The following is a 277,621-nucleotide window of genomic DNA, read 5'->3' as shown; positions in this document are numbered from 1 at the left end:
GCTCTCCCTCCGCTCGGGGTGGCCGCGGCCCCTCGCCCGCCCTCCCCGCGCCCCAAAGCCCCGAAGGCGGGGCCCGCGGTCCCCGCCGCCGCCGCCGCCCAGCGCCCGCCGCGGGCGGCCCCGCGCAGCCGCGGAACCGACCGGCGTCGGGTGTGGTGGGCGGGGCACGCACAGCGCCCGGGCCGTTTCCGGAAGGCGGGCGGGGGGCGGGCCTGAGCGGGGACACGCTCATTGCGGTCCCGGAGCAGGCGGGGGCCTGCGAAACCAAAGCCCGGGGCCCGCGAGGAGCCCGCGAGAAAACGAAGCCGAAGACCCGGGCGCGGGGCTCAAGCCGAGCTAAGGGTCCCTCGATACCTGGCCTGCCACTCACGGAGATGGCGGTCCAGAGCCGGAAATCCGGGGTGGGCGGGCCTATGGGTCGGAAGTGACGCAACCCGGAAGTCCGGCCGGTCTCCGGCCGCCGGGCGGGCAGTTCGGAGACAGTGGATGCGGGGAGCGGAGCGATGCGGCCGGCCGGGCGGCTCGTGAGCGGAGCGGCACTGTGGCTGCTGCTGGCGGCCCGGGCGGTGGCGGCGATCGAGCCCATCAGCATGGCCATCAGCATCGGGGCCGCGTCCATCATCACCGGCTACTTCTCCTACTGCCGCTTCGCCGAGTGCTGCCCCAAGCAGCGGCCGCTCAACGCGACGGGTAGGCGGGGCGGCGTGGAGGGGCGCGAGGCACCGGCCGCCCCGGGCGGGCGCCGGGCACCGGGCACCGAGGTCGGGGAGGGAGAGGCCCGGCGGGGCCTCCGCCGGGCCTGCAGCCCTGGAAGCCGTGCCTCCTGTCCACGTAAGGAACGCCCACACTTGTCAGGATCCCTACGAATGTATTTGAGACAAACTGACAGTTCCCGGGAAGCAAAATCTCAACGGCTTGAGAAAATGCTCCGGAAAATGGCAGTTTTGCCGCTTATTTTATCCTCCAGAATCAAAGGGTAAGATGCAGGTGGGCTCCGTGAAGGTCGTTGTTGATAGATCTGGGAGGCGGGAAAAGGGTTAAGGTAAGAACATCGGAACCTGTAAAGAATTTTTGTGAGTCTGAGGGACCTGCCATGCCGGCCTCCCTGACTTGTCCTTTGGTCGCTTTCCTGTCCACGTCCCTGTTTGGGTGCTCTGACTCCGAGGATTACAGCGAGAAGAAACTGAAAGTAGTGTGGTCAGCCCTAATGGGTCATCTGACCCTTGAGTGGTTTTCCGGTGTGTGGCCTCCACCCAGAGTGCCCACCTCTGGCCCTGGGCTTCTGACCAGCCAGCAGGGGCGGCTGGGGACAGCCTGCAGCTGTCGAGAGAGGGCTCGTCCTTGGGTGAACAGACACGCGTGGCTTCCGTGGCAGACACTGGAGTGTTGAGGACACTCGTCCATCGAGTGCATTTCCCTGCAAGTGGCACCGTGTGACGGCACCCCGTGTTCTGCCTCAGGGCCAGCCTGGGGTCTGGCCGAGGCCCTGCTGCGCCCCCAGCCCCGGTGCCTCCCTGGCCGGCCGGGACAGGCCGCCTTGCTGGTGCCGGGTTAACGTGCCTTTCTCCCTCTGTTCCCGGCTGGCCCCTGCAGCCCTGCAGCTGGCGTTGGAGGAGAAGCTGTTTGGGCAGCACCTGGCCGCGGAGGTGATTCTCAAGGCGCTGACCAGCTTCAGGAACAACGACCGCCCCAAGAAACCGCTGACCCTGTCCCTGCACGGCTGGGCCGGCACAGGCAAGAACTTTGTGAGCCAAATCGTGGCCGAACACCTTCATGCAAAAGGCCTGAAGAGCAACTTTGTCCACCTGTTTGTGTCGACTCTGCACTTCCCTCACGAGCAGCAGATAACCCTGTACCAGGCAAGGGAACCCTGCTGTCCCGTCCGCCCGCCATTCACCAGGCCGCCCGCCTCTCACTCCGGCCTCCGCTGCTTCTCTGCCCACTGCACAGCCCAGGCCCCTGACTTAAGGACACTCACCCCGTAACGCTCTCCTGCAGCTGCTTCCTCGCTTGGTTCCACAATAAGACAGTGGCCTGAGTGATATTTCCATTAAGATGGAGGCAAGAGGGGCGAGGCCACTTGCTCCTGACAATCTTTGTGACCTGGTGGCACATCAGAAACTGGAACCAGATCTCCTGGCTTCCAGGCAGCAGGGCAGCCGCTTTCTGCAGGGAGTGAGCGCGCTCCGCCTTGCCTCCGGCCCCGGTGAAGGGGGTGTCCGGTCTTGAAGGACACCCGGTTTGCTGGGCCCGGCTTGCTAAGGCTGCCGCCCCTGGCCCTGCTTTCCTTCCAGTGAGGGCCGCAGGCGGCTGAACCTTAAGACCACTCCTTTTGAGATGTTCTTTCCGCATTTGTCCATAGTGAGTCGGGTTCTCATTTAAGTGAATGTCATCCTCGTAAGAGTTAACATTCCTGCTGGTAGGTGAGACCGAAGTAAGAAATCGAAACTGGACCGAGCGAGAAAGTGAAAGTGGGCCTGTGCCACCGGGCGGAGCGGGGAAAGGCTGCCAACCAGGAAATCGTGCGCTCGCTCGCTCGCTTGCTGCTTCGTAGAGGGCCTGCTGCCAGGGTGTCTTTTGTTTCAAGAAAGCCTGGGAAGAGGTGCTTTTCCTGGAGAGGCGCCTGGTCCTGGGTTCGGGGCCAGGAACAGGCATGCCCTCGGCGCTGCGGGTCTTCCTCCGGCTCCAGCTCCTCGGCGTGTCTGCTGACGCTGAGATTGCGGTCCACAGAGAGGGGGAGGCTGCGCGTTGTTAACAGTGAAATGATGAGCATTCGTGTATCCCCCTCCTTTAATAGAGTGACATTCAGCGCGGCATCTGAGTTAGGAAAAACCCGCTTTGCATTTTAGCCCCCGCCTCTGCTGGTTTCCACTTCTCATAGGCGATGCTTTGGAAAAGCGGTTCCCCGGCGGATGGAAGTTAGGGTGCAGTTTCTACGGGTTCTCTGTGGAGCCCGAGAGTTCTGGTTTCCCCTCCGAGAGCACGGGGGGTAGAGGGTGGGGTGAGGGGCATTCTGCACCCCGGGCCCGCCCTCTGAGCCTCCGCGTCCTGTTTCTTCCCCGGGGCCCAGGACCAGTTACGGAAGTGGATCCGGGGCAACGTGAGCGCCTGCGCCAGCTCCGTGTTCATCTTCGATGAGATGGACAAGCTGCACCCCGGGGTCATCGACGCCATCAAGCCGTTCCTGGACTACTACGAGCAGCTGGAAGGCGTGTCCTACGGGAAGGCCGTCTTCATCTTCCTCAGGTTGGTGCCCCTCGCCCTCCCAGCGCCGGGATGAGCCCGGTGGCCATCAGGGACACAAGTGCCAGCCTGGCGAGAGTGACTTCCTGATTTCTCTCACTGTCCGGCTGCCGGTATCAGCGTGGCACCGAGGGGGCAGGAGAAACGAACTCAGTGATGGCTGATAACAGGCAGTTTCATCGCCGCACAGGTTTCTACGTAAAGTGGTGGTGTACGTAGCAGGTTCTAAACAAAGGTCTAAGCTCTTTGAGGGCAGACACTTTTTTCTCTGTCTGGTAGCACTTAGTTATGTTCTTTGGTTAAGTATAAACCTTAGAGCAGGCGTGTCTCCTGATTAGACCCGGAAGTCTTTTTTTTTTTTTTTTTTTTTTTTACATGGGATTTATTGGGGAGACACTGGGTAATAAAATGGTACAGTTCTATAACACATCGTCTATATGCTGTATTCTCCCTCCCTCCCCATTTATCCCCTGTCACCCCTTTACCTCGCCCAGCCCCGAGGTACAGAGTCTTACATGTGGTTTTCATCTCTGTTTCTTGGGCAAACCCAGCAACGCAGGGGGGGACCTCATCACGCAGACGGCCCTGGAGTTCTGGCGGGCGGGCCGGAAGAGGGAGGACATCCAGCTGAAGGACCTGGAGCCCGTGCTGTCGGTGGGAGTCTTCAACAACAAGCACAGTGAGTGTCCCCCTGGGCAGAGCCCGCTGCGCCGCTGGCAGAGGCCTCGGAACCCGCTTGCCCCGGGGCTTTGCGGACCAGGGCTTTCTCGGTGTTTCTTAGGGGTTCTCTGAAAGGTGACCTCACCGGTGATCTGATCGTAGATTCCTAACTGGGAAGGCCCTGATCGGCAGTCACACCCAGGCATGTAACTTTTTAAAGAATATATATTTTTATTGATTTCAGAGAGGAAAGGGAGAGGGAGAGAGAGATAGAAACATCAGTAATGAGAAATAGTCACTGATCGGCTGCCTCCTGCACACCGCACACTGGGGATCAAGCCCAAAACTCGGGCATGTGCCCTGACCAGGAATCGAACCCTGACTTCCTGGTTCATAGGTCGATGCTCAACCACTGAGCCATGTAACTTCTTTAGTGAAAGGCTTATCTTTGCTTTAACCAGTTAACTACCACTTGTCCAAAACACATGGACGATATTTAACGGCCACTGTTTTGGTCTGCCGCTTGCATCTGTAGGCGCTTGTGGCGTGCAGTGGGCTCAGCAGGCCCCGTCCCTGGTTTCTGAGCATCTGGGTGAACACACCTGATTTGGTAGAGTAAGCCTCTTTCCAGACCCCTCAAAGGCTGACATCCTCAGAGAGCCCATAATCCTGCTAACCTAATCCAACCACCCGGCTTTCTCCCACCTTCAGTCATCTTCCTTCCTTTCCCTCCGTAATTCTAAATGCGTTCAAGAAGCTGCAAAGCTCTCATTCCAGAGGCCTCCCCCCCCCTTTTTTTTTTTTGCTGAGATCATACTTCTAGGCATGTCCTCTGGCTCAAAACTAATTTTTATAAAAATTCTCTATAGGTTTGGATGTTTCCTTTTTTTTTTTTTTTTTTTTTTAAATATATCTTTATTGATTTCAGAGAGGGGGAGGGAGAGAAACATCAGTGAAGAGAGAATCACTGATTGGTTGCCTCCTGTGTGCCCCACACTGGGGATCGAGCCTGCAATCCAGGCCAGTGCCCTGACCGGGAATTGAACGTTGACCTCCTGGTTCATAGTTCGATGCTCACCTACTGGCCATTTCTTAGGCTGACATGTTGTAGAAGCCAGTTGGCAGGGGCAGCCAGCCGATCCTCACATCTGGCTTGTTTGCATGCGTGACAGAAAGACTTCTAAGGGGTAAAGACACGACGGTGTGCCATGGTGGGGACAGACGGACCTGGGAGAGCAGCGGGCTGGCCAGTGACTGGGCTGTTCTGCAGGTGGCCTGTGGCGCAGCGGGCTGATCGACAGGAACCTCATCGACTACTTCATCCCCTTCCTGCCGCTGGAGTACTCGCACGTGAAGATGTGCGTGCGCGCAGAGCTGAGGGCCCGCGGCGCGGCCGTGGACGAGGACGTCGTCACCAGGGTGGCGGAGGAAATGACCTTCTTCCCCAAAGACGAGAAAATCTACTCCGACCGCGGCTGCAAGACGGTGCAGTCCCGGCTGGACATCCTGTGACCTCCCTCCGAGCAGGGCGGCTGGGAGCTTAGGGCCAGGGCCTCGCCTCTCGGAACCACTTGGAAGACGTCGTCAGGATTTGCACATTTGTACTTGTGGACTTTCGGAATCTAGAAATTTTTTAAAAAAAATATATTTTATTGACTTTTTACAGAGAGGAAGGGAGAGGGATAGAGAACCAGAAACATCGATGAGAGAGGAACATCGACCAGCTGCCTCCTGCACACCCCCTTTTTTTTTAGAGTCAAGTTTTTTGTTTTTTTTATATGCCCTTGACTGGAATTGAACTTGGGACCCTTCAGTCCGCAGACCGACGCTCTACCACTGAGCCACACTGGTTTCGGCTAGAAGTTTTTAAGAGTTGATTTTTGATAAGCCGCTGATCTGCCAAGTGCCTTGTCATTTTGCAACATGGCAGCAATGCAGCTGTTGTTGCCGTTGAAGATGAACTTTTAAAATCCGATCCCCCCACTCCTTCTCTTGACTCTGCAGAAGTGCCTTGCAAACAGCTGTCTGTGACCTCAAACTGCTGTCGCTCCTGAAGTCCAGGGCCTGCTGCGCGCTGGGAGCACTGGCTGTCACCTGCCGGAGCCAGGCTTCCACTCCGGTCCTCTTCACAGAGGCCCTGACAGGCATTTTCCGTGGAGACCGGCGGTGCCTTCAGGCGCGGGCAGTGTCGGTGGGAGGACGTGTCGGGTCCTCGGTGCCGCAGCCAGAACAGGGGTCATCGGCATCTGGCCGCTGCTCTGCTGCCCGTGGAGCCCGCTCGCCTCTCCCTGTGGCCCTTCTGGACGCCAGTGACCCCTGCGCCCCCACCAGAGCGTTGGTTTCAGTTTCAGGTCCTAGTCCCATGGGGACGTGTTTGATAGTTTACACTGGGGTCAGTCTCTCTTTTTTTTTTTAAAGAGTCAGTTTTTTTTTTTTTTTAATATATATTTTATTGATTTTTCTTAGAGAGGAAGGGAGAGGGATAGAGAGCTAGAAACGTCAATGAGAGAGAAACATCGACCAGCTGCCTCTTGCACACCCCCCTACCGGGGATGTGCCCGCAACCAAGGTACATGCCCTTGACCGGAATCGAACCTGGGACCTTTCAGTCCGCAGGCTGATGCTCTATCCAATGAGCCAAACCGGTTTCTGCTGGGGTCAGTCTCTCGCGGTGTCCCCAGAACCATTTGGAATCCTAGAACACTGTCATCTGTGGGTGGCCCAGAAGGGTCACCTTGCAGACTTTGCATTGCCAAAGTGGAAGTATCGCACACTAGAAACACTAGTTTTTTCAAGGATGAGTATATAAATATAGAAATATATTTTAATATATTTTTGCTGATTTTAGAGAGGGAGAGGGAGAGATAGAAACATTAATGATGAGAGTCATCCATCAGCTGTTTCCTGCACGCCATCCCCCAGTGGAGATTGAGTCTGCAACCCGGGCACGTACCCCTGGCTGGAGTCAAACCTGGGACCCTTCAGTCCCCAGGTCAACGCTCTATTCACTGAGCCAAACCAGCCAGGGCAAAGATGAGTATATTTTTATGTTACTTCTGAATGTTAGAGAATACCAATGAAGGATGTTGCTCATTTTAAACATGAGAATGACACTAATGGAATAATTGTCTGCGATCAGAAACTCTGAAAATAAAGGATATGATTTACTGTCAAATGCATGGTACTGGATTGTCAATATTGCAGAACAAAGTAATTACAGGGCAGCCTGAAGTTCATCTGATGGTAACGCCCTCGGTGGCAGTGCCAGGCTGGTGCCCTGGTCCCTGGGAAGTCAGACGGTCCCAGCCCGTGGGAAGCGGTCAGCTCGTAGTTGCAATGGAACTACAGGTGTAATGAGGATGTGCAGCCTTTTTTTGCAGGTGTGGTAAATGAATATTTTTATGACATGGAAGGCCTTATGGAGGATCACACTGTCCTTTAAAAATTCCAGTGAGGTGGCGAATGCTCAAATTGGAGGGACCTTTTTCTGCCCAGAGCCACTTGGGTATCTGTAACTTCATTCGTGGGCCATACAAAATAACCACCTTAAAATCAGCCTGCTATGTTTGGTCAAACACTTAATTAGCTTATCCCCGATGCTTTGGCAGGGCCAGACCAGATGATTTCATGGGTCCTATGTGGCCCTCGGGCCGAACGTTCCCCACCCCTGGTTTACAGTGACGCAGTCAACTCTTCAAAACTGCCCGTTCTGAAAGTAATCGCATGGGTGTGAGGTGCGGCCTAGGGACTCGTCAATAACTGTGTCAGATGGGACCAGCTATGATTGACCACGGCCCAGCCTCTATTCCCCCCACAAAACGTACCCAGGAGCTTGAGATGACCCAGGGGATATACAATAATAAAGCCAGAAGTTGATCATGTGAGATGTCATTTGCAAATGTCCCCCCTAGTTAACGTACTTGGTAACTGAAATTTGAGCTGGAATGAAGGCTCAACAACACCGGCCACGCTGGCTGGCAGTCAGCATCGCACAGAACCAGTATTTACCCCACAGGCTGTTATCCACGATACCACGGTAAACTGGACGAGGTGCAGATAGTATCAGAGAGTTGGATTTCCAGTGTCTTCTAAGACAAGTGGAGGGACTTGAGACAAGGGAAAACGCAACATGGCTGACGTTTATTTTTAAAGACAGAAACATCGATGTGAGACAAACATCAATTGGTTGCCTCTGAGCTTCCAACCAAGGTACATGCTCTTGATTGGAATCGAACCTGGAACCCTTCAGTCCACAGGCCAATGCGCTATCCACTGAGCCAAACCGGCCACGGCTCAGCTGACATTCTGGACCTGAGCAAGGCCGTCGCCAGACCAGGAAACCTAACTGCCAGGACTTCCGCCCAGAACTGGAAGCGAAACCCTGGTTGTAACCCAGAGCGCAGCTTAATCACACGTACCTGCCTCTTAGCTGTCTGTGAATGGTACCGCCAGCCCTCTCCCCAGGCCCGAGAGCCGCAGACTTAACCCTCTTCCCACCGTCGCCCCACTCCCCTCCCCTCTCAGATGCTCAAGTCCCAGGAGACATTCCTGATCGGGCTCCCACCCAGACCGCCTCATCTACCAACAACTCCAAATGGCGTCAGGGGACCTCTGTGCTCTGTCGTTGGGGACCCCTAGGTGCTGCCATCTTCAAATGGATGATTAGCCCCAATCTGTGACTCCTGGCGACAGGCCAGACTCGGCTCAATGTCAAGAGCTTTCCAACATGTAGAGCCGTCCTCAGGGGGCCAGGGTGGCAAAGGGTCCTGCGTCAGCCCACAGCCAGGCTGCCAGCCGTCTGTGCCCGCTGAAGCCTGTTCCCAGGAGCGCTGCGCAGGCCTCACCCCCAGGAGCCCATGTTCGTAGGCGCATGTGTGGATTGTGTAATAGGTCTCAGCAGCACATGCTCCGGCCTGGTGTCTGGACTTGGCCTCCAGGGCCGGTGTCGGGAGCTCCAGGAGCCGCACGACAGTCTGCGATGCCCCAGGCAGCGGGGCGAGTGGCCGGGGTGTCCTAGGGTCCTTGGTCTGCGTTAGAGTTCCCGTGATTCCGGCCGGGACTGCTCCTGCTAGGTCTTCATTCACAGCTTACTGTAAGCACACAAGGCCTACAGGGGAGGGTTTTCTCCTTCAACACTGTCCAGAAGCCCTAACCGGTTTGGCTCAGTGGATAGAGCATCGGCCTGCAGATGAAGGGTTCCAGGTTTGATTTCGGTCAAGGGCATGTACCTTGGTTGCAGGCACATCCCCAGTAGGGGGTGTGCAGGAGGCAGCTGAGAGATGTTTCTCATTGATGTTTCTAGCTCTCTATTCCTCTCCCTTCCTCTCTGTAAAAAGTAAAATATATTTTAAAAAACACAAAAAACTGTCCAGAAATGAGTTTTATTGTGAAACAGGAGGCCTGGTGCATGAAAATCCATGCACTGGATGGGGGAGGATCCCTCAGCTCGGCCTGCCCCTCTCACTGTCCCGGAGCCCACAGAGGCAGGAGGAACCCGGCGGTCAGAGAAGGTCATGCCCCCATCACATCTCTGCTGGCAGCACAAGCCTTGGCTGGTTCCTGAGCCTTGGGCAGCCGGGCAGCTGCCATCCAAGGCTTGCCTGCACCTTAGGCGGGCCCTGAGCAGCTAGGGGGCTGAAGGGACTGGGCACTGCCATCTTGTGGGTGTGGGTGCCGCTATTTTTGGGGGGTGTGACAGTCAATTAGCATATTCTTACTGGCTGTAGGTGCCACCCTTTGTGAGGGCATGGTCAATTAACATATTCCCTCTTTATTAGATAGGATGATAGCTCCTGGCTTTAACAGAAATACTGTTCTCCAAGAGGTCACATGATTGATTGGGGCAAGAACACATGCCCAGGTTACAGGCTCCATCCCCAGTTGGGGGTATGCAGGAAGCAGCCTATCAATGTTTCTCTCTCTCTCTCTCCCTTCCTCTAAAAATAATTCAACACTTTTTAAAATTATATAAAAAATAAAAACACTGGGGGCAGCTAAGCTTTCCTGAGATCCTGGGAGTCCATCAGACAGGGAGAGGAGTGTTAGAGGAAGGCTTTAAAAGGTGGCAGAGCTGCCGGAGCGAACAGGAGGCAGAGACCTTCCTGGCAGGGCAGCTCACCGGCTGGCAAGTGACGAGCTGGGAGTACTTTCCTGTCTGGGAAACGTTCTGTTTTAAATATGTTTTTATTGAGTTTTAGAGAGAGGAAGGGAGAGGAGTAGAGAGAAACATCATTGAATGGCTGCCTCCTGTATGCCTGCCCCTGGGAACTGAGCCTGCAACCTGAGCATGTGCCCTGACAGGAGTCGAACCCGTGACCTCTCGGTGCCAGCAGAGCCACCCCCCGGGCTCCGGGGGATTCTCTGACAAGTGTTCCCAGTGCTGCTGGGAGGAGAGCCCGGGAGGACCCCAGGCTTCCTGCGACGTGTCTGGGCCCTGCCCGCCGTGTCCTTTCCCTGAGGCGGCACTGCCCTCGCCCGGTGCCTGGGCCCTGCCCGCCCTGTCCCCGCCGGCGCAGGACGTGGGCTTCTGGCAGTCGAGAGAGCACATCGCGAGGATGGGAACTTGAAAAACCACTCACAGCCAACACCGAGTCTGAAAAGCTTCTCAGAATGTTAAAACCATTTTAAATAAAATTACCCCATTTCAGTAAAACTTTTCGTCCTTCCTTGAAACAGAAACACTTGACATTAAAACATGATTTTTAAAAAATCATGAGCCCTGATCCGAGTGGACCGGGAGCGGCCTCCGGCAGGAAGGAGCCGCCCTCGGGCCCGCTGGGCGCGCACAGCGCGGGAAGCCGCGTCCAAGGAGGAGCGCACTGCCTCCGGCCCGGGTTCGAGCACAGTTCCCCGGCGTGCAGGACTCCCGGGCCGTCAGTCATCGTAGTAATAGTCCAACTTGGTGAACACCGTCTTGCAGCCTTTGTCGGAGAAAACCTTCTCGTCCTTGGGGAAAAAGGTCATCTCGTCGGCCACCCGGGTGACAATGTCCTCGTCCACATCATAGCCCCGGGCCTGCATTTCCACACGGACACACATCTTCAGGTGCTTATACTCCAGGGGGAGGAAGGGGACGAAGTAGTCGATGAGATTTCGGTCAATTAAGCTGCTGTGCCAGAAGCCACCTGGGGAGAGAGGGTGCGGTCATCCTCTGCCCCGCCCTCTGCCCCTGCCCACCCACACGTCTTCTGCTGCTGTGGAGCCAGGCCGCACCTGCCCACAGGGAGCACCTAGCCAGTGAGGCAGGAGGGATGAAAGCCCCAGAGGGAGGGGGAGGAACACTTTGGCCACACCGGGCTCCGGGAGACCTCTAGGTGTGACAAGATCGGAGGCGGTGGGAGGCCCACCACCCTGGGTGCCTGTGGCCCGGCGGAGGCAGAGGAAAGGGAGTGATTCGGATTCCAGGAAAGGCCAGGAGTCTTGGCGAGCGACAGACACCCATCTGTTCTGAAAACTCACTCCCTGGATGAGCAGCTGGGGAGAAACCTACTGCGGCTGCCGGCAGGTCCAGAGCATTTGGGGGACCAAACACCAGGCCCCTGAGTAAGAATTGGGAAGCCCCAGGCTGCAGGAGGCCCTGCACCCACCCAGCACCCCACCCCGGGCGGCCCGGGCCTCCTGCCCAGCACTCGCTCCATCCAGGAGGAAACATCGCCCGCTGGACCTCACCAGCCTCTCCAGCGTCTCCCTCCCACTCTGCTTCCCTCCGGGCCTTCACCCTCTCCCACGCGAAGTGATCCGCCCACACCAGCTGGTCCTACAATTCAAGTCCATTCTGTCGCTGTCTACCTGGTGAGGGCTCAGCACCCCCACTTCTGCCAACTGCAAGTTCAGGTGTCACCTGCGCTCTGACCGACCAGCTCAGCTGCTAGAGGTTCTCATGATCCCCTCCTTGGGGTCAACTGATTTGCTAGAGCAGCTCACACACCTGGAGAATTATCTTACTTAACTAGGGCAGTGGTCAGCAAACTCATTAGTCAACAGAGCCAAATATCAACAGCACCACGAATGAAATTCTTTGGAGAGCCAAATTTTTTTAAACTTAAACCTCTTCTAACGCCACTTCTTCAAAACAGACTCACCCAGGCCGTGATATTTTGTGGGAGAGCCACACTCAAGGGGCCAAAGAGCTGCAGGTGGCTCGTGAGCCGAAGTTTGCCGACCACTGTACTAGGTTACCAGTTTATTATGAAACGAAGAGCCAGGTGGAGACTCAGACACACAGTAACACTGATAACTGCACGGCGGCAGGCGGCACTGCAATGCCAGGGGAGCGCTCTGTAAACCACGATGTACACCCGGCACTAATGCAGAGCAGTGAGCCCAGCTGTAATGAGAAGACGCAGGGGGCGAGCCTGGGGACAGGACACACCTGCCAGGCCCTCTCCGAGTGCGCCCCGACCAGGAGCTCCCGGAACCCCGTCCTCTGGCGTTTTTAAGTCTGTGGGCTTCGTTACACAGGCACCTCCGACTCAACCTCCTCTCCCCGCCTCTCATCTCCCTCAGGTGCTTCCCAAAACCAGCTCATTAGCTAACAAGCTCAGGCTGGGGTTGGATTTGTTCTGAATGCACCACGTGGTCTTTTCACGCAGGAAATTCCAGGGTTTGAGCTCTGTGCCAGGATGGAGTGGAGTCTGAGGCGTGGGGAAAAGCGAAACTGACCCCGGGCAGCAACACCACAGCCCCTCCCGAAGGCCCGCCTGTGCCAGGCTTGCCGGGCCTGGGAATGAGGCCCAGGGCCAGGCAGACGAGGACGCTGCCCTCCGTCCCTCCCTCCCTCCCCGGCTCACCAGCCGAGCCCCAGGAGGCCGGACACAGGCAGTTCAGAGCGGGCGGCTGTGAACGAGGGCCACGCGGTCAGGCGAGGCCGGCGGAGGGGGTGCCCCAGGCAGAGCCTGAACAAGGGGCCCCACACCAAGACCGGGAAGAGCGTGCGGTCACCTCAGTCCCGTGGCTTCAGAAACCATCCACCTCCCAGTTTGTGTTCTGTCTGACGCCCCCGGAATTGCCCGGAACAACCAGCCGTCAGCTCCGCATCTCTGCTGAACGCCATAACGTGTCTCCACTCACTGAACACGTCCATCCCCACCTCCCGCCTTCCCCACCACCCTGCGGCTCCGCCGTCTGTGCCCATACATGGCAGTGCCTCCCTCGGAGTGCTAAGGCAGACCCTGGTTTGTCTCTCGTTTCTACACACAGTCCTTCAGGAAATCTCTTTGTTTCTACCTTCAAAATGCACCCTAATCCGACAATGTCCCACCCCCCTGCCACCCGCTGCCGCAGGCCCCTGCACTTCTCCCCTGGCTGCCCGGCTTCCGGGTGGTCCCCGGCCCCTGCCACCTGCAGGCTGCTCTCCTCCAGCAGCCAGCGCAGCCCGTTAAGACCAAGTCAGACCACGTCACTGTCTGCTGGGAACCCCGCAGGGGCTCCCTCTCCACGTGGAGCCAAACCCAAGGCCTCACCGTGGCCCCCAGGCCTCTGAGCTGCACCCCCGCCGTCTCCCCTCTAATCTAACTGTCTCCTCTGGGCCAGCTCCAGCGACCCAGGCGCACTCCCACCTCGGTGCCCACAGGGCCCGGCCCTCACTCCTGTCAGCTCAGTGCCACCCTCAGAGAGCCCTCTGACCCTTCTATCTAAAGCCACAGCCCACCCTCGTCCTGGCACCCCAAACCTTTTCTTAATTGCTTTCTGCCTCTTGGGGGGGGGGAGAGGGAGATACATACTACCTCTGTTAGATACACCGGTAGCCATCATCCCGCACGTTTCCTTCTCGTTGGTTATCACTAGGATATACATTCATGAGAAGAAGGACTTCTCCTGGTCTTAGCCCAGTGCCTGACTCCTGGTCGTTGCATAATAAATATTTGTCAGATGAATGAGAGAGTTCAGCCACCTGCCCAAGGCCATCAGCAAGCAGCTAGGCCAGGTCTGCCCGATTCCAAAGCTCAGCTCCTGCCCTGGCACCTGGCAGCGCCTGCTGCAGAATTTGGGCGAAGTTTCCACTGCACCTGGCCACCTTCTGGCACGCCAAGAAACCAGCGAACATGTTACAGGATCCTGTCTCTCACCAGTGACATTCCAGTTGCACAAACGGACATAAACTATCCCAGACTCTACAGAGCATGAGTTTCCTGGAGTCTGTTTAGAAGGAAACCTTTTGCTCTGTCTTCGCAAGCACAAACCCAAGCAGAGCAGAGACCTGAATGGTCAGTGCCACCTGGCGAGTCTCCACCACCCTGGCTCTCCGCCTCCCAGGGCTCAAGGTCTACGGTGTGAGCTTCAGCGAGGAGCACGGAGCTGGGCGGTTAAGGCTCGGGCTCTGGAACAGGGTCAGTAGCAGGCTGCGTGGACGTGGGCTAGCTGCCACAGCAGCCTGCGCCTCAGTGTCCTCATCTGTAAAACGGGACGGCAGGGACTAGCCTCTCCCCCCGGTGACTGAGGGTCACAGGAAGATGCAGGGAGCGTTCCGCACGGCGCCCAGGACAGACGAGCCTCACGCACAGAAGCTGAGCTCTGGGCCACCCAGAGAGCAAAGCCCACCGGCGTCTCCTCCCCCGGAGGCGCCCACAGCGGCCATCTGCTCTCCTGCGCCAAAGGAATCAACCGCGCCGAGGAAAACAGGAACTCATTTCAAGAACTCCCGAACGAACCACTTCCCCCTTCCCAACAGACTCCGCTCCTGCGGGCGCCGGGCAGGGGCGCGGGCTCCCGAACTCACTGTTCTTGTTGTTGAAGGCCGACACCGACAGGGCGGGCTCCATGTCCCGGAGCTTGATCTCCTCCCTCCGCCGCCCGCTTCGCCAGAAGTCGAGGGCCACGTCTGTGATCCTCTCCGCCCCTGCGTTGCTGCAGAGCAGGTGCGGGGAATGAGAGCGGGCCTCCCCCAGCCCGCAGGCTCCGAGCTCTCCACCGCGCCCGCCAGGACGTACCTGAGGAAGATGAAGATGGCTTTCTGGTAGGAGACCCCGTCCACGTGGTCGTAATAGTCCAGGAAAGGCTTGATGGCATCGATGAGGCCGGCGTGCATCTTGTCCATCTCATCGAATATGAAGATGGACCTCGCGCAGGCGCTCACGTTGCCGCGGATCCACAGCTGTAGCTGGTCCTGAATCGCAGGGGAAGCGACACGAGTTCTCAGCAGGCGCAGCTCCGACCCCAGCCCGGCACCCGGCACCGGTAAACCCCAGCGGCTTCGGAAAGGCTGAGCGCTCGCTGCAGCGTCAGCTCCGAGCTAACAACTTCACACACACAACCCCTCCGATGGGTGTAATCACACCCATTTTACAGATGAGGACACAGGCACGAGCTTAATCAACGTGCCATTATAAAATTACTGGGATCTGAACCCCACCCTGCCTGATTCCAAAGCCCCCACTTGGATTATAATTCCTGAGCTGTCACCCCAAAGCTGTGGCACTGAACTGCCGGCCATGTTAACACACTTCCTGTGCACACCGGCCTTCCAGAAGGAAGGGAGAGGACGAGAGACCCGTTCTGCCATCAGTCCTCAGCACAGCCGTGGGAAGGCTCCAGCCTCCTGAGGGGGAAAGTAAGGCGTGCAGGCTCCTTTAAGTGAGGCGCCTGGACTCGAGAGCATGCGCCTTGGCATGAGTGTGGCCAGATAACACTCCTGAGGTTCTGGGACAATGCCCACGGCTGTGCTTAAGCAGAAACATTCCCTGAGAACACAATCAGGTACTTCTTAGAAACACAAGCAATTGCCCTAGCTGGTTCGGCTCAGTGGGTAGAGCACTGGTCTTCAGACAGAAAGGTCCCAGGTTCGATTCTGGTCAAGGACATGTACCTTGGTTGTGAGCACATCCCCCGTAGGGGGTGTGCAGGAGGCAGCTGATCAATGTTTCCAACTCTCTATCCCTCTCCCTTCCTCTCTGTAAAAAATCAATAAAATATATATTTTTAAAAAAACTAACCAATTAAGGAGAAAAGACCTATTTAATCAGAAGTTTGAGCTACGGTGCTTTTCTGAATTCCCCACACAAAGTGAAGAGGAGAAATTAGCTGTTTTCAGGTTTGACTTCTTATGATTTTGGTGTCTGCTTGGCTACCTCGACCAGGGGAGCCGGGTTACAATGTTCCATTCTACGTATCTAAGTAGGAATTCTGCTCTAAGGAGGACTAGTCTCTGTGCACAGAGGAACCTCAGGAGAGCACGTGGCCCCCAAACACATCCCTGTTTAAACAAGGACTCGCTCAGATCTGCTAGTTCTCCCTCTCTGCCTCCGAAACTTTAGGCAATAACAGAGAACACGTACTGAGCCCTCACTACCCGCCAGCCGCCCTCTGAGCTCTACTCCCATCATGCTTTATCGTGAGCTCCCCAGGCCAATCCAATGTGTGCACAACAGAACACCATTGCACTCTATTTTACAGCTGAGGAAATTAAGGCACTGAGAGGGTAAGTAACTTGCCCAACATCACACAGCTAGTAAGTAATGGAGCCTGAATGCTAACTAGGATGACCCACTTGACTCAATTTGTCTGGAACTTTCCCAGGTTTGGCACTGAAAATCCCACATGCTAGGAACCTTGGGCAGCTGGTCACCCAAGCAGAAAGGGGAAGGAAGGATGAGGGTTAAATGGCTGCGTCTTGCCACTTTGCGGGTTTGTTACACACATTAAGAAAGGTGACAGTTGACGCTTATTCGAACACTCATGTGCCAGGGACCAGGACACACACGTGATAGACAGAGCTCACTGAGTTCTCATGGCCCCATTTCACAGATGAAGAACTGAGCCTCCGAGAGGTGGGGCAAGCTTCCCAAGGCCACACAACTGGTGTGGGCGAGTCAGGACTCAAATCCAGATGTGTCTGCCGCCAAAGCCCAGGCCGCTGACCAGCGACAGAAAACAAAAGCGGTTTGCCACACTGAAGGTAGCAAACTTCGGCCTCTCTAGAAAGGTTCCCTCTTCCACAAAATGAGTGAGGTCTGATGATGACTTTAAGTCGGATGTGGCTGTGGCCGTTTCCAAGATCCCCTGCCCCCACTTAAAACTAGCAACACACTGGGCCTGACTCTGGAAACCACGAGGTTTGGTAGCGGAACTGCTCCGGGCATCTGAAACCCTCCGTGGCTGCCACCCGCGGCCATTTCAGGGCTCACTCCTTCTAACCAGCAATCCCCAAACCCCACCCCACACCCGAGAAACCCCCACGCAGCGCCCCGCTTGCCTTGTACAGGGTGAGGTTGGAGGCGTGCGGGAAGTGCAGCGTGGCCACGAACAGGTGCACAAAGTGGCTGCTGAGGCCGCCCTCGTACAGGTTCTCGGCGATGATCTTGCTGGCGAAGTTCTTGCCGGTGCCGGTCCAGCCGTGCATGGAGAGCGTGAGCGGCTTCTTGGGCTTCGGGTTGCTGATGAAGCCGGTCAGGGCGTTTAGGATGACCTTCTTGGCAAGATGCTGCCCGAAGAGCTTGCGGTCCAGGTCCCGCTGCAGCTCTGGGGAAAGCGGAGCCCGTCAGGGGGGTGCGGGCGGCGGCGGGCGGGATTCGGCCGCGTTTCCAGCCGCGGGCTCCCGGGAGGCGAGGAAGCCCGAGCGGGTGGGCCCGGGTCCCCTCTGCTAGCGCGGCCCATGCACACGGGCCCCAGCCGGGCTGCTCCCCTGAAAGGTCCGCGGCTCCGCGCCCCCCGCCGGCGGTGACGAGCACCGACCCCAGCCCCGCGCCTCCCGCCGCAGCCCCGCGCCTCCCGCCCCGGCCCCGCGCCTCCCGCCCCGGCCCCGCGCCCCCCGCCCCGCGGCGCAGGCAAAGGGCCGCGGTTCGGCCGCGGGGCCCGCCCGGAAGAGCCCGCCATCCTTCCCGTCTCCGGCCGCGAAGGCGCACGTCTCTTGGGGTAAGGCGACCAGACGTGATTTCTAACAATGTGTCCCGCGGCTGTTTAAAAAAGTCCCGAAACGCCGCGGGACGCGGGACACATTGTCAGAAATCGGGACGTCTGCTCGCCTTATCTTTGGGGGAAGTTTCCCTGTCCGCACGGCCCCCGCCCCCGTGTCTGCGGGAAGCACCCGGCCGGCAGTTCGCCTCCCGGGTCCGACCGAAGTCCGGCCGCGTCCGGCGGTGGCGCAGCGCCAGGCCCCACCCGCACCGGGCCGCCCGGGCACCGGGTTCCGGGTCCGGCCCGCCGGCCTCTGCTCGCCGGGGCGCCCGACCCCGCCTCGGACCGCCGGCCGCCCGCCTACCTTCGCGGCGGAGGCTCCGCTTGTGGTTGCAGCACTCGGCGAAGAGGCAGTAGAGGCGCGGGTAGGAGATGTAGCTGGTGAGCACGCCGGCCAGGGCCAGCCCCAGGCTGATGGGCTCCACCGCGCGCGCCAGCGGCGCCAGCAGCAGCAGGCCCAGGGCGGCCCGGCCCAGCTTCATGCCCGGACCCCCGCCGCCCGGCGCGCCGTCAGCCTTCCGCGGCCCCGCCGGACCGCGCTTCCGGTTCCTCCCCCTCGCCGCCGCCATCTTTGCCTGGGGCGGGCCTCTCCGTGACGCCGGCGACGCCATCTTTGTTAGGGGCACCGCCATTTCCTGCTTCCGGGAGGCGGCGCCGGAAGTTGATGGGGGCCACTGTTTATTTTCGTTTTTTTTAAAAAAAACTTTTACAGAAAAATTGTGGGCACACATGCCTCCTCCGCCTGGCACATAGTTTCCTCTATTACTAGCATCTTTCTGTTACATATGAACCTGTATTGACACTAAGGCTTGTTCAGATACTTCCTTGGTTTTTACCTGTTGTCCCATTTCTGATCCAGGATCCCATCCAAGGTACCACATTATACTTAGTCTCCTCTTGATTGTGGGTGTTTCTCAGATTTTCCTTGGTTTTGATGACCTTGACAGTTTGGGGGAGCACTGGTCAAATCTTTTGTAGGACGCCCCCCTATTGGAATTTGTCCCATGTTTAGACTGAGGTTATGGAATAAATGTCCTTTACAGAGATACAGTGCTATCTTTGTAACATTATATCAAGGGCACAGACTATCAGCATGATTTGTGACTACTGATGTTGACCTTTATCACCTGGCTGAGTTCCTGTTGTCAGGTTCCTCTACTATAAAGTTGCTCACACTCATTCATTCATAGTTTGGAGGATTACCTATGTCCCAGGTTAGACACGATTCCTATATTCACCTTTACCTTGCACAATGCACACTCTCAATCAGCCTAGAAGTCACTCGACCTGTTATTTCCTCATTCCAAGCTGTTCAAAGTCTTCAGGAAAAATGACAGCACAAGTGGCACTCAACTTGACAGCTAACAGGTTGGAGCCTGCCTCTTGAACTAAATAAGCAGTTCTTTTGAGCTGCCCACCCCCAGGCTCTGAACACATTGCCTAGTATTGGTGTGAGGAGACGCAAAATGAACAAGAAGGCTAAATTCATTTCATATTTAATATAGAAGCACGGAAGTGATAGAGACAGGTAATTTTTCCTTCCTAATAAAAAGAAATAGGTAACTTTGTAAAAGTCAGAGAATACCAGTGTCCCTTTGATCCATTCTAGAATTTTCTACCGTCCACTGGAAACAGGGAAGGATGCATTTCTGAACCCCATTCCAGATCACTGGAAGTAGAAGACATGATCACACATATAATAAAAAGCACAATTTAAAGGATATTATCTCACCCTGAACACTCAGCTCTTTTCTCCTGAGCCAGGAAAAATATTAAGAAAAAGTCAACATTATTTACAAACAAGATTTAATAACATTCACAAGAATAGTTTGCCTCCAAATAAGAAAACCATGTATTGTTTTGTTTCAAAAGGATACAAATTTAGAGCCTGAAAAATCCAGCAGGTAAGGTAAGCAGCCAGACTAGGAGTCTGTTTCTGGAACTGTCTGCTAGCCAATGGTCAGGGTTCTGTCCAGGAAGGCTTTACCATGGGGCGAGGGCAGTGCTATTTACACCCCAATCTGCACTTCTCCCGTGGCTGCCCTCAATACCGTCTGTTCATCTTCTTGAACTTCTCATAATGATAGTCATCAGTGGCCTTCTCGTTAGCAGGACGCTTGCGGTTTGGGGGGGACCCTGTGGAGGAAAAGAGGAAAGTCACTGACAGGCGACGTCCCTGTGGGCAAGGACATCTCCACAGAAGCCTCAGGGCTACCCTGGTGAAGAGACATAGTAGGGCCTCAGCTAACACTTGTTATTGAGTGACTGTAAACATACGGAGTTGGTGCCAGCCAAACTGTGCTGACCTCAGCATCCCACTACGTGAACAGTAGCAGCCACACTGCACTGTCTGACTCCACCAGACACGGTGCTGTCCTTTAGCCATGGCTGCCTTTTACCCTCAGCAAGCCTAGCAGGGCACCTTACCATCTTTGCTCAGAGAGGTCAGGAGACTTGCTCAGATGAGATAGGCTGAGAGATGCATCCAAGTCTGGTGACTCCAAAACCCTCGCTTACCATGTGTCTAACACAAAGCTCTTTGGGAAGCCAAGACCACAAAACCAAGACGTTCAGGAAGTAGTTTCCCCAGTAAGAAAGAGGAATGAGAGGCTTTTCAGAAGCCTCAGCAAATGTTGCATTTCCTTAGTCATCCCATGGCTGATGAGAGGGTGACTCCCAGGTGCAGGCAAGCGTGTGGGAGGGTCTCTGCGCGCTGCTGGGGGAGGACAGGAGCATCCGCCTCTGGAGGACCCTTTGGTGACTTCTCCAAAGGCAGCCTAGAGGCATGATGGTCAAGAATGAGCACCAGCCGAAACTGGTTTGGCTCAGTGGATAGAGTGTCGGCTTGCGGACTGAAAGGTCCCAGGTTCGATTCCGGTCAAGGGCATGTACAATACCTTGGTTGTGGGCACATCTCTGGTAGGGGGTGTGCAGGAGGCAGCTGGTCGATGATTCTCTCATCGATGTTTCTAGCTCTCTTTCCCTCTCCCTTCCTCTCTATGAAAAATCAATAAAACATATTTTTTTTAAAAAAGAAAAAAGAAAAAAAAGAATGAGCACCAAAGCAGCGTCTAAAGAGGGAAAATGGGAAACAAGCTAAGTGGCCAGCCAGAGGGAGATGGTGAGACATCTGTGTTTACTGACACGGAGAGTCATGCGGGGAGACCGCTGAGTAAAACGCTGTGAGATCCTTCTGGGTGCATACCGTGTCTCCTGTATGTGAACAAGTCTGAAAGACTGTACACACAATGTTAACAGTGGTTGTCTCTGGGGGGTGAAACTATGAGTAACTTTCCATTTATTTTTGTTTATTGAAATTTTGAAATTTTTGAGTCTCTGTGTTTGACAGCCCATGAATCCTCAGAGCAGCCCCAGGTGGTAGGTTTTATTCCCATTCCCAGTTTGTAGACGAGGAAACTGAGGCTTGCAAAGGGGAAGGGACAAGGCCGTGGTCCAGAACATGGGCTAAAACTCAGATGTCCCGCAGCCCAAGCTCCCGCCTCCCTGGTCCCCGAGTGCTGTGACCCCCCGGCCGCCCAGGCCCCCTGTGCTCACGGTCAGGCTCCGGCTTCTCGGTGTCGCCCACTCGCAAGGGCCGGGCTTTGGGCTCTTCTTTGTTCCTCCGAATGGGGGCGTTGAGCTCCTCGTGATAAACTGGACCAGAGAGCAGGGGACATGTCAGACAAAACCCGGGAACCCAGGGACCTCACACCCATGGGGCAGGGGCGGGAGAGGGCTGCCTCCCCCGAGGCTTACATCGGTTGTGCTGCACGTAATTCACCGCCATGTTGGTGGGCACAAAGGATGTCTCGCTGTCTTTCTTCTTGTTCTGCTGCTCTGCCAGCAGGCGGGCCTTGGCATCCTCCGTGGAGATGATGTTTTTTATCTTAGCGCTAAGGGGAGACAGGAGCCATGCCACGCATTAGATTGCCGCCCCTCGGGTCCTCAGGGGTGACTGGTGCAGCTGGCAGCCCACCACTGCAGAAGGAAGTCCTCATTCCTGGGCCCAGCTCTGCAGTTTACGAGCTCCCCTGCAGCCACACCCTATGGCATTCCCAAGCACGGAGACGCGGGACTTATTCTCCTCTGATTAAGAGGAAACTGCGCCTGAGAGGAGCAGAGAACTGCCTGAGGCTCAGAGCTGGAAGGCCAGGACAGAGGTGAGAACCTGGAGGTCTCCCACCTTCTGCTCAGCCGCAGAGGATTCTCACCACTGCAGTTCCTCCATGACAGCCCCCTTTAGAGCAGATGTTCTGTAGTAAAAACGAGAGGAGGATCGGGGGGCGGCTAAGCCTTTAACAATGCTCCTCCTCCAATAAAACAGAACAACAGCCGGGCATGAGACTCAGTGCTGAGCATGGACCTGTGGACCAGGTCACAGTTCAAGTCCCCGGCAGGGCACAGCCCAAGGTGTGGACTAGCTGCCCAGAACGGGGTGTGCAGGAGGCAGCCAGTCGATGATTATCTCTCCTCATTAATGTTTCTATCTCTCTCTCGATCCTTTCTGAAATGAATAAGAAGACATTAAGAACAACAACGAAAGAACACAGGGCCTGACTACAACAGCTGAAGAGCTGAGAACGAAGGCTAAATCAGCAGTCAGGGTCCTTAAGTGTCTGTAACTACTCTGCCCAGAACTGCTGGAGACAACCACCTCAGCCCACCAGAGAGGACACAGGTTTGTGGGTTTCCAAGGAGCCAGGTGAGAAAGTCCCCTGACTTCTAACTGGAAAGCAGCGCGGTCCCTGCAGGAGCGGCGAGGCGAGAGTCTGGACGTACTCGATGCCCAGGTCCACCTCGGGGATGCCGCTCAGCATCTGGTTGGAAAGCATCTCCTCGGTCTTCTTTGCCGAGGAGACGCGGATGCTTTCCGGGAGCTCGTAGAGACAGTCCTCTGCGTTCTTGGGCTTCACTTTCTGCTCTTCGTGCTCCACGATCCCTTTCCTCTTCTTCAGCTCCGTCTCGATGTACTTCATCCTGGAACCAGAAGCCAGGTCTCAGGGAGGGGAGGACGCCCCCAACAGGCACCTTTGGAATGAGCGGCCCCAACACGGCCCCCAGAGCAGTGACGCTCCGTGAGGAGGTCCTCATCAGTCCACGGAGAGGTGAGGAAAATAACAATAACCAATTTTTCCTTCAAGTTAAAACTTACAACTTACATTATGCGATTACGTGCCACCAATCTATAGGTGCTATCCTCAGTAAGGTTCTTTGAAGACAGAAGGATGATGGGAGATGGTATGGTAGTTGTTTGTTCAACAGTCTTATTGGCCAAAATAAAAAGTAGGCATCTATGCAGAAACCAGTTTGGCTCAGTGGTAGAGCATCGGCCTGCGGACTGAAAGGTCCCAGGTTCGATTCCAGTCAAGGGCATGTATCTTGGTTGCGGGCACATCCCCAGGAGGGGGTGTGCAGGAGGCAGCTGATCGATGTTTCTCGTTGATGTTTCTAGCTCTCTATCTCTATCCTTCTTCCTTCCTCTCTGTAAAAAAATCAGTAAAATATATTGTAGGATAAAAAAAAAAAAAAGTAGGTGTCTAGTGTTTAATCCCTGCAATGTTTTGGGGAAGTGTTATTAGTCAAGGACTCTACAATCTCGAGAACTTTTAAAGAATTTTTCAGACTTTTTCAAAGTTCCTGAGCCTGGGAGGCAGGCCAAGAGGGACCAGCACTGATGGCCTTGGTTGACTCTGGAAATGTCCTGTGTGACTGACTAGCTCGGACCGTGTCTGGCTGGCGCCCACCCCCGGTCACACACAGCCAGGCTGACACCTACATGTCGGCGTCCTCGTCCCTCCGGTTGGTTTCCGCCGAGAACGATGTCCCCAGGTGGAGGTCTTCCTCTTCACTGATCCTGGCGGGAGAGAGGAAGAGGGAAGCTACGCTCACGAAGCTGTGTGCCACTGACAGCACAGGCACACGACAAACAGCGTCAGTCCTCTCGACAGTGGGGGAAATACATGAGATGTGAATACCATAAATATAAGCAAGCAAACTGGAGATTCCTCTGGGGAATTGGCACATACTTTTGTTTTTTGCTTTTGAACTGTTTGAATGCGTTATTCTTACAATTGTGTTTTTATGCTTTCTTTCAAAAGAAAAAGGAAACTTCCACGAGGGTTTGAAAGACAATAAACAATGCACCTTTACAAAACGGACCATACCCACATCTCTCTAAGCTAATTTTTGGAGAGTTTTTGTTTTCCTGTTTTTCTGCATAGAGGATACTTGAAGATGTCTCTCTAAAGTAAGGTGTCTCCTCAGACGTCACGATTTCCAACAATTTGTCCCGCAGCGTTTTTAAAAAGTCCTGATTTTCCGCGGGACAAATTGTTAAAAATAGGGACTGTCCCGCCAAAAGCGGGACGTCTGGTCACCTTACTCTAAAGCCGCTGCCGCAGGCCCAGCTCTCCGGGCACAGGGACCCAGTGGGGCCACAGGGCACCCGTACCACGTGTCCTGCACTCACTTGTCCTTGCCCCTTTCCTTCAGCTTCTTCATGTCCACCATGCCTCCGGTCTTCATCTGGAAGGGGTCGTCCTGCAGAAAGCGAAGACAGCGGGGAAGAAACCTCTTCGTCACTGGCAGCGAGTTTCCTTTTCTAAGGAAACACCATCAGCCACTGAGGAGCACCCCGTCTTCCCACTGCCCAGGGAGGACCCCACCACTTACCACCAGAGTGGTCTCCTCTTGTACCTTCTCGCCCACCAGCAGGGCTACAGCACTAGTGGAACCGAAAAGGAAAAGCGGGCAGAATGGCACATTTCAGAGGCGAGAAAGAATGTTTAGGAAGTTTGTAGATGGCAACATAGTGGCAGGTGGGACAAGGGGTGGGCACCAAAGCCGGCGGGAAAAGCTGTGAGACTAAGAAGGCAAACCTTTCTATTGTATAAAGCCACCTGGCATCACCCTGCCTCGGAAACCTCACTTCTGAGATTGTTTGCCTTCGGGGAGCGAAGCTGGAGACAAGTGTAGGAAGACACTACTGAGGCCTGATCTGATGAAAGTTTACAAAATGACCTCCAGGTCCTCGAAGGGAATTAAGTTACATTGTGTACATACTTGTGGTGGAGCACTATGTAGCCATTAAAAAGGGCTTTGGAAAGATAATCTGCAAAGTGAGTGAACGCCACAATGTCCTAATGAATTGAAAATAGCATAGAACAAAAGTTCTCACTATTGCCGAAACGGGTTTGACTCAGTGGATAGAGCTTCGGTCTGCGGACTGAAGAGTCCCGGGTTCAATTCCGGTCAAGGGCATGTACATTGGTTGTGGGCACATCCCCGGTAGGGGGTGTGCAGGAGGCGGCTGGTCAATAATTCTCTCTCATCGATGTTTCTAGCTATCTATCCCTCTCTCTTCTCTCTGTGAAAAATCAATAAAATATATATATTTTTTAAAAAGTTCTCACTATTCTTTACAAAAGGGAGAAAGAATACACATCGGAAAGGACATTAAATGTTAACACTGGTTACCTCTGGATGGAGGAATTATGGGTGCTGTTTATTTCTTGATTATACTTTTCTAAATTTTCCAAATTCTCAAACATTAATGTGCTTTCACACAATAAAAACAAGAGTGAATGACTTGTTTCTGTACCTCTGGAGCAAACCTTAAGACCACATGGCCCAGGCCGTCTCCTGATTAAACATTTCAACAAACACTGTGCCTCCTTTGGGGTGTACAGTGGGAGGTGTACAGTGTATCTGTCAAGAAACGGGGCTAAAGCCCTAGCCGGTTTGGCTCAGGAGGTTTGAGCATCCGCCTGCAGACTGAAGGGTCCCAGGTTCAATTCCAGTCAGGGTACCCGGATTGCAGGCTCAATCCCCTGACTAGGTCAGGACATGTGCAGGAGGCAACTAATGGAAGTGTCTTTCTCACATCAATGTTTCTCTCTGTGTGTCTCTCCCCCTTCCATCATGTCTAAAATTCATCGGGGGGGGGGGGGGGAAATCCTCGGTGAGGATTAACAACAAAATAATAATAATTTAAAAATTAAAAATAAAACTAAATAAGTAAATCAAAGAAAAAGGGCTATGTCTGAGGAGATATTCTGGACAGCGACCCGCCGGGGGCGTGTCAGTCATCTCCTCCTCCTCCTCCCCCTCCTCCTCCCCCCCTTCTCCACCCTCTCCTCCCCCTCCAATTCCCCCTCCTCTTTCCCCTCTCCTCCCTCCCCCCTGCTACCCCCCCTTCTCCTCTTCCTCCTCCTCCTCCGGGCCCCCACGGTACCCACCTCACTCCGTTGGGCCTCTTCCTCAAGTTCTGCACCTCTCGGGTCTCCTCCAGTTTCAATCTGAATAAAAGGCAATGGCCGGGTTCAGAGATCCTCCGCGGAACTCAGAGCCAAACAGCAGCTTCGCCGGCACAGGGTCCAGAAGGCGAACCTGCGCCTGGACCCACCGGGACTCCGATGCACTGCCCATCCCGGGGACAGTTCCTCCAACTATGCGGCCTCGGGGGTGGCGGCCTCGGGGGTGGCCTCAGCCCTAGAACCCTCCATTGGTCCGCAAAGGGGGACACCACCACCGGCTCACGGTTGCCAAAGATGTCAACAAGGCGCCGGGCCGGTGGTGAGACCCCGGGCCAGCTTCTCGTTTCCTGCCCAGTGGAAAGCCCGTTCCCAACGCACCGAACCTCTTCTGAGCCCTGCTCATCTTCCTCCGACTCCGAGTCGGCCCGGCGCCGGCGGAAAGTCTTCCCGGTGACCGGCATGGTCGCGCCGGCCCCGCGAACCCCCCGCTGCCCCGCTGCGCTGAGGGCCGGCCCGCTTCCGGCGCGCAGCAGTGACGTCAGCGCGCCCGCCCCGCCGGGCCCCGCCCCGAGCTCCTGGTCCCACCCGTCTCTCACGGCCCACATGGCCACGCCCCTTTGGTAGCATAGCCACCTCCCGATTGGCCAGCCGAGGGGGGGGAGGCGGGGCGAAGCCGGCCAGGCCCCGCGACCCTGCACAGCTCAGCCTGTTTGACTGGCAGGCTGCGGTGGCGCGGTTGCGAAGGCAGGTGAGTTTGTGGCTGCTGTCCGCGGGGTAGGGGGCCGGGCCCCCCGGAGCTGGGGCGACCCCAGCCCTGCTCCCGGCCGGCGGGGGCCCGGCCCTGCCAAATGCCCCGGCCAGGTGATCGGAGCCGGGGAACCCCGCCCGCCATCACCCTCTCCCCTCCTCCGGCGGGCGCCCAGGGGGTCCTCTGGGGTTCGGTCGGCCCACATCGAGCCCCGGGGGACTCGTCGTTCTCCAGGACAGGGGACGCCATCTCTTTCCTTCTGCCAGGGCCCGATCCAGCGTTGAAAGCATGCGTGCGGCGTCTCGGGGCGCTGACTTTTAGTTCCCCCGGGTCTGGGCCCTGACATATTTTTTCCTTTAGGGACAAAAGATGACCACTTATCAGTGGGGGTGAATTCAAGTCCCACGCCGATTGCCCCGCTGAAAATGACCCCCGCCATGTCTTCCTGAGGAGACGCACGTCTGATGCTTTGAACTCACAGATTTTTTTTTGATTTTTTTTTTGAGGCTTAGGGCTCCTCCTCCGGTGTTTGCCAGCCCTTGACCTTAAGGGGCCTTGTTTTTATCCTCTGTCACTAGGACTGTCGCTCTGCCCTTGGCCCCTTCTGCCCCAAGATGCAGAGAGAATTAAGTTCATTTCAAATATGGGCATCGCCAAACGCCCATCGGAAATAACTACATGCCTAAGCAGGGGCTTAGAAGGCTCAGGAACCCCTGAAGTAGTAGTTTTCCCATTGGAGGCCGGGCTTCCCTTTGAAAGCTCGACCTCTGAGTAAGCGCTCGTTACTAGGCTTAGTATTATCTCCTTGTGGCAGGTACTGGGCTAAGTATTATCTCGTTGGACTGTCCCAACAGGCCTATGAAGTCGATTCAGTTATTCTTTCATTTTGCAAACGAGAATCTAGGGCTCAGAGAGGCAATGCGTGCCTCGAGTGACCCAGCCGGAAGGTGGTGCGGGTCAGCGAGGGCCCACCTCTGCAGGCTGTGCACAGGAGCGCTTCAGGGAACGTTTGCTGCCGCTGCTGTGGCTGCCACCCAGTGGCCGGGGGAGGTGCTGATGGAGGCTGTTCCCTCTTCTGGAAGGCCATTCTCAAGCTGGAGAGCATTTCTGGAATGCCTTCCTTTTTTTCTGGAACAGCCTCCTCTGAGATGGTTGCTCTCTTCCCTGGACCGAGACAGATGCACTCGGACTTCTCAGAAAAGCCTTTTGGCTTTGACCAAAAGCTGTTTAGTAGCTGTGTGGCCTCCAGCCAGTGACTTTACCTCTCTGAGCCTCAGTCCTTCTTCCTTTGGTGATGGAGATGGAGATGGAGATGGAGCTGGGTTTAACTTCCAATATGGCCACCCCCAGGGCGGTTCTGAGGATTTATTTAGTGAGGTCTGTTAGTATCTGTGCAGTACGCGGGGCCATTCGGGCAGGGGCAAGTCCTCCTGCCAGGGGCTGGTGGGTGAGGCCAGGAGGGTCCCTGGAGGAGTGTGGGGATCCGGACTCGCCCAAGGCTGGAGGGGGCTGACTGCTCCGCTCTGAGAGCCAGCAGTGTGGTGGCCGCACAGCGAAGTGGGACTGGGTTAAAGGGAGGAACGTGTTGGGGATTCAGGGAAAATGGGGTTGCTTGGAAGTCTGCTGGAGAAGAGAGGGCAGGAGGGAGAAGAAGGGCACTTGTTCCGAGGGACAGAGGGGTGCAGGTGTGTGGGGTGAGGGACGGCTGATGGGGTGAGGACCAGGTTAGGGGTGTCCGTGTGCTGGGGGGGGGCTTGGCAGCGTCACCTTTCCCATCTTGAAGAACTTGGCTCCTGGCCAGGAGGAGGATGTAGGCAGAACCTCCAGGAAAATGATGAGTAATGGGCACCTGAGGCCTGGCCTCGGCAGCTGGTGCCAGGCCCGGATGTACCGCCTGCCAGCCTGCGTCCCTGGGGAGGCACTTCCCCGGCACTCAGTGCGGCCCCGGGGACGGGGAGCGGGGAGTGCCTGCCCTCGTTCAGGACCAAGCCTCTGGGGAGCCTCGCCCGCCGGCCCTGAGTGGGTGGGCTCGTTGCAGACTGAGCAGCTGCCTCCTTTCCTCCCCCGCTCTGCCCCGCGAGGACAGGCAGGCAGCTCTGGGGGGCAGGAGGGAGACGTGCTCGGGGGTCGCTGTGGTGAAGGTGCCACCCCTCTGGCTGGCATTTGGGGCACCAGCTCTGGGCAGGCACTTCACTGACTCTCAGCAGCACAGCCGACCAGCTGCTCTCAAGAGGGTCCGTTCCCACCCTGGCTGGGGTAGCTCAGTGGATAGAGCATCGGCCTGTGGACTGAAGGGTCCTGGGTTCGATTCCAGACAAGAGCACAGGCCTGGATTGTGGATTCCATCTCCAGTGGGGGGCGTGCAGGAGGCAGCTGATCAATGATTCTCTTTCATCATGGATGTTTCTTTCTTTCTTTTTAAAATATATTTTATTGATTATTTTTTACCGAGAGGAAGGGAGAGGGATAGAGATTAGAAACATCGATGAGAGGGAAACATCGACCAGCTGCCTCCTGCACATCCCATACTGGGGATGTGCCCGCAACCAAGGTCCATGCCCTTGACTAGAATCGAACCTGGGACCCTTGAGTCCACAGGCCGACGCTCTATCCCCTGAGCCAAACCGGTTAGGGCTCATCATCATCATCAATAATTCATTTAAGAGTAAGTTGCAGGCATCATGACTCTTTACCCCTAAATAGATTAGGAGCAATCATCTTCAACCGAGGACATTGTAATATGTAACCGGAAAACAGTTCCTATGTCCAGGAACTTGAATGTTCATCTAATACCATGTCAGTCTGTTAGGGCTGCCATATGGTACGACGGACAGGGTGATCTACACAACAGAAATGTGTTTTCTCACAGTTCTGGGGTCTGGAAGTTCAAGATCAAGGTGTCAGGAGATTTGGCGCCTGGCCAGCATGGCTCAGTGGCTGAGTGTCGACCTCTGAACCAGGAGGTCACAGTTTGATTCCTGGTCAGGACACGGGCCCGGGTTGCAGGCTCCATCCCCAGTGTGGAGCGTGCAGGAGGCAGCCAATCAATGATTCTTTCTTGTCATTGACGCTTCTCTCTCTCTTTCCCTCTCCCTTCCTCTCTGAAATCAAACACACACACACACACACACACACACACACACACACATATATATACAAACACATATGTATATATGTTTTTGTTGTTTTTCGTTTGTTTGTTTTTTAGGAGAGATTTGGTTTCTGTCGGCCGCCTGCTTGCTGTGTTCTCACAGGGTCTCTCCTCCTGTGTGTCCAAATTTCCTTCTCTTAGAAGGCTACCGGTTCAGACTGGACTCAGGCCACTCTAGACCTCACTGGAACCTAATTGCCTCTTTAAAGACCCTGTCTCCAGATAAGATCACATTCTGGGGGGTTAGGGCTTCCATATGTAAATTTGGGGGGTACAGTTCAGCCCACCGCAAACACTGTCCTCCAGTAGCTAACCCACATTCGCCTTCGTCAGCTGGCCCGCTGCTCCCCTTCACCTCGCTAACCCAGGTCCCAGTTCTGTGCCGTCTCTGGTGCCTTTTATCTGGAGCGGCGTCTCCGCCGGCGCTGAGAAGGGAATCAGGCTGTCGGAAGCAGACGTGCCGGCTGCCTGGGGACAGGACAGCTGTTGGCTTCCCTCCCTGGGGTTCCGCTTCCTGGCTTTGCTTTGATGTCAGGAGCTCCAGGAGGTGAGCGTGGAGCAGCCGGGAGAATCAGAGCCGCATGCAGCAGGCACCCGCTGTGACATACATGGCATTTCTTGGCGGGGCTGGAGGGGCCCCGCGTGAACAGCTGATGGAAGGTGCCCCTTGGCACGTGACTCACAGTCCGACCATCCCGGTTCCTGATTTCTGAAGCCTGGTCATAACACAACTTACGGTGCTAAATATTTTTTGAACATTCTTTTGTGTTTTTTTTGTTTTTTTTTTTAATTGATTTCAGAGAGGAAGAGAGAAAAAGAAACGTCAGTGGTGAGAGAATCATTGATCGGCTGCCTCCTGCAGACCCCACCTTGGGGATTGAGCCAGCAACCCGAGCCTGTGCCCTGACCGGGAATCGAACCATGACCTCCTGGTTGCTAGGTCGATGCTCAGCCCCTGAGCCACGCCTGCCGGGCTTTTTTGAGCATCTTGCTGTGCAGATATCATAAATGCAAACTCGGAGCCACCCTGAACATCCCCAGGATCAGAAGTCATTGCCCTTCCTGTGCACCGTCTCACCGCCCTCCCAGTAACCCCGTGGCTGTCTTTGTCCCACTTCATGGACGAGGACATGAGGATTGAGTGATTCCTCTAGAGACACACAGCTTGCAAACAATGAGAGCAAGGACCGGAAGCAGGGCTGCCGTCTCTGTCTCCGTCCTCTCTGTCTCCCTCTTTGAAGTGCCCGCATCTGGAAGGCTGTGGTGACATGTGCCTGTATCCTGTGGTGTAGGCATGTCAAACTCACAGCCCTCGGGCCACATGCCTCATTTATTTGGCCCGTGTTAGCCTTTGAGTTTGACATGCTTGCTGTGGTTGCTCAAGACTTGGGGGTCAGGGGTTCTGAGCAGCACAGCGTCGCGTTGGAGGCTCAAAGGATGATGGGAGGGTCCTAGAGGCATGCCCAGAGGGACTGAGCCACCTGCCCGTCCTGGCAGCCACAGGGAGCAGCAGTGGGAGAGGCCCTGGCCCTCTCCTGCAGACCCTGGAAGGTTCTCTGCTCAGAACCACAAAGGCCATGCCCAGCAGTGACTGGTGAAGGGCTCCTGGCCCAGGAAGCTGTGTGACTTTAAAACAACAGAGCCCAAACTGGCTTGGCTCTGTGGATAGAGCGTCAGTCTGCGGACTGAAAGGTCCCAGGTTCGATTCCGGTCAGGGGCATGTACATTGGTTGCAGGCACATCCCCAATAGGGGGTGTGCAAGAGGCAGCTGGTCGATGTTTCTCTCTCATCGATGTTTCTAGCTCTCCATCCCTCTCTCGTCCTCTCTGTAACAAATCAATAATATATATATATAACAACGGAACCACCTGAAGTGCCCGGTTTGTCCCCCAGGTGCCCTGCCAGCAGCCTCGCGTCCAGCCCACCGGGCGGCTGTGGACAGAGAATGTGGAGACCGGCTGCTGCGTGGGGGAGTCGCTGTCCGCAGAGGTAGGCCCCTGCTCCCCGACTCAGGTGAGGCCCTCAAGCCAAGAGGGAGGTGGAGTTTCCTTTTTAGGTGAAATAGTGGAATTGTGTTTCCATTTTTCTTTTTTGAAGTCCTCTTTTAGAAAAACAAACACAAATGAAATGGTGTGATATCTGAGGTTTGAAGGAAGCTGGCCATGAGCTGACTGAGAAGCTGGTGGTGGGCCATGGGAGTGCACCGCACGCTAGTTCTGTCATTTCCGCCGGGTTTGCCTCTCCAGTGAGTCAGAGAGAATGAGAGTTGGGGCCTAGGAGTCCGATGGACTTGTGTTCTAGTCCTCCCACCCGTGAGGCCGGACAAGGAGGAGCCGCTTCCCAGCCTGTGAGACTGGCTGACCACCGCTGCCTCCAAGATTGCTGGGAAGGATTGGGGATTTGACTTCAGAGAGAGAAAGAAAGAGGGAGAGAGATAGAAACATCCATGAGGAGAGAGAATCATTGATCGGCTGCCTCCTGCACCGCCTCGACTGGGGACCGAGTCTGCATCCTGGGCATGCGCCCTGACCTGACTGGGAATCGAACCGTGACCTCCTGGTTCATAGGTCGATACTCAAGCACTGAGCAACCCCAGCTGGGCATTGTTTTTGAGGAAATGAAGCGTGGGAAGCTCTTAGGCTGGTTCCTGGCATCTGATCCGCACCAGCAGCTTCTGTTCAGGCAGGGAGTCCGACGCCCGGCCGACAGTGTGGGAAGGGCATGGGGTCCCCCTCCCTCCAGCGGACACAGGGCCCCTGCTTTCACTGAGCCAGCACCCAGCCCCTCCATGGACCACACCTCGTTGTGTCTGTGGCTCAGCACAGCCAGGGGGGTGGCATCGGCACAACCCGAGGTCTCTCTCCACCCCACTTCCCAGCAAGGGGGTGAGGCTCGGAGAAGTTACCTAGCTCCCCTCGCTCGCCGGCTGATGGTGTGGCTGAGCAGGGACTCAAGGCCAAGGTCCTGTCCTTACCCTCTGGCCTCCCCGCCTCCCTCTGGCAGTGGCTGCCGTCTCACCTGGGACTCGGTTCCTGCAGGTGAGACCGGGCCAGCATGGGGGACGCCAGGGACCTGTGCCCTCACCTGGACTCCTTAGGGGAGGTGACCAAAGACGACTTGCTGCTCAAATCAAAGGTGAGGGCTCTGACGTGGTAGGGCCGAGGCCAGCTCAGGGCCTCTGGTTTCGGGGGACGGGCGTGCCTGAGGCAGCACAGAGCTGCCTTCCCATGGGCCTCACTCGTCTCAGCGGAGGCCTTCCCGGCGCCGGGTCCCAGCGGCCGTCGCCCCTCTCCTGTCCACCCGGGAGCACGGGTGCTCTGGCCGTTGACTGCCGAGCCCGTGTCACCTCGCTGGCACCCCATTAGCTGGGAGTGAGCCCATGATCATGGGGTGGGGTGTGGGTGGGGTGGGAGTGGGGGTGGGGGCGGGAAAGCCTGCAGCATCCGCTGAGCGCTCAGCCCCAATCCACCATCTGTCACTCAGGCCGGAAGGGGAGGCGCTGGTGGACAGGGAGAAGGCTCCGGCACCCGGACCGCCAGCCGCCTGGTGTTTTCTGGGGTCACAGGCAATGGTCCCCTCACTGTCCCAGACTCTGCGGAGTCACAGGCATGCACAGCCCCCACACCCCTTTGCACGGGGCCCGGAGCCAGGGAGAGCAGAGGAAGTGATGGGGCTGCAGAGTCAGGGGTCAGAGGTTCAAATGATATCACTGAGCGCGTCTGCAGGCACGTCATAAAACACGATTCCGACGCTGAGGTGTCAGTGGGAACCGGATCTAGACTAGGGGGCTGCTGAGGGCCCGCCCAGGCAAACGGCCTTCGAGCCGAGGCCGGTGTGTGCTCCCCCAGCAGGGGCGGGCGGGCTCCGGGGGACGAGGGGAGGGTGGTCTCCCCCGCCCATCACCTCTGCCGCTCCTCCTTCCTCCGCACAGGGGACCTGCCAGTCGTGCGGAGTGTCTGGGCCAAACCTGTGGGCCTGTCTCCAGGTGAGGGCTCGGCGTGAACATCCGTCCCCCTGTGGGTCCTTGGGCGGGGACAGAGCGCGTGGATGTCTCAGGGGCGGGTCCCACGCCAAGAGGGCCCCAGAGTCAGCGAGTCCCTGGCTGGCTACCTTGGCAGCCATTAAAAAACGACAAGAGGGGTCCTCGCTGGTGTGAGCAAGGGACAGAGCGTCAGCCTGTGGACCGAAGGATCCTGAGTTCAATTCCGTTCAAGGGCACATACCTCGGCTGCAGGCTCCTCCCTGGCCTGGGCTCTGGTCGGGACACACTGGGCCCCACTGCCTCCGCCCTCCAGCACCCCTCCCCCCTCGAATGTGGGTCCCAGTCACCTGCCCATCAGGAGTGTGATGGACAGGGCACGTGGAGGCGAGAGGGTCTGTGCCCGGGACTAGCTGCGCCCTGCCCGCCTCGCTCAGAGACAGGCCATTCGGGAAGCTGCAGGGTGTCCCCGTGTTCCTGCAGGCAGGGCCTCCCTGTGGATGGAGGTGGGGGTACAGCAGGTGCACCTTCTTAGCCAGCCCCACCCACCCTCCTCCCCTCTCCCAGGTGTCCTGCCCCTACGTAGGCTGCGGAGAATCCTTCGCCGACCACAGCACCATCCATGCGCAGGTGAGTGGCCAGCCCAGCCCTCCCAGCTCCCCAGCCTCTGGGCCTCCCAGGCTGCGTCTATAAAACAGGAGCGATCGCAGCAAAGACGCAGGAGCTCTGCGGTGCCTGCTCATGCTGGCTCGGGCAGCCCCCATTCCTGCTGGAGGGTGTGCAGACTGGCTCCCAGCCGCTGTCCCCCAGGCCCTGAGCTGAGAGCTGAGAGCGAGGCGGCCCCAGGCGGGCCTGGCTCCTCGGGGCCAGAGCCTCCGGGCCTGACTTTGGATCCTGCCCTTCCAGTTGCAAAGGCACAACCTGACGGTGAACCTGACCACGTTCCGGGTGTGGTGTTACGCCTGCGAGAAGGAGGTGTTCCCGGAGCAGCGGCTGGCGGCCCCCCTGCCGGCCGCCCCGCCCCGCCTCTTCGAGCAGGTGAGGGTGCCACGGGGTCCCCGGGGTTGGTCCCCGTGCTGGGGGCGTGGCCGTGGGAGCCGGCTGGAGGTCTTTCTCCGGGGGCTCATGGGCTCCCGCTCACCCCTCGGTCCCCTCACCCCTCTCTCTCTCTTCTGGGTCTGGAACTCAGGACTCCCCGCCGCCTTCCCGCCCTCTGAGAGCCGTGCCCATCGCCGTGGCCGACGAGGGGGAGTCCGAGTCAGAGGACGATGACCTGAAACCTCGAGGTAACAGCGTGCCTGAGCCCGGGCCGGGCCCCGCCAGGCAGGGCGCGCTGCACGCACCGGGCGTGGGCATGTCAGACGCCACATGGCCTGCTGGCTCCCTTGGCGCAGCCACCAGCCACCTCCCGGAGGCCCGGCCTCCTGCCCGTCTCCTGTGGCCCCGGGAAGCCGGCCCCTCCGCATGGCCCGTGGCTGGACTGAGGGCGGTGGGCGGGCGGGCGGGGGCACAGTTGTCCCGTTGGATGCACCGAGGTCATTCCAGCCGGCGAGCAGGAACCACACTAACTTCCTTGGCAGACACGGGGGCGGGGGGCTGGGGGGAGGGGACACCAGCCCTGGGTCCTCCTCTGGCGGCTAATCTCCGTGTGACTGTGCGCTCGCCCCTCCCACGCCGGGCCAGGCCTCACGGGCATGAAGAACCTGGGGAACTCCTGCTACATGAACGCCGCGCTGCAGGCCCTGTCCAACTGGTAGGTGTCCCCGCCCGCGAGGGGCTGGACTGAGCCCGGGCCCGGGAGGAGCAGCAGCCCCCAAGCTGTGCTGCATTTCCCACATCAACCCCTAAAAACAGACAGACGCCCCTAAAAACAGGCAGCACTGGGACCCAGGGACCCGCCACCAAACTCAGGGGGGGGGGGGAGCCGATGTGGGGAGGGTGTGGGCGCCTCACCCGTGGTGCTGGGAACCACTGGGACGTCCGGGCGCCGGGGAGGATGTACCGTCTCTGGAGGAGCTGTCCTCGCGGGGAGCGTTCAGGTCGACGATCGCGGTTTGCAGATCTGTGCTTTCTAGTTTTTCTTCGGGGAATGTCTGCTTCCTGTGGGGTGCAGTCAGTTTTAAAAGCATAAGGGAAGGGGGGGGTGTCTTCAGGCTCAGGAGGTCTCCGGAGAGCGGGTGACGGAGGGCCAGGCGCCCTCTCTCACCCACACCACAGCCCTAACGGGGGTCTCCCCTCCCCGGGGGAGGAAAGGGCTGCATGAGCCTCGGAGCCGAGCGCCACCTGCCGGGGGCACAGACAACCGCACGCCATTCCCGTCGGCACTGCGACCGCACATCCGAAAACTGGTGCAGGCAGGGGCTTCTCCGAGGCCTCTGCTGACTCCCGAGACGGCTCCCCCCAGGGCCGCTGCCTCCCATGCCCGCATCTCAGGAGGGGGCCAGGCCCCGGGCCAGGCTCCCCCATGACCTCGGTTTCAGGGTCACCTCTGAGGCGCAGCGTCAGGGCTCCAGCATAGGAACCGGGGACCCATCCAGCCCACACCGGTGGGCTCCTGCCCCGTCTGCCCCGGGCCCCTCCTCCCAGCCTCCTCACCGATGCCGCCCCTGCCTCTCTCCCTGCCCCGGCCACCCGGCCAGCCCCCCGCTGACCCAGTTCTTCCTGGAGTGCGGCGGCCTGGTGCGCACCGACAAGAAGCCCGCCCTGTGCAAGAGCTACCAGAAGCTGGTGTCCGAGGTCTGGCACCGGAAGCGGTGAGTGGCGCCGGGCTGGGCAGCAGGTGGTCATCGCCAGCTATTTCACACACCGGGGTGTGTGTGTGTGTGTGTGTGTGTGTGTGTGTAGGATCAGAGAGGCTGAGATAGCTTGCTCAAGGTCACAGCTACGAGAGATGGAGCCAGAACTTGAACCTGGTGCCCATCCAGCCGGCGGCCACTTTTCACGTGTGTGTGCGGAGGCCCGGGCCCCACCTCGCAGGTGCAGCGGGCGCTTTGTCGCCGTGAAATGAACTTGGATTAGACTCGTTTCTCCAGAAAAAGTCAAAACTGGAAATAATTTAAAACGAGAGCAGAGAGCTATATCCAGTGTAGAAGCAGATGGCAAAGCAATATGATGCAAAAGTAAAAAATACACATAAAACGGAAAAAACCACAAAGCAGTATGATGCAATACAACTCCAATGTTGTAAGAAGCCACGCTTGTTTAAGTAGTAACATGGAATATAATTTTGTATAAGTATCTATTTTCGTGGGAAAATCTAGAAACCTTAATGAAGCTGTCCCTGGGTGGTCATGTTTCCTTGTTAGGCGTTCCTGAAGTTTCAGGTTTTTCTGTTTGTGTTACTGATTTTTCTGTTTGTGTTACTTTCTGGTTACAGTCCACACTCAGTGTTACATTAGCGTCAGGTGTACACGTAGTGCGCTGGCCCTCATGTGACTTAGCGTGATCCCCTCCACCCCCAGGCCCGCCCGGCACCACAGCCACCGAGCACAGTACCGACTGCATCCCCGCGCTGTCCCCGTCTCAGTAACGCACACGTGTTACTTCTGAGATGAGAGAAGCCACGGTGGATACTTGGGAGTGAAACAGCTTTAAAGTGGGCTTATCATGGACTGGCGGGGTCGGCACCTCCAGGCAGGAGCCCTTTGCCTGGTGTGGCTATGACTTGATATTTTCCTTCCTTTTTAAAATATATATATAGCCGAGACCGGTTTGGCTCAATGGATAGAGCGTCGGCTTGGGGACTGACGGGTCCCGGGTTCGATTCCGGTCAAGGGCATGTACCTTGGTTGCAGGCATATCCCCAATAGAGGGTGTGCAAGAGACAGCTGATCAATGACTCTCTCTCATCGATGTTTCTAACTATCTCTCTCCCTTCCTCTCTGTACAAAATCAATAAAAAAAATTAAAAAAAAAAAGAGTTTAAAAAAATAATAATAAAATAAAATATATATATATATATGTACATATATATATTATTGATATTGTACAGAGAGGAAGGGAGAGAGATAGAGAGTTAGAAACATCGATGAGAGAGAAGCATCGATCAGCTGCCTCTTGCACACCCTCTACTGGAGATATGCCCGCAAGCAAGGTACATGCCCTTGACCGGAATTGAACCTGGGACCCTTCAGTCCAAAGGCTGATGCTCTATTCACTGAGCCAAACTGGTCAGGGCCTTATTTAAAATTAATCAATTAATTAATAATTAAATAATAAATTTATTGGTTTCAGAGAGGAAGGGAGAGAGAGAGAATCATTGATTGGCTGCCTCCTGCATGTCCCTCACTGGGGACCCGTGCCCTGACCAGGAATCGAACCGTGACCTCCCGCTTCACTGAGCCACACCGGCCGGGCCACCTTTTCCTTCTTGACCGTGGAGAGGAGTGAGCCTGCAGGGGCTCCTGCTGGGTCACCGCCCCCAGAGGCTGGTGAACCCGCCCTGTGTCTGTCCCCACTGCTGGCCACCTGTCACCCCACGGGCACTCACGGGTCTGCTTCCCTACAGCCTGAGCTACGTGGTCCCCACCAGCCTGTCCCACGGGATCAAGTTGGTCAACCCCATGTTCCGAGGCTACGCCCAGCAGGTAGGCACTGAGCGGCCCCGCACACCAGGGCCACAGCCCCCAGGCCTGGCCTTGACACCAGGACCGGCGTGGAGCGCGGCAGAGGCCGAGCGCCGAGGGCGGGTCCTCTCACCGCCCAGCCCTCCGCAGGCTGCTGCCGTCCTCCCCGCACGGCCTCCGGGAGACTGGGCTCCGGCCACACCCCCGCCCGGCACCGCGGCTGGGCCGTGTGGAGGGGGCCTGGGCACAGGCGGCCCAGCTGCAGCGTCCGCCTCGGCCCTGCGTTCAGGCGGCAGGTGGCTGCTCCTTTCCCCAGCCTCCGGCCAGGTCCGTGCTTGTTGGAGTAAACCGTTGATTACACGGTGTGTAAATCCGTAGAACACCTGTGAGACTGTAGCTTCGTGCGTAAAAGCACGGGGCCAAGATGAAGCAGAATGGCCCTGGCTGGTTTGGCTCAGTGGATAAAGCACTGGCCTTGGAAGGGTCCTGGGTTCGATTCAGGGTTTGATGTTTCCTTTTTAAAAAAAAAATTTTTTTTAATTGATTTCAGAGAGGAAGGGAGAGAGGGAGAGAGAGGTAAGAACATCAATGATGAGAGAGAATCATTGATTGGCTGCCTCCTGCAGACCCCCCACTGGGGACTGAGCCTGGAACCAGGCATGTGTTTGACAGGGAATCAAACTGTGAATTCCTGGTTTATAGGTCGACGCTCAATCGCTGAGCCAGGCTGGCTGGGCTCATCATTGATGTTTCTGTTTATTTATTTTTAAATACAATTTTTAAAAAATATACATTTTTCTTTATTTCAGAGGGGGAGAGAGAGATGGAAACATCAATGATGAGAGAGAATCATTGATCAGCTGCCTCCTCCATGCCCCCTACTGGGGATCTAGCCCACAGCCAGAGAATGTGCCCTTGACTAACTGAACCCAGGACTCTTCAGTCCCCAATCCGGCACTCTATCCACTGAGCCACACCAGCTGGCGTTCATCATTAGGGTTTCTCTCTCTCTTCCTCTCTGAAACCGATAAAAATATATTTTTAAAAATGACAAAGCAGAATGCAGCCACATACATACCTCAGCTCTGAGGCGGTGGGGGCTCCGGCCCCACAGCTGGGCTTTCGCCGCTGGCTTGCCGGTGGAGCCGGCTTGCCTGGCTGCTGTTCCTGCTGCCCGAACGCGGGGCCAGAGCAGCGGTCAGGAAGGCTCCTCCTCTCTTCCCCTCCCCGGGTCAGGGCTGCTGGCCTTCCCCTCCTCACCCTCAGCCGTTCCAATGCCAGGCTCCTGACTGGGGAGCCTGAGAGTGACGAGGTCACACAGCGATCAGAGCCCAGCGCCTGGTGGCCGGGGCTGCAGGGCCGGGACGCGCTGCCCATGGCGGCCTCGTTGTCCGGCTCTGTGCAGAGGCTCGTGCTGGGCCAGGGCAGCCCGCACCTCCTAAGGGATGGAGGTGTTTGTTAAGTGGTCACCGTAGTTACAGTCCTCTCTTAAAGGGGCCCTGCCTCACCCCATGGAGGCTCAGGGCGGTTCTGCAGCGCCCAGGTCACACACAGCACCTGGTGGAGGGGTGGGATCAGGCCTGGCTGAGCTGTCCCATCCCTCGGGCACCCTCCTGCTGTACAGGCGCCGCTCCGAGCCTGTGTGCCCAGCAGAGGGGGTTAGGGCGGTGCTGCAGACGCCACGTGAGGGGCCGTCAGCGCGCCTGCCCGGGGCCAGCAGGCCTGGGCAGGGCCCCCGGGAGCCCGGTGACGGGCCCTGCTTGCAGGACACCCAGGAGTTCCTGCGCTGCCTGATGGACCAGCTGCACGAGGAGCTCAAGGAGCCGGTGGTGGCGGTGGCCGCGGCCCTGACGGAGGCCCGGGACTCGGACCTGAGTGACTCGGACGAGAAGAGGGAGGGCGACCGCAGCCCGTCGGAGGACGAGTTCCTGTCCTGCGACTCCAGCAGCGACAGGGGCGAGGGCAGCAGCCAGGGCCGCGGCGAGGGCGGCTCGGTGGAGGCGGAGCTGCTGATGGGCGAGGAGGCGGGCCGTGCCATCTCCGAGAAGGAGCGCATGAAGGACCGCAAGCTCTCCTGGGGCCAGCAGCGCACCAGCTCCGAGCAGGTGGACGAGGACGCGGACGTGGACACCGCCCTGGACCCCCGGCCCCCGGCGGCCCAGCCCCCATCGCCACGGTCCGCCAGCCCCTGCCGGACACCAGGTACCAGCCGGCCGCTCAGGGAACCACGCCGTTTGTCCAGCACCCACTGTGCGCCAAGCACCTACTGTGTGTCCAGCACCCTACTGTGCGCCCAGCACCCACTGTGTGCCAAGCACCCACTGAGCGCCAAGCACCTACTGTGCACCAAGCACCCACTGTGTGCCAAGCACTGCCATGCTCCGTCCCCACTTCCCTGGGGGGTTTTCTACCACAAGACCCAACTTCTGGGTGAGAAACGGGCTAAATAATAGGTCCAGACTCATTTAGCTGATAGAGCTGGCGTGGAATTCAGAGCTTGCCCTGGAACCCTGCCGTTGGGTGGGCACAGACGGGGGGCCCGCGGCAGTTCAGGCCTGAGTCCCGGTAGGAGGTGCTGGCTGCCCTGGCCCAGCACGGCCCCTCTCTGCCCACAGAGCCCGACAACGAGGCCCACATGCGCAGCGCGTCCCGGCCCTGCAGCCCCGCCCACCACCACGAGGGCCACGCCAAGCTGGCCAGCAGCCCTCCCCGCGCCAGCCCCGTGAGGATGGGGCCGGCCTACGTGCTCAAGAAAGGTGCGGAGGGCTGGCGGGCGGCAGGCAGCGGGGCCGGGAGGGGAGTCCTGCTGTGGCCGCCGGGTTCGAGCCATCCTGGCTGGGCTGGGCTGGGCTGCGACTCTGAACCCCCCCTCCCCACCCCGGGGACCTGAGTGGGGGAGCCCCATCGCACAGACCATGACCAGCGCCAGGAGTGGAGCGCAGACCTAGTCACGTGACGCAGGGATCTGCCCCCCACGTCCTGGCCGAGCGCCTGAGCCCGGTCCTGGCCCGCGGGCTGGACCCAGCTCCCTCTGCCCGCAGCCCCGGGGCCGAGCTCAGGCAGCCGGCGGCGGAAGGAGCAGCACTACCGCAGCGTCATCTCCGACATCTTCGACGGCTCCATCCTCAGCCTGGTGCAGTGCCTCACCTGTGACCGGGTGAGCGCCCGCTGGGGCCGGGGAGGGGGAGCAGGCCCTCTGCCTCCCGCCTGCCCGCCGGCGGCCGGGACTCGGGTGCAGGCTCCGCGTGGTCTGAGCGGGGCGGGACTCTGGAGGGTGGACACCGGGCTGACGCTGGACTCCACAGGTGTCCACGACGGTGGAGACGTTCCAGGACCTGTCGCTGCCCATCCCGGGCAAGGAGGACCTGGCCAAGCTGCACTCGGCCATCTACCAGAGCGCGCCCGCCAAGCCCGGCTCCTGCGGGGACGGCTACGCCGCCCAGGGCTGGCTCGCCTTCATCATGGAGTACATCCGACGGTGAGCCACGCCCGCCTCCCTGGTCCCCGCCCCGGAGGCCCCGGAGTGTGTAGGGCTGAGGGCGGAGTCCAGGGAGCTGGAGGGGAAGGATGTGTGGGGCCAGCTAAGTCGGGGTGTCCCTGTCCGCGCTGGATGGCTCTGGGATTGGAAGGCAGCACGGGCAGGGTGAGCAAGGACGGCCAGCGGGGTCAGGGCCCACAGGCGAGGGAAGCGAGGCTCAGGGCGCGAGGAGGCCGCTCTCCCGGGACCCTGTGCCGCTGGCTGGCGTCCCAGGTGCCTGGCTCCACCCTGGGCCACGAGGCCCCGGCCCGAAGGCCCCCAACGCTCACCCCTGCTCAGGCCCTGGCAGCACCGCCACCCTTTGTCTGTCCCCGCAGGTTTGTGGTGTCCTGTACCCCCAGCTGGTTTTGGGGGCCGGTCATCACCCTGGAGGACTGCCTCGCTGCCTTCTTCGCTGCGGATGAGCTGAAGGGTGAGCAGGCTAGTGGGGGCGGGTTTCCGGGACTCACTGCAGCCTCCCACCGCTGCCCGCCTGGGCTGCACGTCCCAGTCCACCCCCTGGTGGCTCCTAGGGGTCCCCGTTTTCTCCCCTCACCAATCTGGTGGTGACGGCGATACGCGCGCTCATCCTGCATTTCCTTGACTATTGCTGAGCGTGAGATGCTTTTCGCAGGCATCTCGGCGTTAGCAGTCCCGTTTCTGTCCTTTTCCCGTTTTCCTGCTGAGCTGGGCCTGGCCTTGCAGGCCCCGGAGGAGCAGGAGTGGGGGTGGGCGCCCAGCTCTCCGTGGGCCTGTGTGAGCTGAGGGCGGGCACAGGTGGCCTTGCTGAGCTGAGGCTGTTCCCTCTGCGCCCAGCTGGCTGGAATCTGTTCTCATGAAAAGATGGGCACTGCCCTCCATCAGGTGGCGCTCTGTGCCCACCGAGGAGCCCGGGCCTTATCCTCCGTCCTGTGGGGGGAGGGCGTGGCCCGGGCAGCTGCCTACCGTTCCCCTGCTGACCGCCTCCTCCCTGCAGGAGACAACATGTACAGCTGCGAGCGGTGTAAAAAGTGAGTGCCCCCGGGCTCCTCCGCCCTCGCCGCCGCCGTGCCCGGTGCCCGCACCCCCCCCCTGCCCCCCCATTCCCCAAGAGGTGCCACCCTGACCTCGCAGACATGACGGGGTGGGGGTCAGGGTGCTTGTCCGGGCCCTCACCCGCCCCTCAGGGCCGTCACCGCCTGTCGCCTGCTCTCCTCCCTCCCAGGCTGCGCAACGGGGTCAAGTACTGCAAGGTGCTGCGGCTGCCCGAGGTGAGAGGAGCAGCCGCCACTGCCCGCCATGCCTCCACTGCCCACCCTCCCCACCCACAATGCCCGCCCTCTCCGCCTCCACTGCCCACCCTCCCCGCCCGCCATGCCCGCCGGCCTCTCTGCCTCCACTGCCCACCCTCCCCACCCACAATGCCCGCCCTCCCCGCCCGCCATGCCCGCCGGCCTCTCCGCTGACGCAGGCTGTGTGTGAAGGAGGCCGTGGGGCTGGGCCCATGGCGAGGGCCCTCCGGGGTCTGTCACTCGGCACCCTGAGCGGCCTCCCTCCTTCCTCACCACGAGGCAGGTGTAGGGTGCCCTGGGCACCGCCATGTGGGCAGCTGTGCAGGGCGGGGACCTGGCCGGGGGGTCCGGGAAGGCCTGTCTGCGTGAGCCCCAAGGATGTGGGGTGTCGCCTTGGGGAGGGGGCGTGGGGCAGGGACAGGAGGGGGCCGGCTCAGCTCGCTCCGCGCAGGGGCCGCCCGTCCTCGGGCCCCGCGGCCGGGGCCTCGGAGCTCAGCCGCTGGCTCCGTGTCCAGCGGAGGTGGGACCCGAGGGGGCGGCAGGGCAGGGCGGGCAGGGCCCAGGGCGACGGGCCCTGCTCAGCCCAGAATGACCCGCTCCTCCCCCAGATCCTGTGCGTCCACCTGAAGCGCTTCCGGCACGAGGTCATGTACTCGTTCAAGATCAGCAGCCACGTCTCCTTCCCCCTCGAGGGGCTCGACCTGCGCCCCTTCCTGGCCAAGGAGTGCACGTCCCAGATCACCAGCTACGACCTGCTGTCCGTCATCTGCCACCACGGCACGGCGGGCAGTGAGTGCCCCCCCGGCCGCCCGGCGGTTCCCGGGCACCTCCTGCCCCCCCCTGGCCCGGCCGGTGGTTCCCGGGCACCTCCTGCCCCCCCCCCGGCCCCCCCGGCGGTTCCCGGGCACCTCCTGCCCCCCCCTGGCCCGGCCGGTGGTTCCCGGGCACCTCCTGCCCCCCCCCCGGCCGCCCGGCGGTTCCCGGGCACCTCCTGCCCCCCCCCCGGCCGCCCGGCGGTTCCCGGGCACCTCCTGCCCCCGGCCCCCCGGCCGCCCGGCGGTTCCCGGGCACCTCCCGCCCCCGGCCTGGCCCGCTCCCAGGGCATCTCCTGCCCGGCCCGCCCGGCCGCTCCCAGGGCATCTCCTGCCCCCCCCCCGCCCGCCTGGCTGTTCCCAGGGCATCTCCTGCCCCCCCCCCGGCCGCCCGCTCCCAGGGCATCTCCTGCCCGGTGCCGGCCGCCCGCTCCCAGGGCTCCTGTAACCCGCCCGCCTCTCCGCAGGCGGCCACTACATCGCCTACTGCCAGAACGTCATCAACGGGCAGTGGTACGAGTTCGACGACCAGTACGTCACCGAGGTCCACGAGACCGTGGTGCAGAGCGCCGAGGCCTACGTGCTCTTCTACAGGTGTGGGCGCCGGGGGCACGGGGGTGTGTGTGTGTGTGTGTGTGTGTGTGTGTGTGTGAGTGAGCCGGGGCTGCGGGGGTGTGTGTGTGTGTGTGTGTGTGTGTGTGAGCCTGGGCTGTGGGTGGGTGTGTGTGTGTGTGTGTGCCGGGGCTGCGGGTGTGTGTGTGTGTGTGTGTGTGTGTGTGTGCCGGGGCTGCGGGGGTGTGTGTGTGTGTGTGTGTGTGTGTGTGTGCCGGGGCTGCGGGTGTGTGTGTGTGTGTGTGTGTGTGCCGGGGCTGTGAGTGTGTGTGTGTGTGTGTGTGTGTGTGTGAGCCGGGGCTGCGGGGGTGTGTGTGTGTGTGTGTGTGTGTGTGTGCCGGGGCTGCGGGGGTGTGTGTGTGTGTGTGTGTGTGAGCCGGGGCTGCGGGTGTGTGTGTGTGTGTGTGTGTGTGCCCGGGGCTGCGGGTGTGTGTGTGTGTGTGTGTGTGTGCGTGCCCTGGGGCTGCGGGTGTGTGTGTGTGTGTGTGTGTGAGCCGGGGCTGCGGGGTGTGTGTGTGTGTGTGTGTGTGTGTGTGTGCCGGGGCTGTGGGGTGTGTGTGTGTGTGTGTGCCCGTGTGTGTGCGCCGGGGCGGGCATTGGCGGGCCTGGACCTGGTGCTCTGCTCCCGGGCTTACTGGGCGCACGGTGGTGGTGAAGCCTGGAAGGCCGTTAAGGCCCAGGGCTGAGAGTTTACATTTCTGAGAGAGAGCCCCCTGGTGCGGGGTGTGGGAGCCCGGACGGTGGGTTTGGGTCTTCTGTGTGGTCCCAGGAGGCGACGGAGGCCAGGACTTGGCAGGGGTGTGGGAGCCCATGTGCGGACAGGTCGCCCGCCGAGGGGCTCGATGGTTAGTCGGAGGCCGGATGGGGAGGGGGCTGCTCTGGGGCAGGCGTGGCTGTGCCCGCGGAGGGATGCGCAGCGGCTCTGTCCCCGCCAGGAAGAGCAGCGAGGAGGCGGTGCGGGAGCGGCAGCAGGTGGTGTCGCTGGCCGCCATGCGGGAGCCCAGCCTGCTGCGCTTCTACGTGTCCCGGGAGTGGCTCAACAAGTTCAACACCTTCGCAGAGCCGGGGCCCATCACCAACCACACCTTCCTCTGCTCCCACGGAGGTGAGGGCCCTCTCGGGGGTCGGGGTGCAGGGGGGCGGGCCGAGCCCCCACCTCTCCTCCCCCCGCAGGCATCCCGCCCAACAAGTACCACTACATCGACGACCTGGTGGTGATCCTGCCGCAGAGCGTGTGGGAGCACCTGTACGGCAGGTAGGGAGAGGCCCCTTCCAGGCAGCACCGTGTGGGCCCGCGGGCAGTGGGCAGGGGGGGGCGGGCAGGGCTGCCCGGCCCCACGCCGCCCGGCAGACGGCATGGAGCCTGCAGGGCTGCCCCTGCAGCTGAGTCTGCACCGAGGAAGGCCAGTGCAGTGAGTGCAGGCCCTGCCCTGTGGGTGGCACTCCTGCGGGCCCCGTGCTCCGACCTGCAGCTCCTCAGGGTCCGGCCGGGCAGGCTCAGCCACAGCCCTGCCCAGGGGCCAGGAGGGGAAGCGGGCATTGGTGCAGCCTTGGTGACGCACCGGCCTGGGCAGGCGCCCTGCTGGGGACTGGGCACGCTGGCACATGGCGTGGCGCCCAGGGAGCGGGGCAGGGGCCCCCGGCCCCCGCCCTCAGGGTGCGTGTTTCTCCCCCCCCCCTCCCCCACAGGTTTGGGGGCGGGCCCGCGGTGAACCACCTGTACGTGTGCTCCGTCTGCCAGGTGGAGATCGAGGCGCTGGCCAAGCGCAGGCGGGCGGAGATCGACACCTTCATTAAGGTGCGCGGGGGGTGGGGCGGGGTGGGGCGGGGTGGGGGGGCCTGGGGGAGGTTGTCGCCGGCCTCCAGCCTCCGCAGGGTCACGTTGGGCCTGCGTGGAGGCTGTGCTCTGTGGGGTCATAGTGGCCGGGGCCTGGCCCACGTCGCGGGCCTTACCCGCCAGGACACACACACACACACACACACACACACACACATGGGTGTGTGTGTAAGGTCAGGCCCATCTGCCTGGTCATTGTGAGCAGCTGCTGAAGGAGCCAGGTGCTGCTGTTTGGGGCTGGATGGTTCTCTCTCTCTCTCTTTTAATAGATGTTTATTGGTTTCAGAGAGGAAGGGAGAGAGAGAGAGAAGCATCAGTGATGAGAATCATTGATCAACTGCCTCCTGCACGCCCCCCACTGGGGATGGAGCCCACAACCCGGGCCTGCGCCCTGACCGGGAATTAAACCGTGACCTCCTGGTTCATAGGCTGACGCTCAACCCCAGGCCCGTGGCCGGGCTGGGCGGGTCTTTGTGGGGCTGTCAGAGCGGGGCCTCGGGACCCCCCGGTGTGCAGCGGTGGAGGGCCGGACCCCGCCCCGCGGCCATGGAGACGGGACAGGGCCAGGCGGTTCAGGGCGAGCCCGTTCTGCTGGGGAGACAGCCGCGGCCACGGGAGCTCACGGCGGAGACTCAGCGGCGTCAGCGGCCGCGGGGACGGCCCTTCTCCGCGGACCGACGTCTGGGGGCTCAGCCTGCTCCCGGAGACGCAGTGTGGGGTGAAGCTGGCGGGCAGGGTGGGGGTCCATGCTGACGCCCCCTCCCCCCGCCGCAGCTGAACAAGGCGTTCCAGGCCGAGGAGTCGCCCGGCGTCATCTACTGCATCAGCATGCAGTGGTTCCGCGAGTGGGAGGCCTTCGTCAAGGGCAAGGACAACGGTGAGTCCGGGCTCCGGGCCTGCAGCAGCGGGCGTGGCCGGGACGGCGGAGGCCCCAGGGGCTGCGCTGGGAGCAGAGAAGGCAGGTGCTCCTGCAGCTGTCTGCCCCCGGCTGCCGGCCCGGGCGCTGCTCTGCCCCTTCCTCCCGCCTCTCCTCTCAGGCTGACGCCTGAGGAGGCTGCCACTCCCTCCCGCCCTCCTTTGGGGATTCTGTTCCCCTGAGTCAGGGCCAGTTGGAGATTACAATGCCCTTCGCTTACCATGACTCACTTAGCACAGCGCTGGGTCCGGGGCGAGTGCGAGGCCCGGGGAGGCCCTGTGCGGCCGGGGCCCCCTCCTCACCTGAGGACGCCCACTGGGCTCCGGCCAGGACGGCTTCTGGGGTCCCGGGGGGCGGCCTCCTGCAGGCTCGCTCTTACCTGTCTGGTGGAGGCGGGCACGGGGTCCTCCCGCCGGGCAGCGGTGCTGAGTCCGGCCGTGTCCCTCAGAGCCCCCCGGCCCCATTGACAACAGCCGGATCGCGCAGGTGAAAGGCAGCGGCCACATCCAGCTGAAGCCGGGTGAGCTCAGCCCCGCTCCCCCTGCCCGCGGCCATCGGCCCGTCCTTCCCGCCTTCCCGCAGCCCCAGCCCTGCGCCTGCGCCAGGCCAGGCGGCCACCCCGGCGAGGCCTGGCCAGCAGAGGGGCGGGGCCCTGGCCTCCATGTGGGTCCTCGGCCCCCTCCCACCTCCATGGCCTCTGCTGGCCTCCTCCCTGCCCGCCCTTCCTGCGGGCCCACCCCTGAGCCGGGGCCACAGCCAGGCGGGCGCCCGGTCAACCCCCGAGGCTTCCACTCCGCTTTGCACAGAAGCCTCGGCCGCCCTCCCCCCAGGGCGCCTGGCCCCCCCGGAGCCCCACTGCCGGGACGGTGGTTCCATGGGGGTGCAGGGGCCCGGGGTGTGCGGGCAGCACCCGCGCTGACAGGCGCCTCCGGGCCCGCAGGCGCCGACTACGGGCAGATCTCCGAGGAGACCTGGGCCTACCTGCACAGCCTGTACGGCGGCGGCCCCGAGATCGCCATCCGGCACAGCGTGGCCCAGCCGCCCGACCCGGACAGCCTGCACGGCGAGCAGAAGATCGAGGCCGAGACCCGGGCCCTGTGACCTCCGGGCTGTCTGTGAGCCCCCTCCTTCTCCAGAGACCCCCGGTGTCCCTGAGCCGGGGCCCCGTGCCCTCCTCGCTGCGGGGGCGAGCTGCCCTGAGGAGAGCCAGTGGCGGGAGAGGCAGGCGGTTGGGCCCAGCGGGTCTCCGTCCCGGCCCCGCCCCCTCGGCCAGCGGAGGCCCAGCCTTAGCGCCGAGCTCTCAGCAGGGGCTTTGGGACAGAGGGTCCGAGAGGCCGGGGCTTCGTGGGCGTTTCCACGGGGGCCTGGTCCAGGCCCGAGGCCCGCCTCCCCCGCACCTCCCCCGTCAGAGAGACTCCGAATGCTGGGCTGCTCTGCTTGGAGCCTCACTCCGGAGGGCTGTGTCCGAGGCCACGACCCGGCCTGTGCGGGCTGGACCGGCCCCCAGGAGCCGGTGGGGAAACGCGCTCTCGCTGCTGCCATTTGCTGCTCATGCAGCTCCCAGGGCGGCCAGGAGGGAGAAGCTCCGCCCGCCTAGCGCCCATCGCCCAGCGCCGGCCCGGCCGGAGGTGTGGCCCGGAGCGCCCTCTGGGTGCTGAGTGAGGCCGCTGCGGCCGAAGTGAAGTGGGGGGGGGGGGGGGTCCCGGAACCAGAGCCCCAGACACTGTGGACTTCAGTCTCCGAAGCCGCAGGTGTGGCGGGACCCCAGCGGGCTGGGCCCTGCAGCTCAGGCCTCGGCCTCGGCCTCGGACCCGGGGCCTCCCCGGCGATGGCAGAGCAGCCCCTGGGGTTCTGGGCGTTTGCCGCGGTGTTTGGAGAACTGCTCCTGCACCACAGGGACCCCCAGCCCAGGGCCACGGTGTGTGTCGCCCTGTGGGTGACACGGAGCTTCCGAGGTGCGGGCTGGGAGCTGGCCCACGTCTGTGCCGTGTAGTCTGTGTGCGAGATGCAGAATAAAGCACCCATGTTCCCCGCGGCCTCGCTGTGTCTCCGTCACGGGAGGGAAGCCTGAAGCCCTGTGTGCGGGGGAGGGCGGGCGTTCCTGGTGACACGGGGAGCAGGAGGGTCTTGCCTGGCTCTGATGGCAGAGGGGCTGCAGGAGCGAGGACGCAGCGCCCGAACCAGCCCGGCTCCAAGGGCTGGGCCCCTCCTGGCGCCACACCACAGACTCGGTGCCACCCCTCCCGGCAGTGCCCTCCCGGCCCCCTGGGCCCCGCCGGGCACCTCTCCTGGCGCACGGAGCTCCGGACAGTGAGCGATGCCCAGTCTGGTCCCCGCGGGCAGGTGGGTGGGTGTGTATTTTGGGACTTGGGGGAAGAGAAGGCCTTGTGTTGCCTGTTCCTTTAAACTTCACGTGAGGTGCCTTCGGGCATGTGCGGCACTTCCGCTCACACAGGGATGAAAGGGTGGCAGTGCTGCCCGCTGTGCACCCGCCAGGCCTGAGAAGCCAGCCCTCCGGCTCGCGGCCCCTTCCACTGCGGGGTCAGGCCTGGCCTCGCCCCTCGCCCCTCAGCCCCCGTTTCCCCACAGCGGGGGCCTGAGCGGGACCTCTGCTCTGCCACACCGGAGCGAGGGGTGGGACCCACCTGCGTGTTGGGCTGGGCTCTTCCCGCTGAGCGTGGAGGACGAGAATGGAAACGTTTGTCTGGGGCCTGAGTGGTTTGGGGTGGGAGACGTTTGCTTGTTCTACGCAGTGTTTCCCAAACTTCTCTCACGATGAAGTGGGGTTGTTAAACTACAGATTACTACTACTATTACCACTAAGAAGCGCTAAACTAGAATTTTGGGGAACATACAGGTAAAATTGTATACTTAACTAGTGCTCTAAGCTTAGTATACAATTTTACCTGTATGTTCCCCAAAATTCTAGTTTAGCGCCTCTCAGTTGGGACTCAGGAATCTTTAGTTTAACAGCTCCACCAGGTGATCCTCATCGTGAGAGAAGTTTGGGAAACTCTGAGCTACAGGAAGGAGAGAAAGAAAGAACTAGGCACAGCTGGCCTTAAAGTGTCTCCCGTTTTCACTTGAAATGCCTGGCCCTCGCGTGGCTCAGCCCGACTCAGCGCCGGAGCCCCAACACAGCACAGGAGCCTGCGGCTGCTCCGTGCACAGACCGGAGACAGGAAGTGTGGGCTGTGCCTCCATCCTGTGCCCTGGGGGCGGGGGTCTCCCTCCAGCAGCACCCCTGCAGCCGGGGAGCCTGGCCGGCTGCTCGGTACCTGCCTCTCCACCTGGCTGCGCTTCTGCTCACAAACCTGCTCAGAAATACACCTGCCGGCGCAGCCCCCCTCAGGCCTTCCTGCTGCCTCCCCGCTCCTCCCGCTTGAGTCCCGCAGACACGCTCTCCTGCAGGCCCCTGGCTCCAGCCCTGAGGGCCGTGGGTTGCGGAGACAGGACGGACGGGCGGGCGGGAGGGAGCCGGGAGCTTTTCAGTGTGTTCAGGAAAGCAGCCCAGGACGGTGAGGGTTTGACACCTGCCAGGTGGGGGTGTTTGGAGCCGGAACTGGGCCCAGGTTCTGCAGGACGGGGCGGGGCAGGGCTGGGCCTGTGCGGGGCAAGGACAGGCACTGAGGGGGTGGGGGGCAGCTGCTGCGGGACCCAATCTCCCCACCTCTGTTTGTGAGGCCACCCGAGGAGGAGGGGGGAGGGTAAGGGGGAGGACCGGAGGAGCAGGAGGGGGAGGAGGAAATCCGAGTTTCCTCCCCAGGCGTTTGTCCTGGGCTCCGAGGGTCTCCTCAGGTCCTGCTTCTCGGACCTTTGTGCCGGCGCTGTCCCCAGCGAACGGGGGCCGTGGAGGGGAGTCACTCACAGCACACAGACAGAACCGCAGGAGCCGCGCCAGGCTCTGGAACCCCAGGCCAAGCACTGCGCAGCACGACTCGCCGCCTCCCCTCAGAAAAGAAGGGAGAGGCCCCCTCTAGGCAGGGACCGGATATGTGGGACGTGAGCCCCCAGAGCCAGGCCTGCCCTTCACCCCACTCCCCTGCCCCTCCGCACTCAGGCTGCACCTCCGTCTCTGCAGCAGCAGCTCACCTGGTTCCCTTCCCGTCTCCTACACCTTCAGCTGCCCGTGGGTTTCACAATTCCCGAGACCCCTTTGCTCTAACACAAAATGGGGGGCCCCTCTGAACCCCTGCTCTGCCCACTTCCATGTCCTTCCTTGTCACCCAGTGGGGGACCCAGTTCTCTCGTGGCACGGAATCCTCTCCCACTAGAGGGCGCCCCTGCCCCCGTCTGCCCAGCGGTAGGACCGGGTGTGCCGGGTGGGGAAGGAGGGGCCCGGTGCCTGTGTCAGCCAGAAACCAGTCCTCCGCTCTGGCTCCGCATGGCTCTCGCCCGTGTCCAACCCCGGCCGGTGGAGTGAGTCACCAGAAGCAGGTGTCAACCCCTAAAGGCTGGAACCAAGTCAGGCATGAAGATGGGCAGGTGCAGCCCAGACGGTGTGGCTCAGTGTCCTAGGCGGTCATGGTTCCATCCCGTCAGGGCACACGCCCGAGTGCGTGCGTGCAGGAGGCGGCTCTCAGCATTGAGGTTTTCCCCTCTTCCTCCTCCTCCCTTCCTCTCTGAAATCAATTCTTTATATATATAAAAAAAAGATGGGCACACACAGCATTCAGACCAGAGACCAGTGTGGTGTCAGCGACAGGGACGCCATGGCGGCGCCAGGAGAAGCTCAGTCAGAGCCACTGTTTGCCAGCTGCTGCCGAGCCGGCCGCCCGCCCTCCGACGGCCTCCGGCTCCCCCCGCAGCTCCCAAGGCCGTGGCGTCCTCACCCGCAACCCAGAACCAAGGCCCAGAGAGCGGGAGGCCCAGGCGGCCCGGCTCCCAGCCCTGCAGGCCCCTGTGGGGGGGACACTCACCTTACAGGACTGCTCGCCACGGAGGACAAAGCTCCCCCAGACGCCGGAACATCCTCCTGAGACGTTTGCGGACGAGCGAACAGCAGGCCTCCGGCGGCACCGTCACCTGGCCCCCCGCCCGGCTCTCACCGGGACCACGCCGGGCCGGCCGCTGGAGGCTCTGGCCCGCGGCAGCTGGGGGGCCCTCGCTCTAGAGGGGTCACCCCCCCCGTGGGAGGAGGCCAAGGCCCCTCAGCAGTGAGCCCAACTTGACTTATCAAACGGCTCTGCTCACACCGGCTGCTCCAAGGCCCTTGGGATCCAGAGGTCGGTCTCTCCCAGGTGCCGGCCATGGAAGCCGGGCTCCAGCGCCCGGGGGAGCGGGGAGGGGGGAGGCTGGAGGTGCCAGGCTCCAGCGCCGCAGTCTGCAGCCTCAGGGAAACCAGGGGCTCCCAGCCAAGCCGCGCAGCCGGGGGCTGGAGCGCTCGTGCACAGACACTGATAAATGCCCTGAACCCCTAGAGGTGTGGCAGCTGAATTTGCCAAGAACCATTTCCCGGCCATCACAGGCTTCCCCCGAACCCCGGGACTGGGCCCACCTGAATCCCATCACCCATCCCGTCAGACAGCCCACAGGCCCCGCCCCAGCAGAGCGGGAGGACTGACTGGTCAGGCCCGGGGAATGGGGAGAGCGGACCAGCCCCAGCCCCAGCCCCAGGGACTCCACCTGCTTCAGTGGCGTCCCCTCCTGCAGCAAAGCACTCGGACTCCACGCCAGGGAGACGTTTATTTGACACGAGATTAACATGGAGGTGCAGGTCCGAGGCGGCCTTCCCGTGGCCTGTGTTCGGGTTCATCCATCTCCGGAGCCTTGGCAATGGCCGTGGCCACGCCGCGGGGCCTCCAGGGCCAGGGCCAGGGCCAGGGCCGCACACACCAGCCGTGGCCAGGTGCGCCCCGTCGGGTGACTTTGTATAAAGACGGTTTTGATGACAGAAGCACAGGAGGTGGAGCCATTTAGTCGCAACCCACGTTTCTGGAAAAACACTTAGCATCGACCATGTCCCGTTCTCCGTTCGGTAAACTTCGTGTGATGGCAGCTGCCGCCAAAGGCCGGCGAGGCCTCCGTGCTCCACCGGCGAGACCAGCCGGCACGGTCAACGCCGGCAGCCTAAGAGCGCCAGGCCCAGACCAAACCCTCCCTCGGGCCGGCCCCTCGTGGTTCCGTCCTGGAGGGCAAAGGGCACGTCCCTGTGTCTCAGGCTCTTTAAAGATGTGTCCTGCTTACACGATATGCTAACGGCGGCGGAGTGACAGGCAGCCGTCCGGGGGAGGCGGGCGGCACGAGGGGAGGTCCGGCTCCTACGAGAGGCGGGGGCTCCGTGGTAACACGGATCCACAGGGAGTAAACGGCCGCGCAGGGCTGGCGGCTAACCGCTTCCTTCCTGGATCGCCGCTGGGCAGAGCGGAGCGCCGAGGGGCAGGCACGGGGTCTCCACGCTGTCGGGCGCAGGGGTGCGGAAGGGAGAGAGGGGCGGGGACACAAGCATGTTCTGTACGGAGCGGCACAGACGTGAACAGCACAGATGTGAACAGGACAGGCTGATGCAGCCTCTGCCTGCCCCCCAGGCTGCGGCAGTGCCCGGCCGGACCCATCAGAAGACGCAGTGCGCATGCACGAGGCTCTGGGGCAGACTCGGAGCCGTAACATCCGTGAGCGTGGGAGAGCGGCCTGCGGACGAGGTGACTGGATCCTGGAGACCAGGTCACTGTCCCAGAGCAGCCCTGGACGCTGCTGTGGGTTTGCAGGGATGTGGGCGGAGGGGTCTAACTCCTCTGGCACCCTGGCTGCAGTGTCAGCCACCTGCTGAGCCCGCCCCTCCCGGGACTGGCTTCTGCTGTGCTGGCTGCTCCCTCTGCGGGGTCTGGGCCCAGCCCCACTTCTGGGAAGAAAGAGTGAGAGGGCCCAGTGGCCACTCACTCACACTCCACTTGACGCCACCTCCTTCCCCTGCTCCCCCGGCACCAGCTCGCTCAGGGCCTAGTCACCAGGGTCGGTGAGCTAACCAGAGGGTGGTGTGCGGTCACCCCGGGTTTGCCGAGAGGAGCCATCTTCCTACTGGCCACGGGCCCGCCCCTCAGGACCGGCCCCATCCCTACCCTCTGGCTCCTAGGAGACTGCCTTGTCTTGGACTTATCCACGATGAGAACTGAGGATGCAGGAGGTGACACCGAGCTACCCCACACCCCTGGCTCCACCGAGCTCCCGGCCTGCGGCCCCCAAACAGAAGCCCCGCCGCCCGGGGCGTGAGTGGCGCCGAAGGAGAGGCAGCCCAGGAGGCAAACGCAGGGAGTTCCGTGTCTGCGTGGCCCAGAGCACAAGACGGAAGTGGAGGCTGAGCCGCAGGCCACACCCAGGGCAGCACAAAGGACCTTTGGCGACGGAAGCACTGGGATCCTCGAGGCGGAGATCTTGGAACCCCAGAGGGGGGAGCTCTCACTGTGCAGCGAGTTCACGCAGAGTGTGGGGGCGCTCCTCGGCCACCCGGTGCCACAGCTGCCGTTCTTGGGGACAGCAGGGTGGGGCCGAGGACTGGAATTCGACTTCCAGTGTGGACCCACTGAAGGCAGGGCCCCAACCAAAACTGTGTGCATGCATGTGCACACACGGATATACATGTATGTGTGAGGCTCTCAGGCCGTGAGGTGTTGCGAGGGCCGACGCTCAGCCTGAGGCCAGGTCCCGCGTCAGGAAGGCCCACGGACGGGCGATGGGCTTGGGCCCAGGTGAGGGACCACGTCACGGGCGCCGGGCGCAGTCCGCCTGGCGGGTCCGGCCCTCCTGCCCAGGCTCCGTGGTCTCCCGGGAGACGGGCGGCAGGTTGTCACCGAAGGCACAGCGTGAACCGTGGACGGGCCGGAGCCGCTGGGAGGACAGGCCGGGGCCGGAGTGTGTGTGGGGGGAGCCGTGCCCGCTCTTTCCGTGGTCCTGCTGGGTGGGGGCCGGGATGGAGGCCACGGGAGCGGCGGGAGCATGCTGTGGAGAAAGGAAAGCGGAGGCAGGCGGCTGCAGCAGGGCCATCCCTTTGGCCCGAAGACGCGGCCGCTCGGTGGCCCGGCCAGGCTCCCAGCCTGGTCGTGGAGACAAGCAGCCCGGAGGGTTCCACTGGGACGGCTCCGGCTCCGGCCCCGGCTCCTCGGCGCCTTAGGAATCTACAACACAAACAGAAGGAAAGCTCTGTTAGAGGGGGCCGAGGCCAGGGGCAGGCACACTGCACTGCCCGGGGGGATGGGGGAGTAGAGGGGGGAAAGAGGGCAACCTTAGAGCGAGATTGGCTACCACCCGACACCACAGATAAGAACTTTCACGGTTTGGTCTCCAGGCTTCCTCCAGAGAAACCCAGCCCCCAGAGGATGGTGGCACCCCGTCCCCCCCAGCTCATCTTCCCCACAAGCTCAGTTTGGAGAGAAGGAAGGTGCCTGGCCTCCCAGAACAAAGCCAGGAGGCGGGCCGGTTCTCAGACCTTGGCCCCGGCCGTCAACATCCAGCGCACACAGAGGCCTATGGTAACCAGTGAAAGTTCTTCCTCTCCAGGGAAGCAGAGAAACCAGACAGACTCGGCCCTCGGGCACGCAGGGCGCAGGGCCCAGGGCGGGGTGTTTAGAAGCCCTGGGTGGGACGATCCGCGGGCCGGGGAACAGGCGCAGTCACAGTCTCAGAAAGGGACGCATCACCGACCACACGGAGGAGAACCGGTTATTAGAGGGGGACGGGGTACAGCTGAGAGGAGCCACAGAGCCTGTCCTTTCAGGCGAGGACAGAGAGAGGCGGGCACTTACTCAGAGCCCCGTGTCTACAAGCCGGAGCGGAGCTGCCGGCAGGGCCCTAGCTACCGACGGTCCTCCCTCCGGCTGGCTTCCGGTTCCAAAAACAAAAAGGTCATTAGGCAGCGGAGTCACCAGCAAACAAACAGATCAAAAGAGCAGAGCGTTAACACGGCGCGGTCAAGTGGTCCTCGGGGCTCTTAGGTGGCGTCTGCAGTGCATGCTACACACACACACACACACACACACACACACACGCACACACGTGTTGGGGGAGGCTGGTGCACGCACTTTCCAAAACAAAACCGAGAGCGGACGGTCCCAGCCCAGGGCCGGCGGGAGCCACTGGAGTCTAAATATTTAGGCATCTTTAAAGCGTCACGTCGTAGACGCCACACAGGCACAGGACGAGAGTGCAGACAGAGGGCGGCCCGGGGAATAAAGGGGGGTGGGGAGGCTCCGGGGGTGAGGGCGGTGGTGGGTGGAGGGTGGCCCATGGGTGTGTGTGTGGAGGGCGGAGGGCAGAGGGCGGGCGGCCCCGGGGGGTGAGGGCAGTGGTGGGTGGAGGGTGGCCCGTGGGTGAGGGGGTGTGTGTGTGTGTGTGGAGGGCGGAGGGCAGAGGGCAGAGGGCAGAGGGCGGAGGGCGGAGGGCGGGCGGCCCCGGGGGGTGAGGGGGTGGTGGGTGGTGGGTGGCCCGTGGGTGAGGGAGGGGTGGTGGAGGGTGGATGGGCGGCCTGGGGGGTGGGGTGTGTGTGTGTGTGTGTGGAGGGCGGAGGGCAGAGGGCAGAGGGCAGAGGGCGGAGGGCGGAGGGCGGGCGGCCCCGGGGGTGAGGGGGGGGGGGGTGGAGGGTGGATGGGCGGCCCGGGGGGTGGGGTGTGTGTGTGTGTGTGTGGAGGGCGGAGGGCGGGCGGCCCCGGGGGATGAGGGGGGTGGTGGCGGAGCGCAGACGGGCGGCCCGGGGGGTGGGGGGTGGGTGTGTGTGTGGAGGGCGGAGGGCAGAGGGCGGAGGGCGGAGGGCGGGCGGCCCCGGGGGGGTGAGGGGGTGGTGGGCGGAGGGTGGCCCGTGGGTGAGGGGGGGTGTGGAGGGTGGGCGGCCCCGGGGGGTGAGCGGAGGGTGGCCCGTGGGTGAGGTGGGTGGTGGCGGGGGGCGGGCGGGCAGCCCGGGGGCGGCCGGATCTGCGAACGGAAGGGAATAATGGCTCCGCACACACGTGGGTAGCAGAAGTGCTGAGGGAAGCGGAGAAGGCGTGGCCAGACAAGCCGAGTCTTGGCCGCCGGTGTTTGAACAGATAACCAGGGAGGAGAACAAAGTAAACTCCGGGCGGAAGGGACATTCGGATCCTGTGGGAGCCGTTTCAGTGAAACGACAAAGTATCACTGCGGAGTCCGTGCTCCATCCCTTCCGGGGCCGTGGGCACAGAGGGTACAACTTAACAATGGAATTTATGCCCCCGGACGGCCCCCGCCCCCAAACCAACCGAGCTGCTTTCGGAATCAAATCTGCATCCCGCTGAAGGGAAAACTAACCCAACAAAAAGCAAAAGAGGGAAAACCTCCCGGATGCCATCCTTTCAGGGCCGCTTTCTAAAGGCTAATGTGTTCTCGCCCCATTTCAGGCTTTTTCACTGTGTTTGCTTTCCCCGGAAATGAGGTTACCCGCCTGCTGCTCCTGGGCCACAGCCTGCTCTGAGGGCGGCTGGTTCTCTCGCTGCCGTGCTCAGCAGGGAGGGGAACTGAGTCCCGAGAGGGCTGGGCTCAGGCTGCGAGCCCTGGTGGGTGTAACGTTCCGAAGAAATTGGAATCACAAAATTCTGTTTAAAAACATCAGGCTGACCCATCGGTTTTCTGCCTTCGGGACTGTATGCCAATTGTGTCCTGTGTGACGAGACCCCCTCGCTCAGCAAGCTCCGGGACCGTGTGTTTAAACACAAAAGGCATTCTTAAAGGCCAGGCCAGCACCCTCAGTGGCCCTTGGGAGCAATGGCTGTGACCTCCCTGCGGGAGGCAGCAGCAAACTCCCACCCTCTCGCCGGGTCCTGGACGCCCACCCAGGGCGTGCTGTGGCTTTAAAAACCAGCTCCCAGCCGAGACCGGTTTGGCTCAGTGGATAGAGCGTCGGTCTGCGGACGGGGCCGGGGGGCGGGAGAGAGAGGGGGTCCCAGGTTCGATTCCGTTCAGGGGCATGTATCAATACATTGGTTGCGGGCACATCCCCAGTAGGGGGTGTGCAAGAGGCAGCTGGTCGAAGTTTCTCTCTCATTGATGTTTCTAACTATCTCTCTTCCTTCCTCTCTGTAAAAAAATCAATAAAATATATATTAAAAAAAAAAAAATCAGCTCCCAGAGCCCTCGGTGTGGAGGCAAGGAGCTCATCTCCTAAAGGCGGGAAGGACACGAATCCCTCTCAAAGCCACAGGGACGGACTGAGAACCGGGACCGACACCTTCAGGGGAGCCCTGGCCGCCGTCCCCCGCGATCGCAGGTGGACCTGGGAATGGGCGCGGATGCTGGGCGGGGCACCGCCTGTCTCTCCACCCGTCCTGCCAACTTCAAAACGCCAGTCCCCGGGTGACCCAGTTTCCCCGGGAGATGGAGAGACGCTGTGTTAACCGGATGAGGCCCGCTGGCCACCCTAAAACCATCCTTCACTCAGCCCACATGTTGGGGCTTAAAGATGCCAGTGATTTCTTTCCATCCCCGCTTTGAAAAGCGAGGTGCTGGGGTCTGTGTCTGTGTGGACACAGCCCCACCTGGGGAGGGTCAGCCGACCGCAGCTCCGCTGCCCACATACTCTCGGACAGGACAGAGCAGGGCGAAGCTGCTCTTCCAGGCGCTCCCCTAGAGGGCACTCCAAAGCTGGCCGCTCTGTCAGCTTCCCAGCGGACAGGGACAGTCGTGTATAAAAATCAACAGGGGCCCTGGCCGGTGTTGCTGGCTGGTTAGCGTCGGCCCACACACCCACGGGTCTCAGGTTCGAGTCCTGATCAAGGGCATGTACCTCCCCATCCCTGATTGGGGTGTGTGCAACCAGTCCATCTCTCTCTCTCTCTCTCTCTCTCTCTCTCTCTCCCTCTCTCTCCCTCCCTCCTTCCATTTTCTCTGAAAAGCAATGAAAAAAAATATCCTCAGGTGAGGATTAACAAATAAACAAACAAACAAAACTGGGTAAATTGACCAAACCTTTCCAGATTTCAACGCTTGTTGGGACATGATAGGATAGTCTTGATGATCTAACAGTGACCTTAACCAGGCTTAGGTAAGATTACACACTTTTGATACCAATAAACGAATCTTCTATTTGCGTTTTTATTCAAGGAGGAGCTTTATGTGAATGGCTGTGGAATGTAACCAACGAGCACAGTTCAGTTTGCTAAGTTACAGCATGTGGTGGTTCCACTGGTGGCAGGCACTGGATACAAATGAGGACTGAACCCACCGCGCTCAGGGGTGGGGCGGGGGGTGTGGCCTTGGAAATAGTGATTAGAAGCTAGAAAGGCAACTTTTTGTTGTTATCTACAGACGCTGCGGGTTTCCCCGACTTCCAGTGACACAGCTGTAAACTGGCAGTTGGCAGCTTTCCACATAAAATGCCATCGGCAAGCGAAACTCAGTACCAGTCAAAGCTACCGAGGAATCCGGAGCGGCCGCGCCTCGCAGGCGGGCGGGCTGTGCGGGCGGCTCTCGGGCCAGGCCTTGAAGAACCGCCTGGAACAGTCACGGTAGCCGGGAGAAACACCTCCAATTGCTTTTAAACAGTTTTTTTAGAAAGCCGTATTAAATATAAGTCTTAGCACCTTTGGCATTTTTGTCCAAATAGACTTCGACGTAGGACGTGGGCACGTAGCCCTCTTCGTCTTCGTTCCTCCGAATGCGGGTCCACCCGTCCCCCTTGTCTTCCTCGATGACGTACAGCGTCTCTCCTTCCGTGACTGAGATGGTCCCTTCATTCTGGCCTGGAACGAGAACAGAACACGTGAGGCTTCTGGGCACAGGCGCCTGGCCAGGAAACAGGTGCAGGGACAGCAGAGGTGGGTCCGCAGGTGCCCGGCCCTGCCCCTTCCAGCAAGGCCAGGAGTGCCCCCTCCCGCCTGGCCGGGCCGCAGGGACTTCCCCAGGGTTAACCTTCCGTCCTCTCGGCTCCTCCAAATGTGTCCCTTACTCTCCCCTCCCCGCCACGGGCACTGCCTGCCTCTGGTCTTATATTCCTCTCTGGCCACCTGACCCCTGGGCTCAGCCCCGGCCCCACGCCCGATGCCCTGCAGCCCAGAGTTCTCTAAACGCCCGTGAGGAAGTGCCGCGGCCCCGGTGTGTTCCTCCCACCTGTCTGTGCGCCTCCCGGATGCGGGATCTGCCCCCCAGGCCTGGTCCCCGGGCCTCCCTCCCGTCTGTGCCCCGCCTGCTAGACACAACTCTGCTTTGTCCTCCGGGGTGGACGCCACACCCGTGCTGCCTGCACCCCACCCCCTGGGGAGTGTTCTCAGGACGGGAGCTCTGCCAGTGTGGGACGGAAGCAGGAAATAACCACGACTCCTACTCTGCCGCAGTCTCGGTAAGCCCCACGCAGGCTGCTCCGTTACAGGGAGAAAAAGGCAAAACACACAGCCAGCAGCCCGACGGGGACCACGGTCCCCGCAGGACAGAGGGCGGAGAGGACGGTCTGGGGCTGAGCAGAGAGAGAGGCGGCCACGGGCGGGGCCGGTGCGGACAGCTCAGGGGCCGGTGCGGACAGCTCGGGGGCCGGTGCGGACAGCTCGGGGGCCGGTGCGGACAGCTCGGGGGCCGGTGCGGACAGCTCGGGGGCCGGTGCGGACAGCTCGGGGGCCGCGGGGAGCTTGGCCGCGGGGCGTTACCGTCGAAGGTGTAGAGCGCCTTGCACGTCCCGATGGCGGGCAGCGGCTCCTCGTCGTCAAACTCGTCATCGAAGTCCGTGGCCAGCACCTTCACCTCGCTCTCCTGGCTCTGCTCCTCCGTGTAACTGCCATCCGGGCTGCTCAAGAAAGAAAGCACACGGCAACTATAGCGACCGAGCCGGAGGGTGCCGCCGCCGCCCGCCCGTCCGCCCGCGGTGCGGCCCGGAGCTGGCAACGGAGACCATCTCAACGGGTCCCCGCGGAGCCAGAGTATGATGGGAGCACACAGCCCCCTCAGAGGCGCTGGGATCTGAGTGAGGCTCCGTCCAGGATGGAGGAGCCGGGGCGGGGCGGCGCGGATACTGTACCTCTCCCGGGCCTGCGCGCAGTTGTTGACGGCCGGGGCGGGCTGGGCGTCGTACAGGCCGCTCTGCCTGCGCTGCTCGCCGCGGGCCGGGAGCCTGCCCTCCACCTCCGCCAGCCAGGCCTGGAACGAGAGCCACGGGAGACCGGCTGAGCCCCCCAAACCTGGAAGCCGGCTCGGCGGCTCTGGGCAGAGGCTGATGGAGAGGGACAGGGGCAGGGCCCCCACATAACAGACTCCGGGGCTCCGTTCCTTCCCGAGGCGGAAGTGGAAAGAGCATACGTAGGCAGCTGTCCCCGCGGGCAGGGGGCCTGGACCCTGTCCAACCCCGGGCTGCGAACAGCTGTGTGGCTTGGGATAAGTCACTTCTGGTTCCTTCTGTTCCCAAACTCTGTGACCTGAGGTCACACTGGGAAGCATGGGGAACTGACTCAGTTTGAAAGCCACACTTCCCTTCCCGCGGTTTTTCGGGAGGGTCCTGAGCGAAGAGAAGTGTGTCCACAGCAATCAGCGTGGACAGTCACCTTCGGCGGCATTTGAACTAGTGCCCGTTCACGAGGCAACAGCTTTTTCTGTCTTTTTTCTTTTTTCTTTTTAAAGGTATCTTTCTCTCTCTCTCTTTTTTCCTTTTTCTCTTCCTTCCTAATTTTTAATAATTCCTTATCGCTGCACATATTACAGATGTTCCCTTCCCCCCCACTGAGCCCCTCCAGCCCTCCCTGCCCCGCCCCAGGCCCTCAGCACCCTGTTGTCTGTGGCCACGGCCATGCACACATGCACACAAGGTCTTTGGTCGATCACCTCCCCTCCCCTCCCCCCAACAGCCTCTTCGTACCTCAAACTTCTGGGCCTCGAGCCGCAGCTTGTCAATGTTCTGGATGACTTCGGTCAGCTTGTGGTCCAGACTGGCGGGGTCTCCCATCTGAGGGTTCTTCAGGTACACGTCTTTCATCTTGGTGATGGCCTCTCTGGAAAAGCGAGCAGACGGAGGGGGAGGCTGAAAACCACGTGACCCGCAGCCGGGCTGGGAGCGTGGGTGGAGGGAATATCCGGGTCCGCACTCCAGAAACGTCTCCTTAGGAAAGAGCCCTGCTCCCCGGTGTATCATCCAGAGGCCGGCGTTAACACGCAGCTGCCCCTCGGGATGGGCTCCCCGTCTGCAGCAAGACGTGTAAGTCAATCCAAACAAAACCCAAACTTCCACGCGGGAATGCGCCTGCAAACCGAAGCTGCCTCGGCCTCGGGCCCTGCGGGCTGCAAGATGTTCACGTCACGAAGAAGCCCGGCTAGTCGCCTTGGAAATGTGACTTCACACTATTTCAACTCTTAGGACATGGAACCTGGCCTGGCCCGCATGGCTCGGTGGCTGAGCATCCACCCATGAACCAAGAGATCACGGTTCGATTCCCGATCAGGGCACACGCCCATGTTGTGGGCTGGATTCCCAGTGTGGGGCCTGCAGGAGGCAGCCCATCAATGGTTCTCTCTCATCATTGATGTTTCTATCTCTCTCTCCCTCTCCCTTCCTCTCTGAAGTCAATAAAAATATTTAAAATAAAAAGGAATGGGACCCACAGTTGGTATCCATGGCAGGTGGGCCACGGGGGCTTGAGGCCGCATTCTGTGGTCCCCACGCCTTCCCGAGACCGTGCTGGGGAGCCCACACCGCAGCCTGCTCGCGGGGCCTGGACGCACCAGGCCTGGACGCACACACGCTCGGGCTCCGGCTCTGTCAGCTCCGAAGGGCTCGGGGAACTAGGCCTGGCTTAGGGGGCTCTCAGTGGGGCTTGAGTGGTTAGAAGTTTAGAGCAACGAGAAATCTAAGCCAATGACACAAGATGAACAAACCAAACTGTCTGAGCCATGGGCAACAGTTTAAGAGAATGTCGGCGACCCTCACCACCCCCTGCCCGCTTCCTCGCAGCTCAGCCCGTGTCTTGCCTGCTCCCTCCGCACCCCCGCCCCGCACCCCTCCAAGGCCATCTCCCCATTGGAGCCCTCGGCCCACTGCACCGCCAGCCCCTGACCGGCTCTCCTTCCTTTTCCTTCACAGCACGTGCCATTCCCGACATCACATCATCTGCTTCCTGCTTCCTGTCTGTTTCTTCCCACTGGAGAATGGGGAGCCGTACAGTGGGGCCGGGCAGCGCCTCCTCAGAGCCAGGGCACACTGACGCCCCGAGGGCCGGGCTGTGTCTAAGACACACTGTGATTTGTCTTCTGGGCCCCCTCTGTGCGCTCCCCATGGGGATGAGGCTAGCTGTGACTTACCGTGAAGCAGGAAGACACGGATGTTCTGGACCCAACGCTAGGATGTGGGGCAGGGAGAGGGTGGGGTCACTTTTCTCATCCTCATTTGTACAATATAAAAAAGCTCACTTACGCTCTCACACCATAAAGGAGATAATCCTACATAGTTTGTCCCCCAAACTCAGAATAAAACCTCCGGATAAAAGCACCCTCCGGTTTGTAACAGAGCAGCCCAGGAGGCCAGGCAACACGTGGCTGGAACTAGCGCTTCTATTAAAATCCAGGACTTCCTGTCTTTCCAAACTGAACTCGGATTTCTTAACGACCCACTCTACCTTTGGTCCATCTCCTTCTGCATCTCCTTATTTAACTCGTCCACCTTCTGCTGGAGCTTTTTCCTCCTCTGTTCGGGCGGCAGGTTGCTGAAGTCCTCGGGCGCCGCGCCCTGCAGAGCGAACAGAAACACCCGGAGAGGCCGGTGGGTGGGCCTCCTGAGCACAGCGGGCGGCGGGCGGCCCCCAGTCACCGGGCGGGCGGGAAGTAAGCCCAGGCCTTTCCCACGACACCAGCATCCCGCATGCAGACCAGGCCCCAAGCCCTACGCTCCGGCCCGCCACTCCCAAAGGCAAGAGCGAGGCTGCAGGGGGAGGGCGGGGGAAACGCTCGGACTCGGGGAGAATCCAGACAAGCCTTAGCTAAGACTTTGTCGGGGGCCACACTGAAGTCCAAGGCCGTTTCAAGTTCAGGTTTCGTCACAGAACACAGGGCCTGTCGCAGGCACTGCTCCCGAGTCTGAGTCCTGCTTCCCATCTCTCCCCAGACCCAGGCTGAGGCCAAAGTCCCCATCCCCGAAGTGACAGGGACAGCGGGTTCCCCAGAGAATGTGGGTGGAAGGTTTAAACGGAAAACAAACCCTCCCTCCCCCATGCACTCTTGGCCCTCGGCCTCTAGAGGTCCGGACAGGCTTTGGGCCATCCTGAGGGAACCTCGGGACATTCCTCAGAGCCAGCCCTGCAGGGTGTGGAGCCGCCTCAGCTGCTCTCCTCCGTCTGAGCGTATTTTCGCATCTTGATTCCCTCCAAAAACAACCGCCGTCCTTCCTCTGAGCAGGCGATTTCAGTGGAAAACACCAATGGAGAGAGCGTCTAGACTCTAGAGTAGGGGTGTCGAACTCAATCAGAGAAGGGGCCAAAATCTAAAATCCAGCCTAAATCGCGGGCCGAATGGTTTACTGAACAGTCATAAACTGTCATTGTGATGGAAACGCAGCGGAGTGCAGTGATGACAGCGCGGTGCGGGCCACATTGCAAGGCCTGGCGGGATGGATTTGGCCCGCGGGCCTTGTGTTTGACACATGTGCTCTAGACTGACACATGCTCGCTGGTTAGAAGCTCGGTGATGGTTAGCAAGTTCCCTCACTTAAATGGGGCAATTTCCATAAAGAGAGAGAGGTTTATTCGCTGCCCAGGGCTAAGCCAAGGGATGGAGACAAGAGTTTCCTCTGGAACCAGTCACACCGAGGCAGGGCGGCTGGGGGAGCGGGTGGGACAGAAGGGACCCGGATAGTGTCTCTCCCGAGACCAGCTGGGTCTGCCGAGCGCCGGGCACGGGGGCTTGTGACCCGGGCTCCCAGGCTGCCAGGCTGCGGGCTGCCAGTGTGTGACCCGGCAAACAGTACGGCACCAGGGCACACAAAGGCGGGCGTTCTCAAAGCCATGTGCGGGTGCGTGTGTGTGCGTGTGCATGTGCGCATGTGTGTGTGTGTGTGTGGGGGGGAGTAATAAGATGTAAGACCACAATGGAAGTGACTTCCCTAATGCCAAACCAAGGATCCCATGCGCCTCTAAAACTAAAGGGAAGCAAACTAACGTCCATATGAAAACAGACCGGCTGTTTTCCCTTCCTGCACCACCTGCCATCACACCTGAAACCCCGCTTTTCAATCTGCACAATCCCATCGCTTCCGCGAGCTCAGCGGCTTGTTCTTGGGCCAATTTACGTGAAGCCCATCAGCACGTGCTCTAGAAGCGAGGTCTGCGCTGTTTGCTCTGTCTCGTTCCTCCACAAACACAGGGTGGGACCCAAGGCCTCAGAGGGCGGGGCCCAGCAAGGGGTCGCCCAGAGGCTGAGGACAGCATGAGCCTCCTGCTGTGCCGAGGTTGCAAATGGCCCGCACGGGAGCCACGCGTGGCTGCTGAGCTGGTGGAGGGTGGCCAGTGCAACTGCAGAACTGAATTTTAAAATCTTATTTCATTCTGATTAGCTAAGATTTAAAGAGCCCCGTATGTGAGTGGCCACGGGTCTAGATGAACAGATGCAAGACCTGCACGGGGGTGTATGTGTGTGTGTGTGTGTGTGTGTGTGTGTTATTCGAGAGAGAGAACAGCTGCAGGGACTGTGTAAGCAGCACACACTGCGCTGTGACTTCCAGGAATGAGTCCGTGGATTCTTCCCGGCGGGTCAGCGTCAGTCCAGCTGAGCCCTGAGGGCCCCTCAGTAGATGGCCTGCGCTTCCGTGTTATTCCTTAAAACGAACTTCGGTCACCATGGCTCCCATGCGCTGCCATGAAGGCTCAGGCCGAAGCTGCTTCTAGGTCCGGCGACACAGGGTTCCCGGGAAACCCTAGCAGGGCCTTCTGCCCAACGAGCCTTCTGAAGCTGGATTTCCTCACACAACACCCTGACCGACGGCTGCGGTGGCCACGAAGGCCGAGTTGTCACCGTTGTCACGGTCCACAGGTCAGGGTGTTGTTTGAGCGTGTAACCTACACGCCTCTGAAGTGCAGCTGTGGGCTGTGCTGGCTAAGATTCTCTTTTAACACGTGGAATGGTTAGCTTTGTTCATGGGGGCTGCACAAGTGAGAAACAACACGACCCTGAGTCCCTCGGTGGCCTCCCCAACCAGCTGAGCACAGGCACCAGCGCATGGAAGCGGCGCCTGCGAGAGTCCCGGCCTCCGTCCGCGGCCGCTCAGACCCGGGTTTGAGCCTGGCGTCGTCCCTGCGTCTGCCGTGGGCTCTGTGGCTCTCAGGGAGGAGCATCTTACAACGATTCCATTTGCTTTTATCCTAAAGGAGCCAATAGGTAGACTCCCGCACTCCATGTGTACGTTCGTATGTAAATAAAGAACATGCGTCATCGTTTTTAAGGCTCTGATAGTAAAAGAAACAGACACCAAAATAGCCGAAATCATGAGTTAAGCGTTAATTTTCTTAGCAACTGGGAAAGATGGAGATCTGTTAGGGGACCTATTAGATTCTCAGCCTTCGCGCTATGAGGTCGAACAGAGACAGAGCCACGCAGCGCACACAGGAGAAGCACAGGCCGGAGGGAACGGCGGCGACAGGAGGCATGGGGCGGGCACCCGGAGGACACACAGGGGGACCTGGTCAGACCAGGGCATGCAGGGACAATCGTGCTTACCAGCTTGAGAGAAAGCTTCATGGACAAGTTCAAGGGGGTGACGGGGAAAGAGAGAAAGAGAGAACACATCAGAAGGAGAGGTACGTGGTCAGCCCCACCGTTCACATCGCAAATCCACCTGCCGCCGTGGGAAGGGCGTGGAGCGGGTCTGTGCCAAGTTCCCGAGAGGGGCCGGTCCCCACGGCTGCCCCTCGGCTGCCGTGTCGCTGAAGCAGAGTACAGAGGGGAAGGCAGGGTTTCCGTTTGTGGTGCTGTGCGGGCCCCGTGAGCCCGGAGAGAAATGAAATCAGTCTGGAGTCGCTGGCCGGTAGCCCTCATACAAGACAGCCTTCTGTCCCCCAACCTGCTGCAGGCTCCCCGACATGCAGCTGTACGTCCACGTGACGGAAATCTGGTAAGTAGGGACATGGGCGTTTCTTACGTAGGCAAACTCTCAGGCCGCCGAGCAGCAAACCAAGGGCTGGAAGCTGCTCTGGGCAATGGCCTCGGGAGCCAGAAAGCCTGAGCGCCAGGCCCAGCGCCCCCCGGAGAGGCGGGGGGTCACAGGCTGTCCATCGACGGAGCCCTGCCCACAGCAGGCACGGAGCACTTGGGTAAGGTGACCAGACGTCCCGCTTTTGGCGGGACAGTCCCAATTTTTAACAATTTGTCCCGCGGCGTTTTAAAAAAGTCCCGATTTTTGGAAAGATTCTTTTAAATCTTTTGGACTTTTTTAAAACGCCGTGGGACGCGGGGCAAATTGTTAAAAATTGGGACCGTCCCGCTGGTCACCTTACACTTGGGGAGTTAGCAGGAGCAGCTGCTCGAAAATGTTAGCTTGGGAGCCAGACAGCCACCGGGCTCCACAGCCAAGGCCACTCCTGGCCGGGGCCTCCGGGCATCAGCCTGCAGCTGCAACCCTGCGGGGCCGGAAGGTGAGCAAAGGTGTAGGGATCACTGGGCCCCAGACGGACAAAAAGGTCTCAGAATTCGGAGAAGAAACACCTCGTTCTGCATTAACAGGCGAGGCCCGCTCTGTGGCCACAAAGCCAACCTGGCAGGTCGGTGCCCAGGAGCCGCTGCCAATCCCAGAGGCTCAGGCAATGGGGAGGGGGACCCAAATCTACCTCGGAGATGAAGTTTGGAGGAAAGTGCCCTTTGCTTTTCCGTTAGGAGGAGGGAGGGGGTTCAGATTCCCCCACCGGATTTAGCAAGTCTCATTCTTAGGACAAACTCCGAGTCTGCACGTCTTTGTCACAGGCCGAGCCCTCAGAGACCGTCTGCAGCGGGAAACGCAGTCCTCTAAGGGAGGAGGCTGCGAGACAGAGCTGGGGGGCGGCGGGGGCCAGTGCAGACAGCCGTGGCCGTTCTCTGGGCAGCGACGGCGGCTGGAGCCCCTCCTGTGAACTTGGCACAGACCTGCTCGTCACAGTTTGAGTTCTTTGCAGACAAGGCTCATGGCGCCCAGCGGGAAATGCTGCAAATGCCTTCCCTGCGGAGCACACGGCCGGAGACGGATGTTTCTCGCACATTCCCACCCGACACCGCTGCCCCACAGAGCCTGGGATTGGAGGTCGGAACTTCCGCTATCTGCTCTCTATTTAGCTAGTTCTGTTTTTTAAAGTTACACAGTCTTTCTGAAGCATTCTAAAATACGGGATCCTGCCTGGGCCAAGCTGGCTCAGTGGATAGAGCGTTGGCCCTGGCACCGAAGGGTCCCAGGGTTCGATTCTGGTCACACACCTCGGTCGCATGTTCCCCAACCCTGGGCTGCAAGCAGGAGGCAACCAATCAATGTGTCTCTCTCACATCGATGTTTCTCTCTGTCTCTCCCTCTCCCTTCCACTCTCTCTAAACATCAATGGGGAAAATAACCTCTGGCGAGGATTAACAAAAATAAATAAGTTAAATAAATAAAGGACGGGACCCTAACACCAAAACAAATAGCCTGAGAATATTACCACTTCCTAATAACAAGCCGTTAGGATTGAGAATAAATCCCAGGAGCAATAGGAAGTGCCAAATTCTGGGACATGTTCCATTTTCCAGCCCTCACAGTGTTTGCCGCTGCTTTGGACGATGAGGAACCGGTTCTCGGCTTTACGCTGTAAGCCAGCCAGTTAGAGCTTTTGCGATTAGAAGCCGAACCACCTGCTAAGGGGACGTTTTAAAGGCTGTCAGTGTCAGGCGGCAGTTATGGAGCCTGGGAGGCAGGAGGTCAAGGGCACAGAGAGCTAGCGCATCCGCGTTGCCGGCAGTCACAGGTACCAGGCAGTCACAGGTACCAACCGCAAGGACCACAAAGGGGACCGCGGGATAAACACCGGAGCAAGGTGTGCGAGGGCCACAGAGAGTCCGTCCGCTCCTCCGTGACCTTGGGCAGGCTTCACGGATTTCGGGGCTCTCCAAGCTTTATGGGTGACTCCCTTAGGGTTCATCTGTTTCGGGTGTGGAGTGGGTGACCGGGCCACACCACTGCCATCTGGAGAGGGTCCTCCTCCGTTGACCATGCTCCGCAGCTGCGTTTTAGGGGGGAAATCCTGCCGTAACGCCTTCTCGGGGTGCGGTCACCCTCCATGGAGGGGGGGAACCAAGCTCCGCTGACGGACAGTGTCAGGAAGTCTGGTTGTTACCGGGGAGTTTGGTTCCTTTTTCCGGGGGAAGGAGCCCGGGGTTGAGTTTATACAATTAGGCTTTTTTCTCCCCAGTGCCCGGGTGGCTCAGGTGAGAATGTCATTTCTTGGTGGAAGCCTGCCAGACGCACCGGGTCAGTCCCCAGGCTGGGTGGTGGCGATGGGGTTAGTGCCTGCGCCGTGACTGCGGGCCTGGCCGTCACACACACTTACAATGTGGTCCCTAGCTTCAAACGCAAACGTGCGTCTCCCTATGGTCCTCTTCGTGAGTTCTTTGTGGAAACAGAAAGACTGAGTCTGCCAATGACCAGCAAGAGAGCACAACACAGTGAATAAAACGGAAGTAGCCATTAGACTGTAACATCTGACCAACCATGGATAAGGATCTTCAAAATCATTTGAGCAATTTTGGTGGCCTTTTCCCATATAATTAACTCTAAAACATGGGACAAAATGGTCCGCACTTTAGAAGTCCTTTGCTCAGACCGAAAAAAGAAATTCTAATTTAAGACAAAAAAAATTACACTTTGTAGATTGCAAATGGAGAATATACTCCCAAGGGTAGAGATGAAATAATGGTTAATAATAACGCTCAAGCCAAAACCGGTTTGGCTCAGTGGATAGAGCATTGGCCTTCGGACTGAAAGTTCCCAGGTTCGATTCCGGACAAGGGCGTGTACCTTGGTTGCAGGCACATCCCCAGTAGGGCGTGTGTAAGAGGCAGCTAATCGATGTTTCTCTCTGATCAATGTTTCTAACTCTCTATCCCTCTCTCTTCCTCTCTGTAAAAAATCGATACAATATATTTAAAATAATAATAATAATAATAATAATGCTCAAGTGGTATGCCAGTCTTTAAAGATGTTCAATGAACCAACATTTTCTTACAACTGTCACCGACTTACAACAAAAAGGACTTTATCTTGTCTAATTCTTTAGAAACAACTTCGGCTCAGAAGTGTGTGCACAAGATTTATACATTCTGGTCACAGAAACTGCTTCAATCTGGGTCTGAAAGCAGCAAGCAGGATAAAGTAAAAGACACTGAAATCACAGGCGTGTTATCTCCTAGGATGCTTTTCCTGTCTGGGCACCATCATCTTAAAAAAAAATAGGATAAACAAAACTGCAGCAAGGACTGTGTCACTTCAGTCATATGTCTTCTGAAATTGTTCTGAAATTGCTTAAAGATCAAATTAATTCCCCCAAACCTCAGATTTGTTTTTCGCTTTGAATTTCCTAATCCCACTTCTATAATCTATTTCCTTTATCTTTTCTCCTTCTCCTTTTGCTTTCTGTTTTGGCACTGCTACTTCAGATTGGAAGGGACATCCAATCTGACCCGACTAAGACAGAGAAACAAAAATGTGTGTGTGCAAAAGAAAAGACACTCACCATTGAGGGAAGTTCTGAACAGAGGTTTGCTGAGCATAGAATTGAGGGGGGAAATAAAATTCACTGTGCTAATTATGGTTTTAAAAAAAGAGAGAGGGAGCCAAGACCGGTTTGGCTCAATGGATAGAGCGTCGGCTTGGGGACTGAAAGGTCCCGGGTTCGATTCCGGTCAAGGGCATGTACCTTGGTTGCGGGCATATCCCCAGTAGGGGGTGTGCAAGGGGCAGCTGATCGATGACTCTCTCTCATCGATGTTTCTAGCTCTCTGTCTCTCTCCCTTCCTCTCTGTACAAAATCAATAAAATATTTAAAAAAATAATAATAAAAAATAAAAAAAGAGAGAGGGAGAGAGGAAACTGCCTCAGTTTTCTTATTTGTCAGCAGAATAACCTGAGGAAAGTAAATGAGCGTGGAGAAGAGTCTGGCATGGAATAAGCGCTCAATAAACCTCGGGGGCTGCTCCTTCACCTTTTAAAGATAAATGCCGCCTCGGGCCTTCTCCAGGCAGACATTCTCTCGAAGTTTTACCAACATCTCCTCCGGCCAGACATTCTAACAGGAGTTTTACCAACATCTCCTCCGGTCAGACATTCTCCCGGAAGTTTTACCAACATCTCCTCCGGCCAGACATTCTAACAGGAGTTTTACCAACATCTCCTCCGGTCAGACATTCTCCCGGAAGTTTTACCAACATCTCCTCCGGCCAGACATTCTAACAGGAGTTTTACCAACATCTCCTCCGGTCAGACATTCTCCCGGAAGTTTTACCAACATCTCCTCCGGTCACCAGAAGAGCTGAAGACCACTGGGACCCGCGTCTCCCCATCGGACCGAGAGGCAGGGCTCAGAGACCGTGTCCTTGTCACCCTCCGTCCCTTCAGTGATTAATCATTAAGGAACTATATCCCGACTCCATGGCGACTTCCAATTCCTCATCTCACAAGGCGCTAACTTTGGCAACTGAACCTTGAGCTTCCTTTTTTTTTTGGTGAAATATTAATGACTTGAATGTTTTAAAAGGGAAGTGGAGAAAAGTCCTTCTGGAATGTACTGAAGACAGAACTGGGGACTGGATGGCTCCCTCCAGCCGCCCTGCTTCCTTCCTCCTCTTTTCCTCCTCTTCCTCCTCTCCCTAACCGCCTGTCTTGAGCCACAGGTCCTGACGGCTCCCCGTCGTGGGAGAACACAGCGAATCCATTCACAGACAAAATAAGTGACGCCGAGCGAACCATGCAACCGGAGCCCACGCGGGAGACAGGGTGCGGGCAGGACTTACCCCTCGCTTTAGGCTCCTGAAGCAGTGGATTTTGGGTTTGGAGGTCATGAACTCGTTGAAGCGATGGGAGAGGGGTTCCTTTTGCTGCTTGGGAGACTGGGGGCCGTTGGGAACAGCAGAGGGTGAGGCAGAGGCAGGGGGGGGAGGGGGAGGCTGATGGGGGGATGTTAAGAGGGACATAAGCTATGTGTGAGAGATGGAGCAGTGACAGTAAACATCAGAGACAAGAAGATAAAGACACAAAACAAAAATAAGCATCAAATAATATTTGAGATCCAAAAGCAAGTCAAACACAAACAATTACATAATTTAGGCCATGGTCCAAAAGAAAACATGGAGGAGGCGCCAAAGTGAAGGACAGGATGAGAGTGCGGGTTTTAGTAAGTAATGCAAGAGAAGAACAGCAAGAAATCTCTGACAAGCAGCCCATGCGGACTCTCACATGCAAATTACCGTTCTAACCAATTACTCTAAACCGGGGTGAGCCAGAAGGGTAACCGTCTGAAACCACCCAGACTTACACAGCAGGATGGGAGAAAACGGAAGGCCTTAAATGCTAGGGTTGGGAAAACAGCAAGGTAATTTTGTTGTCGTTTTTTTAATTAAAGAGTCAACATTCTACGGGGAAAGCAGTCATGTTGCCTCGATCGTATGTTAAGCCCCGGTTAATGCCGCCATGCACCTACGTGTTACACTATAAAAGAACGGAACATGTTCATGGATCCGCGTGTTAGCATGAGTTCACAACCGAGCTACTGGCCCACGGAAACCGTGCAGTTAGCGGTGCCGATCGATGGTTACAGAGCATCTGCCCTGCTCTGCCCACATGACCGGCGGCCCGAGGAGCGAGAGGCATGATGGGAAATGGTGAGGCCAGGCACCTGTTAGTGTGGGTGACAATGCGTCTGAGCTTGGACAAATGGCCATGGCAAAGGTCCGCCACCAGAGAGAAGACTGCTTTCAGAGAAAAGAGCACACTGGCCTTTTTTTTTTTGTGGCATTCAGAAGCTACAGGTTTAGAATCCTAGTATTTTCTTTTTTTTAAGACTAAACGATAAAATCAAAATCTACACACTTGATCACACTCATTCGCACCATGTACCAACCGCCAGTACCTTGTTTTTCTTGATGAACGGCCACAGCTTCCCTTTGGGTTTGCCCCCGAACTTGGGCTCCGCTTTGCTGTCGGCTCTGGAGTTGGAGAGGCTGTTTTCCGACACCGTGCGCTTCATGGGCTGCGTGTAGTCCTCAAATTCGATGTCTCCGGGCGGCTCGAACCCTGACTTGTAAGCCTCTATGACCAGCTGCGAGTCCTGGAATTATACCCAAACACATTCAAATACTTATAAATTAAGGTGACCAGATGTCCCGATTTTTAACAATTTGTCCCATGTCCCAGGGCGTTTAAAAAAAAAAAAAAAAAAAAAAAAAAGTCCCGAAAACACCGCGGGTCGCGGGACAAATTATTAAAAATCAGGACTGTCCCCAAAAGCGGGATGTCTGGTCACCTTAATGTAAATGCTTTTTACACAATGAATTGTGTTTACTGCATAGATGTTATTCTCAGGAAGCTACATTAGTTCATAACAAACATTTTTCTAGTAATAGTTTTATCATTAGAAAGAAAGAATAATTCGTGCCGAAATTATTGGCTCAGGGGATAGAGCGGCGGCCTGTGGACTGAGGGGTGCCAGGTTCGATTCCGGTCAAGGGCATGTACCTTGGTTGCAGGCACATCCCCAGTAGGGGGTGTGCAGGAGGCAGCTGATTGATGCTTCTCTCTCATTGATGTTTCTAACTCTCTATCCCTCTCCCTTCCTCTCTGTAAAAAAATCAATAAAAGATATTTAAAACAAAAAAGATTCAGTGGTGATGGGAAAATGGAAGGGGGCTCAAAACATGGAAATCCCGGAGAGCGTGGAAGCAGCTACTGTGGACGCTGGGAGCCATGGCCTGTCACGAGAAGGCTGCACGAGGGCACCTGCGATACTCACAGTTTTCCCATCAATGCCCTCGGCCGCCTTCACTATTCCATCCAAGCACTTCCCGATGATGGGAATCACCTGCCGGTCGACTTCTGCATAGGTCTTCATGGATTCTCCGAGCCTCACTATCCTCTGCTCCTCCATCTCCTGTATTTTCTGTAACACCAGATGTTGTGTGAAATTCACCTGCCCGCTGCTGTCATGGAATGCTGCTGCTTTTCAGCAGCAATGCGAGCGTGGGCCACTGTCCAGTAAGCAGACAGGCCCACAGAGGGGCTAGAGTTAGAGTATTTAAGGGTATGGCTCCTGGGCACACATTTTATGAACCGGAGGGCTGCCCAAATGTGTGCCTTACACAACTCCACTCCTATTTCAGCCAGAATCCCAAACTCAGGTTCTTTCGGTGTTAACACCACTTGGCATTCGATTTCCAACGTTTCCTTCACCTTGGACCCACTGCTTTACCCTTTGCCAAAAGCAGGGCATTGGGGTAACTGGGCTGGGACGTAATCAGCGCAGCTTCCTCCCGCGAGGTGGGGGGCTCTTGGTCCCTTGTGTGCAGATGCTATGATTAAGGTGACCAGACACCCTGATTTTTAACAATTTGACCCGCGGTGTTTTAAAAAAAAGTCCAGATTTTCCCACCAGATTTTTAACAATTTGTCCCGCGTCCCATGGCGTTTTAAAAAAGTTCCGATTTTTGGAAAAATCAAGACTTTTAAAAAGCCATGGGACGCGGGACTAATTGTTAAAAATCGGGACTGTCCCGCCAAAAGCGGGACGTCTGGCCACCTTAGCTATGAAGCACTACTGTTTTTTTCTACAACTGCACTCGAGGCTGTAAAAGATTCCCCAAGTGACTGGACATGTGTATATATTTCTTGTTTTGTTTTATGGCTTAAATACCTTTTCTCATGCCGTTTTTGAAAACATAAATGAGGAGTCAAAAGAAAAACAATTCGAACAACTGTCACCTGTTCAAATCCTACACCTACGAATGCTAATTGATTCCTAAAGTTAAGCTGGCTTATTTTTTTGGGGGGAGGAGGGGGAGGCGGTAAACCGGAAGGTCCTTTTAGCAAAGGGAGAGTTAATCTAAGAAACACAGTGCTAGGCTGTAGGGGCAAACCAAGGAAGCTAGCAAGGCTACTGATGAATATTGAGTAAGGTGATCAGACATCCCGCTTTTGGCGGGACAGTCCCGATTTTTAACAATTTGTCCCACGTCCCTCGGTGTTTTTAAAAAAAAGTCCCAATTTTTGAAAAGAATCTTTCCGCGGGACAAATTGTTAAAAATTGGACTGTCCCGCCAAAAGTGGGATGTCTGGTCACCTTAATATTGAGACGGACAGTTTCCTTCGTTTTACTGCGAGTCCACGTTTGTCAGAAGGCTCCCCAAAATGACGTGGGTGAGAGGAAACGGAGAATCATATGAATAACTTAGACTGGAACCAGCAGCCACGACCCAGAGCCACACGTTCCTTAAAGAGACAGGCGCACCTGGAATATGTTGGGAATGTGAGTGTGGTAATAGTCGCGCTGCTCATGGTTGAATTTCTGAAGATTCGATGAGTAATCAGCTTTGCTGTCCTCTGCCATTTGGTGCCGGATTTGAGCTTGTTGTCGTGCCTGGGGGCAAAAATAAATAAATAAATAAATAAAAAGAATATCTCCATGTTTACAGAGACCGAGTGAAAGCCTAGAATTGCGAACTGGAGAGCTGGGCTCAAATTTACCTCGAAGGTGATGTATTCAGCAGGTGCTATATTTTTAAAGATTACAGTTTACAGTGCACATGATTTTGTGTCTGTGCCAGGGGTACAGCATAGTGGTTAGACAGTCATATACTTTACAAAGTGTTTCCCGGATATTTCGTACCTACGTGGCACTTCACACAGGTATAACGATATTATTAACCATGTTCCAAATGCCGTGCTTTACATCCCCAGGAGTTCTGTAGCTACCAATTTGCATCCTCATTTTTTACTTATTTAGGTAGGAATATGTGCTCTACTGTGTCACAAACTGCGACCCTCCATGTTGTCTTTACTTGGCATTCCTGTCTAGGGAGACACCAGAATCAGCATTCTTTCTCACCTGCACTTGCACTTGGCCAGATTCACAGCTTTATGTCACCTGGATGGCCCTTGTAAGAACATCTGTGTCCATAAATATATGACATGACATTACACACACACACACACACACACACACACGTTTTCTTCTTAAGGAGGGGGACAGGAGAGAATCCATACATTTTTAAATTCAATTCTCAGCGGGGTTCCTGAATGAAAGGGGCACAGGAGCCATGACCGTACTCTCTGACCCTCCCCACACTCGTCTGTCTTCCCCTTTGAAGAAGCAGTGAGCTGCACCCTCCTGGCGCTCTGTATGTCTGTGTGTGGATGCTGTTTGTGGGCTTCCTCCCTCCTAAACCATCAGTAATAAAACTCACACCTGTGTTCCCTCTTCTCACTCACACTTTGGTTTCTCACATGCCTACAGGAAAGGGGCACGTGTTGGCATGTTACAGAATGGATGTCAAAGCTCCAGTCAGTACGTGTGTACACGTCAAGTCACCCCCAGATACCAGGGGTGGTGAGGCTGGCAATCGGTCCTCCGCGCACCCAGCACCCGGAGGGTCCCCAGCCAACACGCTCAGGAGCACCGCCCGCGGCCAGAGGAAGGGAGGCTTGGCGGGCCACTGACCTGGCCAGCATGCCACCCGGAGCCAGCACACCACAGGAAAAGGGCTTGTTCCACATCCCCAAGGCAGCTTCTTGTGTTTGCTTTTGCCTTGTTTTATGAACCCAACGGTTAAAAACAAAAAAGAAAAGGAAAAGGAAAAACAGGGCCGTTCAAACGTAACCCCGAGAAGACACGTGGGGGCTGATGGCGATAGCATCTCCGCGGGCGCTGGCACCGCAGTTCACGCTGGTTTCCTGCCGTGACGGGAAGGCTGGCCTGGTTCTCACTTCCTGACCCTGACTCATAGGGCCCTGGGGAGCCAGGGTGGTCGCTGGGCTGGGAGAGGCTTCCTCTGTCCTCTTCCCCATCCACACAGACACGCTACCTGAACCCAGCAGCGCCACACGGTTTCCTAGGGCCTCAGGGACCTCAGAACCACCATGTGTATTCCTCACCTCCCCTGGCATCTCAGCTGCCACTCTCTCTTAGTCCGCCACCACCCTCTGCCATCCTGACCATATGCTGCGCTTGGCTTCCGCTTCACTGTGTCTCAGTAAACACATCACCCGGCCCCGGCAGGCTAAGTGCCCAGCTACCCTGACAACCCCACGCCCTCCTCCTAGATCCTTCCTCACCCGCAAGCACCCCATCTGTCCCTCTCAGGCCAGCCGCACGGACCCGCTTTACCCTCCCAGTACCGGGCCTTCACCCTCACAGCTCTGTTACGAATATGGAAAAGCACAAGGGAATTCCCAGGCAGGCCTCAAAGGTCTAAAACAGTCTCTGTTTCATTCAGGAAAAGACACAAAAACCCCGGGGTGGGAGGGCTCATCGGTTCTGTGAACAGAAGGACCAGCCAGAGGGCGGAGAGTCCCGGGCTGGTTTTGGAGAAACGATTCTACCTGGGTGACTTTTTGCAATATCTTAGTCTGACACAGAGATCAGTATGTCATTATTATATATAGGGCGTCCCTTCCCCACCAAAAAAAAAATGCATACAAACTTAGAATACAGCTATAAGTTATATTTACTAAAATGCATTTCATTTAACAGCTATTAGCTGAAAGTGTATATACATTTTTTTTTGGGGGGGACACCCTACATATACACGTATGTGTGTATGTATGCATGCATGTATTTACGCATGTACACACACACCACATGAGTGGATAATGCCTCCTGGGGACAAGTCCCTCATGCCAGCCTGGAATACTTTCCTGGTGAGATCTGGGGGCGAGCCCTCGGGAGGCCCCGCAGCACATGTGGGAGGAAGTGGCTGTGATCCGCTTCCTCACCCCTCCCCGGAATCTCCAGTGATGTCTTCCCTGTGGCTAGCTGATGGCCTCTGGGAGCATATTACTGCATAATGGTTTCCTGATGTCCTTTCCTATAACTAGGGACCTCTGGTGCGCACTGTGGAAGCGACCGAAAGCAGCAGCCAGATGTGCCAGCTGGGCAGGAGAAGAGCCAGGCCCACATCCGCCGGAGGGAGCGGGTCTCCCTTCTACGTTAAAGAAGCCAGTCTCTCTGGAGCTTCCCTCGAGCAGCAAAGCTAAGGTGACCAGACGTCCCGATTTTTAACTATCTGTCCCGCATCCCGGGGCGTTTTAAATGCCCCGGGATGCGGGACAAGTTGTTAAAAATCAGGACTGTCCCGCCAAAAGCGGGACGCCTGGTCACCTTAACAAAGCGCGGACAGAGAGGGCAGAAGTCCATGGATTTCTGCGGCCCCCCTCCCGCTCACTAAAGGGAATAGAGAAGCACGTCAAGGAAGCACTCTCTGGCTGTACACTTGGTTCTTCAAGGTCACAGCGGGAAGGCAGGCCTGTCTGAGCCTCCATCCGGGACCCATCTGCTTTGCATTAATCCTCACTTTGGAATCCCGGGCCATTGTCCTGACCAAGTTTTAATGTGGAAAGTCTATTTTTGTTTTGTAAGCTGTTGTGTTTAATGTGACGATGGAAAGAGCCGGCTCCATCGGTTACTTATTATAACAGGTATGCTTCTAGAACCATCTTTAATAGGATTTTCAAACATTATCTGAAGTGAGCGGTTAGTGACTAGATGTGTTAGGAAGTGCACCTCCTCACGCTCATCTACACGGAGATGAAAACACCTCGGTGTCTCATTTCTTTTTAAGTCCGTCTAAAAATAGCCACTATTATCTTCAAGAGGCACAGTAGTTCCATTAATTAAAATTTCCATGCTAACACTGAAAGGCACCTGACTTACAGCTACATCCTGCAGGGCAGAGAGTTCAGAAGATTTGAGCTTTTTTTTTTTTTTTTTTTTTTTAATGAGTCAGAGTCACGGAATTTAGAGATAATCTAAAAAAGCCCAGAGTGACCACAACGGCAGGAGCCTGTAAGTCACACACACCTTTGAATAAGACCTAGTCCGCTTTCACTGTCAGTCACAAACACTGAATTTAAGCTGGAGAATTCCTGTGACAAGCCCTTGGAATCTCCCCAAATAAATCCAAGTGAAGTATGTACTGGTGACACATGAGTTCACTGCTAGGTAACCTTTTTTTTTTTTTTCTTTTAAATTATCTTTATTGTTGAAAGTGTTACTGGATAATTTTTTTTTCTTTTTAAAAAATGTTATTGAATTTATTGGAGTGACACTGGTTAATAAAGTGATAGAGGTTTCCGGTGCACAATTCTTTAAAAAAAAATAAATCTATTTTATTGATTTTTTACAGAGGAAGGGAGAGAGATGGAGAATTAGCAACATTGATGGGAGAGAAACATCAATCAGCTGTCTCCTGCACACCTCCTACTGGGGATGTGCCCACAACCAAAGTACATGCCTTGACCGGAATCGAACCTGGGACCCTTGAGTCCGCACGCCAACACTCTGCCTGCTGAGCCAAACCAGCTAGGGCCCGGTGCCCAATTCTTTACGCCATCTGTATGTTGCATTGTGTGTTCACCACCCCGAGGTAAGCCTCCTTCCGTCAGCATCTGGGTAATTCTGAACACAGTCTGGCCCCACATCCTATGGAAGTACAGCTTCCTGCCCGGGAGGTCAGACTTGCAGTTTCTAAATAAAGGAAACAATATCCTAGACACTGAACTGCGGCCCGGGCTTCTGAGCCCGAATGGGCTCAAGATAAGAATATGGGAATGCACTTAGATTATTAGCACGGACAGCGTGTGAAGTGACTTCCCTGTTCGGCTTCCTGGGTCCTGACCAGGAATTGAACCATGACCTCCTGGTTCACAGGCCGATGCTCAATCACTGAGCCATGCCGACTGGGCAGTAACAAGATTGATTACTTTTTTTTTTTTTTGATTACTTTTTTATCGTGACCTCAGCCGCCGCAGGCTGTGTGACCCCTGCTGTCCCTTAAGGGACACAGTTCACGGCAGAGCTCTGGGCACATAATATAATGAAGCACCAAACCCTGTTCATTACCAAAAGTTTGGGGACAGCAAATGAGGAATATTTGACAGCTTTGGTTGCTCAAATCATGGTAAATCTTCTCTGCAGCAGCTGTCCTTTCAATGCTTTATTTCCTCATTACCATCAGAGGCCAAAGGCATGTTAGGCTGGAGGGGAAGGGGCTGAAATGGAGATTTTGTCCTGAAGTCCCTGCTCCGCTCCAGAGCAGATGGCCTGACGCGGGCCGGGACCCGCCGGCAGGGTGTGCGGCCGGCCCGAGGCGCAGCGAGAACCTGGCACTTGGCTCTGACCTGCCTCTCTTCCATCCACTGAGCAACCGACTCAGTATTGTGGAGAGCTGTGTTCTTCGGCCACCCTCTCTCTTTAGTTCTTTTTTCACCCAATTACAAAAAGGTACCGGGCTTTTTCAATCCCCACACCTTCGGGCCTCTGATAATCACTCATCACAGTGACAGCCTGGAGTTCCCAATTTGTGTGTGTGTTGTCTGCGAAAACATCGAAGGCGGGCACTATAGCATGGAACAAATCACTGGAAAGTTCTAGAAATATGGCTACAAGGATACCACTAAATGACACCATGGTGGTCCCCAACCAACAGCTGGCAAATGTGGTGAGTCTGAGCCACCGAGGCGCTCCCACCAGCAGACACCTCGCTCTGGACAGTCCAGGCTGATGAGAAGCGCACACGTCTGCACAGAAGGCCCGCAGGGAGATCAGAAAAACGGCAGCCTGCTGAGAATGCCTGAAAGCTGGCCCTGTGTACTGATTACTGGGATTTGTCAAAAACTAGTGTCTGACCCAGAATTCTACCAGTGGGAGCTGATCCTAATGAGACCATTTTAAATGGAGTCTGCATCTGAGGAATATGCCCTTGACTGGAATCAAACCCAGCACCCTTCAGTCTGTGTGCTGAGTCTCTATCCACTTAGCAACACCGGCTAGGGCTATGTCACTCCCTTAATGCACCACTGTGCAGCATTTAAAAAGAAAAAATAATGCGAAGGAATATTTAGCCCAGCCGGAGTAGCTCAGTTGATTGAGCATCGACCCATGTACCCAGAGGTCGTCAGTTCGATTCCCGGTCAGGGCACATGCCTGGATTGCCAGCATGATCCCAGGAGGGGGAGTGCAGGAAGCAGCCCATTGATGTTTCCATATCATTCCCTCTCCTTTCCTCTCTCTTTAAAAAAATATATATTTTATTGATTTTTCACAGAGAGCTAGAAACATCGATGAGAGAGAAACATCGACCAGCTGCCTCCAGGGATGTGCCCACAACCAATGCACATGCCCTTGACCAGAACCAAACCTGGGACACCTCAGTCCAAAGACCGACAGCTCTACCCACTGAGCCAAACCGGTTTGGGCTAAAATCAATTTTTAAAAAAAGAATATGTAACGATCAAGGAAAGTGAAAGCTGTATATAATTTGTTTTTAACGTTTCCAAAACCAGTATTTACAGCATAACCCCATTACTGTAAAAATATAAAACATTAATAATGACCACTTCTGTAAGAGTGATTAGGCAATATCTTTTCTTGCCAACAAGACTAGTGAAAGAGACAAACTTTAACGCTGAATTCTAGAAACGGAAAGAAAGGTTGAAGGCCTGCTTGGAGGCCCCGAAAGAAAACAAGAAGCTCTGAAGAGATACGGGAGCAGGAGGGCTACAGGGGAGGGCGAGATGAAAAGGCCTCTGTCTGGAACAATGTTGTTGTATGATAAATGGCATTGTTCACATTTCCCAGCACAGCCGCCTCTAGGATACATTTCCAAGTTCAAGACTAAGAATGCATTTAGAAATTCCTATTCAGCCCGAATGCTGGGAGTTTTTGTTGGAGCCTTCCAGGCCGGGCACTCGTTGCCAAAACAATGAGTCTGTCTTTGATAAATTATAAAGGCGGCTCAAATACAAAACAGAGAAAAACTTCAAAATAAGTTAACCAAAGAAATGTGCTTGAGCTATTCCAGGAATTTCCTGATTTTTTTTTTTTTTTTTTTTTTTTAACAGCCTTACAAAACGGGTCGCCCCGGCCTGGCGGGTCCCCTGGTGCAGAGTCTCGGAAACAGGAGCGAGTACGGGGAGATAGCAAATGAGACCAGCATCTCAATCCCACACGGGCCATTCACTTGCTAAACAGCGCTAAGAAAAGGCCTCTGTTCCCCTGCATCCCGGATGCTTTATTTGAAAAGCAGAATGCGAAATATCTGCTTACTCAAGGTGAGTGGCAATGTCTGCTCACAGAGAAGCCAGTGCTGACATTGTTCATCTTGATGCTGGCTGGCACAGCCCCAAGGTGGGCCCAGAACAAATTGGGGAGGAGTCAGAGGCTCGGAGCCTCTTCCTCTTCCCCGGCTTCTAATTGCATTGTCATGGGCAAGGGCCTTGCATTTTCAGGGACGGCAGGTTTGAAATGGCCTCTTTCTCTTCCTCTTCTCCTCTTCATAAGCAACCTCGCCACCGAGTATGACAGTCACGAGGTCTCATGGACAGACAGCTGAGAGAGCCGGGCTCTAGGAAGTTCATGCTTATATGACCGCCATTCTCTCCTGCTGTGCGGCTATTGTCAACGACAAAAATACCGAGAGCGCTTTGTCAATGGAATTCTAGAAAATCTATGTTCCATAGGAGAGAAGAAAATTATTCATGATACATGACCCCTTCCCACAAGGTAAATAAGTGAAATCCTATGCTTCTAGATCTGAGGAAATTCAAGGTGTCTGGAGTTAGGTTAGCAGGTGTTTACCCAAGCCACAATAGATTTCAAACAGCAATGTTTCATACCAGAAATCTTACAGGTAAAGAGAGAGAATCTTTGATGGGCTGCCTCCAGCACACCCCCTACTGGGGATTGAGCCCAAACCCAGGCCTGTGCCCTTCAGTAAATGCTATCAACGAGCTTCAGGTGTAAGATCATAGGCCTTCCTCTCCTCTAAGTTGACTGACACCAAGTAGAACGTCTGTAGTGACCAGACAAGACAGCCAGGGAGCTTGTTGAGGTCTGAGGCTACAGGGGGAAGTGGGGAAAGAGTGTATTTAAGAAACAAAAAAACCTTCCACGTGTGCATGTCTTATACAGGTGGTACCAGAATCCCAAGCCCAGGTGAGGAGCATAAACATTAGTTTGCGATTGTCTGGAAAAAACAAATATAAAACCCTGAGGGGAGGATAGTCCCACAATCCTGCTTTCATGGGATTCTCAGAGAGGGAAAATCCCTGCTGAAGATATGCTCAAACCAAAAAGACAATAATAATCATAAACGCACGAGAGCTGACACGATAGAGAAAATGACCTCCATAGGAATCTGAGCTAAAAGAACATTTTGAAAGAAAATATATAAAACAAAACCATGTAACATGATTAAAGAAATTTTAACAACCAATGGGAATCACAAGAAGATGACGTGGCCTGCAGGATCACATGGCCCCGCCCTGTGGACAGATGGGGAGCCGGTGACTGCCCCTTTCTCTAATAATTGGAGAAAATTTCCATTAAATTCTATTTCCCATGGGAAATGTCCAAGGAAGTAAACATATCTATTACTACTCAGGACAAACATTAAGAATGAAACAATAGAAGCCATTCAGGATGTCCATTTAATACAAACATGCTGAGAAGCAAAGTAAATAAAACAGAAACCCTACAGATGGCTTCTTGCAGGACAGATATAAACAGGAGACTAACAGAAGTGTCTTCTCTAGAGTCTCCGATTTGAATACTGATCCGCTTAGAAAAGAATAGTCAGCAACAACACTCATTTTTGACAGTGTTCTTCAGTCTATGCTGTGTCCTGTAAATTAAAAGCAGTTTAAATGGAAAGATCAAGCTGTAGTTGCAAAATCTATTTCCTGTATTCATACTAACCACTTCCTCTTTTGTTTTGTTTTTTAATTGTTTTCTGAATTGTTACAATGAACAATTCCTTCAGACAGGTTATATGCAGCAAATGTGGGGCAAGCACTAAAGATATTAACGCGTTTCCATAAAGATGTCAGCTCCGTAGTTACAGCCAGGGCAGAGAAAATATGGAACAGCACAGCTCCTTATACGTCCAAGGACTTAAGGAGTCGCCTTGCTAGAGGCTGTTTCCCCAAATGGTAAAAAAATGGAACATTCTACTGCTCAGCTGGCTTCCGTGAGCACAGGACCTGCCCAGCCCGGCCAGGGCTGTCTTCCCGGAGCCAGCAACTCTGATCCCACCCGAAGCAAACTCTTTTTTTTTTTTTTTTTTTTTTTTTTTAAATCAATCTTTATTGTTCATATTATTACACAGGTTCCTCGTTTCTTCCCCCCTCCACCAGGTTCCCACCCCACCCTCTGCCCCCTCATCCTCATCCATTGGTGCACAGTTTATGTTCAGTCTCTTCCTCCCTCCCTTTCCCCGATAGTAAATCCCTTTTCAGATAGCAAATCTGTTACTTAGCATTCTCTCATATCAATAATACCTCCACATGCCCAATGATACACTTCACACAAAAGACATTTCCTAATAGGACAACCAGCCTCATCCAGGCCCCACTCAAGGCACTCACAGATCAACACCCCAGGACTATACTAACTCAACACATCCAGATATAAGCCGAAGCAAACTCTTAAACCACTGAAACTCATTGGTTTCATCAAGACAATTACCAAGCTGATCATCACTCAAGTCAATTTCTTTGTACTTGCTTACAATGGCACAGGTTCTTTAACTTTCCTTTTCTCTTTAAAAGATCCTACTGACACGTGACATAAAAACCAGCCCGTGTCCATGGGATGGTAACCAGAAACGTGAAGTTTCATCACTTAGCTCTTGGGATTCTACCTTAACTCATGCCTCAGGATTTCATATTCCACTCCACCTTCGGGACATCTATGTAGAATTTAAAAGCTAATCATGTTCAAAGCCAAGTATTTTGAGAAGCCGTGATGTCACACAAAAATGGAACTAAAAAGTGTCCTAAGAAACCCATACGCTGTTCTGAGTGCTCGTGGTCAGGATTATAATTTAATTTCGTTTGTAAAACATTTCCTCAAACTGGGTTATATAATCAAACTCACGATGAAGCCAAGCAAGGAAGCCTCTCACTCTGTAGAGCACATGTGTCAAACACAAGGCCCGCGGGCCAAATCCGTCCCGCCAGGCCTTGCAATGTGGCCCGCACCGCGCTGTCATCACTGCACTCCGCTGCGTTTCCATCACAATGACAGTTTATGACAGTTCAGTAAACTATTCGGCCCGCGATTTAGGCTGGATTTTAGATTTTGGCCCCTTCTCTGATTGAGTTCGACACCCCTACTGTAGAGCACATGTGTCAAACACAAGGCCCGCGGGCCAAATCCGTCCCGCCAGGCCTTGCAATGTGGCCCGCACCGCGCTGTCATCACTGCACTCCGCTGCGTTTCCATCACAATGACAGTTTATGACTGTTCAGTAAACCATTCGGCCCGCGATTTAGGCTGGATTTTAGATTTTGGCCCCTTCTCTGATTGAGTTCGACACCCCTACTGTAGAGGGTCCTTCTGCTTAGTCAACACTCAGAGTGGCAACGGACTGGACTAAAGACGCCGGTTTTACCGTTTCACATTCAACAACCGCCCGCAAAGCTGAGACGGGGAAGGACCCCCTCCGGCTGAAGGAAGCTAGACCTGCGGGCAAAGGAGAAACTGGTACGAAAGTTCAGAAAGCATTCCTTGAACTCTCTGACCATTTCTGCAGGCGCTTGTGACCAGTCCCTGCAGCTCCAGTGAAACAATATCCTATTCTGCACTTAGGAATTATGTAAGAGCTAACAGTCACAAGGCGAGGGCGACTTAGAGAAAGGGAATTATTCACTGCCTGACATGGATGAACTCGGTTTAATGCATGCATTTAGCAAACACTGCTCTCTCTGTTCGGAAATATTAGTCCACATTCCATTCATTTTGATAACCTTTTCCTTTTTAACCCCAACGCCACACTAACCAACGCAGCACCACCAGAATTCGGGGTGCAGGTGCTGCCTCTTGCCTAAGTTCATTCAGCACGCTATTACGCCAAAGCAGAGGGACTGGGAAATGCCATTCCAGAGTTGTTCAGGGGAGAGGAGGGGAGATTCACCAGACAGTGAAGTAATATTAGAAAGAAAGAGAAAGGCATGTTCCTTGAAGTCAAGGATTGGGTGATTACATGTTGGTGTCTGTGCCGCCCCCATCTCACCAGCACAGTCAATGAATAATGAGGGAGGGGAGGAAGGAAAATGAATGGGAACGTTACATGACTTAGGAATTCTGCCAACAAATTCAGTGTTTGTAAAAAACGAGAATACCATAAAGATCATGATTCCGCTAGAAATCCCTTGAGTTAGAAACAAAAACAATGGGGTGACTCATGTTGGGGGCTATGTGGGAACAGAAAAAACAGACTCAGAATTCAGTTGGATAAAAAGCTATACCAAGCAGAAGCAAAATGTAAGGAAAAATAGTTACCAGAGAGATTTTATCATATAAGTGAATGGTTCCTTAGAATTCTGGTTCTTAAAAAGTCATCTCCAAAGTAGGCTTGAAATACTGACCCGTTAGAGAGTGCTCTCTTGCCCACTTGGTTGCACGTTACACTGTGTGGCCGGGAGGCGTCTGGCCAGGGCAACCTCCCTGGTCCATAGCAAGTTTTCATACAAATGTTGGGGAGCAATCCCAGGGAAGCTTTCTTACAATAGCAAAGGTGGGGGGGGGGGGGGGACAGTCTGGGAGAGATTTGCCAGGCAAAGCTAACTCCCAAAAGCAGGCCAACTGGACTTCAAGGCATGAGCATGAGCGTGGAAAGAAGATGACAGCACAGTGATGACCAATTAAATCTCATGGAAGATGTGACAATTCTAAACTGTATTTCTTAAAAAAAAAAAAAATTAAAAAAATATATATATATAATTGTTTTTGTACAGCGAGGAAGGGAGAAGGATAGAGAGTTAGAAACATCGATGAGAGAGAAACATTGATCAGCTGCCTCCTGCACACCCCCCACTGGGGATATGCCTGCAACCAAGGTACATGCCCTTGACCAGAATTGAGCCGGGGACCCTTCAGTCTGCAGGCCAAGGCTTTATCCACTGAGCCAAACCGGCTAGTAAACTGTATTTCTTAATAAAATAACTTCCCAGTAGAAGAGCAAATGGACAGGAAATGGCAAACCCTCCACCGTTATCCTCATACAGTTAAATTACGGATCACTGGCCACTGCCATAATGGTGGGAGTGTCTTGTATTTATTAACTCACGGAGCGCTCCCACCAGCCTCTGCGCTGCATTCCCGCTGTACCGACAGGAAAGCAAGGCTCAAAGAGGTGACCTGTTTCCCTCAACAAAGGTTACAGCGAGCCGACCCCAAAATCCTTAATGGCGGGAAGATTTAGACGACATAATCAATAAGTCTGATCTGAAAGAAATATGTAGATGCTGCAACTACGAGCTGGAGAACATACAGTCTTTTCAATTCCTTAAAGAACACCTACAGCCGAAACCGGTTTGGCTCAGTGGATAGAGCATTGGCCTGTGGACTGAAAGGTCCCAGGTTCGATTCTGGTCAAGGGCATGTACCTTGGTTGCAGGCACATCCCCAGTGAGGGGGTGTGGAAGAGGCAGCTAACCTATGTTTCTCTTTCATTGATGTTTCTAACGCTCTATCCCTCTCTCTTCCTCTCTGTAAAAAAAATCAATTAAAAATATATTAAAAAAAAAAAAAAAAGAACACCTACAAAACAGACCATGCTAGGCCTCAACAACCATGAAAGACCCAAACTCGGGCTCAACAACCACAATGCCATTAAATTAGAAATCAATGACAACAACAAAAGATATGTTTAAATATGTCATACAACTGAAAAATTTCAAACATGCTTCCAAATAAATCATAAGAGAGATTAAAAATAAAAGAAATGAAAAAGATCAGGAAGTGAACAATAATAATAATACACATTAAATTTTGTGGGCTGCAGATAAATCAGTGCTTACATGAGAAAGTTACTCAAGTGCTTATAGTAGAAAAGAAGAAAAGTTGAAATGAGGTAAGCATCTGTAGAAAGGAAAATTTAAAGGGCAATAGATGAAATCCAAAGACATGGACAGAGCCCTCGCTGGCTTGGCTTAGTGGATAGGGCTTCGCCCTGTGGACCGAAGGGTCCCAGGTTCGATTCCTATGTGCCTCAGTTGCAGGCTCCTCCGCCCTGGTCGGGCTCATGCAGGAGAAACCAATTGATGTGTGTTTCTCTCACATCAATATTTCTCTCCGTCTTTCCCTCTCTCTTCTAATCTCTCTGAAAATCAATGGAAAAATATCCTCGGGTGGGGATTACAAAACAAACAAACAAAAAAAAACACACAAAGACCTTGAGGGGAAGGTTGAAGGAAAGGAAATGAAATAGAAAACAGAAGTAGAAATGAGAAGTTGCACCAAGTCAAATGTTGGTTCTTGGAAAATTGTAATAAAAATGATTTCGGAAAAATGACCCCAAAAAGCGGGATAGGGAGAATATGACTAAACAATATTATGAATAATCAATATATGCATCAAAAATTAAGGTGAGAGATTATGGCAACATTTAGCCAAGACATTTCAAAACTTAAGATGAAATGGAGATATTTCTAAAAAAAAAAACTTATTACCCCAGGATCAACCAAAGCAGCAGACATTAAAGGAATTGAATCAATAGTTAAAAACTTTCCCACGATACAGTATCACAGGACATTTAAGAACTGTTCATTTCACCTCACACATACTATTTCAGAATATAGAAAAATGAGTAACTTTACTGCAAAACTAATAAGGAAAGCAAACCAGAACAGACAAGAACCATTACAGACTAATCTCAATGACTACAGATGCAAAAATCTTGAGTGAAATAAAATAATGCACGGTGACCTAGTTGGAATTGTCCCAAGAATGCTAATTGGTTTGATATAAGAAAATTGATCCATGAAATCTATCCCATTAATGGGATGAAAGGAAGCAGAAAATGTATTTGGCGATATTCAATACCAAGTCAAGCTTAACAAAACCTCTTGGCAAAATAGGAAAAGAAGGGAAATCCCTTAACCTGATAAAGGTCATATTAAAATCATGCCAAATGGACAAACAGTTGAAGTCCTCTTTATAATCAAGCACAAGATAAGGCATCCACAATTACTGCTAATGGAGGTCAGAACCAGCAGAGCGAGATAAGAAACAAACAAAAGGCATAAGGATTGCAAAAGAAGGACTAAAACCGTCATCTATGCCGATGATAGGACTGTCTCTATAGAAAAGTCAAAATAGGAATGAAAAGAGTTTGGCAAGGCACTGGGCTCTAATATTAACATAGGAAAGTTATGTGCTCTACATTCCACGTGAAAAACATAATATTGAATAAGAACAAATAAAGTCAGAAGAGATTAAATGAGCCCTGGCCGGTGTGGCTCAGTTGGTTGAGCATTATTCCATAAGCCAAAAGGTCCCTGGTTCGATTCCCTGTCAGGGTCCCAACTTGGTACTGAATCCTCAAGCTGGGCATGTGCCCCGACCGGGAATCCAACCAGGGACCTTTTTTTTAAAATATTTTTTATTGATTTTATACAGAGAGGAAGGGAGAGAAATAGAGAGTTAGAAACATCGATGAGAGTCATTGATCAGCTGCCTCTTGCACACCCCCTACTGGGGATATGCCCGCAACCAAGGTACATGCCCTTGACCGGAATCGAACCCGGGTCCCTTCAGTCCCCAAGCCGACGCTCTATCCATTGAGCCAAACCGGTCCCTGCTAACCAGGGACCTTTTGGTACGTGGAATGACGCTCAACCAACTGAGCTACACCAGCCGGGTCAGGGTCAATCTATTGTAATTGAATACTATTTCTTATAGTTGCCTGTTTCATGAGAACTCACAACAAATGTATGGTAATGTAGAGTGACTGAGAATGGGTATTTTAACGTACTAGAGAATTCTAGAGGAAGGCATACTGACATACACCTTGGCATGAAGCAAGGAATCTGGCAGGAGGGGCAAATAACGAAATAACAAATGCACACTTTTCCAACTCCTCTCGCCTGCCACGGGCCTGGCAGAAACGGCTGGTGAAAGAAACCTCGGAAAAGGCAGGCTTTTCCCAGGGTAGGCAGCCGCTGTGGCCGCCAGCACCACCCCGGGCAGCGCAGCGAGGAATGAGGACTGTTATTTAACAGCCTGCTTCTGTGTACACCCTCCTGAGGACGGTCACAAAAGAACACTGCGCTTCGAGGGAGCACACGAAAGAAGACCCAGCACACGCTCTCGGACACTCCACGTGGCCGACGCCAGTGCATTGGGAGGAGCTGAGGACGTGCACTGCATGCAGAGGGCGTGCACTCGGGCGTCTGCTGCAGCCTGCTAGCCCCCGGGTGACTCACTCAGGAGCGAGGCCGGGGCGGGAGCCTCTTATCTGTCTGACGGAAGCACCAGACACAGCCCAGCTCTGGCTGCACATCCGCTGTGGGTTTCGAGAGGCGGCTTTTCTGTGAAAAGCCATTAGTGAAGCCACAAGCTCCAGACACCGAGCCCCAGGCCGGGCCTGGTCTGCCTCCTGTTATCACCCCGGAGCCTGAACAAACAGCAAACTGCCCAGCGCCCCCGGGCCCCAGGTTTCAGTCTCAGGTCCCCCAGGCGCTGACACAAATGGAAAACCATCCCACGTGGAGTGGCCTTTGTGGCCCCATCAGAAAGGAGAACTTGGGGACCCGCCTCCTGGGAGGGTGCGTGACAGACACTGAAAAGGGGAAGCGAGAGGCGGGCCCACTTTCACCTTACCTTTTCGACATCCGCTTTCGTGACGTTTATGTCCGCGTCCATCTTCTCAAAGTACTGCTGGGCCCGGTCGGCCTCCTTGCAGTCCCGCTCGAATCGCCGCTTGCTCTGGAAGGAGAGGGACGGAGGGGGAGAGGGGAGAGAGGAGCGGTGACTAACGGGACCAGGAGCGCCCCCTGAGCACTGGCTTTTACCCTCACCCCCAAAGAGCATTCTCCTCCTGTCGGATGGCTGTGTCATAACTCAGGACGCTATTTTATTTATTTAAACAATTCTTCATTGTTGAAAGTATTACATATGTCCTCTTTTATTCCCACTCCACCCCCTGCGCCAGCCTTTCCCTCCCTCTGTCTGTCTCAGGACGCCGTTTTAAAATCTGCATTTACGTTCACCCCAACTGCCTAATCTGCGTTCTTCACACGCGGTTTTTAGAAAAACACTCTCCTGGAGCACTTTGAGCTCAATGTTTTCCTTTAGATAAAGGTTTCTAGAAACACTCTCCACTCAGATTAGAAAAATCTCCCGAGGCATTCTCTTTGGTGTTTTCGATGGTTTTGAACAGTCTGACCCATTCCAGCTGAAATCCAGTTAGAAAACTGGCCCAGACCCCTCCGGGGGCGGCCGGCCCCTCACTCACCGACTCCAGCTGCTTCCAGCAGGTCTCTATGTGCTGCTGGGCCTTCCGTCCATCGTGGAAATGCTGGAAGTGAGAAACAGCGGGGTCAGGCACCCTCTTGCGCACAGTAACACGAGAGAAAAAGTCCACCCGCTAAAAGAATACTTAAATTTTAAAATATATATATTTTATTGATTTTTTACAGAGAGGAAGGGAGAGGGATAGAGAGTTGGGAACATCAATGAGAGAGAAGCATCGATCAGCTGCCTCCTGCACACCCCTTACTGGGGATGTGCCTGCAACCAAGGTACATGCCCTTGACCGGAACTGAACCTGGGACCTTTCAGTCCGCAGGCAGATGCTCTGTCCACTGAGCCAAACCGGTTAGGGCAGAATGCTTAAATATTGAACACCAGCATATGTGCACCCAAGAAATTAAGCGTTAAAAAAGACAGGGAAATGAAAACAAGAATAGCCAAGAGTAGCCTTTGAAACTTTAGATGTAATAACTGAATTCTCTAAGACGCCACTTGTAAAAGTGACAGGGACGTTTTAAGACAAAAGTCACTTCGATCTTTATTTTTAATTGCTTTGAGATATAACTCACACACCACACAATTCACCCGTGCAAATTTACAAGTCAATGGTTTTTACTATTATAGAATCACACAATTATGCAATCTTCACGATAATCGATTTGAGAACCTTTTTGTCACCCCAAAAAAGAAACCATGACCTCTTAGCTGTCTCCCTCCTGCCCAGATCCTCCCCAGCCCTGGGCAACCAACCACTCAGCTTTCTGTCTTATCGATACGCTGTTTCTAGAAGTTTCATAGAAATGAAAACTCCAACGTTATCTTTCGTGGCTGGCCTAAGGCTCTCATCACTTCATAGTGTTCACTGAACAGATGATCTTTTCCAGGTTCGTCCATGTGTCACAAATGTCCTTTTTATCACTAGGCGACATCCCACTGCGTGGATCTATGCCACCACTAGTGTATCCGTTCACCAGCCGCTGGCTTTGGGTTGTCCCGCGTGGGGCTGCTATGAGTAACGCTGCTACAAGTATTTGTATTATTGTTTTGTGCAGGCAGACGCTTCCATTCCTTAGGTCTTTTTAAATTTAAGGTGGATTTCCCTCCTGCAGTCTGCAGAGGCCCTGGGCCGGTATGTGCCTGCCGCTGACACCAGAGGGCTAGAGCAGAGCGGGCCTCACAAACATGAGGAGCCAGGGGCCAGAGAAGAGGGGGCAGGCTGGGGGCGTCTGGACCAGGGGTGCCGGAGAGGTGGTGGCAGAGGGTCAGGTGCTGGGCCCTTTCATCAGGAAAGCCGCCGGGATGTGCGGTTGCTGCGGACCAGGTGTGGGCACTGCCATGCTCAGGTGTCAGGGTGACTCCGAGGTTGACCTGACCTGCCTGGACATGTGAGCAGGCTCCTCACCCTCCGGTTCTGGTGGGGTTGCCATGGAGAGGTTCCGGCCTATCAGAACCTCCCCCAGCGAAGATGCTCTCGGCCGGCTGGGTCCCCCGACCAAGGCCGCAGCCCTGGCCAGGCAGCTGCCCGGCGCTAACCTGTTTCCTGGGGCGGCCCGGGGGCTCAGCATCCCGCTGGGCCCCCTCCGCAGCGCCCCCTCCGCAGCGCCCCCTCCGCAGCGCCCCCTCCGCAGGGCCCTCCGCGCTCCCATTAACCCAGGAGCTCTCTCTGGCTGCGCTAGCAGTGCCGCCTGCTTCCTGGCGGACAGGTAAGCGGGGAGGGCGCCGTGGGGAAGGCAGGTGAGGAGGCCGGCAGCCCCGAGGCCCTCGGCACGGCCTGGTCCCACCTGACCAGTCAGGTCCCAGGGCTCAGCTGAGTCACAGGAGGCCGCTGACCTGGCGGTTGACCTGGCCGCTGGGAGGCCGGGAGGCGGGGAGGCTGGGAGGCCGGGCGCACGGGGAGAGCAGGTTCTCCGGGAAAAGACTGCGCTTCTTGGCAGGGGAATGCTCCTCGCTCCGGTGCGCTCACATTTCAGGCTGTGAGCGCCACTCTCTACAGCCAGCTGCCTCCAGCAGCCACCTTTTAGTGTCTCTGAACCCAGACAGGCCCCGGGCTTCCTTTGTCCCGCCTCATCGCAGACACGGGGATGCCACCGAAAAGAGAGCGAGTCCGAGGCAGCAGCGAACCCGCAGGACAGGGCCACGGCTGTGGGGAAGTAAGCAGAGCCAGGCAGAGCCGGGAAGCCTTGAACTTCGGAGGAAGTACAAAGTGGAAGCCGGTCTCTGGAGCCACAAAGGTCCCTTAGAACGAGACGGGAGGGAAGCGGTGGTGAGGCGCGCTCAGGGGACAGAGATGTGGGCAGACGGGGAGGCAGAGGGCCAGGCCGGGGACGGCCCAGGACAGACGGGCTCACTGTGCCCTGCCAGCCCGAGGCCCGTCCGTTCAGAAACGCAACTTTCCCGAACTGCCCGAGGATCGTCCCATTCGGACAGCGGGGACCACCGTGCTTTGTGATTTTCAGAAAAGGCTCCCCATCTCTCCCAATTTCACTTTGAGATTCAAAGAGGGACCCATAAAGAGGGAGACACTGGAGCCCCACGTCCTGAGCCGAGCTCCAGGCTGGTGCCCGCTCCCGAGTGGACAGGACACACGCACGGGGGGCGCAGGAAGCGGCAGGCCCAGCACAGCGTCTTCCCCGGAGACACAGGCCTCACACACGGGCACACGGGGGCAGGAGGGATGGCTCCGGCTGAATCCCCACCCGCGAAACCCTCCCGCCAGCCTTCACTGGCTGCTTTAGGATAAATATGAGTTTATGTTTCAGGCACGGTGTGGCCCTGCCTGCTGGGAGCTTCCTCCGAGGCCTCCTGAGCCACAGCTGTCAGCCTAAAGCAGGGACCCCAACCCACACGCGTGATCCCAGGGCTTCACGGGATGTGAGAAAAAGCCCAGGTGCCTGTGACCTCTTCTGAATCGCTCTTTATAGCGTGTGCCCCTCCAAAACGTATGTGGCTGCCTGGCTGGTGTGGCTCAGTGGTTGAGCTTCGACCTATGAACCAAGAGGTCAAGTTCCAATTCTTGGGCAGGGCAACTGTGCCTGGGTTTCGGGCTCCATCCCCACTGTGGGGTGTGCAGGAGGCAGCCCGTCAGTGATTCCCTGCTTTGAAGCTTCTATCTCTCCCTCCTTCTCCCCTTTCCTCTCTGAAATCAATAAAAATATATTAAAAAAAATAAAAACTTATGTGGCTCACACACACACACACACACACACACACACACACCCCACACACACCACACACACCCCCACACACACACCCCACACACATACACACACTCACACACCACACACACACACACACACACGTACCACACATATACACACACCACACATACCACACTCTCACACACACTCACCACACACACACACACCACATACACACACACACTCACCACATATACACACACCACATACACACACACACTCACCCCACATACACACACACACTCACCACACACACACACACCACATACACACACACACTCACCACATATACACACACCACACATACCACACTCTCACACACACTCACCACACACACACACACCACACACACACACACACACACACGCACGCACGCACACCACACGCACGCACGCACACACCACGCACGCACACACACACACACATACTCATGCACACACATACACACACACCACACACACCCACACACACACACACCCCCCACACACACACACACACACACACGCACACACACACACACACACCACACACACACACACACACACCCCACACACATACTCATGCACACACATACACACACTCACACACCACACTCTCACACACACTCACCACACACACACACCACACACACACACACACACACACCACACACACACGCACACACACACCACACACACACACACACACACACCACACGCACGCACACAGCCCCTGCTGCCTGATCGCATAGGAGCCGGCCGATGGAACCAAAGCCCTCCCGGGCCGCGCGGGCCTGACCCAGCCAGCGGCGGTGTTCGACGGCCGCGAGCTGAGCTCACCAGCTCGCCAGATGTGCCTGCTGCTCCCTGGCAGCCACGCACACACACCTCTCCTGGACAGGGGGCGGTGTGCGGAGAAGCTGCCCCGAGGCCGCACAGAGCGGGATTGTTCTCGGGAGATAACAGGCCCTCCCGCTGCCCGCCCGCCCGGTGAGGTCATCGCCGCTCTCCTCCCCGGACAGACAGGAAATGCCAGCTCCCCGGCCCGGCCCGCGGGAGGCCCCGGCTTTCTCCCGGGTGAGATGCTTTCCTCTCTCTCCACACACAGTAAGACTTTCAAACATGCCTGATGGCCTCTGGGGCAGCGAGGCTCACTTTCGTGTCCAGGCTTGGGGTGATCCTTAAACATACAAGTACATCCATCCTTCCAGGCGGTTTTAGAAATTTCCCAGTGACCAGGGGTAGCTGAGATTAAAAAAAAATCACAGGGAAGCTAACCTGAGCATACATTAACCTAAAGAAAATCACAGCGACACGGCTCGCAGAGTGCGGCTCTGTGAGAAACCGGTGAGGCTGAACCCAGTGTGAGCGTGTTTATTGTCCTCACTCCACAATTAGGAACAACAGCTGTTTACTTTTACTCTATAAATACAATAGTTCATTAACTTCCAGAACTCCTGAATAAAGCAAAGTATGGCATTGATGTGGGAACAGCCACTCAAAAAGCAAACAAACAAACAAAAAACTGGGAGGGAGAAAAAAAGAATAAACATTCAATGAGGACCGTCAGCCATCTGGAATTTTAAATAAAACTCAGATTCCGCAGAGGAAAACAAAGGAACACAAAGACTTGAAAAGGGCAGAGAAGAGAGGAGCATCCAGAAAACATGTCTGTGACAAATATTATAACTTCCTCCAAACCCACAGCGCGGCGGGTCCAAACACTGGCCCTCTCAGCTGCCCGGGGTAATGCATGCGCCGCTAAGCTCCGTGGGCAGAGAGGTGTGTACTGGGCAGGAAAACTCTGAGCCATCTTCAGACCAGCTCAAAGGAGCGTTTCACCCTCATTTAAGTCCAAAGCCATAAACCCAGAACGAACGTGACAGGAGTCGCATTCTGCTTTGATTTAAGGCTTATTTTCCCCAAATTCATTTGTAATAAAAATACCTTCTCAGCAAACTTGTTTAAAGTTCCTAAAAGCCTCCTTCCCACCGCCATGCTCCGTGGCTTCACTTCACCAAACACTGACCACCTGGGCCGGGGGAGGGGACCCCGAGGAGCCCAGGCCAGGCCCAGGCCCAGCAGCACGGGCCTCCAGTGTCCACGCTCCCGAGCAGAAACGCGTGGCCCAGACATCAGCCGGGGAAGAGCCTAAACGCTATGCTTTTATGGTGGCAAGTCAAGATTGTCTTTTTAAGAATTTACCTTTGAAAACTCAACGTGTTTTCCCAAAGACCAGCCTACAGATCGGTGTGTCAGGGCCAACACTGGTTATTCATACCGCTGTGTGAGGGAGCGGCTCTGTGTGTGAGAATGAATACAGCGCAGGTGGAAACGCTGCGGAAAAACACATCTTTTCTCCTGGAAGCATGAGTAGCTAGTACTCTCCCATTGTGAAGATGTGAAAGCTCAGACATCAAACAGCTGACTCACTGTCACGCTAGGGCCACAAAGGCAAAGAGAATGTCCATCTCCCCCACCACCTGCCTTCTCCTGCCTCGCACGCCTCCACAGCAAGGGGAGGAGCCGTGTCACCATGCAGGCTCTTGTTAGGGATTCATCTATTTCAACCAGCAAAACCGAGATGAAAAATAACTCTCCACTAGGATTCTGGATTGAGCTTGGAAATACTCTAGGCTGCAAATTTGAAATCTCCCCTTTGAGCAGACAGGATTTCAGCCACTGTATCAAATGGCCCAAAGGGTATTACACTGCACTGGCTGGTTTGACTCAGTGAGGACTGGAGGGTCCCACGTTCGATTCCGGCCAAAGGCACGTGCCTGGGTTGTGGGCTCGATCCCCAATGGAGGGCGTGCAGGAGGCAGCTGATCAATGATTCTCTCTCACCAGTGATGTTTCTATCTCTCTCTTTCTCTCCTTTCCTCTCTGAAATCAATAAAAAATAATATATATATATATATATATATATATATATATATATATATTTTTTTTTTTTTTTTTTTTTTTAATTTTTTACAAAAGGTATTACACTGAGTATTAAGAATGGTACTTCAGCCGAAACCGGTTTGGCTCAGTGGTAGAGTGTAGGTCTGCAGACTGAAGGGTCCCGGGTTCGATTCCGGTCAGGGGCATGTACATTGGTTGCGGGCACATCCCAGATAGAGGGTGTGCAAGAGGCAGCTGGTCGATGTTTCTCTCTCATCGACGTTTCTAGCTCTCTATCTCTCTGCCTTCCTCTCTGAAAAATCAATAAAACATTAAAAAAAAAAAAAAAAAAAAAAAGCGTGTCACTGGCCAACTCTGTACTTTATTGCTAACAAATTATTTTGCACCTAGTAAGCAATCAAAGCTCAATGATATAGATCATGGCTTAAAAATAGATCTTAGGGCAAACATCGACTATGAATATACTGAGCATACATTTTTCTCTCCTGTTTACAATAAAGCCATGAGAAGATTTTAATGGTGTCCAGAGAAGCAAAAAGGTCCTCCTCATTAGATAGCAACGGGTGAGCCAAGACATCAAGTGGGTGGAACTGAGGTCATCTTTCTTGCTTGTTAAAAGTCCTTGTAAGCATTTATTTAAAAAAAAAAATTATTGATTTTTTTTTTACGGAGAGGAAGAGAGAGAGGGATAGAGAGCTAGAAACATCGATGAGAGAGAAACATTGACCGGCTGTCTCCTGCATCCCCCCCCCCGCCCCCCCCCCCTGCCCCACCGGGGATGTGCCCGAAACCAATGTACCCTTGACCGGGTATATGCCCTTGACCAGAATCGAATCTGGGACCCTTCAGACCACAGACTGACACTCTATCCACCAAGCCAAACCGGTTTCGGCAGCATTTATTTTAATATACTGCTTATTCCACCCAGCACACCCATAATATACTGCTTATCCTCAAATATATTTAAATTCCTCAAAGGAATTAGTATTCTGGGGCCCACAGACGTGCTTCAGAGGGGGCCCTAAAATTGTAAAGACCTGGGACAAGGCCCATAACTTGTATACGATTCTCACAGGTACCAGGGTAAGTCCCGCCATCTCTGATTCTGTGTAATTTTAAGGTTTCTAGGGATGTTCCCCTTATCTTCGGCCCACGTCTTTGAGAGGCAAAAACAGATTTCGTACCGATTTTCTTTCCTGCTTCAGCTCCTGGACATAGCGCGCCAAGCCCGCGAGGATCTGCGAGGCCAGGTTCTCGGAGACCACCTCGTGCTGCCCCGCGTAGTCGTTCATCTCGTTCAGGGTGGAGAGGAAGGCTCTGCACGCCGTGTACCTGGGGGACAGAGCACACGCCGCCGTTCTCAGCCGCGGCCACACCCGCGCTCCCGCTGCTCCACGCCGGAGAAACAGTCATTAAAACCAACCTCCCACAGGACCCTGACAGTTCATTACACGTAAGAGTGTTTCCATCGAAACGGCTCGGAATTAATTACCACAGAAACCCTTTTCGTTTTGTGGAAACTGAACCGCTCTCTGCAGGGCAGTAACTGGCTTTGCTAATACTTAGTGCAAACAGAACCCAAGACACATGTGCACGCTGTGTGTGCATGAACCTAACGGATCTTTAGCCCCAAGTTAGAGACGGAATACCTTGGGACTGCCCATGTTAAAATGCCTTAGTCGCTGGCTGACATGGACATGTTTCTTGGATGAACTAGGCTGAATGAGACTCTTGATGTTACAAAGCCAAATCAAGATTGTAGAGCAAGCATGTCAAACTCAAAGGCTAACACGGCCCGAATAAACAAGGTGTAAGTGTATGTGGGCCGCAAAAAAACCAAAAGCTCCCGTTTTCATAGAAATGTAGGTTTATTTTGATAGAGACATGCTGAATACAAAGGGTTAAAATAAATGAGTCATCGTTAACATAAACTAATAGAACATTTTAATAAAAATTAATATTTCTTGAACATTAACTTACCAGACACTGGATAACTGCACAAATTAGTAAGCGTAAAGCAAATAAATCTATTTTTTTTGTTCTCTGAAAGTGAAATATTTCCTGTTGTGCACACCCAACAAGTCAGTGCAAGACTAATAATGTGGCCATCAGCTGCTACAATATTCGCTGCTGGTATTAGTGGAGAGAAATGGTGCACCTGTGTGTAAGGCATGCAAGGGAGATGAATGCAGCATGATTATAGTAACCAGTCATTAGCTGTAGTCATTAATAACGTTGTAGTTCTTTATTAATAATTATGTACAGCTGAAACCGGTTTGGCTCAGTGGTAGAGCGTCGGTCTGCGGACTGAAGGGTCCTGGGTTCGATTCCGGTCAAGGGCATGTACCTTGGTTGCAGACACATCCCCGGTGGGGGGTGTGCAGGAGGCAGCTGGTCGATGTTACTCTCTCATCGATGTTTCTGGCTCTCTGTCTCTCTCCCTTCCTCTCTGTAAAAAATCGATAAAATATATCTAAAAAAAATAATTATGTACTGTAAAAATTAAGTTACGAAATTTTTACTAAAACATTTCTGACATATTGTGATATTGGTCGGGTCACAAAAATGTTCGTTGTGGGCCGAATGTGGCCCGCGGGCCGAGAGTTTGACATGCTTGCTGTGGAACGCACAATCCATCCTCCCTGCACCTGCTTGGATTCCGTCCTGAGCTTTTCCTAATTACCCTAACTGAAACCATCTGCACAAGCTCTCGTGCCTCAGCACAAGAAAAGCTCCTTGAGGAGGTTTTTGGCTTTCTCTCCCCCAATGTAAAAACGAACATAAATGCGAGAAGAGAATGAACTCATTTGTGGAGGTCTCCATCTCTCCCCTCCTTCACCACCTCCCCCAGGGGCATGGAGAGGGCCACATCATTGTCACGTGAACACACCTGTATTCTTCTTCCTCCTTCGAGTTCTTTTTGGGCTGGTATTTCTTCGAGAGGTTCCTAAGACAGAAAAGCGACACGTCACCTTACACAGGGCGAAGCGAGAAGTCAGGGGTGACGGATGACATCAGTGTTCTTTTTTTAAGTTTTTGTGTTTTAAAGTTTAAAAAAATAATCACAAAACTCCCACGGCCGGAATCCACGAATTTCCTTCCACTCCCACCACGTGCGAAGGAGAAACTCCTATGATGGACTGCACAGCCGAGTCTTGGCTCACAGGTGGAGCCGTGGACAGCCTGCTTGACTCCACTGGAGGGCACAGGCCACTTCGACACTCAAACCCTATTGAAAATTCTTTCAAAACTTTAAAGATGTGTGTTTTGTTTTTTAAAAATATTTTTCTATTGATTTCGGAGAGGAAGGGAAAGGGAGAGAGAGATGGACACATCAATGATGACAGAGATTCGTTGATCGGCTGCCTTCTGCACGCCCCACACGGGGGATGGAGCCGGCAACCCGGGGATGTGCCCTGAGGGGGAATCGAACCCTGACCTCCCAGGTCATAGATCAACGCTCAACCACTGAGCCACCACAGCTGGGCTCAGGCGTTTTCTTTTTAATCCTCACTTTCTTTTTAGCTTCCAGTCTTGGCAGCCATACAAGTAATTCTTACATCCAGCTGAAGGTAACATAACTTGAACAAACCCAGGTGAAACAGCTTTCTTTATTCCCATCAAACAGTCAAACCTTACACAGGACCGGAGACCGTGGCGGGTGACACGCTGAGGACCATCAGGGTCGGGTGCCTGCGTGCCGCTGACCACGTTAGCATCTAAGCATCCAAATGCTTCCTAAGAGCATCGCTGAATAATTCACCCAGAAAGGCCAGCCGAAGACTGAAAGCTTCAGAGGCCTAGAGGTGAACTCCAGGTCTGAAGAATGTCTCTCAGAAAAAAAGGTCAACTTCCATTTCCATTCTCTGAGACAGGCTTATTTGGATGAGGTTATTTTGAAAAAAAGAAAAAAAGAAAAACACAAGCAAGCCAACAAACCACAAAAGGCATCTTTAAATTTATGGATCTTCCTGAAAAATCATAAGCGTTTTATATACTTAACTTGCTCTGCAGAGAGACTAATTAAAAGGTAAGAGAGAAATATACGACCTTTAACAAGGGCATTGCATTAAACATGGCTGATCGTAAGAGCCGCAGAGAAAGGCTTTTAAAAAGGAGACATTGGGCCCGAGCCCAGACCCTCTGAAATGGAAGGGCCAGGGTTGGGTCCAGGAATGTTTTGTTTTGTTTTATTTTCTCTCTCTCTTTGATTTTTTTAAAAGCTCCCACAAGATTTCTGGAAAAAAGATGGCAGAAGAAACTTCGATCAGAGAACTGCGCGTTCCCAACAACAAGAGGTGAAGATGAACAGCCAGGAATATGGTCAACAGCAGCAGATAAAGCGGTAAGGAACGGTGCGCAACCGCAGTCTGCACACTTTGGACAGTGGGGGCTGGGTGGGGACAGAGATTCTGGGGCAGCACAGAATGGACACCGGCTGACCCTCCCTGCCATGGGACCCCGAATGCTGACAGGAACAGAAGTGAACGGAGGGCGTAGTAAGCACCTGGGGACAATGATAGGACAGTCAGGCCGGCCAGGGCGAGATCACCCCAAACTAGGGTTCCAAGGAAGAGGACACACCTCTGACCTCATAGAGTAAACCCCCAAACGAACCTCTAACCAGGCCCTCGCCGCCTCTTGCCCTGTGCGGAGCTCAGGGGGAGAGACCGAAGGCACTAAGCAGGAGCGGGGTCTTCACGGACCTCTCGGCTCGGGAGCCCCGGTGATGCTTCCGCTGATGACACAGCCTAGCCGTGTACATGCTCAACCAGTAAGTCCCCCAACAACTTTGTAAGGAGGGAATTAGTATTATTTCTTTTTAAAAAAATATATTTTATTGATTTTTCACAGAGAGGAAGGGAGAGGGATAGAGAGCTAGAAACACCGATGAGAGAGAAACATCGACCGGCTGCTTCCTGCACACCCTCTACCGGGGATGTGCCCACAACCAATGTACATGCCCTTGACAGGAATCAAAACTGGGACCCTTCAGTCTGCAGACGGATGCTCTATCCACTGAGCCAAACCGGTTTCGGCAGGATTATTTCTGATAGATCTCCCTTCCTCCAACGGATGGAAGGAGAATGACGTAAACTCCACCTGCAGCACAGACATTCCTGAGCACCTAACCAGGCACCTTATGTGGACTGTACACTGAACCACCAATCAGCACCTGCCAAACACCCTAAGCCCCTGAGTCCTAAGTCCCCAGGTCCCTAATCACGTGCCTTACATGAACCACCGATCAGCCTGTGCCGAGTGCCCTCAACTCCGTCCCTTCCTTTTCCTCCGCTCAAAGGCGTGTTCACCCCGCACATGTGCTCTCCTTGGAAGGCAGCCCAGCAGGGTCTTCTCTCCGATAAAGCCTGTGTCCCGGCATCCCGGTCTCCGGCCCCTGTCTCATCTCTCCATGTCCATTTCACAGGTGAAAAGATAACACAGAGAGCATTTTACCCCAAATCAATGACAGGACCAAGTCATTGGGACTCCAGTCTGTCCTCAGAACCAGTCCTCCTAAACCGCCCATGCTAACGGTAAGCCAGCTAGGAGATACAATCTGCAATGGAAGATACAATCTGTAACTCAGAAGAAAAGGGAAGGGGCGGGGGGGGGGACGAAGTGGATAACAGAGAAAAACTCAACCTGGAAGAAAACATCCTAGAAAAAGACCCTACCCCACACCCCTCCAGAATAGCTTCCACGGCAGATAAACTTCATAAAAACACAAAGCCGGCAGAGTAAAAGTCCTCAGATCGTAGGATAAAACAGAGTCAGATAAGAGGGGAGACTGCAAAGCAAAAAAAGGAACTAAAAACGAAAACACTCGATTAGAGAACTAATATAAACCAGGCTGGCTATCCAATTCCACAGGGGAGAGGTTAGAGAGAATCCCCAGGTGAAAAACAGCTAACAGCGTGAGGGAGGGGAAAAAAAGACCAGGCACAGAACAAGAGGACGAGGACATAAGGAAAACTCCTGTCTCTGAAGCACCTAACCCATAAGTAGAATAGAAAACAAGAGTCAGATCCAACCAAAGGAAGTTCCCCCAAAACAATGGAGAACTGAATCGCATACAAAAGGGCCCAAAACGCTGACAGAAGGGCCCACGCAAGGCAAGCCTGGTAAAGCCATCACAATGCTGAGGGACAAAAAAAAAAAAAAAAGATAAGGTGACCAGTCCCTATTTTTAACAATTTGTCCCACTCTATCCACTGAGCCAAACCGGTCAGAAGATCGGGACTTTTTAAAAACGCTGTGGGACGCGGGACAAATTGCTAGGAATTGGGACTGTCCCGCCAAAAGCGGGACGTCTGGTCACCGTACTCAAAGAGCGAGTCACCCACAGAGACAAGAAGCTGGCTGGCCCCTCATGTCGCCACCAAACACAGCTGCAACCACGTGTGGAGAGAGGGAAGTGGGACAGAGAGCAGCCAGGCTATGGTTGTCAAGGATAGAGGCGCTCCTGGCACAGGGAGAACTCCGGGATTGTGCCCCTGGCTCTTTCTTAGGGGGACCCAGCCCTATCTGCTTGATTCCAGCAAGGGGAGGAGAGCTATGGCAGAAGCCATGGTGGCGAGCACGAATCTGTTTTTAAATAGAGAATGAAGATAAATTAGCTGTGGAAATCATGTTACAGACCAAATTACATAATTTGATTAGAAGAGGAAGCGAAACATGTAAATACATTTTTTTCCTCTCCTTCCTTGCAGTGAGTCAACGGAGCCTGTTCAAAATGACAACGTGGAGCTTTATGAAAGCAAGCAGTAAGGACCCTCGGCAAGTTCCCATAATCTTCTTGCTAAATCTTGTGAGTCTGTTTAATCAAGTTCAGCAAACCCTTCAGTTTCACTTTAGTGTCTTTTCTGCAGTTAAAGTAAATTTAAATGTAACACCTTGTGTATACAAGATGCAACAGTTTATCAAATGGTTTCTACATAGTTGCCCTTTATTTACAATGAGCTATAAAAAAAAAAACATTTAAAAAACAACAACGAAAAACAAACGAACATTGACCAGAACATGAGTGGCTCATCAAGAAGAAAGTAGAAATGGCTCAACTCTATAAAAACATGCTCGACCACACTCATACGAAGAGAAACACACATGAACGCTCAGACTTCCCAATTTTTCCGTTTCAAGCTGGCCCTGGTGACGGGAAGCAGCGAGGGCCAAGAGAATAGCGCTGTCACGGAGAGGAGAGTGCTAATGGTCACGCCTCTGAGGGGGGCACTTGGCAAATTCTACCAACCCGAGTATTGCTTTTAGGAATTTATCCTCTCGATTTGCTTGGCCAAGTGTATTCTTTAAGGTTATTCATTGCAACTATGTTCAGAGTTGCAAACAACTGGAAACAATCAACACATCCACCAATCCAACACAACCCTGGAAAGCTGCAAAAAATCAAAATGAGCCTCAGAACAATCCCCCGGGCACAGGAAGGCCAGGGCACACCGAGCCGCTGTGCGTGCGTGCGTGCGTGCATGTGTGTGTGTGTGTGTGTGTGTGTGTGTGTGCACGTGTAATATCTCTCTGGAAGGACACTTAAGACACTGATAGCATTTATTGTCCCCGGGGAGGGGGTAACACACGGGACACTTCACTGCACACCATTCTGTACCTCTGGCCTTTCCAGATTTTTAATCATATGCATTCATTATCAGGTCATAACAAAAGAACTTAGTTTGTGTGTGTGTGTGTGTGTGTGTGTGTGTGTGTGTGTGTTTTGTAAAGAGAAACAGTTGCTAAGGGCAATCAATAGTTGGTGCTCTTACACAGGATACAGATGTTTTTAAATTCTATTAGGAATCATCACGCTAGCTGGGTCAACAAGCTTTTTGGGTAAAGGGCAATCAGTAAATATTTTAGACTTGCGAATAGGTCATGGGCACGTGGTCTTGGTGACACCTATTCAACTACCTTTTTTTTTTTTTTTTTTTTTTTTTGCAAAAGCAGCCATAGACAATACATAAATGAATGGATGTGGCTGTATGCCAATAAAACTTTATTTATTTTTAAGACCAGGCCGTGGGTGGATTTGACCAAGGGCTGTGTGGTTTGCCAGCCACTGACCTACAGAAGCCAAAGTCCCGATCACCATCTACGTCTAAAATAAACTGGCCGTTTTTCCTCCAACACACAAAAAAAAATTATTTAATGATAATGGCTCCCCCCAAAGATCATGCGGTTCGCCCTAGCTGGTGTGGCTCAGTGGATAGAGCATCAGCCTGTGGACTGAAGGGTCCCAGGTTCGATGCTGGCCAAGGGCACATGCCTGGGTTGCAGGTTCGATCCCCAGTGGTGGTGGTGGGGGGTGTGTGTGTGTGTGTGCAGGAGGCAGCCGGTCAATGATTCTCTCTCATCAGTGATGTTTCTATTTCTCTATCCCTCTCCCTTCCTCTCTAAAATCAATAAAAATCTATTTGAAAAGAAAGATCATGCGGATTTTTCAACATCACATTAGAGTTTAAGCAGTATTTGTTGACTGTGCTCCAGTCACATTGGCCTCTCTGTTCCTGGACCGCGTCCCCCCTCAGGGCCTTTCCACGGCTGAGCAGAGCTTCTCCCCACACCACCTGCCCCTCCTCCACCTGCGGCCTCAGTGGGTTTTCCCGGGCCAGCCAGCTACACTCTCATCACATCACTGGCCTCACCTATTGGGGCGGAAATGCTATCTTTGTCATTTACTTCCTTGTGTATTTGCATGCAGCCTCTTTTCCTGCGTGAGATGGCGAGCTCCTCAGGCTCAGGCACTTCCTGGGTGTCGCTCAGTAGAGTCCCCCTGGAACCCTGGGGACACATGGTGAGTTGTTCTGTTTGCGGGGAAACCCTCACTGGCTCTCACAGAATTCTCCCGAAGCCCTGCCGACCAAGTACACCTGTACCTGCTGAGGCCCGCTTCCTACAACTGCTTACTGAGCGCACGGAGGGGAGGCGGGGCACGTGAGAGCACACTCGGGGCCCTGCGCTGGAGGGCCTTACATTCCAGCAGGGAAGCGGTGGGGGCAACAAACAACAAATACAATAAATGAAGTTACATACCGTGTTTCCTCGAAAATAAGACATCCCCTGAAAATAAGACCTAGCGCAACTTTGGGAGAAAAAATTAATATACGACACTGTCTTATTTTCGGGGAAACAGGGTGGAATGCTAGGAAGTTTGGGTGCTATGGAACAAAGACCCGGGGGAGATGGGGTGCTGGCCACGTGGCTCCTGGGGGAAGACATACGGGGACCTCCCCATGGGAAGGCCAGTGCAGTCCCCTGGGTGAAGGCAGCTGGTGTGCACGGGAAACAGCAAGGAGCCAGAGTGGTTAGGGCAGAGGTCAGCAGGAAGAGAGAGGAAGGAGATGATGTCAGAGGGGTACGGGGTACAGGGACGATCACCCGGCGCTCGGCGGGACGCCCTCCCTGCGGATTCTGGTTCCCTGGAGTGAAACGGGGAGGTGCGGGTGATTGCACAGAGGAACGCCACGATCTGCTCTTTGTGGAAAACGGACAGCCGGGAGGGGAGAGGGGGGCCTGGGGGATCCCTAAGCCTATCCTGGAACTTGGGGAGAGTGAGAGGGAGGGAGCGGGTACATCCTGGGAAGGGGGGACTAAGAAAGCACTCCCCTCTGACACAGAACAAGGCGGAACCAGGTGAGGACCAACCTAAGGACATCCCTGAGGGCTGCCATCCATCCCTGATGGCACCCGGTAACAACCCTCCACAGTGGAAGGAGAGAGGGCCGCAGGCAACAGCAGAGGAGCTAAGAGGAAAAGGAGGAAGACATCACAGAGGCCTCACTTCGGCTAGAACTGCAGGTACCATTTGCAAGTGAAAGAAAACATTTATGACCAGCAGGGCAACATCCACATGACCAAACTGGAGCAGCTCACTGAGGCTCTAAAGGCCTCCAAGTACGAGTGCCAGCAGTCCTGCGAGAAGCCGGCCTTCCAGTGACACGTGACTTGCCCCTTGAGAAGATGATCTTTGCATTAAAAAGAACTATTTCCAAACCAAGTCATCTAGACCTTTGACCATCAGCACAAACCAACTCAACCGAACCAGGAGTCACTCAAGATTTTGCATGCCACCTCACGTTCAAGCTTGGTTCTACCAAAACTTTTCTGCATTTTATAGAAAAGCATACGCTTCTTGGGTAATTTCATCATTAAAGATGCAAGAGGTCCAAATTGCTTTTCCAATGTTACCCTGGGCCCTCCTCCACGCTGCTGGGGAGCACGCACCAGCGTTCTGGAAGATCATCGGGCCCATCTACTCACACTAAACATCAGCGCCTCCAACCCCACTTCCACTCCTGGGTCTGTGCTTCACCCCAGGGAGGGAGCGAGCAAGCGGAGGATGGATGGACTGCGGCACTCATGCCACCAAAATACTGAAACTACCACATCTAACAACGAGACTGAGTCTCACAAACATAACGGAGACCAATGAAGCCAAATACAAACTCTGCCTACAAGTGAAGATGCTCACGTAAGGTTCAAAAACAGGCGAGACGAGCCCTGGCCAGGTAGCTCAATTGGTTCAGTCAGTGGTCGGCAAACTCATTAGTCACCAGAGCCAAATATCAACAGCACAACAATTGAAATTTCTTTTGAGAGTCAAATTTTTTCAACTTAAACTTCTTCTAACGCCACTTCTTCAACATAGACTTGTATTTTGTGGAAGAGCCACACCCAAGGGGCCAAAGAGCCGTATGTGGCTCACAAGCCGAGGTTTGCCGACCCCTGGTATGGGTCATCATATGGGTCATCATCCCGATACACCAACATTTTGGGTTTGGTCCCCAATTTCAGGACACGCACAAGAATCAACCAATGAACACATAAAATAAGTAGGACAACAAATGGATGTTCCTCTTCCCCCTCCCCAAAATCAATAAATAAAAATTATAAAATATAGGCAGGACAAAATCTGCTGCTGTCAGACGTCTGGAGAGTGGCCACCCACGGGGGCAGGGTGCCGAACAGAAAGGGGTCGGTTCTGTCTCCTCAGGGGGGTGAGAGTGGCTGGTGATTTCTGCCCTTCTCCCTCTATGGAAGTTCTACTTCCATAAAGAGTTTTCTGAAAAAATCAGCTGCTTCAAAATTCAGAGAAGAAAATATTTTTAAAGGGCCCTGGCAGATGTTGCTCAGTGGTTAGAACATCAGCCTGTGCACCAAAGGCTCTTGGCGTTCGGTTCCCAGTCAAGGGCATGTACCTGGGTTACGGGTCGGGAGTGTGAGGGAGGCAACCAATCAATGTGTGTCTCTCACATCAATGTTTCTCTCTCTCTCCCACTGCCTTTCTCCCTTCCCCTCCCTCTCTTCCATCCTCTTAAAAATCAATGGAGAAAGAGTCCTCAGGAGAGGATTAACAAAAAATAAATGAATAAATAAATAAAGCCTAAAAGCAATAATTTCGTTTTTGCCTTCTGTTTTAGGAAACTTGCTTTTTTATATTAAAAACAACTTTCTATTGAACTGTTGGGGAAGAGAATGATTTAAAGGCATATACATGCATACTATAAAATAAAAACATTAACTACCCTCAGATCCACTGTGCAGTTAAGGAACGAACAACCTTTGTCCATATCAGCTTACCTGAGTTGCTTGGCATAGCTGAGTTCAATCTCTGTTCTTTCCTTCACAAATTTGATGTATTTCTCAAGAATATCAATTCCCCACTGTGTGTGTTTTTCTAAGTTGTCAAATTGATCCTGTTTAAGAAAACAAAAGCAGAGAGACAGTTTATAATCTTTCTCTGTGATTAAGGGAATTTCGATGGACATATCTCTCAACAACACCCCGCTACCCAGAACGCGGTTCTGATATTTTCCATGAATGCACTCCGTGCTCTTGTGTTGAGCAGTTTTAAATCAACATTGCCTAATTTGGTGTGAAACCGCCTTGGGTTCTGATCTCTGCCCCATTTGTTCGTGTTCTCCATCCCTATTAGAAACAAGTGTTTCTGATATAATTGATGTCCTGCTACAAAGGAAAATCTCCCCCGGATCCCGAAGACTGAGGGGAAACACAGCCACGTTAACTCACTCACACTGTTAGCATGTAACTGCTGTCTCTGAGTGACCCCTCAAAACAGCGCATTGCAATTTGGGGCCGGGATATGGGAAGGAAAAGAGCCGCAAAATATTGCTTTGTTCAAACAGATCAAATAACTCGCATAGACTTTATTTGAACATATCAAGCCCGTGTGCCAGGAATGGTGCTAGGAGCTGGGGACCAAAATGAACGGAAACATAGCTCAGCTTGCATTGTGCTTTGAGGTTCTTAGTCTAGAAGATTAGGGGTGCGGGGGGGGGGGGGGGCGTGTGAGCAGGGCACTCAGGAACAGCTCATGCAAAGGCAGGGGGATGTCCAGGAAGCGGGTGCAGCGCCCCCTGCAGCACAGGTGGGGGAGGTGCAGGGAAAGGAGTGGTGGCGGTGATAAAACAAAGCCCACGGTCTGGAACGCTAAGCTCAGGCTCTCCGCGGGCACCCGTGAGCCACTGACGGGCATGTAGGGTGGTGGGGGCGGCAGCCACAGGTATGTCCAGAATGGCCCAAGGACTGAAGCCAGAAGATGGCTGCAGGTCCAATGAGGGGAACGGGAGCAGAGAGGAGTTGACGGTAATGTAACCGAGGCCTGGTGACTGGGGAAGAGGCTGGGAAGGGAGGCGCCAGGGTGACTCCCTGCTTCTGCTTCCTGCGATGACACATGGAGGGACCGCAGTTGGGGGTGCAGTGACTTGGAGAATGAGGGCGTGGCACGGCCAGGAAAGAGTTGGAAACGGGTCTATTTGGAGCTCAAGGAGGGAGGTCAGTGAGCTGGTGGGTGTGAGCAGTGGCCAAGGATGAGAAGGCCAAGGCCTGCTGCAACCCAGCTCTGTGTCCATCAGTGAGGGGGCAGGCTCAGGAGGGCGGCCCCGAGGGAGGCCCAGGAGGGAGGGTCCAGGAGGGAGGGTCCAGGAGGGAGGCCCAGGAGGGAGGCCCAGGAGGGAGGGTCCAGGAGGGAGGCCCAGGAGGGAGGGTCCAGGAGGGAGTGCCCAGGAGGGAGGTTCAGGAGGGAGGTCCAGGAGGGAGGGTCCAGGAGGGAGGGCCCAGGAGGGAGGGCCCAGGAGGGAGGCCCAGGAGGGAGGCCCAGGAGGGAGGGTCCCGGAGGGAGTGCCCAGGAGGGAGGTCCAGGAGGGAGTGCCCAGGAGGGAGGCCCAGGAGGGAGGGTCCAGGAGGGAGGGTCCAGGAGGGAGGCCCAGGAGGGAGGGTCCAGGAGGGAGGCCCAGGAGGGAGGCCCAGGAGGGAGGGTCCAGGAGGGAGGTCCAGGAGGGAGGGTCCAGGAGGGAGGCCCAGGAGGGAGGCCCAGGAGGGAGGGTCCAGGAGGGAGGCCCAGGAGGGAGGGTCCAGGAGGGAGGCCCAGGAGGGAGGGTCCAGGAGGGAGGGTCCAGGAGGCCCAGGAGGGAGGATCCAGGAGGGAGGCCCAGGAGGGAGGCCCAGAAGGGAGGGTCCAGGAGGCCCAGGAGGGAGGCCCAGAAGGGAGGGTCCAGGAGGGAGGGCATGGCCAGGGCGATGCCAGCGAAGAGAGGGTTAGCCCATCATTACCAGGAAGGAGGGATTGCAATGGGGCCTGATGAAAGTTTGCTGCCTCCCAGGGGCAACAGCAACAGAGGATGAGGGTCTAGTCCCAGCTCGGGCTTCCCAGAGAAAGGCCCCTGAACAGCGCTTGGTGCCCGTCGTTTGCCTACCAGACCCAGAGCAATCCCTGCCTCACTTCATGGCCTGGAGGAGGATCAGTGCAACGGGCAAGTGTCAAATCTATAACAATAAAAGCAGAATATGCTAATTAGACCAGACTTCCTTCGGGAGGACCTGCGAGGGAAGCCTGGTCCGGGGCGCCAGAGGGAAGCTGGTGCCGGGAGCCGGGGGAGGAAGGCCTACCCTTGCATGAATTCGCGCATCGAGCTTCTAGTCCAATATAAAAATGCGGAGCTACAATTTAACCAGATCACAGGCAAGTGCCATCTGGCAGCGAACATTCTGCATCACCCTCCGCTGGCTTTTAAATCTAGCGCCTTCGATGTTAACCCATCATGGTGCTTCGATTCCGCTTGCCACTCAAAGCACTGCCAGCTATACATCAGTGAGTCCGGCTCCACGGGAGCGGGCAAGGCAGCAGAGTCAGAAACTCGCTTTCCCGAACGTGAGAAGCCCTCTTCTGAAGAAGCGTCATTTCCTCACCCTCAGGCCCACCCAGGCCCCCAGAGCAGATTGAGAAACATCAACGTAGGAACTAAGGTTTTATTTTACTGGCATGGGTTTCTCATGGAAAATAATCACTGTGAGATGTCTTGATACCTAATCATTTTTAATATTCCCACAGAAATAAGGGACACATGTTGAAGTGTCCATAGATTGCTTGCTCCTCACTAATCCCATGAACTCCAGGTTCCGTCTCAGGAAGACCGCTCGGGCGGCTATTTATGTAGCTGCCAGGGCCATCCGGCAGCGCACAGTGTAAACACAAGCCTGCAGGTCTCTCTAAACTACTGGAGAGAACAAATACACAAGCAGGTCAAGTGCGGCCGCCTCCCTCATCTGCCGTTTCCTTCTCCGCGGTTTCAGTGCTTCTCCGTCCACCTCTGTCTGAAAATACGAACATGGAAAATTCCACCTCCCTCCATCGCACCGCGGAGGCATCGTGTCATCTCACACCATCACAAGGAGGGCGAGGACAGGACAATAAGACATTTTGAGAGAGAGAAAGACCACATTCACACCACCTGCATTGCAAGTTCCTGTGAACGGTTATTCTATTTTATTGCTAATCTCCTACTGCGCCTAATTTCTAACTTAAACTTTCTTTCTCAGAAGCATGCATGTATAGGGGAAAACATAGTATAGGCAGGGTTTGGTGCTACCCGCCATCAGGCGTCCACTGGGGACTGGGGTGGCATCCCCTCGGATAAGGGGGCGGGGGGTGGGGGGAGATGACTCTCAGGATTCCAAACCATCCCTGGCTATTTAGAGCACGGCTTCTTTCAAGCTCTCTGCTAATCAGCGAACTCTGTTGATTGAGCTTCATAGCTATCCTCTTTATTTAAAAACGCCTTTCCGCCCTGGCTGGTTTGGCTCAGTGGATAGAGCGTCGGCCTGCGGACTGAAAGGTCCCAGGTTCGATTCCAGTCAAGGGCATGTACCTTGGTTGCAGGCACATCCCTAGTGGGGGGTGTGCAGGAGGCAGCTGGTTGATGTTTCTAACTCTCTATCCCTCTCCGTAAAAAAATCAATTATATATATATATATATATATATATATATATATATATATATTTTTTTTTTTTTTTTTTTTTAAGTATAAAAACGCCTTTCCACACACTCCCATGTGGGAGCCCCCTCTCATATAATTTCTCACCGTCTCCAAAGCGTGGCTATTTTCAGCAGTTAAAGGTGTTTCCTTCAAAACCTGCTGAGACCATCTGCTCTTCCATTTCACTCTTGCCTGGTCAACAGTCTAACTCTATGTTCCCCCTGTTCCATTAGTTTGCGATCTCGTTGGCCCTCATGTATACAACACAGAGCAACAGGATTTGATACTGAATCCTTTTTTTAAAAAAAATCTGCATTTGAGTTGCGTTCACCTTAAAAATGACTGGCCTCAAACCAACCATGTGTTTTTGATCCAGTGATCTGCACCTCAGACCACGCTGCAAGCGGTAAGGAAGCACCTGCTCCGAGGGCAGGGCCCGCACAGTAAGAACCTCCCGCAGCACCGGCTCACAGCGCTGGCTCACCGCCGCCCCCTCGGCGCTGCCTCATCCCCGCTGCTGTCACGTGGCGCCACAGCGTAACTCTTTAGACAGAAGCTTAGAGGAAATTCAAAACAGATGAAAAACTCATCAACCCACTTACATTCTTGACTAAAATGTGGAAAACTTAATGGGGAAAAAATTTCCAGATCTTAAAAAATAACACACACACACACACACACACGCACACACCAAAAAAACACACACACACACACACAATCACACATACACAAAAAACACACCAAAAACCAGCCTTTGCTACCTTGGGATGGTGCCATTACCCAAAACGCACCCCTGCCTGATGTGTCATGTGACAGAAATTCCAAAGACCCATCTGCTCCCTTAAAAATCATTAAGGACCCCAGTAAGCTTTGTCTTTCTGGGTTGCAACTATCAGTGTTTACTCTATCAGAAATTAAAGACCCCCATGACCTTTCAAAATATGTATTGCTGCCGAAACCGGTTTGGCTCAGTGGATGGAGCATTGGCCTGCAGACTGAAAGGTCCCAGGTTCAATTCCGGTCAAAGGCATGCACCTTGGTTGCGGGCACATCCCCAGTAGGGGGTGTGCAGGAGGCAGCTGATCGATGTTTCTAACTCTATCCCTCTCCCTTCCTCTATGTAAAAAAATCAATAAAATATATTTTAAAAAGTAAATAAAATAAAAATATGTGTTAATTCGTCTTAAAAAGCAGTAAGTACAGTACATGTTAATGCAAATAACATGTATTTTATTTTTAAGAACTTTCCAAAAAAGGAAAACACTGAGAATGGCACTGTTTATATTCTTGCAAATCTCTTAACTGCAGATCCTGGACGTTCACGGCCACTCCTCTATTCAGTCCACGGTGATTCCTGCCTTTGGCTGCAAAACACCCGCCTTCCCGCAGATGTGCGGTTAGGAAACGGAGAGTTTCAATAGCCTTGCCAGGCCATGGCGGAGCTTCTTATTTGATGCGATGGCAAAACTCGACAAGTAATGGTTTCTCAGAGGCCAGTTGCCATGTGAAATCTGAAGCCCTGGCAATGAATTTTTCATACTTGGTCACAACAAAACGCACCAGCCTAACTGTGCGCCTCGAATGGATCCTTTACCTGTGTGTGCTAGCATGCCCCGGTTATGTGGAATACATTATTTCACTGATATATGCAGATCTCCTAAGTGTTGACATGCTCCGTTATAAAACATTTAAAAATCACATGGGTCTACATTTTATCTGATCTGGTGAGTCTTAAACTATTTGGAAGTTGTCCGGTGTACAGTGGCAAAACAAGTTTTCCAAAATGCCCGTTTTCACTGAAATCCTAGAATTTGATCATTGGCAACAAAGGTTGTCAGCTGTTTCTTGGGAGTGACAGGCTCTCTTCATTCATTTCTGGGAAAATGACTGCCAAGTTCTCTCGGGCTTGTCTGTCAACCTTCTCTGAAGTACAGATGGTGTCCCACAAAAAGGGGCCAGGTCAGCTCAGCACAGTCACGAAGTATTCTGGAAAGCACCCCGCTTTAGGATACTTCTCATCTGGTCACACGTTAGCAAACAGGTGTATGTTCAAGGTTAAAACCAATACAAAAACTACTGCATATCAACTGTAAAAAGTAAAAATAAAATTATTTTGGCCAGTGTGCACAGTGGTTAGAGCACTGGCCCTCCAACCACAAGGTCGAGGGTTCGATTCCCGGTCAAGGGCAAGTACCTGGGTGGCTGGTTTGATCCCCAGTGTCATTTAGGCGCATGTGCAGGAGGGCAGCCATTCAATGTGTCTCTCTCACATCAATGTTTCTCTCTCCCTCTCCCCTCTTTCCTCGTCTATCTCTAAAAATCAATGACAAAAATATCCTTGGGTGGGGATTAACAAAATAATAATAAAATAAAAATTAAAACATTATTCATTTTTCTGTAGCCTAAAAAATGGAAAATAAAGTTGAATACCAAAAGAAGGGTTAAGATTTTTTTTTTTTTAAGAAGGGTTAAGATTTAATAAAAGTAACTAGCTCTACTGTTTCATCACGGCCATTTTAAAATAAAACTGATATATTTTTTTAAACAGCTAATGGTGAGGAACACAATAGCGACCTGTATGTGAAGCCAGCGCCTGAGTTATGCCAAGGTGCCCGTGGCTTCACCCACTGCTGCTTCTGCAGCGTCACTTGCAAACGTCCACCCGGTGAAAAAGACGACGTCATCGTGAAAACAGTTTTGACCTTGTGGACGCCGGGAGAGGGGTTCTGAACCCCCAGAGGTGCAGGGACCACACTGGATGAACCACTCCCACAGGACACATACTGTAAATTTCCATTTGAAAGCCGCATATTGCCAGAGAGAAGAAAGCCAGAGAAGATGTGACCTAATGGAAAACAATGTTTAATGTATACTAGTAAGTGCCTGCTATATATAGACTCAACAATGAGCTGCAAGTGGCCCAGAGCACTGCCATGCTGTACCCAGCAGCTGGCTGCCACCTGACAGGGACCTTCAAGGACCCTCCTCAAGTCTCCCCCAAACCTTCTCCTCTGCCTCCCCCCCCCCCCTGTCACCACTCACTGGGTTCAAACCAGGCAGAGGTTGGTGCCGAGAGGCTGATGGAGCTGCAAAGACATGGGAGGAGAGGGCAGCTGCATTGGTCCCTGTACACTGCGGAGCTCAGTCATTCAGGGCTGGTTTTATTTCTCTGCTGTGACTGAGCTCCTTCATGCGCTGGAGACTGAACCAGAGTCAGCATGAGCTGTGACATGTGCTCGGGTCCTTGTATCTTCATCAGCGTTCCTACCGCACCAGGACGATCAATACAAACAAGTCCTGCCTTCACGTACCAACCACATACGCCCATCAGTCACTGCCAAGGCTGATCTCCCTAGCTCAGTAGATGACGGTGATTCTTGGTTATTCAGGAAGTCTTCTGACATCCAACTTTGAAACTCAAAGTATGCAAGTGAGCTGACACAGGAACTACAGTCAGAGCAGCTAGCTAGTTACTTTGAGATAAGGAGACCCAAGTCAGCCACAAGAAGATTTTCTGCAAAATATAGGTCAGCTCTGAATGCGGGACTTCCTATAACTGAAAAGTGGATGAAGCTGACACTAATTCAAAATCCTGGGAACAAGCCAATCCAGTAAGAAAGTGAGTTGCTAAAGTTGCGTCTGTGTCCAAGGCTCAGACTCAAGGGGCCAGCTCACCCGCGCAGCAAACCCCGCCCTCTGAGCGGGGTGCTGGCCCAGCAGGAAATGTCCCCTCCTCATCACCGGTCCACTTCCGCCGTTCCGTCTAGAGCACGGTTAGGGTGCTCTTTATTTGGGATAAGTTTGCTTTCCTGAGAATGTGGCCTCTGAGAAGCAGACCTTAAGTGGCTCCATTTAAACCGAATCCCTGGGGATGACAGTGCTGGTATTGGCTTCCTCTTATCTCAGAGAAAGAAGTGTCAAAAAGTATAGATTTACCCGGAGTAAACTCAACAAAAGCTCCATTTAAAATGTTTTAAAAAGATCAATTTGGGTTTGAATATTGAAGTGGCTGCATATATAGAAACCCCCTGCATATATAGAGTTTATAAAACTCTAGAAACAAAATTATGTCATCATCAATGCCACCTCAAACCTAGTTCTCAAAAATATTTAAAAAATATTTTCTTATTGATTTCAGAGAGGAAGAGAGAGAGAAACATCAATGATGAGAATCATAGATCGGCTGCCTCCTGCATGGCCCCACTGGGGAATGAGCCCGCAACCCGGGCACGTGCCCTGACCTGGAATCGAACTGTGACCTCCTGGTTCATAGGTCGATGCTCTACCACTGGGCCCTGCCTGCCGGGCTAGTTCTCAAATTTTTAACAGAGACTTTATTTATTTATTTATTTATTTATTTATTTATTTATTTAAACATATTTTATTGATTTTACACAGAGAGGAATTGAGAGGGACAGAGAGTTAGAAACGTCGATGAGAGAGAAACATCGACCAGCTGCCTCTTGCACACCCCCAACCGGGGATGTGCCCGCAACCAATGTACATGCCCTTGACCGGAATCGAACCCGGGACCTTTCAGTCCGCAGGCCGAAGCTCTATCCACTGAGCCAAACCGGTCCTGGCTTAACAGAGACTTTAATTCATGCCTGTGGACAAACTAAGGACCTCTCTCAGACACTGAATTAAAAACAGAAATACCCACATAAATATTTTCAACATAAAAAGTGTCAAACCTTAGTGTTACCCAAAGTGACCTCACTGGCTGCCGGCACAAGTAACGGGGAGAACCCGAGGGTATATTTGGAGGAGCACAGATCCCGCCGTGCTGACGGTGCCCGCAGTCGCAGGTGAAACGGGCTCCGAAAATTAGGGTGGTGAAAATGCCAACTAAAGCTAGAGCTGTGACGTCATTGATGACACAGGGGTTCCAACATCCAGGCGCCATGGATGGACAGTCCAGTTAACACAGTGGATTTTAATTAGAAGGAAAACACAAGCAAAACAGGTTTTACTGCCCTAACTGGTTTGGCTCAGTGAATAGAGCGTCGGCCTGTGGACTGAAGGGTTCCAGGTTCGATTCCGGTCAAGGGCATGTGCCTTGGTTGTGGGCACATCCCTGATTGGGGGGGGGGGGGTGTAGGAGGCAGCTGGTCTATGTTTCTAACTCTATCCCTCTCCCTTCTTCTCTGTAAAAAAATCAATAAAATATAAATAAATAGTTAAGTGAAATTAAATTAAAGCAGAGTAAGAAACAGGACTTGAAGGAAAAGCACCGGATGTTGCCTGTCGGCGTCTGCGTGGAGGGGTCTGGGGGTGAACTGCTATGGGACCCACTCCCCTGAGCAGCAGCAGTGAGCGCGGGGCCTATCGCAATGTCCTCAGAACACCCCCGTCCTCCCAGTCCCCTCTCTTCTCGAGGCACAGCAAAAGCAACAAACAAACGCCTGTAACTGCCCCCAATATGCTGAGCGAACAAGGTCATAAGCGTTTCAAGAAAAACATGTTAAAGAGCGCTCACTCTTTTTTCATTAAAAAAACAAACAAGCCCAAAATACTGATTTTTAAAGCGATCTTCGAGATTCCTCCTCCAGAGAGGCCTTGTCAGCTATCGCAAAGAGAAGGGAGAATGAGGAGGCCAGAGACACTGGGTTCAGAAAGCCGGCTCCCGGCCATCATGGTGGGCTGGGTCAACGGTCACGACAGAGAGAACCGGGTCCCAGAAGCAAAATCCGGCTCTTTCTAAGGAAAACCCCGCCTCCCGGTGGCAGAATGCAGGAGGGCTTAGGAGTTGGGACTCTCAGATGATTATCTTGGTGCAAACGTTTGGTGTCACCAGTGTCGGCCTCCGCCCAGAAAAGGAATCTGCTCGCTCACTTCCCGGTTTCTGCGCGTCAGCGGCCGGTGAGGCTCAGTCAGACCCGGCCACCGGCCACCGGGCCTGCTCCGTCACAGGCAGAGGCCTGTCCCTTCCCCTCCTGTCCCTGCCCCGGGCACCTAACGTCATCTCCCAACACCCCACAGGCCGGTGCGGGTTCTCCCACCAGGAATGCTCTCAAGGCCAACCCAAGGGCAGAAGGGGGAGGGGGAGCCAACACATCGGGAACTTTGGCGGCGATCCAAAGACGGAAGACGAGCAGAGAAGGAGCCAAATTTTTAATGGAAAAAAAAAAGCCAGATTTGTAAAGGTCTGACTTATTTCTAAACTCTAAGTACTTCCAGGTGTGTGTGTGTGTGTGTGTGTGTGTGTGTGTTGGGGAAGGGGTGGGGAAACAAAATAGGACAAGAACATCACAGGAGAAATAATTTTATAAGCCCTGGCACCTGAGGCTTAGTTCTCACCCAGGGAAGGCTTTTCCAGAAACACAGCAATGAACTCACACTGTTACGTAAAGAAGGTTAAGCTGACACTTAGGGATTGTCCCTTTTTTAAGACAAGGGGTCCCAACTCTCAACCCACTGCCGCTGAGCGTCTGACCCAGAGGATTTAACGTGAGGAGAAGCCTCGGGCAGCGGGCTGGAGCGGAGAGGCGGCCATCGGCCCGCACGGGAGGCGAGGGGAAGCCTGTGAGCGGAGGAAGGCACAGGGGAGGACAGCATGGCAGCTGCACCTGTGAGCTCCCCGGGAGACGGCCGTGCCTGCAGCCCGGTCTGGTGAGAGTCCCTGCGGACAGACGTCTTGGCTGAGCATCCAGGAGCCAGACTCATGGCCCTTCAGCTAGGACGTGGCGGACCAGATGCCTGGGGACTGGGAGTGGCCGCTGAGAAAGGTTACCCTCCCTGGTAAACAGCCCTCCCCCTCCCTTGACTCGGCCGAGGCTGTGTGTGATGCTGGAACAGCAGGAATGAGTTTGGAAAGCGCCGGCTCTTTGATTAAATCACTAAACGTCAACACCAACCCCAGAATCCCCCTGCCTCTGGGCTCCTCAAAATGCGAGCGTCTCCCTGTCCTCGTCATCTAAGCCACTTTTCTGTGGGTCTCTTGTGGCTTTCAGTCTAACCACAGTGAGTTGGAACAATTCAGCAGGTTCTGCGCCAGGCACGGAATCAGAGTTTTTGTTGGGTTTTAAAAAATATATATTTTATTGATTTTTTTTTTTTTTACAGAGAGGAAGGGAGAGGGATAGAGAGCTAGAAACATCGATGAGAGAGAAACATCAATCAGCTGCCTCCTGCACACACACCCCCACTGGGGATGTGCCCAAAAGTAAGGTACATGCCCCTGACCGGAATTGAACCTGGGACCTCAGTACGCAGACTGACGCTCTATCCACTGAGCCACACCGATTAGGGCGCAATCAGAGCTTTAATGGAGGTAAATAAAAGGCCGGGGGAGCGCATGAGTGTGGGACCCGGTGTAGCCGTGGAACGAGGGAAAGGGGTGTTGAAGCCGAAGTAATGAGGACAGGCCGAGCCAGCAGCACATCGGGGGAGGTGAGGCTGGAGGGCGGGAGGGGAGCACACCCAGGCAGAAGGGCGAGCTGTGTGCGGGCCTCGGGAGGAACGGACACGGCGAGTGGAAGGAAATGAGGGCAGCCCTCGAACCCGGAGTGTGAGATAGAGAGAAAGAACAGCGTGGTGGGGAGGCAGGCCTTGAAGGCCGCAGCCAGGATTTCAGAAGGCCTGTGACTTCAGAGCTGGTGGCGAGTGTCTGCCAACTAACACAACCCCTCCTTCGCTCTCACGCCCCTTTGTGGCTTGCAGCCTCTTTTAGGTTTATTTAATGAGGTTCAGCGCGGCGCCAAGGAAAATCCCAACTGGTTTTTCTTGGAGGACGTAACGCGGAGGTTTAAATGGAGTCGCACGGGTCAAGCAGTAGCCAAAACACTCCTGCAGGAGGACAAGGTGGGGGTTCGGGCCACACCGCACACTGACTTAACATAGAGTTAACGGAGAGGCTGTGGTGCTGGCCAGGACCGACAACCAGGTAAATGCAAGGGGCAGAAAGGCCAGGAACAGGGCCTGCAAAAAGAAGACTCTTGGGCCCTGACCGGTTCGGCTCAGTGGATAGAGCGTCGGCCTGAAGGGTCCCAGGTTCAATTCTGGTCGGGGGCATGTACCGTACCTCGGTTGCGGGCACATCCCCAGTAGGGGGTGTGCAGGAGGCAGCTGATCAATGATTCTCTCTCATTGATGTTTTTCACGCTCTATCCCTCTCCCTTCCTCTCTGTAAAAAAAAAAAAAATATATAAAAAAAAATATATTTTTTTTTATATATAGATATATATATAGATAGATAGATATAGATATAGATATATATATAGATAGATAGATAGATAGATAGATAGATAGATAGATATGAAGAAGAAGACTCTTGGGATAGAAGAGAGGTTGCCATAGAAGGCATGGGCTCTAATGGCCACAGCCCCAGGTCTGGAGCTGGATGAACTTGGCCCTTAGACCTCTGGCTCTTAGACATACCAGCCACGTCACCTGGAGAAAATTACCGTATTTTTCGGACCATAAGACGCTCCGGACCATAAGACGCACCAGTTTTTAGAGAAGGGAAATGAGGAAAAAAAGATTCTGAAACAAATAGTGTCCTAAAATATTTTATGTGCATTAAAACCCAACATCACAGTCATAAACACATGTAATCAACCCTGTAAAGTAAACAGCAGCATTTAGAACCATTTTAGAGCCAGGCAAGCACACAGAGACCACACAGAGCCGGGCAAGTAAAAACACTTTTTTTTTTAAGTATATGTGTAGGCTATATTTGGACCATAAGACGCAGGGACTTTTCCCCCCCACTTCTGGGGGGAAAAAAGTGCGTCTTATGGTCCGAAAAATACGGTACTTACTCTTTCTGGTTTTTTTTTTAAATCTCAAAATCGGGATACAAGCAGGATCCTCTATATCTACACATTTTCAAATATGCGCCCGCAATATACTATAATATCAAATAATTTAAATTTGGATTGATGGGAAAATCTTCGGCATAAGAGAAACCTAAGATCACTTGAGCCTCTGCCAACTGGAGATCAAAAATGAAGATAAAGCATTCAGGAGAGAAAAAAAGTCAAAAGAAAAATCTATTAGACAAAGTATTGAACTATTACTTTTTCTTTGATGTACTTCCTATTTTGTTCCCATTACAAATATAAAATGGTCTTCAGAGAGGGCATCATTAATACCCAAGTATGAATTGATTATTGATTGCAAAAAAGACTTCACTCTTGGGAGGGGGAAAAAATCCAGGACTATTGTTGCCTAAAAGCTTAAGGCACTTTGCACATATCACTCACAAATCTAACAGACTGGTGGCCCGATACACGAATGAAGATTCCTACAAGGGGCCTTCGTTCCCCTGGCTGCTGGCATTGCCTTCGCTCTGGCCGGAGCCACCTTTCTCTCTTCCCACACTGCTCAGAGGCCCCGAGCAGCTGGGGTAGTATGGAATCCCTGCGGCATTGCCATGGTGATGACACCAGTGTCCCGCCCCGTCCCCAGCCACTCCTGCATATGCAAGTTAGCCCGCCATCTTTGTTGGGTTGACTTGAATATTCACTCCTGATTCGCTAGTGGGCATCGTGAAGGTACGGTCAATTAACATGTTACTCTTTTATTAGGTAGACTAGAGGCCTGTTGCATGATATTCGTGCAAGAATAGGCCTTCCTTCCCCTGGCTTCACTCCCAGCCGCCTGGAAGCTGCCAAGTCCCTGCTGTGGGGCTGCCAGGAGCCACCAAGTCCTTGCTCCCAGCTGGAGCACTGCTCCTGTAGCTCTCTCTACCCCCCCACTCCCCATAGCAGGTGTCCTACCCCAACCAGCCACTCTGTGTCTGCATATGCAAATCAACCTGTCATCTTTGTGGGGTTAATTTGCATACTCACTCCTGTTTGGCTGTGGGCATAGTGGAGGTATGGTCAATTTACATGTTTGTCTATTATTAGGTAAGATAATTTCCCTCAAATAAAATGTTTATGAAGGTTAAGAGAACACAAATATTACATTAAGCAATAAACGCTGTGCTTCTACTCTAAGCCAAAATCATATCTATCCATTCATTCATCCATCCATCAGTATTTTATTTATTTATTTATTTATTTATTTATTTATTAAATATAGAGAGCTAGAAACGTCGATGAGAGAGAAACATCAACCAGCTGCCTCTTGCACACCCTTTACCGGGGATGTGCCCACAACCAATGTATATGCCCTTGACCAGAATCGAACCTGGGACCCTTCAGTCAGCAGACCGACACTCTACCACTGAGCCAAACCGGTTTCGGCCATCCATCAGTATTTTACCTACTATGTGTCAAACAGTAAAAACTGAGGACATAGCAGCAAACAGAAGGTGGACTATTCCCTCAGCCACAAGAAAGAAGGAAATCTGGTTATTTGTGACAACATAGTCAGACTTTAAGGACATTATGCCAGTCAGGCAAAGACAAACACTAGGATACCCCTTATTGGTAGAATCTAGAAATGCCCAACTCCGAGGACCAGAGAGCAGGATGGTGGTTCCCCAGAACCTGGGGGGTGGGGATGAAATGGGGAGAGGTTAGTCAAAGGGTACACACTTCCAGTTAGAAGATAAATGAGTTCTGGGGATCGAATGCACAGCATAGTGGTTATAAATATAACACTATATCATACAGTTAAAAGTTGACAAAAGCTCTTAAATGTTCTCACCACAAAAAGGAAGTGGTATGGCACGTGATGGAATGGGGGTGGTCATTTTTCCACGTATGGGTGTATCAAATCACACTGTATACCTTAAACTTACACAGCCTCAAAGCTGAGTGGGAAAGAATGTGATGGAGCTACATGGTACTGGGAGAATGTCTATAGAGTCTGAAAGTTCTGTCCCTGAAAACCTGAAGCGGAGATTTTATTTCAAGCAAGTAATAATCACCCTCCCCCCTTTTTAAATTCTCACCCAAGGATATGTTTTTATTGGTTTTCAGAGAGAGAGAGGGAGGGACAGAGAAATATAGATGTGAGAGAGAAACAGCGATCGGTTGCCTCCTGTATGCACCCCTATCAGGGATCGAACCTGCCACCTAGGTACTTGCCCTGACTGGGAATCAAACCCTCAACCTTTTGGTGTATGAAACGATGCTGCAATCAACAAAGCCACCCTGCTAGGGCAAGAATCATCTTTTACTAGATAGAAACAGTAAAATATGACATCAAACAAGACAACCCAATTGTTCTATTGTTCCCCAGACAAAAGCCAATACAAGCCAGACAAATTGATTTTTTTTTATGAAACTGACAACTAGATTGCACCGGCATCATAAAAAGCCTTTGTGGGCTCCATAGTGATTTTGGATGAAAGCACATCCATGGAGCGATCTAAGAAAATATTTTAAGATATCCATTTTGTAATTTGCTCTGATGTTTGCAAAAAATCAATGCTCCAAAACAGATCCTCATGGACGCTCCATCTGGAGCCCAGACCTGCCGCATAGTCAAAGTTGGCAAGAATCAGGCTGGGAAGAAACGAACAATGCCACCCCTGCCTGTTTTGTTGTTTGTTTGGGTTTTTGGAGTGAGGGCCGGCCAGAGAGGAACTTGGAGTTTGTCTGATTTTATCTACATAAAATAAACACCGGGCTGTTTTCACTGGACCCTGGGAGGTTAGAAACTAAACAGAAAGCCCACGGAACTTGAAAGCAGCCACTGCTACCGGCGTTCTTTAGAGCTGTTCTGAGAGTTTGCCTTTTAGGAGACTGAACTGCATTGAATCCCGTTTCCCACTGAGACCACTACGAGGGGGATTCCTGCTGGCTGTCAAAACCCCAGCCTAGACACACATATATGTATTTGCATAAATTGCCAAAATGCATCAGCACCAGGGCCTGCCTGAGAGACAGTGCGGAATATGTTCATTTTCACATCAGCAACACACGTGAACGTGGACATGTTACCTCACACTTGTCTGAACGGCCATCATCCATGAATCAAACCATGCTGACCAGGTTGTGCAGAAAAGGGAGCATCATGCACGTGGGTGGGGTGTACACTGCTGCAGCCACTATGGAAAATGCACATACCCAAGCCCTCGAACTAGCCTTGTGTTGGGCAATCTCCCCTCGCCCCCTTTTAAAAAAAATTCTCACCTGAAGATATGTTCTTATTGATTTTTAGAAAGAAAGGAAGAGAGAGGGGGAGAGAGAAGCATCGGCGTGAGAGAGAAACATCGACCAGTTGCCTCCTGTATGCACCCCTCCCAGGGATCGAACCAAAAACCTGGGTATGTGCCCTGCCCGGGAATCAAACCGGAAACCTTCGGTGCATGAGACGATGTTCCAACCACTGGGCCACCCGGCCAGGGCTTTTTTCTCCTTTTTGCTTACTAAGTGTTGTCTGTTGGAGATCAAGAGTGAGTGCAGTCATGACGTTAAAACTGCTGCTTCTGCAGCAAACCGCCTGCCGTCCACATACACCCCCCAGTCCTGGGCTCCCAGGAGCCTGAGCGCCCGGAGGGAGAGGCGTTGGCATGCTTCGCCAGCTCAGGGGGACGCAGCCACACTGAAGCCTTAAGGTCCCTGGGCGCTGCTCTGAATGGTCCTAACACTCAGGGGGCTGGCACTGCAGAGCTTTGGAAAGCTGCCATCTCCTCAAGTGGCGGCGGCTTGCAGCCCTCCGTTCCCACGGCCGGAACAGGAGAGGGCCAGGCGCGGTGGGGCCCGGGGGAGCCCGGTGGGGCCCGGGGGAGCCCGGTGGGGCCCGGGGGTCCAGAGGCCCAGTTCATTCGGACATCCTCTGTGCCGGAGGCGCCTTCCAACCTACCACACACATGCGGCTTCTCACCTCTGTCACAGCAGAAAGACTTGGCCCCAACAGGGACCCGTTGCTGACTCTGCTGTCCAAGTCCTCCTGCTATAAGATAACATAGAACCGGCCATTCAGAACAGACGGGCTGGCAGGTCGTGAAAGATTATTATAGCAATTTCTAGAAATCTCACACCTATTAAACTTAAGGACGGCTGTCAGGCCCATCGCCCACGGCCCCAGCCCAGTGCCTTGCACAAGACCTGCTTGGGAGGTGAGCTACGGCCCGGGGAAAATGAATAGTCAGGCTAACTACAGAGGCTTTAAAAAAGAGCCAAATGGTTATTTTCGGCCACACACTGTAATTACAGTAAAAGGGGTAAAGAAGTCAACCTGGACCGCTCGCTGCGAGCTCCATTCCTTCCGACTATGGCTGCACGCTCCCACAGACGCGGAGAAAACCGTAAGCCAGCCCAACTAAAGCTACTAGGTAGAGTATTAGCTGATTTGTGGGAAATCCATCCACAGGGAGAGCTTCCCAGGTCTCCTCCCAGCGTGGCTCAATGACGTGGTGTATTTTTAACTGGCTCCTCATATACCCCGTATAACCTGTGCTGCAACAGCTTCCTTAGGCACTCGTTAAGGAGACTTCAAACAGCACACAGCACCCTTTAATTATAATACTTGGGGGAAATCTTTCGGGGGCCTCTGAGGAGTTAAGGATCAATTGCTTCATACAGCATTGACATTGGCTTTTACATTCCCAAAGACCAAGGAGCCTCCTAGATCAGCTCTTTGCCATCTTGGAGAGAACTGAAAACTGTATGTTGTTTTTTTAATTGAGGTGGGATTCATATAACAAAATTAACATTTGACAGTGAACAACTCAGTGGCACTGTATGTGTCTGATGTGCAACCACTGCCTCTATGTAGTTCCATGATATTTTCTTTAAAAAAAAAAATTATTGATTTTTTTTTACAGAGAGGAAGGGAGGGGGATAGAGAGTTAGAAACATTGATGAGAGAATCATCGATCAGCTGCCTCCTGCACACCTCCTACTGAGGATGTGCCCGCAACCAAGGCACATGCCCTTGACCGGAATCGAACCTGGACCCTTCAGTTCGCAGGCTGATGCTCTATCCACTGAGCCAAACCGGTTAGGGCCATGATATTTTCATTACCCCATAGTACCCACTACACAGGTACTCCCCACCTGTCCCTCCCCCATGACCTGGCAAACAATTGCTTTTCTGTCTCCACAGATTTGCTGATTCTGGATATTTTACATAAAAAGAATGACAAAACACGTGACCTTTGGTGTCTAGCTTCTCTTAACCAGGCTTAACGTTTTTAAGATTCATTCACATTGGAGAGCGTACCAGTACTTCCTTCTCTTTTTTCTGGCTGAACACTATGCCATTGTGAGGAAGAACCACACATCGTTCGTCCATTCAGTCGTCAATGCACATATGGGTCGTTTCCACCCTTTGGCCATTGTGAATGGTGCTGCTATGAACATTCCTGTGCCAGTATTTATTGGAACGACTATTTTCAATTCATTGGGCTCTATACCCATGAATGGACTTGCTGAATCACAGGGCAACTATATGCTTAATGTTTTGAGGAACTGTCAGATGGCTTTCCGCAGCAGCGGGACCATGCTATGTGTCCACCAGCGGTGTCCAGTGTTCCGTGTGCTGTTCTCCACTTCTTTGACTGCAGTCACCCCACTGGGTGTGATGCAGGGTCTTTCTGGGGTGTTGATTTGCACTGTCCAGCATCTTCCTTATGCTTGTGGGCCATTGGTATACCTTCTTTGGAGAAAGAAATCTCCTTTGATTCTCCACTTCCATAACAATAAATACCAACCATCTTAATCTTTACTCTCACTTTCTGTAAAGCTGACCACTCTCTCCACTTTTTAAATCTGTGTTTGGAAATCACGTGATTTAGATAAGAGCCCGAACCAGTATCTAGTCAAAGGGCAAAATCCAGAACTGTTTCCGGTTTGGCACCTCACGTATTTACTAAGCATCTGCCATGTGCAAGGTACTGTGCCAAGTGCTGGGAATGGATCATGGAACAAGACAAATAAAAACCTTGATCTCGTGAAATTTACCTCCCATGAGAAGTTTGATAAATACTAAATCTATTAACCTGGAAAATGGACATCATAAAAATGGATTACTTGCAGTTTTCACAGAAATACTTCAAAATATAAAATCAGGGCCTCGCCGGTTGGGCTCAGTGGATAGAGCGTCGGCCTGCAGACTGAAGGGTCCCAGGTTTATTCCGGTCAAGGGCATGTACCTTGGTTGCAGGCACATTCCCAGTGCGGGTAGGAAGGGTGCAGGAGGCTGCTGATGAATGTTTCTCTCTCATGGATATTTCTAACTTTCTATCCTTCTCCCTTCCTCTCCGTGAAAAATCAATAAAATATATATATTTAAAAATATAAAATCAGTAAACAGACCACTTAGGGCTCTTATGTATAGATGTTAAATAATATGGAAGGAATATCTTACTTTCACTGTTAAGAGTACTACTTTAGACACGAATTAGGCACATTCTACACAACTGTAACTAGAAAATGCACAAATTTACTGAGCTTACAAAGCTTTGGGTTCAAAAGTATAGAACACATTGTTTTAATATCCTCAAGAATAAAAATGTCAGACAAGTCTTGCTGGTTGCCCAGTGGTTAGAGTGTCGGTCCAAGGACTGAAGGGTCCCAGAGAGTGAAGACATCACCATCCTGCATCCCATTTTCGCCAGGCAGCTGTTTTTATCTAGCACTGTAGCACCTGACTGCCTTAAGTTTTTTTTTTTAAAGATGTTCTTCACTTACCTTGCTGAACTACCAAAGTGAGAAAATTAATTAAACAGCAAGCCTTTCACCTTTCTCAGCCAAAAAGTTTTTATTTTATTGATTTTGAGAGACAGAGGAACTTCGATGAGATGAGAAACATCATTGATCGGCTGCCTCCTGCACATCCCCACTGGGGATGGAGCCCACGGCCCAGGCATGCGCCCCGCCTGGGAATGGAACCGTGACCTCGGTTCCTGGGTCGCCGCTCAACCACTGAGCACACTTGCCGGGCCTCAGCCAAAAAGTTCTTGTTCAGCAGAACAGTCCCGGGTTTTCTCTGCCTATGGAGTCACACCCACGACATTCAATCCATGGACAGGGTGCCTGACGGCTTTAAGAATGCGCCTCATAGTTCTATTTATATTCCACTTGGTGAACTGCTGAACCTCCTACAGGCCTACCATTAACATTATTGGCATTTCTTTGAGCTCCAGTGTGGGAACCGTACATCAATGCCTACGTCGTTTCGAGCCTTGAAGTAGCTGCTCTACAGTAACTGACATCGATGTCTTCTCCATTTATTATGAATCAGGACTCCTGGGACAGGCCTCTCGGTGTCAGCTGATCCCGGAACTCGGATTACTCTAGAACACTGGGGTTGAAGGGAGCTGAGGTCACACCGTCGCGTTTCCACCCAATTCCTTGACCACTCCTACAACACCCGGCACAAGTGCTCACTTGGTTCCTTTTCAACGTGGAACCCAAGACACAGACAAAACAGCCACACAGCCAGCCACATGAGAAGATAAGTAATGACAGCCAATGCTCATCAAGCTTATTGTGTCAGACATTTATTTTCTGCGCTGAGTATTCATTAAAACTCATGTAATAGTCTCAATAACTCTATAACGTAGGCCCTATTATTATCCCCATTTTACAGATGAAGGAACTGAGGTTAGGAGACTTGCCCAAAATGACTGAGCTAGTGAGCATGAGGCTATGACCCAAGACTCTGGCTCCTGACCCCATACTCTTCTTGAACAAAACGACATACAAACTAAATTGCAGAAATGTTCTAAGAATCAAACACTTTTCAAGCGATCAGCCACCACAGGCTGTCTGACGTGAGAGCTTCGCTCAGAGAGTGAAGACCCCGAGTGAGCGAGCATAGACAGCGGGGGCCACAGGCTTTAGGGTTCGCCGGGCAGATCCACTGCCCCCAGAAGACAGGGGTGTTTCACACCTAAAGCTAGAGACCATCTTGCATTTTATTTGGGATTTCTAAAACATTTCTGAAGTGGATCAGCATGGTTTACCTTTCAAAGAATAGGAGATAAATTTTAGCTGGGCGGGGGGGAGAGACTGGCAAAACCATTTCTACCAAAAGGGAATTGCAATGAAATGTTCTCCCCTGTGGGTCGATGGTTATGACAATAATGTAAAAACTCCTGAGATGTTTATAAAGAATGACACAGAATCACCATATTCAAGGTGTACAAGTCTATGACAAGAACCTTTGCACAAACTTGGTTTAAGGAGTTTTTTTGCTATAAGTCTTTATATCAGAGCTTCTCAGTTTCCTATTCCATCATCTTCAAAGAAAATAAGTACAGTATAAAAAATTCTTGTATGTTCCTCAGTTTCATATTCTGAAAGGGGTTTCTTCAAAGAAAAAGTGGTCATATTTTACTTTTAGATGAGAATAAAAGGATGCAAGGTAGGCCTATCCTATATAATAAAAGCCTAATATGCTAAGTGTCTGGTTGTCCGGTCATCTGTTCAACCAATCAAAGTGTAATATGCTAATAATATGCTAAGGCCGCTCAACCACTCGCTATGATGTGTACTGGTCACCAGGGGGCAGACACTCTGACCGGTAGGTTAGCTTGCTGGAGTCTGGCTGATGGAGACTGAGCTGATGGAGACTGAGCAAGACAGGCTGGACATGCCCCGGAGCCCTCCCTCGGTCCCTGGCTGGCTGGCCAACCTCCCACGTCCCTCCCTGGCCCCAATCGTGCACTGGTGGGGTCCCTCAGCCTGGACTCCGCCCTCTTGAAATACGGGCTGAGGGACCTTCCTCCTCCCCCAGGGCTCTAGCTCTTAATAAATGAGCAAGGTAGTGTTACTATCTCTATGACATCCAAGGATATTGCCCCAGCTTTTATTGTTTAACCCATCACCCACAAAGCTTACTGGGCCAGAACCGATTTATTTTGGGTCAGAAATTTGACAGAGACAACTTGTCTCTGCTCCTCCATAGCGGAGGCCCCAGCTGGAAAGGCTAGAGGCTGTGGGTACTCGACTGCTGGGAGCTAGAATCATCTGGAAGCCTTTCACTCATATGCTGGCAGCTGATTGACTACAGCCAAGACCTCAATCAGGCTGCTGGCTTCTCCGTATGTCTTCCCATGTGGGCTGGTTGGGCTCTAAGAGCAAGCATCCAGAAAGAGTGAGGGAAGTGTACGGCATAGCTATGACCCTGTCTCAAAAACAGTATGGTGTCACTTTTACGGTATTCTACCAGTTAAGACAGGACAAAGGTCTGCTGAGGTTCAAGGGGAAGTGACGTAAGCCCTCTTTCACCCTCAATGGGAGGAGTCTCGTGTCATATTGAAAGAGCATGTGGAATGGGAGAAATTGTTGAGGCCACTTTCACAAGATAGAATATGCCGCTCACATGAAATAGGTGTCCCTCCCCAATCTTATTTATTTGGTGACCTAGTATTACCAATTTAAAAAAATATATATTTTATTGTTTTGTTGTTTTTTTTACAGAGAGGAAGGGAGAGAGATAGAGAGTTAGAAGCATCGATGAGAGAGAAATATCGATCAGTTGCCTCCTGCACGCCCCCACCGGGGATGTGCTTGCAACCAATGTACACGCCCTTGACCATAATCGAACCTGGGACCCTTCAGTCTGAAGGCCAACGCTCTATCCACTGAGCCAAACCGGTTTCGGCTAGTATCACTGATTTTAAGCTGTCTCTGAAAAATATGAAAAGTTAATAATAGCAGGTACAACAGAGATCTCAGTCAACAAGGTGTGACTTGGATAATTCTAAATATTCTCGATTCATCTTCAAATGTCAGGACAAGCACACAGGCAGCTTCCAAAAGAGCAGAAACAATTAGATGGTCTGCAAAACTTATTAAAATAATGCACGCATGACATTCATTTCTGATTACTCCCAAAAGCCAAGTAAGTGTTCATCGGTGGCCATTTACTTTTAACTTTTTGCCATTTATGAACTGGTACCCCAGTTTTACTTCTAAGCATATCAAGGCTTCAAGATCTGCTTATTATGCTCTTAGGACAGTTTACAAAACCAATCAACTCTTCCTCGTCTAGGCTCCTCCCAATCGGAAACAAGTTTCACAGAACGATTCTCGGCAAGATAAACAGCTCGGCAAACAGACAGCACAGCCCCTGACCAAAAGCAGCGCAGTGTGATGGGGTGAGCACGAAGTGACAGGTTCTGAGGTTAGGTAAGAGGGCTGGAAGGAGTAACACTCCCCCAAGAGCTTAAGATTTGACCACTTTCATTCTCGCTTTTCTGATCGCCCAAACTTATTTTGGGTTATCAGACCCACCAGACCCCAACAGCCTGGGCCTGTTCCCGAAGCGCCAGGTGCATACGTTAAACTATCTACTTGCTCAGCGATTTTCAATATATTTCATCTTCCGACACACATACACGAATTACTAAAATTCTGCGGCACACCAAAAAACATTATATTTTTTGCCAATCTGGAAAAAAAAATAGGTATAATTTTTGATTTACAAAAATAATAGCCGAAACCGGATTGGCTCAGTGGATAGAGCTTCGGCCTGGGGACTGAAAGGTTCCGGGTTCGATTCCGGTCAAGGGCATGTACCTTGGTTGCGGGCGCATCCCCAGTGGGGGGTGTGCAAGAGGCAGCTGATCGATGACTCTCTCTGATGGATGTTTCTAACTCTCTATCCCTCTCTCTTCCTCTCTGTAAAAAGTCAATAAAATATATATTTTTAAATAAATAAAAATAATAACAATCGTAATTGCCTACTCTTTTGTTCTAAAGTGACTTTTAAAAAGTCAGGTGCCGCTGAAACCGGTTTGGCTCAGTGGATAGAGCGTGGGTCTGCGGACTGAAAGGTCCCAGGTTCGATTCTGGTCAAGGGCAAGAACCTTGGTTGCAGGCATATCCCCAGTAGGGGGTGTGCAGAAGGCAGCTGGTCGATGTTTCTAGCTCTCTATCCCTTTCCCTTCCTCGCAGTGGAAAATCAATAAAAATATATTTTTTAAAAAAAAATCAGGTGCCTATATTTGAATATAAAGATTTCTGGTGCCCAGTACTAACCAATCATAATTGTTATGCGATGTGACCAGTAAGATGCAACTCTATTACATGACCTATATATTTATGGCTCAAGGCAGGGCATTCATATCGGGCGGCGCCTGCTGTGTTGGCTGTTATCACTTCTTTATCTGACCATTGAAGGGAAAAGAGGTCAGCGCCCCTGACTTAAACAGTCAGGGATTGCATGCTCTAAACATTCTTGCGGCACACAGGTGAAAACTGCCATGCTGGCTGTCAGATCCTTAGCTGTCTAACAGGCATATTGCAAAATGTTCTACACCTGCTTCTTCTCCCCGTCATCTCTCACCCTGCAGCCCTGTCTCCCACACCCTTATTTTCCTCCAGAGCATTTATCATGATCAGATATGTTACCCAGAGACCAGACAGAAAGGCAATTTGTTCTACTGTCTGGCTCACTGCCATGTTCCCTTTGCTTATAACAGTGGCCAGCAAACTGTGGCTCTCGAGCCACATGCGGCTCTTTGGCCCCTTGGGTGTGGCTCTTCCACAAAATACCATGGCCTGGGAGAATCTATTTTGAAGAAGTGGCGTTAGAAATTTAAGTTTAAAAAATTTGGCTCTCAGAAGAAATTTCAATCGTTGTGCTGTTGATATTTGGCTCTGTTGACTGATGAGTTTGCCGACCGCTGGCTTAGAACAATGCCTGGCAAATATTTGTTGAATGAATGAACGATGACTTATCTGGGTGCCTGCGTAAATGACAATGGACCACCATAAGGAACAGAGTGCTCAGAACGGCGATGATGTTGGTAAATGGCTAGCAGGGTAAGAAAGCAGCTCCAAAATATTGCTGGATTTTAAATTTCTTACAAAGAATAGAAATGAGCAAAAACTGGGAATGCATGAGAAGGAATCAAAATGTCACAGTGCTACCTGAGCCACGTCAGTGACCTGGGAGAGCTTTTCCAAGTCCAGATGCTCAGACTTGCCAGTTTGGAAAATGAGATGATGATGAATACCCAAGATTCAAACTGGGTTCCAGGACAGAATCTCAGAGCTGCAAAACTGAAGAGAATGGAAAGGCCTAAATGTAATGAATTACCCTGCTGTCTGTCTAAAGCAGTGTTTTTCAACCTTTTTTTGGCAAAGGCACACTTGTTTCATGAAAAAAATCACGAGGCACACCACCATTAGAAAATGTTAAAAAATTTAACTCTGTGCCTATATTGACTATATATAAAGTAATTCTCTTGAATAGGAATCAAATAAACACAAAGAAAGTATTTTATAATTACTTTATTATGAAATATTAAGTAAACAAAATAGTGAAAAATTATAAAATTCTTATCTTGTCTGCACCTACGGCACACCAGGCAACATCTAGTGTGCCGCGGAACAGCGGTTGAAAAACGCTGGTCTAAAGAACGAATACATTAAAAGAAAAGGAACTGCCGACACAGCATCTATGAGGTAGACTCCATTCCCTCCTTAATGTACACCGATCTCTCTGGAGGAGATCAATGCCTGAGGCTCCCATGGTTTGGTGTCATAAGCCATTAAACTAATCCAAATCCATTTTGATTTCATGCGATCCAGGAACTTTGCCCAGAATTCCGCTTTCCTCGTAGATGAGTCTACCGGGAGGAAATGTGTGCATCAGCGGGTCTGAGTAGCTGGCCTCCTAATGGCTATCCCTCTGGCGGGTTCATCAGTCTTGGGAACTGGTTAGTGGGGGTTACCTCGGGGCATCCTGGAGGTGCCACCCGAGCCGAAACAGCGAGGGCAAGGAAGACGTGATTGTAGGTTTTGTTTTTTCTGCCCAATGGGTGAAAAAGTGGGCCCAAAGTAATACATTATTTTTTAAAAATATATTTGTATTGATTTCAGAGAGAAAGGGAGATAGAGATAGAAACGGTCTACGGCCATACCACCCTGAACGCGCCCGATCTCGTCTGATCTCGGAAGCTAAGCAGGGTCGGGCCTGGTCAGTACTTGGATGGGAGATAGAAACGTCAATTACGAGAAAGAATCGTTGATCGACTGCCTCCTGCACGCCCCCCACTGGAGATCAAGCCCGAAACCCGGGCATGTGCCCTGACTGGGAACGGAACAGTGAGCCCCTGGTTCATAGGTCCATGTTCAGCCGCTGAGCCCCAGGTGGGCCTAAGGTACTAATTAACCCACAAGCTGAAACAATGAATTGAGCCCTCCCCGCAACGCCCTGCCTCACTGCTCACTCCCTAACATTCACTCTACCCCAATTCCACCATGTGACAATGTTGGGGGCGCTCAGCCCACACGGTTAGTCCAATCCAGCAAGCGTGGCCGGCTCCTTCCCAGCCTTCACACAGCAGTAACGAGACTGGAAACCGGGCCCGGAGCTGCCTGCTTTCGGTAGTCCAGGGGTATCGTGTGCCCCCAAGCCGATGCCATAGTCCTCACATGGTTTTCCGCTAGTTTATCTTTCTGGCTCCCCCTCTCTGTGCTCTGCTCAGGCTCCAGCTCGGTGTCCCCTTATTCCACCTCCTCACCTGTATGACTTACTGCATGAGTCCACATGGGTGCCATGTAAGCCCAGCTGAGTACATGCTTCCATGTGGTTGTCCCACCTCAGTCCTGGTCACACTGCACTATAATTTCTTGCCCACATTTCTGCAGCCCTACCAGACTGTAAGCTACCTGAAGACAAGAACCATGTCTTGGCATCTAGTCGATGCTCCAAAAATAGATACTGTGGACAAAACATAGATGTCTCAATTATACTCATCACGTCTGATATAAATTTTATAATTTCCTTTGGTTTCCTTTACACATTGAAGTCATAATTATTTGTCACCAACATCACCAATCCTCTTGCCAAAAGCAGTGATGACAATCAAGAGTTAAATCTATGCTGGGATGACAGGGAGACTTTCCATGTACACCTCCGTATTTTTTGAAATCGAATGCAAATAGATAATCTATTTTTTTTTTCATTTAAAAAGAGAGTTTATTTTTTTTTTTCAAAGTACACTTGACATTCAATATTATATTAGTTTCAAGGGTACAGCATAGTGGATATTTATATAACTGACAAAGTGATCCTCCTGATAAGCCTAATATCCACCTAGCACCATACACAGTTATTACAATATTATTGACTATGTCCCTATGCTGTACTTTGCGACCCAGATAACCCATTTTTGAGCAAAAGTAAAATTTAAATGTAGAAAGTCAGTGTCATTTTATATTTACATACACACTCAGGAGGTCTGAATGTATTATTGCCCTGACAAGTGTGGCTCGGTTGTTTGGAGCACCTTACCATGCAAGGTCACAAGGTCACCCTGACTGGTTTGGCTCAGTCGGCTTGCAGACTGAAGGGTCCCAGGTTGGATTTCAGTCAAGAGCATGTACTTTGATTGCGGGCACATCCCCAATAGGAGGTGTGTAGGAGGCAGCTAATGGATGTTTCTCTCTCATCAATGTTTCTAACTATCCTTCTCCCTTCCTCTCTATAAAAAATTTAATAAAATCTATATATATTTTTTAAAAGGTCATGGGTTCAATCCCCAAGTGGGGTATGTACAGGAAACAAGACTGATGTCTCTCTCTGTCTCTCTCTCTCTCTCTCCTCCCCCCTCAAAAAAATCCAAATTTCCTTGTGCAAAGAAATATTGCCAAGCATTTCCATATATACACACATACATATATGTCCTAATGCAACTACTTTTAAACTTCTTAAGTTTCCTTACTAAGAAGGAATTAATCTCACCCTAAGCTGATATGCAGAACACTTCATTAGATGTCTCAAGCAGCAAATACCCACTTCTGGGGGAAACAATGTGACTTCAGTAGGACTTTTTAAAAATGTGGCAACAATAGCCAAAGAGAACTCTTACTCCCTGGAGGGACATGAAAGTTATATTTTACGTGAACCCAAGTATACTGCCAAAAATTAGCATGGTGGTTTGCAGTTCCTTTTATTTCCCCCCCCAAAAAAGAACTAAACATGCGTGTTCTCCTGAAGTCCGGAGTTCCTTTCCAAAGCAATGACTTCCAGGCCTTTTCCTCCTGCTCGGTTACTCCCTGTCATTGTTAACCTGTAAACAAGTTTCAAATCACGGGACAGAGACTTCTGAAAACTAGAGGGCCAGGGCAGGAGCTGCTGGTTTTGCACGAGTCCTGCCTGCAGCAGGAGTGCTTTGCAGATTGTTCCCAAGGAACGGGTTTTTTTGTGTGTGTTTTCCCCCCTTTAACCCTCCCCACAACTATCCTAATTGACACTACCTATTGCCTCACGCAACCATCTCAAGCGCTTTGCAGACAAGCATCCTGTCTGCGGGGAGGAGGAAGGCTGCATTACAGGGGGCAGGAAGAGGAACAGAGACACTAATAAATGCTGGATTAGGCAAGCAGAGGCGGGGCCAGGCCCTTCCCAGCGGCTCCCTCCGGCTCCCTCCCGTGGCAGCACGCACCCCATTTTCCCAAGAACCTGTTGGGTGTCTCAATGCAGCCTCGGTTTTGGTGGTGCAATTACAAGTACAAAGGGAATGGCTTCTTGTAAAGGGGCCGGGTTTTCTCTGGTGTGGATAGGAGGGGACACGTTCAGTTTTACGTCCCTCAAGACCCCAAAGCTGAAAAGCCCTGCGTGGGACAGGCAGAGCGCCCCAAAGAGGTCAATATCTGCTTTGTCCTTTCTCAATTCATTCAGAAACGCTCGCTCAAACACAAAATCAGAAACTCGGTACCACGTTTACTACCTAACACCCTGGCAAATTAATTTCTTTAAATGAGAAAAGAACACCTTTGATTTGAAAGAATGGGGGGAATTGCTACACCTGGCATGAGACCCCTGCTGGAACCTAAGCTTCCCTCAGAACAGCTCCTGCGGAGGCGGGACACTAATTCTCAGCGATTCGAATGAAGAACATCAAATGTTTCAGAAAGCAAAACCTACAGCGGAGACGGGAAATGTGAGAGGTGGGGAGAAAAGGGATTGCAAAGGAATTAATTCAATTCATACAGAAGATGCCATTTTTAAACACTTATTTGGTGTCGGAGAAAAACAACAGTATTTATTTATTTTTAATATATATTTTATTGATTTTTTACAGAGGAAGGGAGAGGGATAGAGAACCAGAAACACTGATGAGAGAGAAACATCGATCAGCTGCCTCCTGCACACCCCCCACCCGGGATTGCCCACAATCAAGGTACATGCCCTTAACTGGAATCGAACCTGGGACCCTTCAGTCCGCAGGCTGGCGCTCTATCCACTGAGCCAAAGCGGTTTCGACAACAACTATATTTAAATTCTAGCCCTAGCACCCAATATTTTGGTATCTTTTCTGAGAATCACCTATAATATGGAGATAATGAATTTCACAGGGTCCTTGTTGGGTTAGGAAAAGATGCATTTAAATTCCTGGAAAATGGTGTAACAGGCACTTAACAAGCTGGCTCTCTTCTGTTTCCATATTTTATTTTATTTTTTTAATTGATATCGTATTTTTTTATTTTATTTTATTTTTTACATTTTTTTAATTAAATTATTACCTGTGTACATATTTTAACATTGCCCCCCCATACATAACCTCCCTCCCCAGTTTTGTGTCCATTGGTTGTACTTATATGCATGCATACAAGTCCTTCGGTTGATCTCTTATCTCCCCCACATCTCCCTACCCTCCCGGCTGTAATTTGACAGTCTGCTTGTTGCTTTACTGTCTTTATATCTGACTTTTGGTTCATCAGATTATAATGTTCTTTAATATCCATAAATGAGTGAGGTCATGTGGTATTTCTCTTTCATTGACTGGCTTATTTCACTCAGCATGATGTTCTCTAGTTCTATCCAGGTTGCTGCAAATGATGAGAATTCCTTATTTTTTATGGCAGCATAGTATTCCATTGTGTAGATGTACCATAGTTTTTGGATCCAATCATCTGCTGACGGGCACCTAGGCTGTTTCCAGATTCTAGCTATTGTAGATTGTGCTGCTATGAGCATAGGGGTGCATATATCCTTTCTGATTGGTGTTTCTAGTTTCTTGGGATATATTCCTAGGAGTGGGATTACTGGGTCAAATGGGAGTTCCATTTTCAGTTTTTTGAGGAAACTCCATACTGTTCTCCACAGTGGCTGCACCAGTCTGCATTCCCACCAGCAGTGCACGGGGGTTCCTTTTTCTCCGCATCCTCGCCAACACTTGTCGTTTGTTGATTTGTTGATGTTGGCTATTCTGGTGTTTCCATATTTTAAAAAGTGGGGATGCCCTGGGCGGGTAAGCTCGGTTGTTTGTAGGGGTCGGCAAACTGCGGCTGGCGAGCCACATGCGGCTCTTTGGCCCCTTGAGTATGGCTCTTCCACAAAATACCACGTGCGGGCACACACATACAGTGCGATTGAAACTTCGTGGCCCATGCACAAAAGTCAGTTTTCGGCTCTCAAAAGAAATTTCAATCGCCGTACTGTTGATATTTGGCTCTGTTGACTAATGAGTTTGCCAACCACTGGCTTAGAGCATCATCCTGATGCATCAAGATTGTGGGTTCCATCCCCAGTCAGGGCACATACAAAAATCAACCAATGAGTGCATGAATAAGTGGAACAGCAAATGATGATGTGTCTCTCTTTTCCTATCTATCTCCCTCTCTCTCCAAAATCAATTAAAAGACAAACAAACAACATTTAAAAACTGGGGGAGCATTTTGGTTCTACACCTGACTCCTCGGGAGACGGGGTAGCAGAGGATGTGAGGCAGGGAAGACTGAGGGCTCCCAACCTTGTGGAGGCAAAGAGATGAAGCAAGGATGCCAAAGACTGAGGATCAAAAGCTGGGTGATGAGTACAGTGGGTGCCTAATATTATTTTCTTTAAATATATTGAGAGGTTTTCCATAATAAAAAGTTGAAACAAAAATAAATTTTGAAAGTATTAACTAAGAAAAGATAAGGAGAGCCCTGGCCGGTGTGACTCAGTTGGTTGGGCATTGTCCCGTGCACTGAAGGGTTGTTGGTTTGCTTCCCAGTCAGGGCCCATGCCCGGTTGTGGCTCGATTCCCGATGGGGAGGCATGCCAGAAGCAGCTGATCAATGCTTCCCTCTCTCTCCCTTCCCCTTTATTTAAAAATTAACAAAAATTTTTTTAAAAAACAAACTGCCGAAACCGGTTTGGCTCAATGGATAGAGCATCGGCTTGGGGACTGAAGGGCATGTACCTTGGTTGCGGGCATATCCCCCCAGTAGGGGGTGTGCAAGAGGCAGCTGATCAATGACTCTCTCATCGATGTTTCTAACTCTCTCTCTCTCCCTTCCTCTCTGTACAAAATCAATAAAATATATTTTTTAAAAACAAACAAACAAACAAAACATGAGGAGCGTTAGTCTCAAAGACCTGGGATTTAATCTCTTCTTTCTACTCTGTGAACTCAGACAAGTTATTTTACCTTCTGAGCTTCAATTTACTCTCTCATGAAAGGGGATGGTGTGATGAGAGTAGAATGTGCCATTCAGATCCACTTTCCAGAAAGGAATTGTTGCTCAGAGGCAAGGCGTGTGGTTAGCAGACATCCTCCTCTTGGTCTGCCTCATCTTTTGAGCCAAAGACATGATCTTCTTGTAGCAATCTCCAACTCATGACTGAGCAAGATGGTAAACTAGGGACACTGTCCTTGGCCAATGAATGAGCAAGGCAGCGAGCGGTCCCGGGGCCTGGCCGTTTCTGTCCAATGTGACTCCTTGAATGGGCGATCTTTGCTCTGGGCCTCCTTGTTGGCCTAGTAGAGACTTAGACAGGCTGTGTCGTGATCTGGTGGTCTGGTGGCTCCCTCTGCCTAATCTCACTTGCTCCCTTTTCCATTTCCAGGTGCTACTTCCCAATAAAGTGTCATGCTCCAGACTCCATCTTAGAACTGCCATCTCTGCCACTGCCACCAAATGGATAAATAATGGAAAATTCTGCACAGCCCCTGGCACATGACAGGCTCTTGATAATCAGCAGTGTTGATGACAATTATCCCACAGGGTTTAAGGCGATAAAGCATGGTGCAAGTGAAAACATTACAAGAGCTAGGTAGGCCCTGGCTGGGTACCTCAGTTAGAGTATTGTCCCAATATGCCAAGGTCGCCAGTTCAATCTCTGGTAAGGGCACATGCAAGACGCTACCAATGAATGCATAAATAAGTGGAACAATAAATCAATGTTTCTCCCGCCCTTCTCTCTCTAAAAAAGACTAAATGGATTATTAAAAAAGGAAGGAAGGAAGGAAGGAAGGAAGGAAGGAAGGAAGGAAGGAAGGAAGGAAGGAAATATTACAAGAACTATAGAGTTTATGTAATGATAAGCTATTTCTATTTTTACAACCCATAAAGAGAGTAGAGAAGTACAAGGTAGAGAGGAAATTGCAGTTGCTAAAATGCATACACTAAAATCACAGATATTAGTCAAAGAACTAATTACTTTAGAACACCTCATTCCAATCACTAGAATGGTATGCTTTAAATTAAAAAACACACAATAAAGCTAATGCGATACTATAGTTTAAATGTTAACAGGCATTCTAACTTTTGCAACAAGAAATGGAAAGTTACATCTTTTGGTTGTGGTTGGTTGGTGGTAGTGGTTTAAATCTATTTCTAACATTAAACAATTGAGGCTCTATGCTTTACATAAACGTAACATAGAATTTACAAACCAGCGAAAAGTTGGTCCCAATTGGAAGACCATGATCAATCAATATTAAAAAGTGTATGCCCACAAGTATCATATGATCTCATTTATATGTGGAATCTTATGAACGAAATAAACTGACTGACACGATAGATCCAGAGACATGGAAGCATGCCACAGACTGATGCATCCCAGAGGGAAGGGGGTGAGGAGAGCTTAACCAAAGAACTTACATGTGTACATGCATAACCCATGGACACAGACAACGGTGTGTTGAAGGCCTGGGGAGGGGTGGGAGTAGCGGTGAAAGGGGGGAAGAGGGACATCTGTAATACTTTCAACAATAAAGATGAATTTTTAAAAAACAATAAAGCTCTTCTTCCATGAAAAAAACACCGCCACAAAAACTTGTATACTCTCGATTAACTCTCTAATATACACATTTGGCCCTTCATTTTTCTTTTTTAACTAGACACATCATTAGGCTCAAGCTAGTGTGAGTATACATTACTAAACCAGGAAATAAATATTTTATGATAAACACTAATTCCAGGAGACTTCACACCCATATTCTAAAGTCTAATTAGATTCATTTCCCAGGGCATTCAAGTATTCTCGGTAGCTTGCAATTTTTAGGTATCAAAATAAAGCCTTCTTTTTAAACGTGGGTGGTGTTGACGAAACAAGTATGAGTAATACTTGCAGGAAACACAATATTAGCTTTAGCCAGGGAGTGAGTGAGACCTGAATAGTCCTTCAAAGAAGCACTTCTCATGCCGCACGAATGTAAAGCAAGAGTTCTAATGTGGTCACCGGTAAGCACAGACACTTACAGAGCTGCCTTCTGGTGCTTGGAATACAGCTCTACCTGCCCCCAGTGCAATGTAAGCAAATGCTCCGGATTAGCTCTAAAGGATAGCGTGAAGGCAGCAGGCAGACCTGTAAATACCAACCGCAAAATGGCCAGACCTCCCAGGTTAGATTTAAGATGTATCGACCAGAAGAGACTGTGAGAAGCAGATGACAGGATTAAACCTGATTTCCTGTATCTTGAGGAGGCACGTTTGCTCCATTCACCATCTTTCCAGGAGTAACTATTATACCTCCCCAGCTGGTCTTGCTATGCTAATCGTGCACACACCTATGAAGTGTTGAAATTAAAGAGCAGAGAGAGCTATGAACTGCTGTCAGTACTGCACACTGTTCAGTGTTCTGGATTAGGAAGAAGATGTAATAAGAGGTAATTCTCCCAAACCGGAAACTATTCATACTCCACTACTTCAAGATTAAAAAATAATCAGTTAAAAGTTTTTACACATCCTATATAAGAAAAGGCTAATATGCAAATAGACCTAACGGCAGAACGACCAGTCACTATGATGCCCATCGCATTGACCGTTAGGTGATCAGTGTGCTCCCACAGGGGGAGCACTGCTCAGCCAGAAGGCGGGCCTACAGCTGGTGAGCACGGCGGCGGCGGTGGGAGCCCCTTAGGCCTCTGTGGCAGGTGGCCATCCCCCCAAGGGCTCCTGGACTGGGAGAGGGTGCAGGCCGGGCTGAGGAATCCCCCCTTTGTCCCCAGTGCATGAATGTCATGCAGGGGCCTCTAGTTCTTCTATAAACACACGCATACACATGAGGCTTTAGCATCATGATCAACAGCTAAGAAATGTCTTTAAGCGCTACTCCAACGGTGAAAAGGGTGCCTAGACGGTGGAAATCTCTGTACCTTCCACTCTATTTGTTCTGAAACCAAAACCCCTCTGAATAAATAAAGCCTACTGAAGGGAAAGGTGCCTAGAATTACACAAAATGTCTACAACCGCCAGAGTGCAGAAAGGTGTTAGAACTGTCCCCCCGTTACTTCAAAAAAGCAAATGTTAAAACAAAAGGAGGAAGAAGGGATTCATTCATTTATCCAATAAATATTTATCAAACTCCTACTACATGAGTCAGGCATTGTTCCCAGTACAGTGGGAGACCTCGCCTCTGGAAAGTGCACACCACAATCAATGTCACCACAGTCAACACACTGCTGAGGGCGCATTGTCTGCCTGGCGTTGTCCTAAAAGCTCAGGTTAAAAAAAAAATCACATACAATCAACACAGGTGCTTTCTTACTATGTTAAGCAATAGTCTTTTTTTAAAAAATACATTTTTATTGATTTCAGAGAGGAAGGGAAAGGGAGAGAGAGAAACATCAATGATGAGAGAGAATCAATGATCGGCTGCCTTCTGCAAGCCTCTTAATGGGGACCACACCCGGGGCCTGTGCCCTTGACCAGAACCGAACCTGGGACCCTTCAGTCCACAGGCCGATGCTCTATCCACTGAGCCAAACCAGCTAGGGCATAACCAATATGTCTTATTCAGGTCTCTCTGTTCACTTTCTTACTCTTAGTATTTTGGGCTTCTCCATTTCTTATTTGCACCAAAATAAAGAAATTAAGATAGAGGCCCTGGCCAGGTAGCTTAGTTGGTGAGTGCATTGTCCCAATACGCTAAGGTTGCAGGTTCAATCCCCGGTCAGGGCACATACAAAAATCAACCAATGAATGCATAAATAAGTGGGACAACAAACTGATGTCCCTCTCTCTCTTTCCCTCTCTCTCTCTCTCATCAATAAATAAAAATGTTTTAAAAAGATGGTGGAAAGGGCAGTAGGAGACATAACTTCTGTCACCAAGTAATCTGCTAGCTGCAAAGAGTAGAATAATTATGAAGAAAGCTAAAATTTCCAACAGATTTATTCACGCTTCACATTAATGGTTAAGCCAATAAAATTGAACTGACACTTCCATACTTGTCAATTCTTACGAATAAACAGGTGCAGGTAAGAAAAACAACATTAACATGTACAAGAAACTCTTGCTTTGCCATTTCTCCAACGACCGGTCACAATTCCATTAAATCAGTACAACCTATTTACCCTCCTACCTTACTTTTTAAACAAAGTCTTGATAAATTCATTTGGTTCTTCTTACAAACAAAAGTGAATCCCTCTTTTGACTCTGATGGTGTAGGCTAGAGTGAAGACCTACTTTGCACGTGCTCACTGAAATAAGTGGATAGCCCACACTGTATATAAGGTGACTTAGATTCAGGTAGCTAACTCGCACATAGTAGCTGTTCAATAAAAATTTTAAACTTGGATGAAAAGGCATTATTGTGAAGGGCTGCACAGAAACAATGCAGTTGTGACCTAATAATCCCTTTACAGCAGCCATTTACACTCTGACCTGATACAAAATAACCCCCATTTAAATACAAACTAAGCCAATAAAGTTATTACAAATTCCGGGTTTTGCGTTCATTTCTATAGTTGGATGATAACTTCCTGACATCTCATGATTCTAGAAATTTCCTAGAATATGAAAGTTTACTCCTATAACAGAGAGAGAGAGAGAGAGAGAGAGAGAGAGAGAGCAAAAAGGTTTTATTCCCTCTGCAAAGCAGGATGTGGCTAAAGAGTAAGCCTTTCATGTGAAGTGCAATCAGAACGCTGCTGTTCGTAAAAGCCTATATGGACTCGGACTCATGTCCTAAAATGTGTGCAGACCTGACGGAATTTGTGAGGGTCTATGCAAGCTGCAGCCACCTGCCACAAGTAACTCACGGCCACCCAAACCAAAGCTCCTTCTCTCCACGGAGAAGCAGAACCCCGCCAAGCTGGGCTCAGGCGCCCCGTCATTATCTCATTACCATGTGCACCACCCCAGGCCACCGTTCAGGGAAAACCCTCAATCACCGCCCCGGCCCAGACCACCGCACATCTCGGGTCTCTCACCACTGGACCACTGGGGCTTGCTGTTCGGAACCCTTCATTATTCCATTTTAAAAAACCACTCACACACTAGTCAGATCAGGGCCCTGGCAACAGACATGTGGTTGCCCTCGGACTTCTCGGCTCTTCCTCTTAACACTCAGAGCTTTGCATCCCTCTTATTAAGGTGCCAGTAAGGGAGTTCTCCCTTTTCCTCCATTAAAGCTCTAAGCCGCTCCAGAGTGCTGGCCAATGTTCTAGCGAAGGCCTTTTAGCAACAAAACTCTCCGCTGGCGTATACGTGCATACAAACAACTGCTGACTGACTCATTCTTCTCCATAAACTCGAGTGAAAACATTTCAAGTAGCTGACACGCCTCCCTTAGACATCTTTTCTAGTCTGTTTCATTTGGGAAAATGCAAGTGTATGCAGAAGGCGCAATGCCAGGAGCCCCCGTCCCCACACCCAGCTTCAACAAGGACCTGCTCATGCCTGCTTTCTGTCATCAGCACGCCCATCCACTGCCACCCCACTTCTTCTGAAGCAAACCCAAGACTCCATGTGGCTCGTATATATTCCAGTTCCCAGTTACTGCCAACAGCTCCTTGTTTGTGCGTTCCCTCCCACCGCTTCCCCCAAAAAGAAGTATATAGAATAATGGAGGCCATTGGGCTTCCTTCATCTCCACGTCCCTTCTCAGCCACCTCCCTCTTCCACATCACCTTCCAGAACATTCGCCAGCATCACTGCGAGCTGCCGACCAGTGCACATAAGTGCACGCTGGCCACTGTTTCACTTAGAAATACATTGAGTTTCTCCCAGAACCCCCTTCTCTTGTTTGAACAAGTAGAAAAAGAAAAGAAAAAAAGAAAAATCGTGCCAGTATTTCTATTCTCTTGATAAAAAATTACTTTTGGTTTACTCCCTGGCCCAGATAAGCTGGAAAGAGCCGAGCCGAAGGGAGTGGAGCAGGCGTAGATGAGGCAAGAAATAAATGCTCAGGATTAGCTCTAAAGGGCAAAGCGAAGGCCAGTATACAGTGAAAAACAGTAGATTCCGCCCAGTTAGGTGTGTGCAGATATTTTAAACCATCTGTTATTTCATTTTAAAACTGAATGCTTGTAAACATCAGCCAACATCTGGGGTTCCTTTCGACACAGGATGTTCATAAAATAAATCGTCTTCATCTAAGGGTGCTCTTGCCCTCGGGATTTTGGTTAATAACAGTCGCTGCTTCTGAGCCTCGGAAATGTTAAGGAAGGAAGATAATGGAGGGAGGGGCGCTCCGCTGGGGCTCTAACCCTGTGAGAGGTGAGATCCTTGCCCGCCCCCCCCCCAGCTTCCACCCGCTCCCCCCCCCCCAAAAAAGGGGGCTCCGAAGGAGGCACTCCCCCCTCTCCCTGGACGCGTCTCATCTTGGAACATTTCAGTGAATGACTGGGATTTCTCCCTCCTCCCTCCGGACGCCTCTGCCCTCCCAGGCCACTGATTGCCCCAGGAGCCCGGAGGGGGGCTGGCACCGAGGCCACCCCGCACCCTGGCACCGCAGGCCGCCCTGGCCGGGGGCTCAGCCGCCGCGGCCCCGGCCCAGGATGCGGGGGCCCCTCACCGCCCCCCTGAAGGACAAGCCCCGGGGTGTCTCCCGGAGGGGATCTCCCCGAACACGGCCACTTCCCTCTCCGGGCCAGAGGCGCAGCCCCAACCTCAATCCAGGGCCGGGTTCCCCATCAGGAACCACAGGTGCCCCGGCCGCGGCGGGTCAGGAGGTCTCCCTCCGGAGGGAGGGCCCCCGCGGCCCCCGCGGCCCCGCACCAGGACGCGGGCTCGGCCCCGCAGGCCGCCCCGCCCTCGGGGGCCGCACCTCCCCGCGGAGAAAGCAGCCGGGACGGCGGGGCCGGGCGCCCCGGCACATAGCGCAGCCCCCAAACCGAGGCTCCCACGCCCCCCGCCAGGCGGGTCTGGGGCGCCGGCCGCTCGCCGAGGACGAAGGCTCTGCCCCCCGCACCGCGGGCCTCCGGCCGCCGCGCCCCCAGCTCAGGCCGCCGCGGGGACCCCCACCCGCCCCCATCCCCTCCCCCCGCCGACTCCTCGCGGGCGGAGGCCCACGAGGGCGCCCGGCCCGCGCCTCCTCAGGCCGCGGGGACCCCGGCGGCGCCACCGCCTCGCGCCGGCCCGCGCGCCCGGCGCCGCCTCCCGCAGCCCGGCCGCCGCACTCACCCACAGCTCGGTGCCCCAGCTCATGGTGCAGGGCGCGGGAAGGGGCGCGCCGCGCGGCGGGCGCGGCTCTCCGGTCCCCTCCCCGGCGGTCCCTTCGCCCCTCGCGATCCCCGCGATCCCCGCGGTCCCCGCGGTCCAGGAAAGCCCGGGCCCGCGCCGCCGCAGCCTGCTCCTCGCCTCGGGTCCCCGCGGCGGCTCCTCCTCCGGGTCGCTCCTCAGCAAAATGGCCCGAGGAAGCGGCGGCCCCGGCAGCCGCAGCGCCCGCCCGCCCCACACCCCGGAGTGAGGGGAGAGGGCGGGGCGGGGCGGGGCGGGGCGGGGGCGGGGCCCGGGCCGCGCGCCAAGACCGGGGGCGGGGCCTCCTGACAGCTCGCGCACGCGCCGGGCCCACCTCCCCCGGAGCCCGCCGCGGGGACCCGCCGCCCCGGGAGGACGCGGGAGGAGGGTCCCCGCTGATTTGTAAAAATCACTCGTTAGCCACCGCGCTCCGCTCTGGGCTGACCGCCGGCCTCCGGACAGAGCCGGCCCGGTGACTGCCGGTGCCCAGGGGGCCTGAGGCTGCCCCTCTGCACACTGGACATGTCCCCCCCCCCCCCCGCAGCCATTCCCGCCAACCTGGTCCCCGGGATGTGCCTCCCGCACTGCCCGGCGCCGCGGGGCCCGGGATCCTGGGGGCCCCGCGCGGGGGGCGTGGGTCCGGCACAGCGATGCCTGTGCGCGGTCCAGAGAGGGGCGCGGAGTCGGGAGCGACCACGTAGCTTCGAGTGGCCAGGAAGGTGACCCGGGGCGCGCAACCAGTGATTGCCAATCTGTGAGGCCGGTGGTTTCCAGCTTGTCCGGCCAAGAAACGCTGAGACATGCAATCACGTTGCAGCTTAGAGGGTAAGAACAGGCGCAGGGGCCACAGATGAGGGTTTGGTTCCAGTCCGGCTCCCCGCACATACTCGCCGAGCGGCCTGGGCCCGGGACTCCGCCTCTCCGGCCGCTCGGAGCCCCCGTCTGCCCGGCGGAGGTAACGCAGCCGTGAAGGCGAGGATCCAGATGAGCATCTACTCCCAGGCCTGCGGTTGGTAAACTGAGAGCTCATTCGTAAGTAGATACTGACTCCTTCTCCCTGTATTCCAAAGACCTACACAAATATTCTCCACAAGCTGCGGAGGATTACTGGAGTTCCAACCTTTTCCTCCGCATCGCTAGGCCCTCTCTCCTTCACTTAACGCCACTGACTCTTCTGGGTAACTCTGCACTCCTAAAGTGGGTCCCCTTTTATTTTTATTTTATTCTTATTTTTTAAAACTTATTCTATTGATTTTTTACAGAGAGGAAGGAAGAAGGATAGTCACAAACATTGATGAGAGAGAAACACCAATCAGCTGCCTCCTGCACACCTCCCACCGGGGATGTGCCCACAACCAACATGCCCTTGACGGGATTCGAACCTGGGACCTTTCAGCCCACAGGCCTACGCTCTATCCACCGAGCCAAACCGGTCAGGGCTGGGCTCCCTTTTAGGAATATTTCCCGAGGCATGTTCCCCATACCTACTATCCCCCCTCCTCCCAACCTGCAGTTTATCATTCATCATCCTCTGCCATGAAAGGGTGGAGCCAAAAACTCTGGTAGATAAACCTCCAGGTCTACTTCCTTGGTTGGACAGAGAATAAATTTAACCTGTCAAACTGTTTGGGTCTGTGTTTTGTAAGTTTCCTCCAGCCCCCTCGTTTTTTTTCCCCTGTGTGTGTTTAAATGTTTTGCTCTCACTGTTACCAGGTCTGGGAACTCTTTACTCCAGAGACTGCGAGATATAAAATAATCAGAACTGCCAGCCACTACCTCCCAAGTGGATTAACAGTGAGGGCAAGTTGGAGGGGTTAGAAATTCAAAACCCTGCAGAGTTTAGTTTGCTATCTGGAAACCGTAAGTGAAAAAGGCAGGTTATCTAGGTCCTGATACAACAATCTAATCTCTCTATTGAGTTCTTGGAGACTTCAAAAACAGTGACCACTTGTAAAGTTCGCTAATCAGGAGGAAAACAACCTGCTAATCTAAAGGCAGAAAAGAAAAGGGGAAATGGAGGAAGGGCCAGCAGAAGTAAGAGACCACATTAAGATGAAAACCTTTTGAGATGAGTAAGCAGGAAGTACTTAACAGAAACCCCTGAAAAGCCACAGCAGCAGAGGTATGGAACTGGGCTAACTATATGTACCACAGTGCAAATAGCTACCTTCTGCAAGTTTGGGTGGCAACTAGAAAAGGTTTGAATAGTCCGAATCTTTAAAAAATAAAGGAGAAAGACACCACTGACCTTGAAACCATGGAAACAAACAGGGTTTGGGGTAAAGAGAAATAAAACAGCAGAGAAAAAGATAAATACAGCACAGTATTAGAACTGGATCTATTCACTTTTCCTCATAACAAGAGGGAGTGATTCCAAGACCAGGAACCACCACTTGAGAAATTACTGTGACCTGACCTACTTAGGGCTCAATTTTCACGAGAGGATTCTAAACCCTGTCCGCGCCAGTGCTGGGACGGCTAGGGGTCAGCCTGGGCTGTGTATACCTGCTTCCCTTCAGTGACACCCGCAAAGCACTGATTCACAAAGTTTTGATCTTGGTGGGAGACTACATACACTTCCAGGGAATAATCCCGTCACCTGGATTTCATTGGCACTGGAGGAAGGTGTCTGGATAGGCTGCTGTGATGCTAGAGGGAAGTCTATTAGGGCTTCTTTGGCAGTTGTAATGGTGCTTGCAATTAATAAACGCCTGATTCAGGGGCTGTCACGGGCAGGTTTTGTCATTGTTAAACTGGGATCCTCGTGTTCTACCACTTTTGAGGTGTGTCACCTTCTGAAAGTTAAATCCTTTGCGTGCGGCTCAGTTTCCTTGTTCATAAAATGGGGACCTCAAAGACTGCTTCGAGGCTGAAGTGAGGGAGCTGGTGGGGACCCAGGCTTTGGTGTGAGCTAGATTTGAATAGCTATGCAGAGCTTTGGTTGGTTTGTTTTTCTGCTTTCATCTTCAGTTCCCTCTATAAAATGGAAATAATACCACTTACTTCAAAGGCTACTGCCAAAATGAAAATTAAAAAATTCCCTTTCCCTTCCTCTTGTTTTCTGGAGGATTTTTACTTATTGCATCAAGGAAATCAGTCCTTTAACACCTTTGATGCAGCAAGACAGCTTGCCCAAATGACAACTGATCATTGTCTGTTGGTGAAGTATCATTCCTATTGAAATTCTCAGGATTTTTCTTTTCAAATAGCTCCCATCAGCTTCAGCTTAAAAGGTCCCATTTGCTCGACATTTGAACTACTTCCTAAAGATCCACGGAAGCAGTCAAGTGGAAAAAGTTGGCGTGGGATAAAAGCAGGCACTCTATGGGGAGAATTTTGAACCTGCAACCAATTTTTGCACCTGATAGTGGACTTCCCCTGAAGGTCTGTAAAGCTGTGCACAAAACTAGGAAAACCCAGCTGTCCTGTGGCTGAACAAGTGACACAATGTGCCACCACGGGTAGGAGAAGGAAATTTAACTTTTCCCCCAACCCCCAGGACTGGAGATGTGTCGGGGCCTAGCCTTTCCATGAAGCTCACTCTCTGTACGAAAATGCCACGGGCTTCCCCCAAGCTGCAAGAAATGACATTTCTAGCCAAAGAATGAAAGTGACATTTGACTTCTCAATGTAACGCCAGGCCTGGCCGGTGTGGCTCGGTTGAGCGACGTCCCATGAATCAAAAGGTCACAGTCTGTCTCCAGTCAGAGCACGTACCCAGGTTGCAGGTTTGAGCCCACGCTGGGGGCTGGGGTGCATACAGGAGGCAACCGATCAACTGATAAATGTTTCTCTCTCCTTCCTCCCTTCCTCTCTCTTCCTAAAATCAACAACAACAAAAAAAGTATAGTATTTTAAATATATTTTATTGATTTTGTACAGAGAGGAAGGGAGAGAGATAGAGAGTTAGAAACATCGATGAGAGAGAGTCATCGATCCGCTGCCTCTTGCACACCCCCTACTGGGGATATGCCCGCAACCAAGGTACATGCCCTTGACCGGAATCGAACTCGGGACCCTTCAGTCCCCAAGCCGATGCTCTATCCATTGAGCCAAACCGGTCTCGGCCAAAAAAAGTATAGTATTTTAAATTAAATAAATAAAAAAATATATATTTCCAGGCTCCAATTTGATCTCTAGTCTCCTATACTGTCCTGATAGAGGTTTGGTTCTGAAATATCAACTCTTTTGGTAAGAAAACAAATGGCAATTATACCTTATTACAACTGGGAGAATATTAACCCATTCATTACTTAAGAGATGCCAAATATTTTTAATCCCATTAGGTCCAAACTACAAATTCTGTTACTAGTGGCAACCTTTGGTGGATCCTGCATAGTGAGAGGAAACAGAAAAAAAATAAATAAATGCACTTGACTGAGGGCGCAAGGCTCACAGCCAGGGTTAGGAGAAGTTTTTCCAGCCAATACCTTACCTTCTGGAGCCCCTTTGGAAATGTTGCCTAGGACAATAGGCATAACTCGTTCTGTTACTCACCATGTCTGTTTCCAGTTACAGTGTCATAAGTATGCAAATCACCTTTTCTTGAAACTGAGATCATGTGTCTGAACAGAACTACCCGCATAGCAGTGTTCAAACAGAATTTGAAAAGTAACTGTCTAAAAAGTACGTCATTTTAGGTCTCTGTATAATTAGTGTTTCCCTTTAGATTTCTCTCAATTTCAAACTAATGACTGGCACAATTAAGTACCTGAGAAAGATCTACCGCCTAAACCTCTAGACCACATGTGTCAAACACAAGGCCCGCGGGCCAAATCCGTCCCGCCAGGCCTTGCAATGTGGCCCGCACCGCGCTGTCATCACTGCACTCCGCTGCGTTTCCATCACAATGACAGTTTATGACTGTTCAGTAAACCATTCGGCCCGCGATTAAGGCTGGATTTTAGATTTTGGCCCCTTCTCTGATTGAGTTCGACACCCCTACTCTAGACAGATACCACTGGTGTATAACCCTGTAAGAATAGGAACCAGCTTTAAGCCCTTAAAATTTGTTTTCCAGAAACCAAAAGACAGAAGTCTTCTATTTTAGAAACAATTTAAATGTTTGATCACTATTATATTATTCAATGAAATTAAGACTATTCCTGGTTATTCCGTTTTAAAAAGCCTATGATTATATTAAAATGTAAAGCAAGGGATTCTCAAAAATGGTACTTCCCTTAAAAAGTAAACAGTCCTTCAAGCATTGCAAACTGCCTTTCCAAATGGAACTCCACTTAAAAACCACCTTTTCCTTTAACAACCAGTTTCTACCGAAGTGAAATCAGTTAACTGTCTTCGGTATTTCTCTTGATACAGAAAAGAAAGGATCTCATTCCTAGCATGTTCTTTCAAACTGCTGATTTTTAAAATGTTTTTTGGAAAGTTTCTCTATAATTTAATTTGCTAACACATTAGTGACTCAGATTCTGGGCTTTTAAGTTTCTGAAAAAAATTAAAATGATAAGAACGAGAAGGCCATGGTATAGTGTGAGAAGCACAGATCTGATTCTGACAGCTGAGGCTCCAGCCCTGGCTGTTAAAGGCGCCTGCCAAAAACTACGCCACTACATGTGTGATCCTGAGCCCGTCTTTTAAGTCCTTGGGTTTGTTTTCATAGCCGTTAAATAAGGGAGAAGAATCTGTTGGTTATCTAGGGGACCCTTCCAGCCTTATATGCAAATGATTTCCCCGCAACAATGCCGGACACATTAAGTATCGGGCTTTGAAGGCGGATCTTGAATGAGAGTTCTATCTGGGTCATTGATAAATCAGCAACACACCTTTGAATTAATTAATCTAACCAAGTCTCCTCTTTAAAAAAAAAAAAAAAAAAAAAAAAAAAGGCTTAAAAAGAAATATGTTAGCCGAAACCGGTTTGGCTCAGTGGACGGAGTGTCAGCTTGCAGACGGAAAGGTCCCAGGTTCAATCCCAGTCAAGGGCATGTATATTGGTTGCGGGCACATCCCCAGTAGAGGGTGTGTAGGAGGCAGCTGGTGGATGTTTCTCTCTCATGGATGTTTCTAGCTCTCTATCCCTCTCCCTTTCTCTCTATAAAAAATAAAATTTGTTAAAAAAAATATATATATCTTACAAGGTTTTGTGATGTTAAATCACACAATCCTATCCTATCTTATATCATTAAAGCCTAGGTGGCCTCAAGCCCTCAAGTGAAGCCCCCTTAAGACTGTGCACACAGCGGAGGCGGGGCCTGGCGGCAGCTCCCCATCAGAGGACCTGGAGGTCACGTGGCTCTGTGCAGCCCTAAGGCCGGTTTTGGCATCTCTGCCTCCTTGCCTGGAGGAGGCAGGTCCCAGCGGAGGAGGCGGGTCATGGCAGGGGAGGGCAGTTGTGGGTGATCAGGCTGGCAGGGGAGGGCAATTGGGAGCCATCAGGCTGCCAGCCAAGGTGGGTGCCAGCCAGGTCCCCCCATTATCCCACCCGCGCTGGTCATCCCACAGACGGCCCTGATCCTACCCTACACATTGGGAACAGTCTCTTAGATTTAAACATTAAAACCTGGCAAGGCTACTCTTAACACCGACAAAACAGGATGATACAGCGATGACGTGCATGGCCTCTGGCTTGTACATTTTGTGGTCAGCCCTGATTCTGACACTTAAAACTGTGTAACAACACGAATTACTTAACTTCCCTCTGCTTCAGTTTTTCCACCCTTAAAATGGGGGAAATGCTACTACTGCTTCAGAAAGATCATATTATATACTACTTTTTGTAATCCGGGCAAAAAAAATGTAGCTGCCCATACAACAGCAAGATGCCTTTCACCTGTATGAAAAGTATGGTCACTGGTGCATGCAGTGTCCCAGTTTGCGAGAGGGATATCTGACTGCCGGTTTAGGCCCAACATCTCTCATGGGGTCCCGGATTGTGAGAGGACGCAGGCCGGGCTGAAGAATGACCCTCCCCCGGGACCCCCCTAGTGCACAAATTTTGTGCACCGGGCCTCTAGTCTATACTAATAAAAGGATAATATGCTAATTAGACCAGGAGACCTTCTGGAAGTCTTGCCAAACAAAGCCATGGTGGCAGGGCCAAGGCAGAGGCAGTTAGGGGTCATCAGGCCAGGAGGGGAGGGCAGTTGGGGATGAGCAGGTCAGCAGGGGGAGGGGCAGTTGGGGGCAAGAAGGCTGGTGGGGGGGGGCAGTTGGGGGTGAGCAGGCCAGCAGAGTAGTCAGGGGCTATCAGGCAGGCAGGCATGTGAGTGGTTAGGAGCCAGTGGTCTTGGATTGTGAGAGGGATGTCCGACTGCTGGTGTGGGATCGGGCCTAAACTGACAGTTGGACATCCCCTGAGGGGTCCCAGATTGAAAAGGGTGCAGGCTGGGCTGAGGGACACCCTCTCCCCACCCCGTGCATGAATTTCCAGCAGAATACTTGGCAAACTTAATCACTCAATAAATATATTTAATTATGCTTATCTTGCTGTGTGGATTCATAAAATAAGTTTGTCTGTAAAATGGAGTAGTAAGATCAGAGGAAAATTCTGTTCAAAGACGAAAGATTACAAATTAGTAATACACGGTCACAGACCAGAGGGAGGAAAAAGAGGGCCGCTCGTCACCGCCCACCACCCGGGAAACATGCCTCTGAATCTTCCTGGAGCCACGCGAGTGCCCTACTTTGGCCCTGGCAGAGGGTGTGGCAGGGCTTGTACATGACCCTGTTGTTGTTTTTTACTCAAGGGAAGAATTCATAGATTCATGACTTTATTAAGATTGCTCACAGCTAAAAGACCTAGGTTCCTTTCTTTCTCCTGCCCTCCACCCCTACCCATTCTGTATTTTCCCAACTGTTTTTTTTTTAATTTTTATTTTTTTACCTGAGTGCAACATTTTAGCTCCATTAAACCATATGTTAATTTCAGTTCCTATTTCTAGTTAAAAACTTTAAGAATCTGATTCTGTCATAAAACACACTAATACATTGCTGGGATTCCGGGTGGTTTTTATTTTCTCCTCTTTAGCTTAAATGACTCACACAAAGAGCATGCATTACGTGTGTGGCAAGCTGGAAAAAAAAATCTAAACACTAAATAAATCTGGCTAGTCTATTAGCGATTTAATAAGCATGTTCTTCTGTACCTGCTTAATAAAAGTGGTGAGAGGAGGGAACCAACTACCGAATCCTTCCATTCCTCCCACTGGCCGGGTGGCTTGGTGGGTTGGGGCCTCCTTCTGTGCACAGAAAGGATACAGATTCTATTCCTGGTCAGAGCACATTCCCAGGTCCTGGGTTTCTCTCTCACATCGATATTTCTCCCTGCCCCCCCTCCCCCATCCTCCTCTCTCTAAAATCAGTAAACATATACTAGGATGAGGATTAAAAGAAAAGGATCTCTCCATAAATTCCACAGGTTAAAAGCAAAGGAAGTTTCCACACAGAATTAAGAGGAAAATGTTGACACTCTGACTCTGGTGGTCGGATAAAACAGCACGAAGCAACTTAAAATAGCAGTTAAAGGTTGCTATGTGGCCCTCAGTCAACCTGGTGCAAATGACTTAATTTTCCAGAGGCTCAGTTTGCTTACCTGCAAAGTGGGGCTATCACCTACCTCCTACCTCATTAGACTGTTGCAAGGATTAAATGCAGTCGTGCCTACAGGAGACCTGACCAGGGACCTGAGAAGGGCTTCACAAGTCATATTACTGCAACCATTTCGTTTGAAATGTGAGTGTGAATTCCCTCCAAAAAATAACCATCAAGGGACCGCTATCATGCGGGAACTTGGTATTTCCCACCGAGTCAGTGCCGCCTGTGAAACCCGTCCGCTCCACCACCGGGCGAGGCGCCACGGCGGTTCTAAATAAGAGATCCTCGCCCTCGGAGGCGGGGTCCCCGCGGTCCGGGGCTCGCAGGTCCAGGTCGCTTTCAGAGCTCGGCGGGTGGTACGTGTGGTCCGGCTGTTCCCATGACAACCGCCCTGGGTCCTCCTGGGGGTCCCACCTCTTCTGGCTAAACCGAAACCCCCACCGGGAAGGCCGCCGGAAAGAACAGCTTCCCGCCCCCGCACCGGCCCCGCACTCAGGTGGGGAGAGCTACGGGCCCCGCGCCCCGCCCCCGCGCCCCGCCCCCTACTTCCGGGCCCTTCCGGCGGCCGCTGCCCTTTAACCCCGGAAGTGCTTGGCGGGAGCGGAACCAGCTGGTGATGCTGGAACAAACATGGCTGCCCCGGCGCCCCTCGGCCCCTCGGGCTCCCGCTGTCCTCGGCTCTTCGCGGGCCTCCGGTGGCTCCCGCTCCTGGCGCTGCTGCAGCTGCAGGTGGAGCCGGGCCTGGGCCGCGTCCACCACCTGACGCTCAAGGTGAGGCCGGCGGCCGGGCGGCCGGGCGGGGCGGGGCGGGGCCGGGGGCGGGGCAGAGGCCGCTCCCCCGGGCCGGAGGCAACTTTGGCGGGGGCTGCGGGGCAGGGGGGGTTCTGAGCAATTGCCCCCCTTCCTCCCCGGCGCGGCCTCTCGGTGAGGAGCCTGTTGGGACCTGGGGAAGGGGTCCCCGCGCCGTCGGGGAGGCCGGAGAGACACCGGCTGGCCGGGGAAGGGGCAGGACCGCGGCGGCGGAACTCTGCGGACCCGGGAGGCCGCGCCGGCCAGCCCCGTTGGCTTCCCGGGTTCCCCGCTGACAGCAGCTGCGCTTCTTGCTCCAGCTTTTACCCCCGACTTGACTTGTCCGCGGGCTTCCGCTTTCCCATCCCCTGGAGCCCGGCGGTTAGAGGATCCCGGAATCTCACTCTCAGTTTCCGGGTTCGGCTTGGGGCGCTCCCTGGACTGATCCAAGCGGGAATTTCCCGGAGGAATTTCAAGTTTCGCCTGAAATTTATGACCGAGAACTGAAAACCAGCATTATAAAGAGGTTTCTGAGGAGAGAACCTGTCTCATCCGTCGCTCCCGTCTTGTCTGGCTAGGGAGGAGGTTTCTGCTAGTCCTCGAAGGATCCCTGGGACCCTGCTTTCAAACTCACAGCCAGAAGCCACCCAAGGCTGAAGGTGCCTCCGGGCGGCCAGCAGGTTAACAGATCTGGAGGACAGAAAAGTAAATTGTGGCCCAAAGCCTTGTACGTGATTCTCAAAGTACACAATTGTGTAAGAAGTTGTGGGATTGAAGAAAGTTTGTCTTATTAAACACGTTATTTGTGTGAACGTGGAGTTTAAGGAATACAGAATCTGATAAAAGGCTTGGCCAGACCCATACACCATACTTTGGGTTTGTAAATAAAAATGATCATGATTTCAATTGTTCTTAGCCGCAGGGAGTTTGGTGAGGTTTTTTCTTCTTTTTCTTCTTCTTTTAATTAGTTAGGTGAATCTTGACTGCCTTTGAGAATATGCTAAAAGTTATAGAACCTTCCCCCAGAAAAGTGCAGGTAACTGCTTAGACGGGACTTTCTTGGAATTTCTAGGGCTTTGTAATCCTGCTGAAGATTATCTAAAGGCCCTGTCCCTCAAGCTTATGACTCCCAAATTCAGAACTCCCGATCTTAATTTTTTTTAAATGTTTTTATCTATCTCAGAGAGAGAGGAAGGGAGAGGGATAGAAACATCAATGATCATAGAGAATCATTGGTCAAGGGCATGTACATTGGCAGCGGACACATCTCTGGTAGGGGGTGTGCAGGAGGCAGCTGGTTGATGTTTCTCTCTCTTCGACATCATCGATGTTTCTAGCTCTCTATCCCTCTCCCTTCTTCTCTGTGGAAAATCAATAAAATATATTTATAAAAGAAAAACTTAACTTGAAAGCTCTGCCTTTGTAGTAACATGGTATTACTTTGTTTCTGAATGGTAACTTTTAGAGAACACGAGCAATGGAGTGATGTTTGTAGGCAGATAAATCAGATCCCTCTTTGTTAAGACACTGGAAGCACTGCCCATGGATCGAGATCACCTGATCACACCGCCTTAGGTGCCGCGCCCGCGGCTCCACTGCACAGACTGCCCCCTCCCAAAAAACGTATCTGAAAAGTTTTGGGAAATTGAGTCATCCCTGCTTTGCCTCATCTCAAGCACACTGACTATTAGCTGGTCCATCCTGGTAAACCTCAAATGCCTCCTTGGCATGTCTCCAAAACTGATCGGTATGTAAAATTAATGACTGCTAAGAGGGGGTCTTCTGAGTGTGCCATGTCTGCCCCAAATCCAAAGCAGCGTTAGAAAGGGCACAGTGCCGCCCGGCAGTGAGCTCAGGCCCAGCGTCTTGCCTTGTGAGCATGGCGGAGCCCACCAGGCAGCTCAGTGAAGAAGGAAGAGAGCTGGGGAGCGTGGCACTGAGGGACATGCTGTTGACACACTCAGTGTGGTGTTAGATCTCACATCTCATAAGCATATGCCACCAAAATTCAAGTGTGCATGTGAGATTGCTCTGTGCATAGAAAGGTTGGGACTCCAAGTTTAGTCCCAACTGCTCTGGGCTCACAGGGGAAATGAGGTATCCTACAGCATCTAAATTTTATTTATTTATTTATTTATTTATTTATAATATATTTTATTGATATTTTACAGAGAGGAAGGGAGAGAGATAGAGAGCTAGAAACGTCGATGAGAGAGAAACATCGACCAGCTGCCTCTTGCACACCCCCTACTGGGGATGTGCCCGCAACCACTGTACATGCCCTTGACCGGAATCGAACCTGGGACCTTTCAGTCCGCAGACCGACGCTCTACCAGTGAGCCAAACTGGTTTTGACAGCATCTAAATTTTAAATGCTAAATATTTGATTTTTTTTATTCACTGGCTCCTCATAGCGCCCCACCCCCCTTGAGAAAAATGCTATTATCCCTGGTCTATACATTTGAAAAACAGAACTTGGGTTACATAAGAGGAAGAGGCCGACTTTGATCCTGGCCTCCATGCTCTTCCCATTCGGCCACTTATACTGAGCAGCCCTCGGTGCCTGTCTAAGCAGCCAGCCCTGATTGCCAGGGCCCCAGCCTTCTGTGTTGGCATTTTCAAGCTTTTTGTAATTTTTCCTCTGTCCTCGTGTGCTTAAGCTGTCATATTTCTGTTTAAGAAATTTGACCCTATTTTAAAAAATATATATTTTATTGATTTTCCACAGAGAAGAAGGGAGAGGGAGAGAGAGCTAGAAATGTTGATGAGAGAGAAACATCGACCAGCTGCCTCCTGCACACCCCACACTGGGGATGTGCCCACAACCAATGTACATGCCCTTGACTGGAATCGAACTTTGGACCTTTCAGAGTCTAGCCACTAAGCCAAACCAGTTTCAGCGAGATTTGACCCTATTTATTTCGTGAATTGCTCTCTATATACAGTGATCCAAGAAATCGAATATTAAGCTTCCTTGCCTAGAGTTTCCTACCATGAATTGTCGGCAGTCAGTAGATGGTAGACGGGATTATTCTTGTTTGTTTCTGTATTAGTGAGAACTGGTCACAGACGCCTAAAGGTACCTTTGCTTACTGAGGTCACACCTTGGCTGCTGTGTGAGACAGCAGAGAGAATGGCCAGCTCCTGCAGTGGCTGCTGCGTCTGTTCCAGCGGGTTTGGCTGCATTGGAATGTGGCCTAGACGTGCTGCGGCTTGTGGAGTTATGTTTTTGTTTTAAAGAAAAGCTACATCCCAGCTGGCGTGGCTCAGTGGCTGAGCTTCAATTTGCCAGTCAGGGCACATGCCTAGGTTGTGGGCTCAATCCCCAGTGTGGGGTGTGCAGGAGACATCCGATCAATGATTCTCTCATCATTGACGTTTCTACCTCTTGCTCCCTCTCCCTTCTTCTCTGAAATCAATAAAAATATATTTAAAAAATAAAGAAAAACTAGAAATTTAGGCTTTTATATGAAGTTAGCCAGAAATTAATTCAAGTTAAAAAAACAAAAACAAAACACTGTTGGCCCCATCTAAACATCCATGTACCAGCACAGTCTGTGGACTGCCAGGTGGGTGAGCTTTAAAATGAGGAAGTGGCCAGTATGTGACCTTCAGCTAGTGGAGTTAAGAGTGACCATGTTGCCGAAACCGGTTTAGCTCGGTGGGTAGAGCGTCGGTCTGCGGACTGAAGGGTTCTAGGTTCGATTCCGGTCAAGGGCATGTACCTTGGTTGCGGGCACATCCCCAGTGGGGGGTGTGCAAGAGGCAGCTGATCGATGATTCTCTCTCATCAATGTTTCTAACTCTCTGTAAAAAAAAATCAATAAAATATATTTTTAAAAAAATGACCACATTTTGCCCTAGCCGAATAGCTCACTTAGTTAGAGAGGTGTCCCCACACATCGAGGTTGAGGGTTCGGTCCCTGGTCAAGACATATGCAAGATTTAATCAATGAAGGCATAAATAAGTGCAACAACAAGCTGATTTCTCTTTCTCCCTCCTTCTCGCTCTCAAACCAATAAATAAAATTTAAAAGAGTGACCATATTTATTTTTTGAAGTTCAGTTTATGAGAAGTATCATTGCTTCACTTGCTTTATGTTTTAAAGCAATTTAATGTGAAATTGTTCAGAGGGGATTAAAGCAAAAGTATGTATGTTCTGCTGTTTAGTTAAAAGAGCAGAATTGTCAGTGTGAAGAATTGTCACTGTTTTGAAACAAAGGAAAAAGGAGAAAAAGTGCTAAAATTGTAATTGTCTTGAGGGATTTTTTCTTTTATCTCCAGATCAGACCTTTATTCTGAACTTCGGGCAAGTGTACCCAACTGCCTACTCTTCATTTCCACTTGGGTGTCTCTTTAGCACCTAAGAAACCAACTCTCCTTCCACTCCATTCCCTCTCAGCCTATAGATCTTCCAGATTGTCCTAGTAACTGTGTTCTTCGCTTCTCATTGATGGGTGTTCTAAGTATCTTCCCTCCTCACCTCCTAACAATCCGCTGCTCTGTCACCTGAACTCGGTCCAGGCCATCCTATGTCTCATGGACCAGCACAGTCTCCTCACACTGTGTCCCAGAGTTCCTCCGGTTCACATAGTGCGTTGTAGCTGCAGGATCTGCCTAAGAGCCCAATCCCGTCATGTCACCGCCCTTTAAACCCATCAGGGGCACCCTTTCCCCCTTAAGAGGGAGCTCACAGCCCTTCGTGAGGCTGCCCGTCTCCCTGTGAGCAGCCTCTTCTCCAGTCTCACTGCCCTCCTTTCTTTAGTTTCTTAGTTCCTAAGTGAGCAGCTTGGTGAATTGTTTTTACATACCGTGTAACCAGCACCTAGGCCAAGAAACAGGACATTCCTAGCACCCAGAACCCACCCCCAGTACTCCTTTTGGTCACCAGAAGTCCTGAAATAGCCAACACAGAACTAAAGGAGGAGCGACGTCTTGCCTTACTCGGTTTCATAACAATGGCCATATGATACTGCAGTGGGAATCAGGCTGATTGAGGGGACAGGATAGGAAGCACACGGAGAAGCTCATCTTAATGAGAACACGATGTGCACTAAGGCGGCAGCATAGAGCAGCGCAGTTAGGACAGGCTGCCCGGAAGGGAGAGGAGGGTGTGTGAGCAGCGTGCATCTTATTCGGAATGGTGACGTGATTGACAGCTGAAAGTGGAGACGGGGCATGGACTGTTAGCTGAGGGTCCCACATGTATTACTGGCAAATAGTAATAAACAAAAAGATTGATTTTTGGTAATTATTTGTTAAAAATTTAGAAAATATAAAAAAAAATAGAAAATTGTTACCACTCCAATGGTCCTAATCTTTTCATAGTTTGGTGGATTTCTTTCAGACCTTTTATATCAATAAATAAATAAACAAATGTAATTTTCCTTTTTTTTTTTTTTTTTTTTTTTTACAAATATACTGTATATAGTTTGGATTTTGCTCTTTGCATTTAATATTTTGTCCAGCTTTATTGAGGTGTAATTGACAAATAAAAATTGCATGTATTTAAGATATACAATGTGATAGTTTGATATACATATACATTGTGAAATTATTACCACAATCAAGCCAACTAACATATCATCACCTCACATAGCTACTATTTTGTGTGTGAATAATTAAGATTTCTCTAAGCAAATTTAAGGTATACAACACAGCATTGTTAACTGTAGTCAGCATGCTGTAAGTTAGATCTGAGAAATTTCCCTGCATATCTGAAACTTTATATCTTTGACCAGCATCTCTCCATGCCCTCCACCATCCTCTGCCACCCCCTGCTCCTGGTAACCACCATTCTATTCTCTGCTTCAAGAACAATTTTAAATTCCACATGTAAATTACATCATGCAGTATTTACCTTTCTGTGTCTGGCTTATTTCACTTAGCATAATGTCCTACAGTTTCATCCACGTTGTCAAAAGTGATAAGATTTCCTTCTTATCATTAAGATAAGGCTAAGTAATAATCCAGTGTGTGTGTGTGTGTGTGTGTGTGTGTGTGTATTTCTTATTTATCCCTTGACAACTTAGTTTTCATATCTTGGCCATTGTGAGTAATGCTGCAATGAACATGGGGTGCAGCTATTTCTTTGAGATAGTGATTTTATTTCCTTTGGATGTTTGCCCAGAAGTGGGATAGCTGGATCATATGGTAATTCTATTTTTAATTTTTTGAGGAACCTGCATACTGTTTTCCATACCAGCTGTTCCAATTTACATTTCCATCAACCGTGTAGAAGGGTTCCCTTTTCTCCACATCCTCATCAACTCTTGTCTTTCGACAATTTTTGTAACACGTGCGAGGTACATTTCTCTCCTGATCAGGGATGTTGAGCATCTTTTCACATACGTGTTGGTTGTTTATATGTCTTTGAGAAATGTCTATTCAGACCCGTTGTCCTTTTAAAGTCAGGTCATTTGTTTCCTTGCTGTTGAGTTGTTTGAGTTCCCGATATGTTTTGGAGATTAGCCCCTTATCAGATATATGGTTTGCAAATGTTCTTCTCATTGTAGGCTGCCTTGTCACTGTGTCACTGTAACTGTTTCCTTTGCCGTGCAGAAGCTTTTCAGTTTGATGCAGTCCCATTTTTCTCTCTGTGCTGTGTTACCTGTGCCTTTGCAAAAAATCATTGCTCAGACCAATGTCAAGAAGGCAGTTCTCTGGGATGGCAGCTCCAGACCCACTTTAAGCGGCTCAGTTATGTTATTTTTCACATGTCCTAAGACATCCATCCTGTACATCTAGGATGGCAGTAGCCTTATAATGCCTTTGGGAGAGTGAGAAAATAGTCACCCAGGTCACTTTCTGTAGGGGTTCCTCACTCTCACAAACCTGAGGTCGGTCATGAAGCTTAGCTTTTCTGGTTTTTATGCTCTCACAACTCCCTGATGCCTCTCAGCAAATGACTTACTTCTACTGTCTTAGCAGGCTTTCCTGCTTCTCCCTATGCTAATTTGCTGTAAGTTACTCCATCCCACCAGGAAGTGGAAGTCTAGCCAACATGCTTTAAATGCATGGCTGGGCTCCTAGGAAAATAAGAAAAATTCCCTGGGGCCAAAAATTAAAAATTAAAAAAGTGGCCAGAAGGAGCTGACACTCCAGTGGGTAAAAGAACACAAGTCAGGGCTGCCCTGAAGCATGGCAGAAGCCTGGGCCCTGCAGTCTTGGATTTTGAACAGCTGGTGAGCAGGAGGAGCCAAAGCCTCAGAGCTGGGCAGGAGGGGAGCTAGAGCTGTGTCCCTGTCCCCAGCCCTGAACCTGGGACTCAGAGCTGTGCGGCTAGAGTGGAAGAGTGGACTAGGAAACAGAAGGCAGTAAGATGTGTGAATTAGCTGTGTGCGTGGTGGTGGGAGGGGTGGCCTCTGATTTTTCTGCTGCAGATCTGTTCCATGGCCTCTCCTAGGCCATTGGTGTTTGCAGTTGGACTGTGTCTGATACCCAGGAGCTCCAAGTCTAGATGAATAGTTACCACTCACACAAAGGAACAGCCTGCTGTGGGCACCAGCAGAGGCGAGGACAAAGAGCAGAAGTAGACCCCTGGCACCTGTTGTAAAAGAGCTATAGTTAAAATGGAAAGAAACAAAGGACGAAATTTAAAAATATGAGCAAGAAGCAAAACCACTATAAAAAAAGTATCAGATTTGAGGAAGAACCAAATGTAAGTTTTAGGAAAGTGCTTAGCATTTAGGAGTTACTTAATAACTAACTGTTGGCTTCTTGCAGACTTAGTGAGGGCGATTTGATTTAGGCAAGTAATTCTCAGTCTGAAACTTGTGGCTTTCCTCACTAACACTGTTCCAGGCCCAAGGTCCATTTGCCCACCACTTCAAAAGGCCAAAACTCAAAACAGAGTCTAGAGGAAGGAAAAGCTTATTGATGGAGAAGGTTCCAGAAGATGAAGGCCCTAGTAGTTCCTCAAATCCATCTTAAGGAACACAGAGTTCAGGCTTCTTTTATATCAGGGGAAGGGGAAGTGGGAGGAGCTGGTTTTGTAAAAACTAAAGCCCCAGGCAGAATCCCTCTATGACTGGTACGTCTCAAGCAGGACCTACTAGCCTGAGGGCCAGGGGAGCAACATAGGCCCAACAAGATGGGGTTCCCATAGACCCAGCATTTTGCTCTGTTACCTTACCGTGGTTCTGTTGGCCTCCTCAGTGGAAAATGATACCGCTTAGGTGCTTCCTCACCAGAGGGATTTAAGAAGAAGAAAGGGTTGCAGCCCTGAGCATGCAGACGTGGCAGGCCACATGCACACTTGGCCTTCGTGCCAAGACCTTTTGGTGCATGGGATGACACTCAACCAACTGAGCCACACCAGCCAGGCCAGCATGCTTTCTGAGTGCCTAATAGATGCCAGGCCTCAGACTAGCAGGAAGGATGAGAGGAAAACTAAGACATTGTCCTCCTTCCCTGGAATTCACATTCCAGCTGACCACCTAGTCAGGACTATTACAAATGTCCAAATGAATTGCATCTGTTGTGTGCTTCCTTCTGCAAAACTGTTGATATCTTATGCATTTCCGATGAGTCATCTTCAGCTTTGAAACAAGATCAGGTACCACAGCTGTATATTTTACTAAGTACATGGAAACATTGGTTAGCTAGCAGGAAACTAGACTAGTTTTTCAAGCAAACAAATAGGTTAAATAATCTAGTGAACAACTTCTCCCTATTACTAACTTCACCTCTGCAAATCTTTTTAGAATGACGTGAGGCATAAGGTTCATCTGAACACCTTTGGATTCTTCAAGGATGGGTACATGGAGGTTAATGTCATGAGCCTTTCAGTGCCTGAGCCCGAAGGAGCCACGGACAAGGATCTGATGGTAAGTGCCTTCCCCGGACACCAGGGATTGACGCTTCCCTGTTTCTTTGATGAAAGCTTTGCCCCATACTTGAAGGAGAAGTGTCAGAATACGGAGAAAAGCCGAGACCGGTTTGGCTCAATGGATAGAGCGTTGGCTTGGGGACTGAAGGGTCCCAAGTTCGATACCGGTCAAGGGCATGTACCTTGCTTGCGGGCATATCCCCAGTAGGGGGTGTGCAAGAGGCAGCTAATCGATGACTCTCTCTCATCGATGTTTCTGACTCTGTATCTCTCTCCCTTCCTCTCTGTACAAAATCAATAAAATATATTAAAAAAAAAAAAAAAGAATACGGAGAAAATAAAACTTGTGAGCAGGCATCAGATAATTTTATTTTTAACGTTTAAATTGTAATTCTTGAATAATTTTAGTGATTAGTGATCCTTCTTGACAATGAACGCCATGAAAACCGAGAGGAGGGCATTTACCTCTACTTCTTTACCCTCTTAGATCGGATTCAGCCTGGACCGCACAAAGAATGACGGCTTCTCTTCCTACCTGGTGAGCAGAAACGCAGGACTGCTCACACTCTTCACTGAGCTCAGGACCGAGTGGGAGCACTGCTTTTGTGGTTGGGCTGTTTTCTTGAGGTGGTGGCTGCTGGGACCTTCGGGTATCAGTTTGTCTCGTTCCTGAAAATGCTTTCTCCTTGTTCCAATGTGAATGAATCAGGTTATGCATAATTGGGTCTTCCTTTCTTAGGATGAAGATGTGAATTTCTGTATTTTAAGGAAACAGTTGGTCTCTGTCCCCCTTCTAATCCTAAACTTCTCCAGAAGTGAGTAAGTAATTCTAATAATTCCTTCAGTTCAACCCTAGAGTAAAGTTTGGGGGGATTTGGCCATTAAGCTAACATTCATTGAGTATCTACCATCTGCCAAATACCGTGCTGAGTGCTGGAGATGAAACACAAGGTGAGGGAGACAAAACAGCCACCCCAGTGATGTCAGCAGAGAGAGGTGGGCAGAGAGACTGCTGTGGGAGAGGAGGAAGCTTTCAGGTAGCTGGGGGCCCAAGCCCCTTCTAGTGAGGAGACTTCACCAGTGAATAAGGAAGGGAAGACATTTCCCCCGTAAATGCCCCGGCAGAATGGCAGGAATGGTGCGGTATGTTCCGTCAGGGGGTGCTCACTCCCATCTCAGTGAGGGAAGGACAGGAAGGCTTCTCTCAGGGCAGAACAAGAAGTGCTTCCCTTCAGTGGATGTTCCAGTTTTGGTGCCATGTCACCCAGGCTGGGAAACTCTCTGGCCCTCGTGCAGGGCAGGTGAACAGCAGTGGCGTGTTCAGGAGGGAGAAGGGAGGAAATGCCTTCTAGGCGTGCCGCTCCACGTTCCCTAGGCTTCAATTGAACTTTTCATTGTTGTTGTTTTTTAAATATATTTTTATTGATTTCAGAGAGGGAGAGAGAGAGAGAAACATCAATGATGAGACAGAATCATTGATCGGCTGCCTCCTGCACGCCCTGCCCTCTACTGGGATCGAGCCTGCAACACAGGCATGTGCCCCGAATAGGAATCGAACTGTGACCTCCTGGTTCATAGATCAATGCTCAACCACTGAGTCACTGCAGCCAGGCCATTTTATTGGTCTTATCTCTTGTTCCATTTCCCCTGTACACCAATTTGTTGACCACATCACAGGAAAATAATATACATCAGAATTGCGTGGTTGCCAAGAATTTCAGTCCTAGGGGGAGACTGCCTGGATCCTCACCAGCTCCTTACTAGCTTTCTGCTCTTAGGCAAGGCATATAGCCTTCCTGAGCCTCCTTTTCAGCATCTGTAAGATGCAGATGATAGAATCTACATTGTAGGGTTACATGACATAATGAATTTAGAGCTTGGAGCCATATATATGGCATATATATGGCATATATAAGCCTAACATATAACACTTAAAGGGCCGTAGGCATTACCTTGAACTTTTCCCCTTCTATCTTATTTAACTGTAGAGTGAAAATAAAATCTCCACCAGAAGCTGGTACCCAGTTACCAAAGATCATCATCAAGGATGAGAAAGCCTCTGGCCAGAGCCAAGAGGCTGGTGTTCCCCCGGTTTCAGCAGGCAGCCAGACTGAGACGAAACAAGGTAAACGTGAGATGGAATTAGTCTTTCCTTCCCTGCCCAGCTTGATCGGTTCTTTTTGGTTCCTAAGTAAAAACAAACATAATCTATGCATTATTTTATGCTAAAATATAAAAGGAAAATATGGAGAAGGTAGAGAAAGCAAAGTCATTTTTCCTTACACCCAGTGTTAAAATTTTAGAAATTGATGTTTTACCTAAGTTTGTTTTTTTAGGTGTAGAACATTTGAAATTTATTGTTACATGTACCACTTCAAGCATCCCTGTTCACTTAATTTTAAGTTATTTTATACTTATCACATATTCCATTAAATGGATAATATAATTTACTCAACCTCTTCCTTTAAGGAGACATATTTTCATTTTGATGCTATCCTAATATATAAAAACCCTTGATCCATCATGACCAGAGGCTCAACCAACTGGAAGTCAGTTCTGTGGCGACCCAGCACTGAATGCTATGGCAGCAGGCGTGGTGACCCAGCACTGACTGCTATGGCAGCAGGCGTGGTGACCCAGCACTGACTGCTAAGGGGAGAGAGGCCTGAAGAGAGAAGCAGGGTTTGACCTGTAGCCTCTGTGGCAGCTGTTGGTGAGCATTTGCTTCTCTCTTTCTCTCTAGGCCTGGCCAGCAGCCATGCCTCCATTTCTCTCCAGGCCTTCAATGGGGCTGCTGATCAGCCCTGCCTTTCTGATCAAGTCTCGTTGATAGGCCCAGAGATGCTGACTAGCATTGAAACCGACCAGTCAGACTAAATTTGAGTGAACTGTGAGGAGCCCATGGTTGCCTAGGAGGCAGAGCTTTTGACACTGACCGGCGTAGAAATCAACTAATCAGAATCAAATTGGCCGGCAGAGAAGGGCAGTTGGGGGTGAGATCAGACCTGTAAGGGGGGTGGGGGTAGTTGGGGGCAGATCAGACCAGCAGGGGAGGGCAACTAGGGGTAATCAGGTAAGAAGAGGCAGGAGCAATCAAGCTGGCAGGGAAGGGCAGTTGGGAGCAACCAGGCCAGCAGGGGAGGGCAATTGTGGGGGACCATACCAGCAGGGGAGAGCAGTTGGAGGTGAAATCAGGCCAGCAGGAAAGGGCAGTTGGGGTGAGATAAGGCCAGCAGGGGAGGACAGTTGGGGGCCATCAGGCCAGCAGGGGAGCAGTTAGGTGTGAATCAGGCTGGCAGGGAAACAGTTAGGGGGTGATCAGGCTGGTAGACAGAAGTGGTTATGGGCAATCAGACAGGCAGGCAGGCGACCACTTAAGAGATAGCAGTGCGGGATTGTGAGAGCGATGTCTGACTGACATCCCCCAAGGGGTCCCAGATTGGAGAGGGTGCAGGCTGGGCTGAGGGACACCCCCCACCCCCCGTGCACGAATTTCGTGCACCGGGCCTCTAGTTATAAATATTGCTGCAGTAGACTTCTTTTTTCAGACATAGAACTTGCTTTAGGATGGGTTCCCAGAATTGGAATACCTAATTCAAAAGATCTGAATACGTCTATTGATGCATATTTTTAGTGCCTTTCCAAATGAGTTGTGAGGGTTTATATACTCCTATCAGAAAACAAGTGGGAATAGTGCCCATATCACCATGTCCTAGCCAGAGCTGTGTGTGTGACTGTTTAAGTGAGAGGCAAAAAGCAAAAAGGCATTCTTGTTTTTGTATTCACATTGTTATTAGGTTGCACTTTTTTTCCTATGTTGACTAATCAAATTTATATTTACTACCTCTTTTATTAACTGTCAGGTTTGTCTTTAAAAACAAATTAATATTAATTGCATTTTATTTATTAAATATTAATAATATTTATTGTATTTACACTTTTTTTTTTTTTACTTTTTCAAAACTCGAACCCAAATTAGAAGACCTGCAGAAAGGCTGCATTTGTGTGATGGTGTGGTTTTATGTCTGCACCGTCTCCTCAGCCAGGTTCTTCATTGCAGGGGCCATTTCCTGGGCAGGAAACACCCTTTTCCTTCTTTTTCTTCTGAAACCCTGTCCCTTCCTGCAGGGTGTTTGAGATCCTGCCTTCCTCATGAAGAGTATCTTAAGTAAAAATAAGGCCCACATGCCCTCTTTGTTCCATGAAAGAAGCCATTAGCAATCTTTTTCTTTTTTTCTTTTTTATTAAGGTATTATATGTGTACATATCTTTCCATTGCCCCACCCCCCACGCCCATAATCCCGCCTCTCCCCCCAGAGTTTTTTGTCCATTGGTTTTGCTTATATGCATGCATACAAGTCCTTCGGATAATCTCTTATCTCCCCTGAAGCCACTAGCAATCTTAACCCTTCTTGCCATGCTATTAGTTTTTCCATGTATGTAAATAGATCTCATATATATTTATTTTAAACAGTGATTTCAAACATACTTACCTAGGTAGTTAGACATGTCAGGCCATGTGGCATCTCTGGCAGTAACATACAGTAGATTAACAGAGATGAGTTCCCTGTTGGTACTGAATATTATCACTTAATAGATCACATTTATAACATAATAAGTTCCAGTTTGCTGCTTCGACAGCTCAGTAATTATTTTGGGATTTAAAGAGATGGCAGTCCAGCCCAGGCCGATGTGCTCTGTTGTTCAGGTGTCACCTGAGCACCAAACTGTTGCTGGTTCCGTTTCCAGTCAGGGCACAAGCCCAGGCTTCAGGCTCCATCCTGGTCAGGGGCATGCAGGAGGCAGCCAATCGGTGTTTCTTCTCTTCCTTTCCCTCTCCTCCTCCCCTCCTCTTTCTGTAAATATCAATTAAAAAAATTTTTTTTAAGAGATGATAGTCCACTAGATAGCATATGGTCTCACCTTTTTTGCTTGTTTGAATTATTTGATATTAGACAAACTAGAGTCTCATAAAATGATGCTATAATATACATGTGAGGTGAATGCTACAGTAATTCCTTTTCAATGTTTCTGCTTCTAGAGAATAGAAAGTCTAAAAGAAGTACAGTGGGTGCAAAGGTAAGAACTAAGCTCCCTTTTGTGCTCAACTTTTATGTTTATGTCGTGTATGTGTACATATATGGATCTCTTTTTAAACATTCACATACATATATTTAAAATGGCAACTTGATAGGTTTTGCTTTATGTGTACACTGTGAAGCTATCACCAGATAAAGTTAGTGAATGTTATCCATCACCCCAAAAGTGTTTCCTGTCCCGTTGCCATGCTCCTGTCCCCTGGCAGCTACTGATTTGTCCCGTAGATTAGTGTCATAAGACTCTGCGCAGATGGATTATGCAGTATGTGCTCTTTTGTGTTCTTTTTTTTTTTTTTTTCAATATATTTTATTGATTTTGTACAGAGAGGAAGGGAGAGAGATAGAGAGTTAGAAACATCGATGAGAGAGAGTCATCGATCAGCTGCCTCTTGCACACCCCCTACTGGGGATATGCTCGCAACCAAGGTATATGCCCTTGACCGGAATCGAACCCGGGACCCTTCAGTCCCCAAGCCGACGCTCTATCCATTGAGCCAAACCGGTCTCGGCTCTTTTGTGTTCTTTCATTCAGCATAAGAATTGTTGGTTCATCACGTGGCTGCATATGTCAATAGTTCTTTTCATTACTTCGTCCACTGGACCAATGGCAACGTGTTACTTGAAATCAGGAGTGGAGTCCAGCGATGGTCAGGGTGTGACTGAGTTGGCGCCCTTGGCCTTGCTGAAGCTTTAGTGGTACAGAAGTGCTCCCGCAGGAAGTTGGGGGGCGGGGTGAGGAGTGGGTTAGTGAAGAGGCAGAAGACAGCTGAGTAAAGGCAATGGGGGAGGGAGAACGAACATTCTCTGTGAAAGGGGAGTTCAGACATCAAAAGCAGGTGTTATTTTTAGGGAGCTTTTAAAGGTCCGCAAATGAAGGCTTTCAGAAAAGCGTGTTTAAATCTTTGCTTTATTTATGAGCGAGCTTTCCCTACCAGTGTCCTAACGCAGGTTCTTATGTCTTTCTAGGCAATGGAAGAGAAAACCTTTCCAGTTCGTAATAATAACGGGGCCCTTTCATTTCAGGTATGTATCTTCTTTGAGTAAACCTTGATCTCTACCATGTAAAGAGTGAACTTTTAAAAGTAAAAGCGTTTTGAATTTAGGAATAATTGGGCATGCTATGTATCAGTCACTTGAATACAGTAGCTCTCTCCATAACTAACTACAGCGTAGGTATTATCACCTGCCGCGTAGGAAATCATGTCTCCAAGAAAGAATAACTTCATGAATGCCCCATGTGAGTACCAAGGCCCAGATTGCCACCCCGTTCTGCCTGGCTGTCCCCACAACTTGGCCTCTAATCTTACGCTGTCTCCCGTTCCCAGTGCTCCAGAGCACAGGGTTCTGTGGCTGGAAGGACCCTGGGCCTTGAGTGACCTGAAAAGCTGCCCCCATTATTAACTGCATGTGAGTGTTTGTGGTGGCAGCACAGCCCAGTATCTGGTAGGAGGTTGCACTGGGTCTCAGCACCAGGTTACTAGCTGGTGACCTTGGACAGCTCACCTCACTTCTCTCCTCGCTCTTTAATCATCTGAAAATGAAAAACGGTGGGACCTGTCTCATAGGGTTGTTAGACATATCTTCTTTTTTTTAAGTGCTCTGTAAAGCGCTATGCAAATAACCTTTATTATTACTTTGTAAAAGTCATTGCCTCTTTCTTAACCCGTTTTTATTAACGGAGGTCTGATTTGCTTACAGCGAGATGCACAGGTCTTGAGTGTACAGCTCAGTCAGTGTTGACAAATGCAGGCGGCCACGTATCCACTCTGCCCAGAAGCTCTGCTTGTAGCACTGTGGCAGCGTCCCGCCCCTGCACCCTCTGCTCTGCTTTCTCTCACCTGGTTCATGTTGCCAATCTAGCCGTTTGCACAGAAGTTCAATAGCCGTTGGTGTTAACAGCTAACAGAGAGCTTATGGAGTAGCCACCTGCTCCCAGCCCTCGGCGGCTTTCCTCAGGCTCAGAGGGAAAGCCCCAGTCCTTCCCCTTGTCTGCAGCCCGCAGGTCAGCGCTGTCATTCCTGTCCTGGGCTCCGTTCTCCGCCCTTCCTTCCCTCCCCGCCCTGTGCTAACTGCTCCGGGCACACAGCCACCAGGCTGCTCCTGGGGAAGGTCAAGCCTCAGGCTCCGCTTTCACTGTCTCCACTGGAGGAACCTTTGTCCCTGGGAACCCTTCGGATTAGTTTCTTTCTCCTTCAAGTCTTCCTTTCTTCTTCTTTTCTTTCTTTTTTTCTTTTTTTTAAATGTATTTCATTAATTTTTTACAGAGAGGAAGGGAGAGGGATAGAGAGCCAGAAACATCGATGAGAGAGAAACATCGATCAGCTGCCTCCTGCACAACCCCCACTGGGGATGTGCCCGCAACCAAGGTACATGCCCCTGATCGGAATCGAACCCAGGACCCTTCAGTCCACAGGCGGATACTATCCACTGAGCTAACCCGGTCAGGGCTCCTTCAAGTCCTTCAAACGCCACTGTCTAACAAAGCTTCCCACTCACCGTGTGCTAAATGCAGCCACCCCCTTCGCCCTCCCCTCTCCGCTCTCTTCCCTTTGCTCGTTTCCAACGTGCTGTAACTGTGCTTACTTACTATGTGTGTCAGTCTCTCCTGTAGAAGGTAACCAGAGGGCAGGGATTTTCTGTTTTATTACTGATGTATATGAAATTCCTAACCTTGGACCTGGCCCCATAGGCTCTCCATCAGTAATATGGACATGAGTGAATGAATGCCAGGCGATGTGCTAAATACTTAATGTTATCATTATCTCAGTTCATCCTCCCAACAACTCTATGAAGTAGGTGCTGTTATTATTCCCCTTTTACAGATGAGGAGACTGAGTCTCAGAGAGGTTAAGTAACTTGCCTAAGGGGAGGACTCAAACCCAGGTTTTTCTGACTCCAAGGCCCATGTGTTTAACCACTTTGCTTTACTGCCTCCTTAAGAAAATGCAAAAGGTACTTTTCTCTCTTTTTTCCCTCGCTTTCAAATGCTTGTTCATAAAATAAATGTTTTTGTAAAAAGCCTTTAAAAAGTAATTTCTAAAGGAAAGCATATAGGATATGTACTTTTGTCAGTTACTAATGCGTGTGTCAGGTCAGTGTCAAGGGCAAAGCAGCCGCGTGCTGATGAGGACACAGGTTAAAATGGCCAGTTCGTAAGGTCCCTGGGATGCATACAACAGGCGGTGCCGGCTGCTTGCCTTCTGCCTGGCCTCCCCTCCCCTTGCAAAGGAGTCGGTAGGTGACTTCTTACTGCTCTCCTACCCAGTGTCCTCCCCGTTCTGCACAGTGCAGTCACCTGAGCCTTCTGCTCCATCCACAAACAAGGATGATCATTCATCTCAGACAGGAAGGGGACTGTCGGAGCTTATTCCAACTCTAAAATTTACATTTTCGCTTTATTTTTGTTTTTTCTTTAAGGGTCAAGTGCCAACTCTGCTCTCTTTAATGATTCTGTTGATTTTTAAAAAATATTTCTTAACTTCATCTGAGTCTTACTTTGAGAACTAGGAAGTTAATATGTTTAGAAACATTTTCTATTCTGGCTACCTTGTGTGGACTAAAATACACACCTCACGTTTACAAAAATGAGTTTGGGGCATGGTTTAACAATTTCAACTTGAATATTCTTGGCCTTTTATTTCCAGCTTCTTGTCAGGTATCCCTTTTCCCTCCCAGCCTTTTAAATTGTAAGGTATAGTATGTATACAAAACAGTGTTAGAACCTATATTAATATTGAATACAAATAGTAGGTAATCACCGTTGTAATCATCACTGGGACAAGAGATGAAATAATGCTGGTACCTCCCAAACTCCGTATGTCTCTTACATCCCTTCCCAACTCTAGAGTAACCCCGATTGTGAAAAAAATGTTATAATCATGTCCTCACCTTTCTTTATAGCTTGCCACCTGTTTACGTAGCCCTAAGCCACACCCTTTAGGCAAATAGAAAATTTCTCTAGAGTAGACCCAGGAGTTGCTTCTATGATCTTCTACGTATGATTTCTTTTGATTTACATTAAACTTCATTTGAACACATGAAACGTAAGAAAAACATGTCTGAATATAGAAAATGTAGCATTTATTACTGTTGCTTAAAATCATAGGTGTAAATTTTAATGAGGGAAAATTGGTTCTTTTTTTTTTTTTTTAAGAATTTGTAATTGGTTTTTAGAGCAGAAGAAACAGGAGAGAAACATCAGTGTGAAAGTAAATCATTATCGGCTGCCTCCTGACACCCAGGATTGAGCCCACAACCCTGGCATGTGCCCTGACTGGCAACCCTTCAGCACATGGGATGACGCCCAACCATTGAGCCACATCGGCCAGGGTGGACTATTGATTCCTCACCTTGTCAAGTATCAAATGAACCTCCTTCAGTTTTCAGGAGTATTTTCACCTAAAGAGCAAAATAATATGTTGGCCTGAAAACTAGATAACTGCATCTAAGGTTGCCTCGGAAGACTTCTGCCAAAATCTGTCACCAGTGGATAGGTGTGCGATAAGGCGAGGATAGTAAAACGTTCATTGTGAAATCTAGGTAATGGTGCTATAGATGTTTGCTGAATAGTTCTGTCAACTTTTCTGTCAGCTTGAAAGTTGCTATAATAATGTTGGGAGGGAATCGTAGAAGAAGGAAACATCTGTTTAAATTCTGCTCTGGGAGAATTTGATTTCTTTGAGTATATCTTTTTTTCTGTTGGTAGTATTTATGATTTCTTTCTAAGACTTAAAAATTTAGCTGAAGATTTGGGTACCCTTTAATTTTTTTCTTCTTCACTTTCAGTTTTTCTTTAACATCACCACCAATGAGCAGGAAGGCCTCTACAGTCTTTATTTGCATAAATGCCCTGGACCTAAACCACAGTCTAGTGATAAGTTTTCATTCAACCTTGATGTGAGTACCATATGGAACTGTGCCACCTGAGTTTTGTCAGCCACGTAAAATGGAAGGCATTACCCATAACTAGAGGCCCAGTGCACGAATTCACGCATGAGTACGGTCCCTTGGCCTGGCTGGTGATTGGGGCCAATGGTAGGGGGGCTGGCATGCTGCGGGGAGGGATCACGAGAGGTTGGCCTCAGTAGCAAGCTAATCAACGGCCAATTCTGTGAGGAATCGGGTTCCCTCCTCTCTCCTGTCTGGTCCAGGGTGCGGGTTAACCAGATTCAGGGCTGTCAGCGCCCCAGCAGCAAGGTCTGGGTCAGTGCATGTCAGAGCTGCTGGCCAGTCGTTCCGGTCGATCGGTTGTAATGGTCACTTAGGCTTTTATATGTGCGTTCGTGTGTGTGTGTGTGTGTGTGTGTGTGTGTGTGTGTGTGAGAGATAAAAATGTAACGTGCAAATCAACTGAATAACTGAACAGCAGAATTACCGTCCGAATGACCTTCCAGACAACCACACTATGACACGTACTGGCACCAGGCCAACCAAAGTGGGTGCAATGTGATTGGTCTGGGGGCCCCTGCCATTGCCCCACAATCGCCCTGCAGAGGGAGGCCCAGGCCAGTGGGGCAGTTGATGGGGGGGGAGGGCTCTGAGATGGTGGAGCCCCGGCTGGGTGTGCGGGGCCCCCTCTGTGGGGCGATCAGTCTGGGGGCCAGTGATGCTGTGACGCGTGTGTGGGGCCAGCCAGCGATCGCTCCGCAGAGGGAGGCGACCGGAGGCCTCTAGTTTCTCTATAAAAATAGATGCTAAGACCACTTAAGCAAAGTGAAAGAAAGTGTGGCTAGTGGGCAGGAACTTGAGCAGAGGATTCATAAACAAGGAACTGCAAAGCAATTGGATGTGTTTACATTTCAGCCAGTGCACAAAAATGTGTTTGTTCTCTGCTGGTACTCACTTTCTTCAGCTTAAGCTAAACGGCTAAGATTACAAAGTGCTGAATACGAAATGATCTGTCCCTGAAAAGTAAAAATAAATTTCCTGTTGGTTTCAGATTGAGATCACGGAGAAGAACCCCAAGAGCTTCCTGTCTGCAGGGGAAATCCCTCTCCCTAAGCTGTACATCTCCATGGCCTTGTTCTTCTTCCTTTCCGGGACCATCTGGATTCACATCCTTCGAAAACGACGGTGAGGGCTGCTTCCTCCAGCCCTTCAGCGGGGAGTGGGTGGGATTGTACAGTCTCTCCGGTGGCTGGCTCTGCACCTGGGCAGCATCGGCGCCAGCCATCCTGCTCTCTTCCAGGGCATCTTCCCTGAAACACAGGGCCCTGCAGCACCTTTGCATGCCTTGGTGTTTGCTTACTTCCCATTGTTTTGCTTAAAAGGCAAATCCAGAGATTTCAATAACATACAAGCAAAATGAAATGTCCGTAAGCTGAGCGTTTCCATGGCGAAGGGATCACAGCGCAACCCGCCAAGTGAGCACAGGGGTCCCAGTCCGGCGCTTCGTTCTGGAGGGCAGATGAGGGACAGCGGCCACTGCCTGGCCGAACGTGAGCCGCGCTTTGTCGGAGCGCCTCCACTCGGCAGGGCGGGGAGAGCTGCTGTCCCCCGATGCTGACCTGGGCTTGTCACTGGAGAAAAGCTCGTCAGAGCCCATCTGCCTGGCCATTGGCCTTCCTGCTGACACCCCTGTGGCTGTAACTTCCTGTACTTGGCCTTGAGGACAGCTGCAAGCTGCATGTCGGTGGAGCTAGCGTTTAGTTCTGTCTGTCTCCCAACATTGAGAAGCAAGATACCATTTTCAGTTAAAGGATAATGTGAAGTATTTGTTATAGGATAAGGCCCATGAACTAAGTAAATGATGGTGTGTGACTATGGTATTGCAATGTGGGTTAATTTAAGTTTACATAATAATTAAGAACCCCACATACCTCTTCTCTGGAGCGTTGGGGCAGAAATTGACGCCCCTGACATGTCTGCGGCCCGTGTGCTGGACGTGCTGCTGGGCAGTTGTAACACCCTGCACGCCAGCAGCGAACGAGCTTCCTGATGGCCTGGGGAGGACCCCACAGTCACATGACTACACGATCAGTAGCCGTGGGTAAGACAGAAAGGACCCTGTGAAGTTAGGCCAGAAAGGGGTTTTGTTTTGTTGAGAGAAAGTTTTGCCTTTGCTTTAATTAGAAAAGAGAGCTAGGAGCGCGAGCTGGTGTCCAGTGTGAACGCCGTCGCCGCCTGTGTGCCTGGCTTCGCTCGGTTCTTTTCCCTCGGCTCTGACACTGGGCAGTGAAGCTTGCTCTTGAGAGTATGTGCAGGAGGGGTTTGCACATCAGGAGGCTGTGCAGATGTGAGGCACATGTGAGGTGCTTTAATTCCCTTACTCAGTGATACAGCAGCCACGGCCACTGGTTCGCTCAAATAATAAAAACGGGGGCAGTGGTTCTAAATGTGTGGTTAAATGAGGCTGACCTACTTTGTACAGCGTTTTAAACTTCTTACTGAAGCATAGTATCCATACAAAACGTATGATTTCACCCCCATCCTCCTGCTTCCCTGGGAGTCGTACAGCGGGTCGGTCCTGTGAAGTTGGAAATTCATGGAAGGAGGTGACTCCGTGGCCGCCGCCGCCTCTCACAGGGTCAGCCCCTCCCGCTGGAAGGAGCTGAGAGATCTGCCTGCGCTTACCGAGGCCCTGAGGGGAAGCGGGAGCCAGGCCAGTCAGCGGACAGCGCTGGGGCTGGAACCCGGATTTCTGCTGTGCATTCGGGGCCCTCAGCTCTCTGCTTCCTGCCGCGGGCCCGGAGCCGCGAGCGTGGGCAGGGAAGCCGGGGCAGCGGAGGGAAGCGGTTTATTAACGTTGCATGTCTTTTTAATTTGTATAAACTATACTATCTATAGATACTATTCTTAGCATTTTCGCATGGTGCTATCTGTTCTGTAGATTTTTTTGTCTAATGTCCCACTGTCCACATTTTGTACCGCTGTGGCTTTGCAGAATGTCTCGATGCCCGAGTACGAGTTTCCCATGGCTTTTACTGGAGTCTGTGTGTTGTTGTTTTTTTGTTTTGTTTTGTTTGTTTTTAAAGAACTCTACTTTGGGAATGGAGACACAATGACAAATTCTTTTTAAAGAAATATATATTTTATTGATTTTTTACAGAAAGGAAGGGAGAGAGATAGAGGTTAGAAACATCCATCAGCTGCCTCCTGCACACTCCCCATTGGGGATGAGCCTGCAACCAAGGTACGTGCCCTTAACCAGAATCGAACCCGGGACCCTTCAGTCCGCTGATCCAAACCGGTTTCGGCTGGAGTCTGTGTTCTTAAATAGAATTTAAAATTTTTCTCCAGAACGGTCCTGTGTGTTCTATTCATTAAGCCCTGGGGGAGGAGGGAAAGGGTTGTGGAATGAGGTGCCCAGCAGCCCAAAGGCGGACAGGCCCTGGGGAGCCTGGGGTGGGAGTGGAAGTGGGTGCTTTCCCCGCTGGCCGGGGTGTTGGCAGGTTCCACCTGGCGCTGAGCCACCTCCCCCTGAGCTCCTCACCTCTGTTCTCGGGTTTCCGTGTCCGCAGGCCCATCCGGTCCGCTGTTCTGTGTCCTCTCCCTGGGGTTTCTGGGGAGAAAGCTGTTCTGATTTCTGTGTCACGGTCCCAGGCTCCGCACGCTCCGGTGCCTGACTCAGTTGTTCGCAGTGTGGACTGCAGTGGAGAGGTCACTCCAGGGCTCCTTCAGGCCTGTCTGCGGCAGAAAGGGCTTGTTAAAAGGCTTCTGTTTGTGGTCTGCTTAGGTTCTGTTTCCTGCTGCTTATAGAAATGCCTGCGGCCGAAACCGGTTTGGCTCAGTGGTAGAGCGTCGGTCTGCGGACTGAAGGGTCCCAGGTTCCATTCCGGTCAAGGCATGTACCTTGGTTGCGGGTGCATCCCCGGTGGGGGGTGTGCAGGGGGCAGCTGGTCGATGTTTCTCTCTCATCGACGTTTCTGACTCTCTCTCTCCATCTCCCTTCCTCTCTGTAAAAAATCAATAAAATATATATTAAAAAAAAAAGAAAAGAAAAAAGAAATGCCTGGGGCCCGAGGCTGCGCGCTGTCCTGTGGGAGGACGAATGTTTCGTTCATTCTTTTCTTCCTGTCGTTATAGGAACGAAGTATTTAAAATCCACTGGTTGATGGCGGCCCTCCCTTTCACCAAGTCTCTGTCTTTGGTCTTCCATGCAGTACGTATCAGTATCTGGGGTCGTCTATGAAATGATGTGCAGTGCTGTCTGATCAGGAAAATCCGCTGGGAGGAGGGGATAGATCCGTGGGAAACCGAAGGTGAAAGAACGCCTTCCTCAGGAGGCCTCTGCGGGAGGGGCGGCTGGTCACGGGCGTAAAACAGCAGATCTCAGACACCAGACAGCCCTGTCTGACGGTAGCTTTAGTGCACATGTGTCAAACACAAGGCCCGCGGGCCAAATCTGTCCCGCCAGGCCTTGCAATGTGGCCCGCACCGCGCTGTCATCACTGCACTCCGCTGCGTTTCCATCACAATGACAGTTTATGACTGTTCAGTAAACCATTCGGCCCGAGATTTAGGCTGGATTTTAGATTTTGGCCCCTTCTCTGATTGAGTTCGACACCCCTACTTTAGTGTGAATGACGGTGAGTCACTAGGCACCTTGTCATGAGGGCCCGGTGGCATTTCCGTTGCCTGCGCTGGGCGGCGGTCACTGCCCTTTCTGACGTGCCGTTCTCTTGCAGATCGACTACCACTACATCTCCTCCCAGGGCTACCCCATCGAGGGCTGGGCTGTGGTGTACTACATCACTCACCTGTGAGTACCAGCGGGACTGACAGACTCAGGCCGGCCGTGACACAGCAGGTGCCGGAGAAGCCATGGCAGGGAGAGACCAGCCCAGTTGCCTGGCCCGCCCTCCCGTGGCAGCCTGGCTGGGTTCCTGCCATGCCAGAGGGGTGTGGTGGACAGGTAGCTAGCTGTCCACACTTGAGAACTCGGGGCTGTTGTGTGTCCCTGGGGGAAGGGGGTGCGGGAGAGAGCCTGCCTCCTTGTGGGGACCGGCTGCTCGGGTGATGGGCTGCAGAGCTAACTGTGTGCGCGCGGAGGGAAGTGTCGCTCACTTAAGATGACCTTCCCGGTTTTGGCCACCTACCTTTTACAAGCAGCACGTGAAATTCTGGCATGGGCCGTGGAGTCTGGCTTGTAGGGTGGGGCTCCAAAGAGACCCACTCGTGTGTGACATCTTCCTTTTTCAGCCTGAAGGGGGCGCTGCTGTTCATCACCATCGCTCTCATCGGCACGGGCTGGGCTTTCATCAAGCACATCCTCTCTGACAAAGACAAGAAGATCTTCATGATCGTCATCCCGCTCCAGGTAACACGCTGCTCCGAGTGCCGCTCTGTCTCCGCACTCAGCCGCTCCAGCCTCTCTGGGGGGAGGGGGCCCACACAGAACGCCAGCTTCTCGTCGGCGGTTCTGTTTCTGGATTTGGACAGGCCTAGGCCTCAGGCCACGGCCTGGGAGATATTGACTGTCAGTCCTCCTTAAGGGGCACGTGGACACCCGTCCGTCAGTAGAGAGCTGCTGGAAAGTTAGGGGGACCCGCTGCCTTCTCTTCCTCACCCGTGTGTCCCGTACCCAAATGGCCCTCTTAGCAGAGGAGCTCAAGTGCATGGCGATTTTATGTTAAAACTGAATGACACAGGGAGTGCCACAAGGTGGATCTTGGGGCAAACATTTCTTAAAGCCGCCCTGCGCTGGGCCTCGGGTGAGCCCGCAGGACGGCCTGTGCCGTCACACACAGCAGTCTGACTGGAGCGCAGCCCGGCGGAAAGGCGCTTGGTAAGCAGTAGGCCCAGCAGCGACGCACAGCTCCTCTGCTCGCCGAAGCGCGTCTGCTCGGTAATGTTGTTCTCGTCACCGGCCTCATCTCGGAGCCCAATGTAAACGTGGCAGGTGAGGGATGGAACAGGCCAGCCTGGGCACCCAGGTCAGCCCGCTCAGCTCGGCCATAAAGCCAATGACATTCAGTAATAAGGGTACACGTTACCGCCAAACACATGGTACACACCAGTGACCGAAGTCGCGTGGTGGGAAGGCTGGTCATCCAGACTAATGGCCTGGAGGCTTTATGTGTGATGGCCCTGCCTCGGTGCTGAAGGGAAGAGGATGAGGCCAGGGGGTAGCAGCGGCATGAGGTGCTGTCTGGTGGACAGGGTGCTGAGCCACCAGGGCCATGTCGCCGAGAGCCCATGAGTGACAAGCTCTGCCTCTTTCCACCCTGCCTCACGGCTCCCCGAGTCCCTTTCCTCAGTGGCCGCTCCCTTCTTTCGTGTGAACGTCCTCCTGGCCTCACTGTGCTGTGACGGCCCAGTCCTCCCCAGTGCCCCCATTTGTCCGTCGGGAGGAGCGGCGCACACGGCTATGTGGCAGGTCCCTCGAGGAAATGGCATTTAACAAGGAAATGTACGTTTCAGCACAGGGCCTGGCCTAGGAGGGCCTGGAACAGCAGCCAGAGAGGTTAAAACGGCTTCTTTCTGGCCATGGAGCCACTGCGCGTTTCTGGGCTGTAGGAGGAGCCGGCGCTGCGTGCAGGGGGGGACGGACATTGCAGAATCCTTTTTGCATCAGTAGTCAGTGACGTACGGCTTTGTGGTGACTTAACTGTGGACATCCTGGACAGAAAGAGAAACTGCACTCGGAGACTTCCCAATAATAAAAATGGCATTTTTATTAAAATGGAACATGACCAATGCGAACAGCATGCCTGGCCAGGACTGGGAGCATGGCCTCGTGGAGGGTGGGGGTGTGTAGGGGGATTGGACTGAACCACACCCAGCAGTGTCTTCGGAAGAGCATCTCATAAGTTGTCCCGGGTGCTGAGCAGACCTCGGGGTTCCAGATGTTGCCTTCTCAGAGTAGGCAGCGGCGGCGGGACTTCAGAACATGCAGAGACTGAACAGACTGAACACACAAGGCAGAGCCTCCCCTGGGGATGAAGGACGACACGGGCACAGCTGATCCTCCATGGGGAGCACAGCTGTTCTGTGAACAGAGGACTGCGCTGGCGTTACTCCTGGAGGGCGACTGGCTCCTCAGCCAGTGGCTGCACTCAGCCACTCATCGCTCTGGTCTCTGATGACACCTGGCACTTAGCAGCAGTGCTGTCACTGAGGAGCCTGGGCCTTGTGGCCGAGCAGGAAGTGAAGTGCAGCGCCTGGTGACTGGGAGGCCTGGGTGGCCGCTGCTGTACACAACCCGCCCTTCAGCCTCTGTTCTCTGTGGGTCGGGAGAGGCTGAGCTGGGAGGTCTGACTTGCTGTGCCACCAGTTACAGTCAGACTGTGCCAGGGCTGGTCACCTGGCTGTCTCCACTGGCCTCTCTCTCTGGGTTGGAGAGACTTGATCACATGGGGCGGGGGCGCGCTCGCTCTCTCTCCACCCCCCTCCCCCCTTCCCCGGTCTCTCCAACATGGCGGCTCCGAGCAGGCAGACTTCTTACAAGAAGGCCCTGGGCTCCACACGTGTCTCTCTAGAGCACATGTGTCAGACACAAGGCCCGCGGGCCAAATCCGTCCTGCCAGGCCTTGCAATGTGGCCCGCACCGCGCTGTCATCACTGCACTCCGCTGCGTTTCCATCACAATGACAGTTTATGACTGTTCAGTAAACCATTCGGCCCGAGATTTAGGCTGGATTTTAGATTTTGGCCCCTTCTCTGATTGAGTTCGACACCCCTACTCTAGAGAGTCGGTAGAAGCTCTGTCCTTTGTCTGGCATGCCTTGGACATGGCCTGGCGTCACTCCACCTTACTCCGTTGCCAGAGCAGTCACCAGCTCAGGAGCAGCTGAGATGGCGTGTTGGTGGGAGAGAGCATGTGGGGGTGCTGCTATGGCCATAGATTGGGGGCCTACAGGCTCCAGTGCCCCCCCCCCCCTCTTGTTGGGGCTGCTGTTGTGAAAACATACCCGTCTTCTGGGGCTTCACCGACTTCTGTGCCTATAGGTCCTGGCCAATGTGGCCTACATCATCATAGAGTCCACGGAGGAGGGGACCACGGAGTATGCCCTGTGGAAGGACTCTCTGTTCCTGGTGGACCTGCTGTGCTGCGGGGCCATCCTCTTCCCAGTGGTGTGGTGAGTATCCCGGGGGGGGGCTGTGCACCCCATGGGCTTGTCTGTCAGACCTGGCGGCTGGGCCAGCTATTCCCAAACGGGACTCGGCGGGCATCTGGGTAACACACAGCTTTCTGGCCCAGCCCAGTTGCATCATCTCAGGCCCTGGCTTTGTGTTGTGTCAGGTTCCTGGGGTTCTGAGGGAGCTAGGCTGGCAGCCCAGAGAGGGTGGGAAGGAGGGCTCAGCAGCAGTGTAGACAGCAGTAGGTTTGGAAGGAAAGGAGTGGACAGAGGCCCATAAAGAAGCTTTTCTTGCCAAGGTGGATGGAGAAAAAGGAAGTACATTCACATGGAACTAGTGCTAGTGCCCGGCCCGTGTGTCTCAGTGGTTAAGGGTTGTCAGGTTCCAGGGGCACATGCCTGCACGCCTCCTACTGGGTATCAAGCCAGTTTCGGACTCCATCCCGGATAGGGGCGTGCAAGAGACAGCGATCAATGATTCTTTCTCACCGTGGATGTTTCTACCCCCTCTCCCTTCCTCTCTGGATCAATAAAAACATTTTAAAAGAAGAAAATCCAGTGCCAGTCTCAGCATGTAACATTGGCCATCTTCAGATGGTGACTTTCCTCCAGGACGTGGCAGGTGTCGGTGCGGAGCTTGTAGGGAAGTGTGAGCGCCAGGGCAGTGCTTGATGAGAAAACGCTCATTGAGCCTCTGCAGTGAAGGGAGTTGTTGGTTCACTGGGAAGCTGTAGCGGGAAAGGCGGGCAAAAAGCAGGCACGCCCCTCGCAATGATCTAGCTCCGTGCTCCGGAAAGCAGTGAATTATTTTGGAATAAACTTTAAAAACAGTAGATTTTCCCGCATCCTATTAGAGGTGAGGTGCTCCACGCTGCAGTGCCCCATGCACTAAGTATTTTTTAGGATCCTTGGTTTATTTACTTGTTCTGATTACTTAGAATGTGGTGCCAAAGGAGTGTAGTCCTCATTCCAGCCAATTAGATTCACTCCTAATTGGCTCAGGAGCAAGCACAGAGACGACATCTTGGTGGGAGAGAGCACGTGGGGGTACTCAACCCTCATTCCATCATACATCACGCGTGCACAGGTGTCAGTTCAGCAGAGAAGAGAATTCGAATGAGGTTTTTCATCTCGGCAGCCTCCTCATGTCCTGCCCACGAAGAAGTTAACTCAGGTGTCTGAGACAAGACGGCCAGCATTGTCTTCAGGCAGGCAGTGTCCTGGGAGCATGTGAGATCATGTCCCCCGCGTATTTCATCAGTTAAACAAAGCATTTCTAAAGAAGGAAGAGCAGCCTATGCTGGGAACAGAGTCAGACTACTCACACCTGCCGCTCAGCAAAGTAGAAGGTCAAGGGGTCTACCCGCTCCAGCGACCCTGCTAGCGGCTCTCAACCTGTGGGCCGCTGCTGTAGAGCCTGAGACCATCGGAAAACAGATATTTACATTACAGTTCATAACAGGAGCAAAATGACAGTTATGAAGTGGCAACGAAAATGATGTTATGGTCGAGGTCGCGTGAGGAGCCGTGTTAAAGGGCCGCGGCATTAAGAAGGCTGAGAACTGCTGCTCTAGAGGTTCTAGATCAAGCATGTCAAACTCAAAGGTTACATGGGCCACATAGGCAAGGTTTAAGGTTATGTGGGCCACAGACAAACCAAAGCTTCTATTTTCACAGAAACGTAGGTTTATTTCGATAGAGACATGCTGAATACAAAGGGCTGAAATAAATGCATCATCATTGACATAAAATAATAGAACGTTTTTTAAATCAATATTTTAAAAAAGATATTTTATTGATTTTTTTACAGAAAGGAAGGGAGAGAGAAACATTGATGAGAGAGAAACATCAATCAGCTGCCTCCCTCACCCTTCCCTCCCACTGGGGATTTGCCCACAACCAAGGTACATGCCCTTGACCAGAATCGAACCCGGGACCCTTCAGTCCGCAGGCTGACGCTCTATACACTGAGCCAAACCAGTTTCAGCAAAATCAATATTTTTTATTGAACATTAATTTACCAGACACTCAATAGCTGCACAAATTAATAAGTTTAACACAAATAAACCTATTTTTTTGTTCTCTGAAAGCAAAGTATTTCCTGTTGCACACATGAAACCAGTCAGTACAAAACTAATGACTTGGCCATCGGCTGCTAAAATATTTGGTGCTAGTTTAGTAGAGAGAAATGGTGTGCCTGCGCATAAGGCGTGTAAGGGAAATTAATGCAACACAATATTGTAAAAATTAAGTTACAAAATTTTTATTAAAACGTTTCTTACGCCGAAACCGATTTGGCTCAGTGGTAGAGCGTTGGTCTGCAGACTGAAAGGTCCAAGGTTCGATTCCGGTCAAGGGCATGTACCTTGGTTGCGGGCACATCCCCAGTAGGGGGTGTGCAAGAGGCAGCTGGTTGATGTTTCTCTCTCATCGACGTTTCTAGCTCTCTATCCCTCTCCCTCTCTGTAAAAAATCAATAAAATATATTTAAAAAACAAAAACAAAAAACGTTTCTTACATACCATTATGTTGGGTGGGCCGCGAGTTTGACATGTTTGCTCTAGATCAATTGGAGAAATTACCAGTAAACGAGGAGATGTATTGATCTCTTAATGCCTCATTATTCCTCATTTTAAATAAACGAGGTGTGTGGCCGGCTGGCCTCAAGTTTGACATGCTTGATGTACACATTAAGGATATGTGTCAACGCTTTTGCTCAGTAGCTGTAACAGACGTGGACGGCTATTTGGAAAAGTATTTTGAGGAACACACCTGCCATGGTTTACCCACTTCTAATTATGTCAGGTTGCATCCTCCTGCTTGATCATCACTAAGATCAGAGCTGCTGGTACCACCGAGAACCAAATAGCTTTTACTCCCATTCTTACAGCATATCCTTTACCATAATTAGTTCCAATGTATTTGTTTAAGTTTAATTTTTGTTACATAAAAACATCCATTTTTATTTTTTTATTATTTTTAAAAGTATATTTTATTGATTTTTTACAGAGAGGAAGGGAGAGGGATAGAGAGTCAGAAATATCAATGAGAGAGAAACATCGATCAACTGCCTCCTGCACACTCCCTCCTGGGAATGTGCCCGCAACCGAGGTACATGCCCTTGACTGGAATCGAACCTGGGACCCTTGAGTCTGCAGGCCAACGCTCTATCCACTGAGCCAAACCAGTCCAGGCTGAAAACATCCGTTTTTAAATGCTGAGTCTCAAATCAGTCCTTGTTGAGCACCCTAGTTATAAACAACTATCCAAAAACACACAAGACCCTCCAATTCAGCAGGTTGGGTTGGTGTCACCTTTGTGCTGCTTACTTTCCTGTGAATGCTGCTCCATTCGCTCCTCACAGCGGGCAGACCACGGGGCCTTTAGGAGAAGGAATTCATCAGAAGCAGAGAGAGTGGTGGGCTCGTTACGCCTCCAGCCCGGTCTGACCGTCTTCCCCCGGCCCGGAGCTGCCTGCGTTGTGCTCATCCTAGATGGGCTTTCCCCGGGTGAACTCGACCCAGAATCTGATCTGCAGCTTCTTTAATCACATTAATGTCCTCCTGCCGAACCGGTAATGACGGTCATTAGTTACCGGCACATCCCAGCCGGAAAAGAGACTCCCGGGAGGCCTGCATTTCTCAGCCAAGTTACAGATCTCCAGGCAGTGAGAGCCTGGGTTTGTACGAGGCCACGGGCACAGCTCCTAGACCGAGACTTTCAAACGCACTGACTCCAGGGGGCGGGTGAGACCCACGATGCTCCGTTGTCTTAGGGGGGTGGGTGGGGGGAGTCGTAGGAATGAGAGATCAGGGAAATCAGGACTGTTTGTCTCCTCAGGCACAGGCCTCTGCCAGGCAGTTTTTGGTCAGCAGGGCATCTGTACCTTAGGCTTACACACCATACATGTCGATTTATGGTGGTGATTATCAGGATCATGTGGTAGGGAGAGTCTAAAGTCGTCCAGTTTAACCATGAGTTTATAATCAAGGATTTCAAGGCCTCAGGTTACCCTGGAAGTAGAGACGAGTGCGGGTTTGTTAGCTAACCTTTTGTTCCCAAATGTTTGCTTTTAGGTCAATCAGGCATTTACAAGAAGCATCAGCCACAGATGGAAAAGGCAAGTTCCCTGGAGCTCTCTTCGCTGCTCAGCCTTCCCCAAAGCACGGCCTGGGCACTGCGGGGAGGAGGGGGAGGACGGTGACTCCGGGCTGTCTCCCCGGAGCAGAACGGGGGCCTGCCTGGGGAGCTTGGGGGCTGTGGAAGAGCCGCTGAGGGTGCACACACACAGCCTGCTGCGTGCGGAGGCTGGGGGTGACCGCTGCTTCTCATAAGCTGGTCAGGCCATTCCCCTCATGAGTGTGATGTCCACCTTCTCTGAACTGAGTCAGGAAGAGAAACCTTGTCTTGGAAGGAGCAGGTTGCACTTGACTGAGCAGGTGGTTTGGTGGATGGGGTGGCTGTGTGTAAAGCATCCATCCCTGCGGAGGAACACGCTTCCAGAGTGGACGTGTTGGTGTTAATGGAAAGTGAGCCTGCTGCGGAGAGAACCTTTAACTCTGGTTTTTAAACGGTTGTGCCATTAGAGCCCCTTTGCATCTCCTTGATTTTCTTTCTTTTTTTTCTTTTTTTTTAAAATATATTTTATTGATTTTTCACAGAGAGGAAGGGAGAGAGATAGAGAGCCAGAAACATTGATGAGAGAGATACATCGACCAGCTGCCTCCTGCGCACTCCCCACCAGGAATGTGCCCACAACGAATGTACATGCCCTTGACCGGAATCGAACCCGGGACCCTTCGGTCCGCAGGCCGAAGCTCGGTCCACTGAGCTAAACCGGTTTCGGCTGCATCTCCTTGATTTTCTAACCACGCCTGCTCTGCCTGAGAAGACGCGGAAATGTTCTGTGTCTTCCTGGGCTGATGGGGCGGAGCTGCCTCTGGTCCATGAGATCACTCAGCACTGATAGTGATGCTCTTTCTTTTCTTCTGTTTTTAAATTTTATATTTGTCTTCAAGTGGTGTTTCTTTTTCTTTTTTTTTTTTTTAAAGGATCTTATACCTTTTCTTTCCTAGTTTTAAAAAAAGTATATATTTTTATTTATTTCAGAGAGGAAGAGAGAGGAATAGAGAGAGAGAAACATCAATGATGAGAAAGAATCATGGATCGGCTGCCTCCTGCGTGCCCCCCACTGGGAATCGAGCCTGCAACCCAGGCACGTGCCCTTGGCTGGAATTGAACCTGGGACCCTTCAGTCCACAGGCCAATACTCTCTCCACTGAGCCAAACCGGCTAGGGCTGATAGTGATGTTCTTTAAGGCAGATTATTCATTTGTTGTTAAATGTAAGTTGCTGATCTGTGGTTTGATTATAAAAGTAATGTGGGTTCGGTTTAGGAAATGGGGAAAACAGGTAGTAGGTACCAAACTTATTCACACTTGCTATTCAATTCATGTCAGGTCATTACTTAAAAGTGAATTGAACCCGATTAAAGCTTCACACCTGTGTTGGCAAGACCCTGGGTTCCTAGAGCACAGCATTTTGGTCAGCAGGGCATCTGTACCTTAGGCTTACGCACCATCCATGCCGAAGTGGTAATTATCAGGATCACGTGGTAGGGAGTATCTGGTTTGGCCAGAGTAGGTTCTGTTAGATTCCTGCTCTGGCCCGTGTAACGCTCTTGCTCAGCGCAGCCTGCTGTGCGCGGGTTCTGCCCGGACTGGCAGCCCGAGCGGTGCTCAGGGCCCCTCTCCCCAGGCCTGCCCCACCCGCCTGCTCAGAGCCTGCTGCACAGCCCCCTCCAGCCTTCTGGGAAGGGGTAAAGGGAAATTGCAGAAAATAAAGCACAAATTAGAATGTAAGTAAAGCACCTTACAAACAAAACAGAAAAACCCAAAGTCGAAAATAAGAGTCCACCTTCTGGATGTAATTACAGTTTGGAGCTGTTCTTGTGCTGTTTTTGTTTTTGTTTTTTCTTCTTGAATGCACATAAATTGCTTTTATTATTCTTGTAGCTTAATGACTAGGTCTTTCTCTTAATTATATGGAGGTGAGACATTTTGTCATCTTTATAGTATACTTCAGTATTTTGGGTTTGTTTTTTGACTGTTTGGCTGTTCAGCTGAAAATGTTTGAGAATCCCAAGGGCAATGTCTTTTGGTTGATAAATGTAAGCTGTGCTTTTTTTCTTGGCTTCGTCCTTCCCCCTTTCATTTTTCCTCACCTCCATCATCTGGCCCTCTGTCTCTGCCTTCTCCACCTTGCTTTTAGAAGGCCTGGTAACTGTCTCTGTGACGGTTTATTCCGGGAGAGGGTGCTCATTGGCTGAAGACTTACTAAGCTCTGGGGGTGGGTAGCACAGCTGGTGAAGCCCGGGATGGGCCTTGTTTGTCCCCGCAGCTGTGGTAAAGAGAAAGGCAAGCTTTTGTCCTCACCTGGGCACATGAGGCAGTTCCTCGTTTTTCCACTAGGTGACAGCAGAGAGCGAATGTGAAAACAGGAAGTCACGCAAGCACACCAGGACTCTCATTCACCATTCTCAGCATGACACACAGTTAAGAAAGCATCCGTTCCTCATCAGTAAATACCGGAGCCCTTAGAAAAGGGACAGAGTAGATTAGAATAGGGATGTCTTCTTGATCCATGTTCTTTCATTGAGTTGATTTAGGTCATGGGATGCATTTAAACAATCTGCAAATGCTTATTTCAGTCTGTTCTTTGAAAAACGCTTATGCTGTGACACTTCCAGAGTCAGGGCGGCCTGTTCCCAAGGCTGAGGTCTGCCCTGCACAGAGCTCACTGGAACAGCACACATCCATCCCCACCGGGTCCCAGTGCTGGGAGCCAGCTAAGGGGCTGCAGAGTGGCGGCACCTTTCGCGTCCGTCCACTCCAGGACAGAAGCGGGCGGTGCGTGAAAGCTGGAGTGAGCCCGTGGCTGACTAACCGACGGTTCCGATACTGTGGTCGCCACTCTGTGCCCCTCAGCTCACCCCATCCTAGAGGCCACTGGCAAAGTGAAGACAATGAGCAGGACTGGCTTCTGTATTTGGAAGCAGTTGCTTCATGGAACCTGTTCTTAGGCTCATTGTTCCACTGACTCATTGCGTGACCTTGACACTGACCTGGGCTTAAGACTGAGTAAGTGCAGTCCAGGCTGACTAACTGCAAGTAGGAGAAGTGCTATGTATAGTCGTTCCTGGGCCTGGGGCTGCACTCAGCGGGCACGGGGTGTTTGGGTTCTGTTTACTGCTCTGTGTCTGGATTCCTTTTGACTGAACCCCAGGGGAACATTAAGGATGAAGCTGCCCACTGTCCTTAAGCTGTATCTTTTTAAAAATAATACATGTATTTTTATTGATTTCAAAGAGAAAGGGAGAGAGAGAGAGAAAGAAACATCATGATGAGATAAGAATCATCGATTCGCTGCCTCCTGCACACCCCCTACAGGGGGGTGGGGATCTAGCCCACACCCAGACATGAGCCCTTGGCTGGAATCTAACCTGGGACCCTTTAGTCCACAGGCTTATGCTCTATCCACCGCCCAAACTGGCTAGGGTTTAAGCTGTATCTTTGTCTCTTGTCACAGACCTGCCTCTCCCAGGTCCCCTGGGAGGAAGTGTAACTGAGTCTCCATGGCACGCCTAGCTGCGGGCCGCTGTTTGCCTGCCAAGCTCTCCTGGCTGGTACTGCCCTTGTGCCTGCATCCCTGTCCGCGCCTCTCCGGTGTCACTGCCTCAGAGGGCTGGCTGGGGGTGCACCGTACATTTACGCACTTCTGCTCCTGAGCACTTGATTTTTCTTGTTTCTGAGGAAAATGTAGAGGACGTATTCTGAGAAATTTTAGCCTTTATATGTAAGCTGGTAGCGATCGGCTGGTCGGGTGTATGGAGGCTTTGTTCTGAGCTGCTGTAGCCGTAAGTAAGTCAGGGCAGCAGCTCACAACAGGGTCCTGGGGTCAACGCTATTCTAATAAGACACATTCAGCCCTTTCGCTGTTGGCATTTGCACTGATGGTACAGAAGTGGGTCAACCAGCTGGCACTGAGTGTGGTACAAGGCAGTGGCATTGAAGTCTGTGAGGGGCCAGTGTGTTCTTCATTGGCACCTACCTTCGGGGGTGGGAAAGGCTCGTTTCAGGAGGGGCCTTGATGAGTGATGGAAGCTGCACGAGTATGTCTTTCCATGTCCTGTGTGATGGGGCGGGGCGTGTGCAGGAAGCATAGTGCTGGGTGCCAGCGTGGCGCTGTCTGTGGAGCCTGGGCAGGTGTCGGAGTGGCAGGCTGGACTGGCCACTCTCCACTGGTGTTTGGAAAAATGGTGACGGTCACATTGTGGTTAGTGTGTTTTGGCAGGCTTCTCTTTCTCCCGTCAGACGGGTCATGTGCCTAACCAGGTTTGAGGGAGGCACATCTCACACGGGGATGTGAACACCCAGCTGGCACCCTTAGGAACTACAAAGGATCCGACACTTTCTTGAAAATGATCAAAGTAAGCATGTCACTTCAGGAAAACAACTAAAACGATTTGTTGCCAGTGACCTAATTCTTTTGAAAGCAGTTTTTAATTTAGGAAAACTTGGATCCACGACTGCAGGCTCAGCAGCTTCTGGTTCTTTAAAAGACGCCTGATGGGGCAGGGCTGATAGTAACGGAAGTACTGCTGTTAAAGGTTTCCGTGTTTTCCGGGTGTGTGGAGCACAGGGGAGCAGTGTTCTCACCTGACCGGCGCATGGCACCCACAGCCGCGTGAATTACCACGGTCTTCAGAGTGCAGCGGGGACAGTGGGGTTAGCAGTGTGACAGCATGCAAGCTCATGCTTTCAGCAGCTGCCATTTGTCAAACTTTAGTGTAAAGACTGCTCACAGCTACCTGACAGGGCCTGCGTCTCCTAAGGCAGTACTTTCTCCATCGCCATCAACCAAACACTCCTTGGACGGTGCAGGCTGGGCTGAGAGACAGCACTCCACCCCGTGCACGAATCTTGCGCACCAGCCTCTAATATACATATACATTCTTTTATTGATTTCAGCAAGGAAAGGGGAAGGAGAAACATCAATGATGAGAATCACTGATCGGCCATCTCCTGCACGCCCCCCACTGGGGATGAGCCTGCGTCCCAGGCATGTGCTCCTGACTAGAATTGAACCCGGGACCCTTCAGTCCGCAGGCTGACGTTCTATTCACTAAGCTAAACTGGCTGGGGCCAAAAAGCATGTTTTATTTTGGGTGTTTTTATAGAAACAAACCTAATGAGTAACTCACTGGTGAGAAAGGAGAAGGGCCCCACCTGTTTTTGTGAAAGTCCTGTTGGAACACAGCCGTGCCCATGGTATGTGTTGTCTTTTGCGGCTGTGCCAGAGTCGGTTACGGCAGGGACTGTCCGCCCAGCAGGCCTAGCGCACTTGCTCTCCGTGCTTTACAGAGAGGCTGCCACACCTGCTGCCACAGTCTGTGGTGATGCTGCCTGCCAGCTTCCCAGGGAGCACGCTGAAAGCTGGGAAGCTCACGTGGATTAAGAAGGTACCGTGGTTAGCCCGGCCAGTGTGGTTCAGTGGTTGAGCGTCAACTTATTGAACCAGGGGGGTCATGATTCCCAGTCAGGACTCATGCCAGTGTGGGGTGTGCAGGAGGCAGCCTATCAGTGTTTCTCATTGATGTTTCTGTCTCTCCCTCTCCTTCCTCCCTGAAATCAATTTTTAAGAAGTACTTAAATGTATACTGGAAATGTATTTTGAACCACATTCATGTGACAACATTTTGAAAATCAAGAAATTTTATCCTCTATCACAGCCTTTTTCATACTTGCTCTGAGCCCCGTGTTTGTGAGATGGGTTAGTGGGGTACCCTCTTAGTGGAGGCCAGATGGCACCCCTAGGCTAGTCACTCTCCAGAGTGTCGCTGCCTTAGAGGACTGGCTTGGGACCAGTGTGGCCCCAGCTCAGCTTGCAAGGCTGGACTGGACCTGACGTGGAAACCCACTGCCCCTGTGCGGTGTGCTCAGCCCCAGCCTCAGCAGACTGGAAGCGCTGAGGGTGGGCGTGAGTCACAGCCTCTGATGCCATTCGCTATGCCATCATCATTTCTTTTATTTATTTATTTTAATTTTTTTTAATTTATTTATTTTTTATTGATATTGATTTTGTACAGAGAGGAAGGGAGAGAGATAGAGAGTTAGAAACATCGATGAGAGAGAGTCATCGATCAGCTGCCTCTTTGCACACCCCCTACTGGGGATATGCCCACAACCAAGGTACATGTCCTTGACCGGAATCGAACCCGGGAGGGACCCTTCAGTCCCCAAGCTGACGCTCTATCCATTGAGCCAAACCGCTCTCGGCCATTTCTTTTCTTTTTGTGTTTGATTGAAAGCCCCTCTGCAGTGCAGCCGGGAGAAAGCGGGAGAAAAGGATGAGGCTTTCCTCACACCAGGGAGAGATTGTTTGGGCAATTTTTTACCCTTTAAGTGGCAGCTGTGGGCCTTCTGCTCCGGGTCCCATAAATTAGTTCGGATTAACTCCTCGAGATGGATGGCTGCAGCCCCCGGGCACTGCCTGGCATTTTGAGCCATGATTGCTTCTGAGCAGCCAGTGGGTGGCAGAGCTGTGGGTGCCTTTCTCTTAGCGCAGAGTGTGGGATGTGAGGACTGGCCCTCCACTTACAAGCTGTGTGACCGTGGTAATGACTGACCCCAGGCCTCTGTCACCTGGGAGGCAGCGGTGATAATGCCCGCCCTCTGAGAGGCTGCGAGAGGATTAGTGAGATGAATCCCAGATGCCGAAACCGGTTTGGCTCAGTGGTAGAGCGTCGGTCTGCGGACTGAAAGGTCCCAGGTTCGATTCCAGTCAAGAGCATGTACATTGGTTGCGGGCACATCCCCAGTAGGGGGTGTGCAGGAGGCAGCTGGTTGATGTTTCTCATCGACGTTTCTAGCTCTCTATCCCTCTCCCTTCCTCTCTGTAAAAGTCAATAAAATATATTATAAAAAAAAAGAAAGAAGCAATTTAAGTTTAAAAAATGTGGCTCTCCAAAGAGATTTCAATCTTACTGTTGATATTTGGCTGTTGACTAATGAGTTTGCCGGTCACTGCCCTAGTAGGTGGTGAGGACCAGCGTCACTGTTCTCATTGTCACGGTCCCCCCACCATCAGGGAAGTTGCTGGGCAGTAGGGGGTGGTGGTCTGTCTGCTTGCCAGCTGCTGAGCTGCTCTTGGGCTGTGGGGGAAAGGCGCAGTGTAGGGAAGACGCCCCTCGCCCTCCCCCTCCCCCAGATGGCGGACATTTGCTCCTTTGCTGCTGGGTCAGAGAGGGTACTGGCTTGTTAGCATTCAGGAGGGCTGGGCACTTTTTGCCTCAGTGGGCATTTGTTCTGTTCTCATCATTAAAAAGCACGTGCCAAAAAAAATTTTTTTTTAAATCATCTTGTTGAAAGTTACGTATGTCCCCTTTTATCCCCTCTGGCCGTGTTTTTGAGTGTTGGGAGGGAGAGGGGCTCCGGAAGCAGGTGTACTCGCTTGGCCTCCCCGCCCTGTCTCCTCCCTGTTTCCGAGGGTTTCAGTGAAGTGGTGATTCTGTGCTCACGACGTTAAGAAGCACTGCCAGGGCCCCAGCCGATTTGGCTCAGTGATAGAGCGTCGGCCTGCGGACTGAAGGGTCCCGGGCACGATTACAGTCAAGGGTGCGTGCCCAGGTTGTGGGCTCGATCCCCAGTGTGGGACATGCAGGAGGCAGCTGATCAGTGATTCTCTTTCATCATTGATGTTTCTCTCTCTCCCTCTCCATTCCTCTCTAAAATCAATAAAAGTATGTTTTAAAAAAAAGCAGCAGCAGCAGGAGCAGCAGCACTGCCCTAAAGAAATTCTCCAAATGAGGAGAAGCTGCGGAGTGCCAGGGGCCTGGCACCCTCCGAGATGCTGGTGCAGGCCCTGGAATGTGGTCTCCTGGCTCCTGCCCGAGGCATTTTCCTCCTCGCCATGCTCATTCTTTTACCATATTTGCTGCTCCCGTGGCGGGTCAGGAATACCAGCCAGACTTGGTGAGCTTTCACTCCTGGGGCCCAGCCGCTGGTCCGGCGAACAGCGAGCTGTCAGCATCCTCAACTCCGGGGAGAGCTGTTTTGGAAGAAGCTGGGAGGTTTGGGATTCCAGCTGCTTCTGCTGGGTCAGTGCTCGTTGGATCAGCTGGGGAAGTGACCCGTGCTGAGCGGGCGTCCCGGGCACGGTGGGCTGACTCATTTCGCATGCACACGGCGGCACTGCGTCCGCCCAGGGAGCCCTGGGCAGTCCCAGCTCACCTTTATTCCAGTTCGGATTTGTGCGGAGGTGGCAGCCCCTGGAACACAGCAAATGCCACGCTTGGTATCTGATCATCAGGTGTAACCCCAATATAATCCTGGCACTGTGGCATCAGCCATCCTCAGCTGCTCACTGTGCTGCCCCAGCAACCCCAGTGCTAGGCGTTGGTCTTCTTGTTTCACAGACAAGAAACAGACTCAGAGGTTAGGAGGCCTGCCTGAGGTGACACAGCGGGAAGCGCAGGTCCTGTGCTGTTACCCACTCCTGTCCTTGCTGCAGTGAGTGAGCCTTCTCCCTCCGCTGCCTCGGCTGTGGCTGCAGCACCCCGTGGGCCCGGGAGCCGCTCCCAAGGCCAGCGTCTCGTCCACAGAAGTCTTGCACGTGACTGTCATGCTTGTGGCTGCATTTCTGAAAGCGAACACTGGTTCCCAAGGCCCATCTGTCAGTCCCAGCGCGTGTCCTGGATGGCGTGACATCCGTGCCCGTGCTGATGACTCTGGGTGCAGAGTGGCTCATGCCAGCCTCACAGCCAGCCTGCAGGTGGCGTGGTGATGCGTGTGACACCAGGGAGGTGTTAGGACAGGCCTTCCACTCCCTCCCTCCCTGCACACCTCTGCTTTCTCAACCAGCCCTCCCCCCCCTTGCTTCCTTCCCTGTGACGGAGTGGACCATCAGGCTGCACCTGAAGTGTTCTTTCCGGTCCTCGGCCTCATTGCCTGTCCTTCCATCTCCCCCAGCCAACCCGCAAGCGGGAGCAGCCTGGCTCACTGCCCGCCCACGCTGGGCACTGAGAAATCCATCCCTCACCACCTTTAAGGGGACCCCACAAATTCACGGGCTTTGACCTCGGTTGGGTTCCTTTTTGGTCCTCTCCATCCTTTCTCCAGAGAGATTGTTCTGAAATGCAGGTGTGGTCAAGGCACTGCTCCGCTTCAGACTTTCAGAGGCTCCGTGTGCCCTTGGCCAACACGGGGCAGCTGATTGGGCTCTGCCCTCAGCCCAGCCCCGCTTCGTGGCCTCCCAGCTTCTCCGCCGCCAGGCGCTGAGCTGCCTCGTCCCCGTGGGGGATGCTGGCTCTTTCTGAGCATTCCCTCCACTTGGCCTCACCACTCTGTTCCCACTGAGCCCGCTCAGGCCTCTGCTCAGCACCGCCTCCTCTGGGATCCTCTCACCCTGTGCCCTGGTCTCTGGAATCCTCTCACCCTGTGCCCTGGTCTCCTCTGGGATCCTCTCACCCTGTGCCCTGGTCTCCTCTGGGATCCTCTCACCCTGTGCCCTGGTCTCTTCTGGGATCCTCTCACCCTGTGCCCTGGTCTCCTCTGGGATCCTCTCACCCTGTGCCCTGGTCTCTTCTGGGATCCTCTCACCCTGTGCCCTGGTCTCCTCTGGGATCCTCTCACCCTGTGCCCTGGTCTCCTCTGGGATCCTCTCACCCTGTGCCCTGGTCTCTGGGATCCTCTCACCCTGTGCCCTGGTCTCTGGAATCCTCTCACCCTGTGCCCTGGTCTCCTCTGGGATCCTCTCACCCTGTGCCCTGGTCTCCTCTGGGATCCTCTCACCCTGTGCCCTGGTCTCCTCTGGGATCCTCTCACCCTGTGCCCTGGTCTCCTCTGGGATCCTCTCACCCTGTGCCCTGGTCTCTTCTGGGATCCTCTCACCCTGTGCCCTGGTCTCTTCTGGGATCCTCTCACCCTGTGCCCTGGTCTCCTCTGGGATCCTCTCACCCTGTGCCCTGGTCTCTTCTGGGATCCTCTCACCCTGTGCCCTGGTCTCTTCTGGGATCCTCTCACCCTGTGCCCTGGTCTCCTCTGGGATCCTCTCACCCTGTGCCCTGGTCTCTTCTGGGATCCTCTCACCCTGTGCCCTGGTCTCCTCTGGGATCCTCTCACCCTGTGCCCTGGTCTCCTCTGGGATCCTCTCACCCTGTGCCCTGGTCTCTGGGATCCTCTCACCCTGTGCCCTGGTCTCTGGGATCCTCTCACCCTGTGCCCTGGTCTCCTCTGGGATCCTCTCACCCTGTGCCCTGGTCTCCTCTGGGATCCTCTCACCCTGTGCCCTGGTCTCCTCTGGGATCCTCTCACCCTGTGCCCTGGTCTCCTCTGGGATCCTCTCACCCTGTGCCCTGGTCTCTTCTGGGATCCTCTCACGCTGTGCCCTGGTCTCTTCTGGGATCCTCTCACCCTGTGCCCTGGTCTCCTCTGGGATCCTCTCACCCTGTGCCCTGGTCTCCTCTGGGATCCTCTCACCCTGTGCCCTGGTCTCCTCTGGGATCCTCTCACCCTGTGCCCTGGTCTCCTCTGGGATCCTCTCACCCTGTGCCCTGGTCTCTGGGATCCTCTCACCCTGTGCCCTGGTCTCTGGGATCCTCTCACCCTGTGCCCTGGTCTCCTCTGGGATCCTCTCACCCTGTGCCCTGGTCTCCTCTGGGATCCTCTCACCCTGTGCCCTGGTCTCTGGGATCCTCTCACCCTGTGCCCTGGTCTCTGGGATCCTCTCACCCTGTGCCCTGGTCTCCTCTGGGATCCTCTCACCCTGTGCCCTGGTCTCCTCTGGGATCCTCTCACCCTGTGCCCCTGCTCTGGGCGGTTCCCCATGTGTGGCTCGGCTCTGGCAGCCGCGCACAGTCCTCTCATGGCACCTTGAAATCTGGGAGTAAAAGTGTGATCTCTCCCTCCCTCCCACTCCCTCTCTTCCCCCCGAAGGCTGATGGGTCTTGGTGAAGCTTAAAGGGCAGGAGTTTCATTTGTCAGGATTTATTTCAACAAGCAAGATTCCCAAGAGACTTAAAGCACGTTTGTTATTTAGATGGTCTGCTTGTTGGTGCTGGCCTTTCTCTGTTCTTCAGGAAGAGGAAGGTGGAGGGTCCATGTTAGTGCAGGAGCCGTTTCGCTTGTTGGGGAGGGCTGTTCCCGGAGGTGGCTGGGCTGGGTGTGTGGGTGGTGTGGCATGGGCGGCTGTTTCATTGAACACTGCGGGGTGGGTGGGGGGAGCAGGAGATGCACACAGAAACAAAAGGAACGCTCGATCCTACAAATGAGTGAAGCTTTATACCTGCGGGGATTGTTATCCCACACCGCTCTGTAACACCTGCCTCCGCGGCCTCTCCCATCCCCGGACCGGGACGAGCACTGCTGGTGGCACACGCCCCGGACCCGGTGCCCTCAGCACTGGGAGTGCGCCTGGGTGTGGCGGCGCTTTCCTGGGAAGGACAGCCGCCCCCGGCCAAAGGCCCCGCCGCGGTCACTGTGCGCCCCGGGCCTGGCCCAGAGTCGGAGCGAAGGAAAAGTGGCTGAGAACCGGAGAGATGTCATTTAAAAATCACAGGGCCACCAGAGAAAGCATAGTTCAGAGCCTGTGCTGACCTGCGTGCCTTCCTTGAGCGTCTGCAAATGCTGCTGTGGGGACTTAGAGTTTCCGGGAAAGCTCTCTGACCTTCATCGGTGCAGGTTTCTCAGAAGAGATTCACACGGATACTGGTGGCTGATAGTCACCTGGAAGATGATTTCGGATTCGGGGAATTTCTTGTGGAAGCCTAAGCTTGATTGTCACCCACTAAGCATGAGGCCGAGGGGGAGGAAGAGGAAATTCAAACCTCCACTGTCCACGTGCCCCTTCTTAATGGAACCAGAAATTGAATGCTATTAAGCAAAATTAATTTGCCTCTCGTAGGAAGGTTTATGATGAATGAAAGGATTGCTCGTTGGGGAGGGAGCCAGGCTACCCTCCGAGGTCATCAATATTTCATGGCCAGAGCAGTGGCAGGAAGCTAGCTATCCGGGCTCCCTGACCTTGAGCATCAGGAAGGTAGGACACAGCCAGGGAGGTTGTATTTAAAGGGCTTGTTACAAGGCACTTACTGGAAATCTAAGTGAAATTTAAATCTGCAAGATGCACTCCTGTTAATTGAATTTACACCTGAGCTAGCGGGAGGCTCCCCAGATTGCTCAGGGCCCCCGCTGAGACTGGTCCCAGTGGGGGCAGCTCTGCAGCCACATTGGCAGAGCTGAAATGTTTACTGATGGCTGGGGGGGGTGGGGGGTCCTGATTTGTAGTGACTGCTGGTGTCTGGGGTCAGTACACTCCTGGCAGAGCCGGTGTGAAGCTGCTGAGTCCAGGCCTGGGGAATGTGCGGGTTTGCCCGTGCACTGGAGCTGCAGCCCGCCTCTGTCCCCACAGTCCCTGACTCCTAGTGACGGGGGGTGGGGGTGGGGGGCACGAGGGGGAGAGATCCGGCCCAGCGATTGCGTTTTCAGAAATACCGATGTGCCCCGGCAGTGCTCCTGTGTTAGACTCGGCCCCTTGCCTGAGAGGGTGCTGGGAGCTGAGCGCTTCCAAATGAGAAGGTTAACGAGCCTCTGTTTTCTTTCTTCTCCCTAGCTGCTATTAACTTAGCAAAGCTGAAGCTTTTCAGACATTATTACGTCCTGGTGAGTAAATGTCCTAAATCTGTTCACAATGAGCGGAGCAAAGGGCTCCCACAGGAGGGTGGGTGCTGCCTGGGCTGATGGCTTCACTCACCAACCAGGTTGTGTCCTTGGATGTGGGAATTACTGTCTGCTGCTCTTCTTCAAGTTTAGTTTTAAATTTGGCTTTACATACTCGGGAAGCGATCCCTGCTTGATGCGTTTCCAGTGCAGGTTATAGACACAGCGGCGCCCTCTGACCCCGAGCGCCTCCGCCCCGCAGGGATCACTGTTGGCAGCTGAGTGCCTGTTTCTCTAGGTTCTCTCCTAGGATCAGATGCTCCTTTGATGGGACTTTTTACTCATTTACAAAAATGGGGTCACACCTAATCACAGACCTGAGATAAACAGGAGGACTCAGACAGGTGTTAGCCCAAAGGGGGCCTTACTCTCAATTATTAGGAACAGAATTTCTTGGGATGTTTAAGGTACGGGTCTTCAGAGCTCGCTTCCTGACTCCTAACAGGAAGTTCTGAGTCGTCTTCCCTGTGGACGTGTTTTTCCTGCTCCCAGTGAGCAGCCACACTCAGTGGCCCGGGAGTCACACTCAGCCCCTCCCTTGCTGGAGGACTGAGTGTCATTGGCACTTGTGCTTTGAGGACCTCGGACGTCCCGGCCTCTGCTCAGAGACTGGAAGTCAGCTCTCCCTGTGGCTTTATTTTGCTGTTGCTACTGGAGAACGCTCCAGCCTGGGAGGGACAATCCCACCCCCTGCATCTGGACATCAGCAGCCAGACTGACATGCTCGTCCTCCCGGGTGTGTGTGTGTGTGTGTGTGTGTGTGTGTGTGTGTGGCTGTTCCCCGGACTGTGGTCGCCCAGAGAGCAAGAAGCGCTGCAGTGTGACCAGCACAGCCGTCCTGTGTCTGTTTTGTAGTTCATTTGCAAGCAAATCATCGGAAGAAAGTGGTGCCAAATGTCTGTGTTTATGTTCTTGTTTCTTTGCTCTTCCTCTAGATCGTATGTTACATATACTTCACCAGGATCATTGCGTTTTTCCTCAAATTCGCTGTTCCGTTCCAGTGGAAGTGGCTCTATCAGGTATGCTGGTCCCGGAGACAGCCTGAGGCTGCACCCTGAAGACACGCTTTACCTGGCAGTGCCCAGGAGAACTCGTTCTCTCTGGGCTGCAATCGGCTCCTGGCCAGGAGAGCTGCTGGACTGCAGAAGTCTGGAGGCTGTTGCATTATTGATGTTAGCGTTCAATGTGAAGAGTCTTTGGAGAGAAAAGCCTCAGACGGAGAGAGTACGGCTAACTGTGTAATTAAAGCCCAGATGAGACAGGCCTCCGGCAGGCACAGGACTGAGAGCAGCTTCGGACGCAGACCTTCCTCTCCTTTGCCCGTTGTTATAATTTCAGTAGCGAAGTATCCTAGCAGTGACTAAACTGGCTTACCTATGAGGGCAGGCCATCGAATGGTCTGGGAGACTGTTCTCTTAAGTCCTCTTGATGCGAAAGGCACTGTGGGAAGTGGGGTATATAATGACCCTGAAAGCACAGCAGTAGGCATTCCAGGTAGAGCTAGGAGTCTTAGGTGTCACCTCTGGGCAGAGTGCCTGGCCGAGGCCTCAGCACCGCTGGGAGGCGAATGCTCCCTAGCAGCCAGCTCCGCGTTTGAGGACTGGCCAGGAGTGGCAGGTGTCCGGGCGGGGGTGAGGGTCAGCTTGTTTAGTGCCACTGCTTTCCAGAAAACTGGCGCTCATCCCTGTGTTTGGGTGTTTTTAATTTGCAGCTCATGGACGAAATGGCCACTCTGGTGTTCTTTGTTCTCACCGGGTACAAGTTCCGCCCAGCTTCAGATAACCCCTACCTGCAGCTCTCTCAGGAAGACGATGACCTGGAAATGGAGTCTGTGTAAGAAGTCTCCCTCCTCCCTCCCCCTGGCCCAGCAGAGCAGCTGCTGCACATGTGGCTGCTCCGGAGGTGGCCTCTATTTTTAGCAGAAGGAAATGGACACCACGCTCGGTAACTGGGGGGCATGAACTCGGGGACATGCTGGGCCTGCTCCAAACGGCTGAGGACGGCCAGCCCGCCTCCTGCTGGGCCTGCCACTGGGAGGCTGGGCCAGAAAACGCGATGTCCGAACCTCAGTCTGCCAGTGAGTCAGACCCCTTACCTGCACACAGCACTGGCTCGTGGCAGCACGTGGCTGACCTAGATCTGCCGTAAGAGGCTTCTGAGTCTCCGGGTGAGTGCCTCCTGGTGCTGTTTCTGGGAAAGGCAGTGGCTTTCCAGAAATGAGTGGTGATTAAGAGGAGTTTGCTGTTAGCTGCAGGCCGGTGTGTTTGAGAATTAGCCTGAGGGTGCACTGCCTCCAGCCAGGGTGGTCTTTGATGTTTCCCAGTTCAAAGGCTGAGCCTGGGCGCTGGGCTCTGCTGGGCTGCCAGGCAGGTGAGCATCCTGGTGCAGCTCCCGGTGCTCAGCTCCACTGAGAACAAGGAGCGAAGGCAGCCCTCCTGTTGGCTGCAAACAGCCCCCCTGTGCAGAGGAAGGAGGCCTGTTGGTAGCTGGTGGGGGTCGGGGGAATGGGACAGAAGGAGGGCAGGAGAAGCAGCTCGCGTGCCTCTTCCGGAAGTTGCAGTCTGAGCCAGTGATGGTTGAAGAGGCACAAGTGAGAGCCAGTCTGGTGAGCAGCAGCAGGAAACAACCTGCAATCCCCGCTGGGACCCTGGCTTGTTCTCTGGGGTGGGCAGCTAGGAGCCGAATGGCTGGCTCCTGGCATCTTCCACTCGACTGGGCTGCGGTCCGAAATGGCTGCACCAGTTGGTGTTCGCCAGCCATGTAGGACTGTCCCCGCATCCCGTCCGCCAGCCGCTAGTCTGGAGGTGTGGATGCGTTAGGAAGGTATGTCTCTGGCCAAATCCTGATTTGGTTCTGGTTTCTCGCTGACGATATTTGGTGATGGAAACCATTTCAGCAAGAGGGTCTGCGGCTGTAGCCAGGAGGAAAGGAGGGCGCGGGCAGGTAGGCCGCCGTCTATGGGGACAGAGAGCCTGTTCTTCGGGCTGGGAAGGCTTGGGAGGGCTGGGGTGTCCTCGGGCTGCCTCAGTTCACACCTCTGGTCGCTGTCTCAGTGCTTGGTGGAGCTGTCCTGGCCAGTGAACGGGCTCTCCGGTGTAGCGGCCGGAGAGGGCAGACCCAGCCAGGGGTTTGTGTAGGCGGTGCCCTCCCTGGGAGCGCCAGCCCAGTGTAGCCAGAAAAGAAGTTTAGGAGCGGATTGAGGTCAAGCACCTTTAAATCCGCAAGGAAATTGTTCTGGGCTTTCCCTCGGCTAAGGCTCTCTGCTGGAGTGTCTAGGAATGTAAGCTGTGGCCGCGGAACGGGCTGGACGGCCCTCTGGCGCAGCTGCCTTCCGTCCCTCTGCAGGTGCGCAAAGGCTGACGGCAGCCGCACCGGGCAGCAGAGCATAGGCCCTGCCCTGGGAGGCCTAGGGAGGCGGAGGCTGTGCTCCCCGATGGCGCAGCCTGCCAGACCAGGGCCTGGTCTGCGGAGATGGCCCATTCTCCACTCTAGTATCAGGGCCGGGCCAGAGGGTCCCTGACCTGTGCCTCTGCCGTGACTCCTAGATGCTCAGTGTGGTGGTTACTGTGACTGTCTGCCTGGGCTAGCTTCCTCCTCAGATGCTAACCGTAACGGAGCAGCCTCATGGCTGTCATGGGAGGACGTGCACGCAACGTGAGCACCGTGGGGGCCGGGACAGGCTGGCGATCGTAGCAGTAACAGCCGCCTGCATTGATTGGGCGCTTTGGAGACCCCATGTCCCCTCACGGTAGCTCTGGGCAGCGGACATTGCTTATTGTACAAGCGACGTGGCCAAGGTCACCCAGCAGCCAGGAGCCAGCGCGAGTTCAAGCCCAGCTCTGGTCCAGGGCCAGCCTTCACCCTCCGGAGGTGCCGTGCGAGGACGGCCCGCCTCCCACTGACCCCCCTGTTATCTCCCCCCAGCGTGACGACGTCGGGGGTGATGGAGAACCTGAAGAAAGTCAAGAAGGTGACCAACGGCTCGGTGGAGCCCCAGGGCGACTGGGAATGCGCCGCGTGACGGAGCGCGCTCAGGCTGCCCCGCGGAGAAGACACTTAACTTATTAATCGTCTCGGTGAGCAAGGGCGGCCGGCACCTCCCACAGGGACCCGCAGCGCGCTGGGAGCAGTTGCCGGAGCCGTGCTTACTCATGGAAACTGGTCTGAGGCTGGTCGTGGCAGCTGGACTTCTCCTTCAGGTGGCACGCTGCATAGGGAGTTTAGCGAGGAGGAGAATAAAAGGAAGACTTCGTTTTGATTTATATACATATATTTTTAATCGGGAGCGCTTAGGGTACATGCGTTGTGACCCCCGGAGTGTAGCACTCGGAGTGGACGGTGGTGGGGAGGAAGTCGGCATGGGCTCACAAGGGCTGGAGAGGCCGCTGTAGCTTCTGGGGACCAAACCGAATGGAATGAGGTGGCTTTAGGAAGCAGAGTCACAACCGGATTTAATATGCCCAGCCCGCCCCAGATCTTGTCCCCAAGGGCGGCCTCAGCCTTCCTCCCGGGCCCTGAAAGGGTCCGGGACCCGCAGGCTGGGAGCGGGGTCTCCCGGGGGCTCTGCCCGGCCGGACTGGCACCGGTGGCCCAGGCCTGGCACAGCCCGGGGACGGTGGGGAGGCACTCCTGATGGAGGGAATTCTGTGTTGCCTAAAGGATGGACAGAAATATATTTTTAGCTCAAAAGCATTCTGTAGGGTTTTCTTGAACATCAGAGCAGCCCGTCTCGGTTCCTCTCTTCTCGTGGTTGCTGTCTGCTTGGTGTGATGGGAATCCGGGGGGGCGGGGGGGGGGCGGGCAGGTGGGGCAGGAAAGGAGGTGCTGACGCAAATACTAAGTCCAAGCGGGTCATCATCAAGCTTTCCCCGTAGCCAGGGGGTCTGGGCCGGAGGCGGTATGCGGAGTGTGAGAGGCGGTGGGGCTGGCCTGCGTAGCCTCAGGCGGGGGCGCCCATGGAGCTCAGGTTCCCTCATGGCCTCTCCGAGCGCGGGGGGACACGGCGCTGCCCACAGTGACCAGCCCTGCACCTAAGCCGCTGGGAGCCCGGGCCGCCCTGAGGCCGCTGAGGCTGAGGGCTTCGCGTGGCCGCGCAGGCAGGCTGCCTCCTGGAAGGGACAGTCCCTGGTGTGGTCTGCTTACCTCCGGCTTGGGGGGCCGGGCAGAAACACAGACCTAGGGGGGGCTCAGTATCCCAGGTTTGGGGACCTGGAGTGTTTCCTCAGAAACGGTGGTTTTCCTCTGCTGGGCCATCTCCACTCCTGCCGGCCCGGGAGGGAGGGGCGTCTCCGTTCCCAGGACAGACCACAGCCTGGTGTTCTGTGAGGGGCAGTTTCCTCTTTCCCTTTTACCTGGGAGCTCTGTGACAGGCCGGAAGTGGGGAGAAGATGGGATATCTAAAGCTGTGTGTTCCTCTCCAAACAACCCCACGCTGCAGAGGTGTGTCTCCGCGGGGGGACCATGTGCTGCTTGTCCCGCACGCAGGTGTTCCTGACTCAGTCCTAATCCTTGGCAAGAACCAAAGTGAGATGGAAACTCCCTCCCGAAAGGGGCTCCACGCAGGAAGCGAGTGCGTGAGGAGCGGGGAGGACGAGGCCACCCCGCACCGCTCCTGCCTCCGCCCTTGGGCAGCTCCAGCCTCAGCAGCCACATCCGGCTGAGCCAGAGGGCCGGCTTCTCCGGGGGCCGGCGTCCTTAAAGCCCATGCTACCGCCATGGCCTCTGGCTCTCCCATCGCCTGCGGCTGCCTCCCCTCCTGTGCACTGCCTTCCCGCCACACAGCACATCTGTCCGTCCTGCGTGTAACCGCTGGGTCTAGTCAGGCCGATGATGAGGGAAAACCCAGGCCCAGCCGCGACTGGGAAGGCAGGTGGTCGTTCAAGTTTTTCGGAATTACTTACGCTGTCCGACCTCCTGTGAGCGTTTCTTCCCTTCCTCTGTCACTTAGCAGTGGGGACAAGCATGCACTTGAGTCAGGTGCCTGGCCGGGCCCAGAGCACGTGGTTCTCCACCCCGGCCTTCCTGCTCCATGGCTCCTGAGCGCGGAGCTCCAGTGGTGAGGCCTCCGGAGTCGGGGGCTGGGCGGGAGGGTGGGTGCACAGAGCCCTCGGTACTTACAGCTTCACCTGCCCTCCCTGCTGCCCACATGGGCACCCAGGCTCCTCTGAGCCCTGCGGGACCGGGAGCCGGCTGCCGTGAGGTTTCAGGAAGCCGGCTGTTGGCCTGCAATAGAGTCGGTGTCTTTTGTAGGAAATTACTTCTTGGGCCACAACAAAGGTCTTCGGTCTCAGTCCTGGCTCTTAGCAGGGGCCAGGACGCCGTCAGCCTGTTCCTGGCCCTCAGGACTTTGAAGTGTCAGGAGCCACGCAGTGCCACTGGTTGCGAGCTGGGAGGCTGGCCGCGGCGCCGACCTGCCGGGAAGCTGCTCTGGAGCAGGAGGTGCTTCCCAGCTCACAGCCCGGGCCAGGCCGTTTTCTCTCAAGAAACCACTCCAGAGTGAGCTCGCAGGGCGCTTTCTCCCCTGACGTGTCCAGCCCGCCAGGCAGCTCTTGGTCTCATAAGTCCACTTCCCGTGACTCGTGGCAGGCTCCCACCTCGCGTACCGTCTCATCCCATCTTCTCCCCACTCCTTCCACAGCCTGCCCCCTCTCCCTCCCCCTCTTCCACCCCCGCCCACACGTATTGATTCCGTGGAGGCTCGGGCCTGCGAATACAGCCGCGGGCTTTGGTGCAGTGCAGCCTTTTCTCCCCGAAGCTTGAGGGTGCGCTTTCTAGGCCGAGGGGCGCTTTGCCAGGAGGGCTGCTCTCGCGTACAGTATTGCTCTGGACCGTATCCGGGGTTCTGCCTGCAGCCAATGTATGTCTTAGCACTTAGAGGCTACTGCAAGGAGCCGGCCCTTACAGCCCTTACGGAGAGTGAAAGACGCCCATTTTTGTTACAAATGCCATCTGGCCACTTCCCCACCCCTAAGCTTCCTCCCAGGGAGGCCGGCCCATCAGGCCGTCTGGGGAGGCTGTTGGCCCTGCTCCATGCCCTGTGGGACGGCAGAGCCCTCCACACCACTGCTACCAACGCCACCGCTTCCACCCACACCCTGTTGGCAGGGTCCAGGGTGCCTGGGACTGCTGCTTTCCCCCTCAGGAGCCACTAAATCAATGGCTTCCCCATAAAGAAGTTAGGCTCTGAGTCGGTACCTCCTGGTACTTCACAACGGCTCTCACCTATCTGCTCTGTGTGCCTGTTTCTCTAGGGTGTTTGGCACCTGTGCCCGGCCGTGTGGCTCAGTGGTTGATCATGAACCAGGAGGTCGCAGTTCGATTCTTGGTCAGGGCACATTGCCCAGGTTGCGGGCTGATCCACAGTGTGGGACGTGTAGGAGGCAGCCGGTCAGTGATTCTGTCTCATTGATGTTTCCCCTCAATCCCTCTCCCTGTCTGAAATCAGTAATGTATTTTCAAAGAAAGGGATCCGCCTGCATTGTCACCACCTGGAAGGTAGTGGCTGATCAGCGAGCTGGATACTCCAAACTCCCATGCCTTTGGGAAGGGGGAGTTCTGGCCAGTCAGTCATTGTCCAAGCCAAATAGGAAAACGGACCCCAGACAGTAAGCTGCTGAGGCCAGGCGTGAGGCTGCGTGGTGGCAGCCTCAGACGGCCCGAGGGCCAGCCTCCTCGCCTGAAGGTACTTACTTGCCTGTGCAGACAAGGGGTTTCTGGACGCCTCGGCGTTTGTAGATCATGAGCTGTATTTCCTCGTCATCGACCACAAAGGAAGTTCGACAAGTGGAATCCAGAATCCAGTGACACGTTGGGGAGACAATGCCTGTGCATATCATTTGCTTTCCGGGTCAGATTGGGGTGCAGAAGCACTCTCAGTATTTTTCTAACAATGATCAATGAGGAGCATTTATGTAAACGGGATGGGTGGGGCTTCCGATCGGGGTGCTGCTGGGGACGGCTTCTTGCTGTGACGCAAACATGTACAATAAAGATTCTGTGACGGAACCTGTGTTTGTGTTCAGGGAGTCGCTTGGTGGCTCTCCACCTCCCTCTCATAATTTTCTTCTTTGTAATTTCTGCTCATTAAATTAGTTAACTGCCTCCCACCCGCTCCCACTGACAATAGTGACACCTACTAGCGAGGTTCGGTGGATGTGAGGTGTGCGCGCGGCAGCTGCTGCTGCTGAGACACACTGGCTCCCACCCGGAGGCTGCGTTTTAGAGCAGACGGAGCATCTGTGTGGTTTACGGACATCCTGCCTGCACCGGGGGCAGGGAGCCCCTTCTGAATCAGCACCGGGCATGCTGCCAGCTGGGGAGCCCACACTGGGACAGGCTGGCATGCACCCGTCATCAGATAGCCCGTAAGAGAGCCCACATAGAGTCAGAAACCCAGGGTGTAGACTCAGCCTTTTTAGAAGTCACCTGAGCCCAACCCTCCTATTTTATTAGGAATGTTTCCAAATGAGGGATAACTTAGATACAGTAAGACTCGCCCCTCCTAAATGTGCGCAGTGGGTGCAGTGGGTTTTGGCAAATGCATACACAGTCTGTAGCTCCACCATAATGGACACGTCAGCATCCCGTAAAGGTCCCCTGGGCCCTTCCCCGCCCCACCCCTCCCCGGTGTGCTCCAGCCCCACACGGTGGGATCCAGGCCGGAGTCTGGCGTCCGCAGCGCGCTGCTGTGTGTCCCTCCGAGCCCCACTGTGACCTGCACACGGTGGGGTCTGGAGAGAGTTGTGAGACACACACATCCAGGTCAGCCAGCTGCTCAGTGCCAGCCAAGAGGAGAATCCTGGTCTGACTCCGACCTCGTGAGGATCAAGTCGGGGTCTGGCCCGTGCCGGCACCCCAGGGCCCTGCTGGCCACTGCTCCTGAATCTAATGTCGGGGTGCTCCTCAGCTCGCCCTAGCAGAAGCTCAACTCGGCGCAGATCGCTCGTCAGTGGCATGCCCACCACCGCGCTGCCAGGCAGGAGGCGTTGCATCACCCAGGTGTCTGGAAGGAGGTAGTGAGAGTGGGGAGCCCGGCAGTCAGGCCAGGCTGTGGCGTGAGGGATACTCAGGAAGGCCCTGGGGACCATCTCACCCAGGGCTCCCCGAGCCTCAGCGGCCAGGCTCGGGCGGGAGGTCTCCTGTGGGCCTGAGAAGGCAGCTCCCTGGTGACGCCAGGGTCCCACTTGGAGAACCACTGATGTGGCCCCACTTCCTCCTCTGACACTCAGTCGTTCAGCCAGACCCGCCCCGGCCCCTGGCCTGCCTGTGGAGTTGCTGGGGGGACGGATCATTCAGGGAGCGAGGCAGGGGCTCATGGGGCACCTGCCTGACCTGCTCCCCGTGGTCGGTTAGGCCGGCTTCCTCCTCCCCGTGGCCTGGCGAGAGCATGCCCAGTGAGGTGCAGCGGCCGGGGACCACGTGGCCACGGAGCCGCCCGGACCGGGTTCGGCCTCAGGAAGGCCCAGCCTGTGGGTTTGACCACAGCGCACTCGGCGGCAGGTTTCTTTAATGAAATGGCAGAGCAGGCAAGTCAGGAGCTGACACCGACCCAGATATGCCTGCCGAGAGCAGCCGCGCTCCGGCCCACGACCCTCGCCAAGCCCTCCGCGCGCCCACGGGCGCCTTCGCTGGGGCACTGCCTTTGGTGTCCGGCCCAGGGGTCTGTCGGCCTGCAGATGGACGGCTGCACGTTCTCCTGGGCTACGGGAAGAGGAGTGAGTGAGGAAGTGCTGACTGTGCAGACCCTGCTGGCCTGGCAGTCCCGCCTCCCTGCTGAGAATTCCTGGGAGCCCGCAGCACTGCCCCGAAGAGAAGCTGCCTCCGCAGTTTGGGGTCCGCTCAGGGCTGGGCCTCAGCTCGCTCATGCTGACCTTCATCCGAATGAGGAATCTGCTCAGTAACGCACCTGCAGGAGCAGCCCCGGCTCCTCGTCACCCCCACACCCTGTCTGTGCTGGGCCTCAGAGGCAGCCTCTGCGAGGGGGCTGCAGGGCCCTGGGCACGCACGCCGGGCCGGCCAGCTGGGGTCCCCAGGGCACAGCCGTCCGTGGTGAGTCGGGCTCACACCCCTGGCGGAGGGCGATAGGGGTGCGCTGTGGGGGGAGGCGTCGGCCACGGGGAGGAGGTGAGCATGGCCTCCACTTACTTCCTCTCCTCCTCCCCTCTCACCCTTCCCACTTATTTATTTTCCACTCTCCGTTTTAACCGGCCCTCCCCATCAGCAATAAAACAGGTTCAGGTTTTTCCCGTTAAAAACAACAACAAAAAAACCTGGGCAAGCCGGGACCGGTTTGGCTCAGTGGATAGAGCGTCGGCCTGCGGACTGAAAGGTCCCGGGTTCGATTCCAGGCAAGGGCATGTACCTTGGTTGCGAGCACATCCCCAGTAGGGGGTGTGCAAGAGGCAGCTGATCGATGACTCTCTCTCATCGGTGTTTCTAGCTCTCTATCCCTCTCCCTTCCTCTCTGTACAAAAATCAATAAAATACATTAAAAAAGAAAAAAAAACAACACCTGGGCAAGAAGAGATCAGCCAGTGAACTTGTATGCACATATGCATAACCCCTCCCCCCATCATAGACAATAGGTGAGGCCTTGGCGGGGAGGGGCACTGGTAGAGATCAGTGGGTGAAAATGGGGGGCTTATGTAATGCTTTCAACAATAAAGACTGAAAACAACAAAACACCTAAGCAGCAGCCTCCGTCCCCACGGACGGGCCACACTTCTCCGGTCGGCTCTGCTTCCGGTACCCCCAACGCACGGCAGTCTGGTTCCCGCCGGCCAGTCACCCGCCACCTCCTGGGGCTCGGTTCTCACCTGCCGTGTGGGGCTCCTCTCTCCAGATGCTCACCCAAGGCTCCCAGACGTCGTGCCCCTCTATTCCGTACCAACCGCGGGAGCCCTCCACAGCTTCCCTCCCCCCATCCCGTACTGGCCTGCAGTCCCAGTCCACCACCTCTCTCTCCCGCTGGGGAACACCATCCTGCTTCCTGTCCGCGCACCTGACCGCTCCAGATGCCTCGTGTAAGTGGAATCGTACAGCGTCGGTCTCTGTGACGGGCCTGTGTCACTCAGCCTGTGCTCAGCATTCCCCTCTGTGAAATGGGCTTTTTCTCGTGGAGGTGCCGGAAGCGGGTCGATTTCAGCAAGAGCTGAACACCAAGTGGGGACCCCTGCCCTGCTGCCGGCAGCCACGGTTGAGAGCCTTCCTGAGTGTGGCCCCAACACCCAGGGAGCAGGGCCAGACACGGGGGGAGGACACCCAGATCCTCTCAGCCTGTACGCCTGGATCAAGCCTCGCCTGAAGGCAGCAGGTACTGCCGGACTCCTGGCTACACAAGGCAACAAGTTCCCTTGTCGCTGTAGGCAGTCTGGTCAGGTTTCCTGCCGCTGTCAAGAGCGTCCGCAGCCAAACCCTCAGACAAGCAGGTGCCCAAGGCGCCTTTCCGCAGGGTCCCAGGGGCTCCCGGGGAACCAAGAATCCAAGGACCGGGAGGTGGCCCAGGAAGTAGCAGGGCTGTCACGGGAGGGAGGGAGGGAGGATTTATGCACAGGGTCCTTCCCGAGAATCTGCTAACGATAGTCCTTCATCAAGTCCCCGGCAGGCCGCAGCCATGACTTTCCCCAGCCTGTCAGGGAGGCCTGGCAGGCCCGGTGCTGGGAGCCTCCTTAGCAAGTGAGGGCTGCCCGGAGCAGACCGGCACTGGGAGCTCAGCGGGCCGAACGGGCCCTGTTCCCGTTAGCTCCTCTCCTTCGTCCCACAGGGGAGGCGTCCACGGCCAGGTCCCAGCCACTGCTCCATCTGCCCGGCCACGCAGCACCCTGCCCGGCCCCGGCCCCCGGCCACGCAGCACACCCCCGCCTGGGCCCCCAGCCACGCAGCACACCCCCGCCCCGGCCCCCGGCCACGCAGCACACCCCGGCCCCCGGCCCCGGCCCCCCGCCACGCAGCACACCCCCGCCTGGGCCCCCGACCATGCAGCACACCCCGGCCCCCGCCCCGGCCCCCAGCCACGCAGCACACCCCCGCCCCGGCCCCCGGCCACGCAGCACACCCCTGCCCCCGGCCCCGGCCCCCCGCCACGCAGCACACCCCCGCCCGGGCTCCTGGCCACGCAGCACACCCCCGCCCCGGCCCCCGGCCACGCAGCACACCCCCGCCTGGGGGTGGGAAAGACCAGAGAATTCTCCCTAAGCAGACACTGAGGTCTGTGGTGGTGTCCAGGCTCCTGCTGGGCCCGTGCAGGGCTCGGATTCCTCCCAAAACCCAGCACCCACTGCCCAGGGTAGCACGTGTGCGGGGCAGGGCTGACGAGCGAGCAGCCCTGGGTGCATGGTGGTCCAGCTCCCCTCCCGAGGTGGCCCGGCACTGCGGGGCGTCTGAGATGGCGCAGGAGCTGGCATCCAGAGGACCTCTCCGCCAGTGCCAGCTGCTTCACCTGCACCCACTCAGCCCTCAGCAGGCTCGGGGCGTGCCAGGCACCCGGAGGAAATGCTCTCTGCACGACTCCACCTGGTTTCCCAGGGGAGTGAGTGGAGCAATGGCGCTGCCAGTCTGGCTCCATGGTGCAGCGTTGGCCTGCGGACGGAAGGGTCTTGGGTTCGATTCCTGGCCGGGGGCATGTAGCTCGGTTGCAGGTTTCCCAGCCATGATAGCAGCATGTGCGGGAGGCAACCACTCAGTGCGTCTCTCTCACTTCAATGTTTCTCTCTCCCCATTCTTCCCTTCCACTCTCTCTAAAATCAACAGGGAAAATATCCTTGTGTGAGGATTTAAGAAACAAGCAAACAGCCCGGCCAGTGTGGCTCAGTGACTGAGTGTTGACCTATGAACCAGGAAGTCAGGGTTCGATTCCCGGTCAAGGGCATATGTCTGGGTTGTGGGCTTGACCCCCAGTAGGAGGTGCGTGCAGGAGGCAGACAATCAATGATTCCCTCTCCTCATTGATGTTTCTTTCTCTTTTCCTCTCTCTGAAATCAATAAAAAATACGTATTTTAAAAAAACAACGCAGTTATGTATGAAATTCCCCCCCACACAGTAGGGATGATTCTGTAGGTTTTTAGTTAATCCTCACCCAAGGACATTTCCCCCCATTGATGTTTAGAGAGAGTAGAAGGGAGGGAGATGGGGGAGAGAAACATGGATGTGAGAGAGACACATCGATGAGTTGCCTCCTGCACATGCTCCCACCCAGGCTGGGATCAGGCCTGCAACCAAGGTACATGTCCTTGGTTAGGCCGATGCTCTAACCACTGAGCAGCCAGCCAGGGCAGATTCTGTAGGGTTTTTTTTTAAGTGTTTTGCATGTCCGTGCTGCACACTGACCTATGCCAGGTGACTGGGGGCCCGGGGCGCTGTACGGAACATCGCTGACAGGACGAGGGTGCTGTGGGGGACGGCCTCAGCCCTCATCGCCCCCACGCAGGTCGATTCCATGGTTGCTGTGCTTTGCATGGCGCCGGAGTAGCCGCTGAGCCTGAAGTCGGCTCACAGGGATCGCTAACTGCTGGCTGAGGATGATTTCCTAGAAGTGGAACTGCCGAGTCAGAGGCCGTGGGCGCTCACTGCCAAGCCGTTCTTCAGAAAGCTCGTACCCACAGCACCCGCCTGGCAGGGCCCGGAGGCCGTGCCCGCGCTCCTGTGCCAGGACCGGGTCAGACCGTTAGCGCTGCCATCTTTTCCGACGGGGTGCTGCTTCTCTGACCCCAAAGGGCTCTCTCTGTGGACACTTGCCTGTCTCCGCTCTTCAGGCCCTTCCCCAGATTTCTATGGAGGCTCATCTGGTCCTTAGGAGCGCAGAACGTTCTTACTGGGTAAGAGGTGGTGGCTATGCTGCTGCTTGTGCGAAGCATTTAGATCCGTATAGACTAGGGGTGTCGAACTCAATCAGAGAAGGGGCCAAAATCTAAAATCCAGCCTAAATCGCGGGCCGAATGGTTTACTGAACAGTCATAAACTGTCATTGTGATGGAAACGCAGCGGAGTGCAGTGATGACAGCGCGGTGCGGGCCACATTGCAAGGCCTGGCGGGACGGATTTGGCCCGCAGGCCTTGTGTTTGACACATGTGGTATAGACCCTTCCCCACGAGAAGATGGGAAGGGCTTTGCCAAATCCACACAGCGGAGAGGGACAGGACCGAGGCTCCATGCGGGGGGGTTCGGTGGGACCCGCCCTCTGCTCCCCCTCCTCCACGGGGCCAGCACCCTCTCAGCCTCACCCCTGAGCAGCTGACGGAACCTGGGCATACCTCCCTCCACAGCTGTCTGTGTGTGACTTCAGGAGGTCTGTGGAGGGAGGGCCGTACATCACAGAAAGAGCCACAAAGGCCTGGGACCTGCAAGCCGGGGCCTGAGCTCGCCCGGGGTCCAGGAGGACTGCCAGCCATGTGTGTCATTCCGTGCTCCACGGGCACTTAGAAATATGAAAGGAAACAGGTGGAATAGGTTTTAATAATCCATCTAATGTATTATATAAGAAACGATCTGTTGCTCTGGATGGTTTGGCCTGCAGACTAAAGGGTCCCAGGTTCACTTCCGATCAGGGGCACGTGCCCAGATTGTGGCTCGGTCCCCAGTGTGGGGCGTGCAGGAGGCAGCCAATCAATGATTCTGTCTTATCAGTGATGTTTCTCTCTCTCTCTCCCCTCCCCCTTCCTCTCTGAAATCAATAAAAATATATTTAAAAAAACAACATCAAGAAACAATCTGTTTAACAGGTAATCAAATTGTTAAAAAATATTAATGAGCTATTTTCTGTTCTCTTTGGTACAAACCTTTTCTGAATCTGGTGTGTATTTTATGCTTTCAGCACATCTCTCTGGCACCTTTCAGCGGCCACTTGAATGCGTGTGCGTGTGTGTGTGCGTGTGCATGTGTGCGTGCGTGTGCATGTGTGTGTGCGCTTGTGCGTGTGCGTGGGGGTTTCCCAGGGCCACAGGTCTAGGCGTTCCCCAGAGGGACCGAGCGGAGGGCAGGAAAGCAGGTGGCCCAGGTGGGCCGTGGAGACTGAGGTCCTTGTTCTGAAGGGCCTCCCTCTCCAGAGGCCTCGCCTGCCCTTAGCACCCCTCCCCCCCCAGCACTCCCGTCCCCCTCCCCCCTCATGGTGATGCTCTCACCGCTGACATTCATATTTACTCCTGCGTCTAGGTTACTGTTGTGTGTGTTTTTAATCCTCTCCAAGGACAGGCTTAGAGAGAGGAAGGCGCGAGCGCGAGAGAGAAACTTTAATGTGAGAGAAAACATGGATTGGTTGCCTCCCCCACGTGGCCTGACGGGCGATCAAACCCCAGCCCAGGTGTGTGCCCTGGACTGGGAATTGGCCTGGAAACGCTTTGGTGCACAGGACAACCGTCACCCGGACCCGCTCTGGGCAGGCACGCATTTGGTTATGGTCACATCACTCCAAATGTCACCCCCCCACCCCCAGGCCCGCTCTGTTCCCATGGGGGTTTGTCACTGAGTGGTCTGGGGACCACGGGGAGGCAGGCCAAGGGCGAGGGGAGGTCTGTGAGCTGCCGAGAACATGGCCGCATTGCCATGACAGCGCCTGGCACTCGGCGTGGGCACCTGGTTTCTGTAGGCCTTTAACTGCGGTCACTGTCACGAGGCCTGTCCCCACGCCGGCTCCCCCTCGCCCAGGCAGGGAGCTCAGGCCCGTCTGCCAACTGGGGGCCCTCCCTGCGGGTGCCTCGCTGGCGTCCACTCTGGGCCAGGGTCCTCACAGCTGGGACCCTCCAGCTGTGGCCCAGCCCCAGTTCTTGGGGTCCCTGCCCTCCCCACTTCCTTTACAGATTGAGCTCTGGCCAGGCCATAGGTGCTCCCTCATCTGAAGGCCTCCTGGGGCCTGGGCTGGGCTGGGGAAAGCTGAGGGGGTATGTTTGGAGGTGGGGGATGGCGTTCGGGAGCTGAGAAACACTGTGGGCCATAAGCAGTGTCTCAGCTCTCCCTCCTCCCCCCCAGCTCCTCTGAGGTCTGAACACTGTGCCAACCTCAGCCTGCCGCCTCCCAAGCTCAGCCTGCCCCCACACCCCAGCTCTGCCATTTCTCCCTCGTTCACCAGGTTTGGGGAGCAGCACTGCAAGTCAGGGCCTTCCAGGCGCTGGAGATACAACTGCAAATCAGCGGGAACCCCTGCACGCAGGGGGCTCACAGTCCAGCGGAGGAGGAGCGAACCGGGAAGAATAAAAGCTGTGAGGTCTGTGATCTCGCTAAGCAGAAAGCCTTAACGCTGGGACCGGGAGCAGCCCCGCTGCCTGCCATTGCGGATGGGGTGGCCACCCCTCCCCCAGCCCTGGTCTCTGCCCAGCCAGGCGGGCCCTGGCCTCTGGCCTGGCCTCCGCGCCCGCCCGGTCTGCCTGCTGGGAGCGCACCGCACACGGGGCCAGGGGAGCCGGGAAAGCCGGCACCCCAGCGGCCCAGCTCCTTTGGGAGCGGGATCAGGGGGGAGTGTGGAGGGGCTGCTCCCCTGGCCCCCCTCCCTCCGGCCCTGCCCGCCCCTGCGGCTGCCCGTGGCCGCAGGCTTCCTCCCCTCCCCCCGGTTCCCTGGGTCTCCATCCCTTTTCCTCCCTCCCCCCGGGCCTGGAGGTCACCTTCCCCCGGGCCGTGGGAGGCGCCCCGCCATCGGGGGTGACACCCTGCAGAGCAGCGCCGCCCACCCCCCGCGTTTGCCCGCCGGCTCTCAGCCCGGCCCCGCGCCCGGCGGATCCGGGCGAATGAATGGATCCCTCCGGGCGGGGAGCCCTGGCCTCATTCAGGCGGATCTTTACCTCTTCCTCCCCCGCACCCCGCACCCCGCACCCGCACCCGCACCCTGCACCCCGCACCCGCACCCCGCCGGCTCCTGGGGGCGGGGAGCGCCTGGAGAGCCCGAGATTGATGGAGGGGGTGAAGGGGGGACCCCTACTTCCGCCCGGGGACACGCCGAGGCGGGAGGGACCCATCGCCTGCCTCCGCGCTCCGGGCGGCGCGGGCCGGGCGGGCGGGGGCGGGGCGGCGCCGCGCTGAGTGGCGGCCGCGGGCCCAGCCCCGGCGGAGCGGGAGGGAGGGAGGCGGGAGCGGAGGGAGGGAGCCGGAGGCGGCGGCGGCGCAGGAGCATGTGCCGCGGAGCCCAGTAACCAGGACGACCGGCTGCACCGCGGCCGCCTCGGCGCCCAGCCCAGCGCAGCCCGCGCCGCGGCGCCCGGAGAGGCGGCCCCGGCCCGGCCCGGCCTCCCCGCGGCCCCGGCCCGGCCCCTGCCCCGCGGCCCCGGCCCGGTCCCCCCGGCGGCCCGGCAGCCTCGGCGCCCCGGCCGCGGAGCGCAGCGCGGAGCCCCCGGGCCGCGGGCTCGGCGCAGACAAAGGCGCGGCCCGGCCCGGCCCGGCCCGCCGCTCCGCTCCGCTGGGCGCCCCCCGGTCCGGCCCGGGGCAGGGCCGCGGCCGCCGAGGATGGGGAAGTCCAACAGCAAGCTGAAGCCCGAGATCGTGGAGGAGCTGACCCGCAAGACCTACTGTGAGTGCGACCCCGCCCAGCCCCTCCTCCGCGCCGGGCTCCCCAAGCCCCGGCCCCGCTCCGGTCCGCTCCCCATGGTCCCCCCCAAACCCCGGCCCCGCTCCGGTCCGCTCCCCATGGTCCCCCCCAAACCCGGTCCCCGCCCAGCCCCTCCTCCGCGCCTGGCTCCCCAAGCCCCGGCCCTGCTCCGGTCCGCTCCCCATGGTCCCCCCCAAACCCCGGCCCCGCTCCGGTCCGCTCCCCATGGTCCCCCCCAAAACCCCGGCCCGGAGCTCCCCATCACCCCAACGCCGCCGCCCTCCCCCGGCACCCTGCCCTGCCCGAGCCACCTCGGAGCCCGGGACAGGACCGGCTCCGCCCCACCCCGGGCCCCATTGTTCTGGCCCCGGCCCCCCACACCTGGAGCGGAGGAGCCACCCCCAGGCCGGGAGGGGAAGCCCACCCCGCGGCTGTCCGAGCGGGCAGGGCGCGGGCCGGGGCGGTGGTCCCGTCAGGGGCGCCCGGGGCGCGGGGGTTCCGGCTGCGGGGAGCCCGGGCACCAGCGCGGCGGGCGGTGATTCATGCATCACGATGCCGCTGCGAGGCTGGCCTGCGCCCCCTCCCTGCCCCATCGTGTGTGCGTGTGTGTGTGTGTGTGTGTGTGTGTGTGTGTGTGCGTCTTGGGGTGAGGGTGGGGTGGGGTGGGGGTGGGGAGACTTGTGGGAAGCTCGTGGCAGCGGGGGCGGCCAGGGGCCCCGGGCACACTGTTGGATTTCCGGCTGAATTGTCCTCTGGCTCCGATGTCCGTGTCCCCCTCTGTCTCTGCCAGACTGGGACGTGGGTTCACACAGCCCCGGCGATCTGGTCCATGCCATCCTTTCTCCCCAGGGAGCACCCCGAGAGGAGGGTCTGTCCCTTTCAGACTTCCCTAGTGGGTCTCCCTCCCGCCCAACTGCACACCCACCCACAGCTGCTCCCTGCAGCCCCTCCCTGCAGCCCGGGAGGTGCTCCGGCGTGCTGGGGTTGGTGGCACTGGGTCCTGGCCTCCGGCTTTTCTTGGTGGTGGGGGTAGGGGTGGGGGTGGGAGGGCAGGCATCTGCGTCCTCTGGTCGGGCTTGTGCAGGGGCCCTGGGCTTGGGCTGGAATTCAGAACCAACGTGGGCAGCTGCGTGGGTCCAGCCCCTGTGCACCCCCCTGGAGTCGGCAGATCGGCTGCCAGCCCCACGGTGATGGAGGCGAAGGAGGCAGGTTTGGATGGTGCATTGCACAATCTCTGCTTCCGGCTCCCCCGGCGCGCACGCGCACACACGCATGCACACACACACACACACACACACACACACGCTCCATCCTGGGCACGCTTGCAGGTCTGTCTAAGCCCCTGCTGCAGGTCCCTGGCCCTGGCACCGGTGTGCCTGGAACAAAGGGGCTTTCCTGAGCGGGTGCTGGTCCGCTGACAGGGCCTGGCCCCTCTCCAGGGGAACCTGCAGCCAGGAGCTCAGATCCCGGAGCTGCCTTCCAAGGGCCGAGCTCCGAGGACCCGGGACTCCCTCCTGCTGCTCCTGCCTCTTTCCAAGGTGGCTGGGTGGCCCCAAACCCTTCCCAGTGTGGCTGCTGCTTCGTGCCATTCGCCGGGCCTGTCTTTAGGCTCCATCAGAACCTGTGAGCAGGCAGGCTGCGGGTGGGACTCCCTGCTCCTGTGCCAGGAGACATAGCTAGGGCTGCACCGGGGTGTCCCCAGCCTGGCAGCGCCGGGGAGCCAGCTGAGAGCTGCCTGGAGCCGGGTTTTCTGCTCAGTGGGCACGGCGCACGCTGAGATCTTTGCGTTGATAACACGATGAGTCCTGGCTGCCGCCCTGGGCGCGGGCAGTGCCGGTCCCCACGACAGACGAGGAGGCCAAGGCTCAGACAGGGGGTGGCCTGCCAAGACCCCACGGCCTGTCGCGGCATCGGGGCTTGAACTCAGGTCTGTGTGTGTCCAGAGTTACGTCTCGGTGCTCGCCGGGAAGTCGGGGGCTTCTCCTCGCGTCCCTCTCTGGCGTCTGCTGTCAGCCACGCTGGTGGGTTCCAGATGGAAGGAAGGGGGCCTTGGCAGTCGTTTTGTTAAACCACCCCCTCCGGGCACGTCTGTCGCCCTGGAGAAGTGGAGTCGGTGAGGATCTGTTAGGATCCGGCCTGGAGGTGCGGGGCTGGGCTATTTTTAAAGGCCTTTGGAGACACGGAACAGTTTCTCTCAGGGAGAGGGTTGGCCAGCTCCTGTCCCAGAGCCCTCGCCGGGGCTGGGCTGGGGGGCTGGTGGCAGCCTCTCCGCCTCCTGCGTGCCTTCCTTGCTGATGCCAGCTCCCTCAGCGCCGGCCTCGTCTGTTTGGTTGTGCGGGCACTTAGTAGGCCCACAGGCTTTTGCTGACCGAGAAGTCGCCCAGCAGAAGGCCGGAGACAGCCTCTCCCGGCATGTCAAACTCGCGCCGGCGGGCCGCCTGCCTCACCTACTTACCCGGAAGGAGCCAGATGGGCTTCCTAGGACCTGGAGCGGCGCCATCTGCCCTCTGCTCGGGGGACTCGGCGTGTGGACACAGGTCACGAGTGGAGCCTCGGGAAGAAGGCTGAAATGTCAGAGCCGCCCGGAGCGCCTGCTAAATGCCAGGGGCCTTTGGGTCTGGTCTGGGCCCGGCAGTTGGCCTCTCTGACACGTGTCCGCCATGTAGACCGTGGCTCCCAGGAACCCCACGGAGACCCACAGCTGGTTCCGGGGCCCCGGGCGTATGTAGGCATCACCCGGGGTCCGAGGTCACCGCTTGGGCCCACCGGGTCCCCCAGAGGGTCCCCCTGTACCTCCTGCCCCTGGGAAAGACTGTCTGCTGGGGCGTGTGTGTGTGTGCGTGTGCGTGTGTGTGTGTGTGTGTGTGTGTGTGTGTGTGTGTAAGCAGGAGACGGTCTGAAAGCTCCCGCTGTGTGGCCCTCGCTGGACACACCTGGATTCAGCGTGGCCCTGGCCCTCTGTCTGTTGAGCAGATGTTTACCCTCCTCTGCAGGTCAGATTTGGTGAGTCGTCAGGGCCCTGGAACCCAGTCCTCACCCTCCCTGGCCCAGTTCGTATCTCAGGGCATGAGCAGGGTCCAGAGTGGGAAGCCCCTTCCCAACTGGGATGCAGAGCAGCGGTCTGGCCCGGACCCTGGCCTCTCTGAGGTCCGGCCCACTTCCTTCCAGCTTGTCGGTGAGACTGTTGTGTGCCCAGATGTGGCCAGCCCCTCACTTTACCGAGCCTCAGTTTCCTCATCTGCAGAATGGTTCTGCCCAAGGTGCCGGGCTCCTAGGGGATGTAAGCACACAGCCTAGCGAGTGGCATGGTAAGGAGCCACCCTCAACGATGGCAAACGCTTGTCAGAGAGGCAAGCAGGCATGCTGGTGGTCGTTATTAATATTGTTTGGCTGCACAATTCAACTTCACCTTGAACTGGCCTTAGATGTGTCTTCCGGACGAAGTTCATTGGTCCAGAGGAGTCTTCCTTCGGCCCTGGTCTTTGTGCCTGGCACACATGGAAAGCTGGGATCTTCCGTTTGCCCAAATCTTTTTTAAAAAAATATTTTTGTTGATTTCAGAGAGAAAGGGAGGGGGAGAAATAGGAACATCAGTGACGAGAGAGAATCACTGATGGGCTGCCTCCTGCATGCCCCACACGGGGGAAAGGGCTGGCACCGGGCATGTGCCCTGCCTGGGAATGGAACCACGACCTCCTGGTTCATAGGTTGATGCTCAAGCACTGAGCCACCCGGCCAGGCTCAGTTTGCCCGAACCTTAACGGGATCTGAGGTCCCCGCCCCCCTGCCCCCGGAATTTGTTCGTTTTTGGGCTGCCCTGGCCTGCCTTGCGTGGGATGCGCACTCTGTGCTGGGCACGGAGAGGGAGACGCGGCCCTGAGAGGAGTAACTCCTGCCCTCGGGAGGGGCAGCAGGCTGGGGGGAACACCGAGCGGGAGGGCTCAGGCCGTCTGCCTTGGTCTGAGCTGCATCCTTGTAAAGGCTCCTGGGCCCAAGCCAGACTAAAGAGGCAGCAGCCTGACCCCCTCCCCAGCCTCTCCCCACGGCGCTCCTCAGGGACCTTCCCACTCCCCCCTCTTGCTCGGACAGCGGGCTCTGCCTTGGCCTCGCTCGCTCGCCTCCCGGAGCCTCGCTGGCCGTTTCCCTGACGCCCAGCCCGGCCCAGTGTGCGGCAGCCTGTGGCGGGGACGAGCCTCGTCCTTGGTCGGTGGCTAAGGCCTCTGCACCCCAGAGCCGGGAGCGGGACCCTGCAGGGGGCCAGGAGTCGGGCTGAGAGATGCGGGGTGTCCCTGGCTGAGCTCCAGGGTGCCTCTGGCCTTGGGGAGTCCCGGGAAGGGCCCTCGTGGAGGACAAGGAACATCCTCTGATCACTGTCCCCTCCGCCCAGCTCTGCTCCCCCAGCCGTGGCGGGAGGCCGGATCGGGCACCCACCTTGGGACACAGGGTGGCGTTGGGTGTGGAGGGCCCCGCAGCCAGGTGTTTTTTTTTGGGGTCCGGCCCCCGTCCTCCCAGCTTGTTGGTGAGCGGGGGTGGGGGTGGGGGTGAGGGGTGGAGGGGGGGGGTGGGAGTGTGTGTGAGCCGGGGGTGAGCCACCAGAAGAGGAAGGCCCCGCGGGAGGCGGCTTCGGCCGCGCCTGTGCATCCTGCGTGCACGGGGAAGGTCATGGCGGCCCGCTCTCTGCCCCCACAGCTAACGGGCAGCAGCCGGAGGGATCGAGGCTGGACTCTGACACGGAGTTGGGCATCTGGGCAAGAAACATCAAGTCTGTTGTTAGGAAAGAACTCAACATCCCGGAGAACGGGGCTGGGCCCCACGCAGGCCCATGACCGTGGGCAAGTCGCTTCCCCTCGGAGCCGCTGTGACACCTGCTCATGTGACTCGGTGGGTCCAGGTGGGGGGGTCAGAAAGGGGTGGGGGGCTCTGTCCACGTAGCTCAGTTGGTTGGAGGGTCACCCCCATGCGTTAAGGTTCCGGATTGGATTCTCCCCGTCAGGGCACATACAAGAGCCACCAACAAGGGGGACAGTCAATGTTCCTCTCTCTCCTTTCCTCGCCCTCTTTCTGAAATCAGTCAATACATTTAAAAACGGGGTGGGGTCTGCTGGACAGCAGCCTCGGGGGTGGGAGGAGGCCTGGGGGAGCCCTGTCTCATGGAGTGGCTCTGGTCCTTGGCCTGGGTGAGCCCCGTCTCATGGAGTGTCACTTCCCTTCTCTGGAAAATGGGGGGCGTCCGAGTCACCTCAAAGATGGGGAGGATCGGGGCGCGTGGAGGGTTCAGCCTGGAGCCTGGCTCTGAGCGGAGCTGAAAGCTCTCCTGTGGCAGCTGGTTTTAGGATCGAGTCCTCCCTCTCCAGAGCAGGACGGGCTAAGTGGTCATGGCCTGACCCCCTGTTGAGAGAAGCGGAGGAGGCCAGAGAGGGCCCCAGAGCCCAGGCCTTGCTCTCTCGCCTGTCCTAGCTCCACCTGCCTCCTCCGGCTCCATGTGACATGTGACCCGGCCTTCCTGTCACTCCCGTGCCCCAGAGGTTCCGGCATTGCGCCCCTCTCGGGGCAGGTGAGGGCACGCTCTCGGGGCCGTGGCCTTGGCGTTGGGCCCGGCCTGAGGCCCCGGGGCAGGTGGTGGGCAGAGGGAGCCGCAGCTGGCCGGGCGGGGCTCCCGTCACCCCTCGCCAGGGTCCCAGGGAAGGACCTGGACAGCTTTCAGACGTGGCCCGGATGGAGGCGGTGGGACCTGCGCGGTCTGGGTCTGGAGACGGTGTTTGCCTGTGGTCCGGAGGGTGGAGGGGAGGGGAGGGGTGTGATCCCGGGGCGGGATGAGGGTGCCCGCGGCGACCATGCCAGGGGCCGGTCCTGCGTGTGTGTAGGCGGAAGACTACACAGGACGCCACACAGCGGTCTCGTCATTTTGTATTTTTGGGCTTATAGACGCTTCATTTTCTAACGTGTTGGAGCTGGACCATTGAGAATGTTTGCTTACGCCATGAACCATTCATCTAAAAATGACTTTTACTTATTTCATTAAAAAAGAAATAAATATATATATATATATATATATATATATATATATATATATATATATGTTATTGATTTTTTACAGAGAGGAGGGGAGAGGGATAGAGAGCTAGAAACATCGATGAGAGAGAAACATTGATCAGCTGCCTCCTGCACGCCCCCCACTGGGGATGTGCCCTCAACCAAGGCACATGCCCTTGGCCTGGGACCCTTGAGTCTGCAGGCCGCTGCTCTATCCACTGCCAAGCTGGTTAGGACTATTTATTTCATTTTTATTGATTTCAGAGAGAAAGTTAGAGGGCTATATATACACATACATCAATGCTGAGAGCGAATCGTTGATTGGCTGCTTTCTGCCCCCCGGGATCCAGCCCGCAGCCTGGGCATGTGGCCTGACTGGGAATCGAACCGAGATCTGGACGCTCCACCGCTGAGCCACGCCCGCGGGCCGAAGAGTGCCGATTCCATGTGCCCCGTGAATGAGACGCTTTGGAATCCCCTGCCGGGAGGTCCCGCGGCTTCTATGCTGTGACGAGCGTCCCTGCACGTGTCTCTTCGCAAAGAGAAATCCCCGCAGGAAGCCACAGGGGGGGGAAGCGCTGGGACGTCTGAAAGGCTTGTGATTGGAACGTGACTCGTGGTCCGGGAAGTGTGCTCCCGTGTGTGTCCTGAGCAGGAGCGGGCCGGGGCCTCCTTCCCTGCGTCCGGCCGGCACCGGGCAGCCCCGGGCAGCACCGTCCCCGCCGTGCCAGCGCGCCAGGGGAGAGCCGGCCGCTCGCCGCCTCAGCGCCCGTTTCCTGCATCACCGTTAGGCAGAATCCTAGGGCCTCAGGCTGCGGGAGGCTTTGGGGTCACGTGATCCAGTGCCCCTGTTTGACAGATGGACAAACAGAGGACCAGAGCGTGAAACCTCTCCCCCGAGAGCCACAGGGCAGGAGCCTGGGGCTGTGCCTCCCAGAGCCCCTACTGGACCGTGATGGTGGGTCAGCCGCTGGGGTCAGCCGCCGGGGTCAGCCATTGGGGTCAGCCGCTGGGGTCAGCCGCCGGGGTCAGCCGCCGGGGTCAGCCGCCGGGTCAGCCGCTGGGGTCAGCCATTGGGGTCAGCCGCCTGGGTCAGCTGCCGGGGTCAGCCGCCGGGGTCAGCCATTGGGGTCAGCCGCCGGGGTCAGCCATTGGGGTCAGCCGCCGGGTCAGCCATTGGGGTCAGCCGCCGGGTCAGCCGCTGGGGTCAGCCGCCGGGGTCAGCCGCCGGGGTCAGCCGCCGGGTCAGCCATTGGGGTCAGCCGCCGGGTCAGCCGCTGGGGTCAGCCATTGGGGTCAGCCGCCGGGTCAGCCGCCGGGGTCAGCCGCCGGGGTCAGCCGCCGGGGTCAGCCGCCGGGGTCAGCCGCGGGGGTCAGCCGCCGGGGTCAGCCATTGGGGTCAGCCGCCGGGGTCAGCCATTGGGGTCAGCCGCCGGGGTCAGCCGCCGGGGTCAGCCGCCGGGGTCAGCCCCGGGGTCAGCCCCGGGGTCAGCCGCCGGGGTCAGCCATTGGGGTCAGCCGCGGGGGTCAGCCGCCGGGGTCAGCCGCGGGGGTCAGCCATTGGGGTCAGCCGCCGGGTCAGCCGCTGGGGTCAGCCGCCGGGGTCAGCCGCCGGGGTCAGCCGCGGGGGTCAGCCGCCGGGGTCAGCCGCCGGGGTCAGCCACCGGGGTCAGCCGCCGGGTCAGCCGCCGGGGTCAGCCGCCGGGGTCAGCCATTGGGGTCAGCCATTGGGGTCAGCCGCCGGGGTCAGCCGCCGGGTCAGCCATTGGGGTCAGCCGCCGGGGTCAGCCGCCGGGGTCAGCCATTGGGGTCAGTCGCCGGGTCAGCCGCCGGGTCCAGGTGGGGTGTCTTGCCTTCGTCACTGAAGCTCCTTCAGCCCGACGTCGGGCCCTCGGTAGCTCCTGAGTCAGGCGTGGGCTGCACAGATGGCCCCGTTGCCGTCATCACAGGAGGGAGCACGGTGTGCCCCGGGCGTGGGCCCCTTGGCAGGAAGGAGACCGTCACAGTTCACGTGCCAAGGGCCCAGGTCACTTCAGACGGGGTCGGAGCCCCAGCGGAGGGCTGGGCAGCGGAGCTGAGGGTGGTGGCCAGCTGGCCGTCTCCTGGCTGTGACACTGCTGAGCCCCTTCTGGTGCCCTTTCCCACAGGCGGACAGAGGGACTCAGGACACGCTCCTGCCGGGCGGGGGCGGCCTGGCCTTCGGGGTCAGGAGACGGGTGCGTGGCCCAGGGGGAGCGGCCGCAGGTCCTCCGCTGAATGGTGGGTGAGGGGCGGCCTCGGACCGCCTGTGTCGGTGGGAGGATGGCTGCCTGAGTCCACTCAGGCCCCGGCTCTCCCGGTGGGGCAGGCGGGCCTGCTCTGGGGCCGGGATTTAGGATCCTGTGTGGACGTGGGCTCAGAGGGGTGCAGAGACACCTGCCTGGGCTCCAGCCCCAGAACCAGCACGGCCGGGTACTGAGTCCGGAGTCCGTGGTCCCCGGGGGCGGGGGGGCCTCAGTTTCCCTCTCTGTTCGATGCTCAGGTTGCCGGCTGGTGGGACTTCGTGGGGAAGCTATCCTGGGGCCCCCATGGAGCGTGCTGGGGCTCTGGTGCCTGAGGCCGGGCTCAGTCCGCGTCTCCTCCTGCGTCCGTGTTCCCGTCCGCCAGCTGGGACCGCAGTGCCTCCATCCGGGGCCGCTGGGTGACGCGGGGCCTCGGGGAGACGCCGAGATGGCAGCTTGTCTTGGGCACTCCCCTTCGCTCCGTGATCGGAAACCGCGGCTCTTGAGCCACATGCGACTCTTTGGCCCCTGGAGTGTGGCTCTTCCACAAAACACCAGGGCCCGGGCGGGTCTATGTTGAAGAAGTGGCGTTAGAAGAAGCTGAAGTTTAAAAAACGTGGCTCTCCAAAGGAATCTCAATGGTTGTGCTGTTGCTGTTTGGCTCTGTGGACTGAAGAGTTTGCCGACCCCGGCCTTGCTCGTCGGTGGTGATGGGGATCTGGACTCACACGTCAGGGCCAGAGGCCGTCGCCATGGTGCCTAATGGCGTGTCCCGGTGATCCAGGCCCAGCTCCGGGCTCACCGCCGTTCATCCCAGACCCTTCCCAGGAGCCCTGGGGAGTTCCCATGTTACACACGAGGAAACTGAGGCTCAGAGGGGGCCAGAGCTGACCCGAGAGACCACCCTCGGTGAGCGGTGCAGCTGGAGCTTGCCCCTGGGTGGCGGCCGGGGCCCCGTGTGGTGGGGGCCGCAGAGGAGCCGCGTGGAGGTGTGCGGGGAGCGCGAGTGAGTGTGGGCGTCGGTGTGGGAGTGCGGTGGGGGGGAGGGTGCTGAGAATCCTGTGTGAGTCCTGGTTCCCGTGGGCACGCTCCGAGTGTGAGTGCCGGGGTCACGGCCTGTGTCAGGAGTGGGTGAGCTGGCGTGTCTGTGCCGAGCGTGTGCACGGCGTGTGCACGGCGTGTGCACAGGCAGCTCTGTGTAGGCTGTGAATGCAGACATGCATGGGGGGGGGGGCACAGGCAGGCCCGGAGCCTGAGTACAAAGCTGCCTGCTCAGCTGCCTGCTCGGGGCCCGGTGACGTGGCTGCCCTGCCCGGCGCCTCCTGCCCGGCGCCCCCTGCCCGGCGCCCTGTGCCCGGCGCCCTCTGCCCGGCGCCCTCTGCCCGCCACGCTGACCTCCCAGAGCCGCTGCCCTCGGCAGAGGGGGAAGACCAGTGGGAGGTGTGAAAACAGCGATGCGTCCCCTTAGCCACGTGTGCCCCTGAGCACTCTCCCCGTGTGGTCCCCACAGCCCCGGGCGTGGGGACTCTGCCCATTTCACAGAAGCAGCAAAGGGCGCCAGGCAGGACGGGGACATGCCCCAGGCTGGGGCCCAGGCTCAGATTTAACCCGGACCCAGCCGTGCTCCTCCCGCCGTGTGCCTGCCCCCCCAGGGCCCCGAGAGCCGTAACCTGCACTGCTCCGAGGGTAGGGGCGCCCCATCCTGGAGGCATTCGAGCAGCCGCTAGAGGGGCAGGCCCTGGCCCGGCCTCTCGGGTTCCCGGCCAAAGGGGCGGGGGGTCCTTCTGGCCGTGAGAGCACAGCCCTCCTGCCCAGGGCTCTGATCCCTGGAGGGGATTCGGGGCGGCCTCGGCGTGGCTTTCTCCGGGAGAAAAGCCCGTGGGAAGGCGGTAGGCGTGTGCAGCGGGCAGCTGCCCGGGACTCAGGCCTCTGAGGCCTCCTCAGCCTCAGCCCCATCCTGGCACAGCCCGGGGGGCTGGCCTCAGGCCGGTGCTGTGCTGGCCTCGCCCAGTCCCCCCCACCCGTGAGCCCAGGAGAGTGAGCAGAAAGTGTGGGCACCATCCCTGCTCTCGGGAGCCTGTGGGCTGGGGGGCAGGGGGCAGCCGAGGGTGAGGCCGAGGAGGGCGAGGCTGCCCCCTGCTGGTCTGTGCCCACCCGCCTGCTCGCGCCTGGCAAGGCCCAGGTGCCTCCGAAGAGTCCGTGCCCTCACCGGTGCGATGGGGGCTCAGGGCACCGGGATGGATGGGACCGTGGGCCCGGAGGTCTGGCAGCAGTGCCTGGAGCAGCGCCGGGAGCTCCCGGAGGCTGGGCACTCTGGGGACTGGGTTTGGGGCAGGGCCTGTGTGCTCCGCCGGGCGTTGCTTTGTTCTGCTTCTTGGCTGACCCGCCCGTGCCCTTGACCCGCAGTCTGATGGGCAGGGGAGTTGTCGGGGGTCAGAGTCTGGGTCCTGGTTCTGGCCTGCCCCTCGCTGAGCCTCAGTGTCCCCATCTGTCCCACTGTGAGACCGTGTCACCTGGGGGGGATGTGTGTGCCCAGGAAGGGCCGCGGGGCAGCTGCTGGCCCTGGCACCCTGGCCTTCCCAGTGGCCGGGAAGCTGGTGGGTGGCCGGGCCACCGGGCCTGCACGCCCTGGCGGCGAAGGGGGTGCTGGAGGAATGCGGGTTTGAGGAATGTTTAACCCGAGGCAGAAATAGCTCCCTGCTGTCCTCCAGGCTTCGACTCCCTAGGAGGGGGCTCCCGTCTCTCTCTCTCCGCAGCCTCCTCTGCCTCCTCCCTCCCCACGCTCTGGCCTTTGGGGACAGAAAGTGGCCTCTCTCTCTTTTTACCCAGGAGCTGCTGTGGGAACCAGAAGGGTCCCCAGGCTTGGAGGCCAATTGGACTGGGTTCAAGGCCCCCCGGCCTCCACGTCGCAGCCCTGTGACCGCCTCCCACTCTGAACCCCCGCGGAGCTGGGTGGCCTGTCCGACAGGCCGTGTGGGGTCACAGCTTCGACTCGGGAACCAGCGGGTCTGGGTGCGAACCCCAGCCGAGCCCTTCCCATTGAGCCACCGCCCCCCCCTTCTGGAACGTGGGCGGCGATGCCAGCCCCGCCTCCCGGCACAGGGTGGAGCGAGTGTGGAGACGCGGGCCCACAGGCTCTGGAATCCCAGCCCGGAGCCCTGGGGCCTCCACATGCCCGGGACCCCTCTCCTGGGTGCTTGCTGCCAGGTGGGGTGGGTCTGTGCCTGGGGGACCCTTCATTTCCTTGTCCCTCTGCCCACACTCATCCTCGTGCCAGCGCCCACTGGCCCCTCCCGCCCCGGGGGCCAGGGACCCTGCTGCCTGCCGGTGAGGACGCGTCCTGCTGCCCGGGTCACCGCTGTGCCCAGCTCCTGGCACAGAGTCCAGTGCCATTTGTTGGAACGGATGAAAAGTCAGATACGTCAGCGCAGGAGCGAGCGAACGCACGCTTCCTTCCCATCCATCCTGGGCCCTGGCGCTCTGTTTGCCGCGGGCCCCCTCCCTCCCGCCTCCCGGGCTGCGGGGGGAGGGTGCGGGGGGCCGGGGAAGTCAGGTGCCGGGCGGCTGGCCCCTGGCAGGACTGGCCTAGCACCGGCCCCAGGCCCCTCGCACCGCACCGTCTGGGCTGGGCGGACCGGGAGGGCCCCAGCAGCCAGCCTGCCCCCTCCCCGCAGGCCTCCGCTCCTGTCTCTCTGAGGAACCAGACTCCTGTTCAAAGCCGGGAACTGGCTATTTTTGGTGCTGTGGGGGAAACAGCGAATGCCTCGCTCCTGCTCAAAAATATATGGTGTGTGAGCCGGGCAGGCAGGAGCCCCAAGCTCAGGGCCTCGCCGCTGGGCTCCTCCGGCCCCTGGCCCGGGCCTGCCTCCTCCGCGGCCCAGTCGCCCACGTGCCCGCGTGGGGCGGTCACTGTTCCGCTCTGCCTGTGCCGAGGCCGTCCCTGCGGAGGGAGGAGCCAGCGGGAAGGAGGACCGGCCCCTGGGGACGGAGGGCAGGAGGCCCCGTGCCCTCTGGCCACCCCTCGCTCCCAGGCTCAGCCCGTGTATGTGGGGCACCTGTCTGTGCCAGGCCCACAGGCTCCGGGCCACAGGGCAGATTGGACGGGGCATTTCCGGTGCCCTTGGCATTCGCCAGGTGGACAGCTGTCAGGCCGGGGTCGGCATCAGGACACCGCACAGCTGGGGCCCACCTGGTCTGGGTGCCTGAGAGGACCTGCCAGCACAGGCCTCGGTGGGGGGGAGGCTGGCAGCGGGCCAGGCCGGAGCTCAGGGTGGCAAAGGGCGGTCTCAGCAGCTGGGCACTCGGGGACTCGGCTGGCCGGGCCGGCCCCAGCTGGGACCCCGGGCTCTGAGGCTCCATGTCCACGAAGGGCTGGGGCGGGGCCGGCAGCCAGCAGCCCTCCCAGGGGTCCGGGCTGGCCCCGGGGGTGGCAGTCTGCTGTCCCGGTCCCACCTGCCCGGAGCGGGGCAGTGGGAGCGAGCGGGCAGGACGCGCCCGCCTCCCTGCAGCTGCTGTGGCCTGGCCGGCCCGCCCTCGGCCGCGGGGAGGCGTGAGTGCTGAGAGGCCGGGCCGCTGCCTCCCGGTGGGGAGACGGGCCTGAAGCCCCGAGGGGAGTGCTCAGCCCAAGTGCCCGGCGGTTCTGGGCGGCTCTGGGCGGCTCTGGGCAGGGGGCCAGGCCTCCTTTCTGATGAAACCCAGGCCACTGCCCGCCCGCTGGGCATTTATGGAAAAGCGGAACGGGGCTCGGGGAGGGCTGTCCCTCTCCCTCCCACCCTGACAGAGGCTTCGAAAAATAATCAGCAACAGGAGCCCGGCCAGTGTGGCTCAGTGGTCACGGTTCCATTCCGGTCAGGGCACATGCCCGGATGTGGGCTCCATCCCCAGTAGGGGGCGTGCAGGAGGCAACCAATCAGTGGTTCTCTCTCATCATTGATGTTTTTATCTCTCCCTCTCCCTTCCTCCCTGAAATCAATAAAAATATATTTTTAAAAATCACAACAGCGACCGCGATCTCGGGAGGGTGGCTGAGGACAGTGCTTGACGTCTGCCCTGGGGCCCCGGCAACCAGCCCCTCGGTGGGGGCACCAGCACGGCTGTCTGTTACCCTGAGTTGGAGAGAGCTGTTTTGCTCCGGGGAAATCAAACCCAGACTTCACGTTTATCCCGGGCTCAGGACGGCTCTGTGCTCCTCCTGGCAGACGGGGGCGACGGGGGGTGGGGGGATGGGAGGGAAAGGGAGGAGGAGGAGGATGAGGGGGAGGAGGAGGAGCAGCGGGGATGGGCCTCCGGGCTCCGGGGTGGGCACTGGGGGTGCGGGCCGGGCAGCAGGCCCTGGTTCTCTGGAAGCCGGTGGGAGGGGGTGATGGATGCCCAGCCCTCGCTCCTCTGGGCTCTGTGCCCGCTGCAAGCTGGGAGCTGTCTACCCGCCTCTCCGGAGCCCCTCCCACTGCCCGGCCTGGTCGGTGTCTCTGCCCGTCCTTCCGATGAGGACCCAGAGGCTCAGAGAGGCCAAGGGCTTGTCCAGAGTCACCCAGCCCACACACAGCCAAAGCGGGGTGCCCGCCCAGAGCCTCCAGCGGTGCTGCCTGCGGGGCGGGGCCCGCGCCCAGAGGACGGCCGCACCCGGGTAAATCCCGGTTCCCAAGGAGCTGGGCCCGGGCCGGGCGGAGTGTGCGGGAGAGGCAGCTGGCCTCTGAGAGTGCAGCTGCGAGGGCGATCGTGTCGGGAGGTGTGTGCGGGTTGGAGGCGGTGGCCTGAGTCCGGCTGGTGGCTTGGTGACGGGGGACGCAGCCAGGGTTCGCTCTCTGCCTCCCACGGGCGGCACACGGCCCGGCTCCGAGGGTGATGCCAGGACGTGCCGGGAGGGGCTCGGCTCTGGGGCTTAGCGTCCAGCTGGGAAGATGAGGCAAGAAGTTCTGATGAGGACCTACTCGGCGCCAGGCACCGTGCCAGCCTGTGGGCGCCCCGTGGGGTACAGAGGCAGTTTGTCCCGTTCGCGAGGAACAGACCGAGGCTCAGCCCACAGTCAGCCCCGTGGACCGCTCGGTTTTACCCCCTCCCCTTCCCCCTCCCCCCTCCCAGGCTGTGCCCTGTCTGACCCCCTCCTGTGGGCCTGTGGGAAGACAGGCTCGGTGAGGCAGTGGTTCCCAAGGCGGGGGGCGTCGGAGGGGCCACAGGGTCGGGGGGCTGCCTGGGAGAGGGACACCGAGGGGGATTGGGCGCCACGTGAGTGGGTGCAGAGGGGGCAGCAGGTACCGAGCCTGGAGCTGGGGGGTTGCAGGGTTGGGTGTGGTCAGGGCACAGGGGTGGGTGCTGGCCGTACTGGGGAGGGTCTGCCTTCCTGCCTGGCCCTTTTCCCCGAACCCTGAGCCTGAACGTGGACCCGCCCAGGACATATGCTGCCTGTTAATTCACACAGGGATGGAGACTGGGGGATGGGGGTGGTGGTGCGGCTTAGCTGGGACCCTGAGCTGGGGAGTCTGGGTGGAGGGTGGAGGCAGAGGGACCCCATCGGTGTCCCCTAGACCCCTTTGTCCCAGTGCCTGTGGCGGTCGGAGCTGCTCAGGGTCAGCACCCTGGACAGGACCCGGCCTCTGGCGCTGGGGAGGGGGGCCCATGGGTTGTGTGCTGATGAGAACAAACATTTCTCCCCCACTTTGTATTCGGAAAAATCCAGAGAAACATGGACATAACAGCGCAGTGAGCAGCTGTGTGTCCCTCCGCTATGGAGGCCCCGCCCTGTTAGACCAGGGCCGCCTCCCCGCTCTGCCCCCGCCAGCCTGTCCCCTCTTCCTGGCGGAGAAGGGGGGCTGCTGGGTGACTGTGGGGCTGGGGGGGGTGTGGGCTTCTGAGCGGGGAGATTCCTGGGAAGCCTCTGACCCCGGGCGGTCACACCACCCACTCCCTGACCCCCAGCTCCTGCTGTTTATGCCACACGATGCCAAGGTCACGCAAGGTCACACAGATCGCTGGCTGGCTCAGGTTGGGAGGGGCACTTAATTGGGCATCCATGCCAGGCTCTGGAGGCCTAGCCCGGGCTGTCATTTCCTGGCGTGACTTCAGGCCAGTTAGCGGACCATCGGGACCTCAGGCTCCTCATCAGGGAAATGGGATCATACCTTCAGTGCAGGTGAAGAGCACCAGGCGTGTTACTCCTTACAGTAAGCCCATTCTACAGATGAGGAAACCGAGGCTCAGAGAGGGGCAGCACTTTGGCGAGGTCACACGGCTTATAAGCCGTGGAGCTGGGTTTGACTCCGGAGGCCGGCCCCAAGGCTCCTGGCTGTGGTGTGCCGAGTCTCTGCTGTCTCTGTGGGCCTCAGTCCCTCAGCCCCTGCTGCCCTTCACTGCCAGGGTGGGCAGCAGGTCTGGGGCAGCCCACCCCTGTTAGGACAGGGCGCCTTCCTTCTCTGCCTCCTCCTTCCCCCCACCAATGCCTGGCCCCTTTCCCAGCTGGTACCCTCCACCAACACTTTCTCAGAAAATTGTGATTTTTTTTAAGGTTTTTTTTTTTTTTTTTTTTAATACATTTTATTGATTTTATACAGAGAGGAAGGGAGAGAGATAGAGAGTTAGAAACATCGATGAGAGAGTCATCGACCAGCTGCCTCTTGCACACCCCCTACTGGGGATATGCCCGCAACTAAGGTACATGCCCTTGACCAGAATCGAACCCGGGACCCTTCAGTCCCCAAGCCGACGCTCTATCCATGGAACCAAACTGGTTTCGGCGCGATTTTTTTTTTAACCGAGTCTCTGGCTCTGACTGTGCCTGTGGGAGGGGCGTGCTGATGAGGCGGGGCCTCGTGGAAGCTTCCAGGCTGAGGGTCTCCTTACCACGTCCTGTGCTGGCCCCGCTGTGCCTCAGTTTCCCCGTTTGGAGCCAGGACAGAGGAGTGCTCTCTTCCCTCCTTCCCGCGTTTGTTACCAGGACCGCCGAGCAGAGGCACAAAGGCCCTGGCACCTGGGCGGACCGGGCTTGCCGTGGCACCTGGTCCCTGGCACGGGCTAAAAGCTTGCTTCACGCCGGTTTTGAAGAGCGACCTCAGGTCTGATCGGGTGCACACAGCTCAGGGCACCTCCTCGGGCCTCCTCTTCCCTTCCCTCACCTGACCTCCACCTAACACCTCCTGCCTGTCCTTCGTTCGTCCATGCACTCATTCGTCCGTTCATGCATTCATTGGCTCATGTATACATTCACTCGTTCGCTCCTGTGCTCACCTATTCACTCAAACATTCATCCACGCATTTGTTCATTTGTTCATTCATACAATCATTCACACACTCATTATTCATTCACTCACACATGCATTCCACCAGCCCGTGTGGGGCACATTCCCCCGCCCTCCGCCAGGATTCCGGAGCGGTCACACCTGTTTGTTTGTTTTTTTAATATATTTTTATTGATTTTACACAGAGAGGAATTGAGAGGGACAGAGAGTTAGAAATGTCGATGAGAGAGAAACACCGGCCAGCTGCCTCCTGCACACCCCCCATCGGGGATGTGCCCGCAACCAAGGTACATGCCCTTGACCGGAATCGAACCCGGGACCTCTCAGTCCGCAGGCCGGCGCTCTATCCACTGAGCCAAACCGGTCCCGGCTAGTTTGTTTTTTTAAAATAATTTTTTATTGATTTCAGAGAAGAAGGGAGATGGAGAGAGAGAGAGAAACATCAATAATGAGAGATAATCACCGATCATCTGCCTCCTGCACACCCCACACTGGGGATGGAGCCAGGCACATGCCCCAACCGGGAATCGAACCCTGACCTCCTGGTTCCTAGGTCGATGCTCAGCCCCCGAGCTGTGCTGGCCGGGCACACGGCTTTGATTGGCATTTGGGATGGCTCGTGTGTCAGGCCCTGTCGCTCCTCTTCCCACGTCACAGACAGGAGGCCAGCCCCGCGGACAGTGGTTTTACAGGGAACGTTGGTTTGGCTCCAACGTGAGCCGATTCAGTACTTTCCAGAAGAAACATTTCTTTTGTTTGTTCTCGGTTCAGTGCAGAAGGACTCCTGGGGCCTGGTGGGAGGTCCAGCCGCTTTGGTGCCGGCCCGCTCCATCCGCTTGTGGGAGGACAAGGGGCTGACGGCGGGGGAGGGGGCCGGCCGCAGGGGGAGGGGGCCGGCCGAAGGGGGAGGGGGCCGGCCTCAGGGGGAGGGGGCCAGCTGCGGGGGGAGGGGGACGGCCTCAGGGGGAGGGGGCCGGCCGCGGGGGGAGGGGGCCGGCCTCGGGGGGAGGGGGACGGCCTCGGGGGGAGGGGGACGGCCTCAGGGGGAGGGGGACGGCCGCGGGGGGAGGGGGACGGCCTCAGGGGGAGGGGGACGGCCTCGGGGGGAGGGGGACGGCCGTGGGGGGAGGGGGACGGCCGAAGGGGAAGGGGGAGACCGAAGGGGCAGGGGGACGGCCGTGGGGGCAGATGTTACATGTTCACCCAGTGGGAAGGAAGTATGTTATATGTTCACCCGGTGGGAAGGATGTATGTTACGTGTTCACCCGGTGGGAAGGATGCATGTTATGTGTTCACCCGGTGGGAAGGATGCATGTTATGTGTTCACCCGGTGGGAAGGATGGATGTTAATGCTCACCCGGTGGGAAGGATGTACGTTACGTGTTCACCCGGTGGGAAGGATGTATGTTAATGTTCACCCGGTGGGAAGGATGTATGTTAATGTTCACCCGGTGGGAAGGATGGATGTTACGTGTTCACCCAGTGGGAAGGATGTATGTTATGTGTTCACCCGGTGGGAAGGATGTATGTTACGTGTTCACTCGGTGGGAAGGATGTATGTTATGTGTTCACCCGGTGGGAAGGATGTATGTTAATGCTCATCCGGTGGGAAGGATGTATGTTAATGCTCACCCGGTGGGAAGGATGTATGTTACATGTTCACTCGGTGGGAAGGATGTATGTTACATGTTATCCCGGTGGGAAGGATGTATGTTAATGCTCACCGGGGCACGGCCCCCAGGAGGGCAGGGAGAAGCCATCCCTGTGCCGAGGCTGTGCCTGGCAGTCCTGCCAGCCGCCCGGGGGCACGGGGCCAGTGCTGTCCCCTGGGTGTGGTCAGACACAGAGCTCCCGCTGGGTCTGTTCACGGGACATGTCCTCGGTCAGAGCCAGCGGAGCCCCGACCCAGGCAGGCAGACGGGGGGCGGGGCAGGGCGGGGGCAGAGGGGGGCTCCCAGCGTCCGCCCGCCCGCCCCTGGACACCTCCCTGAACTAACGGGCTCTTCTGCTTTCTCTTGCAGTCACCGAGAAGGAGGTCCAGCAGTGGTGAGTAGCTGCTCGTCCCTTGGGGATGTGGGTGGGGTGGGGCATTGGCTTTGTGCTGGTGACACAGCCGTCCCGTTGCCCAGGATGGGGGCACGGCTCCCCCACAAGTCCGTCCAGGCCGCCTTTGCCCACGGCAGGTGGGCGTAGACCCAAAGCAGCTGTGTGGCGTGGGCCTGGGTGCTGGCGACTCCTCGGGTGACATCTCCGAGGACCACCCGGCCAGGAGGGGCTGACGGGCCCTGCCCGCCGGGAAGAGAGGGTGGGACAGGAGACGGGAGGATCGGGGCCCCAGGCCCTGCCTCGTGGCCGCACCATCCTGTCGCTGTGAGAAGTCTCCTCTGCCACGTGATGGATTAGGGGGGGTCCGGGGTGGCACACAGCTTCCTCTGGGGTGGCAGCGCTCACTCATTGGGAGCAGCTGCCGGCGGCATTGCCTGGCCGCGGCCGTATGTCACGGAGCAAACGGAAAGGACGGCAGTGAGCGATGAATGAGCTCTGCCGTGGATTAGTGATGCCTGCCCGGGCCGGGCAGAGGAGGGCGGCCGGTGTTCGGTCATTGGGGGGTGCGGAGCAGACACGGGGAGCCTGCGTGGGGGGCATGGTCAGGAGAGCAGGGAGGTTAGCTCGCCGCGTGTGCACACCCTCCAGCAGAGTGTGGTGGCGCCAGAGCCCGGCTGTGCCTTCCTGTCCTGGGGACCTTGAAGGATCCACCTCCGGAGCCTCAGTTTCCCCGTGTGTATGACAGGAGGGGGATGCATTGGGGAGAGGCACTTCCAGTCCGGGTCCTAGCCCGGGGCCCAGGAGGAGACAGACGTGGCTGACGGTCTTCCCGCCGCTGCTGGGAGCGGGAGCCGAGGCTGGAGACGCGTCCTCGGTCCCTCCACCCTCACAGCCACCGTCCCACCGTTTCCTGGACGAGGCCTCTGAGCCGCAGGTGCAGGGCCCGTCGGAGCCCCCTGCGTCCTCCCGGCTCACGCCTGGGCCTCCCCCGGAGAGGCAGGGAGCAGCGCGGCCAGCTGGGCTCCCAGTCCGGGTCCTGAGTCCCCACATCCCGGCTGAGCGGCCTCGGACGCGTTATCGGGCTCCTCAGCGCCTCAGTTTCCCCAGCTGAGACGTGAGGGTGTAATAGTCACCCTTGAAGGGGACAGTGTGAGGACTAAGGGCGCTGATCTGTCGGAAATGTTCGGAGCAGGGCCTGGTCCTCTCCTGTCTGTTGGCGTTGCTACGACAACCACGACAATCCTGATCCCCTCACCAGTGCCTCCCGGGGAGCAGTCCCGAGATTGGGGGCCCCTCCTCATGGTGCGGGTGGGGAAACTGAGGCCCAGACCGGCCGAGGGACTTTCGTCCATTCATCAAGCGAACAGTGAGAGTGTTCCAGGCTCGGGGAGCAGCCAGGACGGGGCTTGGCTTGGGCCGAGGGGCCTGTGGGGAGCAGGTGGCCAGGCTCCCTCGGTAAAGCCGGCGCCCTAGGCCTCTGACACCCCGTCCTGCCGCCGGGAGCGCTCTCGGAAGAGCTTATGCGGGAAAGAAATGATCTCTATTTGCCAGAAAGTTCCATAGACCTCGAGGCACTGTCCCTCGGGTCATCATGGTGGTGCCCTCCGGGCTGGGAGAGAGCTGAACCCCTGCCTCCCTCAGCCCTCGGGGGTCGCCGGTTCTGTGCCCGCACCCTCTCCCCTGCTCACCGGGCACCCACCTCGATGGCTTCCTCATCCACACTGAGCACGCTCCTGCCTCTGGGCTGCAGCCCGCCGTCCCCTCTGCCGTCCCCCTGCCGCCCCTCTCCTGTCCCCTGTCCTGTCCCCTCTCCTGTCCCCCTGCCGTCCCCTCTCTGTCCCCCTGCCACCCCTCTCCTGTCCCCCTGCCACCCCTCTCCTGTCCCCCTGCCGTCCCCTCTGCTGTCCCCTCTGCTTTCCCCTTTTTGTCCCCCTGCCGTCCCCTCTCCTGTCCCCTCTACCATCCCCTCTCTGTCCCCCTGCCGTCCCCTCTCCTGTCCCCTCTGCTGCCACTCTGCCGTCCTCCTGCCGCCCCTCTCCTGTCCCCCTGCCGCCCCTCTCCTGTTCCCTCTCCTGTCCCCCTGCCGCCCCTCTCCTGTCCCCTCTCCTGTCCCCCTGCCGCCCCTCTCCTGTCCCCTCTCCTGTCCCCCTGCCGTCCCCTCTCCTATCCCCCTGCTGTCCCCTCTCCTGTCCCCCTGCCACCCCTCTCCTGTCCCCCTGCCGTCCCTTCTCCTGTCCCCCTGCCGTCCCCTCTCCTGTCCCCCTGCCGTCCCCTCTCCTGTCCCCCTGCCATTCCCTCCGCCCCCAGGTCTTGGCATCTCCACTCCCGTCACCTCCGCTCAGAGCTCGGCATGGACCACCGGGCGGGTGTCTCCAGCACGAGACAGGATCCACTGTGTGATGCCGGCGTTTAGTGGTTTTTCTCTCCTATCTTTTCTGTTTTGCAGTGTTTACATAATGCTATTATCACCTTTGTAGCAGCCAGGTGACCTGGCTGTGCTGTCACAGAAATAGTGGCTGGCGCAGGAGGAACCTGCAGCCGCCCCAGCAGGGCCAGCTGTCCGCCTCGGGGGCCATCCTCACAGTGCTCGGCCTCGGGCGCCCCCTGGGGGCCAGGCACGGTGCTGGTACTTAAGTCCACGCCGGGGAAAGTCAGTCAGCAGGGCCATTGCATGTTTAAGCAGCGTTGGCGGGCCGTGCAGAAGGATCCGCTTAAAAACCAGCCTCTGTATTTGGTCAGACCTTCCACAAACTCACCCTAGTGCCCTGGCAGGGCCAGTCCAAAGGCTTTCGCAGGCCTAACCCAGCCCCCGGGCCAGATGATCCCATTTTACAGACGAAGAAACTGAGGCTCAGAGGGGCGGAGGCACGTGCCCAGGTCACACTGCTCTGTGTGTGTGTGTGTGTGTGTGTGTGTGGAGTCTGGGTCCAGCGCGCGCCTCCTCCAGGCTCTGAGGGCTCAGACCTGCGGCTCCTGCTCTGGGAAACCCCAGGAAGCCCCAGGCAGGGGGTGGGGTGGGAGAGGAGGAAGGAGGGATGTGTTGGGAGCCCTCCTCGGGGCCCTCTGAAGCCCGGGCTGCAGGTGGCGCTGGGAGCACGCAGGGGGCGGGAGCTGTTGGAGGAGAGAACACGGGGTCCCAGGGCGGGTGCTGCCGGCCCAGCTGCGCGGGGCTGACCAGCTGGGGTCCGGCTCTCACGATCCCGTCCATCTGCTCGGTTCCCGCCGTCCCCGCTGCGGAGAGCACAGCTGCCAGGCCGAACCCCAGCACAGAGGCGATGGGCACGGAGGGGGTCCCAGCGAGCAGCGTTCTGCGGGGGCAGGGTGCTGAAGTCCCGGCAGCGGGCCTTCGGGAACGGAGGCGGCCGCAGCGCTGGGCGTCCTCGGGGCCCCAGAGGAGCTGAGCCGGAATGGGACCCGGGGGTCCTGGCCAGGCTTCCTGCATTGGCATTCCCCGTCCTTCGTTTGTTCGCTCACTCATTTACTCAGCCACTGGTTGGGTGGTTTGTTCGGCAAATCTTTGCTGAGCACCGGCTCTGTGCCATGCCGCGCTGGGCTCGGGGGCCGGGGGACGGAGGGACACGCAGTGCCTGGCGTCCCTGGGAACAGACGGCCGTGGGAGGCCGGGGGGAGCCCGGTGTTCGGCGGGGGAGCTGTGCAAGGGGCCTCCGTGTGTTTGTGAAAAGCAGATTTCCTCTTCCCTCTCCCTTTCCAAGACGCGGGAGACGGCAGCTGTCGCTTCTGGGTTCTCTCCCCACCCGGGGCTTCTCTGCGGGGATGTCCTGGAACCAGCCTCCCAGACCCCAGCCTCCCAGCCCCCTAGCCCCCAGCCTCCCAGGCCCCAGCCCCCCAGGCCCCCAGCCTCCCAGCCCCCAGCCCCCCAGGCCCCCAGCCTCCCAGCCCCCCAGCCTCCCAGCCCCCAGCCTCCCAGCCCCCAGCCCCCCAGGCCCCCAGCCTCCCAGCCCCCAGCCTCCCAGCCCCCAGCCCCCCAGCCCCCCAGCCTCCCAGCCCCCCAGACCCCAGCTCCCCAGCCCCTAGCCCCCAGCCCCCCAGCCTCCAGCCCCCCAGTTCCCCAGGCCCCCAGCCTCCCAGCCTCCCAGCCCCCAGCCTCCCAGCCCCCTAGCCCCCAGCCTCCCAGCCCCCAGGCCCCCAGCCCCCCAGCCCCCCAGCCCCCCAGCCCCCAGCCTCCCAGCCTCCCAGCCCCCCAGCCCCCAGTTCCCCAGGCCCCCAGTCCCCCAGTTCCCCAGGCCCCCAGCCTCCCAGCCCCCCAGCCCCCAGCTCCCCAGCCCCTAGCCCCCAGCCTCCAGCCTCCAGCCTCCCAGCCCCCCAGCCCCCAGCCTCCCAGCCCCCTAGCCCCCAGCCTCCCAGCCCCCAGCCCCCCAGGCCCCCAGCCTCCCAGCCCCCAGCCCCCCAGTTCCCCAGGCCCCCAGCCTCCCAGCCCCCCAGCCCCCAGCCTCCCAGCCCCTCAGACCCCAGCCTCCCAGCCCCCAGCCCCCCAGCCTCCAGCCGTCATTAATGCTCTAGGGCCGCCCCTGCTGGCCCCACCACAGCTGCCCACAGTGCTGACAGCCGCTTCGGCTGGGGCTGAGGCCCTGAGCAAACAGCTTCCCCTCCCGGAGGCGAGAGGCAGGGGGGCCTGTGAGGCTCCCCCCCCCCCCCCCGCAGGGAGCATCCAGGAGGCTCTGCTGGGAGCTTTTTGTTTTCTCTTCATTGCTTTAAACGCCTTTAGAAATACTCAGACATTCACGGCGTACGCGCTGCAGAAATGAGCTCTGGGAGCCCAGGGGAGTGTGGCCCCGATCCGGCACCCAGAGCCGGAGGGGGGGGTGACAGAGGAGTGAGCCCCCTCTCTGATCACTGAGTCCTGGTGCCAGGCCTGCCCTCCTCCTGCCAGGGACCATCCTGGCCCGGAGGCCCGGAGGCCTGGAGGCCTGGGGGCCTGGGGGCCTGGGGGCCTGGGGCCATGGGTCAGGTCTTGTCCCCAAAAAGCTCTCCCAGCTCTGTGTCCTGGCCCTGTGCGCACCTGGGCGTGTCCCACCCAACTCCTCCGCTCTCCTCCCTGCCCCCTCCCCACTCCCCCTAAGGCACAGCTCATCCCCGAGCCTCCCCGCCTCAGGGCCCCCCATGCCCGGGTCCTGTGTGACCAGCGCCCACCCCCTTCCTCAGTCCTGGGTGCTCTCTGACGGGTGGGAGCCCCGGCGCCTCCACAGCGCCCTCTATCCCTGGACCCCGGTCACGGCCCGCCAGGGACTTCCAGCACCGCACCCGAGGCCTCCCCTGGCTCCTGAGAGAGGCGAGAGCAGCCCCCACACAGTGGGAAGGTCCTCCACGATCCAGTCTCTGTGCCTCTGGGCTCCTCCCCCCACCCACCTGGGCTCCTCCCCCCACTCACCTGGGCCCCTCACCCCCACTCATCTGGGCTCCTCACCCCCACTCATCTGGGCTCCTCCCCCCACCCACCTGGGCCCCTCACCCCCACCCACCTGGGCCCCTCACCCCCACCCACCTGGGCTCCTCCCCCCACCCACCTGGGCTCCAGCCTGGGACGCGGGGACTCAGTCTACCCGCCGTGAGCCTCCGTTTTCTCGTCCACACAATGGCCTCGCCGTGGTCCTGGCTCCAGGGCCGCTGGGGCGGTTCCCGGACACGGAGGTCGCAGAGGCCCCGCACAGAGTTGCCCAGGAGGTGAGAGCCGAGCCACGGCTGGTGATGGCGACCGGCCCTCTGCTTCCTTCGGTGCCGGGACCCTGCTCGGAGGAGGACCGGCACCAGGGGCACAGTCCTGAGACCCTGCCTGCTCCGCTCCTGGGCGCTCTGTTCCCGGAGGCCTGGCTTCCGCCCCCGGCGACTCCAGGCTGACAGCCACCCTGCCTGGCCCTGGGGGAGCTCCGGGCCTCAGTTTCCCCATTTGCAAAACCGACGGGCAGGACTGCACAGCCTGGAGCCCCATCTTCTTCTTCATGCCAACTGAGCTCATGCACCATCTGGGTCCCGACAGAACGGGTGTGATAACGGGTGTGATGAGGAGGCTGAGGCTCAGAGAGGCGAGGGCGCCTGCCCAAGGTCGCACAGCCAGCGTATGGCAGAGCCGGGGTCTGGGCTGCCATCCGCCGGGCGTTTGGGGGCTCTGTGCTGGGCACCGGGGTCCACGGCGGACAAGGCCACTAGGAACAAACCAGGTTCCTTCCCAGTAACCGCCCTGCGGCTCCGAGTCCGTCACACGGGCCTTGGGAACAGACCGGGAGCGGGTGCCTGTGCACTGGGCTGCAGGCGTGTGGGAGGAGCCAGCTGCCGGCCCCATATGGTGGCTCTGCCCGCCAACGCGGCACCGGGGGGAGGGGCTCCGGGGAGAAGGGGGGGTTGGGGGAGGGAGCAGAACTGCTCCGGGCAGGAGTGTGGCGGTGGGAGGTCGTTGGTGGGTTTGTCCAGCCCCCCATGGGGAGCAGGGCTGATGGCCAGCTGCTCTGTGCACACTGTCCAGTGACTTCTCACGCGACTCTTAGCCTCTGTACAAACGAGGCTCAGAGAGGTGCAGTCACCAGCCTCAGGTCACACAGCTCGGGAGAGACAGCGTGGGGAGCCGTGCCTGGACGGCAGCCTGTGCCGGGACCCGTGCACCCCTCTTTGGAGGGGCCCTCAGCCGGGAGGCGGGCGTCCTGTCTTGGGAGGGGCCTCAGCCCGGAGGCGGGCGGCCTGTCTTTGGAGGGGCCTCAGCCAGAGGCGGGCACTCCCGCAGGGCAGTGCTGGGCCCCTGGCCCCGCTCACAGCCTATCTGCCGCAGGTATAAGGGCTTCATCAAGGACTGCCCCAGCGGGCAGCTGGACTCGGCCGGCTTCCAGAAGATCTACAAGCAGTTCTTTCCCTTCGGGGACCCCACCAAGTTCGCCACCTTCGTGTTCAACGTCTTCGACGAGAACAAGGTGAGCCGGGCTGGCGGGGCCTCGCCTGCCGGGTCCCCCCCCACGGCTGCGGCTCGGCTCTGGGGTTCCCGCGGCTGCTCCACACCCGCTCTCCCCCCGTGTGTCCTCCGGGAGAAGGAACAACACGTGTGTCCTCCGAGAGAAGGAACAACACGTGTGCACACTCAAAAGCACACAGACACAGACACACACGAGTGCATGCACTCATGAGTGCATGCACATGAGTGCATGCACACACAAGCACACACAGGCACCACACAGAGATAACGTGTGTACACATCTATACCGTGTGCGCACACACGTATGTGTACATGCATGCACATGTATATCTCGATCTTTTTCTTACTAGCACCAAATGCAAATGCCTCCAGGGGCAGTCACGGGCGTTATCATCGGCACAGCCGTCCACTGGACATGTGCAGCCCTTCATGTGAAGGCTTACAGCCCATGCGTGTGTCATGTGAATACCCCCGTTTGCAAATGAGGAAACTGAGGTCTGAGAATCAGACAGTGTGGGCCTTTCACGGAGCACCAGTTTCCAGGCTTATCTGAGTTGTCTCCTGGCCCCTCCTAGCAGTGGCCGCCGGCAGCTGGCGGGTCCCTGGTTGGGACGCCCGCTGTCCTCCGGATTCTGGCTCCCCGGTGCTCTCGGTGGGTTCACCGTGACTTGTTCCCACGCTCCTGCCCTGGCACTCTGTTCCGTGAGGCCTGGCTTCCGCCCCAGTTGACTCCAGGCTGACGGTCACATTGCTTGGCCCTGAGGGAGCTCCGGGCCTCAGTTTCCACATTTGCAAAGCCAATAGGCAGGACTGCACGGCCTCGAGCCCTATCCTCTTCAGGAGCCCCCAGCCTGTGGTTCCAGGTCCGGGGGAGGGGACCTCCAGGCGGCTCCGCCCAGAGATGGTGCCTGTGCGTGGTCTTCCCTGTGGCCTCTCCCCGTCCTCCGGCCCCGCCCGCCCGCCGCCCTGTCCCATTTCCAATCCGACCCCTTCCCCTCCCCGCTCCCGGTTCTGTCCCTCTCTCCTTCCCCGCCGCCCTCTCCGTGTGGCGTCTGTCTGCCGCGCTCTCGGCGCCTGCTGCCGCTCCCGCCACCTGCCCACGGTCTGGCCTGACCAGGTGGCCCGCCTGACCGAGGCCACCTGCCCCTCTCTCCTGCCAGGATGGGCGGATCGAGTTCTCGGAGTTCATCCAGGCGCTGTCGGTGACCTCGAGGGGGACCCTGGACGAGAAGCTGCGATGTAAGTCCGTGCCCCGGGCCAGAGAACGGGCCCAGGCCCCTGTCCCGGCTGCGAGAGTGGCCCAGACGTCCAGCCGTTCTGGGCCCGAGGAGGGGCCTGGGGGTGGCCGTGCGGGAGGAACGTGGCTCACTTAGGCCGGCGGACAGATGGGGTGGGAGCGATGGGGCGTCCAGGCAGGTGAGACGTGGACTCGGCCCCCGCCGCCTGGAGTTAAAGACCCGCGTCATGTGCCGGGCCCACCGTGCAGGAGCTGCCCTTCTGATGACACCTCATCCATTCACTCCCGCACTCGCTCACCCAGCGGACACTGACCAGACAGGCCACTGTCCGTGCTGGGCAGGAGGCCAGGAACCCGGCAGATGCGGGGGGGGGGGTGGGGGCGGGAGTGTCAGGGGCACCTGCTCTCACGGCTCAGTCTAGCACGGAGACGTGACTTTTTAAAATCCCATGAAACCGAGACAGGAAGCGGGAGGGGAGCGCTGGCCGGAGGGGAGCTGACCCCGTGGTGAGTCAGTGCTGAGCGGGGCGGGGAGGGAGCCGGCTGGTAGGAAGCAGGGAGGGGAGGGGGCGGGAGGGGGCAGAGTGCCCACGCTGGCTGGCCCGGGGGAAGGAAGGGAAGCTGTTGAGAAGATGGAAGAAGCGGGGCCAGAGCTCCCTGCTCACTGAGACGTGGGCATCGCGTTGTCTCAGCAGCGAGAAGGCCCTGCAGCTTCTTTCTCTCGTTTTTCTGAGGATAAAAGAGGATTGCCCTGGCCGGTAGTTCAGTGGTTAGAGCCCCGGCCTGCTCACCAAAGGGTTGTGGGTTCCGTTCCCGGTCAAGGGCATACACCTGGGCTGCAGGTTTTAAGCTGAGGGGAGCATCTTCCCCCTCAATGGCTCCCTCCCTCCTTCTTTCTCTAAGAGTCAATGGGAACAAGTAAAAGTGAGGATTAACGGCAGCAGGAAGGATACAGAAGGATTTTATTTATGTGAAAGCTCCTGGTCCCCTGGGCTGGGTGAATGGTTTTATTCTCTGAGCTGGCCGCAGAGCAGCAGGGATTCTGCGTGGCTGGAATGGGAGAGGCTGAGGGGCACAGGGCAGAGAGGGGGGTCACCAGGACGCCTCCTGGGCCAGTCCTTCTCCCAGCTCCCGCCCCTGAGGCCTCCCTCAGGCCGAGGACCCCTCCTTTTACTCCCAGTTTCTTCCTTCCTAGTCCCAGTTGAAGTGGGGGGTGTGTGTCTGCTTGCTGGTCCCGATTAAGTGTTGGCTGGGTGAGGCCTGAGTGAGGCTGGGTGAGGCCTGGGTGAGGCTGGCTGAGGCTGGGTGAGGCCTGGGTGAGGCTGGGTGAGGCCTGGCTGAGGCTGGCTGAGGCTGGCTGAGGCTGGGTGAGGCCGGGTGAGGCTGGGTGAGGCCTGGTGAGGCTGGGTGAGTCTGGGTGAGGCTGAGTGAGGCCTGGGTGAGGCTGGGTGAGGCTGGGTGAGGCTGGGTGAGACCTGGGTGAGGCTGGCTGAGGCTGGGTGAGGCCTGGGTGAGGCTGGGTGAGGCCTGGCTGAGGCTGGCTGAGGCTGGCTGAGGCTGGGTGAGGCCGGGTGAGGCTGGGTGAGGCCTGGTGAGGCTGGGTGAGGCCTGAGTGAGGCTGGGTGAGGCCTGGGTGAGGCTGGGTGAGGCTGGGTGAGGCTGGGTGAGGCCTGGGTGAGGCTGGCTGAGGCTGGCTGAGGCCGGGTGAGGCCTGGTGAGGCCGGGTGAGGCCTGGTGAGGCCGGGTGAGGCCTGGTGAGGCCTGGTGAGGCCGGGTGAGGCCTGGTGAGGCCTGGTGAGGCCGGGTGAGGCCGGGTGAGGCTGGGTGAGGCATGGCTGTGGGTCCTTGTCGCCACTGAAGGGCAGAGGGCGGGAGGCGGGCGCAGAGCCGCCCCTGCGCTGGGCCGGGGTGACCCGCCGGCTGGTTGGTTGCAGGGGCCTTCAAGCTCTACGACCTGGATAACGACGGCTACATCACCAGGACCGAGATGCTGGACATTGTGGACGCCATCTACCAGATGGTGGTGAGCGCTGGGGCCGCGGGTGGGCGACGGGGGGGGGCAGCCCATTGAGCGGCTCCACTCGGCCCACAGGGCCCACCCGGTGGGGCCGCTCTCCAGCGGGGGTGGGGAGAGCTGGCCAGGTCAGGGCCACGGCCCGGGGTCGCCCTGGTGGAGGCTGGATTCCCAGCAGAACCGCAGGGCGGGCGCGGGCGCGGGCGCGGGCGTGGGGCGTGGCAGGGAGAGGCGCCCTCGCCTGGAGCAGCCCCGGTCTGCGGGGCAGCGCGGCCCCGGCCCAGCCTGTCTGTCCCGGCAGGGGAACACCGTGGAGCTCCCCGAGGAGGAGAACACCCCTGAGAAGAGGGTGGACCGGATCTTCGCCATGATGGACAAGGTGAGGAGCCGGGCTGGCCGCGGAGGAGGTGCAGAGCTGGGGCCGGGCCTGGGTCCCCGGTGCTGGCTCAGGCAGGCGGCCCAGCCCGGTGAGGGGGCCGGGGGTCTGGTGGGCGGCCATCCCCATCAGGCAGCTGTTTTAAGTACGTTTGCCGGACAGTTTTTCTTTCACAAACCGTGATTCTCAGCCGTTTCCGTGGGTGCCACAGAGCTCCGGCATTCTGGAGAAGCCTGTGGCCCTCCAATAAGTGCACAGGATCGCAAAGGAGGTGGATTATTCTGGAATGCAGCTGTCACCGGGATGCAGTATTCTAGGAGCCTCTTTATGAACACATTAATGATGAATTATCCCATTGGGCCTAGCCACCCCATACTTTTAAAAAAATATTTTGTTGATTTTTTACAGAGAGGAGGGGAGAATGATAGAGAGTTAGAAACATCGATGAGAGAGAATCATCGATCAGCTGCCTCCTGCACACCCCCCACCGGGGATATGCCTGCAACCAGGTACATGCCCTTGACCAGAATCGAACCTGGGACCCTTGAGTCCGCAGGCCGATGCTCTATCCACTGAGCCACACCGGTTAGGGCACCACCCCCATATTTTTGAAGCAATGATACACGTATGCACTGCCTGGAGCAGCCATGACGAGACGTGTTGACCTTCTTGTGATCCCCACAGTTGGCTAGGTCACTGGTATCCCTGCTTCTGATGGGGACTGTCCTCCAGTGCATCCTGGGAGAAAAAGCTGCATTTCAGGGAGAGGATGGTGGACAGAACAGCCTCATCTTCCCCCTCTGAGCTCATGGCCTGCTGGATTCTGTCCCCGGGCCCCGCTGGAGAGGAGCCCTGTCCGTCAGACTTCCTGTGGACCCGATAACGGCTTTAAGTGGGATCGGAGGTCAGCGTGGTCGGGAAGCCCAGTGCTGCTCGCCTCCAGAGAAAGAGTCTCAGTTACAGGGACGTCGGGCTCATTGTGTACGCCGCCGGCTGGAGACCGCGCTGGCCTGGAGCTCTGAGCCTGAGGCCTGTGCTTCCTTCGTTTAGAAAGGGCGATGAGCCTGGCCCGTGTGGCTCAATGGATGGAGCGTCGGCTTGGGGACTGAAGGGACCCGGGTTCGATTCCGGTCGAGGGCATGTGCCTTGGTTGCGGGCATATCTCCAGTAGGGGATGTGCAAGAGGCAGCTGATCGATGACTCTCTCTCATCGATGTTTCTAGCTCTCTATCTCTCTCCCTTCCTCTCTGTACAAAATCAATAAAATATATTTTAAAAAAAAGAAAGAAAGAAAGAAAGAAAGAAAGAAAGAAAGGAAGAAAGAAAGGGCGATGAGCCTGGCCCGTGTGGCCCAATGGTTGAGCATCCACCCATGAACCAAGAGATCCCTGGTTCGATTCCTGGTCAGGGCACAAGCCCGGGTTACAGGCTCAATCCTCAGTAGGGGGTGTGCGGGAGGCAGCCAACTGATGTTTCTCTGTCATCAATGTTTCTCTCTCGCTGTCCCTCTCCCTTCTGCTCTAAAATAAGTAAAAACATTTTTTTAAAAAGGGGAGAGGTTGGCCCACAGCAGAGCGGGGTCAGGACATGCAGGCTCAGACTCTGCTGTCTCTTGCTAATAATCAAAACGTGTGCAGAGTGGGGAGCAGGGAGAGCCAATGGAAATCAGTGCTAAAGTCTTTAAATCTCGAGGTCAGACTTCCCTTATTCGGGGAAACCAAGCCGCCCTGGAGCCCGGCAGGTGTTCATTCTGGCTTCTCCCGTTACCAGCCAGGGGCTCTGGGGAGGTGCCTGAGCCTCGGTTTCCTCACAGTGCAATGGGGGTGAGAGCAGCGCCTCTTCCTGGGGCGGGCGTGGGGATCCCCGAGATCAGCCCGGGCACTTAGCACGCGTGGGTACACGGTGGGCGAGCTGGGAGGACGACCTGCTGGGCTGGGAACCCCGGCCATGCTCGCCCCCCGAGGTCTCTGCTCACAGGTCTCCCGGGAAGGGATACTGGCCCAGACCACCCCTCCCCAGACACCCCCTAGGCCCTGTGCGTGAGCTCCAGGACCGCTGTGCCCTCCAGGAGTGACCCGGAGAAATGCCTTAGGCGCCCACTCTGAGTGCAGGGAACTGACAGCAGCCATTCGGTAACCACGGGGCTCAGGGCACCTCCAGTTCAGGCTTGGGGCCCTGCGGAGGCCCCAGAGGAGGAAACGGACCCGGAGAGCGGGCTCAGGGTGGCTGGCCAGGGGGCATTCGTCTGACTCCCGACTCCTCTCACCTGGCGGCTGCACTGCCTCCTCCTGGCCTCTGGGGGGAGTTATGTTGGGACCAGCCCGGGGCCAGGGGCCGGGGGCCAGGCCGGAGCGGCACCTGTCCTCGGAGGCGGCTGTCCCTCCCGCTAAGCGCTGCCTCTGCCTGCAGAACGCCGACGGCAAGCTGACGCTGCAGGAGTTCCAGGAGGGCTCCAAGGCCGACCCCTCCATCGTGCAGGCGCTGTCCCTCTACGACGGGCTGGTATAGTCCACGCCCAGCGCCGGGTGAGTCCGGGGCCCTGGGGGCCGGGAGTGGGGGGAGGGCGGGATCCCGGCCACAGGAGCCGAGGGGGCAGAGCGGGCACAGCGCTGGGGGCCGCCTCCAGGCAGACGGCTGTCCCCGGCTTCCTTCCGCCCTCTCCTCCGTCGGCTCTGCCTTCCCTGGCCGTCCCCATGCAGGCGGGGAGGGAGTGGATGGCCCCGAGGTCCTGTCCGGCCGCGAATACGCGTACACATGCTGTGCGTGTGCGTATGCGTGTGTGTGTGTGTGTGCGTGTGCACGTGCTGGCTGTCAGTCTCAAGGGTGCAGCGTGATGGGCAGAAGCTTCCAGAACGCATGAAGATGTGCGAATGCTCTGTCTGGGAGGCCCATCCTGTCCCCAGGAAAAAGCCAGCTGCGTCATTAATGTATTTAATCGCACTCTGTTTTCTCACAGCTTCTGTGAAAATGTGTGTGTGTTTCCTGCAGCGACGATGAGTTCAGGACCATATGTTGTTCAGGTTTTTTTTTTTTTTTTTTTTTTTTTTAATGAACAATTTATAGAAAACATTTTTCCTTTTTTTCTTTTGGAGACAGCGCTGAGAAAAGAGAGTTTTAAAAACTGTTTCGCCCTGTGTGGCTGACACTCACATCCTGCGTGTCCACAGGCACCCCTTCACACGGGGTGTGTAAACACGTGCTTGTTTTTTTCCCCCCCTCAATTTTATTTTATTTTTTTAAATCAATCTTTATTGTTCACATTATTACAAAAGTTCCTCATTCCCCCCCTCCACCAGGTTCCCACCCCACCCTCTGCCCTTTCCCCACCCCGCATTGTCCTCATCCATAGGTGCACAGTTTATGTTCATGTAAACACGTGTTGTATCCTCACCAGCAACATGTCCGCCAAGAAGGTGCAGCTTTATCTCCAGGGTGGGCTTTTCCGAGCGACCAGACCCAGCTCCCGCCAGCTCTCCCCACCGCCCTCCTCTTCCCCGCGGCTCTCCCCGAGCCTGCCCCATAGTCACCGCGTCCATGTTGCGTTCCACCATCTGTGTGATCGATTTGCCTTCTCAGATCCCTGGCGTCGCCTCATTCCCGGAACGCACTGTCCTACTCAGTGTTCTACACCAGCAAATGCTGACCGAGACCAGCCTTTTTCATGGCTGCATAGTATTCCGTCAGAGGGGCGGGGCCTCATTGAACCAGTTTCCGTGGTGGGACCTTCGGTTGGTGAGGATTTGGGGTGGATGACGGAAGTTTTCGGTGATGGAAGCGTTCGCGCCCAGTGGTAGAGAGAATGGTGCTCCTGTCCTGTCTCCTGTTGTCCAAACGCTGGCCCCGTGGGGCCTTCCGACTCGCCCAGGCCCCCCTCCTGCACACACACACACACACACACACACACAGCCCCTGCCTGGCCTGACCACGGTTCAGACCCTCTCCCGCCGATGGGGAGGGAGACGGGCCCCATGGAGTCAGACGTGGACTCGGTCCGGGCGGCGGGGGCGGGGGGGGGGGGGGGGATGTGGAGGCCGGGCTGTGGAGCGGGTGACGGGAAGGGCGTGGGCAGCGCAGACAGTCACAGGCTGTTCCCCGGGCTGCCTTCTCTCTCTCTCTCTCCCTCTCTCTCTCTCTCTCTCTCTCTCTCTCTCTTTTAATTGATGGAGGTGAAACTCACGGGACAGAAAATTAACCGTTTTAATGTGAACGATCAGCGGCATGAAGTGCAGTCACAGTTCTGTGCAGCTACCCCTCCTATCTCGTTCTACAATGTTTGCGTCACCCCAAAATAACGCCTCCCCGCTGCTCCCCCCCACACACACACACCCCCTCCCCGCCCCCCGGCCCCTGGCCACCACGCCTCTGCTGTCTGCGCGGAGACCTGCCTGTCGAGTTTTATAAATACGGACTCCCACGTCACATGGGCTGTGGGTCCGGCTCCTGTCCCTCAGTGTGGTTTTTTCCAAGGTTCTTCTGCGATATTAGGCCTCCCGCCTTCACCCAGACCCTCCCGTCTGTTCTTCACTCCTTTCCTGGGCCGAGGGACGGTCCCCTGGGTGGATGGACCACGTGTGTGTCCGTCATCCCTGAGGGACCCTGGGCCTCTCCACCTGGTGGCGTTGTGCACGAGGCTGCTGTGAACACTGGGGGGCAGGGTCTCTGTGTCTACATTTCTGGGGGGTAGATGCCTGGGGTGGAATTGCTGGGTCCTGTGGGAACTCCGAGTTTACCTTCCGCAGCGGGCACCACGCTGTCCACAGAAGCTGCCGCTTTTATACTCCCAGCAGCAATGGACACGGGTTCTCCTTTCTCCACACCCTTGCCAGCACCACTTCTTTTTTTTCTTTTCTTTTTTTTTTTAGTTTTTTAATTAAAAAAAAATAAGTCATCCTAGTGGGTGCGACGTGGTGTGTCTCGTGGTTTCCATTTGCGTTTCCCCATCACCGATTCTCACCTTCTCATGCGCTTCTCAGCCATCCACACCTTGTTCTTAACGGTTGCAAACTGGTTCATCCTGTGGCCACGTCCTTCCATCCAGCCAGTGCCCTGAGTGTGGACACTGGGCTTCCTTTCTCCCTCCCTCCCTCCCTCCTCTCCCTCCTTCCCTCCCTCCTCCTTCCCTCCCTCCCTCTCTCCCTCCCTCCCTTCCTTATAATCTTGCTGTTACAGATGATGCTGTAGGAAACATTTCTGAAGAGTAAATGCAACGCGCCCCCAGTGGGTGGGTCAGGGGCTGTGCATGTTGCTGGGCCTCTGACTCCACTCGGACCCTCTCTCAGACTCCCCCGCCAGCGCTGCGCGCCCCGCAGTCGCTCTGAGCCGCCTCCCCTCCTGTGTCTTCCAGATGCCGGGAACCACCGCCTCCTCCCGTGCCCTGAGCCGCCCTCCTGTGTCCACCTGCCGTCCTCCACGGGGCTACCCTGACAGCGAGGCCCGGCTCCCGCCCCAGCCGCCCCTCCCCGCCTGCTGCCCCGCCGCCGCCCGAAGCCACGGCTCCGCCCGCCGCCGCCTCTGCTTGTCCGGAGCCACGGGAGCCGCCGGCAGAGCCTCCGGCGTCCGCGGAGCCCGGGACACGCAGCTGCTCCGTCCCCTGCTCCCGCGCGTCTGCTTTTGTTTTTATTCCAAACAGACGTTGGAAAAGAAGAAAACAAACCACACACACCTACCTTCTGTTCTAGGAGATTCGGGCTGACCGGCCGGGAGAGGGCCTCGGGGGCCGTGGAGAACTCTGCCTTGTCCGCTGGCCACCAGGGAGCCACGAAGGCCCCCCCCCCCCCGGGCCGGGCCCCCTGCGGCCCCGCCCTCGGGCAGCCAGCCGCCCGTGTGGCCGGGGGACTGACCGGACGATGGTGACTTTGTGACCCGGGGAAGTGAGGTCGCTTTTTATATCGTCTATAACCGCCTGTTATTTATTGGTTGTTACCTGCTGCTGCTGCCTCTGCGTCCGAAGCTCCCAGGAATGCGGGGGTACCCCCCCTCCGCCCCCTCGTTTACATGTGCAGCCCTCGCCCACCTGCCAGCAGCGGCCGAGACGCCAAAAACGTTTTATTTTCAGAGACTGTGCTTGCTGTTTGGAGAGGGGGGAGGCGGCTTCTTAACTGGCTCCGCCCTGGTCCCTCCCCGAATGCCCCGCCTGGCACCCCTTTTCTCCGTCCCCGTCCACTCTCCGCTGGTCCCGTGTCCTCCCTGGGCCCTGAGCGTCTCTCCGAGGACAGACGGGGCATCTTTCGGGCTCTCGGCTCTTGCTGCGGTGTCTGTGGCAGCCAGGAGCGGGCGGCTTCGGGGAGGAGGGGAAGACGGAGGGCGTGGCACGCAGGTGAGCAGAGTGGGGCTCGTCCTCCCCCAGGCGGGCGTCTCCTCCTGCTCTCCTGCCCGCCCGCCGCCCGGCCCGCGCCGGATCCGAGGGGAGAGAAGGGTGCGGGTCGCCCCGTCCGGGTGTGGCTGCTCCTGGGGGCTGTGCCCGCCTGCTCTCGTAGGAATTGTTTTAGCTCCGTCTGCCCCTCGGAAGGGCGGCCCCGGAACTGCCGCAGGGAAGTCAGACGACCTTGGACGGAGGCCCGGAGAGCAGGCTGGCTCCGGCTCTGAGACGGGGCCCCCCTGGCCCTATCTTGCCCCAGCCGCCCCCCGAGGCCTGGTGAGTACTGTGGAAGGTCCTCCCTGCCGACACGGTGATCCCAGGGGAGTTGGCGGTGCGTGCCGATGCGCTGGCGTGTGTCTGTGCGCGCCGGCCCCAGCAGACGGGGCGGCCGTGGCTCTCTTGTCTGGGCACAGGTCTCCGGCATGGCAGCCTGGTGTGGAGGGGCCGCTGAGGCTCTGGAGCTGTCTCTGGCCCAGAGCTGGTCCTCGCCCAGAGGAGGGGTGGGGTTGGGGACCTGATGGAGTTCCCGCTGCTGCTCTGCAAAGCCAGCCGCCCGCCACCTCCGGCTCAGCCCAGCCCTGGAGCCACAGGATTGTCCTCCGTCTCCACGCCGCCTCCACTGTCAGCCCCAGGCCCCGCAGGGACGGGAGCGGCAGTGCCATTGTCACAGGTGACTGAAGGCCCGGCTCTCCGAGGCCCCTGTGGCCACCTGTCTGCTCCGGCCGCTGCCCCAGGGGGCCCAGGCCCCGCCTCCCAGCCCCGCAGTCCCCTTGGCTGGCCCTGACCTGGGACCCCAGGGCAGGAGACGAACTTGGCCCCTGGGGGCGGGAGAGGAAGAGAGAGGGGGCCCTCCTGGGTCCGGTGGCTCTCCCGCCTCTGCCGGAGCCTCGGCTGCTGCTCGGATCGGGCGGGAAGGGTGTGCCTGTCGCCCAGCCTGACTGGAGGCACCGGGAAAGGCCTGGCTGGACGTCCTCTGGGACTCGGCGTGGGGACCCCTCGGGCCGAGGCCCAGGGCCAGGCATTTGTGAGCCTCTGTGTGCGGGACCTCCGCTCCCGTCGGTTTGGGGCCATGGCTATGCCTTCTGGCCTGAGCGAGTGGGACCTGGGCCCAGGCTGTAGGTTTGTGCCCCGAGACAGCTCAGACTGCCCGAGGGCACCCTGAGGGCCCCCTTGTTCTCGGCAGCGCGAGAGACACTGGCGTCTGTGCCCAGGGTTGCCGGGCAGGGACAGTTCTGCCCCCTCATCTCACCAGGCCTCTGGCGGTGGCACCTTGGAACGCCTCGCTCCCCCCCCCCCAGCCCCAGGCCTGGGACCCTGTGCGATGTTGCTCCCTGGGGCCCCAGGGGCGGGGTCCAGCTCGTGCCCGCAGCCTCTGCGCCCCCTTCGTGTGGATGGTACTTGGGAGAAGGCCATGGGTTTCCCGTTTAACCAGACGACACCCCTCTCTTCCCCCGAGATGCTTTTGTTTGACAGCCAGCTCCACAGACGACAGACACACCTGAGCTTTCTGGGACTGTGTCTCTTCTTTGTGTGTGGGGTGCTGGGTGGGAGGAGAGATTGGGGGTGGGGGTGGGGAGCGAGTTTCCTGGGCAGAGGCAGCCTCTCCCTGGAGAAAGAAAGCCTCATGCATGACACCCCAGCTTCCATGTCTAAGGGATCCAAGAAGGGAATGTGGGAGCGCCCCCTGGTGGCCGTGAGCTGCAAAGGCATGTGGGGGGCCCCCCAACTGGCTAGAAGGGTGATGCCGGAGGGTGGGTGGGAGGCGCGTCAGGGGCTGTGGCCTCCCCTCAGCCCTGGCCTCCAGCCCCCCGTTATTGACGGTGTGTTTCCCAGATGCCCCTCTGCCAGGCGTCCCCCGGGGATGAGTGAGTTAGTGTCAGGGCACTGTGATGAGATCCCCCACCCCCTTTTTTTTAAAATCTCTGCAGAATAAACCCAATGGTCGATTTTTGAATGAATAAAAGGCTTTTGTTGAATAAACAGCTGGTCCCATCTCTGTCTTGGCATCCGGGCCCAGGCTCTGTCTACTCCTGAGGATGGGACAGATGCAGGCTGCAGCCCGCCCGCCCCGCCCTCCACCACCCCGCCTGGGCTGTCCAAGGTCATCCCCCCAGGTACTTGCTGGAGAGCGACCTGCCCCGGACGCTGAGCGAGTCGTTTCGGTCCAGTGGGACTCAGTTTCTCCGTCCCCCAGGTGGAGGTGGGAGCGGCCGGTGCCGGGCTCGGGCGGTCCCGGCACCCCCACGGGAGCCTGAGCTTAGGAAAGGGATTTGGGCAACTCTTCCCCCCACACACAAAGGTAGTTCTCTCGCTGCGGTGTTTCTCTCTGTGCCCCCAGCCCTCGGCCTCCCGGGGTGCTGCCTGCCTGGCTCCGCTGCCCGCGTCTCGGGAGGGCAGGGAGGCCCCGGGAGGGCGGGCGCCACGGGGCTCGCCAGGCCGCCTCCTGCTTCTCTGTATGTCGTCCGTGTCTCGCCAATTAAACTCGCTTCCTGCTGTGCTCGCCTCCGTGTGGACCTGTTGCTTCGTCTGTTTCTGTTCCTTTTCGTTTCCTTTTAGGTCTCTTCTTCCTCCTGCGACACCCTTCCTCTCGCTGGGGGAAGTGCTGTGGAGGGGAACCCCGGGCAGCACGGCCGGCCGGGCGCGGCCAGGAGGGCCTCTCGGAGGCGGAGCGGAGCAGAGCAGTGGGCAGGGATACAGGTTCAGACTCAGACTGGTTCCCAGCCGGGCTCCCCCACCTGGCATGGGGCATGTGTTCCCACTGACAGGTTTTCTCATAGAAATGGGGCACCCCCAGTCAGAACAGGTCGCGGCTCCATGGCCCCTCAACTACCTTACCCCCAGACGGAATAGTACAGCGGAAGCAGGTCTTATTCTGCCAAGTGTCCGGACGCTGACTAGCAAACAGGGACCCACACAGTCATCCCCCTGGCCCTGTCCGTCCCAGGAGTGAGGGGCAGGGGGTGTCAGGATCTCTTAACATCCTTTTGCTAATGAGCAAATGCTAGTATGGCTTTTAATAACAGCATATGTTTACCATGCTAATGAGGCCCCTTCCGCAGAGAGGTTCCTGATCAGGGCATGTCAAACACTGAGGGCTGTCCCTGAGGTGGAGATTGGAGGTGACTTACACGCACACACAACCCCATTCTGCCAAAGGGGTGAAACTAAGTGAGTTTTCGGGACTCTTCTCCTGTGAAGGCCCAGATCTGGCTCGAGGAGCCGATGCGAGGGATGCTGGAGCAATGGCCCCGCGTCAGGCTAGCCAGTGGTCGGCAAACTGTGGCTCGTGAGCCACATGTGGCTCTTTGGCCCTTGAGTGTGGCTCTTCCACAAAAAACCACGTGTGGGCGTGCACGTACAGTGCGATGGAAACTTCGTGGCCCATGCGCGGAAGTCGGTTTTCCGCCTGGGTGAGTCTATTTTGATGAAGTGGCGTTAGAACACTCAAGGGGCCAAAGAGCCGCATGGGGCTTGCGAGCCTCGGTTTGCTGACCACCGGGCTAGCCCAGAGTGGGCGTTTGTGTCGCTGAAGGTGACTCGGTCTTTTCCAGGCAGCCTGGGGAGGCGTCCAGGGGACAAGGTCCAGCGCCCCCTGTGGGCACAGCATAATCTCTTGCTCTGGATCAGTCTGGATCAACCCCTGTCCAGCCTGCCCTGGGGCTTACTGTGAGGTAAGGCCCAGTGAAGGCCCAGACCCCAACTCAGGCAGCCACCCCTTTGCTGGGATGGCTTGGACTGGCCTCCTTTCCCTGGGTATGACGGCATGGGTGACCCCCAGGCGGCTCCATTTCTCCCCACTGTGGGCCTTTCACTCTGTCCCCTAGGCCCCAAAGGCACATCTGCATGCTAGAAAGTGTCTCCCTAAATGTTACCCCCAGAGCTCGGCTTGGGGCACCACCGCACACAGAAGGAAAGGGGGAGTGGGGAACGCCACGTGGACCTCTGCACTGGGGTCTTCCTGTGGCCCCTGCAGCCTGCCCTGCCCCCATGACAGTGCCCAGGCCTCATCCAGGAACAGAAACTTTATATCCTCCAGGGTCGCGGGTCCGGAGGAGCCTCAGGGTGGCATGAAAGGGGCTTTGAAGGCCGCCCGAATTTAGGAAAAGAGAACACACAGAGATATGGTAAAGCCTTCTACCAGACTACATCTCTTGACCTATTTTTAGCTGCTCACAGGGCTGCATGTTATAAAGGACTACATTTCCCAGCCTCCCTTGTAGCCGAGCGAGGCCACGTGACTCAGATCTGGCCAATGGGATGAGAGCAATGAGCACAACTTCCCTTCTTCCCCTTCCTGCTGAGGGGACCGAGGACTACGGAACACGCCCTTCTGTATCCTCAGCCCCCAGCCCTGGACCGTTAACCCTGGTACGGTCAGGAGGGAGAGAAACACGCCTCTAACATGGTTGAGCCAGCCGGGGTCTCTGTGCAAAAACAGCCAAATTTATACGCTACCTGATCCACTGAGGGAGCCCCAGTCACCTCTTCTCACTCTCACCTTCCCCTCTGCCCTCCCCCAGGGCTCAGGGCGAGGGCCCAGGCGGAAGGACTCCTGGGGGAGAAGGAGGAGGCACGGGGGGGTGGCTCTGGATAAGGTGTGAGGCCCCAGGAGTCCAGGCCCGCTGGGTTTTCCCCGGAGAAATCACGATGAGGGTGCTGGCCGCTGGGCCTGACATTAGACCCAGGACCTTGCCAGCAGCCTCGGGCAGGGAGACCAGAACTCCCGTGATCTCTCCCAACGCCTGCCCTAGTCACAGAGCCCTTTCCCGGCACAGGCAGACCTCAGAGGTGACAGGTGACCAGATCGTCCAGGTGTTGGCGGGACAGTCCTGATTTCTAACAATATTTCCCGCGTCCCACGGCATTTTAAAAAAGTCCCAATTTTTGGAAAGAATCTTGTTTCCAATCTTTTCAAAAATCAGGACTTATTTTAAGACGCTGCAGGACGCGGGAAAAATTGTTAGAAATCAGGACTGTCCTCCCAACACCTGGACGATCTGGTCACCTTAGTAAAATACCTTTGTTTGGAGTGTGAGAAAGGGCAGGGAGGAGTCACGTTGGTACCGTTGTTACCGCTGTCGCCCCACGGAGGGCGGGTCCTGCTGTCGTCCCTGGGCTGCTGGTTGTCCCAGAGGCCAGGCGACGTCTTTGCAATATCGTGGGAGACCCACGTTAACTTTTGGGGATTCTGAAGGCCCACATTAACATGTGCCAGCTGCCTCCTGCATGCCCCCTAATTGGGAATGCAGCCCCCAATCTGGGCATGTGCCCTGACTGGGAATCAACCAGCAATCTTGGCGCATGGGATGATGCTCAACCACTGGGCAACACTGCCAGGGCTGTGGTTCCCTTTCATTGTGTGTGTGAGTCTGGTAATGAATGCTGGTCTCATCAAATGAGTATAAAGTGTTCCCTTTTCTTTTACCAGGCAGAATGTTGTCCCTCTTTAAATATTTAGTATAATTCACCGGACAGTGATCTAGGCAAACCACAGATTCCATGTCTCTGTAGGGTGAGTCCGGTTACCTATTTCACCTCAGGGACTTGTGGTACCTGGTAGCTGTGGAGGAATTTGTCCGTTCCATCCAAATGACTGGGTTTATGTGCACAGAGTTTTCCGACTATTCCCTTCTCATCCCTTCATTGTCTGTGTGGTCTGTAATGATACCCCCTTTTCTATCCCTGCTGTTGGTAATCTCTCTCTCTTTTTTTGCTTTGCAAGTCTTGCTAGAAGTTTATTCATTTTACTGATCTTTTCAAAGAACCAAGCTTTGGTTTCACTGTTTTTCTCTACAGTTTTTTCTTTTTATTTCAACTTAATCAGTTTTAATTCTTTATTTTCTTCCTTATGGTTTAACCTTATTTTGACCTTCTTTTCCTGGTTTCTTAGAGTATATTATTGATTTCAGAGAGGAAGGGAAAGGGAGAGAAAGAAAATCAATGATGAGAGAGAATGACTGATGGACTGCTTCCTGCACATCTCACACTGGGGATTGAGCCCGCCTCTTGGGCATGTGCCCTGACTGGGAATCAAACCATGACCTCCTGGTTCATAGGTCAGACTGCTGAGCCATTATGGCCGGATTTTTCTAGTTTCTTAAAGTGGAAGTCTAGATTACTGATTTGAGACCTTCCTTCTTCTTTTTAAAAAAATTTATTTTATTGATTTTTTACAGAGAGAAAGGGAGAGAGATAGAGAGTTAGAAGCATCGATGAGAGAGAAACATCGATCAGCTGCCTCCTGCACACCTCCTACTGGGAATGTTCCCACAACCAAGGCGCATGCCCTTGACTGGAATCAAACCTGGGACCTTTCAGTCTGCAGGCCGACGCTCTATCCACTGAGCCAAACTGTTAGGGCGAGACCTTCCTTCTTTTCTGACATGAGCATTTAATGCTATAATCTCTCCCCAAGCACCACTTACCTTCCCCCCAAATATGCTGACAATTGCCCCTTTATTTTCCTTATTGATTTCCAGTTTCCTTCCACTGTGGCGAGAGCACACCTGGCCTGCTTTAACTCTTACATTAGTGAAGGCTCCCTGTGACCCAGATACGCCTCTCCTGGCGACTGTCCCACTTGCATTCTGGGGCTGCATTGCTGGGTGGGATGTTCTATAAATGCCAATTGGGTTCCGGTGGTTGTCTATCTCCCAGTTCTACCAATGACTGAGAGAAGCTGAGCCGCCGCTGTGTGGGTATTGGTTAAGCACGGGACCAAATGCTGCTTATGAAAGACAAGATGGCTTGGTCACCAGCAGGCTGAGTCCTCACGGCTGCCCTGGTGTCGCCCATTGAGCGGTCTCGGGGGGCAAACACGCGTGGGTTTGAATCTTACCAGTTTCCCTGCTCCCTCAGGGGAGTTCAAGGTTAGTGGTTGGGTGTCAGACACCAACTATGTACATCCAAACACATACATACCCAGAGCTTACTGAACGTGTTTCATGGGCTCTCATGCTATCGGAAAGAGAAAAGAATCGATTGGGGAGGGCGAGGAGAGAGGCAGTGAGGAGAGGGAAAGGGTCCTGGGCTGGGACCGCGAGGGGAGGCTTTCGAGGGAGGCGCATCGCAAGGGGCTGTTAGGAGCTGATTGGGGGGCTGTAGGGTGGCACCCCTCCCTCTTGCCAGTTCGCCAAAGGGCCCAGGAGTGAAGACGGACTTGACTATGACGCCTTGGAGCCCCACTGTGTGCCCCTTGCCTACCTGGGCCTGCAGGTCGGACAGAGGCCATGCTGTCGGGTTCAATGCATGGATTTGGGGGACACCCTGAGGAGCTTGGGGAGTATTTTTTCTCTCTCTCCAGGCCTAGGATGTGCGGAACTGTGCTCTCCCCGCCAGCAGGGAGGCTTGGCAGGGCGGCAGGAGCTGGGGCTCAGGGAACTCATGTCGAAAGAGCGCTATTTAAAGCACATCGTTCCCTCCAAGAGCACACTTTTCTGGCCGTAATCAAAACACATACTTCCCCTCAGTTCAAGGTCACAGAGCTGGAGGACCCCTGGGGTGGGGCCGGAATCGGAGGTATTTGGGAGAAAAGGGGAAACACCTAATCCAAATCCCCTCCCTCCCCAGCCCCTTGGGCTAATGTAAGTGGGAAGGAGATGAGAGCCGAGCTAACAACCAGCCATCACTGCCTGCGTGCTGGAGGCCAGGTCCCTTCCCACAGCGCCAGTGCCCGGCCGGAAGATGCTCAGGGGACGTCTGCTGACTGACAACACTGACCTGTTCTGCCAACGGTGTCTCAATGCTCAGGGGTTTTCTCCTTTAACCACAAGCCAGTTGCCATCTCAAGAGAAAGGCTCATGAAGCCATTTCCTGAGTGAAGTAACATTTCTCCACCTTCAGTATTTAGGACTCTGTTATAAAAGGAGGAAACCCAACCCAAGAGAGCCTTGGCAGGAAAAGAGAAATTACCACCTAATTTAATTACACCACAGAATGTCAGGGGGAGCAGGGACTCAACGGGCGTCCGGCTTTCTCTCTCTTCCTCTCTCTTCTTGTCTCTGCAGGCTCTTCTCCTGCAGATGGCCTCCTCCCTGGAGGCCCCCACTCACCACCCATGAGTCCCATCACCCAGAAGCAACAGTGAAATCACCCCAGGGAAGGATTTTGATTGGCTCTTCTAGAGTCACATGACCAATCACTGTAGCTGGAGAAATGGGAAAGCATGATTGGTTCAGCCTGGATCATGTGACTACTCTTTGGTTGGCGGAAGCCTGTGGAAACCCATCACCAGAAGCAATGGAGCAGCATTCTTTTCTTTCTTTTTTCTTAAAAAAAAAAAAAAATATATATATATATATATATATATATATATATATATATATATATATATATATATAAATTGATTTTCTACAGGGAGGAAGGGAGAGGGATAGAGAGTTAGGAACATTGATGAGAGAGAAACATCAATCAGCTGCCTCCTGCACACCCCCCACTGGGGATTTGCTCGCAACCAAGGCACATGCCTTGAGTCCGCAGGCCGATGCTCCATCCACTGAGCCAACCGGTTAGGGCTGGAGCAGCGTTCTTCATGGTAACCTTGCTTCACGATTGGGCGCTCACACTGAGCTGGAGAATTCTGCCCGGTGCTTCCATCACAGCTCTAGTCTGACCTCTAGAGGCCGTGGCTGGTACCACGGCCCCCGTCACACCAGAAACTTGATCTTGCTGCACTGCCCCTGGCGGAGGTGAGGGGGCCCAGCTTCTCTGTGCCTGGCTCTGGACCCGAAGGCAGCACCAGCGTATTTGATGGGCAGAGCCCAGGACACACCCCGTGCCTCGGCCGCAGTGGGTCGGAGATCCAGGAACGGGCATGCACGGTACAGGGCACCTATTGGACTGCTGGTGCAGCGCCACTCACCTCTGTATCCCCAGGCCTTTTCCTGCGATGCAGGCCTGCTCTTTTTCTTTCTTCCTTCCTTTCTTTTTTTTCTTTTTAAAAATACATTTTATTGATTTTTTACAGAGAGAAAGAGAGAGGGATAAAGAGTTAGAAACATCAATGAGAACCATCTATCGGCTGCCTCTGGCACACCCCCTATGGAGACGTGCCCACAACCAACGTACATGCCCTTGACTGGAATCGAACCCGGGACCTTTCAGTCCGCAGGCTTACGCTCTTTCCACGAGCCAAACCGGTTTTGGCGGCAGGCCTGCTTTTACTAAATGTCAGAGGAGACGTGTTCACACGTCTTTCTGTGACGCCGTCCACCCCATAAATCCTGGCACTTGGCAAGCAGTTGCTCTTCCCACCGAGCAGGTCGCGGCCTGCTGTCTGGGCGGGGAGCCCCATTTCTCTCCTCGGGTTTTCCAAGAGGGTTTCTCGGGAAGCAGCTCCAGGCGCCATTCATTGAAAAACCGCTCATCCACCGGGACCGGTTTGGCTCAGTGGATAGAGCGTCGGCTTGGGGACTGAAGGGTCCCGGGTTCGATTCCGGTCAAGGGCATGTACCTTGGTTGCGGGCACATCCCCAGTAGGGGGTGTGCAAGAGGCAGCTGATCGATGACTCTCTCTCATCGATGTTTCTAACTCTCTATCTCTCTCCCTTCCTCTCTGTATAAAATCAATAAAATATATTTAAAAAAAAAGAAAAAAAAAAAAAGTAAACCACTCATCCAACCCTTTGCGATCGCTGTGCTCAGAGGGCGGCTGTCAGGCTGCCGTTGTCAGGCTCCATCTGTGCTCTTGATTGACATCCCGATAGTGGCCCCGGGCCCTTCGGGGCATCGCCTGAGGGGAGAGTGAGTTGGCAGGACCTTAAAGGAGACCCGGCAGGGGTGCGGGGCGGCGGGAGACTCCACCGGCCCCACTGCCGCTGGCCTTCCGGGGCCCGCCACCAGCAAGCCTTACTCCGTTCCCCCCCGCCTCCCCCCCAACCCCCCGCCTTTTCCTTTTTAACTAACAATACACACAACGTGACGTTCACCGTTCAGCGTACTTTAAAGTGTGCACTTCAGTGGCGTTTAGGACATGCCCAGTGCCGGCAACCATCACCTCTGTCTTATTTTTTTAAAACATATATTTTATTCAGTTTTACAGAGAGGAAGCAAGAAGGGATAGAGTTAGAAACATCCGCTGCCAGTTGGTCCAACAGTTGTGGGTTATTGTTAAGCTGATTAACATCAGCTGCCTCCTGCACACCCCCTACTGGGGATGTGCCTTCAACCAAGGTACGTGCCCTTGACAGGAATTGAACCTGGGACCCTTGAGTCCTCAGGCTGACACTTCTAGCCACTGAGCCACACCGGCCAGGGCGTTATACACGCTTTTGTTTGAAGATCCATTTTCAGTTCTCCGGGGTGTATACCTAGGAGTGGAATTGCTGGACCATATAGAGGAAGGGAGAGGGAGAGAGGGATAGAAACACCAATGATGAGAGAGAATCATGGATCGGCTGCCTCCTACATGCCCCCTCCTGGGGACGGAGCCCACAAGCCGGGCATGTGCCCTGACCGGGAATCGAACCGTGACCTCCTGGTTCATAGGCCAACACTCAGCCACTGAGCCACACTGGCCGGGCCTTTTCAGCGTTTGAGGATCCACTAAACTGTTTTCCCAGCAGCGGCTCTGCCGATCGCCCCCGCTGCCCTGCCCTCTGTGGCCGGGGCCCTTCAGCGCCGGCCGGCTTTTCCTGGCCGCCACGCATCACTCCCGTTACCGTGGCGACGGGCGCTCAGAATCTTTTGTTGACAAGGGCCCGTCTGCGGCCCAGTCCAAGCTAACGTTCCGATGGGAAAGGGCCGGGGATGTGGTGTCTCAGCCAAGGGCTGCGTCCCAGAGGCTCTGCAATGAAATCGCTCATCTTCATCTTCGCTGCCTCGCACAGAGGAGCAGCGCCCGGCAGGAGGGGGGGCGCGCTGTGACAGCGGGGATGGGGAGGTGGGTCCTGATCTGGGGGCCGTGGGCTCTGTCCCCAAGACAAAACCATCCCACTCCGAGCATGTCCTCCAGGCGCCGGGGTCAGATTGTTCAGATTGTTCAGCTAACGGGAGAGTCTACGTGCAGCCGGATTCTAATTGTACGGATTGGTTTGTGGGCTGATACGGCGACGAAGGAAAGGGCCAGAGCTTCTCTCGTTCCCGTCACCCCTTACTGACTGAGGTCCTGCTCTGTGCCAGGAGCCCTGCTCGGGCCTGGGGAGGAATGAGGCCGAGTCAGGGTGCTCTCTGTCCTCCGGGGACACTTCCTGCAGAGGACAACCGCAGCTTTCTCCTCGGGGTACCGCAGCCCCTTCCCGGAGGTTGAATCCCAAAGTCAACACGTAAGAAGAAATCTAGGGCCTGGCTAGTTTGGCTCAGTGGCTAGACTGTCGACCTGTGGACTGAAGGGTCCCGGGTTTGATTCCGGTCAAGGGCACATGACCGGGTTGCGGGCTCGGTCCCCAGTGAGGTGAGGAGGGGGAGGGTTGTGCAGGAGGTAGCCAATCTATGAGTATCTCTTATCATTGATGTTTCTCTCTCTCTCTCCCCCTCTCCTTTCCTCTCTGAAATCAATTATATATTAATAATATATATATAATTGATTTTTTACAGAGAGGAAGGGAGAGTTAGAAACATCGATGAGAGAGAAACATCCATCAGCTGCCTCTTGCACACCCTCCACTGGGGATGTGCCCGCAACCAAGGTACATGCCCTTGATTGGAATCGAACCTGGGACCCTTGAGTCCGAAGGCCGACGCTCTATCCACTGAGCCAAACCGGTTTCGGCGATAAAAATATATTTTAAATGTTTTTAAAAAAGAAATCTAGGTAGAGAAAAAATGGTTTGATAACCATCTAAATAACTCATGAAAGGGCACGCATGTGGTTTCCTGTTTGCTGCAGGAGCAGAAATAAGTGTGTAGAACTGAACGCCGCACCAGGAAAAGACAAAAGGATCGGCGTGGCTCAATGAGAATGCCTTGGGCTTCGATGTGGGAGCCTCAAGGGTAAGAAGCCAAAGGGGTCTGCCAAGACGGACTCTTTAATTGTGAGAGAAGGAATACAGGGGACTGAGTGCACTTCAGCGCATCCAGATATTCTTGCCAGCCACCGATGACAATGACAACGCTGACATCATGGCTCCCGCTACAGCACTGCCGGGAGCCGGGACCACCTGCTGGAGAGGCCGGCTCCCTCTCCGCCCGGGGCCGCCCCAGTGGCTCAGGGACACGTGGGCTCCATCCGGGCCAGGTCTGGGTGGTGGGGAGCGGATCTCAGCTGCTGGCTCCGGTTTAGCTCATGTGTTTGTTTTTGAAAACATGGGGATGGGCAGTAGTTCCTGCGTCTCGGAGCCGCTCAAGTATTTCTTGGGACGCTCTCCAGCCACTCCTCACGGCCCTTGTGATGGGGAGCCGGTCCCAGCGCGGGCCACTCAGCAGTAAATCACTGGTGCCTGGCCGCGCCCTCGCACAGGGGCGCTGAGTGGAGCTTCCTGGCTCCTCCTCCTGGTCCCGGTAGCTCCATCCTTCCAAGCTGTTGGAAGGATGGTCGTTGGAAGGATGGTCTGCTGGTCCTGTCCGCCAGGCCCTCCCCCAATTCATGTTTGTTTTTTAGATTTTTTTAAAATTGATTTTTTTCACAGAGAGGAAGGGAGAGGGATAGAGAATTAGAAACATCGATGAGAGAGAATCATCCGTCAGCTGCCTCCTGCACACCCCCCACTGGGGATGTGCCCGCCACCAAGGTACATGCCCTTGACTGGAATCGAACCTGGGACCCTTCAGTTGGCAGGCTGATGCTCTATCCACTGAGCCAAACTGGTCAGGGCTGTTTTTTAGATTTTTAAAATATGTTTTATTGACTTCAGAGAGGAAGGAGGAGAGAGAGAGAATTGGAAATGTCCATGATGAAAGAGAATCATCAGTTGGCAGCCTCCTGCACGCCCCCTACTGAGGACTGGCCCCGCAATCCGGGCAAGTGCCTTGACCAGGAATCAAACTACCCAGCCACACGGGCTGGGCCCTCCCCTGTTTCTTTCATTCCTTCCCAGGGAAGAGAAGTGAGGCTGTGAGACTCTTTCTGCTTCTCAGGGCCTGGTTGTGTGTGTCTACAGACTGAGAGGCGGACTCACCTGCTCTCCACATGGTGTGTGCGCGCTCTCTCTCTCTCTCTCTCTCTCTCTCTCTCTCTCTCTCTCTCTCTCTCTCTCTCTCTCTCTCCTCTCATTTTGCCCAGGCAGTTTGGTTGAATGTGGGTAGGAGATGAGTTTTCAGCGTTTCAAAGGTGCTAAATGTCTGAAACTTGAGTCTGAGTCCAGCCCGAGCTGCAAGCTCCACATTTGTTCTGGAAGTTCTGCAGCTGGGAGCTGTGTACCAACCCCTCCTCCAGCCCCACCACTCCGCCACCCACCACCCCTGCGTCTGAGGCAGCGTGGAGGGCTGCATCCATCCTGAGCTCTGGGGAAAGGCAGGCAAAAAAGCAACGTCCAGCCTGGACACAGGACTTCACCTCTCCTGTCAGGTGAAAAGTGGACGTTGACCTGCGTGGCTGGGCTGTTTGGGGGGATCTAAGGAGAGGGCGCTCCTCAGGGTGATCGGCTCTCAGGGAGGGCGGGGCAGATGCCCTCCACCGCCAGCCCTTACTCCTGCGGAGGAGCGGAGTGGGCTCCCTCCGGCAGAGGGAGGAGGGACAGGGGGGCGGTGGTGGATAGAACCTCAGAGGATCCATGTGTAAATCTACCCACGAGGCCGGGTAGATTTAGGGAAGCATGAGAAAGGCCCGCTGGTAGGGAGGCGCCCCCTCTCTTTAGCCGCCCCAGTCCTGGGTTCTGATCCAGCCCCCAGCTGGTCTTGGATCCCTAGTGAGGACAGAGTGGACAGGCCTGGACGGGCCAGGCCCTGGTGCTCTCTCTCCGCAGCAAACATGTGGTATGTTAGCAAACAAGCAGCTCCGCTGGGACCCCTGCTGGCAACAGAAGAAAAACGTGGATCATCTTGAGTTCAAAACTGGGGTCCCAGGTGGCCTGGCGCGTCGAGGTGGTAGGAGGGGAGAAGATGGATGAGGTTTTGGTTGTTTCCTCTGTGCTCCCGCTCAGTGCTACCATGGTTACGTCGTGAGGAGGCACGGAGAGCCCAGAGAGGGCCATGCTTGGGGCAGCCCCCCGGCCGCCCTGGATGGGAGGTGGTGCCCATCCAAGGCTCCCTTCTATGGCAGCTGGATGGTCTCCTGCATCCTGCCCGTGTCTCCAAAGGCCCCCTGGTGGTGGGTGCAGAGTGGTGGGGCTGCAGGAACCATGGGCGGTCATCTTGTTAGCTCCCCCTCCATCTCAAATAATTCCGCCAACGGGGGACTGAAGGGCCGGAGGGGAGAGGGCCTTGTGCTAGACCTTTCAGGACTCAGATTCGTGGTCCCTTGCCCTTGGGATCAGTCCTAGGAGAAGCATCTCGCTTTCTTTGGCGCCAGCTCTGCTCTTATGTCCTCCGGGAGTGGGTTTGTGGCTCCTTGGCGGCTCTAAGCTCTACCCTTTGACCTTCTGCCCCTGTGACCTTTCCAAAACACAAATAGGACCATGTGGACCCCACTCCTCCTCCTCCTCCAGCAGCTTCTCGGTGCCTCTGGAAAAAACCCACAGCCCTCATAGTCACTTAAGGTCCTTCGAGATCCGGCCTCTGACCTCCGCTCTGTGTCGCCCTCCTGCCTCCCTGTCCCCTGGCCTTTGCACATGCTGTGCCTGCTCCTCACATGCCCTTCCCCTCGTGTTCTCGCGGGCCTCTCGGGCTCCCTGCATGGCCTCCCCTGACCCCTCAGGCGCAGACACTCCTTCCTCTGCGCTCCCAGAGCTCGGTAATTCCTGTTAGCACTTATGTCACGGGCTTGGAATTATTTGTTTACGTGAATCTTCTCCCCTGGGTAGGAAGCCCGTCTTGCACATCTGTATGGCCCCCTCCCCCAACAGTGCCCAGAGGAGTGCCTGACACCCGGCTGAGGTTCAGCGAGGGTTTGTAGAGTGAATAACGGAAGGACTCGCTTGTCCCCAAAGTGTGTCCCCTGTTCTCTACCTGCCACGTCCCTGTCTGTGAGCCCGGCCTTTTCCCTGGCTCCTGTCCGCCTTTGCCTTCCACAGCTGGGGCCTCTCTTCTCTCTCCAGCAGCTGGCCCGGCCCTGGGGCCAATCGTGGCCTTCGCCCAGGGAGATTTAAAGGGCCAGTGTCCAGAAGTACAGGTGACTCCACCTCCTGTGAGCTCGGACGTAAGTTCTGCTTCACCTGGGCCTGGGCACTTGGTGCCGTCCATATCCCACAAGGCCGGCGGCTCCCCGGAACCCATGTCCCTCGGACCCCAGCCCCTCTGACACGCAGGCCTCGCCCCGGGCCAAAGCACGGTCCCCGAGGATGTGGGCGGCCTCCCCCGCCAGGGCCACACTCAGCCACCAGGCACCTGACTGCCCCAGCCCATTCACGTGGCATTCCTTCCTTGGGCACCTACTGTGTGCCAGGCACCAGCCCCTGCTGGCCCAGAGCTCACAGGTGGGGTGGGAGGAACATTGGGAATAGCGTCATCAGTGCCAGACAAAGGGCCAACCGGCTGGAGGGTCCCACAGCAGGGCGCCGGAGCAGCGCAGAGGTGGGGTGTGACCTGAGATGCCAGGGGAAGTAGGAGGTATGGAGAGGGGTGGGACTTTGCAGGGATAAGGGCTGGAGAGATTTCCCCTCTTCACTCCCTCCCCCATCACAGACGCAGAGCCCTCAGCCATGTTTTGGGGGCTGCCTGCACCGGTGCTGGGCGCCTGGTCTCCCCAGAGGAGGGGCTGAGGGAGGAGCCGGAACCACCTGCTTCCACGGCTCAGGCCAGGCGGGCCACAAAAGCATCTCCTCTTTTCTTAACAAGTTCCCATTTTATTATTTAATTTACTATTTTATTTTTTAAATCCTCAACCAAGGATATTTTCCTATTGATTTTTAGAGAGAGCGGAAGAGAGAGGGAAAGACTGAGAGAAATATTGATGTGAGAGAAACACATCGATTGGTTGGTTGATTCCTGTGCCTGCCCTGACCAGGGCTGGGGCCGAGGGGGAGCCTGCAACGGAGGTACTCGCCCTTGACCAGAATTGAACCCGGGGTCCTCCAGTCCACAGGCCGCCGCTCTGGGACACACACACACACACACACACACACTCACTTTTTATTTTAGAGAGTGGAGCGGGGGCTTGGAGAGAAACATTGATGTGAGAGAGAAACACCCATTGGTTGCCTCCGTACACATCCCAACCAAGGTCTCAGCTTAGATATGAGCCGGGCTGGGAATCGAACTTGTGACCACTCACTGCACCGGATGATGCTCCAAACAAGTGAGCCACGACTCTTCTTTATTTGGTGAGGTCCCCCATGTGCCAGGGACTGAGCTGGAAACAGGACTGATGGGGGGAGGCCCAGGCACAGTCCCAGCCTCAAGGGGCTCCCAGGCCGATGGGGAGAGACCTCCGTGGTAGAAAGAAACCAGGAGCGCACAGCCCCGGGGTGAGCAATGGCGGCCGAAGGGCGGGGGTGGCTAACCAGAGCCCAGGAAGCACACCCCGCCCCTCCATGAGCCCAGAACCTTCGCAGCGGCACAGGGCGCCCCGGCCTCTGGAGTCATCGGAGGACCTGTGACCTTATCCTCCAGCTCTCCCAGGCGGCAGAGCCAGGGTCCTGGGAATCTTTCTAATCCGGCTTCCAGTCCTACCTCCACCGCTGGAGAGCTGCGACTGGGCTAGCGACTTATCTCTGTAAACGCCCGAGCCTCAGTTTGCTTCCCTGTAAGATGGGGTTAGAGAGAGCCTCCCTCTGCGGGAGGAAATAGCCGTGAGAAAACGCTTAGCACACAGTAGGTGCTCGGCTGGTGCTTGGTTATAACAACAGTCACAGTTTCAGTAATGGAAGCACAGATCCCTGTGCAAAGAAAAAGCACCGGACCCATGTGCGGGGCGGGGCGTTTGCAGGGAGCGGGGTGGAGGGAACTAGGCCAGCCTCCCCCCCCAACCCCCTGCGGCCGGCCCCCCAGGACAGGGCTGTGGTCACCCCTCCCTCCCCTCCCTCTCCCTCCCCCGCTGCAGGCGCGTGTCCGGGCGCAGGTGTCCGCCGCGTCCCGGGCATCCCGTCCCCGCCGCCCGGGCCGCCCCAGCCGCCTTCCGCGGTCGGTCCGCCCCGCGTCCTCCCCTAACCTCGGTCCGGCCTGGCGAGCCGCGGGGGCGGGAAAGTTTGAGTCACCGGAGGGGGCGGGCCGTGACCCTGAACGGGGTGGGCTCTAGGACCCGCCCCGGCTCCTGCAGGGGGACCCGCCTGCCCGGAGACCCCGTCCCGAGCGCACGCACCGTCCGCAGCGCTGAGCACCGGGCACCGGGCGCGGCTGAGCACCGGGCGCCGCTGAGCACCGGGCGCCGCTGAGCACGGGCACCTCTGAGCACGGGCACCGGGCGGGCTGAGCACCGGGCACCGCTGAGCACCGGGCGCGGCTGAGCACCGGGCACCGGGCGCGGCTGAGCACCGGGCGCGGCTGAGCACCGGGCGCGGCTGAGCACCGGGCACCGCTGAGCACGGGCACCGGGCGGGCTGAGCACCGGGCGCCGCTGAGCGCACCGGACAAACCGCCGCCTCCGGGCCCGGCCGCGCCGCACGATGCCCCCCGCGCTGCTGCTGCGCCTGCTGCTGGCGCTCTCCGCCGCGGCGGCCAGCGAGCCCGGGCCGGCGCCCGCCCCTGCCGCCGGGGCCGCCACCCTGGCCATCGTCTTCGACGTCACGGGCTCCATGTGGGACGACCTGGTGCAGGTGCTGGACGGCGCCTCGCGCATCCTGGAGCGCAGCCTGAGCCAGAGCAGCCGCGCCATCGCCAACTACGCGCTGGTGCCCTTCCACGACCCAGGTGCGTCCCCGCCCACGGTGCCCTCCCCGACCCCGGGGTGGCGGCCCTGGCGGCAGGGGCGGGCGCCGGCCCGGGCTCGCGGTGCCCTCCCCGCAGTGCCCTCCCTGACTCCGGGGCGCCCACCCGGCCCCGTCCGCGCCCCGCGCAGCGCTCAGCCGCCCCCCCGCCAGGGCCAGGCGCACCTGCGGGCCCAGCGCTGCGCGGAGGCGGGTGGGCGCCTTCTCTGCACTGGCGACCCCCCGGGGACCTGGGGCACCCCCTTCTGCCCCCACTGCTCCCCGCCGCCCCCCGCCGTCCCCCGACGCTCCTTCCTTCCCGGGAGCCGCCCCGCTCCCACCCGTGCACCTTGCACAGAACCGCGTTCCAATGCTGCGCAGCCACTTCCTGGCTGTGCGACCTGGGCAGGTAACCCCACCTTCCGGACACTCACTTTCCCGCTAGTGAAATGGGGTGAGAACTGCCCCGCAACTGCTGAGACCTTGAAAGGAGGCGCCGTGGCCGAGCGTGGCCCCCAGAGCCTCTGTGCTTTCACTTGGTGTGAGTTCTTAGAATTCGCCCTGGCACCGGGCACCGGGCACCGGCTGGGAGGCCGGAGAGCCGCTGAGCCAGGTGTCTTCCTCCTGCCTGCCAGCCCTCACCCACTTTCTCCGGCGGACAGCTCCCCGGGATGGCCCTGCCCCACTGCCTGGTCTCCGCGCCCAACACCTGTCTCCTCCAGCCCCCCTCCCCCCCTCTGCTCGGCATTGGGGACACGCCTTTGGCCAGGGCCCTGCGAGACCCCTGTGGGGCCTTTCGGGGAGAAATAGCGGAGGTGGTTCCCCACGTTGCTCCGAGCGAGAGGCTTGCTTTCCAGCATTTCTCCCTTAAAACGTCCCGCTGTGGCTCAGCCTGGGAGGGGGCACACTGCCGGCCCGCCGGCCCCCACATTCCTGCTTCCCTGTTTGCTCCACATCTCCCCCCCCCCCCCCCCCCCCCGCCTTTCTGTCGGAGGGCAGCTTCAGGAAGCCGCACTTAAGGAAGGGGCAGGTTCCCTGCAGGACTGTGTCACAGTGTTCTTGTGTGAGAAACCACAGCGCCCAGGCTGGAGGCAGCTGCCCGTGGGGAGAATCTGGAAGAATGGGCCCCGTCATCCTCAGGCTGAGGGTGAAGGTCCCTCCGCTTCCAGGAGCTTCGGTTCGGGGGGAGGGGGTGTCCCAAAGCCCAGAGCCAGGGAGCTAGGAGACATTTCTGGGAGGATCCAAAGCACAGCTCCCCACTCGGGGGCAGGGGGCAGCCAGGTGGGGGAGCTGGGAAGAGGTGAGGTGTGTCCTGAGCCTTCTGCTCAGACATAGGTACCCCCCTCCAACTCTCTCCCTTCTGGATCATTCCTGGGCTTCCAATGCCATCCTCCTCCTCTTACACATGGAGAAACTGAGGCTCAGGACATGGGTGGGACTCACCCCAGGCCACCTGCCAGGGTGATGTAATTTTTAAAAATATATATTTTATTGATTTTTTACAGAGAGTTCAGAGAGAGGAAAAGAGAGTTAGAAACATGGATGAGAGAGAAACATTGATCAGCTGCCTCTTGCACACTCCCTACTGGGGATGTGCCGGCAACCAAGGTACATGCCCTTGACCAGAGTCAAACCTGGGACCCTTCAGTCCGCAGGCCGACGCTCTATCCACTGAGCCAAACTGGTGATGTAATTTGTCCCCCAAACGCTTGGCTGCAGTTGCGGGGCAGGGGAGCAGTGTGAGACCCTGACCTTGAGTCCTGGGCTGGGGCTCCCTCGGGCTGTCCTCACTGCCCCCTCCCTGGTCATCAGCCGCCCTAAGCCCCCTCCCGCCCCCTCCTCTCCGTCCTCCCGGGTGCAGGACTCTCCAGCCTTACCCCATCCTCCTCCCTCCCTCCAGACACCCCCAGGTCCAGTGTTGATGGACCCCCTGCTGGGTGCACAGCCTGCGAGGCTCTCACTGGGAAGGGGGCAGGGGTCACACCAGGAGCCAGCAGCCGGCGGGAGACAGGACGGGCACAGAGCAGACGGACCGGGAGCACAGAGCGTCCCTCGCCGGCTCAGGTGCCGAGGGAGGGAGCAGTGATGGAGCGCGCTCCGAGCACAGGAGGGAGCGTTGACCCGCTTTCGAGCATTTCCCTGGCCAATGCCAGGCGCAGGGGGAGGGGGTGTGGGGGGACCTGGGGATGCAGCGTGCCTCCTCCTGAGCTCGCTGAGTGGTGGCTGGCATGTGGGGACCGGTGTGTGTGGGAGGAGGGAGAGCGGGGAGAGGCCGGGCGGGTCTGGGCTCTGACTTGGGGACGGGGGCTCTGGAGCCGTGGATTGCCTTCTATGGCTGTGAGCGGCCGCCGCAGGTTCTGAGCAGCGATTGGAGCCGTGGAGTAGGATTAGCTGTGTCTTTTGAATCAGCCAATAGCATCCTGTTGGTGGGAGAGGAGCTGGGGAAACCGGGGTTTTAGCTGACCCCCCCGCCCCCCAGGGCTGCCTGCCTGCAGGAACCTCCACAAGGAAAGCCCTGTCCTGACCCCCGACCGGCCTCTGCGCCTCTGCGGCAGGTGTCAGAGGGTCTGACGGCCAGAGCGTGGAGATAAACCAGGACCTGGGCTCTGGCAGGACGTCTCCAGTGTTTAACTGAAAAGCATGGAAAGTTCCCAAACCAGAAAGTCAGAATTTTGCTAATGGTTTCATTTTGGCTGAAAACGCCGATGCTTTTCAGTGTTTCTCTGTTAAAACATGCAGAAGGCACTCATCTTTCGTCTGCAGCTTTGATTTCTATTTTTATTTTTAGGATTAAGCTTCTCCGAGTGGAATTCTTAGGACGTTTTTAGCACCCGGAGTAGGTGGGCGATCCTTCAGAGGGTTTTTACAAAATGTTTTGAGAGTTTAAACTTCTACCAGAAGCATTGGAAGGGGCTGTTTCAGAGAAGCTGTGCCTCACCCTGGGAATCAGAATAAAAACATCTCCCCACCGTACCCCACGCACCCCAATTCAAAACATGGAAAATGGTGCCTCCTTGCTTGAATTGCCAGTGGGGTTCAGTGTGTTGTCATGTGCCGTGAGGTTGTTGTGTAAACGTGGGTTTCTTTCCCCCCTAAGTTTTTAGTGGGTTTCTCCTCTGTTTTGAGAGGACTCGATAGTGATGATATGAACTGGATTTTGTTAGGCGGCTGGTATTTTTCCTGGTGGTTGGCTTTTTTGCGTGGTTGGTCAGTTCCTGATGCCCTGAAGTTGAAATGTTTCTGTTTTCGGCTTTAAATGTAGTGGAATCAGTCGACACAGTCCTTTGTCATTTCTTCACTTTCATGCTTACGAAATACTTCTTTGTTTTCTGTCCCAAAATCAGTGAGGTGCATGTCCTAAGCTTTTTCATCTCTTTTCTGTTTTCCTTGTTGTATTGGATTCTTTAACCTGAATTTAAAAAATTGATGTAAACAATAATCGAATGTAATTGTTTTAGAATGGGATAACGTGTTCGACACGTTTGGTTGAATAATCCTTCCTTTTTTATTCATTTGGATCCTGCCTTTGTCTCAGATTACTTTATCTATTAAGAATTTTTTAATGGCTTTTTTATCCTCTCCCTAGGATATGCTTTTTTTTTTTTTTAAATTTTAGAGAGGGAAGAAGGGGGAGAGAGAAACATGATGTGAGAGAGAAACATCCAGCCGTTGCCTCCGTGTGTGCCCTGACCAGAAATCAAACTGGCAGCCTTTCTGGTGCTTGGGTGCCGCTCCAGCGATGCAGCCAGCTGCCAGGACCGCTCTGACAGGAGTTTATCCGGGCTTCTCTGCTGTCCCATCGGCGGCCGTTCTTCTGGGAGCACATTATATTCCCCACGTGGCTTCCTCATACCTACAAATAGGGCACACCCGTCCTTGTATTCCTTCTTCTTAAAATTCTCCCCTGCCCCCACCCCCAGCTTTATTGGGGTGCAGTTGACACACACTCTCAGGCTTGTTCACAGCGTAGAAGTGTTGACTCCATAGGCTTGTACATCGCCAAGTGATTAAGCAGCGTTAGCTAATACCTTCATCCGTCACATAATTATTTCTTTTTCCCTGGTGAGAACATTGAAGATCTGCTGTCTTGGCAACAGCCACAGATGTGACACGGTATTACTAACGACCATCACATGCTGTCCGCTGGAGCCCCAGAGCTTACCCATCTTATCACTGGGCGTCTGTCCCCCTTGCCGCATCTCCCCGTTTCTCCCCATCTCTCTCCCCGCCCCAGTCCCTGGCAGACACCCGGGCTGTGTCTATGAGTTCGGCTCTTTTTGGATTCCACATATAAGGGAGATCATAGAGTACGTGTCTTCCTCTGTCTACTTATTTCACTTGGCACAGTGCCCTCCACGTTGGCACAAACAGCAGGAGTTCCTTCTCCTAGCTTTTAGTCATCAGCGGGGCGGTTTAACCATTTCAATCAACTCTGAATTTTAGAGCGGCTTCGGACTTACAGAATTATTGCAAATTCGGGACAGCAAGTTCCCAGTTCCCAACAACCAGTTTCCCTGCTGTGAACACCGTGTGCTGGGCATTAGTCACAATGAAAGGATCAATAAAGGTACTTTTTTTTAGTAATGAAAGCCCATTTCCTATTCACCTGTCTCTAGTTTTTCCTTCATGTCATTTTTCTGCCCCAGAATCCCATCCAGGGTCCCCCATTATGCTTAGTTCTCATGTCCCCGGAGGCCCCTCTTGGTTGGGACAGCGTCTCGGACTTCGTCTTTAATGACCTTGAGCCGTGTTGCTCTCCCGTTTGGTCCCGTGTTTTTCTCCAGGTACCCTGTTTCCCCGAAAATAAGACAGTGTCTTATATTAATTTTTTCTCCCAAAGTTGCGCTAGGTCTTATTTTAAGGGGATGTCTTATCTTTCCATGTGCTAGGTCTTATTTTTGGAGGATGTCTTATTTTCGGGGAAACATGGTAGACTGGGCCCTGGGAGGCACATTCCCATCCGGTCGTGTCGAGGGTAGTGGCTCTCCAGACAGCTTCTCACGGCTGATGCTGATCACCTGGCTGAGGCCGTCAGGTGTCTCTGCTGTGAAGTTACTTTTTTTTTTCCTTCTCCGTTTCCATACCGTCCTCTTCCCATACTGTCCCGTGCTCCACTTCCTGAGGATGGAGCGCGTGTGTAAATCACGGGGGATTCTTCTCTAGGAGGACTGCTCTCTCCTCCCGGTTCGCTGTTTGTTCAGTGTGGCTCATGGATAGCTACCACCTCCTTCGGGCTGTCATCTGAAATGACCTTATTGAGTTGCTCAATAGTTCCCACCTGTGGTTGGTCTTTAGACGCTCTTGCCCTTGGCCAGGGGTCAGCAAACTCATTAGTCAGCAGAGCCAAATATCAACAGCACAACGATGGAAATTTCTCTCGAGAGCCACGTTTTTTAAACTTAAACTTCCTCTAATGCCACTTCTTCAAAGTAGACTCGCCCAGGCCATGGTATTCTGTGGAAGAGCCACACTCAAGGGGCCAAAGAGCCGCATGTGGCTCGAGAGCTGCAGTTTGCCGACCATGGCCCTTGGCTCCCGTCTGCCTTAGACATTCCCCATTGTTGTATATATATTTTAAGCACTTTCTTACTTCCTGGCACTGCGAGTTGTTCCAGATTCATTTGACACATGTCCTGCCTTGTCCTGGGGTTAGCCATTTCTCGAAGGCACCGGTTCCTTTTATAATAGCATAGGAACGGGGATCTGAGGGCTGGGGTGCTGGCTGCTGCTAGACAGGGTGTCATTGCTACTAGACCTTGCTGAGAGAGCAAGGAGGTAGATGTTGCATATGTAACCTGTGTCTACATCTATGTCTATAAATTAAGGTCATCAGACGTCCCGCTTATGGCGGGACAGTCCTGATTTTTAACAATTTGTCCAGTGTCCCTTGGCGTTCCAAAAATCGGGACTTTTTAAAAACACCACGGGAAGCGGGACAAATTGTTAAAAATTGGGACATCTGGTCACCTTACTACGAATCTCTATGCAATCATTTGTATCCACGTTAAGCCAAACGCGAGTTCCTATGGATGCCTCCAGGCCTATGACCAAG

At 55.1% G+C, this 277,621-nt stretch overlaps 9 protein-coding genes and 1 pseudogene across 35 annotated transcripts in view; 6 read left to right on the top strand and 4 right to left on the bottom strand.

The window, feature by feature from the left end:
• The first annotated feature begins 488 nt into the window (after positions 1-488).
• On the top strand, positions 489-6,295 carry LOC118706662 (torsin-1B). 2 transcript variants are annotated; one of them, XM_036416138.2, is made up of 6 exons: positions 489-690; positions 1,594-1,859; positions 3,071-3,246; positions 3,795-3,922; positions 5,174-5,531; positions 5,766-6,295. In XM_036416138.2, the coding sequence occupies exons 1-5, from the start codon at positions 504-506 to the stop codon at positions 5,413-5,415; spliced, it is 999 nt and encodes a 332-aa protein (XP_036272031.1). In that variant the 5' UTR covers positions 489-503; the 3' UTR covers positions 5,416-5,531; positions 5,766-6,295. The 2 variants fall into 2 exon arrangements, with proteins under 2 accessions (XP_036272031.1, XP_036272029.1); XM_036416136.2 differs by having other exon boundaries at positions 3,738-3,922.
• A 4,196-nt stretch (positions 6,296-10,491) lies between these two features.
• Positions 10,492-18,350, bottom strand: LOC118706716 (torsin-1A). Its single transcript, XM_036416304.2, has 5 exons — positions 18,098-18,350; positions 17,093-17,358; positions 14,832-15,007; positions 14,621-14,748; positions 10,492-11,027 (listed from the first exon to the last, which is right to left on the bottom strand). The coding sequence occupies exons 1-5, from the start codon at positions 18,273-18,275 to the stop codon at positions 10,777-10,779; spliced, it is 999 nt and encodes a 332-aa protein (XP_036272197.1). The 5' UTR covers positions 18,276-18,350; the 3' UTR covers positions 10,492-10,776.
• Positions 18,351-19,582: 1,232 nt separating this feature from the next.
• Positions 19,583-26,593, bottom strand: CUNH9orf78 (chromosome unknown C9orf78 homolog). 2 transcript variants are annotated; one of them, XM_036416306.2, is made up of 9 exons: positions 26,432-26,593; positions 26,031-26,090; positions 24,466-24,517; positions 24,263-24,333; positions 23,570-23,647; positions 22,573-22,770; positions 21,550-21,686; positions 21,349-21,447; positions 19,583-19,929 (listed from the first exon to the last, which is right to left on the bottom strand). In XM_036416306.2, exons 1-9 carry the CDS (start codon positions 26,449-26,451, stop codon positions 19,838-19,840), a joined length of 807 nt encoding a protein of 268 aa, XP_036272199.1. In that variant the 5' UTR covers positions 26,452-26,593; the 3' UTR covers positions 19,583-19,837. The 2 variants fall into 2 exon arrangements, with proteins under 2 accessions (XP_036272199.1, XP_036272198.1); XM_036416305.2 differs by having other exon boundaries at positions 26,427-26,590.
• A 109-nt stretch (positions 26,594-26,702) lies between these two features.
• USP20 (ubiquitin specific peptidase 20) lies at positions 26,703-49,489 on the top strand. 7 transcript variants are annotated; one of them, XM_045573611.1, is made up of 25 exons: positions 26,703-26,796; positions 31,842-31,937; positions 32,987-33,083; positions 33,880-33,933; positions 34,495-34,557; positions 34,834-34,965; positions 35,117-35,213; positions 35,611-35,680; positions 36,567-36,680; positions 38,435-38,513; positions 40,259-40,694; positions 41,108-41,248; positions 41,534-41,649; positions 41,798-41,970; positions 42,348-42,442; positions 42,986-43,019; positions 43,214-43,259; positions 43,889-44,069; positions 44,560-44,686; positions 45,640-45,809; positions 45,878-45,959; positions 46,394-46,502; positions 47,316-47,418; positions 47,906-47,977; positions 48,398-49,489. In XM_045573611.1, exons 3-25 carry the CDS (start codon positions 33,003-33,005, stop codon positions 48,556-48,558), a joined length of 2,736 nt encoding a protein of 911 aa, XP_045429567.1. In that variant the 5' UTR covers positions 26,703-26,796; positions 31,842-31,937; positions 32,987-33,002; the 3' UTR covers positions 48,559-49,489. The 7 variants fall into 7 exon arrangements, 6 of the variants coding, with proteins under 6 accessions (XP_045429567.1, XP_045429568.1, XP_045429570.1 ...); XM_045573612.1 differs by having other exon boundaries at positions 31,842-31,961; XM_036416283.2 differs by having other exon boundaries at positions 26,740-26,800; positions 31,869-31,937.
• A 3,639-nt stretch (positions 49,490-53,128) lies between these two features.
• FNBP1 (formin binding protein 1) lies at positions 53,129-147,943 on the bottom strand. Of its 14 annotated transcripts, XM_036416288.2 has the most exons (17): positions 147,657-147,943; positions 109,531-109,646; positions 100,832-100,888; positions 99,126-99,273; positions 91,843-91,905; positions 91,209-91,313; positions 75,837-75,965; positions 74,346-74,492; positions 73,467-73,664; positions 72,352-72,534; positions 67,069-67,083; positions 63,981-64,090; positions 62,231-62,363; positions 61,400-61,518; positions 61,032-61,171; positions 59,976-60,134; positions 53,129-55,568 (listed from the first exon to the last, which is right to left on the bottom strand). In XM_036416288.2, the coding sequence occupies exons 1-17, from the start codon at positions 147,678-147,680 to the stop codon at positions 55,561-55,563; spliced, it is 1,854 nt and encodes a 617-aa protein (XP_036272181.1). In that variant the 5' UTR covers positions 147,681-147,943; the 3' UTR covers positions 53,129-55,560. The 14 variants fall into 14 exon arrangements, with proteins under 14 accessions (XP_036272181.1, XP_036272196.1, XP_036272185.1 ...); XM_036416303.2 differs by lacking the exon at positions 53,129-55,568 and having other exon boundaries at positions 59,348-60,134; positions 147,657-147,942; XM_036416292.2 differs by lacking the exon at positions 53,129-55,568 and having other exon boundaries at positions 59,348-60,134; positions 72,352-72,504; positions 147,657-147,942.
• Positions 147,944-156,850: 8,907 nt separating this feature from the next.
• Positions 156,851-205,037, top strand: GPR107 (G protein-coupled receptor 107). 4 transcript variants are annotated; one of them, XM_036416085.2, is made up of 18 exons: positions 156,851-157,037; positions 165,762-165,884; positions 166,374-166,424; positions 166,626-166,705; positions 167,875-168,017; positions 170,928-170,965; positions 171,952-172,008; positions 175,771-175,881; positions 176,924-177,057; positions 180,010-180,085; positions 180,612-180,685; positions 181,126-181,243; positions 183,874-184,004; positions 188,081-188,124; positions 200,673-200,722; positions 201,715-201,798; positions 202,491-202,612; positions 204,704-205,037. In XM_036416085.2, exons 1-18 carry the CDS (start codon positions 156,897-156,899, stop codon positions 204,798-204,800), a joined length of 1,674 nt encoding a protein of 557 aa, XP_036271978.1. In that variant the 5' UTR covers positions 156,851-156,896; the 3' UTR covers positions 204,801-205,037. The 4 variants fall into 4 exon arrangements, 3 of the variants coding, with proteins under 3 accessions (XP_036271978.1, XP_036271979.1, XP_036271980.1); XM_036416086.2 differs by having other exon boundaries at positions 156,852-157,037; positions 167,875-168,011; XR_006740149.1 differs by lacking the exon at positions 200,673-200,722.
• Positions 192,371-192,466, bottom strand: LOC118706721 (annotated as a pseudogene).
• Positions 205,038-218,100: 13,063 nt separating the features above from the next.
• On the top strand, positions 218,101-269,509 carry NCS1 (neuronal calcium sensor 1). 3 transcript variants are annotated; one of them, XM_036416090.2, is made up of 9 exons: positions 218,101-218,266; positions 236,831-236,855; positions 243,634-243,772; positions 244,932-245,010; positions 246,943-247,031; positions 247,324-247,401; positions 249,808-249,923; positions 263,413-263,418; positions 269,496-269,509. In XM_036416090.2, the coding sequence occupies exons 1-7, from the start codon at positions 218,203-218,205 to the stop codon at positions 249,904-249,906; spliced, it is 573 nt and encodes a 190-aa protein (XP_036271983.1). In that variant the 5' UTR covers positions 218,101-218,202; the 3' UTR covers positions 249,907-249,923; positions 263,413-263,418; positions 269,496-269,509. The 3 variants fall into 3 exon arrangements, with proteins under 3 accessions (XP_036271983.1, XP_045429588.1, XP_045429587.1); XM_045573632.1 differs by lacking the exons at positions 263,413-263,418; positions 269,496-269,509 and adding an exon at positions 252,743-253,033 and having other exon boundaries at positions 218,102-218,266; XM_045573631.1 differs by lacking the exons at positions 263,413-263,418; positions 269,496-269,509 and adding an exon at positions 252,743-253,033 and having other exon boundaries at positions 218,105-218,266; positions 249,808-249,934.
• On the top strand, positions 253,179-256,253 carry LOC123651432 (protein diaphanous homolog 1-like). Its single transcript, XM_045573629.1, has 2 exons — positions 253,179-254,499; positions 254,968-256,253. The coding sequence occupies exons 1-2, from the start codon at positions 254,274-254,276 to the stop codon at positions 255,687-255,689; spliced, it is 948 nt and encodes a 315-aa protein (XP_045429585.1). The 5' UTR covers positions 253,179-254,273; the 3' UTR covers positions 255,690-256,253.
• A 1,796-nt stretch (positions 269,510-271,305) lies between the features above and the next one.
• Positions 271,306-277,621, top strand: part of HMCN2 (hemicentin 2) — a 128,630-nt gene continuing 122,314 nt past the window's right edge. Inside the window, 1 exon segment of the mRNA XM_045573639.1 lies at positions 271,306-271,573. Coding sequence (XP_045429595.1) covers positions 271,330-271,573 — 244 coding nt within the window. The 5' untranslated portion in view covers positions 271,306-271,329.

This window comes from Pipistrellus kuhlii, unplaced genomic scaffold (assembly GCF_014108245.1).
Source record: "Pipistrellus kuhlii isolate mPipKuh1 unplaced genomic scaffold, mPipKuh1.p scaffold_m20_p_53, whole genome shotgun sequence".
NCBI lineage: Eukaryota > Metazoa > Chordata > Mammalia > Chiroptera > Vespertilionidae > Pipistrellus > Pipistrellus kuhlii.
This window is presented reverse-complemented; position numbering and strand designations above follow the sequence as displayed.

What these genes read in the sequence shown, in the direction of transcription:
- LOC118706662 (XM_036416136.2), top strand. Translation starts at nt 504, where the DNA reads ATGCGGCCGGCCGGGCGGCTCGTGAGCGGAGCGGCACTGTGGCTGCTG. An exon ending in GCCGTCTTCATCTTCCTCAG is followed by an intron (nt 3,247 to 3,737) that starts GTTGGTGCCCCT and finishes TACCTCGCCCAG; the next exon opens with CCCCGAGGTACAGAGTCTTA. An exon ending in AGTCTTCAACAACAAGCACA is followed by an intron (nt 3,923 to 5,173) that starts GTGAGTGTCCCC and finishes GCTGTTCTGCAG; the next exon opens with GTGGCCTGTGGCGCAGCGGG.
- LOC118706716 (XM_036416304.2), bottom strand. Translation starts at nt 18,275, where the DNA reads ATGAAGCTGGGCCGGGCCGCCCTGGGCCTGCTGCTGCTGGCGCCGCTG. An exon ending in GCGGAGCCTCCGCCGCGAAG is followed by an intron (nt 17,359 to 18,097) that starts GTAGGCGGGCGG and finishes CGCTTTCCCCAG; the next exon opens with AGCTGCAGCGGGACCTGGAC. An exon ending in GGCCTTCAACAACAAGAACA is followed by an intron (nt 11,028 to 14,620) that starts GTGAGTTCGGGA and finishes CTCTCTCCCCAG; the next exon opens with GTGGCTTCTGGCACAGCAGC.
- CUNH9orf78 (XM_036416305.2), bottom strand. Translation starts at nt 26,509, where the DNA reads ATGCCGGTCACCGGGAAGACTTTCCGCCGGCGCCGGGCCGACTCGGAG. An exon ending in AAGGAAAGGGGCAAGGACAA is followed by an intron (nt 23,648 to 24,262) that starts GTGAGTGCAGGA and finishes CTCTCCCGCCAG; the next exon opens with GATCAGTGAAGAGGAAGACC. An exon ending in GAGGTGGACCTGGGCATCGA is followed by an intron (nt 21,687 to 22,572) that starts GTACGTCCAGAC and finishes GTCTCCCCTTAG; the next exon opens with CGCTAAGATAAAAAACATCA.
- USP20 (XM_045573611.1), top strand. Translation starts at nt 33,003, where the DNA reads ATGGGGGACGCCAGGGACCTGTGCCCTCACCTGGACTCCTTAGGGGAG. An exon ending in GGCCTACGTGCTCAAGAAAG is followed by an intron (nt 41,249 to 41,533) that starts GTGCGGAGGGCT and finishes CTCTGCCCGCAG; the next exon opens with CCCCGGGGCCGAGCTCAGGC. An exon ending in CGTCAAGGGCAAGGACAACG is followed by an intron (nt 47,419 to 47,905) that starts GTGAGTCCGGGC and finishes CGTGTCCCTCAG; the next exon opens with AGCCCCCCGGCCCCATTGAC.
- FNBP1 (XM_036416303.2), bottom strand. Translation starts at nt 147,680, where the DNA reads ATGAGCTGGGGCACCGAGCTGTGG. An exon ending in ACATTCCCAACATATTCCAG is followed by an intron (nt 74,493 to 75,836) that starts GTGCGCCTGTCT and finishes CTGGTGTTACAG; the next exon opens with AAAATACAGGAGATGGAGGA. An exon ending in GGCGCTCTACACCTTCGACG is followed by an intron (nt 60,135 to 61,031) that starts GTAACGCCCCGC and finishes TTCTCGTTCCAG; the next exon opens with GCCAGAATGAAGGGACCATC.
- GPR107 (XM_036416085.2), top strand. Translation starts at nt 156,897, where the DNA reads ATGGCTGCCCCGGCGCCCCTCGGCCCCTCGGGCTCCCGCTGTCCTCGG. An exon ending in AGTTTTCATTCAACCTTGAT is followed by an intron (nt 175,882 to 176,923) that starts GTGAGTACCATA and finishes TGTTGGTTTCAG; the next exon opens with ATTGAGATCACGGAGAAGAA. An exon ending in ATCCTCTTCCCAGTGGTGTG is followed by an intron (nt 184,005 to 188,080) that starts GTGAGTATCCCG and finishes GTTTGCTTTTAG; the next exon opens with GTCAATCAGGCATTTACAAG.
- NCS1 (XM_036416090.2), top strand. Translation starts at nt 218,203, where the DNA reads ATGGGGAAGTCCAACAGCAAGCTGAAGCCCGAGATCGTGGAGGAGCTG. An exon ending in ACGTCTTCGACGAGAACAAG is followed by an intron (nt 243,773 to 244,931) that starts GTGAGCCGGGCT and finishes CTCTCCTGCCAG; the next exon opens with GATGGGCGGATCGAGTTCTC. An exon ending in TCTTCGCCATGATGGACAAG is followed by an intron (nt 247,402 to 249,807) that starts GTGAGGAGCCGG and finishes CTCTGCCTGCAG; the next exon opens with AACGCCGACGGCAAGCTGAC.
- LOC123651432 (XM_045573629.1), top strand. Translation starts at nt 254,274, where the DNA reads ATGGAGTTCCCGCTGCTGCTCTGCAAAGCCAGCCGCCCGCCACCTCCG. An exon ending in CGCTGCCCCAGGGGGCCCAG is followed by an intron (nt 254,500 to 254,967) that starts GCCCCGCCTCCC and finishes GTCTGTGCCCAG; the next exon opens with GGTTGCCGGGCAGGGACAGT.